At 30.4% G+C, this 245,345-nt stretch overlaps 5 protein-coding genes and 1 long non-coding RNA gene across 6 annotated transcripts; 3 read left to right on the top strand and 3 right to left on the bottom strand.

Moving 5' to 3' along the window:
- Positions 1 to 4,534: 4,534 nt before the first annotated feature.
- On the bottom strand, positions 4,535 to 88,080 carry tw (Protein O-mannosyl-transferase 2). The gene is made up of 18 exons (XM_075367397.1): positions 87,894 to 88,080; positions 80,802 to 80,894; positions 78,730 to 78,814; positions 75,137 to 75,241; positions 61,968 to 62,076; positions 54,548 to 54,656; positions 52,276 to 52,435; positions 49,668 to 49,774; positions 33,190 to 33,272; positions 29,668 to 29,777; positions 26,500 to 26,763; positions 23,417 to 23,568; positions 19,871 to 19,959; positions 13,410 to 13,558; positions 12,878 to 13,034; positions 11,398 to 11,538; positions 10,356 to 10,467; positions 4,535 to 4,726 (listed from the first exon to the last, which is right to left on the bottom strand). The coding sequence occupies exons 1-18, from the start codon at positions 87,974 to 87,976 to the stop codon at positions 4,621 to 4,623; spliced, it is 2,214 nt and encodes a 737-aa protein (XP_075223512.1). The 5' UTR covers positions 87,977 to 88,080; the 3' UTR covers positions 4,535 to 4,620.
- A 446-nt stretch (positions 88,081 to 88,526) lies between these two features.
- shop (sulfite oxidase) lies at positions 88,527 to 151,225 on the top strand. Its single transcript, XM_075367396.1, has 10 exons — positions 88,527 to 88,739; positions 120,616 to 120,827; positions 125,158 to 125,454; positions 131,973 to 132,132; positions 134,305 to 134,491; positions 135,998 to 136,129; positions 138,669 to 138,861; positions 144,558 to 144,758; positions 147,870 to 148,042; positions 150,951 to 151,225. The coding sequence occupies exons 1-10, from the start codon at positions 88,714 to 88,716 to the stop codon at positions 151,077 to 151,079; spliced, it is 1,710 nt and encodes a 569-aa protein (XP_075223511.1). The 5' UTR covers positions 88,527 to 88,713; the 3' UTR covers positions 151,080 to 151,225.
- Positions 115,065 to 119,132, top strand: LOC142325530 (uncharacterized). Its single transcript, XR_012756560.1, has 2 exons — positions 115,065 to 115,777; positions 118,505 to 119,132. It is a non-coding gene; the product is annotated as an uncharacterized LOC142325530 (long non-coding RNA).
- Positions 151,226 to 153,962: 2,737 nt separating the features above from the next.
- On the bottom strand, positions 153,963 to 160,840 carry LOC142325776 (uncharacterized). The gene is made up of 3 exons (XM_075367807.1): positions 160,613 to 160,840; positions 156,421 to 156,583; positions 153,963 to 154,506 (listed from the first exon to the last, which is right to left on the bottom strand). Exons 1-3 carry the CDS (start codon positions 160,815 to 160,817, stop codon positions 153,963 to 153,965), a joined length of 912 nt encoding a protein of 303 aa, XP_075223922.1. The 5' UTR covers positions 160,818 to 160,840.
- A 7,710-nt stretch (positions 160,841 to 168,550) lies between these two features.
- LOC142325527 (insulin-degrading enzyme-like) lies at positions 168,551 to 239,487 on the bottom strand. Its single transcript, XM_075367394.1, is given in 21 exon segments — positions 168,551 to 168,894; positions 170,219 to 170,335; positions 171,296 to 171,505; positions 173,578 to 173,712; positions 174,509 to 174,666; positions 175,361 to 175,472; positions 179,044 to 179,135; positions 183,278 to 183,398; positions 187,361 to 187,471; positions 197,916 to 198,060; positions 203,840 to 203,949; positions 207,061 to 207,156; positions 210,190 to 210,292; positions 212,248 to 212,351; positions 214,279 to 214,416; positions 215,849 to 215,894; positions 215,896 to 216,047; positions 223,976 to 224,178; positions 228,333 to 228,455; positions 230,373 to 230,542; positions 239,268 to 239,487. Coding segments are annotated over 21 exon segments (2,757 nt in total). The 5' UTR covers positions 239,471 to 239,487; the 3' UTR covers positions 168,551 to 168,786.
- LOC142325528 (uncharacterized) lies at positions 184,391 to 185,340 on the top strand. Its single transcript, XM_075367395.1, has one exon. It carries the CDS (start codon positions 184,470 to 184,472, stop codon positions 185,208 to 185,210), a length of 741 nt encoding a protein of 246 aa, XP_075223510.1. The 5' UTR covers positions 184,391 to 184,469; the 3' UTR covers positions 185,211 to 185,340.
- Positions 239,488 to 245,345: the final 5,858 nt, after the last annotated feature.

The raw sequence follows: 245,345 nt of genomic DNA, 5'->3' as shown, positions 1-245,345 counted from the left end.
AGATGAGGACGATATGTATGACTTGTAAATGAGATGGTCTTGTACACTCTTTCTTTCTTTTTCTGTTAACTCTCCGGGAATTATCGTTCAGGTACTACTTAGGATGAATGAGCATGATATGTACGAGTATAAATGAAGTGTACTCTTGTACAGTCTCAGTTCGTCCATTTCTGAGTTGTGTGGTTAATTGAAACCCAACCACCAAAGAATACCGGTATCAACAACCTATTATTCAAATCCATGTAAAAGTAACTGTCTTTACTAGGACTTGAACGCTGTAACTCTCGACTTCCAAATCAGTTGATTTGAGAAGACGCGTTCGCTATTAGACCAACCCGTCTAATGTACACTCGACCGACCATTCCTAACTCACCGGGTTGGCCTGGTGATGACATCATGGCTAGAAACGTGGGGGGGGGGTTGGTATGGCGACCGGAAGCGTCACAAGGCGGAGTATCTTCCCCTACGGAGTTGGGATGGTCTAGTGGTGAACTCATCATCACAAATCAACTTATTTTGAAGTCGAGAGTTCTAAGGTTCAAATCCTAGTAAAGGCAGTTACTTTTATACGGATTTGAATACTAGATCATGGATACCGGTGTTCTTTGGTGGTTGGGTTTCAATTAACCACACATCTCAGGAATAGTCGATCTGAGTTTGCACAAGATTACACTTCATTTACATTCATACATATCATCCTCTGAAGTAATACCTTACGGTTGTTTCAGAGGCTAATCAATCATTCCTGAAATGTGTTAATAAATGAACTCCCAACCACCAAAATACACTGATATGCACCGTCTAGTATTCAAATCCATATTTTTTAAAATTTTTTTTTTGTTTAACCTCCGAGTCCACAGTTAAGCATTACTTCAGAGAATGATTACTAAAATAACATTTAAGAATCAAAATTTCAAATAAATCTTTTTTTGATTTTTGGGAATTCCCTTACTCTGTAGACAATTAAAAAAAAAACTAAGAGATCCTTAACAAAAATAAATAAATTTAAAAATATGGAAAAAATAAATATAGCATTTATGATTGTAAAGAAAAAATTACTTCTTATTTTGGGTTCAGGGTATATTATAGAGGTGAAGTAAGCTGGTGTGTTGTCTCAAAAGTAAGAAATCTGACTGGTTTGATAAACATCTCCATTTATTACTGTTCACCACTAATATTTTAACTGCAAAATATTTTCATTAACATATATTCTCAATTATGTGCTAATACAATATACCTTTATGTTAATTTATAATCTTATACTTTTTTATTTTTATTATATCCTTTTTAATTGATATTTTATGCCAATTTTTACTTCCTTGTACGAAAAAGTGTTGTGATCGCAAAAAATTTCGGTTTTCAGATTTCAACAAAAATATCCATTTTGACCATCCCTGAATCCATTTTGACTAGGTCTGGCACAATGTCTGAACATACATACGTACATAAGTATGTATCTTGCATAACTCAAAAACGATTAGCCATAGAATGTTGAAATTTTGGATTTAGTTGTGCACCTCTCCTTTTGAGTGCAATCGACTGGACCAAAAGTGTCTAAAAAAGCCCAAAATCCAAAAAATTTGGATTTTGGACATTTTCTTAACTGCTGTAATAAACCCTCATCGAGAGCTTTTCGATATGTTATAAGTGGTACTTATTTTCATTGGTTCCAGAATTTTAGTCAAATAAAATTTTAATGAATGAAATAGTTGGATCTTACAAGGGGGAAGGCACTTCGGTTCGATTCCGACTTCATCTCTTTTTTGTTTTTTACTTTTAGTTTTAATTTAAATATATTGATTTATTAATAATTATTAACCTCTGATTATAAAAAAAGTTTTATGATAAATAATAATTCAATAATAAAAATACAAAAAATAATATGAAGAAATATTAAATTAATTTTTGTATATGTTTGTGTTAATATTGTGATGACCTCAGTGAAATTTCTGAAAAACATAATGAAACATTGTACTCCAAATACCACAAACAAAACATTTTAGTAAAGAACAGCTTTCTTTCCAAATAAATGAAAATCTGCAGATATTTATGAGCAATATTAGCTTTTACTCAATATGAAATTCATTCTTTTTTAAATATTTACCATTATAGAAGAAACTGATGATGGTAAATATTTTATTCTTGTCAAACAGGAATTACAATTCATAGCACCAAAACTTAATACTGAAGATAGTAAACACAAATTAAATTATCCTAATGCTAGTGAGCTTTAAGTATGAGAATAATTGTTATTTACAAACAGAAGGCTCACCAATGGGATCAATTAAATCTGCTGTTATATCAGAGAAATTTATACAAGATTTTGAAAATAAAATAGTTCATGGTATATTAAATACACACAATATTACCTACATAAGATATGTAGACCATATTTTACAAAAAGTGCCTAAAATTTACATATGAAATAGAAAATAACAAAAAAATACATTTCTTAGATACTGAAATCAAAATAAACAAAAACAATGAAATGGAAACATCAGTTTATACAAAGCTCACAATAAATAATATTACAATACGAGAGTACATTTCAAATTTAACCACCCATGGTATAAAAAAAAAAAATTTTTTAATAAATCAAATAGCAGTACTTAATGATTCTGATGGTGAAATTATAGAAAAGATTTATAAAAAGCAGAATAAAACATACCACTAAAACTATACCAAAGTACAACAAAAAAATAATAATACAAAGATTAATAACTGCTTATACCTAAAATACAATTACACAAATAAAATAATCGAAAACACTTTTATATATGTGATAAAAATAAATATACAAGGGTCAATCAATAATTAAACAGACAAACATTTTAAATAAAGTAAACTCTTAATGCAGGCAATTGAAACTTTTGTAAATGTTAGTTGGCAACCTTGCCAAGAGTATTAATCACCTGTTTGATTAATATATGCGTAAACATAACCTCTAAAGTCATAGTTACGATGGTGTGTCCGCTTGAAGAATGTACTTTTGAAGAAGCGCTTTGTGGCCTGATTTTTTACCTTCAGAAAGTGTGCAACTGTCAGAAATGTTCTTTCGGATGAACAAACAATATGGCAGAAGTTGAATTGTGCAAGTTTTTATGCGTGAGTAAAAAAGTTTAAAATGGCAGAAAAAGCGTGACCGATTAAGATCAGATTGAGTTATTTTAATGAAATTTGCATGAACCCAACACTAACAACAAAATAAATAAGTTTAAAATCTTATCTTTGATAATTGCAAAATGGTAACCATTTAAATCATTAATACCTCCATAAATATTAATTTTATCAAATTATGTTTTATTGGATATAATACTAAGCCTTTTATTGCAAATAAAATCAAACCTCATTTGTTCAAATTGGCTGATAAACAGCTAAGATATGACTAAAATAGGATAACAAAAATTACGCAGTCTGTCTATTTTCACTTCCTTCATTAACTGAAGTTAATAATAGTTTCTATTATTAATTAGTGAAAACACAGCAATAATAACAAAGAGCTTATATTGTAACAAGTGCTTTACATAGCATAAATTTACCACTACAGTATCTTAATAAAGGATGAGCCAATAAAAAGTATGATTTTAAAAAACTGATGTTTTATTTATACAAATTAATTATTAATTTAAATTATTTATAAAAAATAATTTTTAATATAAATTGGTAATTTATTTAATAACATTAACTGTAGAACCTTCTTAGTTCTGAATACTACACACTGAAGGTAACAGAGATAACATGATCTGGAAATATAATCAATTAATTGCATTCATTCATTACCTATATGTGTAGCAGATAGTCCAATCCTCTTAAAACCAAGTGTCTAGGTTTATCTCGGTTCTTCCACTATTTCAGGAGACAAAATCGTTCAGTCATTCAGATATATAGCTTTGATGTGAATAACAATATTTCCGCTTGAAAAGAAATACACCCTCAAAGAAATATGTATTACCAGCAGACCCGGCAATGATTTGCTATTGCTAGATTTGAGTATATATATATAGATTAAATGAACACAACTGAAAGTTTGATAAAACATTAAAAAACTGAACATTACAGAACTTTACAAAATTTAACCTTTCACTTTATAAAAAGTCACAATGTAAATAAATCCAGTTGGCAAAACACCAGCACTTGTAAAAATAAGTTACATTTAGTAACTTAATGACACCAACGTTGGTGAGAAATCAGATTATAATTTGTTGCTCAATGGTCCTTGGTACCTCCTGCACAGATATTCTTTCTCTTATCTGATGTGGGAACGTAACCACCAATGGGCGTGGCTGGCCAGTTGCTCCTCTCCACACATTTCCAACTAACTATCCATAGCATCTCACCACATTTATTGTTCTTTCACGATGCAGGTCACAATATGGTCCTTTCTCTTTCTTTTTTTCTGCTTTTTCTTTCCGTCTGCAGGGTAAAATTCCAGTTTATAATTGAATAACCCTTATAAAAATTGCTGTTAAAATGATAACATAAGTTTTAAATTTGAGGCGTGAACAGTTTAAAGACAAAAATAATTAAGACAAAATTATTGATAATTTTTTTTTTTATTTTTCGATCAGTTTTATGATAAAAAAGCAAAATTTTTATCAGACATGAATAAATCTGCAGTATCTAAAACTCCCAAGATTCTAACCAACGTAACCCATACATTGTACTGTTAGGATCACTAGATGTTGGACCAGTCATTCCATATGCAAGAGGATTAAACAGATGAAAACTGAAAATAAAATAACAAATATAGTAATAAAAATCTCATAATATTCAATTTCATTACAAATACAAACAAATTTTACAATAAATAGTGATATAAAACTAACTCATTCACATACTGCTTTTTTTTCTTCTTAAATATTTACTCTTAAACCTATGCAATTTTACAGTTTTTTTTTTTTAGAAATTTAAGACAGATTAACATTATTTTAAAAAAGAAACTTACAAATAGTTCCTAATGAATTTATTCAATTTTACTTTTCCATCTAGTGCTATAGCAGAGAAAGTAGAAGGGAAAGTATTGTAATCAGTCCAATTTGGGCATATGTAGTTTTTATCGGATCTTGACATTTTGACACCTAAGGAACCCAAAAAAAAGCTGGTTGGAAATTTTTCAGATGTTCGTACGTATGTGTGTGGGTTTGGTGTCGCACTCTACTGCAGATTTTGACTAAACTAAGCCAGATTACTTCACTATATAGGGGCATTGATGCAATTAAAATTTTCATTTACAATGTCAAGGAGGTGAGGTAATAGAGCAGTGTTACCCTCAGTATCTCGAGATTTTGCCTAATTAAGGTCTTATTTTTCTTAGGCACATTTGTTAACAACACTAGCATAGTACATAATGCAATAATGCAGTATAATGAATAGTTGTGTGTATATGCGTGTGTAAGCTGCATGATGGGTAAGTCCTACACTGTGTTGTCAGCTCTTTTTTTATTTTATTGAAGTATTAAATCTAAGAACATTAGCAACTATAACGGGGGTTGGATTCTTATGCATTTTCTACCCAGAAATTAAACTGTTGGGCCTACGATGCAGCAGGCACATTTTTTCATATTAGTTGCTTTAGAAGGCAATAAAAAATTAAAAAATACCTAAAGTATAGAATTACAAAACTTTGTACAATATTTATATTTATTTCAATTTTATACATGTAGCCCTATATTTTCTGAACGATCGCTATCATTGTCAAACTCAGCATTATTATCTAACCTGATAATTCATTCAGTTCATTTGACATTCTTTCAGGTCTACCCATTTATAAATTATTTATTTTTAAATAAATATATACAATAAATATTCACAATAAAAATAAAGTATAATACAACACACTGTGTTGTCTTGGTCACTCTGTTGTCTTTCAGCTGTGCTTGAATTTTATTTTTGACAATAAAAATATCAAACTATAAGTATCATAATGATAATTAATGAAAACAAAATAAAAAATGAGAAAAAACTTATATTTGTAAATAGGATTCAACACCACCTATTAAATAAAATACATGGATGCCAATCTCACATCTGTTCACAAAAATATTCGAACAATGCAGACATGTTTATGCAAATGGTCTCTTTAATAAACCTTCAAATAATATTAAGAAGCTGAAGTACTTGAAAAAGTATTAAAAATCTAAAGCTTTAACATTCTTTAAAACAATTTTATCTGTTTCAATTTTTATGCATATTGGTGTTTTAATTTTAAATACTTGCTGTTTCTTGTTTTTATATTATGCAATACAGTTGTCACATCTTTTTGTTTAACTATAACAGTTAATAGGTTGACATCCATGTAACTCCTCTAAGCTGATCATAATATTAACCTTTGAGAGGTTAATAAGTAATGTTTAAAATTGTAGAGTGAGCTACATGACCATATAATAATGAGCAGGAGCTGCATTTTTTAAATTTTTTTATGAAGTAAACTGACAGCAATGAGTATACAGTACACTCTTTGTGCAAGGTTTCTGACTACCTCAATACATAAGGAGCTCTTGATACAGAAGTAGCTGTCAATTTTTATATGGAAGTTGTCATGTGAATTGTTTTAATTAATTTCATGTAACTGATATTTACTTCAGAAAATAATATAAGTTAATAATAATTAAGCAATTTAACAAATTATATTTTTCTAAACTAAATATTAATGGTTTTATTACAAATAAATAAAAATATTTGAAAACATTACGGTTCTAGAATAAAAGGTAATTTTTATGCATTATTACTATACCAACATATTACTTTATTAAAATAAGCAAACATATTACTGTTCTTTACTGGCGGTATATATAAAAAATATTAGGTATGTTAATTATAAAATGTTAATACATGCAGTTCTGAATCAAAAGTATTTATTTTTATTAAATTATTACTGAATAAATAAAATTTGAATTTCTGTACTAATTCCAAAGATTATTTACCTGTATAAATTAATTTTTAATTGTAATTTTAAAAGTATATTGGTAAATTTAATGTATTTGCAAAATGTTACTCTGTACTTTTAATTTTATACATTTTGTCGATAAAACCTTGATAAAAAAGTTTTATTGAAATATCAGCAATTTGTAAATTGTGTTTACACAATCAAAATTGTACATAGTCTCCTGAGCAGTAAAAATACAAAAATTTTATATTTTTAATCTCATATAACTATACTAATGTTATCTAAAGTTTAGTTCTGGTCATTGAAGTATTGCTCTCTTTCTCTCACTCTTAATGAAATGATGGAAGGGTATTGGCTCTAGTCTTAGCAACAAATGTATATGTCATTCCATTCTCAAATAGAACTACCACACTCTCAGCAACCGTAATCATTGACTAGTTACTGTGCGTAGAGCGTTTGTGTTGTAAACTCTTGCATTTGTACAGAATTTTTTGTCAATAATATAAAACAGTACTTTTAAGTATTATTACTGCCAGAAATTACAGTAGTGTGTACATACAACTGTACGTTTTCTACACGGAATTTTTATGTACTGTTGAATGTTTATATTTTTTCAAGAATCATTAGTTAATTATTGGTTTTAGTAATTTTTGTCATGCAATGACAAAAAGAGGTAGGCCTAGCACCCTGTTTGTGACAGGCAGTTTGTTTTTGGTTGGAACATAACGGTTCATAGCCAAGTGCGGGAAATGGTCTGCAGTGTGATAGAGTTTTTTAAGAATGAATCAAAAAGTATTTTAGAAAAGAATGGATCTTCAATTCCTTTTCAAAAAGTCAGAGAACATACTCCTGCTGCTCTTAAAATTAATAAGAATACAATTTCCAATATTACAAAGAGAAGTTTTTAACTGTGCAGAAAGGTTCATCCAAATTATTAATAATGGGTAAACAATGATGAGTTACACAAGGTCTGTAAATAAAGTAATGAGACTGGTTCAGAAAAACTTTTTATTTACAATCCAATTATACATGGATTCTATCAACCTTCGAAATAGTACCCTTGGGAAGCCACACAATGCTCAAACGGTTTTCCCACTCTTCGTAGCAGTGATGAAACTCAGAAACCGGAATATCCTTCAGATGTTCGATTATATATTTTTTTTAATGTTTTCCATTGTTCCAAAATGGAGTCCTTTGAGGTGTTTTTTTAAAAGTCAGGAACAGGAAAAGTCACAGGGACTGAAATCAGGTGAATAAGGTGGTTGAAGAACTACAGGAATGTTTTTCTTTGCCAAAAACTCAATAATTGAGAGTGCAGTGTAACAAAGTGCATTGCCATGATGCAGCATCCAGTTGTCTTTGATGGCTGGTTTCATGCAGGCAACTCTTTTCTTCAGTATTTCAAGAATTTCTGAGTAAAATATTGATTTACAGTCCGACAGTCCGTCCTGTAAACCAAAAACTTAAAAGTCTGATTCGCTCAACACTGTCATCACTTTTTGGCATTAACAGTCTTCCAGAGTGTATTGTCCACAACTGATTCCCAGCTATCTGAAAATGCTTTAAACCACCTAAAAACTTGGGCTCATGACAGAACGTCATCTCTGCCCTTTTCAATTTAAAAAAAGTTTCAGTAGCATTCTCGCAGAGTTTAACAGAAAATTTGATTTGCAAAACTTTGTTCATAATTATTATCACTCATTTTTGTAACTCACAACAAAAACTCATTTCACGAAAAATTTGTTTACTTCTCATGTGGCAACAATAAACTAAAAATATTAATATCCAACATAAATCAGCTGTCCATATAAACATATGTTTACTAGTAACTTTACAGTGTTGCCACTTTGGCTGCTAAAAAGATTAGTCTCATTACTTTATTTACAGGCCTCATATATGAAGCCATGCAATGAAAAAATTCCCTTGAATGTAGACATACATAATTTAATTATAAATTTAAAAGAATCATCTGGTTTATCTTCCAGTTCAAACAGCAGCTCTGAAAATGACGAAATGGACAGAATTCAACCACTTTCTGATGAATAACGCCACAGTATTTATTTATAATAATTATTTTTACTGTATGGTAGTTGTTTTCTCCAATTTAAATAATATAATGTAATGATTATTATAATATTAATAACCACTGTAAATTGTTAATGTAAAAATAAAATAAATACATTGTAGCTTATCGAAAATAATTATAAAAAATTATAATAAAAATATATTAATATAACAGGACTACAATAAAAAATAAAAAAAGATATTTCGGGAACAGGCTGACACTTAACGTTCAGAGAAAAGAATTACTAGGTCAATGGCAATGTGCAAGTGAGAGAGATGAGAAGGGAAATGAAAAAGAGAAAGTCAGATACGCTTGGCAACATTCAACACCTTGTTTTCCTTCCAAGAGCCGGATATGGCTAAGATAATTTACTGCCCAAACCAAACTCTCAATAACATCAGTATAAACTTTTCTCAGTTCCAGCAGTGCTGCAAAATGTTAAAGCTTTAAAACATTCTTAGGTAAGAGAAAATTAAAATATAAAATATATTCTTTCACAAAATATAAGTATTATGACCAATCATGGTAAAATTATCCAAGGTTTTATATTGTGTTAAAAAAAACTACATAAAGACACCACCTCCATTATTAACTACTAAAAATCAAGACAGACTGATTAAGTAATGAACAGAATCTAAATGATCAGTATTTTAATACTTTATTGCTCAGCAAAAAAACACTGAATGCTCAGTATTTTATTTATAAGTTACACAGTATTATTTTATTTATAAGTTACACAGTATTATTTTAAAAATTTGCTCAGTAAAATATTCAGATTTTTAAGTAAACAGTGCATAGTTTTATATTGAATGAGTCAAGTGAGTCATTTTTTATCCAACTGGCTCATAACACTGCTTGCAAAGCTCTACACACCCAAGATTTGGTATGCACCTACAGCTGTTTTGGTGTATGCAAAAAATGCTGTCAACTTCAATTAACTAAAAGGAAGAATCGAAGGTGTAATTAATGAAATGAACTCCAATGTGGTATGAAATAGAATATTGTCTAGACATTTTATGCACCACAAAAGGTGCTCATGTGCAACCTGTTTGAAGTTAATAAGTGTTGTAAACAAAATTGTTTGAAATGCCCTGTTCAACAATAAAACATGCATGTAAGTAAGTACATTGCTTTGTAAGTACTTTGCTACACCTAAAATATGCTGAATAATGCTGGATGAAAGACTGAAACATTACTACTCTGCTACTAAAGTCACATGCTGATGAATGATAGGAACTCACTGACTACAATTTCAACAATAAAATTTTTATGTATATTGAGTTGGAAAAAATAAAACACAAAGGGAGATTATTGTTACAGATATTAGGTCCCTATAACTGCTGTAAAACAGAAGCAAATGAAGAAAGCATATGTTTCATAATATCAATTATTATTACTCCTTACCTATAAATGGTGGTTGCAAATATCACTCCGTTAAACCAATGAGAAACAGTGCTTCCCCATTGCCCAGGCAGTATATAGGCAAGACTTTCCAAGAAATAAGTTAATATTGCACCTTCAAAAATACGACACAGAAGATATACATATATAAAATTCATCCAAAAAAAAAACTTAACCACAAGAGTTATACAAAATATTTAGGAGAAAGATTAGTAATAAAAGTTTTTTTAAACTTTAAATGTTGTTTAACAAATATTAATACATTACTGTTATTTACTGGAAGTGTATATAGGAGTTCTTAGTATACGTTAAGAATTTCTAAGAATTATGTAATAATATATTAAGAATTAAATAATTCTTTGAGTTTCAAATGATGCTTACTTAAATGGCACACTATGTTTGTAATAGGCTGCTAAAACAAACAGTACCGAAAAAAAAACTGAAATCTACAAAAAAGAGTTTAAAAATTTACAATCTTAAAAACGGATTCTTTCAAAATATTAGACATTATTATTATTATCATCATCACCACCCATTCTTTACTTTGCTTTCTAATGTATTCTTGTAGTGTGCTAACAAAATTAAAAAAAAAATTCATTGTAGCTATGTAATACAATATAAAATGAAATCTTATTGTAAAATTTTCTTAAATCTTAAAAATCTTATTTTTATTTTACACGTTATCTTCTAAGTGGCAACTGAATCATACAATGTATCCAACCACTCAACACAATTAATCCAAGATTTTTTGGTCAAGCATTGAAGTAAGGTTAAGCCACCTTAGAGAACAATTTCATATTTACAAAAAAAAATTATATATTTATATTTAAATGCTCGGGTTAGTGGTATACTTTAGTTGCTAAAGTCCAACTATTAGCAGATTTTCTAAATGTAGTAGATGTTGTTGGCCTAAATCTTTATAACAAACTTTTTTAAGTTTCAACAGCTTTATAATGTTGTGAGACAACAACAAAATACAAATTTAATCTTGAGAATAATCAAATTGAATTAATACAATGAAATATTATTACTAAACGTACAGTACCTGTTATCATAGAACTGTATAATAATGCAGGAAAATAATGATGAAAATATAATACTCTTCCCATAGCCCAGAATGGCACATAATGAAGAGCCCAACCAACAAATAACCAAGCACAGCAGTTTGTCATTCTACTCTTCATATCTATTAAAGAAAAAAAAACAAATGAATTATAAAATAATGGATAAATACATAATTTTTTTAAATGGTAAACATACATTGGGTATAGTATTTAATCAAGTAAATGATGACATTTTCACATCGATTATAAATGTTTAGATATGTAGAGTGATAAAGGAAACAAAGGTTTTTATAAGATACAATTGCATTTAGTTCTAAAATTCTGAAACAACTATTGTAAATTAATAAGTTTAAACAATAAATCATCATTATCAACATTTTAATTGTCTATAAATAAACAGAATGTAATATGATATTTGGACACATATGAAATCATCTGGAGTTCTACTAACTCTGTAGGAGGTAATTCATCTATTAATTCTATAAGAGATAATAATCTTAAATCAATTTCTATAGAAACAAGTGCAAAACCATGAGCAACAAAATGTTAGGCATATCCAAAATATGCAATATGTTCAAGAGCAAATGCTAACTTAATTACACTATATATTAAAATTTATTTTTGATCATAAATATACATAACAAATTTATAATACTATAATCAAAATAATTATAAGGGGAAAAAATGTTAAATTAGATGTAAACATTAAATACCAATAAATTAAGATATGATAATTAATTATATTTAAAAAAATTAATGTTTACCTGAGGCATAAAAAATATAGATGAATGTTTATTTCTTATTTTATTCAAAACCAAAATGTAATGTTTTTATATTGAAAAAAAATTAATGCTACATACTGTTTTTAGGTTTCTTTATAATTTTGTCATCCATAACTGTAAATCATTAGGCCTTCATATTGCCATAACTTACTTTTAGTGATGTGAACACTATACAGATACTGCATCGACTGTTCTTTGCTCATGCAAAATTCATAACTGATCCTTAAGTGGATCAAGTACAAATGTATGGGCTAACTTTTTTGTGAGCTACAGTTTTTGCAATATAACACATAAAATTCAGGAATATTGCCTGTATAACAAGAACAATTTTAATTATAATCCCATTCCTGAACTTTATTTTTAAGTGTACAGCTTACTGGATTTTTTTATAGTAAGGTTAATAATTTAAATCTAGTTACTGAGAAACTGCTAAGTAAATGTAACAATAATTTATAATTTTTTTATATTTCTTAAGACCCTTATTTTTATTTTAATGTTTAGTTTTTAAATGTTAATATAAACAAAAAACGTCCCACAGGACCTATTATGGAAAAAATTACAATTACATAATTTAATACATACAATATTTAATAATAAATGATTTTAAAAATAAATAAATACAGTAATTAAAAATGATACAAGAAAAGACCCATGATAAGAAGAAAAATATATAAATTACCTCTCAAAGGTTCTGGATCAGTATAACCACGTTGATGTCGTACAGCATTAAATATGTAGGTGAAAAAAAATACAACAAGGAATACCAAATTACTCCACCAAATAACTGGATTACCAAGTAAATAAATACGATATGTATTGCCAGAAAAAAATTGACCCTGAAAAATTTAAATTAAAAATAACATAAAAAAAAAATAGGTTCAAGAAAATTTGAATAAAACAATTTATTCATTTCTTAAGAGTAACTCAAGATATTATACGATTTTTTGTAGTAAATTTTATATATGTATTTATGTGATATGTTTACATTTTGAAGGTAAAGAAAGATTATTGTGGTCCTGATAATATATATATATATATATATACACACACTAAATTCTTCATAAATCTTTAAACCTACCAAACCATAAATTTATTCTGGAAAAAAACACTTTTATTTATTTAGTATTATCAGAAAGTAAAGTATTAACTTAATTATTTTTTTAAAACATTAACCTACATTTAACTTTTAAAACTATTTCAAGTTAAATTACCCTAAAATTTATAGGCCACTGCCACGGACGCGATGTAACTTCACCTTCTTTTGGTTTTAATCCAGCATTTCCTTGAAACATGACAGCATGTGACTCAATAAAGCGTTCTAAAAATCCAGGTGCATAGACTTCAAAACTGACATTAGGTACTGCAAAAAATTAAGTCAGTAAATTTAAATTCTTTAAGAAAAATTATCATAATAATAGTTATATATATTACTCTTAAATTTTATAGTGTAAAATTTAAAAGTATAAAAATTTAAAAGACACCTTACCAAAATAAATATTTAGCTGTTACCGCCTGAAATATAATAAAAGGTCAATTAGTTACAAATGAGAATATAAGCCTTTAGAAGATAAAGACTTAGGCACTACACTGTTAGTTTTACAAATAATGAAGAAATAAAAAGAAAACTATTAAAAGTAAATAAAGAAAAAGGAAAAGCTTCTTACTCATAAAAACCTCCTCTTTTGATTCAAAAATATTAAAATTGAATAACTTTTTTTAAGTTTTGGTAGAAGATATAACTATCGATTTAATTTTTTTTAAATCAATGAAATGCAAATATATAAAAATAATAATTATTATTTTAAAAAAATAATGATAAAGATGTACTGTTATTTAAAATTAAAAATAAATCACCAGAATACAATTTAAAATTTAATCCCTCTCAGAGTGTAAAGTTGAAAATTACTCTTACATCACATCTTTTTATTAAATTACATGTTACTTCTTTTTTTATGTAATGAGAAACAAAATTTGTAAACCCTGATTAAGATAATTTGTCTTAAGGTTCCATAAAATGTTCTCCAAAAGTCTCCCCTAATGAGAGAGCAAAAAACTCTTTCCACACTGATAATGCCTTATTTAGAAAAAATAATTTTAAATTAATAGTATTAAAAAAAACTTTAAAAATTAAGTCCCAATTTCAGGAGAGAGTTGTACTTCTTTAAAATTAATTTTTAATAATATTTTTGATATACAATTTTTGGTAAGCTTTATAAGTAAAATTTTCATTAAATTCCAACCTTCTTCAAAATACAGCAGTATCTGTCTTCAATATTTCTCCTCTTTTCATCTATGTTTCCAATATTTTAATAAGTTTAATTTCCTAACACACAAGCTACAATTACATCAAATTTTATAATTTAAGGTTAAATTAGCTGTACCTAAGATGAAATACAAAATAATAATAATAAAAAAATATATAGCAGAAAAAATAAACAAACAGTTGCATATCCCTTGATGGATTTCAGACTGTAGTTGGTATTTCTACAAGCTGGCAAAGGAATTTTTAATTATCTTCTACAACCAAATTTTTAAAAACTGTAAATGTTATTCTTTCTTGAAAATATACATTTCTATGACTGTATGATTTTGGAAATATTATATGGTTTCTATTCAACTTAATAGAAACTATTACATTATCCTAACACTGCTATATATATACTAAACAAAAAGCAATAACCTCCTTGCTGAGTTGTCAACAAGGTCCGATAGGTATGCAAGCTCCAACAGACAAACGAGTCCAAATATATATCTGGAATATATATCAAGATATATCAGGGTATCTGTTCAATTCTTCCGACAGAGTGGCACACGAAATGATCTAACATTTGTTTTGGCAATAATTGTTTAGATTAATAAATTACTAATGTGTTTCATGCTGGCAGAAGTAACAACAGTTTATGAATACCAGTTTAACACGCTGTTTGTGTATCGTTCCAAGATGGCTGACAAAGCAAGAATGATTGTTTAACAGTGCATAATGACTGTGTTGTTTTTAATGAAACAAAATATGTGGTGCTTATACAAAGACTGTTTTTTGCACATTCTCAAGCTCGGTGGTTGCCCTCATTTAAAACAATATGTAGACTTGATGAAAACTTTAACAGTGACAGTTCAATATTTGAGAATAAGAGTGAACAGCCTGCCAATGTTCATTTTCCACAGAATGTCGAAGCTGTCAGAGCAGCATTGCTGAGGAGCTCAAGCAAATCAACAAGAAAAGTAACAGCAAAACTTGGGATTTCTTAGCGATCTGTGCAGCGAATTTTAAAAACTAATTTGTATTTGTATCTGTATAAAATAGTGGTGTTCCCGAAATTTTTGAAAAATTGACAACAAACATCAAAGAATGGCATTCACTGAAGAGGCTGTGAACTGAGATGTATTGTTGAACAATGTTTGGTTTTCAAATGAGGCACATTTTCAGCTAGACGGGGATTGTTAATAAACAAAATCTATGTTTTAGGACTTCTGAAAATCCACACATGCTTCATGAAAAGGTGCATCATACTCCAAGAATTACAGTACGGGCCACTATCTCAGGTCATGGGGTAATAGGGCCATTCTTTTATGAACAGACGGCGAACAGTGAACATTATCTAAACATACTACATAAAAATTTTGTTCCTCAGCTTCTTGCAAAAGGGTTTTGATTAGAAAACAAGTGGTTCATGTAGGATGGAGCCAGACTACACATAGCTAATGTTGTTTTAGACTTTCTGCATGAAACTTTTAACACAAATGTCATTTCAAACCAATATCCTAATCATTTCGTGTAAGGACAGAACTCCCCCCCCCCCTGAACAGTCCTGATTTGAATCCGTGTGATTATTTTCCTTGAGGATTTCTAAAGGAATAGATTTGTCCTAAACATCCTTGTACAGTGATGGAACTGCGAGTGCTGATCATTGAGGCATGCTACAAAATAACTGAAGATATGTGTCGTTGAATTATTGACAATATAGCAGTTCATGTTGAAGAAGTTGCTAGACGTGACAGTACTCATATTGAACATGTGATAAGCAAAACATAATCTCCAGGTATGCAGTAAACATGTTGTATTTTACTTTCCTGTATTGCGGTTCAAATAAATATTTCTTCACAAAACTAAATGTTGGATCATTTTGTGCACCACCCTATATCTGGAATTATAAATAATTTATTTTTTATTAGCTCAAAAATATATTTCCTTAAATATACTCATATATATTTAATATTTTATGAAAAATAAACCAGCAAAACACAGTAATTTTTCTTGCATCTTCAATTCATATTAAATTCTATAGCAACTACATTAAAAATATTCTTTTTATGATTTTTTCATTTTATTCAAAATTAAGTTTTCTATTGTCAAATTTTTAACAATATTATGAGAGTGTACATGTGATTTTGTTGTCTAGTACTAGAATAATTTAATCTTTAAAAAATAGTATTTTCCTTTGCACTATTGTCATTACTTTGCCAATTGTAAGATTGTATTTTTATTATGTTTTTACTTAAATCATCATCTTAGAATGTGATCTGGTGGTTCATCAGTTTATATTTATAAATGCAATATTCCTTGATTATATTCATTTTTTTTATAATTATTAAAAATCTCCAAAATATCTACACTATTTTTGCAATCTGTAATACTATGTTTGGTTTTGAAGTAGCTGCTGCTGAGCTACATCATTAGATACACCTCTTTTTTGTTTTTGAATGCTGTGTAATGTTCTGCAAATTTTTAAAAATGATCTACTGGTTTTACCAATATAAATATTATTAGATTCATTGCATTTAATTTTGTATAATTCTCTTAATTCCTCTACATTATTTTTATTATTATTATAATGTGATTATTTGGTTAACATGCTTTTTTAAATTATTTTTATCATATATGTATGTTAATAATTTTTTTTAACATAAAGAGATTATTAATCTCTGTGTTATCTCTTAGCTGTTATATCTTGGTATTTTTTTATTCTGCTTTTTATAAAATTTTCCTAAAATTTCATACTGAAACCATTAAATATTGCTATTTGTTTTATTTCATATATCTTTTTTGAGTTTAGTTTATTTTTTCATTGTTTAATAAATTGCTCTAAATATCATGCTTTTAAATGTATTAATTTTTTGACCATGGGTGATTAAAATTTAAATGTATTGTAATATTATTTGTTGTGGGTTTTCTATAAACTGCTGTTTCTACATTATTGTTTATGTTTATTTTGATTTCAATATCTAAAAAATGTATTTTTTTGTTATTATTTTATTTCACATGTAAGTTTTAAAACCTTATTGTAATTGTTAAGTTTATTTTAAATGAACAAATGTTCATTATTTATGCACTGGTGTTTTCTGGTCTTTCATTTGATCTATTTTTTATTATTAACTTTAATAGAATTTAAAATAATATTATAAACAATATAATATTTTAAACAAAAATAAAAAATGATGACCTACCAGATCACATTCGAAGATGATAATTTAATTAAAAACATAACAAAAATACAATCTAACAGTTGGCAATGATGACAACAGAACAAAGGAGAATGCTGTGTTTAAAGATTAAATTATTCCAGTACTGGGCAACATAATTACATGTACATTCATAATATCATTCAAAATTTCATAATAGAAAACATAATTTCCAATAAAATGAAATATCGTTAAAAGAACATAATAGATATAGAATTTTATACCAACTATAGAAATAAATATAAAATTTAATACAAAGTTATAGTGACTTTGGATCTGTGTAATGATTTTATCATGCAATGAAGGGCGATGGTTTTTATATAATATTAACAGAAATTTTGTTAACAAAATTTTATAAATGAAATCAGCTTCATCACTAATCAAAGCAAAAACACGTTGTGCTGCAGTCTTCTATATAGTTAAAAATGCTCAGTGGGGAGTATTATTTGTTTGTTTAATTCTATTTCATTATATTAATGTATTTCTATCTAAACAAGTGAGTGTAAAACCTTTTTAATATTTTTATTAGTATTATTTTTAATATATGTATTTTATTTTAATAACATTGAAATTATTTTATATTTATAACAATGGATTTGATATAGTATTATCTTTAACATATTAAGATATTGGAACCAACATACTAAGGTGAATAAGAATAATAAAAAATAAGAGAAGCAATCATGGACTACTTGAAAAGGAATACAAATATAAAAATAAAAACATGTATCTTTTCAGTAACTAACTCGGTTAACAGTAAAAAAAATACAAGGATGCCAAGCCACCATTACTTTATGTACTAAGTACGACAATAAACTGCACTCATTAAAAGTGAATGTTTTAAAGGGTTAATTACATATATTACTTAGTTTTATTTATTTTCTACTGAATTATGGTATAGTAGTTTGCATTAATTATTCTGACAATCAAATGTGTTTTCTAAAAAAATAAAATTCATAATTACCATCAGATTATGAGCCAGGAAACTTTATAAACTAAGTTTTTAGCAACTTGGGCGGCTACCTCTACCACTATTTATGTATATAATTATGGAATGTATGTCAAAAATAAGTAATACTTTACTTATTAAGTAAATACTTTATGAAAATACACAGTTTTATCTGAGTATAAGATTACACAAAAAAATTTCTAGATAGCTGAAAAGTTATCTAATAAAAGGTTAACTGAAAAGATTCTATCAAACTCTGGAATTTAAAAAACTTCTATTTGATTTTTCGGTTGAAAATTGTAATTATTTTGTGTTTGACAGACTCTTCCTCTCAATCAACTTAGTTTGTCTTAGGAGATAGTTGAAGATGCTAATACCATTTAAAGGAATTTGTAAAGTTTATGATTAAGAAATAATTTATATGGCAACCAGAAAAGCCTTTGAAATATGTTGTTAAAGTGGTATGTTGAAAATTAAGTGGGTTGATAAAATACAAAATGAAGAGGTCTTAATAAAAATAAGAGGAGAGAAATTTTTTCAGAATCTTGTGAAGAGCTGAATTAGGTTGATGGGCCATATATTAAGAAAATATTCAAGTTTAATTTGTTTGCTAATAAAGAGATTGTGAAAAGAAAAAGTTGTAGAGAAACACAAAAATTGAACATATAAAACATTAAAATTAAACATATAATTTAGGACACAAGGGCAGAAAGGATGTAGTAGTTGTGTTGAAATTAAAAGATTAGCACAGAACGGAGGGAATGGAGATTAGCATCAACCTAGTCTACCTGGTTGATTAAAAAATGGTCGACTGATAAAAGAAAAAAATAAAAGAAGATAAAAGAAGTATCTTTAACGTAATCTCATGGGAAAAATTTTCAAATATTTAAGGTGGTCTTAATGGCATTGCATTGTTACCATTACACTTATAAAAATAAAAATTGTTCCAGACACAATATTTTTTTTCCAGACACAATTGATGTGCTTCCCACATAATGAATTGTGGTGAAATCTAGATAAAAATAAATAAAATGCAAAATATACATCAACATATATTTAAAAATGCTTATCCTAATATACACAAACTTTGTGCTTAAAATTTTTACTTTTTGAACTTTGAAATCGGTAAAATAATCGAGGGACCAAAAATCTGATGTAGGTCAATTTTTACCACAATACTTTCCCATATGAAAATACTGAACTAGGAAGGTAAAAAAAGGATAAAACAACAATAATAAAAGACAAAATTAGTTAAGGGCTTACACTTTGGAAACATGTTGTCTTCAACATTCCATACAGCATTCTTATCTCTTAAATTAGGATTACAAGTCACTTCTTGCTGTTCATATGCCCTAAAGAAAAAAAAAAAACCTTTACAGTCTGAACAAAAAATTTCCAGATTTCCTGTAACTTATCAAGGAGATGATGCAATTTACATAAAAAGTAATTCATGATATTACTTATTATGAAGAGACAATCAAATAACTGATTAAAAATTACAAAACCATTCAATTTATGTAAATATTTGTCACCTCAAAGCCAATCTCATTTCTGAAATTCTACCATTATACAAAAAATAGGCAGTAATTAAGTAGGTATCAGCCACATTAAAAGATAGGGACTAGTTACTTTTGACCCGAACAGCATTATTATTTATTAAAATTTTATTTGAAGAACAACAAGAAAAGTCATTCTGAACTAACACTACCGCAATAACATCATATTCAAAACTGTTATTTACAGGCACATTGGCATGCTGGTAAAATAAAAATATACATTATAAAATATCCCTAAGATGTTTTTTCAGTAATTATTCAGACATATTTTAGAGGTATATGGCTCATGATAATAATATACTCATAGCTAATTCATTAAATTATTTTCAGAAACAGCTTACAGAAATGAAATGTAAATCCAAAAAGCTGACCTTCAATTCAAGCAATAAAAATTTAACCCAAAGTTTTGAAAAATAAATCTTGAAGTATATTTTCTTCTTCAATAATAAATACTTTATTTTTGAGATTAGAGATCACATTTTATTTTTTAATTTACTGCTTACTGTTACATATAAATAGGCTAATACAACAAGCAAACATAAACTGTTGGATCACAATTTAAATTTGACAAAATATGAAGGTTGTTTGATAATTAAAAGGACAAATAACTTTAAATTATAAATTAACAAATAGTTTATTTAAAAAATATAAAATTACCAATTTCAAAAACCCAAGACATTAATAAAATAAAGTAAAACATTAAAAATAATAAAAAAATTAAATTTAAGATTTTAAAAGTTTATATGACATTTATGGCTCAAAACCTTTAGGGGAACATGACAAATATTACCTATGAAAGAACTAAGTTGACAGCTGCAATAGGTACTGAGAGAACTGTGAACATACATTGCAAAGGTGAAATACACCTTATTTTGTTTCACTACGATCAGGGGTTAATGATAAAAACTAAGGCTATTTTCAACATAATCCCTCGCTACATTTAGGCACTTGTCACATCTTTCTATGAGTTTTATCCCAGTAGTAAAGAGAATTGTACTCCTTGGTGTCTGAACCATGAAATCAGAATTGAAATTACTTCCGAACCCAACTTTTTAATAGTTTTTAATGTATTTTGGGCAGCGTAGAGGCAGGCTTTTAAATTTACACACAATACTTGAGTTATTAATACACTAAAACTATTTTTAAGCACTTTCATTTATTGAAATTTTAGATGATGTCAGGTTTGAACCAAAGTATATTCAGATTCATATATATGATCTGTAACAATTTATCCAAGTGGTTCAAAGCTTTCAAAAAAGTGATCAACGCTCACTTAATTTAGCAATTTACATTTATTCATATTACTAATAATTACACTAGATATCATTGCAGGGAAGAATACTTTGTTTTCAAAGAAGAAAGTGAAACTCTCCTCATCAGACACATAGTATGAGGAAAGGATTGCCAATAACAGTTCTTGAGGGAATATTGGAGAAAGGAATTGTTGAAGGGAGCAGAAGTCACAGCTTGCAACTACGCAAAGAGAAATGTATCAAGAGAAGAGAATCTGAATTTGGAACACAAATAAATGGAAAGAATAGTGATGCCTAGGACCTACCACATGATATGAGAAGAGAAAAATTAGAATAAATCATTTTTTGAATTTTTATGTAAAAAATTACATTACAAAACATGAAGGAAAAGAATTTTAGTTTTAAAACAATAAAACCATTTAGCGCTGCAACAGAATATTATAATTTAGCTTATTCATCAAAGGAAAGCAATTGCATTTAAGTAATAGAAAAACAGATTACTTTCACAGTTATCCTTTAGTTTTTTGCGATATTCACAATACAAAAAATAAATTTTCAAATACCAAGATTATTCCAATATGTTCATTTATTTCACTCAGTCCTTCATGAATTTTTCTCCAGCTATTTTCAATTGTAATTTAGAAAGAGCATAGAGTTACTGATTAATCATCAGCCACTGAAAATGGTTCACATGTACTCAATTTAAATCTCAAACCGGAATTAGCCAATTCTGAAATCCACCAGTACATAAGGGTTTAATAATATATGAATTTATTTATAGCAACTAGCTTGATTATCCTTCTAGTCATCACTCATTAATTTAAGAAGGAAAAATTCTGAAACATATACCTAGCAAACTGTTTAAAATTGTAATTTAATTCTTGTCACAAGAAATTTTCATCTAACATGAAGAAATCATCTAAAAAAATACTATCTCCTAATTTGTTTCAATTTTGTATGAAATGAAAACACAAGGTTTACCCTAAAATTAACTTCAAATGAGATTTTGTTAAATAGAATAGTGAAATAAATCAGTTAGTTAAATTAAGCAATTAGAATTATAAAATAACTAGTTAAAATCACATTATGATAACACAATAGCCATCAGCAATCTGTAATAAAATCAATCTATAATCTGTAAACTTACCTGGTACTCATTTTATTGAATATATCCAAGTGAAATAAAGCAGCACTTGGATTCAAAAAATTGAACAAAATATTCATGATAAACATGCCATTTTACAAATTACTGAACTTTCAAATGAAATTCCTCAAATTTTGGGAATGACTATAGGACTGGAAAAGACAGACTGGGTTTCCAAAATCTCTGTATTCCTGATCAATATCAGCAAAATTCAAAGAAAAATATTGACTTTTACATTCTCTTAGTTCAATAGCCCAGACTTTGAGTCAAATTCTGTTCACCTCTTCACCGAGATGAAAGTTTAGCTGGCTATCCCGTATTTTGAAATAAGAAGTTCATTTCAAATTAAACGTCTGATACCCTGTTTTTCTTTGATGATGGTCAGCAAAAGCTATTATTGAGATGTGACAAATACCTGAATATTTGTAGTAATTGCCCAGATAAGTGATATAGGTAGGAAGATGATTTACATATAATAAAGATTTTTCTTGCATTTTTATTTTTTTATCAGTCGACTCAATTATTAGTCAGTTTTGAAATAACCCTCATGTTAACATAAAAACAATCTATAGATGAAGTTTAAGTTTCATTTACTACAATTGTGACAACTTTCCCAGCAATTAGAATACTTAGCCAAGTCTCAGGTTCAGCCAATAACTTTTTATTTTACCTTCATATCTAGTATCTAGTTACCTTCATACCTACTCTGTAAGCACATGTCAAGATACTTAACTTTACTTGCTTAGGATAAAATTCATAACATGTTTTTTTAAATACCATTTTACTGAAACAGATATGAAAAAATATACTACTTAGCAATAAAAACATAAAGCTAAATCATTTAAACACCATGTACCATTTTGGAAGTTGCTTGTTTGTAGTAGTGAGTACACAATGTTGTAAAACATGTATCAATTTCAGCTTGCTTTTAACTGTGTGAACAATATCACCTTCTTCACCACCAATTATCTGTACTTTCCAAACGTCATTTGAGTCACCAAGTCCACCCTGTAACAAATTTTATTCATTAACACATTAATGCAACTATTTAAATCAAAATGTGACTCTAGCATCACACAAATTTTAATTTTCACTATTCTTTAATTTAATCATTCATTAAACTACCAAAAGCAATAAATATAAAAAATATTTTACCTAACTCAATCTTGGAATAGATGTTTTGGAGATACCTCCATCTTCAGCTTTATGTATAGTTATTAAAACATTTTGTCATAAAATATTATTTAAAAACATCTTAGTTTTGTCAAGATTCAGTTTATATAAAAATTTGAATTAATTCCCGAGGTTAAATTATTTGCTCTTTACTAATATCAAAAATCTCCCACATACTCAATTTTTGTAAATTCATTAATTTATAATACTTTTAATATCTGCAAATACAATATTTTTTTATAAATTTTCTATTGTCTTATTATTAAAATTAAATTACAATATTCTACATAATACATATGCTACATTACCATTATTTTTTACGCATAAAATTCTCTCACATGTTCATTAACCTGTGTTTTAATTTATTTATTCATCTTCCAAACATATAAGAGGAATGTTCAATAATTAATGAGACACATTATTATTTATTCAATGACAATGAAACAAGTACTACTTTTCAACATAATCTCCGCTAAATTTAGACACCTGTTCCATTTTTCTGTGAGCTTTCTTATTCCAGTAGTAAAAAACTATTCACCTTATACACATTCTTTAAATCTGGGCCATGTAAATACTCTTTGAGATCAAACAAAAAGAATTTGATGGTGTGAAATCAGGACTGTAAGGTGACGTAGCAATACCTCCTCACCCAACTTCTGAAAAGCTTCTAATATCTTTTGGGTGGTATGGAGGATGAGTATTATTGTGCAGAAGATTATACCTTTTGAGAGAAAACCAGGATGTTTCCTCCTTATTGCGGGTCTCACTTTACTTTCTAGCATGTCAGAATAGTATTTGCTATTAATTGTATGTTGTTCTTCTAAATAATAGTAATAAATTAGGTCTTTATAGTCCCAAATACACCATTACCATCACTTTACTGACTGAAGTTAGGTTTTAAATATTTTCCTGACAAGTGAACTCAGATGTTTCTATTCTATACTCTGGTGTTTGGATTCCAGTTCAAAACTATGAAGTTTTATCATGGTTTATATGATCTAAAAAAGCATTTCTTCTGCTGAAAACCATAGTTTAAGTTCTGTATAAATATGAATTTGGATGATTTTGAGTTGACTGTCACCTCGAACATGTTTTGCAGTAAATCAGCTTATCATAGATAGTAGAATGGACAATGTTATTAATGTTCACACTGCAAATTTCAGCAACTTCCCAATTTAAGATATTGATGCGATTTTGCAAAGTGTCATTTGAAACTTCCACTGACTTCCCTCTACAATGAATATCTGTTAAATTTGTTCTCCCTGATTTAAATTATTTAATCCACTTATAAAAATTTGTACAGTTATTACAATTTTTACCGTACTTTTTTTAATAACTATGAGTCAATTTCAGCTGGTTTTACAGCTTCAGAAAATAAAATCTTATCATAGCATGCTGTCATTCCATGGTACATGTTTCAAGAAAAGCTGATATTTTTTTTAAATAAACAAAAGGGGTTGTAATAAAGGAAATTCTTTTTAATCAGCCCATATTTACTATTATCAGATTCAACTTTAATGCCAGACAGTTTTAATCTATTCTACTAAATAGTTTTTACGGTTTGCCATTTGTCTCTTTAATTATTGAACAACCATCATGCAATTCATGTATTTACAGTGTAAATACTACATATAAGGGAACTGAAGTTGTCAGTAACTCTAATGTTCTGCTAATTAGATTAAGGTGAAACATTTCTTACCTTAAACAACTACTTATTAAATAGTAAATAAGTACTACTTCATTAAATAATTGATTTTACTACTTAATTAAATAGTAAATTAATAAGTATATAATTACTACATGTAATATTAATAATTATGTATTATATACATTGAAGTAAAACAGTTACACCAACGCAGTAATATTTTTTTAATGCTTCTACAACATCACTGCTATATTGTAACCATTTTTCTTTAATTCAACAGATAGTATAATTATAAATCCTTTTTTTCACGGAATACTTTTTAAAAATATTAATAAATAAGATATTTTCAAAAATGACAGTTACATAACTTTGGCCAGCTAGTCTAAATAGATTTTTATTTTGTTTTTATTATTGATTTTAATTATGACTTTTAATTTTATTTTATTAATGACTTCATATTTTTTATAAATGCAATTTTCAATTTAAAATTTTTGAATTTAAAAAAAATTTATTTTTATTTCTGTTTTGATTTTTTGGAAAAGAATCTTTTAACAATTTTAAATTTTAAATCTCATATATAGTATAGGATTTTTAATTTTAATGCGTAGTTTGGACCAAAATATTAGAAAAATTATATAGAGCAACTGATGATGCGAGGAACTCACCAAAAGCACTCTTGCTTGGATTATGAAATAAGGTAGGTGTCATCCTAGTTTATCTTATTAATTCTGTACTTGGGTTGATCAGATTAATATAATAAATAAGAATATTAAAAACAATTATTAGTTCCATAAAGTTTATAAAGTTACTTTGGTAAGTTTTTTACTGGAATATTAGTTCATAATCCACATCTTTAACTGTAAGTACGTGCATAATATCATCCAATGTTTTTGTTGCTCGATACTTCTTTGTCATTTTTATGTTAACCATTCTGTTGTTTTATCTTTATTATTAAAAATGTAGTAAATTTAGGTTCTTTTATTACTTTTTAATTGTAATAACCTACGGAGTAAATTTAGCAGGAACATTATCTAGTTGAATATGTAAACATCTTTTTCTTAAATAAGCAGCAAAAAAGATTAAGTGAGAATAACAGGAAAAATAAATGAATAAATACTAACCTCACCGTACCCAGTGACTTGATAATGTTTCTTTGTAACAGGTGCATGTTCTTTATGTGAATGTAAATTACGTTTTGTTGGAACATGCTCAAGAATTATAAAATCACCATGACGCACAAACTCAATATCAGTATCATTATTACTATTATTAGTATTATTATTACTGCTACTACTACTACTACTGTTATTTTCTTCTTCGCTCTTTTTAATGTACTTCTTAATTAACCATTTATTATTATCATCTTTATGAGTATAAGTCGTTATCTAAAAATAAATAAAAAACTCATTAAAAAAATACATCTGATTAATGGATTAAATCAAATTACAATGCGTAAAAAAAAATTGATATATATATAAAATTTTTTTATACATATATAAAAACAATTAATACCAAACTGTGATTAAATTTTTTATCTTGTAAGTTCAGTACAGAAAGAAATAGATTTATCATAACATAACTTACATCTTTATAAAAAGAAAACGTCTTAACATTAACATTGTCTTCTTTTTCTTTCAGAAAGTTCACATTATTATCTTATAGATAATACAGTAGATGTGCTTATTAGAATCACTTTTGTACATAATAAAAGTGAGTCGGTAAAGCAACTGATTCAATTAAGTGTCAAAGGTCAATCTCTTGTATGCTACAAAGATTTCAGTTATTCTGTAATTCCAAGGCATTATTTTGTTTTTTTTAAAATCACAGAACTATTCTGGTCTTCCTCTGCGTAATTCAACATTTTCCTATAGAGCTGATAGCATATCGGTTATTTCTTGTAACGATGGTGCTTGCAGCCAAACTTCCTGTTTCTTCAATCTCATCCTCTTCCAGCCCTTCATTCATAATTTCTGAAACAATTTCATCATCACTAACAGGAATGTCTTCGTCAATAAAGATCCAATGATTATTATTATCTATCATCCACATCTTCCAATGAACTTATCGACACAGCGTCATCGAATACAATAAATCCAGCTTTTTTGAACGGTTTCAATTTTTAATCCACTCCAAGCTTTGCATAAGATAAGAGGAGCATCTAGAAGTGCAATCTTTATCAATCATTCATAGTCTTCTCACAGACAGATTCACCTATCACTTGAATTATTATCCTCTTCATATTTTTTCTACATAAAACTTTTTACAATTGCCTGGGTTTTTACAATTGCCTGATCTAAGGGGTGTATTAATGCCGTTGTATTCAATGGCAAAAAAATAATAATTCTAGCTTTTTAAGTTATAACTCACTAATGAATGAGCTGTACAACTGTCCAAAAGTAGAGCTATTTTTCTTTCTATCTAATCTATCAGTGTATACAATATTGCAAGGCCTCATCAACTTTTAATTTACATTTAATGCATGATATTTTATTACTACTTATTACTAAAATTGTTATTTAATTTTCTTAATTGATTAACTAAATAAAATATTTTTTTAATATCTTATTTGATCTTAGTAATTTTTTAATATAAGGTGATTATCAGGAACATTTTAAACAATGCTAGAAACCTCCAGCATATTGCCAGTAATTTACTAATTTTCCTTTTTACCACTTTTTAAAACTAAAGCAAATAGTATATACTTCAAAATTTGTTGGCAACCCCTTATTAATGGATCAGTTCACCAAGCTCTGGTTTTCATAATTATTTATCTTGAATTAGGGTTTAAAAAAAGCATAAATTCCACGTGTTCTACCCTTACATTTAACATTTTTTAACTCTCTCCGCACTTCCAGCCTAACAAAAAACCATAGATATTGGATACTTCCCAAAAAGAAACCAATTATGAACTAATAAGTGTATTACTAGCTACGTATGAACTACTAAGTGTGAACTTACTACTTATGAACTAATAAGTGTGAGTACCAGCAAAGACTGGTACTTTTCGTATGTATTACAGAACTCACTTATAACTTAAAATGTAAAATAACAATCTGGGCAAGTCATAAAGGAATTTTTTTCCATCTTTTAAAAATATTTTTAATATGGATCTATAAAGAAATCTTTACAGATCAAAAAATGTTTTATATAAATATGTGCATGCTGCTCAAAACCATAAGCAAATAAAAAAAAAAGATTAAAAAACTGAATACTTATTTTTTAATTTAAGTTAACTAAGCCATACCATTAAGCCCTCAGTCTATAAAATAATTTAAAAAAAGTTTCATTCTAACTGGTTCAAATATTCTTTGGGTGTTTATGGCAATGCATTAAGTAATCAAAAGAAGCTTAAAGTTTTCCTGATATCTGGATGACCTAATCAAACTTGTAAAAATTGTAACAATCAGATTATTCTGAGCCTGTACAGGTAAATTTAAATAATATTCAATAAGATTTATGCAAATCAATTTAGCTACAACTTTCTTTTTGAAGTTGTATAATTTCATGTAAAACCATCATAAAATATGTTCAAACTGATCCTTTTAGATTTACATGAAAATTTTAAATTACTATATCAAAATATGAAATTTCAAGTTCCTAATTTGATTACACATTAATATAATAACATACACTGAAATTCTTTATTTTCTTTCATCTTTGCTTCTAGCAGTTTACAATAAACATATAAAATTAAACTTCCATAATAAAATAAGGCTATGTAATATAACATATATATATATAAAGCTATGTAATATGTGTAACAAATGCATAGCAATTATGGATAATCCAGAATAGTTAATATCTCTGCAAATGCAAGCTAAAACATACAGAAAAATTTTCCTTACTTCTAGGTACATTTTCCAAGCTGAATGTTTGTGAAACTCAATTTATTTCTTTTCAAAAAGTAATACATAAATAAATGTATGTCACATTTTTATAACTACATGGACGCACACGCACATACACACATATATGTACACCTCACATGAAAGGGTATTTCCTCAGCTTTAAAATTAACTTAAATTTAAATAGTCCACACAGAACAGGATAAAATCACTTTCAAAGGTATAAAATTAAAAATTCCTCACTTTTAAAAATTTTAATAACTCATAAAACATTAAACAGTCAAGTTATAGCTTGAAATTACATAGTACTATTTTATATTGTAATTTAAATTGTTGTTACTAATTTTTACACATAAGAAAATTAGGTTGGATACTGTTTTTTCGTATGTAATGACAAAAGTTCATTTATGAATTTCATTTGATTAATAAAATACATCTACAAACCTGTTGTTGACGAGCACCAACACCTTCTGGATAAAGATGCCAATGTGAATGCAAATAACCCCCACCAGTACGATGATTTTTTAATGTAATAATTGCACCATATGCAACATCTGAAATAAGACATATTGAAGTCAATTAATATCTTCTCTTAAAATGCATTAACCAAGAAAAATAGTTTAAATACATAATCTCCACTATTATATAAAGAAGAAGAGAGTTTTTGATTGTTTGGGATAAACCAAAAAATCAGTCACCCAATCAATCGCAACCAAAACTGAAGTTTTTAGATATATTATTTCATCTCAATAAATCTCTATTTTTGAAATATATATATATGTTACACTACAGATTTGCTGGTTGAAGCACAAACATTAATGAATTGTATTAATGATCTATGAGTCTCTATATAGAATTACAGTTCAGAGCTGGGTTTTAAATGAATGATTTGAATCAATCGAATGAATAATATTATAAAAATAATAAAATTAAATTTACTTAAAATATTAAATAAATTTAAAAAAATGTTTGTTTAACAATAATGGGCTTCCCATGGGGACTGCATGTGAGGCTAGAGTGGTGAAGTATGCGAGCAACTCATGGGAGGCTAGACCAATCATCACCATCAACTGGTAACAAATGGCGTGCCCATGGCGCTGTTTTGGGAGGTGAAATGAGGCACTCTTATAATATATCTGCAAACAATCGTCTAATTTTCAAAATTCAAACAGAGTATTTTTTAGTAGGTTGAAGACTAATTTTGCATGTATCAGGTACACTCTCGATTTAACAGATCACAGTTATTTGGAAATGTTATCCAAAAATTATTTATTACAACGTGTAAATAATACATTATGGTGCTGGACTTCTCATTCGGGCCAATGGCTTCTCAATCTCAGGTAATACAAGTAACCATATAGCACAGGTGAAGTTATAACAGGGTAAGCATTTTATAGGGTTTGAGGCAAATGGCATACGGACCGAGACCTGGTTTCTGTCGGCGGGGGTTGGGAACGGCATAGCCGGGCTTTGCCCTCATCGGCGTGAATTAGAGGCAGGCAAGAAAAGATCTAGTATCGGGGCGGTTGACCTGCAGTGCCGGGTGTAAAACCGGTGGGCGGGAAGACCGCCTTAGAGTCAAAAGACACGTCTCTGGGCCGAGTATACTTAATTGGATGTCCGGCCCAAGGATGTAGGGGGGAAAAAAAAAGCATTTTATAAAATAAATAGTAGATAGCTTCAACAGTTAGTTTTTATCTAACCTTGTGAACACATGGTGTCATTTTTCTGCATTCCACTTATTTTAAAATCACTGAATAAATCAGTGAATACACAGCACAAAATGCAAAATAATACAAAAATACATAACCAACAGTGACCACTTATATCCAAAATTATCCATATTAAAATTTATTCACAATATTTTCTGAAAACTTCATTAAAATTATTAATCTAGATGACAAAAAGACAAAGAGAATTTTTTACCCAGTTTGCATATACCACAATAAAATGGAATGTTATCCATTATTTTTACTTTCTGAATTATTTTTTTTTAAATTACGCAAACTATACTTCAACATATTTTTTTAAAAAATATTATACATTGACCAATCTTCAACATGAATTTAGAAAATTTTTCTATACTGATACATGGATTTAACCAATTTCCATTAAATATTTTAAATAAGAGGTAAAAGAAATTCCTTTTTTTTGCTTTTTGCTATTTCAGTAAAGCTTAGTTTATCAAGTCTACCAGAGCAGTGTTTTTGGGCCCTTGCACCTCTCAATATTTATAAATGAGTTTCAAATCATTTATAAAAATCATAGCATTCATTGTTAAACTCTTCATTAATAATGGAATTGTATCTATATCAGAAGATAAGAAAATCTTTCATTGGTAATTCAAAAAATTATTCATTATTGAATGAATTGTCAAGTATGCTTGTAAAGTGGATTAAATATTGCTATTGCATGGAAAATATTCCCATTAATGGTAACAGAATTTCTATTGCCCATTACGTAAAATTTTTGGGGATCTTTTTAAATGACAAATTTTCATGGAATGACCATACCGATTTCTTTGCAATATCATCAAACCAATTTTTTTTTGCTTTGAAACATTTTACTCAGTTTCTAAGGTTAATTTCATTATTAAAAATTTATTATGGCTATATGTACTTACTGTCAAGAAAATCAAAAACAAAAACACTCGCTTCATACTCACAAAAAATAACTCACAACACAAAAAACATTTTTAACACTAAAGGGCACAAAGATCGGAACATATGAAAAAGTACTGGGAGGACTGTAAGGCCTAAACAGTCCCAACTTGACTTGGATAAAGGACTGATTAAAGTAATCCTATGTGATTATAAAAGATAATAATAATACTTACTGTCTGAAATGCATTATATCTGAATCTGAATGAGTTTTTAGTATATAAAATGGACTATAAATATTGTTTGATACCAATATATGTAATTCATGTAGACCAATCCCTTTCAATAAATTAAAAATTCTCACATTTCAAGCATTAATAATAATTACAAATACATGATTTCTGCTGCTAAAAAATGACTTTTTCTTAAAAGCTAGTAATATATAATAAAATAATATTTTCATTCATAATACTTCATCCTATGAGAGAGAACCTTACCATGCAGTGTATATATTAAATAAATTATCCAATAATCTAAAAAGTTTTCTGATCATTTATTTAAAATTATTTTAAATACATTATTTTACATTACAAGATTTATTTTTATAGCAACATTTATTTTTATGTTAATTAATTTTTAAATAATAACTAATGATAGATAAACTCAAATTTCTGCATATTTTTTTAAAAGTATACTTCAAACTTAAATATCTATTTTATATACTTTAACATATTCTGAAATATTTAGCAATTAACAACTTTCAGATATATTTACACATTTCCAAAAGTTCTTTACTCTTTCTAAAACTTCAAACTCTAGTTCACTCTTTCTTAGGATTTCAAAAACACAACAGTACATTTTAAATTTAGTATTTCTCCATTATCATCTCTTTTTAAGTCCAAAATCCATTCTACTAAATAATATACTTTTCCTAATTTGTCCCTTTTTTTATTATCATTACAATAATTTTATCTTTCATACCATCAAACTTAAATTGTACAACATATTCAGAGAATAAACAATACAGAAGCCAATACAATAATTATTAAATACTAGAAGAATAGCTATAATATTGTTGTATTACAACACCATCAGGTAAAAAGGCCAATTTAATCTATGTAGTGCTAAAACAGCTGCTATACACAATGGGATACAATTGTGACAAGATATAATAAACGAACAGTACTCTTTCTATTTAGAATGATATATCTCCAACTAATTATATCAATGCACCAGAGAGGTAAAAATGAATCAATACTCTCCCAATAACTAAAGATGACAATCAATCATTTATGTCCCATTTCTAGTTAAAGGGGAAAAATAAAAGATCTAATTTCTTTTATTTATTATTTATTTAAAAACACACCTATTGGTAGGCTTGCATTATGTAAAGAGTTTCCTTCAAGCTGAGACTGAAAAGCAGAACTGTAAAATCCATCACCATTTCCACTGAAAAAAGAAAATTTCAATTAAAAGAAATTGAATGGGATTCTGAGTTTTACTTTGACATTTTAAACAGTACCTAAAATATCAATCAACATGAAATTAAAATTAAACAAATAGAAACCAATTATTTAATTTTACTATAAAGGTTATTCAGTAATTAAAGACACAAATAGCTATGGAGGCAAAACAGTTGGCAAGAGATACTTTCAGTTATGATACTTTCAGAATAATAGGTTGGTGACTTTTAATCAGCTGTCTTAGTAAAATTACTTTGTTTATAACCTCAAAATCTCATTTTATGATGACAAGTCCTCTTGAAGTTTGCGAATTAGTTGAACAGCTTGCGGTGATCAGTTTTTTACTTTCTGGTTTTTTGCAAAAATGAAAAACCAGTTAACACTCTCATGTAACCAAACAATACAGACTAGGTTGTATGAAAACAGAATTTTTTACAAGTGGATACAAAAATTTAAAGATGGTCAAACTTTGACTGACGACCACTGTTCTGGACATCCAATTGTTTCATCTCCAGTGCTTGAAACATGCACGACTCTCTCATCCAAGGAGACCAATGGATTAAGTTGAGATTATAGGTGAAAAATTACAAATAAGTGTTGGTACAGTTCATAACATTATCAAGCTCAAGTATCGTAACCAAATGCAAGATTGGTTCCAAGAGAGTCAACAGATCACCATAAGGAGGCAAGACTTTACATGTGCACAGAGATGAAACAATGGTATCAGCAAGAAAGTGATGCTTCTTTTCACAGTATTCTAACCTGAGATGAGAAATGAATTCACCATTATGAACCAGAATCAAAAAGGCAATGAGTGCATGGAGTGAGAGCACACAGGTTCACCATCAAGAAAAAATTCTGAAACTGGCCATCAGCAGGAAAAATCATAATCTTTTGGGATGCAAAAGGCTTGGTTTTTGTTGTTTTTCTAGATCATCGAACAATACTCAACACACACTACTATGATAAACGCCCTGAATCTCACCACAAAGGCATCATTTTGCTTCATGATAATGTCTGACCTCACAAAGTTCAGGTAACTCAAGAAACCATTGACAAATTGCATTGGGAAGTACTACCTCACCTCTTCACATACTGTCCTGCCTCGGCTCAATCGGATTTCCACTTGCTTGGTCCATTGAAGGAGGCACTACTTGATAAGAAGTTTAATGGCAATAACGATGCCAAAAAAAATGAGCTAAATCGGCTCTGAAATCAAAACGAAAATCTCTTTGCAGCAGGCATAAGCTAATCCAGAGATGGACAAGTGTATTAATGTTACTGGAAATTTTATTGAAAAGTGAAAATATGTCACACTAATTAAATAAACTGTTTTAGCTCCAAAGCAATTTGTATCTTTAATTACTGTATGACCCTCATGGAATAAAAAAAAAATAGTAAAAACAAAAATTAACAGTACACCACACTAGTGCATAATAAATAAGATAATAATAATTTACAATAAATTATACATAATAAAAGAATAGATAGTAAACAAATAGAATAGAATAACAAAACAAAAGAACATATTCTTGGTATGCATTATATAATAGTACAGTGTAGCCAGCAAGTCACTGTATCCCTAAAATTAATGATAAATATGAGTTAGGATATGTGTTTACAACGTATGGTATTTTTGTTGGGGTCGATCGGCAAGTTTTTTATGTCACACACTCAAGTAAAAGACATTTGTGCTAAATTGGCTGACACTAGTAGTTACAGTGTCGAGTTACAGAAGCGTTAATGACAAATGTATGGGTTCATGAACAACAACATACAAATCAAACAATGAAACTAATAATAAGTGATGTTTAGACAACTCTTTAAAAGCAGTCACCACGAAAAGCAACAATGTTGGCTTGGGAAGAACGTGCGTTTGAATTAGGTAATGTTAAAGATAGGCCACAGAGGGGATGAAAGTTAACACGGTTAGAAACATATGCTGCTGTTGCAGTTTCCATTGAACAATCCCCAGTGAAATCAAATCGTAAACAGTCAGCTGAACTTCGTATACCACAGGCGACTATGCAAGACCGTATGAAAACGGACTTGAAAGAGCTTCATCAATGAACTGTCAGATGCAGATATGGAATGCCATGCTGCATCCTAATGGGCTTTGTTAAAAAAATTCCCCGCTGCAGTGCAACATGGAAAGGTATGAATGTACAATCTTTTGCAGTTTGCATACCAGAAATCTTGTTATTTTGAGCAAAAGAAAATTTTTATTACATGACAGAGTTGGAAAGAAATCCAACTCTGATACAATGATATGGGCTGGAATGACAGCTCATCATTTGTTTGGTCCTTATTTTTTTGACGGGCCAGACTTATTGCACAAACTTATTTGGAGATGTTGGAGACATGGTTAATACCACAGCTACAAGAGAAGGATCTCAGGAACAAGTATGGTTGCAGCAAGATGGAGCACCTGTACATTTTGCTCTATCAGCAAAATATTTTACATGTATCTGAATGAAAGATTTCCAGGATGTTGGATTGGCCATGCTACTCCAGCATCACCAGCTAGCTCCATTACCATGACCACCATGAAGTCCTGATTTCACCACACTATACAATTCATTATGGAGAATTATCAAGGCACATGTATCTCCACATCGCTACACCACAAATGAAAAATTGCATGACGCTGTGATGGATGCCTTCTGTAATGTAACACCAGAAATGCTCCATTGCATGTCACAGAGGATGTGGCGATATACACAATTGTGCATGCAATATGAGGGCGAACACACTGACTCAATGGACCATTAGAATTAATATTACGTATCACGTGAGTAAATAAAATAATTTTTTATTATATCACATTTTTCATTTATAACTCATTACAAATTTTTAGTTCCAACTTTAGGGGGTATGGTGACTTTCCGGCCACCTGTACTGTTTACATTTAAATTATATTAAAATAAACCACCTAAACATATCTCTGTGGTGGAGTGATAGCATCTAGGCGTTTCATCCAGAGGTCCCAGGTTCAAATCCCAGTCAGGCATAGAATTTTTCATACACTTCAAAATTTCCACTTCATATTCCCTTCCAGAAGCTTTTCAAGCTTATAATAAGGTGAATAAAAAAAAATTGAGATAAGGCCTTACCTAAATTTTACTATGAATATTTTACAGGATCCTGCATCCTCAGTTATGATTGAAATAATTCTGTTAATATATAATAAAAATAAAATTTTTAGTTTATTAATAAATTGGTATATTAATTTAAACGAGTGCTGTTATCTGTTGGAGTTTTTACAAGACCATCTCCCTCAAACACTGTTTGATGGTTTATCAAATTGAAATTTTGTTCATATTTATAAAATGTAATATTTTTATAAAATATATATACTTTTATGTCATCTTTATTAATTTTTAATATCTCTAAATTTGTGTTAATATCAGAAGTAGATTGTTTGTTAGATGGTTTACCATATTAGCTAACCTAATTTATTATTTTTATAATTTCTATAATGTTCAAGATGTTTAGTTTTAAAGGATCTACTTGTTTTTCCTACAGAAATACAATCACAATTATGTTTAATTTTATAAATTCCACACAGATTGTTTATTTTCTTCTTCTTTTGTTAAGGAACAAATATCAATTTCATTTTCTTCTCCTTTGTTGTTTCCTTATGTTCAGTTCTCTTATCCTTCCTAATTTGGAATTCTTCTACTGCTTGCACTTTCCTATGAAACACATCTTTTTTCTAGACAATTTAGAAGTTTATCAAAATACTCTGCAAGAATTTTATGATTTTCAGAATTACTTAGGCCCATTTTACCATTTTTTTTAAACAGACACTAAGTGCTTGGTATCCTTCCAGTCTGTAGTTTTCTAGAATTGTGTTTAACAAAGTTTTCCTGCATTTCACAAGTTGAGATTCGAAAGTTCTCTTTGCTTCTCCTATAATCTTTGCTGTTTCTTTTCCATGTTTTTTGTAATGTTCATGATGTTCTTTCTTTCCAGAAGATTTCCACTTTTTCCAAATTCTACTTTTCACTTTTTTTGATTTTTCTACTAATGCATCTTTACATTTTTCATTCAACTACACTTTCAATTTGATTTTTGCTAAACCAAAAGTCTTTTTAGCAGTACTGTTAATTTTTCTAGGCAGTTCATGCCAATCACCTGTTTTGGATATTTTTTCTTCTTGAATTTCTGTATTGCATTCTTCGTTCAGTAATTCTATCTACATTATATCTCACTAATTTCAATAGTTTTTTGTAAATTTAGAAGGTAAAGATTTAATTTTAGAAAAGTAATGATTAGAATCAAACTCTATTTCTTATTAATATTCATAATCTCTTTAATATCTTAGATTTTTTTTTTGGAGACAGCTACATGATTGTTTATTTTATTATTTAAATATTTTATTATATGGTTATTAGGTTTGTATGCTGATTTAAATATTTCTTTATTATAAATTTTAGTAATGTTTTCAATTATATTATTAATACTTATTAATTACTTATTAAATTATATTATTTTTGTATAAATAATTTATGAATATGCTTTCACTCTTTTGTGTCTTATTATGTATTGGTTGTAAGGTAGGTTTTGTTACTTTATTTTGATAGTTGTTTTTTTATAAATATTATTAATTAAAGCAGTATCATATCCATTTTCAACTGTTATATGTTTTATGATGCTAAGTTCGTTAAGTTTTTTCTGTTATTACTACAGACCAGTTTATATGCAACATAAAAAGCTTGAAATATACATGAAAAATTCTTAAAATATACATGTCAAATATGAAAGAGTGTCAAAATATGCAACTTTAAATAATAAAAAATAGTAATTTTTACCTCCTCTATGAATCATGAGACCTTGCCGTTGGTGAGAGGGCTTGAGTGCTCAGGGATACAGAGTAGCTGGACCGAAGGTGCAACCATATCGGAGAGGTATCTGTTGAGAGCCAGACTAAGGAATGATTCCTGAAAGAGGGCAGCAGCTCTTTCAGTAGTTGTTAGGGGCGTGAGTCACAATGACTTAAACGGCCGTATCAACATCACTCAGTCCTCTGAGTACTGCGCAGCTGAAAGCAATGGAAAACTACAGCTGCTTTTTTTCCAAGAAAATGTGGCTCTCTGCATTTTCACATAGCAACAATGGAGGCGCCTTCCTTGGTAAAATATTCCGGAGGTAAAATAGTCCCCCGTTCGGATCTCCGGGTGGGGACTACTAAGGAAGGGGTCACCAGAAAATTAAAAAATAACATTCTACGAGTCGGAGCGTGGAATGTTAGAAGCTTAAAAAAGGTTGGTAGGCTAGAAAATTTAAAAAGGGAAATGGATAGGGTGAATGTGGATATAGTAGGAATTAGTGAGGTTAGGTGGGAAGAAGAAGGCGACTTTTGGTCAGGTGATTTTAGAGTAATTAACTCAGCGTCAAATAATGGGCAGGCAGGAGTAGGTTTCGTGATGAACAAGAAGATAGGGAGGAGAGTGGAGTATTTCAAAACGCATAGCGATAGAATCATTGTAATAAGGATAAAATCAAAACCTAAACCGACAACGATTGTTAACGTTTATATGCCTACAAGCGCCCATGATGATGATGAGGTAGAGTGTGTATACGAAGAGATTGATGAAGCAATTAAACACGTAAAGGGAGATGAAAATTTAATAATAGTTGGAGATTGGAATGCAAGCATTGGAAAAGGCAAGGAAGGAAATATAGTGGGTGAATATGGGCTGGGCAAAAGGAATGAAAGAGGGGACCGACTTATAGAATTTTGCACGAAGTATAATTTAGTAATTGCCAACACCCAATTTAAAAATCATAATAGAAGAATATACACTTGGAAAAAGCCAGGCGATACTGGAAGGTATCAGATAGATTATATCATGGTTAAGCAAAGATTTAGAAATCAACTCGTTGACTGCAAAACTTACCCTGGAGCAGACATTGATAGCGACCATAATTTGGTGATAATGAAATGTAGATTGGGGTTTAAAAACCTGAAGAAAAGTTGTCAGATGAATCGGTGGAATTTAGAGAAGCTTGAGGAAGAGGAGGTAAAGAAGATTTTTGAGGAGGACATCGCAAGAGGTCTGAGTAAAAAAGATATGGTAGAAAATGTAGAAGAAGAATGGGAGAATGTTAAAAAGGAAATTCTTAAATCAGCTGAAGCAAACTTAGGCGGAATAAAGAGAACTGGTAGAAAACCTTGGGTTTCAGACGATATATTGCAGCTGATGGATGAACGTAGAAAATATAAGAATGCTAATGATGAAGAAAGTAAAAGGAACTATCGGCAATTAAGAAATGCTATAAATAGGAAATGCAAACTGGCGAAAGAAGAGTGGATTAAAGAAAAGTGTTCAGAAGTGGAAAGAGAAATGAACATTGGTAAAATTGACGGAGCATACAGGAAAGTTAAGGAAAATTTTGGGGTACATAAATTAAAATCTAATAATGTGTTAAACAAAGATGGTACACCAATATATAATACGAAAGGTAAAGTCGATAGATGGGTGGAATATATTGAAGAGTTATACGGAGGAAATGAATTAGAAAATGGTGTTATAGAGGAAGAAGAGGAAGTTGAGGAGGATGAAATGGGAGAAACAATACTGAGATCTGAATTTAAGAGAGCATTAAAAGATTTAAATGGCAGAAAGGCTCCTGGAATAGACGGAATACCTGTAGAATTACTGCGCAGTGCAGGTGAGGAAGCGATTGATAGATTATACAAACTGGTGTGTAATATTTATGAAAAAGGGGAATTTCCGTCAGACTTCAAAAAAAGTGTTATAGTTATGATACCAAAGAAAGCAGGGGCAGATAAATGTGAAGAATACAGAACAATTAGTTTAACTAGTCATGCATCAAAAATCTTAACTAGAATTTTATACAGAAGAATTGAGAGGAGAGTGGAAGAAGTGTTAGGAGAAGACCAATTTGGTTTCAGGAAAAGTATAGGGACAAGGGAAGCAATTTTAGGCCTCAGATTAATAGTAGAAGGAAGATTAAAGAAAAACAAACCAACATACTTGGCGTTTATAGACCTAGAAAAGGCTTTCGATAACGTAGATTGGAATAAAATGTTCAGCATTTTAAAAAAATTAGGGTTCAAATACAGAGATAGAAGAACAATTGCTAACATGTACAGGAACCAAACAGCAACAATAACAATTGAAGAACATAAGAAAGAAGCCCTAATAAGAAAGGGAGTCCGACAAGGATGTTCCCTATCTCCGTTACTTTTTAATCTTTACATGGAACTAGCAGTTAATGATATTAAAGAACAATTTAGATTCGGAGTAACAGTACAAGGTGAAAAGATAAAGATGCTACGATTTGCTGATGATATAGTAATTCTAGCCGAGAGTAAAAAGGATTTAGAAGAAACAATGAATGGCATAGATGAAGTCCTACGCAAGAACTATCGCATGAAAATAAACAAGAACAAAACAAAAGTAATGAAATGTAGTAGAAATAACAAAGATGGACCCCTGAATGTGAAAATAGGAGGAGAAAAGATTATGGAGGTAGAAGAATTTTGTTATTTGGGAAGTAAAATTACTAAAGATGGACGAAGCAGGAGCGATATAAAATGCCGAATAGCACAAGCTAAACGAGCCTTCAGTAAGAAATATAATTTGTTTACATCAAAAATGAATTTAAATGTCAGGAAAAGATTTTTGAAAGTGTATGTTTGGAGTGTCGCTTTATATGGAAGTGAAACTTGGACAATCGGAGTATCTGAGAAGAAAAGATTAGAAGCTTTTGAAATGTGGTGCTATAGGAGAATGTTAAAAATCAGATGGGTGGATAAAGTGACAAATGAAGAGGTATTGCGGCAAATAGATGAAGAAAGAAGCATTTGGAAGAATATAGTTAAAAGAAGAGACAGACTTACAGGCCACATACTAAGGCATCCTGGAATAGTCGCTTTAATATTGGAAGGACAGGTAGAAGGGAAAAATTGTGTAGGCAGGCCACGTTTGGAGTATGTAAAACAAATTGTTGGGGATGTAGAATGTAGAGGGTATACTGAAATGAAACGACTAGCACTAGATAGGGAATCTTGGAGAGCTGCATCAAACCAGTCAAATGACTGAAGACAAAAAAAAAAAAAAAAAAAAAGTAATTTTTAAATTTTTATTTCAAAATCAGCATACAGTTACTAAGTAGTTGAACAACATATTGATAAATTTGATAATTAACAATTATTTAACATTTTGTTACTTTTGTAAATGTAAACAATCAGGTACTCTTCCAAATGTTTGGTAGTAAGATTGTGACTTCAAACAGTCAAAATATTTTTATAAGTGGAAAAGGATTGCTCCATATCCACTGAGATAACTGGGCAGTATTTGAATTTGGAAGCTATGTTAGCACTTATTGTTTCTGGCAAAAGTTCACCCATCCCATTAATAAAACTATTAATTTGACACAAAGGTTCAAAGCCTGAGTTATTGTTCAAAATGTTTTCAAATTTTTCTTTAAGAATACCTCTGCCAATGAGGAGTTAATTTGGCAGATTTTTTATTAACTGAATAGATTCAGTCAACACCAAACCTTGAGTTTCAAGCTTTTTACTAGAATCGTTAAATGCTTCCTTGGACTGACAAACTGCCATAGCCTCTGCACTATCGAAGTCATTTACTATACCTTTGATGGCCTCAAAATGTTCATTGTAAAACAGCACAGCTTCAATCCACATTCCCTATCGAGTTATCACTGGTTCGGGAGGTAAAGGCATATTTGGCAGTTTTTCTTTATAGGCCTTATTGCAAGCATAAACCTTAAGAAACACTTTCTTTGTTGATGAAATCAGTTTATTCCCATTCCCAAAAGTTGATTGTACTTCTTCAGTGAGTCGATGTAGCTCCGTGAGCAAAGCATGTCATATGAATCAAATTTGGATAAAATACCTGGAGAGCTTTGGCTGCCTTGATCATATAGAGCAGCATCTGAGAGAAAACAGTCTTTCATCTGCAGAAGATTCAGAAAATATTTTTTTAATACCCTCATTCACAAATTTGGCGATCGTATAATGATTTAAATCATTTCAAGGCGTTTGCAGGCCACCAAATAGGAAGAAGAAGGCTCTAGTTTTAATGCACTGACAATTAAATTCGCAATGTAATGGCCACAAGTGTCGGTAGTTTCATCAGCTAAAATTCAAATAATGCTATCCTTGAGTTCATTGCTTATTTCTTACAGAACATACAGGTAAATTGTTGGTATGTAATTTTTACGCAAAGTTGATTCATCTGGTTTATTTTCATTCAAGCAATATTTTCGCAAAAATCTTTGAAGGTAGGATTTGTAAGTTTGTAAAGAGGAATATTACTAGTAAGCAATGCTTCACATAAATCCACACTAAAGTGGTTTGTTTGTTTACCTTTTGAAGTGAAATCACTGCTACTTGCCGCTGTTACAAGTTGTTGTCGTGGGCCTTTCTTTTGCAATCCTGCGATATGAAGACTTGTCTTGACATGCTGGTTTATTTTAAACTTTTTTGTGCATGAAATATTTTTCTCACAAACTCGACAATAAAAAACAATTCCGCCGTATGTAAATATTTCAGGATAGTCAGCTATCTACGAAGATACACTTTTTTTGGTGTTGGGGGGGGGGGGGGTTATGGTACACATTAAACTTTACACAAACAAATAAAATACTAAACTGATGCAATGACTGCATCAACAATAAAATGTGTAATTTAATTGTCTAGTGGGAGAAGTACTGCAGTAGGCATGCACGATGCAGAACGGTATTGTCTGTCCATGTCTCGTGTGAGTTTGTGTTTTACTTGGCCTAATAATAATATTATCCTACCAAAACAAATGCGGCTAATAGGTTTGGCCAGCCACAATGTAAGATTTCATTTCTTTTGGTAGGTACCCTACCAAAAAATATTGTAAATGTAGCAAAAATATGCATCATTACCAGATTTTAAGGTAAATAGGCAATAACGATGAGAATGGGCTTAATATGTAAATGCATATAATTCGGTCTCTAGTTATTATAAGTGTATTTGATTGTTCTATTAATCACATTTATATGTGTGTTAATTTTATGGGACTAAGGGTGATTTGATTTTTTATGAATTGTTATATTATTAGATGTAGGTTTTCCATATACTGATATTTCAATTTGGTTGTCCTTGTTTATTTCAATATTGACATATAAATAATATAATATTTATTATTATCATCTATTTAAAATATGAATTTTAAATTTCATTATAACAGTTTAATTTGTTTAATATTATTAGAAAATTCATTGTTTATTACTGGGTTATATGTAATGATAACATCAACATACTGTGTCCATAATAAAACTTTATCTGTATGAGTGATGCCACAAACTAATTTATTCTCAAACTCCTATAGGTAAGGTATTTTTTTTTTATATATATTTTTTATTAAATTCAAGATAATTTTGTTGATATATACTTCTTAAAATAGTGGTGATACCTTTAATAAATTTGAATCTTCTCAGTTACTTTTTCATTTATTTTTTTATTATTCTTATGATAAAGTCTCTAGGTTTGTTAGGATACATGTTAGTTATGTCAAAATAATTTTCATTATTTTAATGTTTTTAATTTTAATTTTTAATATGCATTACAGGATTATTTCAATCATGACTGAGGATGTGGATCCTGCAAAAGTATTATCACAGTAAAATTAAGGTAAGATATGTCTTATCTCAATATTCAGTACTAGATGGTTTATTTAAATAGAATTTTTATATACACTTACTTATGCAATAGTTATTTGGCTAACTTGTTAGCCAAATAATAAATAATAATAAAGCATAAGTGTTTTTAATGAAAAATTGCATTGTATACAAAAATAATTTGAAAATATTTTTCTTTGTTTTGTCCAACATTGTTATAGTATTTGTTTTTTTGTCATAAGTTGTAAGCTATACTGTGTGCTAACAATAGATCAGGTATATAAGCTTGTGTCAATCTAATTCTCAAAGTAATTTTATAAGAAAATTTAGTTAGAAAAACAAACTTATCATAAAAAATAATACACCTCTTATTCTCTAGAGAACCGTAATTTACAACTGACAGCTAACTCTCAACATCATTTATTTTTGTTTCTCTTTTTAGTTTTATCGGATATAAGTTTTTTTTTTTTTTTTTTTTACTGAAAGTTATTTTTTCACACAGGCATTATTTTCTTGTAGGCTTGTACGAGTATATAAGAAAAACTATAAAAGTAAAAATAAAAAAATATTTGAAATATATTTTTCTGAAATTAAAAAATAATATTTATTTTAATTCTTTAAATTTTGATTTTTGAAAAAAGCTTTTAGTTTGATGCCAACTTCTAAAAGACAAATTTTAAGGAAGAATAATTGAAAAATATTATTCTTTTCTCATTTTTGCTAGTTTAATTTATTTAATGTAACTGCCTTTAAATATTTTGGTGAAGATTAATAAGACACAATGTATACTAGACCCAGCCAATGTATGAGCCTGCAACGTCACGAGCAGACTGTGCATTACTACTCGGCCTGAAAACATCAACTCCAGATATCAAATTGAAGTATTACTTATCATATTGTATGCAGTAATAACTACCATATTTACATTTACTAATTATAAAAATACATAATTCTTTTATAACCTTTATTTGTACTAAATTATTAATTTTTAATAATAAACAAAACCTTACCTGAATTTTCTTCATGCATCTAATTCAAACTTCTAGCAAGTTCACCATCCTCACTTACGAATCACTATCACTATCACTTTCACTATCAGAGTCTACACGTATAACATAATGATCCATCATTTCATCTATCAGTGGTTCCAGTTTTTCATAATCTTTTTCAATATTTTTTTACTTTTTCACAATAGGGTTTCCAGTCATCTTCATTCATGGAATTAATTTTCTCCGTAGTTAATTTTTCAACATTTCTGAAAGAAAATGTGTTATGATTCGTTACATGTCTTTTTACAGCTGACCATACCATCTCAATCAGATTCAAATCAGGATCGTACGGTGGGTGTCTAAGAACACAATGCACATGTTTTTTTCTAAAGTTCATCCAAGTGATATTTTTTTACTTTAGTTTTATGTAACTTTACTAATACATATAACTGTGGTTTCAGCACTTTTGAACTATACGGAATATGGTTTTTCATATCTTTTCTTCTGGAGTTAGAATTAGGCACTTGTATCAATATCTGTATTGCGATAAGGAGTGTTATCAACAACTACTACTGACACTGGTGGAAGATTTGGAATCAATTTTTCACACACCCACTTTATGAAATTGTCTGTATTCATGTTGTCATGGCAGTCGCCACTTTTCGAACTGGCTTTCCAAGTTAGTAATGTGTTCGGAATAAAACCGATTTCTCCTCCAGCATGAATTACTATTAAACGGTTACCTTTATTAATCAGCACATGAAGTCCTTCAACAATACCATCAGACCATTACTTTGTTGAACAATGCGAACTTAAAATGTATGTTTGATCCAAATAAACAATTGCAGCATTTCTTTGTCTGTACTTAGCCGTTGCCTGCAAATATTCAATTCCCTTCCACTTGATATCGGATTTCTCAATTTTTTTTTATCAGATTTTTCAAAGTTTTCTGTTATTTTCAGTTTTACTCCATTTGAAATCTAACTCTCTCAAAATAACAGCTAAAGTTGATTCACTGCCTTTAAAATCAATAGATGACTGAAGTTCTTGCCTTGTTTTTTTTTTAAAGTAGGTAATTCATTCTTCTTTGAATGAAATTCATTAACTGTTTAATTAAATTTTAACTACACCTAAATCAAAATTGTCCAGTCCACTGACAGGTTTTGAACGACATTTATACTTTTTCGGCATGCTGAAAGAACATGATTGGGATGTTAATTGAAAAATCATGTCCTTTTTTCTCGTTTGAGTTTTTGAACCAGTGTTCTTGATATCCCACAAGCAGCAGCAGTTCTTTCTTCACATTTTTGAACGCCAATTATATGTTTGTTGTCAGTTAATTTACCTACTTTTAGAACTTCTTTTTTTTATAAAATCATAAACATTATTGATAATTTCATGTGCTTGACTCCTAAGTTGTTTTTCTTAACTACTGATTTAAATTATGCCATAAAAAATTGCACTAATAACATACAAACAAAAAATTTGCGAAAAACAATGAGTAATTTATAAAACAATATGACCGCACAAAAACGCTATCTGAATACCTTCACTGAACACGATATAAACTGGACTAAAATTTATTTCTTTATACATACATTGTGTACTACGAAAGATGGATCTAATTATAATCGTGACAAAAAAAGGGGGAGGGACATCATTTCTAACTGCATATATAGGTCTGTACATAATACCAATAGAGCATTAGTCATTGGTTAAGGAATTGCTATTGTTTACAAGATTGAGTCATTAAGCATTTTTATACATGTAATCAACTCAAGCAGAAATAATTGAACACACAACATAAATGTATTGTTTGGTCACCTCTATTTTTTGTAAGTCGTAAATGAAATAAAAAAAATAATTACGTGCAAAAATAATGTTTTGGAAAACAATAATATAATCAGATGTCAGCACATGACGTCACAAGCTTAGATTCGGTGGAGCAACTATAGGCCAGGTGATAAAAAAATTAAAGCTGATCATTGGCAACCACAAAAATGAGAAATCTTTATTAACAACTCCTTCTTGCAACCTACAGCTAATAGTAGATTAACTGATCTCTGCTTTGATTCTTGGCAATGGTGTGAAATTTTTTATCTACCATTTTATCCATCTTATCTTTCTCATTAAAATACGTGTAAATCATATACTTAACTCTAACATGAAAAGTAAAACTGAAAAAAATGCATAAAATATAAAAATACATAAAATATTGATAAGGGTGCATATGTTGGAAGAAAATGACTAATATGAATGGATGTCAATGATGAATACTTTTTATCTAATAATATTAAAAAGAGCTGTTTTTCTGCAGCTGATCATAGGTTTTCCAAATACTTTTTTAACTAATTCATCTTTACACAATGCAATCTTGACAGCTACCTTCAAACTTTTCCTTGTCTACAAATACTCTATTGTCAAAGTTGCAGGTACTTTAAATTTTTGGCAATATTGAATGCAAAAGATACAAATAATATGAACTATCTGATATTAAAATATAAGAATTATAAATCATTAGATTAACTAACATTTTTCTTAGATAAACTAAGAAAGATATGAAACAAGATGTTGAATGGGCTCAAATTTTCGAAAACTCTTAAGGTGAGGAGTCATTTAAAACTAGTATAAGTTCTAGAACAGGTAACAGCCAAAAGTTAGATTCCATAATAGAAATATTTACGGCACAGCTCTCTCAGCAAACAACATATAGGATTTGACAAGGAAAACCTCATTTTACAATTTGATGACTCTTCAAATACGTAACTTCTAAATGATTAGCTTTAGAAAAAAAAAAATTAAATTAAAAAATAAATATTGTAAGAAGCTGTTCTAGAGATCTCAAGAATTCAATGGATCATCTGGTAAAGAAACAATAAGCCCTTACAGTATTCTTTAAAAACCAAGGTAAAAAAAAAAGTAGGAAAGTCAAGAATAGCTGAAGTGCCTAAGTGCGAAAGCATATAAATGACCTTTCCAAATCAACTTACTTTCCTTCTTTAAAGTAAATTTTCAATAATATTCTTAACATAATGAGTATGACTGATATAATCATAGCCCACCCAGTTTAATGACAGATTTTTAGGTATTGTTTCTTTCTGCCTACTTGAATTGGGTTATTTTTTTTGTTATTAACGGAGAGATTAGATATCAACTAAATATGTTTGAACGTTTTAGGTTAACATCAAGAACCATTATATGAAAAAATGGACACCTTTATCCTCCATTCCTTTTAGTGAAATGTTCATATTAATATGCTTTTATCTAGTACCAATAACTTACAGTATTGAATAGAGGAGATACATTCTGAACCATCTATTTCACTCAATAAACTGTCTGTTCTACCATGCATGTGATATAGCATACACTGTTCTATTTTCAAATTGTATTAACCTCATACAAAAGAAGCCAAATAAACAAAAACAGTGTAATTACTTTTTCTTAGTTCTGTACCTTTCTATCTGACATTTCATGGGTGACCCATTAATCAGTACAACCTATTTAATGGCTTATTGTTTTTCAACGAACAAACTTTTCATTATTGAATTCACTACGTACATGTACGTATGTGAACACTTTTTGTCTCGGATTTTGATTTTGGATTTGGATTAAGCAACGTTAGAGGATTAAAAAAATACATGCTGGTCATGACGGCCATCGGGTTCACCTCAAAATGGTCACCAAAATAAAAATTAATAATAATCGTTATGCAATAATGATGTAAGCTATCAACTTGTTTCAAAAGTAATAATTAAGATTTACTAAAATATATGTAATATATAAATATCAAATTTTAAAATCAAATGTAAGATCCCAAAATGACAGAAAAACTAAAAAACATGTAATATGTAATAATCTGAGTTACATAGAAGTTAGATATAGTAACTTTTTTAGAAATGAATTAATAATTGAAGGAACAGTAGAAATGTTCTTTTGGGAAAGTCTTATTAGACTTTTCATAGGTAATTGATTTAATTCTAGTAAAGATACGTGAAAAGAAGAGCAATATGTTAGTCAAACTACAAATTGTGGTTTTGTTTTTACACTAGAAATTAAAAATCACTGTATAACTTCACAAAAACTGATGATACCTCAGTTATGTTCTTTTACCGTTCCTTAATTTTCTGTATAAATTTTATAGAAAATAAAAAGAATCTTTGACTATTTTTTAATTTTCCTGATTATGCGCGACATACAGCATTAATGTATTTTTTACATTGTTAAATACAGCAATACAGCATTATACCGGCTAAAAATAATCAAAAAGTTAAGATAGTATGCCACACATGCTAAAAACTAAGGAGACTAATTTGATAAAAAATCATTTTGCTACAGAGACAATTTTATGACCCATGTAAACTGTCATTATAATGGACATTTATCTGTTTATCCACAACTACATTATATTATTTCAAAAAGTAATGAACCTAGAGAATCTTTGAGACAATATTTTATAGTAGCAAAAATAAGAAATTAAAAAATTCTTACAGCACTGGAATGATAAATGAATTTAACTTTCTTTTAGACTTACTTTCAAAACACTCAAATGAATTTTTATTTAAATATTTATCTAAAAGTTAGATTGAAACTTCTACAATTAACTTTAGACTCGAAATGCTATTTATAAATAATTTCTCAAATTAAAGAGATACTATTTTTCTTCATAAAGTAATGTAATTTAGTCTTCAAACCAAAATAAATAAAAATATGGAATAAAAATATATTAGTTGAAACTAAAAAATTACCTTTTATTTAAAACTTTAAGATGAACATAAAAAAATGTGATATATAATAATGTTGGCAGCAGTATCAGGCAAAGTACTCTAGCAGCAAAATGATAAACAGTGTATATCTAAAATAACAAAATGAAGATCTCATTAATAAAGCATAACAGACTGTTATTCCCTTAAATATAGCATGAGATCCAAACATGTAGAAATCAGAAACAAAATACATGAAATATGATGCTTGAATGCAAGTTAAAACATATATATTATGAAATGCCAATACATTTTCAGACCGTTATCATGTTTACTACAGAGTCAAGATGATGACATTGTAGAAAAAGTTTCAGTACATTCTTTTGCCTCCTAGGTTTAAATTTATGACCATGTTCTACATGAATAGTGTTTTGCATAAAAACATAAAAATATTCCTCATTAACATCAAGCTGTAATAAAATTTTTTTATTGAAATTAACAAAGCTTTTCAAGACCACATGTTATGTTGGTTTTGTCAGTTGAAATGACACAGTAAAAAAAAGTTGCAGTTCATTCAAGCCAAATTATGGATTTCATAATGAAGAGTTCATCATTATTGTGATGAAATCATTAATGAATTATTCCAACAAAGACCCATAACATATTCATGGGCTGGCCTACAGCTAGTTAAATTAATTCACCTATATCTACATTAGCTTACCCCAGATGATCGATCAAGAAAATTTGATCTTACGATTTAACTTTGTCATAGAGATGTCAAACACTAAAAACGATGAAAATTTTCTTAAAAAAAAACAAGTGTTCAGTAATAAGTGTATATTGTCTCATGTCATGTACACCAAATTATCATCAAAAATGGACCAACAAATCCTCATGCACGTACAATGGATATAAACTGTTTGAAGATTAAAACGTGCACAGGATATTTCAACGTATAACTAACAGGTTAAATTGTTTTTTGAGAACCCATTGTTATAACCTAAAAATTGCCATATGTTGGAAATATAGATAAATGTAGCCCCACACATGTGCACTTCTCCAACACCATGTGAACTTCCTTATCAAAGATTTTCACACCAATCAGGTAAGATGGATGAAAGCATATATATATATATATATGAGGCATATTCATAAAGTAAGGGCCATTTGGTCATTAAAAAAAATTTAACTCATGAGAAAAGGTTTTTACTTATAGTTTTATTTTGCTACATATCTACATCACTTTTCCACATAATCGCCAGTCACTTTTCATAATGCTGCAGTTTTTTTTAATTCCTCTGCATTGAAGTTCGCTGCCTTGAAATTGACAACGGCAGTCTTGATTTCCTCGTCGTTTTCAAACCATTGTCCACCAAGCCACTTTTTCAAATGCAAGAAGAGGCAATCACTAGGTGCTCACTAGGTGTGGTTGGGACTCTATAGAGGGTGGTCAAAAAGTTCCCAATGAAAATTTTGAATTTCTTCTTCGTTAAGAAAGCGGTGTGAGGACACCCAATGTCGTGAAGGAGGAATACACTGGATGACATTTTCCGTGTCGTCGATTTTCGATCACACATCTCAGTTTGGTGAGTGTTTCGCAGTACACATCAGCTGTAATTGTTCATCCAAGTTCCATGAAATCAACCAAAATTATCTCCTTTTCATCCCAAAAAATGGTAGACAGCATTTTTCGACTTGAGTACAGAGATTGCTTAAACTTTTTCGGTTTTGGGAAACTTGAGTAGTGCCACTGCATTGACTGTTGTTTCGATTTTGCACTGGTGTAGGATACCCACGACTCGTCGCCAGTAACAATGTGGGAAAACAAATCATCTCTATCTTGTCGATATCAGTCCAAAAGCACTTGTCCACTGCACATTCACTGTTCTTTGTGTTGGTCGGTGAACATTTTAGATACCACCTTGCACACAGTTTGTGATATCCGAGCTTTTCTATGATGTAGATAAAGGTGTGTGTGCGGAAACTCATCAGCCAAAGCAGTAATCATCAACTGCTGATCACATCGCAGTTTTCAGTTCACTTGTTCAACGATTTCGTCGACCTGAATGCTGGGCCTGCCACTGTGCTCTTTGTTATGCACATTTGTGCAACCATTTTTAAAATCTCAACATCGTTGTCTAACCTTTCCTTCACTCATAACTGTAGGTCCATACACTAGGCACACCTCCTGATGAATTTCAGCAGTTACTAAATCAAAACAAGTGCAGTGACTTCATAAATAATCAATAGATGGTCCTGCATGCATGAAACTGAGTTCAGACCTGCCAATATTTAAACATAAGCCCTTACTTTATGAATATGCCTCATATAACCACTAGTAACTGCAGATTTTATTTGAATTTTTACTTATAGGTCTTTGGCAAAAAATGAATGAATAATTCACCTATCTACAATATTGAACAATTAACATGGAACATCAACAAACTTGTTGCTTCTATCACAATAATAAATCCTAGGTCATGCACAGCAATCCGTAGTAATACAGAAATACATGGTGATCTTTGTTATTTCTTCATGAATAATCATGAATTATCAATTTTTTTACTTATCTATTTCTAATATTATAATAAATAGTTTGCACCAAGCTACAAAATAGTAAAAATAATAATTCTTAAATGTTAGGTATCATTACCACTGGTTTTGAAAGATCGCCAAGTACATCCCATAGTTCTGATACGGTCCTAAGTCCAACCAATATAACAACAAATAAACCAACAAACTTAACACTAACAGCACAAGCTAACATTACACCCGTAAATATCAACCAAAACCACCATTTTAGTGTAAATTCTCTGTAACAAAAAGATAAAAACAAAAATAAATAATTACAGAAAGGAAAAGTAATTAACTAAATAATTTGTAAATGTTAAATAATTTAACAAAATGTTAATAAATCTCATTTATCAAACTATATAAATATACTACCTTTCATCTTGGATTATGATTCTGTTCAAACACAGAAAGTATTAATTTAAACTGCAATATCATATTATAATCCACATGAACAAAATGTTGCAAAGATGGTATTTCATTTCTGAATTTCTATATGATTTAATTATGTCATACAATTGTGGTTTTAACATTGCTTTATTAAATGGAATATTGCTCTTTTCTAACCAATTAATCATGCCACGTTTTTCCTATTATTTGAATTCAGAGGTTTCTCTGGAAGTGAACCTAGTGAGTGTTGGTATGGCGTATTATCGATAACAACCACTTACTGGGGGAAGACCAATTTTTTAGATGACCATTTCATAAAATTGTTGTTATTGGGACTATCATGATAGTCACTGCTTTTTGAAATCATTTTCCAAGTTAACATTACGTTCGGAATGAACTTCATTTCTCCTCCAGCATATATCAACTAATCACCTTCATTAACTGGCACTTTTACTCCTGCACCACTGTCATCTGATCAAGATTTTGTCGTCAAATGGGACATTAAAATATACTATTCATCCACCTAAAGAATTGAAGAATTTTCTTCCTGCAGTTGGTAATTTTTTAAAAATATTCTATTCTCTTCAACCAGATGTCTCTTTACTCAATCAAATGTTTCCCAATATTATCAGTTTTACATCACTTAAACCCTAACTCTTTCAGGATAGCTGCTAATGTAATTCTAGAACCTATGATTTTGAAAAATCATCCAAATAATGCTTAAATTGAGTTCCAAATGAATTTAGTTCAAATTTTGAACATAAATTTAATTTTGTTTAATATTAATTTTTTGTAAAAAAAAATTAATATCAGAAGATGTCTGAAACAAAAAGAGTACCCTTCAATAAAATAAAAACTTATCTATACAGCAAAATAAAATCCACTTCAAATACAATTAATGGTTTTCATGTCTGGACAGCAAGGCAGAATTGCTACTTTAGTGTTTTTTTTTTCAAGAATATTCCCATTGATAAAATAATATACAACACAAAAGCTTTTGTTGATCTGATTTAATGAATTACTATAATGATATCATTATGTTTTAATTGTGTTTGTAATATATATAATAAGATAAAAAGGAAACCTGCCAATAATATTGCTAAACTTTGAAGGCTTTTACATAGAATTTGTTTGTTTAACTAGTGAACAATAAACAAACCCTCTTCCTCATGGCCCAGTGAGATGAAGATGATATGTAAATGAGGTATAGTCTCAATCAAAATATAGTGCTACATATTTTCTAACTCTCATGCATTTTTCATAAAAAACTTTACAATTAATTTTCTTACTATAAAAACTATTAAATCAATTTTCATACTTAGTAGGTTAAATGACAAGATATGAAGCAAAACAAAATTGAATTGAAATTAAATTTAATTAGAAATAAATTGTTATATCAAGATCTCACTTAGGTAATTACATTTATAAATTTGAGGATGTGCTAATTATAATAAATTTTATTTCATTAATTTTTATGACATATAGATTATTGTGATCAAAATTTGTAATATTTTTAAAAATACAATGTAACATATAACTTATTTTCTTCATTTTTTAAGAACAGAAAAATAATTTTTTGACTTGCCAGTATTATTAATATAAACAAAGAAATGTATGAACATCAAAAACTATCCAAGTAAAGGCAAGGAGAAATAACTCCTTGCCTTTGTAAGGAGTTGAACTAAAGACAAACTAAAACATTGTAAAAAACTGGAGAAGCTCTTCTTTTATCTCAAATAAATGTTTTAAAATAAAAGAACTAAAAAATTTAATGCATACTGGTAGGCTTTTATCAAGGGTTCAATTAAACGTATCTCAAGTACAAACAGCAAAGACTAAACAAAAACAACTGCTGTAAAGTTATTATTCATTTCATTGCATATACAGCACATGTAGGATTAAAGAAATCTCAAAAAATAAATTAAAGAAAGTGAAAATTTTATATTAAAAAAATAATAACTAACTTATTTTGACAAGCATGAAATTTCACCATTCCCAGATTTGTACCCATAACAAAAAATAATAAAATAGGATCTAATAATATATATTGTGTTAATGTTAATACGCCAACATCTGAAACACAAAAATCAAAAGCAATTAATTAAAGACAATGTCTGTTAAAACAATAACATATTTTTTCTATCAACAAAATAATTCTGTGTACACAAGTTCATCATTCAAAATAAAATATCAATATTTAACTACACCTTTGTTAATGAATTAATAATAAATCTTCCTGAAAAAAAATTAACAAAAAACACTGAGTAGAACAAAGAAAAAATCTAAAATCACTGAGTGAATAAAAGAAGACTGATTTTTTTTACCAATAACCTGTTTTTTCTTTTAAAATTAACAGCTTTATCTAAGAAATAGATGCTGAAGTAAATCGGAAATAAAGTCCAATATAAAAAAGATCAAGAACTAAAAAAGAGGAAATAGAAATACCTTTTCACAAGAAAACTATTATAAATATACTCTAACATTTTTGGAGCTTATGAAGACTATAAAACATCAAGAAACACTAAAAGGCAATTTTTTTTATTAATATTATAGTCTCTTTTTGTATCATACCTCCCCAAAAAATATATATTATAATAATAATAATGAAAATAAATACCAAAAATCAATAAATAACTAAAAAAAATTATTTTTTGCTTTAAGTGATAATTTTTTACTATTTTTTACCTCATTTCTTTGTGATTTTTATTTTATTTTTAAAAATCAATAATCTGAATTTTAATTTACATTAAGAAAACAAATTTTAGGAAATCATGTATGCTTTCAAGATACTATATGTTATAAAAAATAAAATAAAATAAATATAATTTAAAAAGAATTGTTAAATTTTGACAAGCATGAAATTTCACCCCTACTAAATTTAAACAAAGTGTATACTTTTACTTCAAAATAATTCCCCCTTCTTACTGAAGACTTCCTTTGCTATAGCTATCCTTCCTTTTATTTCCATTATACTCTTTCAATCCTCTGCCACCATAGTGTCCAGATATCTGTAATTGTTTTTATTTAATTTTTTTCATTTGTTCTTACCCTGAATCATCTTGGTTAGTTCCATTACTTAAATTTTTCTTACATTTATTTTCATTCCATAATCCTTTCACTCAGAACTGTTAACAATCTTTGAAGCACCTGTCTACAAGACACCTGTCTAGCTAGAATTGCCATATCATCAGCAAACCTTATACATTTTATTTTTTGCTCTTCTCTTTCTTCTATACATAGGTAACAAACGGATGGTCTGTGATGGAATTTTTGTAACTCACAATGCCCAGAAATAAAATGTTAACGTAAACAATACTTTACAAGGAAAATAGAAAATAGCTGTCACAGTGGTAATTTTTCTGTACTGCCATTAAAGTACTCTACGATGAGTCATGCTTTCTCATTGCAAGTCGTGATGCTGCTACATTATGTGCTATGATGCACTAAGTTGCAAATACAGCCTTTCTTATAATTTTATTAAAAAGATAATTATTTATTTTATTTTAATAATATTATAATTTATTCTATTTTAAAACTTTATAATGATTTATTCTAATTTCTTCGTCATATAGAGTCGTGTTTATTTATTTATATTTTAAAAAGCATGTAAGAAATGATGTTTAAATTTTATAATTTTAATTTCAACCATAGAATTTACATAGAGAATGTTGTTTTCAACACCAGTCAAGAAAAGAAAAATTGATGAGGAAGGAAGAAAATTCTAAGAAAAGTGGGAGCTGAACTATTTTTATATGAGAGTAAACAGTCAAAATATTTGCTTAATATGTAAGGAACTATTAGCGTTGCTAAAGAATACAGCATTAAGCAACATATTAATCACAAGGAACAATATTCGGGTTTCAAAGAATAAAAGAAGAGAAATTAAAAACAATGAAGAAATCACTTCACAATCAGCAACAAGTATATAAAAAATTCATGAAAATTAATGAATCAGTAAGAATAATTACAAAATAAGCTAGCTAGCTATTTGTTAGCAAAATGTTTAAAATTGTTCAAAGATGGTTTGTTAATCAAAGAATGTTGCAATCTCTGTGGTGGAGTGGTAATGTCTCACTTTTTGTCCACAAGTCCTGGCTTCAAATTATAGTCAGTCAGGCATAGCAATTTCATACGCTATAAAATTCTATTTCCACAACCCATGCATAAGCTTCAAGCTTATGTGGCGATATAAAGAAAAAAAAAGTAAGATAAAAGCAGCTGAAATCATATGTCTACAAAAAGTGTAATCATTTTATGATATTTCATTATCAAGAAATACAGTGGTAAACAAAATTAGTGAAATGGCAGATAACATCAGTTCACAACTATATGTGAACAGAATATATCTACTTCAGAAGTCCTGTTCTTTTATTGCGTTTGATGAAAGTACAGATATAAGAGATATTGTGCAAGTTGCTTTATTTTTTCGTGGTTGCGATAACAACATGAGGATCATCGAAGAATAGTTAGATGTTATCACTCTTTTTGGAACTATGACTGGTGAAGACATTTTTGGTGCTGTGTGAAACTTTTTAGAAAAGTTTAAACTTCCATTTCAGAGACTTGTGTATATAATAACAGATGGTGCCAAATCAGACAGTTGAAAATCAAGGATTTGTGTTGAAACTGACAATAAAATTACAAGATGAGTACCTACATAAATCGAAAACCATGGCTTTCCACTCACTGCCTTATTCATCAACAAGTTCTGTGTTTAAAAATATTAAAATTGATCATGTATTGAAAACCATAACAAAAACAATCAACTTTAAGGTTATAGCACTCGGCCAACTGCAATTTATTTCTTTTCTTAAAAGTCTAGAATCTGAATTCGATGATTTTCCTTACTAAACAGAATTTCAATGGTTATCATGTAACAAAGTTTTAAAGAGATTCTATATGCATTCAGCAGTAATAACCATTTTTCTTGAAATGAAGAGGTAATGATTATAAAAAATCCTTTGTGGGTTTAAGAATCTGGCATTTTTAAATAATACTACAAGCCATCTAAATAATCTTAACATTAGACTGCAAGGCAAAATCTAATGTTGTGTAAAATCTCACTATTGCAATAGTAATATATAAGATGTACAAAAAACTAGCATCTTTAAAAAAAAATAATTTAAAAAAATTCATTTTGATCCATTTTTCTACATGTGAGCAGTTAAAAACACAAAATCTAAATTGCTCTTTCTCACAATATTGTGTCAAAATTGAGGAAATCAAAAATAAATTTGTTAAGTGTTTTAATGATTTTGAAGAGTTTCAAGATACGTTTTCTCTTTTTGTTGGACCTTTTTCATTTGAAATCAAAAAAGCTCCCACTTTGATTCAGTTTTGAAAGACAAATGTCGAGAAGGAATTTCAAAAATATATTTTTACTTAAGTGAAAAATACCTGGAGATTAATGTTCTCTGCACAAATTATGTGCTACTTTGGAGTACATACTTAAGCAAGAAATTATTTTTATGTATGAAGTTAAAAAAAATGGCATTAGATTGAGACAAACAGATAAACTTCTTTTCAATACTGAAAATTATATGTTCCCACTCTTTGAATCCCGATATAGAAAAACTAGTAAGAGGTAAATTCTAACAGGTTTCTGCCACCGTTTACGTCCCAATGTATTCATAAGTACATTGAATAGTTAATTTTTAAATAAAAATAATTTTACAATTAAACATACTAAATTCTAATTACTTGTATTCTGTAGATCTGAATAAAAATTTAAATGTTAATTACATATGAGTTTTAATTTTCCTGCATATGTTATCGAATCAATATATAATATATGAGAAAATTTTATCCAGCCCATGAAAATTATGCAACCACACAAAATGGTCTGTGGCAAAAATGAGTTTGACATACCTGTTCTAATATATTCCTTATCACATCTTCAATGCAAAAGTTGAACAGTGTCAGTGAAAAGCAGCAACCTTGTCTAACACCTCGAGCTAGACCCAACCAGTCAGTCATATTCTTATTTACTTTCATTGTTTCTGTTTATCATATGTATAATTCTATAATAATTAACTTTTTGTCTTTTCATTCTACTTTTTTCTGTTTTAAGAATTTCCGTAATTTTCTTCCATTTGTCTCTATCAAATCCCTTCTCCAAACCTATGAAACACCGACTCATTCCTCTTTTTCTCTTTAAATATCTCTCTCCAACCATTTTTAGTAGCTCAATGGCATCTCTGGTTCCTTTCTCTTTCCTGAAGCTAATATTCTAAATAATGGAACTACTAAATTTATATCCATAACAATGGATTAAACATTAAACAATGATTAATTTACTTGAAAATTAATAAGTTAAATCAAAAAAATAATCATCTAAAAAAAGTCACAAAATAACCATATAAATTAAAAAATCCAACAGATTAGTTATTAAGTATTTAAATTTGAGTAGATATATACTGGTTGTATATCAATATATAATATCTGGAAAATACAAAAATATGTATATGTGTATAAAAATATGTTAAAATAAGTATGGATGAATATTTTATTCCATACAATATATACTAGCAAGCAATATATAATTATTATTCTTTTTATAATAAATTGCAAATATTTTATGAACAGTCATTCAGAACTATTTTACTAAGAATAACAATTTTTATAATAAAAAAATAAAATATCATTTATTTATTGTCTGTTCAAATAATTAAGCAAAAACTAAATTAAATTTCTAATTAAAAGAAAAATCAGTAATAAAATTATTTATCAAGGCTTTTATACCACAAACATTTCTTTATTAAATAATTCACTTCTTAAACTCATTGCTTGTAATATGAAATAGAAAACTTGTGGCTTGTAAAAATGCTAAGCTGATCAGGATTCAAACCTAAGAAATTCTAGATGAAAAGCTGACACTATCACTTTGCCCTGGAGGTGAGTAAACCTTTTTTCTATATCACACAGACTTTTTATACACACTGAAAATATTCAGCCAGACACTGTTTTCATTTTGAATCTATCCGTTCACATAAATAATCTTAATACAACATTTCCGTTGTTTGAATATTACGGCAGCTTCATGATTTTAGAACTTTCATTGCTCCTACTAGTGCTGGCATATAATTTTGAATATATTAATGAGTTAATTTCTGATATATTTTTAAAGATATTGCACAATATTATTAAAAAAATCACTCAGTTCTGCCAGAAAAAATCAAGACAGAATATTATGAACAATTTATAAAACATATATTTATTTATGACTAATGTACTTCAAATTTTATTTGATTTATTACTCTTTGCAAGAGGAGTAATCTCAAAAAATTAAAAAGAGCTTACATTAGGTTATAACTTTAACTTTTTGTGTAATAGCTTTTTCTACTTGTGTACAGCTTTAACTGCTTGAAGTTTAGTACAGCTGTTTTTGGAATAAACTTACTTTTGAAATCTGACAACCACAAAATCTACTGATAGTGAAGCTGACTGATTAGCTTCAGAAAAGATTTATATGTTAACTTATAAGAGAGTGTATAGTAATTTTACAATCTTAAAAAAAGTGTTATCATACTTTTTCAAGGTTATCCTCTTCAATTAATTATTGATTACTTCATAAAAACATGTATGTGAGGTCTGTAAATAAAGTAATGAGATTAGTTTTTTTTTTTAACAGCCAAAGTGGCAACATTGTAATGTTACTAGTAAACATATAGGTATATGAATAGCTGATTTATATTAGACATTAATATTTTTAGTCTATTGTTGCCACATGAGATGTAAACAAACTTTTCGTGAAACGAGTTTTTTGTGCAATACAAAAATAAGTGATACAAATTATGAGTAATGTTGTGCAATCAAGTTTTGTGTTAAATTTGGTGAGAATGCTACTGAAATTTTTTCAAAATTGAAAAGGGCGAATGGAGGTGAAGCTCTGTCACAAGCCCAAGTTTTTGGGTGGTTTAAAGCATTTTCAGATGGCCAGGAATCAGTTGTGGATGGTCCATGATCTGAAAAACCATTAACGTCAAAAAGTAATAACAATGTTGAGCAAATCAGAGACTTGATACAGTCAATGATTAACTGTCAGAATGATTGCAGAACAATTGAATTTGAACCACATTCTGTCAAGTTTTGACAAACAAACTGGACATGAAAAAAGGTTGTGCAAAATTGGTCCCAAAAAACCTCACTGTTGAACAGAAAAACAACAGGGTAGAAGTGCAATCTTCTAGGGCAAATTGAAACTGATCCTGATTTTCTAAAAAATGTTATTACTGGTGATGAATCTTGATATTTGAGTACGACCCAGAAACAAAATGCCAGAGCAAGGAGTGGCACACTTCAAACTCACCATGTCCCATAAAAGTAAAAATGAGCAAATCAAAACCATGCTAATTTACTTTTTTCGATAGTAATGGCATTGTCCATAAGGAGTTTTTGCCTACAGGACAGACTGTAAATCAATATATTTACCAAGAAATTCTTGAAAGACTGCAGAAAAGAGTTGCCCACATGAGACCATCAAAGACAACTGGATGCTGCATCACGACAATGCACCTTGTCACACTGCACTCCAATTAATGAGTTTTTGGCAAAGAAAAACATTCCTGTAGTTCCTCAACCACCTTATTCATCTGACTTGAGTCCCTGCGACTTTTTCCTGTTCCTGACTTTAAAAAACACCTCAAAGGACACTATCTTGGAACAGTAGAAAACATTAAAAAAATGTAACCGACCATCTGAAGGATATTCCGGTTTTTGAGTTCCAACTTTGCTATGAAAAGTGGGAAAAATGTTTGATGCGTTGCGTGGCTTTCCAAGAAAACTAATTCAAAGACGATAGAGTGAGTCCTGTATAACTGGATTGTAAATAAAAATTTTTTCTGAACCAGTCTCATTACTTTATTTACAGACCTCATATATATTCATACATGTATGTATATATACATACAGAAACAGTATGTATGTATGCACATACTATATTTAACTAAAAATTATAATACTATAAAATTATAGTATTATAAGTATTATAGTAACAAGTATAGAAATAATATAATTTATTCAACACAAAAGCTATAAACATGCTTGCTTCAAGTATTGAGAAATTCTGAAGATGTATCGTTGTGGTAGCAGATAAAAATAACAAATATTTAATTTTATATATAAAATTTGACTTATCTTGTAACCCATCTGTAAAATATATTAATGCGTGTAATCTACACTAAATATTTCTGCAATGATTTTTTATTTGCAATATATTAATATGTGATATATGTATATCAACTTCAAGGTAGCATATATGCAGTACAACAAAACTACATTGTACAATACTACATTGTTAACAATAACAAACATAATTTTATGCTGATACCATATGTATATAAAAACATTCTAACAAATACAAAAAAATACATTGAAATAAATTACCACATAATATGAATAATGAAGAAAACACAGCAGCACGTAATGAATACGTCATTTCCCATACAATCAAGAAGGCCATAGGAGTAATACATGCACCAAGAAAGGTACAAAACTGTAAAATATTGTTAAAAGAATTAAAAATTTAAAAAAAGAAGCTTTAAAACATGTATTATTCCATTAATTATTATCATTTATGAAATAAGCTTTACTCAGACCAGCATATATTTGATATATATTATTAGAAAATGATGAATTCAACCAATCAAACTGCTAAGAATTGATCTATCTACCAAATAAATACTAATGACAATTAAATTAAGGTGGTCATAATGTTTTATATAAAATCATGATATAGCTATCTAAACATGAACTGAAAGTACATAATAATCAGTTAACAAATCATAAACTAACGGTCTGAAAATCAGATAGAATTTTTCACATACGGAATTAACAAGCTGCATACATGAAAATTACATCTGTGAAATCAACATACAAGAAATACTTTTCAAAGAAAAAATTTCCTTAAAAGTTAAAAAAGAAGAAATTTTGCATCATAATATTTATTCATGTACTTCATTACTAACAAATACTTCAATATTAATGAAAATTAAAAAGTTAAATGTATTACTGAAATATATTAACCAGTAAGAAAGTGATGGAAAACAGGTGTTTATAGATCAATTTCTTCCATGCATTTCACACAAATATAAAAAACTTGTATTCTTTTAGTTTCCATACTTTTATCCTGACAGCTGACAATTACAAATAACACATTTTATACTTGAATAATTACATATTTTCAACTATGTACAATTAAAAAATTTATAAGTTTTCTGAAAAGTAGTGATATAATTAAAAAATATAACTAACAAGAGTAAAAAAATAAGATTATACCAAATGAAATTTCAATACAAATATTATAAGCCTGATAATAGATTACAGTACAATTTTATTTTTTTAAATAATTACAAGGGTGGTAATTCAAACATGAACGGAATTTTTTTTTTTTTTTTTAATTTATTTATTGAAAAATAAAAGGCAAATATAATTAATTTTTCTACATAGTTTCCGGCTTTAGAAATACATTTCTCCCAACGAGAAGGAAGGTTTTTTATCACAGCATCGTAGAATGAAGCTGGTTGCATCAGGAGCCAATAGCACATGAATCCCTCCACACCCTCGTCATCTTCAAATCATTGCCCTCCTAATGTTCCCAAATGTTATTATCCTAATGCCTTAATCAGCTTCCCAAATTTTATTAGATACATACTGAAGTAATCTTGGAGGGTGGTGAATATCAAGTGTAATCAGCTATTTTCAATGTGTCTACATTGGTTTACTATTTAACAACTTCCCTATTGTTATAGGATACATATTGAAGAAATCTTGGAAGGCGGTGCATATCAAGTTAATCTGCAATTCTGAATGTGTCTCCATTAGTTATATGTTTATCAGCTTACATATATGTATTGGATACATATTGAACTAATCATGGAAAGCGATGTATATCAAGTGTAATCTGCGATTTTGAATGTGTCTCCATTGGTTTAAAATTTATAAGCTTCCCTATTGTTATTTGTCACATCTTGAAATAATCTTGGAGGGCGGTGCATATCAAATATAATTTGCTATTTTCGATGTGGTTCCATTGCTTCAAAATTTATCAGGTTCCCTATTGTTATTGCATATATATTGAACTAATCTTAAAGAAGGGTGAATAACAAATGCAATCTGAAATTTTGAATGCGTCTCCATTGGTTGAAAATTTATTAGGTTCCCTAATATTATTAAATACATATTGAAGTAATCTTGAAGGGTGGTGTATATCAAATGTAATCAGCTATTTTCAATGTGTTTTCATTGGTTTAATATTTATCAACTGCCCTATTGTTATTGGGCGCATATTGAAGTGATCATGGACGATTTTGACGGTGACTCCATTGGTTTAATATTTATGCGCTTCCCTATTGTTATTGAATACATATTGAAGTAATCTTGGAAGGAGGAGGATATCAAGTGTAATCTGCGATTTTGAATGTGTCTCCATTGGTTTAACATTTATCAATTTGTTATTGCATATATATTGAAATAATCTTAATGAGGGGTGAATAAGTGTAATATGAAATTTTTAATGTCTCTTCATTGGTTTAATATTTATAAGCTACCCTAATGTTATTAAAAACATATTGAAGTAATCTTGAAGGATGGTGCATATCAAGGGTAATCTACGATTTTCAATGTGTTTTCATTGGTCTAATATTTATCAACTTCTATATTGATTTGAATAAAAATTAAAGTAATCATGGAGGAAAATGGATATAAAGTGTAATCTGCGATTTTAAATGTCTCCAATGGTTTAATATTTATAAGCTACCTTATTGTTATTGGATACAAACCGAAGTATTATTAAAAGATGTTCCATATCAAGTGCAATCGACGATTATGATGGTGTCTCCATTGGTTTAATATTTATCCGCTTCCCTATTGTTATTGGATACATATTGAAGTAATCCTGGAAAGCAGTACATATCAAGTGTAATCTGCTATTTTGAATGTAACTCCATTGGTTTATTATTTATAGGCTACCTTATTGTTATTGGATACAAACCAAAGTATTATTAAAAGATGTTCCATATCAAGTGCAATCGACGATTATGATGGTGTCTCCATTGGTTTAATATTTATCCGCTTCCCTATTGTTATTGGATACATATTGAAGTAATCTTGGTGGGCGGTCCATATCAAGCGTAATCTACAATTTCGAATGTGTCCCCATTGGTTTAATATTTATCGGCTACCCTATTGTTATTGATCACGTATTCAAGTAAATTTGAACAGCGTTGCATATCAACTTTAAAGTGAGACTTCGATTGTGTCTACATTGGTTTAATATTTATTGGCTACCCTACTGTTATTGGATAAATATTGAAGTAATGATGGTGGGAAGTGCATATCAAGTGTAATCTGCTACTTTGAATGTCTCCATTGGTTTAATATTTAGCAGCTTTCTATTGTTATCAGATACATATTGAAGTAATCTTGGAGGGCGATGCATATAAAGTCTAATCTGCTATTTTCAATGTGTCTCCATTGGTTTAATATTTATCAACTTCCCTATTGTTATTGGACACATATTGAAGTAATCTTGGAGGGCTGTGCATATCAAATGTAACCTGCAATTTTGAACGTGTCTCTATTGGTTTAATATTTCTTAGCTTCCCTATTGTTATTTGATACATATTGAAGTAATCTTGGGGGGGGGGGGCAGGGCATATCATGAGTAATCTGTGATTTTGAATGTGTCTACATTGTTTTAATATTTAACAGCTATCCTATTGTTATTGGGTGCATATTGATGTAATCTTGAAGTATATTATTTAGCTTTCATTAAATCACTTACAATTATTTGTAAGAAAAAAATAAAAAGTAAATAAAAAATAAAAAAAAATACTCGCGTGTTTAAAGTAGGCCTATTGGCGTGGGATTTCACTCATGTAAAAAAAAAATCTCTACGCGCCACTGTTGCCACCTCTTGGGTGATGTGGAAACCCAACCATTATTCTTATTGAAATAAAAAAATCCTTCAATGTGTAATTTTATCCGCAGTTTAGCGATGGATGTTGACAGTCACATCGGTGTGGACGATTAGATTTTTTCCGAAAGATCGCGTAAGAGCGTTGCGTCATCTTATGAAAATTAAAATTGCGGCGTTTCCTCACGCACAAGTATAACCGCAGACGTTCGCCTTTCAATACGGTTAGAGTTGTTTTCAATTATGACGCCACTAACGCTGAATTTCACAGCGGATTACAGGAATATTTAGACAGTTTAAAAATCGATACTGTAGACGGTTTGTGTAGACATTATATTAATTATAGTGATTACGATGGGGAGGACGTTTACCAATTCGGTTAACGAATTGAAGTTTATTGTGTTGTATATTTGCAAATATTGTTTTATGATGCTCGTCCCACTCTGTTCACTGTGATGATGAAACACATGCTATCGATTGTAAGAAATTCGACTATTGCGGCCGTGGACTACCAGCATACTTGTGTTCGCGCGAATTGATTATTGAAAACATGAAAAGACTACACGCTATTGTGCGTGCAAATAAATACGAAGTGTTATGGGAAAGTCCGTGCACCTGTACAGTTATCGAAGTAACGAACTCATCAGGTTATTTTGGAAAATTGCCAAAGGACGAGTAAGTAAAAAGATAGATCACACACGCAATCACCCTTCGAGTGTGAGCACTGCGTTTGTAAAGATGGACACCATGGCATTTATTAGCATTTTCATCGATAAAGACTGTTTTCTAAGGAAAATACCGTTCAAGAGGTTGACCGATCTTGGTATCGGTGTGAGCTACGTACTGTTGGAAATGAGAAAAATATTTACTCAATACGGCGAGTCCCGTATTTGCGTTATGTTTACGACAGCGATCCGGAAGAACTGGGTTGCTTTCAAACCTTATTACTTAAGTCATATACAAATAGATTTACCGAAGACGAATTGAACATTGTAAAAAAATCGTTCGATGAAATTTACTTGTTATGGAAATAAAAAAAACACAACGAAGACGAATTCACTGAGGATATAAATGTAAGTTTGTAAAAAACTCAACGCAGTTGGTACTTCCTAGTGGTGGTGGTGGTAACTTGGACGGATATGCTTGCTGATAAGCACGATCAAACTTGTTCGTTGTCGGGCATTCAGTTACGTATCGCGTACTAAACTGTTTTGGTGTCCGTAAACGTAGAAAAATGAGATTTTTAATCAATTCTGGTATTTTATTACGTTTCTGCTAAACCGTTCTTAAATGATGATAATGTACGACTATATAAATATATTCAAGATGATGTGTTGTGCCCTTTTATCGTAAAGTAAAGATTGTAAATACAGTACCAGATATTCAAATTACTTGTAAGAATACACTAGACGATTGTGAACATTGTAAGTGTTATCAGGCTTATTATCAAAAAACGATTGTGGATAAAAATAATATACCAGTTGAGGTACGTAGAAATATTGGTTGTTACTCGATAAAGAGTTCAAAACTAAATAATATTTCAACAGTCGCCTTTAAATCTTTTATAAAAAAATAAAATCTTACACGAGTGTTTGTAGGCCTATTGGGGAGAGATTTCACTCACATAAAAAAATTTCAACGCGCCACGCAGTTACTACCTCCTCGGTGGTGTGGAAACGCAACTCAAACAAATGTATTTTTTTTTGTGGTGGTAAAGGTTTTTAAGAGACTTATAAAACTTCTCTCAACCTCTTACAACGCGAATGTACCTTTACCCGAGAGGATTACATCGATTAAATTCTTAAATGTACATAATTATAATTTTGTGTAACAGTATTTTTTGCTTTATTCTTTTTTTCTTTTAAGGTCTTCGGTTTTCATGAATTTGATTATTATTATTTTTATTATTAGTTTGTTAAAGTTTGCAAATACTAAAAAATCTCACCAATATTTGGATCAATATTTTCTTAATTATCGCACTCTATGTCATACAATATAAATTGCTCGTCGGTAGCTAGATCCATTGTGTATTGCGTACAGTGTACCGTCCCTCTCATTTAAATATTTGCTTACTAACGAGTTCAAAGTTGATTTGCGATTACTGTTTTATAAGGAAACCCCGAAAAAAATATTTATCATTAATAAGCAGGTTCAACCTTGTTCATTTGTGGTTGATAAGAAATATTATTTATCGATTCTTGGAAAAAAACTGAATGCGGTCGCTGATAAGCAGAATCAAAAACATGTTCGTGTGGTTAATTAAAAAACTTTTCCTTGATCGGGTGGGTATAAATAGCCATTCGTAACCACCCTAGCTCATTCTAAAGCGTACTGTAGCACAAGAAACATCACCATGTCTGAAGGAAACAGAAGATTTTATTCATCAGTTGAATAAGAGACTTATCGCTACCAATCTTGAAACAAAGAGCGTTGGCGATCTTACAGTTGGCAAACCATATGAGGTTCTGTGGCTGAGGAAAATGGCCACTCGTTATGGGAAGAGCATAGTCTGCCGTTTACAAGATGGTGAAGAGGAACCGGCATTCAATGTATACTTACCAAGACGATTTGCTGATACACTTACTGAAGATGAGTTCGACACTATGGTAAATATCAAGCTGAAGCTTATATTTAAAGGACGCGTTGGTAAAGCTCTTGATGTGGTATTTGAATAACGATTAACTGGTAGCTATTTAAACTGTCCTTTTCAGAATAACACATTACATTAACACAAAATTACACAAACACACATAAAACAAAAAACACTTTAAAGCCCCATACAATAATGTAACTATTGTTTTACAAAACGATATTTATTTACATTTATTGAATGCAGTGGTTCCAAGGCCCGTGACACGATATGATATTGGATTTTTCCACTATCAATTGTTACAAATGGTGAGAAGTGTTTAACAAAAACGGGTTTAGTACTTTGTTCTAATTTTAAAACTTATCGCGAGCGTCTTATTCGTTCGCCGACGATAATAAATTCATTTGTGCTTCAGCATTCGATGCAAACGGTTCAACATCAAGACTTCAAAAATGAATATTTCATTAACAACGTATATACAGCTTTTGTGTTACATTATAATTACTGTTAAGTTGTCTCCATTCGTTATTCTACGAAACGTACAGGCAAACTTTAGGCTTTCGGTGTAAAATACCACAGCAAAGATCCGTACCGGTAATTAGTCTTGCAAAAGATTTAAGTTCTCAAAGATTTACTTTCAGATCGGTTTATGTCGTTCTACATCGTTGTGATATAGGTTCGGGATGTTGTCATCAGAGTCCTGAATTCGTGTCAACCGGACGTTGATGATATCGAAGAGGCGACGTTACAAATTAACATCACAGAACAGTTTATTGATAACACTTTGAAAATGTTTCATAGAAAAATTGTAGTTTCAAATCGTACAACATGCAGTATTCAGGATATCACCATACTATCAGATGAATTTTTCCGTGTTGTGGAGTGGGGAGACTGTGACGTTCTGATTAGTAGAGAGTAGGGCGTGGCAGTTGTGGTGGTGAGGAGGAGCTTATAAATATAGTGTAACCAAGCGAAGTAGTTTATCCACCCTCCAACTGGTAAAAATAATAGACGACCTTGTCGGAGGCCTGAACAGGAAACGGGTCACTGCAGCCGTTTTTCTGGATGTGGCCAAGGCCTTTGACAAAGTTTGGCATAGCGGGCTGCTTTATAAGCTAGCGCGATCGGCGATCCCCTACCGCTATGTCAGACTGATGCGGTCATATCTGCTAGACCGACATTTTGTCGTGCGCGTAGGGGAAACGATTTCCTCCACCAGAGAAATAGCCGCTGGGGTTCCCCAAGGAGCAGTACTTTCCCCGTTCTTGTACACTTTGTACGTGAACGATATGCCGCTGTCGGAAGGGGTCAAAACGGCCCTTTACGCAGACGACACGGCATATTTCTACGAATCCGCAAATGTGGATTACGCGGTCCGGAGGCTCCAAAGGCAGCTGGACTTAGTGGAACCGTGGCTCGACATGTGGAGAATCAGGGTCAACGGTGAAAAATCGGTGGCCGTGATGTTCACATGCAAGACACGAAAACCGACCAGAGAGCTGGAAATCTCAGGGGAGAAAATCCCTTTTGAGAAAACAGTTAAGTACCTGGGGGTGGTGTTGGACAGGCGGCTTACCTTCGGCGAACATGTAAATTATGCGACCCGGAGGGCTAAGGCCGCCAGAGCCTCACTATACCCAGTGCTGAACAGTGCCAGCCCATACCCACTGGCAACTAAGCTTCTCATTTTTCGGCTGTACGTACTGCCGATTCTAACATATGCTTACCCGGCATGGGGGACAATGTTGAGCTCCTCGCTTCAAAAGAAGATCGAGGCCGTCCAAAACATCGCGTTGCGGACGATCTTTGGAGCTCCGTGTTTCGTCAGGAACGCCACTCTCCGATCTGATGCGAGATTTCAATCCGTGTCCGAGGTGGGGGTGGCGCAGGCGCGCAGACTGTTCGGGAGAGCGGCTGTGTCCGAACACAGTCATCTTCGGGATATCTGCAGAGAGGACCCAACTCCGACAGTTGTAAGGAAGCGGCCTCACGCCGTACTGGACGAACCACCGTGATGGTGCGGTGCGGTAGCCGAAAATCGACAAACCAGGCTTAGGGGCCTCCATATCGCATGAGCCATAAACGGAATAGTGCGTCAGACGCGTTTCCGGGGTCGCGAGTGAATAGTTTTTTCGCGAGTTATATAGTTTGAAGACTTCAAATACGGTAAGTCGCGCACAAAACAAAAACGCGGTCTAAAAAAAAAAAATGTGTTTTGTTCTGTTTCTCTTGTTTCAGAAACGGGAGAAACGTGGATGTGGAACGACGCGTCGTGCCGTCTCATCCTGCCAGTCGAAAGAAAAGTAAAAATTAAATTTTTTTTTTTTTTTTTTTTTTTCCTCGTGTGTGTGTTCTGCTTCTTTTGTTGCAGATGCCAACAGCCACCACAAAAACAGATGGTTTCTTCACTGCGGCCACGCGGTCCCCCCAACCCCTTCTCAGACACACGCGTGTCTGAAGGTTAATAATTACGTGGAGAGAATAATTACTGTTTACTTCTTTCCAGAAAATCGCCGCCCCAAAACCGCGATCGCGAATAGGTATCACCATCTGTAAGTTAAACTTACAGTAAGATAAAATAACCCAGCAATTGCGACTCCTCCGGAAAAGGGGACACATTGCTCCCTCCTTATAGCTAGTGCCCCGTTGTGGCGTATTCCTGCTAGCCTATTAAAGAGTTAGCACCGAAAGGACTTCAGTGGACGGTCTGAAGGGGAATTACGTCGGGAGGACAGGCTTTATAAGCCTAGCCTTCCGCGGTCGGCCCATGAAATGGGTTCGATAACGCTGGTTTAACAACGGATTGGAATGCAATTAAATCCGTCTTAAATTCACTAAAATAATAATAGACAAAACTTGAAAAATTAGATCCGAGATTAAAAAATAACCCTTTTAAAAACAAGCCCGATTAGAAAGATCCAGCAGCAAGGGACTCTGTCCAGGTTCTGCGATAAAGTAGGGAGTAATAGACTCCTGCCAACTTTGCATTCCATTCCATTCCAAGTAGTTTATTCTTTGAGAAACGCTCGAGGTGTAAACATCATGATTGAAGTTAGTGAAGAGGATGTGCGCGTACGTGTCGGTGACCAACGTCTGACGCCAATGTTTTCAAATTAAAACAGTTTTGTATATATTGTCGATTTATCTGAACACAATTTCAATAAAAACGGTGATAACCTGATCGGGAAGTTCGTTTTCAATTACGATATTATTATTGCGAATTTGAATGCGGTGATAAAGCTATCGCACTTATTGGCAGTAACGACGGTAACGTGAAGGCGTTCAAATTAAATCGTTCGTCGAATGTGAAGTTGGACGCGACGGTGTTAAAAGATCTCAATACTCCTCGAAAAAACAACGTACTCGCTGTAAACGTATACGCTGCGAATGAAAAACGAAGAGTAACTGTTCATGTGGCGTCGGACGGAGGACTTTTCTTCAGGACACGCGATGAGGTAGATTGTTCTACCAACCATTGTGACGGCTGTGATGATACCCAACCGCTGATGGTCGCGTACGACACAGATAAAAATTCAGAAATCGAATACGTTAAAACCAATCGATATATGAGAGGGGGTCATATCGCTTCTCTTTATTTTATTTTATACAAGAATACGAAACGCAAAGAAAAAGACGAAGAAGAGGATAAAGAAAACCGTCAACGATCGTCTACTAGAATTTCTAAAATGTTTAAAAAGGTCCTTTTAAGGACTACAACACAATCAACACAAAATTACACACACAAAACAAAAACACTTTAACCCCCATACAATAATGTAACTAACTATTGTTTTTTAAAAAACTATATTTAATTACATTTATTGAATGCAGTGCTTCCAAGGCCCGCGACATGATCTGTTAATAGATTTATCTACTATCGAATTGTTACAAATGGTGAGGAAAGTGTTTAGCAAACTTTCGTTTTCGATTGTATGTAACGGGGTAACGCGGATTAATTTGTGGCGTTTTAGGTTTTTTAAAAGGGCATGGTACATTAGACGGATGCGTGCGAGTTATTTTTTTATTTTTAACACAGTTTATGTATGCGAAACATATTCTTCTTCATGATACTTCTTTACAAGAACGCGATGGGATGAACAACAAACGCAAATGATGGGTAATGATAAACTTGCACGATCACAGGTTTCGCATACATAAATGGGAGTTAAATTTTAAATGAGATTTTTTTGTGCAAGTTTATCATTACCAATCATCTGCGTTTGTTGTTCATAACATCCCGGTCTTGTAAAGACATATCATGAAGACGTTTTCATTTCTTAAGATGTATAGTCGAGTGTTTTGCAGGCCTCTACGGGAGATTTCACACTAAAAAAAATCTCAATGCGCCACGGTTGCTACCTCTTGGGTGGTATGGAAATGCAACAACACCCCGTGGCGTGGAACTTTTGGCGCGAAACGCCGTGCCGACCTGACCGCGTCGGTCGGTCGGTCGATTCTTCAGTCGAGCGCCGCCAGCCGCGCGGTAAACATCCCGCGTCGCTCCGTCGACGCACGCACGCAAACACACGCGCAGACGCTACCTCCCGGTGCCGGATCTACGACGGAAACCGCTCTCACTCCATCGCGCGCGGCGACGCCTCCCGGCGCGATAGCCTCGACGACCAGGATCATACTCGAGATACGTCTAAATTTTTATTCACACACACAGACTGATGTGACGTTAAAACTCAAAGTCAGCGATCTCTGCAGCGGTGGTTACAGACACTAAATTAAAAAAAAAAAATGGTTTGTGTGGAACTACGTTTCACACGAGATTTGAGCGTGACAACGTCTTGCAAAGACCTTTGATTGTAGTGTCGCAAAAAAACTTGTTATCCTTATGAAGTAAACACATGTTTTTTGAGAAACTGGCGTTGAGCTCGATGAAAATACCAATTAATTAAATTCATCCATTATTTGGATGTTTTAAAAAATTACTTGTTTAAACAAACAAATTGAATCTAAGTGATTGTTTAATTAGCTAATGAAACACGTTAATATTCCATTTTTCATTTCATTTAATAATAATAATTAATATTAATAATATTTGCAAGTTTAAATTGAATGATTTGTTCAAAAATAATTATGAACAACTTGTTATAGAAATAAACTTTAATCAAATCAATGTTGATAAAGTGTCAATTTAAAACGATGAAATTGAAATCATAAATCAAATTCATAAAATTGCAGTTTTTGCAAAGCCCGCCAAAACCTGCTTGACATGATAGTATATTACATTGCACGACGGTTAAACGGTTCAACTTGTCATTAAAACTTCTAAATATGTTTAAAACTCGTGTTAAGTAAATCGAAATTCTGGTTAAAAAACATTGATATTCAATTTTTAAATATTATTTATAGTTTTTGCAAGTTTAAAATAATTTTGCATAGTTTTAAATAATTTGTTTAAATATAATCATGAATAATTAATTATAGAAATAAACTGAAATCAAATCAATGACAATAAATCAAGTGGAAGAGAGATAGATGCGGCACAAACCGAACGCTTAGGCCGATCGTGCCTCTCTCTTGCTCGTATGCTCGGCTCAGGCGGAACGGGACAATGAGTCATGCTTTTTCGTGCGTGCTGCCGGCGTTCATCGATTTATAAGACGTTGTCACGTCAAAAAATCATAATTTCATCGCTTATGTTGAACAAATTTCACTCACTCTACAGACCGACCGCCGTAGCCAAACCATCTAAGGCGTCAGTTAACAACTCAACCAACTGTCCACGGTTCGAAACCTAACCGATCCAAATTTTTTTCAATTCAAATATTATTCACATTAATGTTCATTCACCAACTACAGATTCATAGACAGAACATGTTTCAAATGTAATCTTTACTTGTATAGATTAATACCAACATAACCATTGATCCATATAAATTCTTGTAGTTTTTTTTCTCTTTAATATTATACCTCTACATTTAACTTTTTTTTCAGTGTTCTAATAAGTGGTACATAAACATAAGGGCACAACAAATAAATACACTGCTGAATATTTTGACTTCTATAAAAAAAAATAACAGAGATCAGGAAAAATCTAAATAGTAGTAAAATTTTTAATTCTAATTAATTAGCTAATTAACTAATTAATTGGATTAATTATTTAGATTAAATTTAAATACTACTAAAGTAGATTATTTTGTTCTAATTACTAATAAATACTAGTTATCTAATTAATTAGAATTTAATAATTCAAAATATGCTTTTGCAGTAATTAGTTTTGTTGTCTTTTTCAAAAATGGTAAAAATACTATTAACATATACAAGTACAAATTAAAATAAAGATTTAAAATTTTGCAGAAACTTTTCGACAGCTTTATAACTCAAAATTAAAAAAAAAAAATGTTCAAATTAATGGAAGTAAAGTACAAATAGTGGAAACAGGAAGTTTCCCTGTGTTTGTAGTCGTATGCCTTGGTCAGAACTGTTTTGATCAAAGTCTTATGTCTACAGGGTTGGCCACAGCAGTACATTCCAGGAAAATCTACAGCTGTAGTAGTCTCATATGTGGCGAAGAGGAGGAGGATCAATGCTGCTTAGCTAGGGCTTAAGAAAAATTCTGCCATTCTTGAAATTCTAAGCAGAAGAACCTAAGTAATGATTTTTTTAGTATAAAATTAATTATGGTATTTATTCCCAAAAATGTATATGGATCAGAGCTGAAGTTTATAATAGTTTTACTTATATAATAGAGGATGGTAAAAATGAAAGCAATAGTTTTACTCTTGTTTGAAAGATTCATGTTTAATAAACCAAACATCCAACCCACAGCACAGACAGTATGCTCTTTTACGTAAAACAGTAACCAATAAACAAGAGCCAGATTTAAATTTCAGTTTCATTAGTGATAAAATCAACTACTGAAAACACATCTGCAGTAATATGTACAGAGCTGTAGATGGGAAATCAAAAATCAATTGTTTTCACTGTAACCACTTGCATAGTTTAACTGTTAGATAATCCACTAATCATTATTAATTTTGTAAACAACTCTTAGAATAAATTAAATTTTATGTTAATATTACATTTTGTAATACTCACAATTCTCATTCCCACATAATTAACATTTTCATATTTATCACCCGGTTTTTCAAATGGAAAACTGCCATCATAGCCACTTATGTAACCAGATAATGCTATCAACATCTACAAGAAATATGAAAGAAATCATTTAAAAACCAAAATAAAAAAATAAAATTAAATGTAAAAATATATTATATATATATATATATATATATAATAAAGGATTACATGGTAATTAAGATTTAAAAAAAAATCAAAACCATTTAACAATTTATCCTTAATTTAATTTATCTTAAATTTTCCAAGTTATTATTCTATTATTTTTTTTATTCTAATCAGCAGAAAGAACATTGTACCTCTTTTTCAAACCTTAAGAAACACTAACAAAAACAAACCGAATCCTATTTCTGCTGACTGTAATAGTGATTAAGTTGTAATAAATTAACATATTATACTATACAATTATTTGCAGTTTATAACAAATATAAAAAATACATTTGAAAGATTACATCCCATATTATTTTTTACACTGTCAGTCTTAAAAATCTGAAAGATTTCAAATCTTACAGTTGTTAGTTCATATTTCCAATACAGGGATCCCACTGAGGAACATTTAGCGAGATGGGAGAGGATCCTTCATATTGTGGGTAATGGTGCAGTCCTTATCGGTGCCGATGTTAATGCAAAGTTGCTTTTCTGGCACAGTTGGATCACTGATCATGGCGGTGACTAAACTGAAAGTCTCCTTACACGTCAGAGTGGTTGACGGATGAAGGGCCTTTTCAGCTACAAATATTGACATTACCATTGGTAGGGACATCCCTAGCAGGATCCTTCACTGATCTGTGGTCGATGACTGTTCTAGCGATCATCGATTGATACTTTTTGAAATAGCGGATGAGCTGCACGATGGCCATGAAGGACACTTTCCAGTTTACCCAGGGCGCTTCCTGCATAGGAAGGCGGACTGGCCAAAATCCTCCTCTTTGTTGGAGTCCAAACTGGAGATTTTTTCTCGAGAAATTGATGGTCTGCCATTAGATGTCCTAGCAGAAAATTTCACTTTTGCAGTGGTGGCAGCAGCTGAAGCTGCCATTCCTAGAGGCACTGGCCGGAAACGTATATCTGGTTGGTGGTCTCAGAATCTGACAACAATGAATCAGTCGTGAATTGACTCAGAAGGCTGCACAATGAAGGGCACAATGACGGCATGCAGCCCTAATCACGGATTACTGCAGAAGGAGGGCTAGGTACTTCCATAGCATTAGGTCCTACAAGTATAATTCCTGGCATTCCTTCATTCAGGAACAAGGGAATAGAGATCCTTGGGGCATTGTATATAGAGCCCTTGGGCATATGCACAGGAAAGATGTCCTCTTGTCAGCTTTGTCGACCTGCAAGGGTGTGGAAATTGATAAGGACTGTGTCCTTAATATTTTGCTGAATGATTGCTGCCGGATGACACTATGGTGGGTGAAGTTTCATACAACCGACGTGTCAGATGAGAAGTTGCAGCTTTTGAGACCAACTTACAATCTTCTGAGATCACTGAGGCAGAGGTGCATCATGTGATCTGTAGTATGGCACGGCACAAGGCCCCCACATATGATTATATCACAGTGGAGCTCCTCATCCATGTACTTCCAGTAGTTTTTGGTCCTCTTAACTATAATTTATAATAGGTTCACCGGCCACTTTCCAGCGTGTTGGAAGCATGGAGACTTCATATTGTTGTTCAAAGGTGGTGACAAATTCCACTGTTAGTTCTTCTAACCACCCACTAACACTCTTGCCTGTGATTGGTAAGGTTTTTGACGACGTCCTATATTTGCGTATTAATGTTAGATTTGTCCCTGATCATTTGCTAATGATCAACCAGTATGGTTTCCGACCAAGCAAGAGCACTGAGGATGCCATACTAAAGGTGATGGATATAGCTTCCTCTGATTCATGCAAATGTGTACTGGGGATTTTTCTGGCCATATCCAGGGCATTTAATAACTTATAGTGGTCCTCTGCCCTGTTTCAAAAGTTTGGTTAGGTTTCGTTTGGTGAATTCGAGTCAATGCCCAGATTGTGGGACTGGGCATTGGGATACAGTAGACCACGTCCTCTATTTCTGTCCCCGATATGAGGTCATACATTCACGAGCTGTTAGGGAACTTGAGAGAATACATTCCTCCTTTCTGGATCTCCATATTAACTGGATGATCTGTGAGGAGTAGTCTATAGTAGCTGGTTTTGTTCGCACCCTTGTGGTGTGTAGGTCTGCAGAGGGAGTTTAATTGAGGTGTTTGATCATGGTAGGATCCTGAGTGGCTAGGTTTCTGGCCTAGGCATTATTTTGGTTAGAGGTAGGCGCATTGGCATTGTGCCACGGTTATATTGATATCATTTGTGATTTGATTTGGGGCTTCCACTGGTGAGGGTGGCGATGCTTCCAGGGTATGGTAGCCTGTGCGACTGGGGGCATGGCTTCATTCCGCCAGTGGCGGTTCCTGATTGTGACTTGGTAATGCCGTACGAGACTCCATGATGGGATCTGGTGGGAGTGCATGGTTTGTCCCCGGTCCCTGCACAGACTAGAATGAGTTTACATTCCCCTTGTTAGGTGACCTAATTTGGTTGACTTATTTGGGTGTAGATCTGAATCTCTATGTTGCGCAAACATAATTTTGATTGGTATAAGTGTAGCACTGATTTGACTTACAACTCATTCACTTTCTGAAGCATTCACAGTCACGAACAGTGTTTTCAAATTTAGAATAGACGAAGAGTCCACGCTTCCCCGGTCTCAGTTAGTTAGTTAGTTTGAGGTTGGATGTGAAGATGTCTGTTTGAGGCCTACGTGAAAGCAAAATTTGATTTTATTTTACTGATACAAATGTCTGCCGAGGCATTTACATCAGTGATATCCCGACCGAGGCCTGGTTAATGACTGTGAGATGTAATAAGTTGGAGGGTCTAAAGACAACCTCCGGTAAAGCCCCTCAGGGCTCAGAACAGAGGGGGTGGTGTGGCGACCAGTAATGTCACAAGGTGGGTGTCTTCCCCTATGGAATTGGGATATCAGGTAATTGAAACTATATATAGAAGTACTACATTTTATAACACTCAATGTTTTCATGAAACAACCAGTCAAATTATTGACATTAACAAATTCTAGCAGAATGATTAACAAATATTTACGGGCAGCCCATATACATCATGATAGTCATTCAAATAATTTTAAGTTATGAAGCTAGCCAATTCTTAAAGCAATAAACAATTAAATTCTTTTTGTTAAAAAAACAATGGATTTATGATGCAAAAATTATTAAATAATTAATTATACATTTTCAGAATAACAGTATTTCTTTTTCCAATGGATTTTTTGCACTAATTAGCAGTACCTCCTTTAATGAAGTTATTGTTGGTTCTGTTTTAATAGCACATATCTTACAAAAGGTAAGAAAACCCTTAAGTAATTAAAAATGCTGCGAATTAGACCCAAAAGGTCCTTTATACGGAGAAATTACATTATTTTGAAACAGAGTTTTTTAAAATCTTTAAGTTAATCTTTATGTTAATTTATTAATAAACTCAAATTTCTTTTAATTCAACTAACTTACTTTGCCAAGAGGAGGATGTACATCAAAGAAAAATGTCCTGTTTATATACCAACTACCCATTTTACCAAAATGTGTTTCATCCCAACTGTAAACAGAAAAAGAAAAAAATAATTATGATGCAGTAATAATATTAATGTTTAATTTCTATTATTTAATAGCCTGGGCTAAATATATATTTTTTTTACGCAACAATTTATGTAATTTTATTATGTACTTTCCACCAGGTTTTTAAAGGGCATTAATTTTTCTTAGCCTGCAATATTAGTCAACAATTCAGTTTTGCTGACCACATCAGTGTGTACCTCAGTTTGAAGGAATGATTTTATTTTTTAACATATAAATACAATATTTGTACAAATGAACAGACTAATTTGTCTGTTCATTTCACCAACATAGACTAGATGTTATTGCAATAATTACCTTATTCTGTATATCCTCACATAAGTCATATTTATCAGTATTACTTTTATTAAATAAATAAATAAACAACCTTTTTTTCAGATCTGTACATAATCATACATTATAAGATAATCTTGTTAAAGAAGGGGAATTGCCACAGTTTTTGTCTTGATGGATCAAGGAAAACCACAGTAAAATCTTCATGAAAGTGATATTATAAAGTAAACAATTAGTTATTTAAAATACAAAGAAATGAAATAGTGTTAAGGTATCTTCATAAAGATTATAAGTACAAAAAATAACTACAAAATAATCCAAATTTAGATGTTAAAAAAATATATATTTGAGTTCATATTCGTGCATATATTGTATGGGCTATACAAAATGGTTTTTCTTTAATTAGTATTATTTTGAAATTCATCAACAGTAAATATTGCTTCTGAAAAATAAAATCTTTTTATTTTAAAGAAATTAAATTAAATTAATGCACCTGAATGGTTAAAAATGATCTGCAGAAAAAAAAGTTTTGTTGTCTGGTTTGTTAGGGGTAAATATTGTTACTTTTTAAGAATAAGTACTTATTCTGCTTAGCAAAGATTTTACATTCATAAAATATTAACACAAGGATAAGTTAATAATTTTAATTTTTTAAATATACAACTACATAATTCATATAGACAACAAACAATGATCTGACAGCCCATTTTTGGATCTTGAAAATTTTTTAATTTATTTTGAACTTTTGAAGAAGCCCCAAGAGATTGATACTACACTTCAGGTGGAAATATATGTAAGTATAAGAGAATTTTCTTGATGGGCAACAGATATACTATAGTTATCATTAATGGAATATCTATCCATCATATTAGCAATGTTATACCTATTTGAGAATGTATATTTTTTTATATATATTTATAAAACGGTTATTTCTTTTATATGCTATTTGAAATGTTTATTAAATAAGTTGATGGTTTTATTTACTTTATTTGCATAGATAATAAATATTTCGTGTTGACCAAAACATAATAAATATCTCACATAGATTACATCAGGAATGGATAAGTATGCTATTCCATGAATAAAAAAAATAACATTATAACATTTATTTGGATAGATCACGAAACATAGTACAAAGTTGAACACAGTATAATCACAAAATACAAAATTAATTACAAAGTAAAAAGTAGAAGCGGTCAAGGTTCATATTAATAATTAAAATAATTATAAAATAAATAACGATTCAGAAGGCATTCAAGAAAATGATTTAAGAATAATAAAAACATATTTAACTGAGATGCAGAAAATTCAAAATTTTCTTTAATTAGATATTTAAAAACTCACTGTCAGAAAAATATTTATTGTTTCTGTAAAAATAAATGGTAAATAGCAATGAAAGCATAATAAGCCCCTGCTTGAAAGCCAAAGTATTTAGTTTTAATAAAATAATTTTGTTTGATAGAAGAAAATTTTTATCTTTTAAGAATAAGTAACTATTTTTTTTTAGCTACATATGATAAGTCTTATATACGAGTAATATAAAATAAATATAATGCAATACTTGATGATTAAATAATATTTAATACTACTTTACATCTCAATTCATATTCTAACAGCTTATTTAAATGTTTTCTCCTAATTTCTACACCTAAAAAATAACTTATAATACAACCTACCACACATGATCCGGTTCAGTTACTTTATTAAATCTAGTAAGAGCTGAAAACAATATTACTTGCAGAAATAACAACCACCACAATCCTATGTTCCTGAAACAATAGGCAAAAAAAAATTATGTTTTCATTTTTAATCATAATTCACCAGTTACAGTCACGCAACAAACATGAACACTTACTGCAGTGCTTTCAAAATATTCATCTTAACTAGCATTATGTTGTTAATTATTATTATCATTACTTTTTATGACCACACAAGATCACTTCAGTCAGTCCATTTTCCAAATCTCCTCGATGGGACTGTTTAGGCCTTGTGGTCCTCCCAGTACTTGTTTCATACATTCTGGTCTTTTTTTTAGTGCCCTTTCTAGTGTTGAAAATGTTCATGTTCTGAGTTTTTTCTTATGAGTGTGAAATGAGTGTTTTTTCTTGATTTTCTTGTTTAATTTTACTTTATCTGTGGTGTCCTCTAGTGTATGGCCAATTTCCTTAAGATCCTCTCTTATTTCTCTGATCCTCTGCATCCTGTATTGATGTTTTTATTAGATCTGAGATAGTACTGTACTAGCTGTTTCAGAAGTTTTGAATCTTGCATCCTTATGATATGTCTAAAGAATCCTAGTCTCCTCTTACGCATGGTATCAATGATGGGTTCTAACTCTTTGTAGATAACTTTGTCAGAAACAATCCATCACTGCCTTCTTTCGATTTTCTGGAATCTGTTAGTCTTTGATTGTTCTTTCAGGTGGAAAAATGTTTATACCGCCTAAGTGGCTTCTGGTTTTATAATTGAGTCATAGAAGATTTTTGCGTTCTTATTATTGCTTAGTCTTATTTTTGCGTTTGTTGATAGTCATTTTTTATTTTAAGTACACCAGGTTAATTTTTAAGCTTTAGCTAGTTTGTTTCTTCTTGTTTGGATCGAGGTTTTTTTTGTTTAGGTTGTTTGTTATTTCTCAGAGGTATTTAAATTAGGTTACTATTTCGATTTTATTACTGTTCATGTTTACTTCTTTTTAATCGTGTTAGTTTATGGGGCATAATTTCTGTCTTTTTGAATGATATTTTGAGGCCAATTTTATTTGCAATGTTTTGAAGTTCTTCTAATATCTGTGGATTTAGCTTCATCGATGTTCTTTGCTAATAGTGCCGATCATCAGCAAAACCAAGACAGTTTGTTTTGATTTTTCTGCCTATTTTTACTTTTGGAGAGCATTTTTTGAACCATTCCCACATTCTGTTTCTAGACTGTAGTTGAATAACAGCGGTATCATCTTGGTACAGTCCTGTTTTGATCTTAAATGGTTCAAAGAGCTCACCTTTGAATTTTATCTTTGACTTAGTGTTTGTGAGGGTCAGCTTTATCATGTTTATTATTAATACGGTATGCATATCCAAGATGTCTTAGAATTTTTAGTAGGGATTCTCTATGGATACAGTCGTATGCTTTCTTGAAATCTACAAATGTTATCACCATGTCTATTAACTATAGATAAAATAAAATTTGATTATTTTAATTCTTTGTTTTTTTATTTGACAGCATTTAAAATTGAATTCTTTATTTTATGAGTAATAATAACATAACACTGCCTGAGGATAAGAATATTACTTTGAGTGAACTCCATCTAACAGGTAAATGTTCTTAATTCTTATATCTGTATATATGGTGGATAATAAATAAAATCTATAATATAATTTTCATAGTGGTTAAATGATGTTTAGAAAAAAAAATATATATATATATTTAAAAAAACTAAAATGACACAAAAGAACTTTTTAGTGTTTGTTGAAAATATTATAGAGAATAGTAATGGTTCATAAATCCATCTATGGTAGTATGGATGAATTTTATGTATAGCTAGATATTTCATAGAATCTTTTTTTGGAAGTTTCCACAACCAGTAACACAAATAATCAAACAAATCGGTCACCTATTAGGTTATGGCATTTACTCATGCAGACTCACATTTTTGTGACCGGTTCTCCATGCAAATTCACATAAATAGGACTCTATAATTGTCCTATTTGTTCTGTATTCTAGATTGTTGCTCCATTTTGTAGCAGCCCAAAATGCTACTTTTAATCCTTTGAGTATGCGCACCTGTAATAGGATCAACAAAAGGTACAGTATTTGCACCTTTAAACACCCTCCATCTGTTAGACACAATGGTTGTGCTAAGTAGAATGCGACTGTGATCACCTCTGTAGATGTTCCACAGACCAGTTTGGCAAAGCAAATAAGGAACACACACTTATTTTTGTGCATATACCTCCAAACATCCACTGAGGATAAATCCAGCCTACATTATGTTTCCGCCTAGAAAAGCATGTTTTATAAATTTCTACAGTGTCCAGACCACTAATCGTGATCGGGTTAATAATTACAGAATCAGCACAAACTTCCTGCAGATAACCTTTTTAATCTGTGATTGCTTCCCTCCCCAAACCAAGATCATCAACGCAGAATTTGGTCATGGCAGCTTCGTTACATCAGCAATAAGAAATTTAATGTACTCTTACTGATAACATAAAATTTTACAGCAATGTTCCCTTATATAGATAGATTTCTGTTCAGCACGTTGTTCTATTACATTGCCAACAAAAGGACTGATTACTTAACAATATAACCAATTGATGGCCATTAGAACACATCCTTTCCTGATGTAGAATTCTACATTGCTATAAATACCATATTGCATTCTCTTTCAAGTTAACTTCCTCAACAAGTTCAAACAAGTACCTTGCACTTCTAATTCACCTCTACAGCAATTAAATGCAAATACAGCAAAGTCGGCTAACTAACTAAATGCATAAAGCAAATCAGTTATTATAAAAGAAATTTATCAGAAACTATAAACAATTGCATTTGATATGAAAAATAAGATTTTAATATCCCTAATGACTAATGGAAATCTTTTTGAATACAAATACAACCAGATAAGTACAACCAAAATTATGATACGATAAAACTTATATGCACAAGTTGTGGGAACATTCCGAAAAATAACTCCTTCATATACATCAGGAATGGGTAGGGTTGTTCCTTAACAAACCTCATGACCGTTTTTGAGTAGGTCTTTAATTTCTGGAGGAAGAATACGCAATATATTTTTAAGCTAGTCAATGCAACTCATGAGCTGCTCCTATTATGAGTAAAAATTCCCTGATCTCCCAAGGGGTTGTAGTTGATGGGCACCCACAAAGCAACTAGAAGAGATGTTGAGTAACTGTTTATTTCATGGTGTGGTTACTACATGGTTAAATTGTCTTCTTTCATCACCCAACCCTTTTCCTTATTTTTAATTTCTTCCTCATTTTGGATTCTCTTATGGATATAGGCTTTCTTTTTCCTGTTTAGCCTCCGGTAACTACCGTTTAGATAATTCTTCAGAGGATGAATGAGGATGATATGTATGAGTGTAAATGAAATGTAGTCTTGTACATTCTCAGTTTGACCATTCCTGAGAGATGTGGTTAATTGAAACCCAACCACCAAAGAACACCGGTATCCACGATCTAGTATTCAAATCCGTGTAAAAATAACTGGCTTTACTAGGAATTGAACACTGTAACTCTCGACTTCCAAATCAGCTGATTTGAGAAGACGTGTTAACCACTAGACCAACCCGGTGGGTTTATGGATATAGGCTAGACCCTGCTATGCTTACTGAAGATGTCAGAGCCTGTGGTGCTACAGAATGGAAACTATTAAAGATACTGAGAATAGAGTCATGGTGTAACTTAATGGGGGTCTGCGTGTGCCCAAATTAGAAACTTTGTTTTCTATCTACTACTGCAAATAAACCTTAAAGCCTGAAGTACTTATCAGATAAATCTGGGCTCTTAACACATCTAAAATACAAAATACGAATTTTTAATAAAGTACTGTTTGTTAAGTAATATCATCTGCTAGTAACTTGTTGGCCACTAACAAATGCAAACAAGAATTGCACCCATTCAACTTTGATGATGAATGAGAATCATTATCTCCCTCCAACCTTTTAATTTCCAGGATACTATTCACTAAGATGTTTAAGTCATTATAGAACTAAACATTGAGAAGGATGGATGCTTTTAAGTTATTACCAGTGCACTTATGCAGACCAACAAAATATCTGTACACAAATAAAATATGAAACATTTTAAAAATAAGACAGAAATAAGCAAGCATCATCTTTCAATAAGTTATGAGTAGTTTAATTAAATAGTAGTGACAGGGCATAATTGTTTCTTTCTGTTATATTTAAATCTTACATTAATTTAATTGTATACATATATTTTTTACCTTTAATGATTAAATTCAAAAAATAATTCAGAAACAGCTCAGAAATCATTAATCAAATCAAACTGATCAATACTTCAATATGCTTTTCTTCATATCCCTGAATTAAGGGCATACACTAATTATTAAGGACACACTCTTTGTCATGTTGAGTGACACTAACAATTAAGATAAAAATAGTCCCTTCACTTACACCTTCATTCTATCAATCTACACAAACATTTAATTATAAAATTTACAATAATGGACTGTTAAATAGCAAAAATAAAACACAACTTTAGAACAATGGATTTCCATTTAGCACATAATTAGATTAAAATGACCACAGATTAAAAAAAATTAAAGAATGATTAATATATTATACAACAGAGATACAGATCGGAGTTAATGCAACACGAGCCATAAAAGATGCTTACAACTTTATAATTTCAAATATATTTTATAAATAGAATTTAAAATATATAACGGAAATTATGAATTGGTTTTATTTAAGAGTAGTATTCAAAATGTTTCACAGGTGGAGTTCCTAATGTTGTAGAAGTGACACATGTTATCTTCTTGAATCATATGTTGTCTTATTTCAAAAAGATTATGCTTATTTCACATGGTAATAACCGTGAATGACGCCATCTCATAGCCAAAAATAAGTTATGCTTATTTCACTCAGTAACAGCCATGTATGATGCCACCTTAAAGCAAAAACATAAGTCTGCTTCTTTCACTCATTAATAGCCATGAATGCTCAATAGAAAAGACACAAGGCATAGTATGATAAGTTGTTCTTAAAAACAAAATTGAATACACTGGTTCAATGTAAGTTTAGAATCTGACACATCAATATCATACAGCATACAATTTGTGCATGGTGTGAATTGTTTAAGACCACAGAAAGTATTGACACTGAAAGGTTACAGTTGATCAAATATATCTAGATTAAAATGCTGAACAAGTGCTACAAGCATTAATTTGCAGTCTGAACAAGTCAATAAAATAAGCTACATGTGAATTAAACATTCCTCATTCAACTGTTCATAATGTGTTAAGGGACTAGTTTAAAAACACATCCATCCAAATTTTGATTACTACAAGCAATCACATAAGAAGATAGGACTGTTTGTAGGACTTTTGCTATTACCATGCTTGATATTTATTAGACGACAACTATATTAACAAAATTGTTTTTTTCCAATGAGCTACTTTTCATTAATCAGGAAAGCTAATTACACAAAATGACAGAATCTGGGGCTCAGAAAATGCAGATTTTAATGCTGACCACTTTAGAGACAGTCCAGAAGTATGTAATGCATGGTATGGTCTAACAAGCAACAGAGTAATCAGCTCACTTTTCTTTCATGAACAAACTGTGACCGTCAACAACTACCTTGATATAATCAAAAATTTTGCCTATCCTCAACTACAAATTTACAACCTAACATAATCTTCAAGTAAGATGGTACCCCATCACAGGCTATCTATTCATTAATTTCTGAACAACCAATTTCCTAATCTGTGGATTGATTTTGATGGACCAACCACCAAGGCCACTAGATTTAATGGCTTGCAATTTCTTTACAGATGACTTGGTCAAGGATCATGTCTTAAACTCCCTGGTTTCTGACATGGAAGATTTGAAGGCAAGAATTATCACATTTACTAACACTGACACTGATTTGCTGCATCAAACATGGCAATAGTTGGATCATGGTACCACTTGCACGCTACCAATGGGCACATGTAGAATGGCTGTGAATTTCATATAAAGAAAAAGGTTTACAGAATGATCTATCTTATTGGAGAAGAATCACAACTGTGAGCAGTATAATACATATTTTTATAATCCAAGCTATAAACATCTTTTGCGGACACCCTATATTACCTAATATAACAAAAAGGTGATTTACTGCAGAATAAACATTACTAAAACTTTTGTAGTAATATAATATCAGAAAGAAAATTTTCTAAATAAACCTCAGAATAAGCAAATCAATGGGAACTCAGCTTCTTAGATCTACAAGTATAGCTACATATCAGTTAATTTTTTTTTTTTCAGTGTTGGTCAGTGATGATGATGATAATTTAATAACATAGTTTTATAATGAAAACCAAATTTTGTACTAAAATATTTTCATTAACTTACATTAAAGTTGTTATAATTGTTTTAACCAATTTTCTGTGACTTGTATTACATCAGCCAATCTTATTGCTGATTTTTTTTTTTAATTAGGTAAACATAAACGTAGAATGTGGTCAGAACATATGTTGAATTGGATTTGTCTGTTTATTTAGTATATGGTTTTGTACTTTTATAAAATTCATGACATTCAAATGCATTAAAATGTGGACATTTTCTTGGTACATGCATGAAGGTTGTTGTCAACGTTGGTGGATTTATATCTATTTGATGGTTCGCTATCACTGACAGTATGTTACTACAGAGGATTTGAAAGCGTTATTACAGAAACTAAGTTAAAACTGATTTGGTTAATAAACACAATATAACAATTTTGATTTTTTGTAAAAACGATATTTGCATTTGATTTGGACTACACAGCAATATTTGTAACTACCGCATAATATATGATAAATATTCTCCTGTAATATCACTCTCTCCTTCAAGGATTATATTAAGAACGTATGTGTGAAAAATCAAAAGTACAAAGAAATTAAATTATACTATAAGAAAAATATTACTACTCTCCTACTGGTTTTCGTAAACGTAACACAAATACGTTCAGTAATATCGGTCGGCAAAAAAAAACTCATGGACACAAATACAAAATCATCTATGAAATAAGTAACAGCCCAATTACCTTTGATTAATGTCAGTTTCCTTTTGTACAGCTGTTGGCTTTTCTTTAGATTTTTGAACTGAACTATTTTTACCAGAAGCCATAATTAATTGAAAATAAACTACAAAAAAAAATTTAACTTGTAAGACCACATGTATTCTATTGAATTAGAATAACGGTATTGTAAGTTGACAATGTTAACAAAAATATATCGATAGTTTCCCAATTATAGTTTCGTACCAAATTATACTCCTACTAAAATATGAAGAGACTATCGATATATATTTTTTTTATGTCAACTTACAATACAAAAATAATTGAATTCCGTTCTTTTTAACACACATTCTCAGATTAAATTTAAATAACCTTCTTAATCCACAAAAAAATTAAAAAGTAAGCTACAATTTCACAACCCCATCTTATTAGTTTTCAGACTAATAACTGAGAGTTATTACATATTTTTATTTATTTAAACAAAAATTCGATTATGAGGGAATATAGAGTGAACATGCCGAATAATTACATTTTAATAAAACCAAAACAAAGAAGGGTCTGTCTTGTTTCCTTTTAATAGGGCAGTCGGTCGGTTCAAGTAAGGTTCAATGTCGAATTGAATCGATAACTCGAACTGCTCAGGGCTCGATTCAAAAGATTTAATAAAGCAAATTGTTATTCTTAATGATGCTTAACACACCGACAGGTTTCCATTAGTTACACCTTTTCGAGTTGTATACTCGAAGATATGAGTCCAAGCACTGCCGATTACCTCCGAAAATAAATTTTAATCGCATTAAGTAATTAGTTATTCTGTATTCATTTAGACTGACTGTAATCTAATAAAATGTTGAAAATAGAGCAGTTGGTTAGGTAAGTTTGTAACCGATTTATACTTTTTTCAGTTACGTAGTTATAATACTATAAAATGTGTATGATTGTGAAATAATTATGTCATTAATTATCTGTGCAATATGAATCGCTCCTCCGGTTTATCAAAGAATGTGTTGTAGTTAGCGTGTCGTATTGCACATATATTACTTTTAACGTATTGTTGACCTGATGTTTTCATCTCGGTTGAAGTAAATGTCAATTAAGTTTCATTTCTTGTGCTTTTGAAAATAAAGGTTTGACTGTCTGTGATCGTCATCGCAGATGTCTTCTTACATTAGCCTTAATGGTTTATCTACGTGAAAAAGTTTTTTTTAAACCAAGTTAAATTAACCATTGAACTTCAAATGTGAACATACTTTTAATTGCAAAAAAATAATTTTGAAAATAGACCATGGTTTTCATCATTTTGTATTTTCAAAATCTAATATTTATGAATTAAAATAATTTCTAGTAGAATACAATTTAGAGATGGTGTGCGACTGTTATATTACTTATGAGACTAACAGAGAATGCCTCAAGTCACATTGGCTGTGATCATAGTGTACTTAAGTGAAATTACTTTAGTGTATTCAGTTTTCTATCTGTAATGAATGTTCTTCAGTTATATTAGAAATTTGTCACGCCTCCAAAATATAAGTTTGGAAATTATAGATATGCATCCACTCAATGGATTTACATTCAAGAATTGTGTAATACAGTCTGATGAGACTGATGACAAACCCCTAAATCTGATATTACCATGGAGTAGACCCACAATTCCTTAATATGTTCATAGGTGTTTGCAACCCACTGGGTTGGTCTAGTGGTGAATGTGTCTTCCCAAATCAGCTGATTTGGAAGTCGAGAGTTCCAGCATTCAAGTCCTAGTAAAGACAGTTACTTTTATATAGATTTGAATACTAGATCGTGGATACCAGTGTTCTTTGGTGGTTGGGTTTAAATTAACCACACATCTCAGAAATGGTTGAACTGAGACTGTACAAGACTACACTTAATTTACACTCATACATATTATCCTCATTCCTCATCCGAACAGTAATTCCCGGAGGCTAAACAAAAAAATAAGGTCTTTACCAGTGGTGAGAACATTCTGAAGATGTGTAGTAAAGAATAAGATCTTCAAACTATACTATCTCAGTTGGATTGTGGAGTTTAAGAGAAGCCTATCAAATTTTAATTGAGAAAATTTAAGCAGTCCTACCAGGGTTTTAATTGAGCATCCCCCTCAAAAGTCAAATAAACTTATTTAAGGTGTCATCAGGGTTAGCAAACATATCAGCTTGCACACACCATGTAAATTATGGCCTTATGGTATTTAACCCTAGAATTGTAACGCATACTCCTGTACACTACCTCCTCCCTGTAAAAATAGCCATCAATTTAGAAGGGATGAGATTTATTACTCTACCTCCCTAGTAGCTTCCTATCAAAACATTTTATCAATGTTGGACTTGACACCAAAATTACAACTAATAACCCGTTTTTGTCAGTGAATTGCAGTACTTTAACAGACTAAACATGGTGATTTACATTAGTATTTTCTACCCATACATAGAGTTGAAAAGTATACAGATTTTTAAACTGTAAATAATATTGTTTTTTGTAATTTATAATATAAATATTTGTTCCATAGCATTTTGAAATATGTTGCATTTTTTATAAGTACGGGTGATTAACAAAATACTAGTTTTGAAATTCAGAACATGTTATCGAAACTTGATAGACGTTGTTTGTCCAGTAATGGATATATTCTAAACAATGATGAAAGTTATGTTGAAAGTCGTGATGATGTGGCTTGAAACTAATTGCAAAGCAGGTGATAGTGATGCTGACCCAGACTAGATTGAAAGTGATGTGACCATTGATGATCAGTCTGTTTTTCAGCATGCTCCATCACATAGCAATAATGTTTTTCCTTTAAAAACCAGTTTGAGAGGGAAAGATGGTCATCAAAGAGTAAAGAAAATGTGCGAACAAGAACAGATGCTAGAAACCATTATTCACTTTACCCAGTAACCTGTAACAAAGCAGCACAAATAGAAATGCCATTAGAGGCATTCTGATTATTTATAATAATTTGAAGTTAGAAACAATCTCAAAATTCACTAATTAGAAAATATTAATTAAAATTAATAATATAAAACAAAGGATGCCACTATAAACATAACTAATTTTGATTATATCGAAATAAAAGCACTTATTGAGTTATTAGTTCTTACAGTAGCACACAAAGGCAATTATCTAAACAGTGAAAGAGTGTTTGATATATATTTCAGTGATTAGCAAAAATGTTAGTTTTTTTATTGAATTGTTTATGTTTCAAAAGACAACAAGGGAAGAAAGAAAACAGAATGATAAATTCACCCACGTAAGTGAAATTTTGGATGAATTAATTATTTTATGTAAAAGTAATTATATACCTGGAATGTACTTAACAATTGATGAGTAATTTTTTTAACAAACATTTACATGTTATTGCTCGGTTAATGAGCAACTGCTTGGCTTTAGAGATCGTTGTCCTTTTAAAATCTATTTCTGTCTAAACCAGATAAATGTGGCAGGGTCAATCCATTTGAAGTGTCCCAAAAAAACATAAGCTAGTTGCTTGACAAATTAAAAAAAAAATTGAAACTTACCCGCTTGTTTCCTACATGTCTCAGGACCGTAAAACTATTTTTTTAAATTTTTTATTTAAGCAGTTTACCTGTGGCGGTTATTTCTTTTATGGTGCACACACCTATTTTTGTGATAGTAAGGGTTTATGGAAAAAATCATAACTAAAAAACTATTGGCCCTGGAAGGATAAAACAAAAAGCAATTTATATTTTCTCAAGGTAAAAGATTGGTTCAGTAGTTAATTTACGAGGGCTTGTCACTTGTAAGCCCGTAGAAACCATCCCATTGCCAAGAAATATTGAACCAAAAAAATTACCTTTGAGAAATTTCTGCATAGCTCCCTAATAAAGTTGATTCTGTACCTTCTTTAATAAGAATGTTTATGGGAAGGATTATGTGTAAGCACCATTTGGAATCTCTGTGGTCATGAAAATAATCATCTACCCTCTGAAAGGCCCTCAGGAATTAATTTTGAAAGTAAACTTTATCTGATCAAGAGGGCTTGATTGTATACCTTCACAACATAAGCATAGCATTTACTCCTTTAAAGATATAATGATTTTTTTATAATATTGAAAGGAAAATTTGATACTGAACAAAAAGCAATTAGAGTGATAACCAGTGTTATTAGCCTCCTGCAAAGAAGCTAAAGCCATTATCTTTAGTTATTTATCATATTTTTTCCTTTGCATATTTTAGATCTTTTATCCTACTTGACTCGTCATTTATGTTGACTCTGAGTGATGACAAGATCAATTTGATAGACATGATTATTGCAGTCTTTTGCTTGCTATTTTTTAGGGTCATATACATCAGTCCAATAATCAAAAGTCAAACTATTTTGTTATTAATTCATAAAAAAAATTATTACTGATCATCTTTCTTATTTTAGCAGACAATTTTACATTTTCTATTGTGGTTTTATCGATCAACAAACAGTGAAGTAATGTGTTGTCTTTAATATTTTCTTTTATCTGGATTTTTATTTTCAAATCTGTTATCGTGGTCTTTGCATCAATTCATTCTTGATGGAGCAATTGATCATGTACATTAGGGCAGAAGTTTCTAAAATACCAGGTGTCCATAAAGTCTTTACATGATTACAAGAAAACTATTAGTTAGAACTCTGCAGTTTGTGGCAAAAAAAAAAGAAAAAATTATCAAGTTATTTTTACTGTTCAATAAACTTCAACATGTGCGCCTGTTTCGCTCGTAGAATGTCCAACCAATTAACAATTTCACACCATGTGTTTGTCAACATTTCTTTGGTAACATGGCATCAGCTTCAGTTATTATCAGTCTCGATGTGTCCAGATCAGGTATGGGCGTTGCATAGACTATCCTTAATATAACCCCAGAGGAAAAAAGGAGTTATGTCTGGTGATCGTGATGGCCAGGGAGTGGGACAGTTGCGCCCAATCAATCTGCCATGAAATGATTCATTCAGAAAATCCTGAACTAGTAATCCCCAATGTTGCATCACCCTGCTGGAAAACCACCCTAGCTTGGAAGTCATTTAGTTGAGGTATAGCAAAGTGTTGCAGCATATCCAGGTAAATGTTAGCTGTTCAATGTTTGCTTAATGAAAAAGAAGGGACCAACGATTCTGCTGTGCTTCAAACCACACCACACATTTACTTAGTAGGGAAATCTCGAAATCTCTAATTTTTTCCCAGGTAAAGTATGGATTTTCTGAGTACTATATTCTCACATTATGCCTGTTTTCTTTCCCTGAGGTGTGGGAAGTACCCTCGTCTGAAAAACACACACGCTGCAGGTACTGATTGTCGTTTTCAATCTGTTGCAAAATCTCGGCCGCAAAGGCGGCACGACGAGGGCCGTCAACTGCTTGTAGATGTTACAATATCTGAACTTTATACGCGTGCAACCGTAGTTTCATGTGTAAAATTGTGTGCACTGTTGACCAGGGAATCCCTAGTTCACGAAATGCACGACGGGTAGATTTGGAAGTTCTATGTAGAAATGCTTCTCAGTTCGCGTAAGGTCGACTACACTTCCATTCTTTTGCATACCACGTAACGATACTCTCTATCAGGTGCGATCGTCCGTATTCCCTTCTAAAATTTCCGTGCACAATAATCGGTGATTTCGACTCGTGATACCACAACACACATTCCGCTTGCTCCTGGATTGACGCGTTTTCATAAAATTGAACACAATTACCAATTTAAAAAATTACGTATAAGGTTTGCCCTATTAAGATGTTTTTACAGTCCACTACAATTTGCTGGTTTGTGAGGTTAGGCATTCTTCCCTTCTAAACTTTCGCCAATTTAAGCCCTAGCTTGAACAGTGGTTTAATGTAAAGAACTTTACCTTTCAATTTTGTGGTCATCAATTTCGACTTATGGTCCACAACGCTGACCACGATTCCGTTACTGTTAAATATCAGTTCCTGCCGTACGAATATTTTTTTTAATATTCTTCATATCTCATCGTCAATGAAATATTTATAGACTATAATTACACTAGTATACGCCTACTGCTAATTGGCCGGTATTGCAATCGTTTGGCGTTACAAAAATATAAATTATGCTTGTGAGTTTATGCTTGTAAATTAATTATTTAATATTAAATTCTGGCTGAAGCTCCACAACCATCCAATAAAAAAAAAACAAAAATAAAACAGTGTTCAAGGTCATAACTTACAGTCATTCTGTAGAAGAAATGTATACGTTTATAGTATGACAAAAAAAAATTTCAACTCAATTTTGTTTTGTTGTTCCTGAGAGAGCAATATTTTTTTTTTTTTGCAGTTGTCTTACACAGATTTCAGAGTAAAGATCGAAACAAAAAGTTACATGAAGTAACATTTCCACATTCTGCCTCCCTCTTATCTCAGAGTTAAATGTTGCCAGAATCATTAGAAATAACTGTAGAAATTTATTTCTAAAGTGTTTTACAAAATTCATTATCAAAAAATTTTTACATGTGATTTATTTGATCAATTTTAACCCTTTAAGTATTTGCATGAAATTTTGTAACGCGAGTAGTCGAGTGAGATTATGTTTGACCCACATTATATATTTGGGTTATCAATCAGATTTTTTTTTTTTTTTATTACTCAAACGATTATATACTAAAGGTTGAAATCAGTTTCGCAGGACGTGTATTTTAAGTACAGTAATATTATCATAAGATAAAAAATGTAAGTAAAATTAATATAATATAATAAAAATTAATGTTACCGCAGTGTTTTGTTTGGTAAATTTAAAAGCTACTAATAGAAATAATTACTTTTTGTTTATTAATATCAATAAGACAACTGAAATTATACGAAATACAGGGTGTTTCATAATGTTCTTCGGAGTTTCGAAAATTCATTAACAAAAAACTATTTCAAAATAGTTTTTTCCACATATACTAGGCACTTAGTAAACCCATTTGCTCGCTAGGCGTCAACAGTAGAGAAAATGGCTGCCACAGGAAGCGAGAAGTCGTCTTGTGTGTTAGAATTTCACTTGTCAAAGTCAGTAATTTCTGTGCAACGTGTGTTTCGGTTGAAATTTCATAAGGAGCCACCAAGTGACAATTCAATTCGTGCATGGTGTAAACAATTCAGTGAAACTGGTTGTTTCGAAAATCAACTGGTCGTCCATCAACCTCAGAAGTCAATGTCGAACGTGTGCGTGCAAGTTTCATTCGCAGCCCGTCAAAATCGACTGCGGCTGCAGGCAGAGAATTAGGAATTCCGAAAACAACAGTGTGGAGAGTTCTCCGTAAACGTTTATTATGCAAACTGTACCATCTTCAATTAATCCAGAGTCTTTCTGATGGACAAATAACACGTAGGCTCGATTTTTGTTTACAGTTACAGGAAAAGATGTTAGATGAAGGTTTTCTAAACAAGATAATTTTCAGCGATGAAGCTACTTTCCATATTAGCGGCAAAGTAAACCGTCATAACTTGCGAGTTTGGGGAACTGAAAACCCACACGCTTATGTGGAACACATTCGGGATTCTCCGAAAGTAAACGGTTTTTGTGCGATCTCTCGTGAGGTAGTGTATGGGCCGTTCTTTTTTATGGAAACGACAGTAACCGGCATGATATACCTGGATATGTTACAATTATGGCTTATGCCTCGGCTACTCAATGACTTCATTTTCCAGCAAGATGGTTGTCCTGCCCATTTTGATAACGAGGTCAACAGTACCTTAACACAACATTACCTCGGCGATGGATAGGACGTGCGTCTGAAGAAGACAAACACATTATGCTGTGGCCACCAAGATCACCAGACCTCACGCCATGTGATTTCTTTCTCTGGGGTTACGTGAAAGATGAGATGTTCATCCCACCGATGCCGCACGATATCTCTGAGCTAAAGGATCGCATAATCGATGCAATCAACTCTATCGAAAATGACATGTTAGAACGAGTTTGGCAAGAGCTATCGTGTTGTGTACCGTGTCACTAGAGGAGCACATATTGAACATTTATAGATTTTAATAAAAACTGTTCGAGTCCCCGCATCACTTCGTACAACTTTCATTTAGATAAGTGAAATACTTTTTTTGTACTGAATTTTTGTAACTCCCAAGAACATTATGAAATGACCCGTATTTTGTTTTGCACATCAGCCTAGCAAGCTTTTGTTACATTAAGAAGTGACATTTTTTACATATGTCATATATTAAGTCGTACTTCGTTATCCATCTTTTTAGTAAAGTTTTTTTTATTAAATATAATAAAACTGTCTGTCCAGACAGAATAAGAATTTAAAATCTTGTTAAGGTGATGGCAGTTAAGTTAGTTTTCTTACTGACCACTAGGGTGCTTTGCCTCTACGGTCGCTTTGTTCAGTTGGCGTCGTTCGGGAAACCCACCGGATTGTCTAATCGTGAACGCGTCTTCGTAAATCAGCTGATTTCGAAGTCGAGAGTTCTGAGGTTCAAATCCTAGTAAAGCCAGTTAACTTTTAAACGGATTTGAATACTAGATCTTGGATACTGGTGTTTGGGTTTTCAATTAATCACACTTCTCAGAAATGGTCGACCTGAGACTACAAGATTACACTCATACGTATATCATCCTCTGAAGTAATACCTGACGGTGATTCCGGAGGCTAAACAGAAAAAAAAGAAACTCATTATGGGAACATGTCAGTTCAACTTTTTGTACATAGCAATTCTAACACGTTCAGTTATTATAATCGTGTTGTATTTTATATTCAAATCAAATTCAATCTCGTCAAAATGTGCATTTGTAATTTACGTAATTGGTTTCAACGGCTATCATCGGTCAATATAATGTAATTGTTCAGGTTAATAAACATGGTTACAGTTTGCTTAAAATTCAACAATTATTTACTATATCAGTTAACAACTGCAATCCTTGAATTATTCAAGGAAGGTTGTTAACCATTTTTGGTCCTCCAAACCGGACCGGTTACAAAATGAAATCTAATAGACTTGTACATGCGAGCATTAGAAAATTGTTTGTTTGGAGGTCAAGGTCGCAGACTCAACGTAGTTGTAGTGCCAGCAGTTAGTCAACGTCGCATAATATTCTTCCTGCGTTACCTTCTATGAACAACATATTAGCGACCTTACATCATAGTTGTAACACTTCATTTATTATTAATTACAATTCAATTTATTTTCTTATATGTTAAAGTTAAATTTGTATTCATTAATTTAAATCGGTTAATCATGAACAAAAACTATTTAATAAAAAGGAGAGGCGTAATCAAAGCCTTAATTACTAGAATTAACACCTTTGCGGACAATATCGATACAACGCAAGGTGAAACTTACGCCCTACAAATTAAGAAATTTGCTTGAATTACAGAGCAAATACGATGACATTCAGCCACAGCTTGAAGCTGGTGTGACAAAGGTAACACTTTCTCATCAGACAGAATACAAGTTGAAGATGATCTGTTTAAAATTGAATGTAAATTAATCATTTTAATAGATCAAACATCCATTAAAGAGAAATCACTCTGTAAACACATTAAACCTATTTCCGCCAGTGCCAATCAAATTCAGTTACAGCCAATAAATCTACCAATTTTTAATGGAAATTTATGAGAGTGGTAACACTATCATATGTTAAATGATTTAGTTTATTCCAGAGTTGATTTATCTGAAGCGCAATAATTACATTACTGTAAATTAACGGAATGAAGCTTTAAATATTGTCAAAAATCTGACCAATGACCAATGAAAATTATTTGTTGCTTTAGATTTACTTAAAAAGAGATTTGATTACAACTATGTAATTTCTATTCATAATGTTGAAATATTTTAGAATAGACTACTAATGAGTCTGCTACTAATTTGTCCAGTTTTGTTAGTAAAATAATTTTATGTGAGATTCGCTTGAAGCCATGAGAATTCTTGTAAATACTTATGAGTTTTTAACTTCAAAAATTTGGAAGGAAAACTATCAAACGAACATTTCTCTAATTTTAAAGGCTTCGAAGAATTTCTTAATTCAAGAAGACTTGAAAATATTAACATGAACACAGACTCAAACTTACAAGCAAGTATTAACAATTCTTCAATAAGCATCATTACAATATAATCAAGTAAAGAACAAAATAAAACTGTGTTTATAATGCAAACAAAAGTTCAAGACATAAAACTATTCAATGTTTATTGTGTAAGTCAGATCATTATCTACGTTATTGTAAAAAATTTCTTGATCTATTTATTGAAAAGAGAAAGGTTTTTTGACTCAAAACAAATGTTCTAAAAGTTTGCGTACAAGTCATTCTGTTAATTATTGCTTTTATAAGCATGTGTGTAAAATATGTTCTAAAAAACATCATTCTCAAATTCATATAGGTGAAGTTAAAAATACTAAGGTAGAAAGCAATAAATCGGAAGACAATACTTATTGTCCTCTCAAAAGTCAAACAAATAAAAACATTTTCTCTACTGCAAATTGTAATACTTGTGATAAATTTGGAAATGTCCATTCATGCAGAATCTTGCTGGATTCTGGCAGATGAATTTGCGATAAGTCTAATCCTACTAAAAATAACCTTCCTATATCGAGTATAAAAAATGCATCACGTCAATCTGATTATAGCGTCACGATCAAATTAATCCTCGTTACAAAAATTTTGCGTTTGAAATACAATGCCTTGTGTAACCAAATTTAATTCATTTGATGCCTCTCGCCTCAATCTACCTGATAATTTATTTTATTTTCCGATCCAAATTTCAATATCCCGTGTCAGATTGGAATTTTGGTTAGGGTCTCAATTCTATTTGAGTCTCATCTTACCTAATAAATTCGTGCGAAATAATCAGTATCGTACTATCCAAGAAACCAGATTAGGTTACATACTTGCTGGATCTCTCTTTAGATGTTAAGAGCACTAATACTGTTCATCATTTTTATATTCGTATTGATAATAAAAATCCTTTCATCCATAATTGAAAAATTTTTGGGAAGTACAGGAAAACACTACTGATGTTTCAATCCTAAACACGGCATGCGAAAAATATTTTTTTGATAACACTTTCCGCAATAAAGATGGCAGGTTCGTTGTTTCATTACCTCGCAAATCTGACACTGAACTTTGTGATTCTTTGGCCATTGCCAAACATAGATTTCTATCTTTAGAACGTAAGTTAAAAAATAACTCTTGTCTTAAGGATAATTATTCCACCTTTATCAAGGAGTACGTAGATTTAGGTCGTACGTCTGCATTTAATTCAGACGGTTTGTTAGTCGGCAAGCGAAATATATTTTATTTACTTCATCATGCAGTATTTAAACCGTCCAGTTGGACGACTAAAATTCGGGTTTTTGATGGTTCAGTCAAAACTACAAATGGTCTATATCTTATTGATAAATTATTAGTTGGACCTATTGTTCAACAAAATCTGTTTACTATTATTCTCAGATTTACAATTAATAATTAGGTCATCACTTCAGACGTAACCTAAATGTACAGACAAGTGTTACTCAAATTGCTGATTCTAACTTAACGAATTCTATGGCGTAATTCGCCAGAACAATAGCTAAAATATTTTGCATTAAGAACTGTTACGTATGGTACAGCTAGTGCTTCCTGTTATAAACCCGACTGACTGTTAAGACTGTTAGATGTCTTATCCAAATTGCAAACGAAATTGAAGACAATTTTTCACTTGCATTCATGGCAATAAGAAATGACTTTTATGTTGATTTTATTTCAAGATAGATGATCTGAATGAAATTATTCAATTAAAATTAAACATTTGTCAACTGTTAGAACAATATGGCTCTTCCCTTTACAAACGGTTTTCAAACAACAAGGAAATTGCTTCATCGTTCAATGCCGATTCTTGTACTTCTTTAAATAAAGGTCATAACGGACGTACTTTACGAAATTTATTTGCAAATCCTGAAATTTCATCAATCTACTTTGTTCTAAATCAGAAGTCTTTCCTTGGAAACAAATTTCTTTGCCTAGGCTTGACTTTTGTGGTTGCTTACTTCTTACCCGTTTACTAAAAAATGTAATTTCTTCATTAAATATAAATATCGATAAAATTCATTTATATTCAGATTCCACTACAGCCTTACATTGGATTCCATGAGCAGTCTTGTAAGTGGAAAATCTTCGTTGACAATAAGGTTTCTGAAATACAGCAGAATGCTTCAACGGCTAACTGTCAGTATGTTAATTCGCATGATAATCCAGCTGATTTACTCTCTATATGTCTTCCTAATAAACTGTGGATTATCACATTGGTAGCATGGGCCAGATTGACTCTCACAAGATTTGTCCTATTGGGCAGATGATCACAACTTTTCTTATTGTGAGCGAGAAATTGATCCTGAATGTTTAATAGAAAAACGCCAAACCGTTGAAGTATACCATTGAAGTATTTTCATTTACTGTCGTGATTGATTATTCTGAAAAATATTCATCGTTATTCAAGTCAGTTCGTATATATTTAGTTTTTTGGATTTATTTACAATGTTAAAGTAAAATATTCTGACCGAATTACCGGTCTCTTGTCTACGGAGGAATTAAATCATACTCGTAATCTCTGTATTCATAATTTTCAATACGCACATTCGGTACAGAAAACGATCTTAAAAACTAACTACCTATTTTTAAACAAAGTAAGCTTGTTTGATTCTTTCGTGGATGATGCAAGTTTACTTAGGGTTGGAGGTAGATTACAACATTCCGCTTTATCCTACGATAACAGTAGATATAAAGGAACGGTTGACGCACAACAGCCAATCAAAGAGCAGCATTTTTACTATACATTAAAAAAGGACCAATCAGAGAGCAGTACGTGATTTAGGCCAATTCTAGAGAAAAGTTACATATTATAGAGCCTTTTACAGGCAACTTCGCACACTTTCGCGAGCATCATTTTTCAAATTAATGATTCTTTAATATAACTAAATATGATGGGGATTCCCCGATCTTTAACAATGGTCCGATTCTTGGAATTCCTCGCACTCTTTCGCAAGCAACATTTTCATGTTCGGTATCCAGTGCAGCTGTCGATCACGTCAGCCGTTAATGTATCAATTTTTAATCCCTCAGATTCGAGTGACCAAATCATTTTTATATTATGCAACAAATTACAATAAATTTAACGATCAAACCGTTTATTTTGAAAATTCTACATCACAAATCGTAGTTTGTTAATTTTAATGTATTTTATTATAACATACTCTATAGACTGTCTATGACGTCAGGGAATTGCCTGTATCAGCAGCTGGCAATCATTCATTCTAAATAAACAATATCTCGTTGATGTAACATTATATGAAATAATTAATTGTTTTTATATCTATAAGTTTACTTATGTGATATAGCATTAACAATTTACAATAGAAGATATAGCATTAACCTTTCATTTCTATTGAATATAATATTTTACAACTTTCCTCATTTACTACAAAGACGCCATGGATTGTAAACTTGTATGTTTAGACAATGATTGCATAACCGCTAAAAAACGAACCAGATTAGTTATCTGTGACGCGAATTCTTTCATAATTTTATAAAAGGCATTTAAAAAAAAATGCATAACATATTATAAAAATATAGACGGTACAAATATATTAATTAATTTTTAAACAGTATAAGAAATAACATTTTTAACATTTTAAAATCACATGTAACAACAGATGTCATAAAATTTCATCTATTATTGGAATGTACATAAGTTAAGACATGCTTTTAAAATTAAAAATACTCCCATATATAATTGTAATGATTTAGATAAAGTTATAGACGAAGCGTATGAAAAGCTATTAGCTGAAGAATTGGAATTTCAAGGTAAAGGCAGCGGTTGGTTTTTAATCAGTATCGACGATTTATTGTAGCGTATAAATAAATTTAACCCGCTACGTGGTTCATCATATATAGATTTACCCTACAAAATAAAAAAAAAAGGCTGTGATTAATGTTAAAAATGATGCTTTCTGCTTTAAATGGGCCATTTTATCGAAACATGTAACCAGTAACAATCCACAGCGCTTAGATAAACGTTATACTCTTGATTTAAAAGATAGATATGACTAGCATGTTAACTTTTCCAGTCGAGATAAAAAAGTTTAATCCGCCAACAATGTTTCTATAAATGTATATATGCTGACGGATGATGTTGATGAGGAAGAAGTTAGACCTTTAAAAGTTTGCGAAATTGAAAAACCAAACCATTTTGATTTGTTACATATAAAGATTGGTCTAACGATCGGAGTGCCTGAGAAGAAAAGATTAGAAGCTTTTGAAATGTGGTGCTGTGGGAGGATGTTATTAAAAATCAGATGGGTGGATAAAGTGACAAATCAAGAGGTGTTGCGGCAAATAGAAGAAAGAAGCATTTGGAAAAGTATAGCTAAACGAAGAGACAGACTTATAGGCTACATATTAAGGTATCCTGGAATAGTCGCTTTAATATTGGAAGGACAGGTACAAGGAAAACATTGTTTAGGCAGGCCACGTTTGGAATATGTAAAACAAATTGTTAGGATATAGGGGTATACCGAAATCAAACGACTAGCACTAGCACTAGATCTTGGAGAGCTTCATCAAAGTAGTCAAATGACTGAAGATAAAAAAAATATATATATTTGAATGAAAATAATTTTTGGTACTTACGTATTAACGCCACCGCAGCTACAGCTTTATTTAAAAACGAAGTAGTCAATCGGATTTCGGTGGAAAATGGGCCGATATAGAGTTTAACATAGATTCAAAACAGTCTCTTTATTAATTTTTAATATAATTTAACCAAGCTTAACCTACGCTAACCTCGTATATATCTATTTTTTGCGAAAAAATAAAAACAAACGTATAATTTATTCGCATAAAAACTATACAAACATAATCGTCTGCAAATTACACAGTCATCGGCTTGATGTCTATTACAATTGAACGTTACTAATTTATATACTATTAAATTAGTATACGAGGTGCGACAATAAAGTAATGAGACTGATTTTTCTTTGCAAGATGTGGCAACCCTGCAGCTTGCGTAGGCACACCATCTTTGACCTTGGTCTATAAGCTACTTCTAGTCCAAGCGGCACATTGATGCAACTGCTCAGTCGTGAGTTGTGCTGTAATAAGTGAACACGTGTTTATGTCTCTCGTCACAGAAATGAAACCGCAAAATATTGCGCAACGGTATGCCATTTCATTTTGCGTTAAATCGGGTGAAAACGCGACGACAACTTATGGTAAGCTTCAGAAGGCTTTTGGAGAGGAGGTTATGTCAAGAGCTCAAGTTTTTCGGGGCATAAAATTTTTAGTGAAGATAGAACGAATGTTGAAGATGAAGACCGTAGTGGACGACCATCAACCTCACGGAGAGATGTCAACTTGACCACGGTGCGTGAAATCGTACGATCTGATCGAAGATTATCCGTGAAAATGGTTCCAGAAGAACTCAACATCAATCGAGAAACGGTTCGTCTAATATTAACTGAAGATCTCGGTATGAGAAAGATTTGTGCAAAAATGGTCACCAAAAATCTCACACAACAGCTAGAAACACTGAAAAATGTGGCAGCCGATCTGTTAGAGCAAACGGAAATCAATCCAGATTTGTTGAGCCGTGTTATCACTGGTGATGAAGGTTGTTTTTTCAATACGATCCAGAGACAAAACGCCAAAGTTCGCAATGGTGCTCAAAGGGATCACCCAGACCAAAAAAAGCTCGCATGTCAAAGTCAAAGGTGAAATGTATGCTTGTGTGCTTCTTCGATTCCAAGGGAATTGTTCATAAAGAGTGGGTGCCTCCTGGACAAACAGTTAACCAATATTTCTACAAAGAAATTTTAGAAAGACTTCGTAAACGAGTTCTTCGTGTCGTGCCAACATTGCTGATAATTGGATTCTGCATCCGATAATGCGTCACCCCATACTGCTCTGTCAGTACAGCAATTTTTAACCTCAAAACAAATTTCAGTACTACCACAGCTACCTTATTCACCAGATATCGCTCCGTGCGACTTATTTCCAAGAGTCAAAATGGCGGTCAAGGGACACCATTTTCAAACAACACAAGATGTCCAAAAAGCTGTGACGAGGGTGTTGGAGGATATTACAGAAGATGAGTTCCAGAAATGTTACCATCAATGGCAGAAGCGCTGGAATAAGTGTGTGCAATCAGAGGGGAACTACTTTGAAGGAGACAACACTAACATGACTAAAACGGTAAGAAACGTTTTTTTTCACATCAGTCTCATTACTTTATTGTCGCACCTCGTACATTTTTATTGATTTTTTTTAAACAAAACCAATGCGTACCGGCCTTTTGAAGAGTCTAAATTAACTACTAGCACGTTCATTTTTTCTAATCTTTTTCGGTAAAGCGTCCATTATAAAAACACCTCTAAAATGTGGAATTTTCAACTGTTTACTCAATCAGCTCATGATCGTATAAAGCGCGTTTCGTTATCGGATAAATTTTTTTTAAACTAGTTTTCTTAGCAGTACTGCTGCTTTTCTTTAATTTTAATCTACTGCCCTTTTTTTCGGTTTCAATCTACTGCCAAATTTAAGTTTCATCGCGTTAGTTACTACGTAAGCCCCCGCTGTTTCAGTCGAACTGCTGTCGGGTGCGATCATGCGTTCCAAGTTATTTCGGTTAGTGCTTTTTCAGCTGCCGATCTGGTTTTTATCTAGTATTTATTTAATAAATTCAGTAATTATTGTTATTTAAATAATAATTACTGAATTCAGTAATTATTGCTATTATTTATTATTTAAATAACAATAATTATTGAATTTATTAAATAAATACTCAAAAAATTACAGTGTTAATTAGTCAAGGTTAGCGAGCGTAGGTTAACTTTGGTTAAATTATATTTATAAAATAAATAAATATAAATAACCATTTCTTAAAATTAATAAACAGACTCAATAAAATAAATACTCAATTTTAAATAATATTGTAGATGTGAGAGAAATTTATGATTTAGTGATTGAGTTGACTAACGAAAATGATTTAGTGAGAATGTCGTTAATATTAACACAGTGTAAATAAACTATTGTAATTGAATTTTTATTTTGCTGTAAATAGATAATTGTTTTTATATCTGAGAGTGATGGATTTTTTTTTTAAAACGTTACAAATTAACTGAAGAAAGCATTATTAAAAAGTTAAAATCTCTAGGATTTGAAATTGATGGTGGAGGGAAATAAAAACCAATACATTTATTGAAATGAAAAATTTGCTTTTATATAGATTCCATAATTAATTATTTAAACGTTCAAAAGGTCGCGCGTTTGGATGAGACATTAACATATAAACAATACCACAAGGATTAGCCACTTGATAGACATTAGAATACCAATAAATCAATCGGATGTATATACTGTTCCAGGCGATAGTTTTTTTGCTTGTTTCTGGAAACCTTGTAAGTGAAAACGGGAAAAAATCAACAATTTCAGAATTAATTTTGCGAATGCATTTTTATTCGATGAGGTGCAGTATAATATTAATGCGCAAGAAGTAGCCAGGACAAGAAGCGTAGGTGTAACATGAAAAATGCTCTTTCATATTACAAATTCATTAATTTCAACATCTGCAAGAGCTGGATTGGTTAAAGGTAACAATAAAATAGATATGGATGATGATGGTAATTTTATATTATGTATACCATTATCAATGTTGGTGGGTTTCGTTGAAAATTAAAAAAATTATTCATAAACGCTAGACAAGAATTAGTGTTCAGACGTCATAGTAACAATTTGTACGCGATACTTGCTACAGTTTCAGATCATAAATCTAAACTAGAATTAATAGACATCGTTTGGGTTGTACCGTATTTAAAAACAGCGCCTGAATATCAAATGAAATTTGTTAAATTGAGAGACAAAAATAGAGATGCGTATGACGTTTAAAAATTGGTAACTATGAAAATTCTTTCATATGGAACGAGACAACTTCGTCACAATTAGATAAACCGCGATACGTTATTATTGTACGTTTTCAAACCGATAGGTAAGATAACGCTACGAAAGAAAGTAATGATAAATTCAGATCAATATCCGTATGAAGATTTACAGGGAATCGTATGATGATGTATAATGTATTTATAGAGTTTCAAAAATCATATTATAAAAATATTGACTCGCCGTACACGTTTTCAGATTATAAAAATAAATATCCTTTATATGTGATAAAATGAATCTGAAGAAATAGGTGTTATCGTTTTGAAAATTAAACTTGAAACCGAAGAGAATTTCAAGCCTAATACAATTTTTAAGCTTTCTTTATTAATATATGAAAATATATTTGCGTACTCTCCATTAACTGGTAATCTGATAAAATCATAGGCCAAATCTTGTTTTTATTCGTACAAATGACCTATATACAGATACCCGTGATGATGATAATTTTTATACCGATTATATTGACATTGAAGATATTTTATCTTTTTTGTTGTATAAAACGCGGAGAATCCGCTGACATCATAGACAGTCTATAGTATGTTATAATTTAACAAACTATGATTTATGATGTATAGAAGCTGTTGATTGATAAATTTGTATTTTGCAGCTTTATATGAAATTATTTTTAGTCCCGCAAATTTGCACGAAACAATACACTAAAGAATCATTAACTTGAAAAATGATGCTCACGAAATATGTGAAGTTTGCCTGTAGAAGGCTGCATAATATGTAACTTTTCTCTACAGTTTGCCCAAGTTACAAGCTGCTCCCTGATTGGCTGTTGTGCATCAACCATCCCACTATATCTACTGATAACAAACATACCCTAACGTGATGCAAACATTACAAGATTAATCGTTGCTAGTGAACACCTACATCTTTTGCATTCTGGCGTCCAGTTAACACATCATTCTCTTCATCAAAAACATTGGATTGTCAATGGCAAGGCAGTTATTCATTCCAGTATTCTTAGATGTTTAAGGTGCTTTCGGTTTAATGCTAAGAACCAGGTTCAACAGCTTGGTCAGTTACTTCCTTCTTGAGTCACTCCATCTAAACCATTTTCTTGTTGCGCCGTGGATTATAGTTGTCCAATTATGATTCGTCCTGGCAGGCAGAAATCTAAAACTAACTAAATCCTACATCACATTTTGTATTTGCTCAGCTACCAGAGATATTCATTTAGCCTCTGACATGACATCAGAATTATTTATTGCTGCCTTCACACTGTTTATTTCTCATAGAGGGGCCTTCCTTCTCAAATATTCTTGATAATGTCTCCAATTTTCATTGTACCAGAAACACTCTTCATGAGTTATTGAAATCTTCAACTCTAAAAGAGTTGAATATTCAAAAGTCAAATATTCAGTAGTTTTAATCTTCTCAATGCAACTAATGACATTTTCCCACCCGAAATCTTTCTGTAGGTGACCTAGTTTATTCAGCAATGAAAACACTTCACCTCTGCTTTGGAAACATGAAATTGTGATTCATACACATGTAGGTCCCGATGATTTGGTTAGGGTTGTGGACACTGGTACTTCCAATGGTTTATTTCATTGGCCTGTACGTAAATTATGCTTGCTACCATTGTCTGACGACTAGTTTATGTATAATATATGTTCTATTGTTTATTTTCAATTGCTTATATTTTGAATATTGTTATTTTAAGTTTGTTACTTAAGTTTAACCTGTATTAAGTGTTACAGCTGTACTCTATAAAATCTCACTTTGGGGTTGCAAGGGCCAATATATGCTTGCTTTTATTAGGGGTTCCATTAATTAACGAACTTTCCATGTTCGTGTTTGAGATTCTTTATCTGTTACCTTGGAGAATGGAGTGCCTTAAAGAAGTGTATTAAGTACCACCTTGTTTGCTATAGCCATTGACAATATTATCAATGTATGCAGCCACCTGTTTCATGTTCTTTATTTGCTAATGATTTTGTTGTATACATTCCCATTAAACAGCTACAGCATAGAGACTACTACAGAACTCTAATCTCACCATAAACCTTGGTCCAAAGGTACTGGCTTCAACTTTTCACCTGAGAAAACCAAATTTGTAGTATTTTTTCGCCTGCAGGACCCTTTTATTCTAAAAGTCTTTTTCAATAGAGAGCTAATTGCTATTTACTATTTCTCTTGACATTAAGTTTTTAGGCTTTATAGCCAGCATGGATCAAACAGTTAAAAACGAAATGTTCCAAACTTTTAGATATGCTGCAAATCCTCAGCAAAACCAATTAGGGAGCCGATCGGTCATGTATGTTGAGTTTTTATTATTCCTTAGTTTGTTCCCATTTAGATTATGGTTGTGTTGCCTACTCTTCAAGATGTTAGATGCTGTACATCATACTTTTCTTCATCTTACTACAGGTGCCTTTAGATCAAGCCCTGTCACTAGCATACTTAGACAGTGCAGTGAACCATCACTTTGAAATAGATGGGACCAATAGAAATTGGTCCCATCTAGATTGGTCTCATCATTGGTTAGATGCTAGAAAGCCATCTAACTTTAGACAACTGAATCACCTGGCTTTTAACATAGTCCTTGCAGATTATAATCTACAAAGATAAAAAGTCCATCCATGTTATACTGCATCTATAGGTGTTCATACCCAACGTTTACTGCACCTTCTAAATTTTGACATCTTCTATTTTTCCAACTTTTCTCTGTTCATGTCCACCATGGAAAAACAACTGTATAAATTTTAATTTTAACCTTACCATACGCTATAAAAAATCAACAGCTCCTTTTTGTTTTTCAGCATGTTTTACCAATTTCTCTCCAACACCAACCCAGAAACAGTAGTGTACACAGATGGATCGAAGAAGGGTGATTCTGCTGGATGTGCATTTGTTATTAACGACAAACTTTTATATTTGACCAACCTAGTATTACAAGTGTCTTTACTGCTAAACTATATACTATTAATAAGGCTTTGAATATCATTAACCCAGAGTGCCGTCATAACCTTATATGTAGCAACTCTTGTAGTGCACTTCAAGGTTTAGAATATTTGTATTCTAGATATCTTATCGTTATGGAAATCTATAATGCATAGTTTCTCAACCTTTCAGTATTTGCAATCCAATTTTCAATCATAATTTTCATTATGCCCCTCTCATACAATAACAATTTATACAATAATAATTTTTTTTGAGTATTTTGACACTAAAGCTCTACAGTACGACCATAATTACAAACCTTTCATTACCAAGAGTAAGTAAATTTATTGATATTTGGGAACACTGATCTGCTGCATTGACAAAACCAGGATCGATGCCACCCTATTAATCTCCATTTTACCTCCCATCATATTGGACATTCTTGCGGCTTCGTTCCGATTTGTCTGGAACATTCTGGAACATCTGCACAAATGTGTACAAATGCTGCACCTTGTTCAATTCCAGCCAGTCTCAGTCAAGTTGATCTTAGTATCACTATCGAATCTATCGTGAATGTGTATTTTGTAATTTGCATGTTAATTGCATTTCACAGTATTAAATATTCACGGCAGTAGTTTTATACAGAATTACTGAGAAATTTTTAAATGGGCGGAAGCGAGCATTAGACGATAGTGAAGTATTATCAACAAGTGTACAGACAAGCATGGTTCTGAAAATAAAATCAGGAAAATATTCGCAAAAATACTTAAATTTTGGGTTTACCAGTACTGAAGTAAATGAAAAAGAAAGGCCCCTGTGTGTCATTTGCTCAAAAATGTTGGCAGTTGACAGCATGAAATCTAATAAACGATATTTGAAAATGGTTCATAATGAGTATGTTAACTAACCCTGAGAATTTTCAAATTAAAATCATATGAAAAGCAAACATCATTTAAAAAAAAAAAACTGTGAATAAAAAAGCTTTACTTGCTTCTTACAAAGTTTCATATAAAATAGCTAAATTTATATAGTCTCACACCATTGTTGAAGAGCTTATTTTGCCAGCTGCAATTCAGATTGTAGAAACTCTGTACCTCATATCAAATGATACTGTTGCCTGTCGAATTACTTTGTTGAATTTGGTGATATAATTGAAGATGTATAGCATCAGCTTTTCATGGCTTGCGTGACAAATAGTTTTAAATTCAGCTTGATGAGGCGACCGATAGCAATTAAGATGCTCATTTCATTGCCTATGTTCGATGAAGATAGGCATACCATGTGATGGAATGTCAGCAGTAGAACTAATTTTCTGCAAACCAATAGAACTCAAGCGACATCATTTACATTATTTGATGTTTAAATAATTTTATAAACAAGGCAAACATAGAGTGGAAAAATTGTGTCAATATGCACTGATTGTGTTCATTCAGTGTCTGGAAGATTCCAAAGTATACAAGCACTATAAAACAAAATGAAAATATTTAAAAAAATATAAAAATAAAACACCAGAAAAAATAAAGGTATAATCTTAAATTGAAAATGTAAATAAAAAATAATCCTCAAATAATCAAAACATAAATTACTCCAAAAATGTCAAACAGCCCTTTTTAGGGCTGCCACAAGGTAAAGTGCCACGTGCTCTCAAAGCCATTCAGTGAAAATATGTTATGCGGCCTTATGTTATAAGTGTAAGTTGCAGAAACATTTGCTGAATCCTGGGCAATGATCAGAAAGTTTTAGACCAGGTGTTGATATTTTTGCATAAAATTTAAAATTATGGTTTGTATCTATGTTAGTGTTTTAAACTTACTGTTATCTGAGAAGGGAGTCCTTTAATACCCCTCTTGGTCTTTGTTAAATTCTATTTGTTAATTTTATTATTTTTTCGCCTTATTATTAAGACTATATGGTATTAGTTTTAAGTATTTATGATATTTTAGCTGTGATATTAATTGTAAGTTTTGGTTAATTTTTTAGGTTTTAGTTTTTGTTTGTTAAAATATTTTATTCCAGGCGAACAAGTAAAATGTCATTCATAAACAACTTGTAACTTTTTTTTAAAGGTGATTTTTTGCTGTCTTTTCCAAGGTGTAGTTGTACTGGGAAAGATTAAGGAGATTACATGCACCTTTCATTTTTCCTATATTAAATCTGTGGTTATTTTCTCAATTTTAAAGATTAAAGTTTTGTTTGCCTCAGCTTCAACTTCTTTATCAGCACTTTCTTTGTAATGCGATCAGGCTTGATGAATAGTCTTTCTTCCTTGTTATCTAACTAATCTTACATTTAACATTCATCAAAACTTGTTGTTTGGACTTCGAGTGGGTCAGATTGAGTATCGCTCATAAGCTTTTACTTAGTAATCACATGGGGGTTCACTTGACCAGAGCACAAATCAACACTTTATAACTCAATTATAGTCTAAACAAGAATAAAAGTTTCAAGGTCAACCGCAGTAGCATCTGCTGGTAGGTTTAGTGAGTAGTTGCTGTAGTGTTGCCAACAAATAACTTAATGGCACTCAGCACTGATTCATCCATATCCATAGTGCTTTTTGAGGGTTAAGTAATTATAATAATAATTAGTATTATTTTTAAAACAAAAAACCTCTGGTGTATCTGAAATAAAAATCTGTTGATGATGCCAGTATTGTTATGGAACGCTTTGCTGGCTTTCTTATGATCAAGTCACGATTTTGTCAAACTGGGGCTGCATAATCTAAAAACTGAACCATGTAGTAGAGTGATTAAATATCTGGTTTGGGAATGTATTTGCCCTTTTCAGAATACATATCTGTGACCAGTACCATGTAGAGGAGGTTTTGTTGACTATGGAGTGTGATGCACTGGGTCGTGTAAATGATTCCTCATCATCTATCGAATCAAGAATTACTGAAGATACATTTAGATTGCTTTCTAACGTACTCTGATTAATCTTGTCTAGTTTTTAACATCTATTGATAAAGTTTTGTTCCGTTTCTCTTATATAATCTGTGGCAATCGCTTTTCACAGCAATGGTGATGGTTTGTTTTATAAACTCTTATAGCAGTTTGGTCATCAATTCAAACATCCTTTCCAAAGTTTCATCTTCCTCTTCTAATCCATTTACAACCATATGTTTATCTTAATCGATCGTAGTATATACTTCTCTAATAAAAGTGTTTTGTTTAAACATCTTGTTTAGTAATAAAAAATAAAACTTCATTTACATGTGTTTACAATAAAAATTATGTCTCCGCTATTCAGTGGTCTAGAATTAAATGAATGCTTGAATGCTATGGCTGAACATTGAAGTAAAGAAATAGATTTACAATACATGACAAGTGCTACATTACAATACATGACAGTGCTACATTATGACAAGGTATCAAAGCAGATTCTGTATCATTCCCTGTTTACATCATTTTTTTATTTACAACTGCAAACCTAGCATTATTGTACCATGTTTTATCACATCTAAACTCCTCAAACTTTGTCAACACATTTTTTTATTTATAGATATGTGTTGTTAATTTAATTCATCTTGTTTAAATACTATTAAAAAGTTTAATTTTGCCAAATCAAATGTTTTGAAATTTGAGCATAAAATAGGTCTTAATAAAAACAATCTGCATATTGCGGTGACCTTTGATGAAATATTTATGAATGTTTCATTGCTTTTCCATCACATCATCAAAAATCATTAACTAGTAAGGTACATGGTTTTGCTTCTTTCGAAGAAAACATATTTTTTTAGGAATATTGAATATACCCAATTTCCTACATAAATTCTTAATTTATACTTCTGTTAATACAAAAATTTGAAATATATGTATGCATTTCTATAATGCAAACAGTTGTAATCAAACATTGAACTGAAAAGATACCTTACCACAGTATTAGATCCCTGACTTTTCATTCCATCTGATAGACTGGCAAAAAAAGAACTGTCTATATGGTAATACCACTTGTATCGTAATTTGAAACAGAACTTTTTATTTTACAAACTGTATCATCTGTTGTAAAAAAAATTCAATCGTAAATCAATTGTTAACACCTGACTTTCGAACTTGAAGGATCCAAGGTACATATCCTGGTAAAAGTTAGTTGCTTTTATTCATATTTGAAAACTATATATTGGACACCCTCAGTGTACTTTGATGGTTGGGGTTCAGTTAACCACATCTTAGGATTGTCAGCCATAATCTGTACAAAACTACACCTCGTTTACATGTCATACATATCATCCTCATCTCATGGTCCTTGGAGGAGATTACTTCTTTCATAGTTGAACAGATTACAGCATACACATTAGGAAAAAAAAAATAATAAAGTACATAATATTATTTAAATTTATCCACTTGTTGAAAGGTTAATCACTTTACTTTGTCACCCTTTCGATCACTTTTCAATCAGGTATGAATTTGTTAATACAGTTACTGTAGGAAGATCTTCAAATTTAACAACTCATCTTGCATATTGCTTGTAAGTGATAGAAATAGTTTATTTGTGAGCTGTGTGTTGTATTTTAAAAATCCAATTTTTCTGAATGCATGTGATTGCCAACTTGAAATTTGGTGGGTGTTTTCTTTGGCTGTTTTAGCTTATTCAATTGCTTGTTATAAATTAAAGATAAATTTCTCAATTATTTGTTTGGTTAGTTTCATCTTTCTCATGCTGTACATTGTAATATTTTATTTCTTCACAAGTTTAAGCGGTATTTCCGTTCACTTGTAGTCTGTATTTTTCGTAAATTTAACCTACATTTCAGTTTTCAACGTTCTATCGAAGCATTCCAAGGTATCTGCTTTTTTGTCCAAATGTATGGAATTGTGATTTGATAATGAATATTTTTTATAAACATCTTTCTTTTGGGGATTATAAATTCTTTTCTGTTATGGGATTGAAGTTTTTTTTTTAATGTTTTCCAATCCATTGTGTACATGCTTAATGCTCTTACTTTCACTGGTTCTATAAATGTGTACTTTGAAGCACCATTAATCATTGTCAAAGTGTATTCACTATTGAATCTCTAATTAGAAATTGTCGACTAAGTCGCCTTAAAGATCCGCAACATCTTTCACTAGTGTCTGTCTGGTAGAAAAGTTTTTTTAAAAATGACAACATACAAAGAATTGAAGTTGTAAAAAAAGTATATGATAGCAGATAAAAAATGTATTATGAAAAAAGTTCAGGTAATTCGCCACAGTTTTTGAAAAGAATCTAAGAAGGTAGAGCAAAGAAAGCCTGGTTCAACTAAATTTAATGAATTGTCAAAAATAGCACTGTTCATTTTCAAATAATATTTAAAATCATCACGATTTTGTTCCAGTACTACTTTAAGTAGGTTAATATGCATTTAACCTGCCTCTCATATGTTTAACATTTCTTTTGCTTTGTACTTTTTAACTGTACTTTTGCTTTGTACTTTTAAGTGCCATAGCAAATTATTTTTTTTTTTTGTTGCTTAATAAAGCCTGTGGTATCACTAACTTTATTTCTAACTATGTTATCAAACCTACTCCACAAAAGTATAAATGAAGCTAATAAAAATACCATATGCCAAATATTAATATTTTAAACTGGACATAAATACTTGGAACATACATATAAAATGTAGTTTTTGTCCACAAACGAACACTCAAGTATTTTCTGTTCTAAGAGTGTGAGTTTGGTACATTTATTTTAAACTATATCTGTGGTCATATTGTAGGTGACAAAGCACTTAAAACACAGCACTTCAGTTCTATGAGTAAATATGTGTTAATCCAGAATGCATTCTAAATATCTGTATTAATGGCCAGGTATTAAAGGACCAAGCCATATATATTTAAAAGAAAAAGACAATCTTGTATTTAAAATTTATTAGTATCTGAAGAGATTATGCAAAACAAGTCTTCTTGTTACATTTAAATATATTGTCCTGATTACAATTTCTGTTAAAGTAGTCATTATTACAGATTTAATTGAAAGCATATTTTCTCATTCATCACTAAATGATATCTGATTATTATCGAACAATGACAAACATGTGATTTACTGTGAGGACTCGTCTATCCAATGTGAATGAACTCATATAATGAGTATTTCTTTGATTTCATCAAGAAAATTTGAGTTGCATGGTGAGCTCATAATCAAGCAATTATACAGTGTAAATTTTTTCATAGGTTACAATATTTTATTATTTTTTCACTTTTCAATGTTTAAAATTTTTTAAATGTTCAGTTCTAATTTTATCTTTATTTTTAGTTTGCATAACTGTAATTGCCTATTTATGCAAGTCCACACTGTTAAAAAATAAAAATAAATAATTGAAAAGTATAATATTCATTAAAATAACATGAACATAAACAACACACATTAAAGTATATATTATTTTTTTTAAATTTTAAGTCTGTATGAGAAAGTAATCATATAAGTAATAAGGGATATAATATGTAGACAGAAAAATGTCATTATTGGAACAGTCTGGAAGTCATCTTAACAACTAAAATAAAAAAATGAGAATATGATTTAGATATAGAATTGGTATTACAAATGTTAATTAGAAAAAATATTCAAAGTTAAAAGATAAATAAATAATTTTAAATGTAAACAATTGAGGAGAAGGTACTTACCAAAAGGATGACCATGACCCTCAAAGAATTATGTGGTTTCTGCATGATTTTTTCCTTTTAGGGCAAGACTAGATTGATAGCTTTTTAAAGTTAAATGACAAGAAATGTATATCCATGTTGTGGTATGAAATAGAAAGCAGCAAGATACTACTGCAATACAACAAATTGCTGTAGAATATTGAAATATATATTGTGCTATCTTCTGAAAATCAAAATGTTGATTAATGAATCACATCTCATTCATCGTTTGATAAAAGACCCAATATTACTGGCTACACTAAAATAATGCATTGAATGACAGATCATCAAATTGTTCATATAGTCTGATCTGTTGAACAGTATTTTGATTACATAAATAGTGAAATTTGAGTAGTGGAAATTGAAGAACACAAATGTTAGTATGATTTCCTTTATATTGATTGTAAAAATTGCAATAAAAACAAAGATGCACGAGTGTAATAGTCGTTGGAGATAGATGGGCAGATATGACAGAAGACAGAACTAAAATTGGTAAGCATCTATGGTATTATTATTTACTTTTTAACCAAAATAATACTGGTACAATACACTAATAAAAACAACATTAATTAGATGTAATATGTGGTGGTTCTTCTGATGAAGAAAGTGTACAGAGCCGGAAAATATTCTGAAATATGTGGAGTATTTTTCTATGTTGTGTTCATTTTAACTACTAGTTTTATTATAGCAATTTATTATATATATATTTGATTATGCAATTATATTAGATTAAATGTAAATAGTAATCATGTTAATAGCTGATGTAGATACTTTTGCTATTGATATTGATTATTTATTAAGATATGATTAATATTCAATTAACATTAATTTAATGTCAATGAAAATAATTTATTAAACTACATATTTTATGAAACACATTTAATAACAAGTTGTTAATTAAAGCAATATTAAAGAAAAAATAAGGTAATTATATAATAATTAATTCACAGTACTTACAGTAGTCAATCAGTCAAGAAGCTGATCCATGACTGAACAGAAATACCCAGTAAAAGCATCTTGTACATCAACTTTGTCTTGAGTTCATTTATTTACTTAAAATGGTATACATTTCTAAAAAAAAAAAACTTTGCACTCAAATCCATCACTGTATTCTGACAAAGTTGTGTAATAGCATGTTTTTATTATGGAATTTGAAAACTCAACATGAACGTCCAGTTGGACAGTGAAAACTTACATGTTTACTGGCTAAGATGTCAAAACCACATTGACAAATCTTCAAGGTGAGGTAAGCAGATAAAGATTTTTTTTGTGAATGTTTAGCTAAGGCCTCATTATATTTTGGCCAAGCGCAAAAGTTTCATCAGCTATAAAAAGATAAGGAGTTAGTTTTTTGATTCCTTTTCAAGTGACTGGTTCTGGTAAATAAAGATTTTCTACCCTATAATAGATAAAGCTTTCAGTACATTTGAATTGCCTCCTTTTCCAAAGACACCTACATCAGTGTAGTAAAACAATCTGCATCTGCTACTGCCATTAGTAGCATTCAGAAATACTTGTTATGAAAAAATATTACCAATATGTGGTGGCTTATTGCTCCACCCACTTGGGAAAATTAGCCCTTTTTCAGACCGATCGCTGAAATCTTTACAGTTTTCAGTTTTTGGATGTTTCATTTTTTCCAACCATAAATCTTCCCATATTTTTTCAGAAGTATATGTTCTTCTGAAGTGTTTGGTATGGTAACATTTTGTTTAGTAAAATATATTTGTAAATGCTTATACTATAATACAATTATTTATAGTTATTTTTTCTAACTATAAATATGTATGTGTTACTCAATATATTTATCTGTTAGAATAATAAATGTTACTCTTGACTTCCAAAAGATATTCAAACTGCAAGTTCTAAAAATAACATTCACTGGCTAAGTATCTGAAAATAATAGCAGTCATAATGAATAAAATTTAATATTATTGCATAGTTTAAAATTGTAAATTACTCAATGTGTGATGAAATTTGAAAAAAAAAATATATAGTACTTCAGAAGATATGTAGAAAAAATGAAAGTATTTAAAGAGCAGTTAAATCAGGAAATCCACCACCTGGTAGTGGTGCAATCAATAGAAAGCCCTAAGTATATCATATGTAAATGAGCTTTCTGTCATGAACATGGAACTTAACTGTGATTTTTATTTTTTTATTTTATTAATTCTTGGGAACTTGTACAGTGTAGTTGATCAGATGATAGCCAAGCATATTTTTTGTGCACATATTAGTGAGATAATTTTCATTATACCTACAATTTTTGAAATTGTACTTTGAAGATATATGAATTTAAACATATCTACTAATACAACTATTTTTAAATGGAACTTTGTTTTCTTCCAACACCTTTTTGACTTTGGATAGTATATTTATTACATTTGGCAAATTATATTTTGTCTTCACTGCATGATAATTTTTCACTGTAATTCGTTTCATTGCTGGTTCTAAATTTCTCTTATAAACACACAATGTTTCCAAAAAAAGTGTTAATAAAAAGAAAGATTAAAAGTTTATATTAATACATTGATATTATCATTATTCAGTTCAGCTTTATTTAAAAAATATTTTAAATAACGTATAGAATTGTCTTTTGTGATCACACCTACTTTGTCCTTTTGTTTGACCGCACTTTTAAACATTACTCTTGCAATGAGCTACCTAATTAAAATTTTTTTTTAATTTGATTGACCTTTGCATCTGTTATGTCGCATCAGTTTATCTTTGTCAGAAACTGAAGATACTTGATGTGTCAAGTCGTGTTAATGTGGTCAATGTTGTCGTTCAATGTGGTCTCATAACCAGAAGATGATTTCGAACAGTTAATTCTGAAACACTTGGCTAACAATTTCCATAATTCCAGCTCATTAATTAAATCTGTAAGCAGCCAATTTTTAGCTACATTGACAAGGATATGGACTAAGCTCATATTGTGACATTTCACTATTTTTTTTTTTTTTTTTTTTATCACTTACTGCATCATAAGACCACTAATAGGCCAAAATATGGCTATATTATGCGCTTTGAATGAGAATTCCTTTTGATTTGATTACTGCGCTGCTACTTTGACATCATGCATGACTTGTGTATTTTTATTACTGAATTTTCATCTATCCAGAACAAAGTGAAATTTATAACATACATCAGTTTGTCTAGTTTTCAGGAACAGATATAAACTACTATGTGTTTCATTAATTATAATAATTTGTGTTTCAGAGCTGCCAGTAATGTGGATGAAACCAACTCTGTGGAGTCAACTTTTCAAGAGGAAAATTCACTGCAATTAAATGGAACTGTCTACACTTGAAGTCGTAGAATCAACTAAAATCACTTGTGCAGATTCAACGGATAAAACAAAATGAAGGATGACTGAAAACACTTTTGAAAAAGATCTATTAAATATTCTAGCAAAAAGTAGCTTCACGAACTTGAAAATTCAGACAAACTTTCTCTTATTGTTATTTTTAAAAGTGTGTGATTAAACAAACATGATAAATCAGATTTCCAGATAAAGGTGATCCAATTAGTGCAAAATTATGAACAAGCTTCTACCCACAAGGTAATATCCAAAATTTGGTCCGTCTTCCTGCAACAAATTTCATGCAGACTGCAATCAGCATATATTGGACTGTCATCATCTTATTTCTCTACTAAATTCTCTACTAGTAGAAATTTTTATTTCTACTAAATTCTTAACTATTCAAATTATGAAGCATATGCATTACCTTTTTTCAAACTTTAATGTAATCTTTTAATTATTTATCAATTCTGTTTTTATTAATGAATGAAAATGTCTTATGTTCTGTAATTTCGACATAAAGTAATCTATAGCTTTTATTTTGTATATGTGTAGTTTCCTGTTTATTATTTTAAACACCTTAATGTAATTGATAATTTTTCCTCCTGATCTCTCATATTGATGATATCTCTGCATATAAGTTTTTCAAACACTTAAGAAAGAATATATTAAAATGGATTTATTGTCACATGATAATAAGAATGTTTGATAATTTTGAAAATTTTTGAGTGTATTTCTGAACTTCCTTTCCAGTAGTTTTCTCTTATATTTGTTTACGACATCTTAACGACTAACTATAAACAGTTGCTTTTGATGTTACCTGTAATTCTCTCATGACTTTTCAAAACTTTGAACTTTCATGACTTTTCTTAAATTAAGATGATAATAATAAATAGTAGAAAAAAAAAACAGTGTACATCTAGATTCTGCAGTGAATGAAACCACATTAAAAGTAGATCGTGTAGCCAGTGCTTTGCAAAACCTATTTCATTTAACACTTATCTATTCGCATAATGTAATGTACTGTCTAGCCAGGATGAATGAAAAAAAAAATTACATAAAATTTCATATAAAAAATTATGTTAAAATGTCTTGTCTAGCCTTGCACTTATACTCATCAATATACATTATGTTAGCAGATGTTTTGGACTGTGTGATTGGCTTGTGATAATCATTTAAACTTTGTTCCAATCATTTGATTGACTTATAATAAATTTTTGAAAAGATTACAACATTTTAATCTTGTATTTGTGATGGGCTTAACCCTTTGGGCTAATTGACTTTGAAGTAAGTAGCAAAAATTTATAATAATCTGGCAGCAAATGTCGTTCAGCCCTGCCAACATACAAGATGAGTTCAAGTAGACAGAATGGAAATCTAGGACACGTAGAAGGAATAATAACATACTTATGTGAGAACAATTTATTCAAATTTCTAAATCAATTTTTTTAAATGTTAACAAGGATAATTATATCAACACATAAAAACTTAATAAATAAATGTTATTTTGTTAAAAGTTTTTTTATTTTATTTTTTTTTAAATTTCACCTGTGTGAGTACTTGTTGACAGGATGTTACTGTTATTTTTGTTAATATATTACATTGTGATTTGGCATTATGTCATAATTAAATTAAACAGGTGTTGGAGTGGAGGCTAACTCTTCTTAATAAAATTTTCAGCCTTTTAAATAAAGTTATGTCTGGTTTGAATTCTAGTAATGCTTGGACAACTTTTTTTATTATGTTAGAAAACTTCCATTTCATAATATTCTAACTATACAAACTTTGATGGCAAATTGGTCTTAAAGAATTAAATAATTAAAAATAATCAAATTTAGAATTAATAAATAAATGTATATTTTAAAGAAAAATATGAGAAGTAATTTTTCTTCATAATTACAAAATATGCTAAGATCAAAGTTTGTTTTTTTTTGTACCTTTTTACTATGACTTGTTTTAAAAGTGTAAGAAATTAAAAAAGAAAATATTTTTTGTAAGCTGTTTTAAAATAATAATCTTATTATTTCAGATGTAACAGAAGATTATTACAAAATGTTTATCCTTTGGTTTCTGGTGATTTCACATCTCATTGTCGTAAATTTTCAAGTAATTCAGAAAATAAAAATAAAAATGAATTCAGTTATATGAATGATTCAAGAAATAATAAGCAATATGTATTACCGCTATTAAGTGCTTTAGGAGTAAGCATAGGTGTAGGAATTTATTATTTCTCTAATAGGAGTAAGTACCTTAAGTACTTTGTATTAACTGATATAACATTTAGATATTTTTGCATCTTATTATTTACAGTGTTTAATGACAATAATTATTTTTGTTAATTCAACTAAGTTTTTATAAAAGTTTCATTAACATTTTGAGAATTTAATTTCTGCAACCAGGAGGAATATTCTTTCAACCAGGAAAGAAAAAAGAAAACATAATTTGTTGCATATGTCTGGGTCCGTCATCTTATTTTAAGTTTAATGCATTTATACATCTGCATTACTAACTTTAAAAATTTTGTTTTAATGACTTGCTTAAAAAAAAATTCAATTAAACTATCACTCAGGTTTTTTATTAACACAATTAAAGCAATGTTTATTAAGTAATCATACTTTACTTCAACTTTATTGTTGATATGAAGTTATAATTACCTACAGTTATTAGTCCCCTACAATGGATATAAGTCACCTACTATTAGTTGACAGATTAGTCACCTACAATGGATATAAGTCACCTACTATTAGTTGTAAGCGCAGGTGGAGGAATCTGTGTTTATTATTTATTTAATAGGTGTAAGTAATTTGCATTAACTGTAATAGCATTTAGATTTCTTTTTTGTATTTTTATTTTTTTTTTCTTAAATTCAACTCAGTTTTTTTTATAAAAGTTAATTTCATTAACTTTCTGAGATTTAATTAATTTCTGCAACTAGCAGGAATTCTGTATTAATGAAGGAAGTGTACTGAGGATCTCATGAAGCTCATGAATATTAAATAAGTAATTTTAATATACTATTAGCATATTTTATTTATTAATAGGATTAATTTTGTTTTTAGTTCAATAAATGCATTCAATCTTGTATGCTGAAGAATATTTATAAAATTTTATATTAAAAAAAATATTTTAGAAAATCATACCCCAGAATATTTGTTGAGATTTCTCTGAAATTTTCCAAACAGAATATTTTAAAAAGCTAAAATCTTGTCATGCTTATATCCACTCATGCATTCTGTTTCTATTGGTAATGCATTAGCTGCTCAACTAACACTATAATGTTGTACAAACTAATAACATAAATAATTTGACATTATTGATCCTGCCGAAGGTCAAAGTTAATTTTAGCACTGGTAAGATCCATCAATAAATTTGTGTTGCAATATGTTATACTACCACAGGTGAACGAATGGATGGATACATATTTGTTTAAATAAACAAGTGTGATGCCCAACAAATAAACAATTCTCTTTACATTTTTTTTGTGAGGGATCACTTTATAAATAAATGTTTATTTATTTATGATGAATAAATTACATTAATCATGACTTGATCAGTGTAGCCAGACAGTCAATATTTTGCCAGTTTTTTTTTTTAAAGAAATAAAAATTATACACCCAAAAACAAATGGAGTGGAGAAAAATTTTAAGAAGACTGCTTCTAAAAATATTCATATAGATTAAGCTTAACAAATTTGCTCTAGTAAAATTTTCTCTAAATCTAAAACCCTCTTCAGTAGATGTTAATGTAAGAAAAAGAACTTTTCTGAAACATTAGTTAAGGGTCTAATAATTTAAAAAAAAAAAATTAAGACATTTCTTTATAGCTCTATATGAAGTATATACATTTCTACAAAACTTTTGAAAAATATTTAAACTGAAAGGAGATTTTTAGGAGGTAGGGATTGATTTTTTGAAAAAAAAAATTGTGATTATTTATATATATACATTGCAGCTGATAAATTTACTTAAATAAGTTTAAATAACTCTAAAATGCATTTGAAGAAAATCAAAATTGATTTTTTCACAATATCATCCCACCCTCTTAAGAAATTTTGAAAAAATTATGATCAATGCCTTATATATATAAATATTTGAGCCAAATTTGAAAAAAATCAGTTTGGACAGTCGTCAGATAAAAGGCCAAAAGCAGCATACATATGAACGCATATACATACATAACTTTTTTTTTTTTTAGTCTTGAACTAGAGTTAGAACCTAAAACATAAAAACTTGATACCCCATTTTTGACATAATCCACCATACTTTCTCCTTTAATACAGACAGCTATTCTAGCGATATTTGCTGGGAAAGAAAAATAATTCTGCCCATCAAATAAAGTGTTTTACTTTAGCCGTTCAAATGATAATGATTTTATTTTCTCTTCACAACTCAGAATTTGTACCTAGTTACTGCTATCCCTTTCCAAAGATGATCAGGTTTAGTACCACCTCAGCTTTTGGCTTTTTATGCAGTTTTTGAAAAAAAAAAACTATAGGTAAGGGTATAGGTAATAGGTAAGGGTAATAGGTAATAGGGTATAGGTATAGGTAAGGTATAGGAAAGCCAAGCCACGGCCCAATTCCTTTGACACTTGTTGACGGATTCTTTTAAAAAGATTCCTTGTTTAAAATGAATATAGGTTAAAGAAATAAGAGGGAGTGGAAGGTGACAATAAACCAATGAGGGTCAGCTCATTATGACATTTTTCAGTGGTATTGCATTTATGATTTTAGAGAGAACTGAAAAATTGTTATATTAATTTATTCATTCTAATTCCTAATAAAAAGTACATGGTAGGAGTTTGGGAACTATACGGCAGTTAATTAAAGGAAAATTACCTTCCACAAGATTATGTCCATACATTTAGTCATGAAAAATTAATGGATAACCCCCAAGTTGGCTTCAGAGCCTTTCCTCTTGGTATGAGGAAAATGTTATTGAAGATATGCAAGATGTGAATGTGTAAATTGTGATACATTTGCTTCCCTTGTAGATTATGAGAAAGAGAATATTTCTCAAGGAAAGAGGAATTGATAAGGATGTATATATATATATATATATATATATATATATATAATTTTTATTGAAATCAAACAAGTTGAGGTTTTGATGCAGCAGAAATTAGTTTCAGTATGATATTGGGATGGGTTGTGTTTTGCCCTTTACACGTACTGTAACATCTAATCAGTAAACTATCAGAAATATGAGAACTGTAACTTTACATATTAATATGAAAAGACAAATGTTAGGTCATTAGCAAATGGTGTAATATATCGGAAAACTTATTCCAAGTTGTTATGGAGATTGAGAGAATATCACCTTGAGAGAGTGAGAAATTTGCCTTGGGAACTATGTAGATTAAAACAAACTTAATTGTTTGTATAACAAACAATTACAGGTATATATTAATAAAAGTATGGAATTTATTTACCCTTTTCTCTTATATGGATGCCTTTATGATTTGTTAATTTTTAAAATTACTGACATAATTTTTTACAGCCTGCCATTTTATTGGAACACCATTTGACGTATTCCATTTATATATAGAACAAGTGTTATGATCAATTTCACATTTCCTGTCATTTGAAAGAATATCTTGTGTAAAACTAATGGCAGATCTCAAATTATTAATGTTAATTAATACCATAAGTACAGTGTGAAGTATACTGCACAGTTCAAATCTGACATGAATTAATAACAAAATTGGGGGAACTAATATGTTTATTTATCTACTACTGACTCATGAAACCAAAATTAAAAATATGCAAACAGATTACATCATCTGCATATATGAATTGTACATTTAGTTGTACAATTAAATTTTTGTTTAACTTCTAATTTTTCATAGTTTACGTAATGTACACCTAAATGAAGCTGGATATCAATAGAAATGTAAAAAAACTGTTTTGGCACCCATGTAATAGAAAAAAAACATAAAATTATTTTTTTTTTAAATAATATATATCAAAATAATAATGTATATCTTATTGGTTTCTTATATACATTATTTTTAAATTGTTGAATATAATTTTTTTTTTTTTAAATATATAATGAGTTCGATCATATGCAAAAAAAAGACAATGATAGCTACACTGTAAATAATAATTACACTGATAGCTTGATCTCATTCTGACTCAGGTTTTCAATTACAACTTGCTCTCCAAGTTATGTGAACAGTTACAGGTGCACTGTAATTAATAGAAAGAAGTTAATTGATCATCGTACAATAATAATGAAATATGAATAAGAAAGAGCCACCAGAAGCATTTTGTTATAGAAAATCATAAGAGAACAGGTTAGACAAGTCCTTGTAAAACTGGATTTGTAATTAATAAAATAAAAAATCCAACTGATGGACTTATGAAGTAATTATTCTTGCCTTGCCCATCATATATTAGTAACATTATTCATGGACAAAAATTATGAGAACTTGGAGAGAATCTTTTAAAAAGTTTTTTAAAATTTTTAATTGAAGTATTCATGTGTTTGGATAAAGTTTCATATATTGTTTTTAAGTAATTTTTCTATTACACGTGTACACATATGTATATAAATAATTATTTTCATTGTAGATAAAAGAACTTTAATAGCAGCATCTCCTTGTACTGAAGTTGAGTCTCTTGGTGGACAACCTATCAGAGGACTTCCATTATATACATTAAAAGATGTAGCGAAACATTCTACAAAAGAAACTAGAATTTGGGTGACATATAATCAGGGTGTGTATGATATTACTGATTTTGTTGATGAACACCCTGGTGGTTCAATAATTATGATGGCTGCTGGAGGTGCTCTTGACCCTTTCTGGTTAATATATGGCCTTCATAAGGGAACTGCTATTCTTAAAATGTTGGAGACATATAGAATCGGTTTGTATTTATTATGTTATTATTAAGCTTGCTATATTGATTGGGTAGTAAAAAATGTTTTTACTATACTAAGTGTGAAGCAATGTATATATAACATTATTATTTCATAACTGAAAGTTGTAAATTAATTTGTTGCTTAACAAATTAACAAATTAATTAATTTGTCCCATCTGAGAATTAGAGCTGTATCTTGATTTGATATATAATTATGGTTATGACATTTTACATAAACAGATGTAAAAATCTAAACTGGTTTTTGTTTAAAAAATACTTTAACTACAAACAATTTACAACAGACAGATAGTTGTATTCAAATTACCAAAACCACAGCATGCTGTACAAGCAAATTTGTTACTTTGTTCAGCATTTTGTGGTTGCATATTTAAGACCACTTTAATAGTGGTTTTACTCTCTTACCATCATTTTATTATTTTAAAAACAAATTACAAAATAACTTTTGTGCTTTTAGAAGACCTTTTTTGGTAGGTGCTATTGTGACACTTCTTGTTCAGCGGTGTTACACATTTGGTGTGTGTTTTAGTATATGTCTTATTGACCTGCAATTCTATAATTGGTTTTTCAAAATAGGTTATTGTCAAGTTAGAACTATTTACAATACATATCAAATATAATAAACTGCACAGAAGAATAAGAGCTTCCTTTCACCATAATTTTTACCATAAACTCTGATCAGTCTTGTATTATGTTTTTTCTAAATTTTAAATAAATAAAAAGGGACAGTTTCACTATTATCCCTTTCTACTGAATGTTCTACATTTAAAGGATAGCTGAAGCAAGTCTCCTTTTATTAAGTGAGAAGTTGTTGATATACTTAAGTCACTATACCATATTTTTAATAATTACACTAGTCAACACAAAATTTGTAGGTAATATTTTATACAACTTTTCTCACTGAAATTTGGGTGTTGATTTCAAATATGCTATTGAAATTGTATTAACCACATAAAGGTTTTACATAAATCATACATTTGTAAACGTTTTTTTTATAATAAACTTATTTTCATCAACTACTGGTTATAATTAAGAATGATTTCTCTATTTTTACTTTTAAACAATATGCATAAATGCTTAATAAAAAACAAATAAATATATATAGGTCTGTCCAGAAAGTAATGCCATACATTTTATTGTGAAGTGACAATCATCTGCCGGGGTCGATGGTGGTGTATCTACAACTACTGAGAGAGTGCTTGCTTGCTCAGTTGTCTCCGAGCTCTCGAAGGTGAAGGACAAGGACAGGTGATTTCACAAACCTCTGTTTCGTCTCTTGTACAGCATTCATTGTAGCAAAAATATGTGACCAAGTTTTGTGTGAAACTTGGCAAGTCTGCCGCAGAAACTTTTCCATTGGTTCAACACAGGCCTTCAGGGATGACTGTTTATCACAAAGGCAAGTCTACAAATGGCACAAGACCTTTTTGGAAGGCTGTGAAGAGGTTGACAACAAAGCCCGCACTGGACGCCCATCAACCTTCTCAAACGACAAAAATGTGACTCGTGTGAAAGAACTTTTGCAAACAGATTGTTGAATGACTGTTCTATCATTCATGAGATTGTGATGACAAATTTGCACGTGAGAAAAGTGTGTGTGAAGCTTGGCCCAAGAATTTTGACCAACAACCAAAAATCTGGAAATGTGTAAAAATGATCCTTACATTTTGAGGGGGTGATGAAACATGGATTTCTTAGTACAACCCCGAAACGAAGAGGCAAAGTACCAAGTAGCACACCTCATCATACCCTCATTCCAAAAAGGCTCAAATGAGCAAATCAAAGCTAAAGACCATGCTCATTGTGTTTTTTGACATCAGGGGGAATGTCCACCATCAGTTTGTACCTCCTGGACAACTTTAAATTTTACATAGAAGTCCTTTTTTTCATACTTGTAGACTTGGTGACATTACTTTCCAAACAGACCTTGTATGAATACAATGTATCATGGGAGGTAGAAACATACAAACCTGTCTGTATGATGTCATTATATCAATATCTGTTTATTGATATATCTATTTATTTATTCAGTTTATCTTCACTTCTCTATACTGTGTGTCGTTTCACAGAGATATTAGTGTTTTGCTATTTTTTCATCAATTCTTTATAATATAAAAGTGATTTTTCTCGTTTTTATTATCTCGTGGTAAATTTACAGCTGTATCTCAAAGAAATACTATTTCTGAATTGATAAAAACAGCTTATAAATTTTATTTTGATTTGGGCATTTGGGGATCGAGATAAAATCTGGGTGCCTGTTATTTGCATATCATGCTCAGTAACTCTAACTGAATGGTTGAAGGGTTGAAAGGTTTTGAATGGTTGCCGTTTGCTGTATGATGGTTTGGCATGAACCTAGGACCACTTCACAGACTGCTACTTTTGTGTTAAAAATATATGTGGATTTTCATTCAAAAGTAGCAAGTCCATAAAATATGCAGATGTATTCTCAGCTCTAAAGCCGGTACCACATGGAGAAGAGTTACCTATACCACCATCTATCCAACATTGCTAGAAATGGAGCAGATGATGTAGAGGATGTTGAAGAATTTCTTCGTGTATCTGAATGATGAGCTGAACTTCTGGTTTAGAATGCAACCCTAATGTTTAGTACAAATATTCTAAACATTTGTAAAAACATTTTGTTTTTTCACTTTTTAGCAGAAAAAAGAAAAGTTACTATGTTCAGATCACGAAATAAAACTCTTATGAAAAATTCATAGATGTCGATGGTCTGATGAAAGAGCTTGGAATTCAGCATATTCCTGAAGAATGGCATCTTTTTATTGACTCTTCTAAAGTTGGCATGAAAACAGTTTTATTGCATTAATGGTAACAAACACCCAGCCATCCATTCCTATCACAATCAGTTCGTGCAGTCAACATGAAAGAAATTTATAAAACTATGGCATCAATATTAGAAGCAATAAAATACAAAGAACATATGTGGCAAGTTTGCAGTGATCTGAAAATTGTTTCGTTACTTCTTGGTTTACAAGATGAGTTTACAAAATATTGTCTTCCTTGTCTTTGGGATAGTCATGATACAAAATGTCACTGGGAAGTAAAGAACTAGCCATTGCGGCAGAAAAAAATGCTGGCTGGTGAAGGAAATGTAAAGTATTCATCATTAATTGAGAGTAGTAAAATCATACAGCTGCCACTTCACATAAAACTCGGACTCATGAAAAATTTTGTGAAGGCACTAGACAAAGAAGATCAGTATTTAATAGTTTAAAGATAAGTTCTCCTAAATTGAGTGATGGTAAGCGGAAGGAGGGTAAATTTATCAGTCCATAAATCAAGAAACTGCTCAAAGATTCAACTTTTGACAATGATCTTAGCGAATGTGAAGTAGCTCCATGGAAGTCCTTCAGAGACATTGATGGGTTTTTAGGCTACAGAAAAGATCAAAACTTTTTTTTAAAGCTGTCACAAAACTAGAAATGTTTAGAATATCATTAAAAATTCATTGGCTCAGATAGTGATGAGCAAGAAGAACATTTCATCAGGACATTCTGACCATGGAGCATCGGTACCAAGGAAGATGGGATCCTGGAATGACAAGTTACTATTGTTTAGAAAAACTGATCGAACATCATAAGCAAAAAGATTTGTCAACATATTTTAAAAATTAAAGGTAAGACAATTCCAGTTATTTAAACTTTAAAAACTATTATTTTAATGTCATTTCTAACGATTTAGACTTAAGATTGTTTTAATGTATTTTAATTCATCTGTGTTTGAATACATAAAAATTTAGTTGATTTAGCCAATCTTTGAATGAATATACATATTTTTTTTAAATATTGATCTTACAGTGGTTATGCATTTATTGACAAATAGATTGTATGTCAAAATTGTATGTGTCCAAAAAACATGACCTACTACACAATTTCTGATAACAGTTTTGAATTCAGCACCCCAAAATTAGTTAAATCACTTTGTATGATTCCAGATAGATGAAAAAACTTTTTTTGACTAGTGTTAACTTGAAGAATATTTTTTTCTGCTTTGCTAATTTTTACTAATATCATTTTATAAATTTTTTTTATTATATCACTAAAATATGTCATTAGATTATTTACAACATTTATAATTTTATTTCTATATGTATCTTTTCAAAAGAGTAGTATTAATAGTATCATTATAAATATGTTTATGTACATGTAATATGTTTTTAATATGAATGAATAGATTTGAGGAATGAATTTCTGGGAAGCCATGATTCAGGAAAAAGATGACAAACAGGTTGTAGGATTTAGTCCCATATTTAATGTGATATCTAAAAATTCATTTATTTCTGGAGTATCAGCATCCTTGCAAATATTCCAGACAATTTTTTTTTTGTAGTGGTTTAGACACATTATTTTTTATATGCATGCCTGTTTGTCTCTTTGACAACCCAGTAATAATTTTGTTGGTAAAAAAATAAATTATAGGAAAAGATCGAGGCTGAAAAAGGTATTATTTATTTTTGAAATATATTTTTTTAATAGCAATTGTAGTACAGTTTTTATTCATCTAAAAAAAAGTGATGTTATTCGATAATGTGATGAAGATATTTTTGATATCTTGTTGTTTCTTAAGGCCCTTGCATCTTTATTCGACTATTTAATAATTATTGTAATAAGTCTTTGTTAGTAACATTGGTTTATGTTCCGGGCGATAACATGAAAAGGTTTTTCATCCTCCCCCCCAAAAAAAAAAAGTTGGATCATGTAAATCAAAACAATCTGGTCGAGCTGTTATTTTATTAACTAACATAACAAAGTAATAACAGGTACATTTGTGTGAGCATAGCTTTTGCAATTGAATAGTTTTCATAGCTGCTATATGCAGCCATAAGTCATTTTGTAGACTATGATTTGGGCTTGGCTTGGTTGTAGATCAATAGCTTAAGGGGTCGAAGGCTTTCTATGTGTATCACATGAAAAGAAGTTTAAAGATTTTCTTTTTAGTTGCAAAAATTCTTTTGTAATTGCAAAAAAACATTGTCAATTGAATATTTAATTATGCCTTATGTTGTAGATCAGAGTTCTTTACCATATAGGGTTGAGCTTTTAATTTGGAAAGAATTAAAATTTTAAGCTTCATTTAAGTGCTGGGAAAGTTCAGCAACATCATTATCAACATTTTTTTCTTTTATGTTTCTTTTTATATTTTTCAGTTTCATTTTCACATCTTCTTGCAATCTGATTTTATGGAGAGTTTGTGTTGTTACTTTAAAGTTATATTCTTTAAAGAATAGTAATTTGTTTGTATGTTATTCATTTGTTTGAGTTGTTCAGTTTTCTTCTATATTTACACAAGTTCAATATGCAAAACGATTTATTAGAATCCCTAATATTTTAGAATTTAGTATTTTTAGAATCCCTTAATATGCAAAACCATTTTTTCCAGCTCCTGTAATCTGTTATGAATAGCACGTCTTAGGAAAATAATGAATTCAGAGCAAGTTATATTTAAAATTGGATCCATCTAGAAAATTAAATATTTTTCTCTCTACCATAAGTGAACTCTAAACAGGCTTGGATATGTAAATGTAAAAAATTATAAAAGATGATTACTGTTTTTTGGAACAAAAGTGCTACAGCAAAAGACAATTTTCACAGTTCTAAAAAATAGAGTTAGTGGTCATTCTAATTTTAGATAAGCTGTATTCACTTACCACATGAGCCTAATTTTAATTTTGAAATAAGAAATTTAAAAAAAATTGTAATGACTAATAGTTGAAATACGTATGTAGTGGTTGTCATTGTTTCATAACTGTTATTATTTATTATTACTTTCTTATAAGTACAGACATTTCTGAAGTGATTCCATTTACTAAGTTAACCAACATTTCATGTTTCAATAGCTTAATACTGCGATGCTTTTTTTTTTTGTGATCAATTGTTATTCATTCTGAAAACATATTTTCCCACCTTTCTGCTATCTATAAATATTGTGGATTACTGGAATAGATTTTTTATATGGCTAAGATTCGTTTCGGTTATCACAGTTTGTCTCATAATCTCACGAACATCTGTACAGTATGTTGCAGGAATTTCTGCTTCTGCTGTCTGCTGCTCACTGTAATCCCTTTGAGTGACATCATCATATGAGAAAGCTGATTTCCCTATTATCTGCAGTCTAGTACTTACCAAACTGTCTTTATAAGACAACAAGAATAATATCTTTGTGATAAAGTTTTACAGTTCAGCATGTGTTTTTTCTTACTTTTGACTTAGCTAATACTGCAAAAATGTTAATGACAAAATAACATGACTATAATAATGATGTTTTCTTGGGGGTAGATAAAATTTTTAAAATCAAAAATGAATATGCCCTTTTTGTCAGTTGAGGTTTACTAACAAAGTTCAAAATAGCTAGCTTTTCAGAATAATGTATTTAGTACACATTTGTTCTTGACCATGTGTGCCATAAAGAACACAGTGACCGTATGCCCAGTCTCTATACATAAATATTGTATTGATCTCTAATTTTAGATCTCTAATTTGCAGGTAATTTGTCTCAAAAAGAAGCAAAAGATAATATAAAAGATGTCAACGATCCATACAGTGCAGATCCTAAAAGACATCCAGCACTTATTGTTAATTTAACAAGACCCTTTTGTGCAGAACCACCTTCAACAATACTTACTGAGAGTTTTATTACACCTGCGTAAGTCAACAACTTTGCTTTGGATTATAGTTGTCCCATAAATTGATCAATAGTTTAAAGTTAAATCAATGTGAGTAATCTATAATAAAACACAATCATTTGATTAATTATGTTCATGGAAAAACCACACCTTAAACTAATAAAACTTAATAGCAGTGAAATTCCAGCGGTTAGTTTACAACACAGTTAGAGGAAGACAGGTGAATTTACCTTTACTTGGCAGCAGTCGATTCTGCCAAGCACATATTTTTTGTGTGCCCTAGATGGGAGCTTCTGAGAATGCAGGTAGTCCAAGAAGTGGGTCCCATCTCCCCAGACAGTATCAGAGAGACAAAGCGAAGAAGTGAGACGTCCTGGGCTGTCGTGGCCACGTTTATCAGGGCAGTCGTGAAAAAGAAAACCGAGGAGGAGGCAAGGTTTTATCCATAATTACCAATAAGGTTGACGGTAATAGAAATATGTTGAGTCACACACTGCTATTGAAGTCGTGAAACATCAATGTGTTACTAGTTTTGTGATCACTTTTATATGACTGAGCATTCGAGACGTGTTGTTGGTTCGATTGAGTTATACAAGGGGGCCTACACGTCTCGAAGTAATGCCTCGGGATGATTCTGGGATGCGTAGGGTTACTCCAAAGGGGGGGGGGTGGTTTTAGTCTGTAGTATGTTGATGGTGGTTGGATTAGACCACCAGCAGGAGTCAGACACTTCGTGCGTAAATGCATTTCTATCTCCGTCCACCCCCAAAAAAAAAAAGGTAAATTTACCTCAAATTCTACTTTGATTCAAAGGATATCCACATTAACATTGAATGTAAACAGTTTATGAAAAGCTTTTGAACTAATAAAAGTTTTTAATTATTTCCAGCAGCAGTTCAGAAACTGAAAGAAGTGCCAAGTGATCAATAATATTTAAAATGAAATGAAATTTTCCCAGATGCTTCTTAATGAAGTGAAATATTCTTTAAAGTATACAAATTTTTTTTTAGAGGTCTAAAGCAGACAAAATTGAAACAAGACTTGTACTGATGAATAATTTGTTTTTGGTTAATGTAAAAATGTTTTTAACTTAGACCTCTTTTCAATAAGTTGGCAAGGAATCATTTTGTTCTCTTTATAGAAATTGAGTAAAATTGTACACACCTTATATGCTTTCTTATGTAGAATTGGCCCCTAATTTACATGGTTATTTTCAAAAAAGATTTAACTGCATAATTTAAAGGTTGCCTGTAACAGTCTTTCCTCCTAAACAAAAAAACTATTTTCTTTTTAAAAAGAAAAAAACTATGTATGGACACACACTTGATGGAAAAGTTACTCCCCATTTCAAAGTATTTAATACTGTAAATGAATACTAGAGGAAAGCATATAGCATAAGGTTCTGTTTAAAATTAGATTTGGACAGACAATTGAACAGGATTTGTCACCATCTTTAAATTTATATTGATGCAAAATTGACTTCACATAAGATCAAAAAGTTTCTTTATGGATAGAATTCAAGAACTAATTTAGAGCTTGATAGATTGCATAGAAGTTGAATCAGATTGATTATTGAAAAATCACCACAATTTTATTTTTTTACTAGGTGGTGTTAGACTACTGTATTTTCAGCAGTTATACTTTAGATGCATGGCTCATGCATTGGGATTGTTAATCCCAAGCCTGATATTGTTGCTCAGTTGGCTATCAAGTTACATCATATAGGAGCATAATCATAGGCAGTACCGAATTGTCTTTATTGAAAGGATTTTCCCAGCGCTTTTGAGGTGTGGAGTATGTGTCATTGTATGTTCATGAATATTAACAACCATTTTAAAAAATAGCTTACATATTTTTTAGACCTAGTCTGAAAATAATGTTGTTATACCACTATTCAACAGCAGTTGTTATATATACAATAGAATAGAAAATTGCTACCTTAATATGTCTTTACTGTATATCTCTCCTTTTATGTAGAAACTGAAGAAATGTTTCCAAAAAAGATCATCCTTTGTAAATTTTATCAGTAACCTTAGCTCTTAAAAACTTAATTATAAATCATATTAGTTCTGAAATTAACAAAATTTGTATTTATTCTTTAAAGATAGCTTATTTACTTATGGTTACAGTTTAAAGTTGTGTAATGTGAACTTTTAAAAATATATATTTCATTTCTTAAAATTATATTTTAGGGAATTATTTTATGTGCGCAATCATTTACCAGTACCTGAAGTAGATCCAGCAGAATATAATTTGACAATTGGTGGTATAGGAGTTAAATCTACAGAAATGTCTTTAAATGACATTAAACAATTTCCAAAACATACTATTACTGCAACTCTACAGTGTGCTGGCAACAGACGAATGGAAATGGCTAAGGTATACAGTGATCTAAATTGGTGAATAATATTTTATTCTTAACCATATCCTGAGTACTGATTTAAAAAAAAATATATTTTGTACATAATTTTTCATATTTATAAATAGAATGATGTTGAGAATATAATGAGTTTACATTTTTCAAAAATGTAAAAAGCAAAGACTTAAAAATTACTCTTATAAAGTCATTCATCTTTTTCAGCAACTTCTTCTAAACTGGCCGTTTCTGATTTTGTACATAAAAATGATCCCCATTTAGCAAATGCTCTTACTGTAACATTTGTTATTATTAAATCTCTTCAAAACAACAATGCATTAGTTTTTTGGTGGCATTTAAACACAGTTCATTTGTAAAATGACAAAAACCAATAAATAATAAATGATTGACTTTTGTTTGTACTGCTTATTGCTATTTAAAATTACACTTTTATTTCTATAACATTTTCATGAATATCATTATGAATGAAATTTTTTTAAGACTGTCAGTATTTAATAATAACAGCAAATTGAAATATTTTCTCATTTGGCTTCTAAAAAGTGAAAGTATTCTGGTAAAACAAAATCTCTTAAACAATGCGTTTTGATGTGAATCTCTTTAATGCCCCACCAATGCGAAGGCCACTCATCATGACATTCTTATCGGTATACTATTACATAAACAAACAAAAACAAAACCATAAAAGTCTTAAACAATAAATAAATAAATAAAAACAATAACTGAATTCTTAAACAAGACTGTTTAAAACAAGGATCTGCATTCAAGACTATTATTACCTATTCATAAAAAAGTGTGTCCAACATGCAACGTATAAAACTAAAAACAACAAAACAAAAATGAACTAAGTAACCATAAAATAACAGCACATGCAAAGAAAAAGGAAAAACCCAAGAAATATCCTATATTTCCTCAGCAATCCTATCATGCACCACACACATAAGGAAGCTCTCCATGATCGCCCATTTGGCCCGGTGCTTCCAATTCTATCTGAGATCAAATTCCAACCCTATAATATAAAGCTAGCAAATGGTCTCTCTACACAGAACATTGTATTTCACACATTCATAGAACACATGGTAAGCAGTATCCAACTGTCCACACTGTGGACACATACCTGAGTCCACCAGACTGAATCTCCACAGTCTATCCCAGAAAGCACCATGCCCACAGCCAGATTTAGCATGAAGTGATTTTAATCAGTTTCTATGTCTTTTCTGATCAACTTTTAATGATATGATTGTGCCAAAAGAGCAGTGGAAAATGTGTTGATTTCAGAAAGAATTTGGTTTTGTGGTAGATGCAAAAATTGATATACCATTATGACAAATGCCTCTTTTAATGGCAAAAAGATATAGGCTGATGAGAAATAAATCATTTTCTTCATCACTTTAGTACCTGCATTTCAAATTTACTTCAAATTTTTCTTTCTCAAGTTGCCTTTTGTAATAATTTACTGTTTTTATTGTATTTATTATGTAGGAATGTAAAAAGTTTTGTTATTTTAACAGGTGAAACCAATGAAAGGATTGTCATGGAGTGTTGGTGCTATGGGTTGTGCTACATTTTCAGGTGCAAAATTACGTGATGTGCTTATCTCATTAGGTTATGATGAATGTAATACCAAAGCAAAACATGTACAGGTGTGTTATCTTTATTTTTGTGTACATGAGGTATAATAAAAAAATAGAGGATGTACTTATTCATCCATATTGATATTGTCCCCTTCAAAGTAGTTCCCAGCATTTCTTCTGATAATCAAAACATTTGTGGAAAGTATTTTTTGGTATAGACTTAATTGTGAATTTTTTAAGACTGATTTGCTTAGTCTTGGAACAAACTAATTTTTCTTTTATTTATGCAGTGCTGTTGATAAAATGCAATGTCTCACTGGTGTAGACATTACAGCATCTTTCTTGTTGTAAATACTATCATGCTTAATGTTGAACTTTTACATATTTATTGTTTTGTGGTAAAAAAAAAAACATCTTATTACAGTCTGGCATGCAATTTTCACTGGAAAATGAGTCTGGTGTCTTCCTGAGGTGGTAAAAATATTATTTTTAGAATCATTAGCTAAGAGCTGTAACTGTGAAGATGGTAGTAGAAATATGTAAAATTATTAAAAAAAATAAGTCTGGCTACTGACATTGACTGGGAAAATGGTCTGGTAGTCCTTTAATGTCATCTGCTAGAGCACGCTGGCAGACAGCCCTACCCAAGAGCAGTCATTGTTTGCAATTACTATGTAACAGGTTATACAAAAATTAACTTATTAGACTGAAATTTGCAAAAATAATAGTGTAAATATATCAAATTCTAAAAAAATGTGTGGCTGCTGGTATTGATCGGATAATCTGTCCAGTAACATCATTAATGTTGTCGACCAGAGCGTGCTGACAGCCTGCCGTCTGCATATCTTTGCTTATTACTTAACACTTTTTTCAAAATTTATTAAGTTAGGTAATTTAAGAACAAAAACATTTAACAAAATTTAAAAATTAAATATTTTGATTAAAAAATTTAATTTAATTAGAAATTGCAAAATTTTTTAAATTAAAAAAATTTTTTTTTATAGTTGATTTAATTAAAAATTGCATTTAATTTGTAATAGTGTTGCAAATTATTAGTTATTGTGTATATTATTATTATTATTACTTCTGCAATTTTTCCATTTATTTGCAATATCTGCAAACAGATATTTATTAAGAAAGTTTTCACAGTTGTTTTTCCCATAAAATTTTACAAGATCATGTTTCATATGTCCACCTTGCTATTTAAAGAAAAAAAAGTTTTATTCAATGCGGTAGATCCAAGATGGTGTACAAAAATTTCAAACACAGCATGAAGTAGTAATTTTTTAACAATTAAATCTACAATTGTTTCTAGCTCCTAGTATCCCTCAGTTTTTAAATATGAACCCATTTCATCTTTAATATCACTTCATATTATAAATATGAATAAAATTAAAAAAAGAGTAAAATTAATAAAAAGATTTGTATAAAAATGTCAAAGAGATTTAAACAAATCATAAAAGTATGAATTAGTGTTTACAAAGAATTACAAATTGATTAAATTAAAATAAAAATATTTAATATATACTTAAATATTAGCTAAATGAAGAATGATATAATTGCTTAATTGTATAAAAAAGGAACCAACTTTTTTGAAGTTTGAAATGTATTGTCCTCTACTCATTAAGAATAGTTGCATTGAAAGAAATATCAGAGGTCATTTAAGAGAGAGTTCCTACACTGCAATTCCTTTTACTCAGAGAATAAGTTTTTTTGATACAGTGCAGAATTGAGTATACAGTTTTCTTTTTTGGCCTGGATTTGGCTTAATAATATTTTTGTCTGGTTTATGATTTTCTTGTAGTTTTTTGCCTGTTATTTTAGTGAATATATATTTTTTCAGATACTATATTAAGGTTATATGTTATTATTTATTAAAAATATTTTTGTGTTCGGATATGTTTGGTTATTCATTTTTTTTTGTAAAATAAAGTAGTGTATTAGTAGTTAATAATGATGTCATTCAATATTATGTATGATGAAGGATATAATAAATAAATAAATGAACAGAAAGAAAGTACAAATTATCAAAGAAATTAAATTTTTTAGCTAAGGAGAATGAAATAGTGTAGAAACAAATGTTGATGTAAAGGATCTGCCTAAGGATGATTACTGCATTAATGAAGAAATCTGTATAAAGTATACCTAAAAATCTGCATAATTAGTAAATATCTGTTACATTAATAATCAGTAATTGCTAAATTATGCCAAAGTATATTGAAATGTATTAAATTATAACCACAGTATCATTGAAGTTTTTTAATGTTCCAAAAAATTTGTTTGCCAGTTCAGTATTTTATAACTTTTGTTGGTAATTTCTTAGATTATTTTATAAAATTTATTTGCATTTTTATTTAGGATTTTTTCCCCATAATTAGTTTTATGAAAATTAATTCATCCTGTAGAGACATCCCAACCGTACCTCAAAAAGCTTATAAGTTATTTTGTTCTGACTACTTTGTTCCTCGAAGATACAGAATGTAATAAAAAGTAGCTGCGTAAAAACTAATATAGTTTTTAAGAGTTTCACTTGTAAAATCACAGATACATTCCTTTATAATATTAGATATTGAACATTTTTAATATCCATTTTAATGTTTTATTTAAGTTTGAAGGATTAGACCTAGATCCAGCAAATAATCCGTATGGTGCATCTATTCCGATTGAAAAAGCTATGGATCCTAAAGGCGATGTCCTAATAGCTTATGAAATGAACGGAATGCCTCTCCTTCCAGACCATGGATTTCCGGTACGTATGTTAGTTCCTGGAAATGCTGGTGCTCGCAGTGTAAAATGGTTAGGTAAGAAGTTTTTTTTAATGTTTCACATGTTTTTTATATAAATAAATTATTTAGATTGTAACATAATTATAAATATTAATCTAAATATATAATATTAAATATATAAATATTAATCTAAATAAATTATTTAGATTGTAATATAATTATAAATATTATCATATAACAAGTGGTAAGTTCACCATTCTTTATTAAACATAACTTAACTATCACAGTCAAGTGCCACTGTAGCTTAATTAGAAATGATTTCTGATAAACTTTTAAAGGAAAAAGTTTAAAACTTTTTTTTTTTAAATTGAATGTATATTGTTCAAAGGTTGAATTATTGAGTAATCATTAAATATAAAAATCTTCACAAATCAGTTCTCGTGTTCTTGTCCATTAAATGAAATAACCTATTAAAAGTAAATTATTATTAATGCAAGTTAGTATTGATTTATAGCTAAAAATCATATATCATTACATTTAAAATACATAGGGGAGGGACATTCAATAATTAAAGAGACAAATTGATGTAGAAAAAAAAAGTAGTTTTACAAAATGAGACTTTTCAACATGATTTCCACCAATAATTATGCACTTGTCTCACCGATGAACTACTTTTTTTATACCTGATGCAAAGAAGTCTTTGTCTTGTTTGAGCCACTTTCCCACAAATTCTTTGACCTCCTCGTTGATGAACTTTTTTCCACGTAATGCCTGCTTGATTGAGTGGACCAAACAAATGAAAGTCCAAGGGAGTCAAATCTGGACTGTATGGAGGATGTAGTAGTATCTCCCAACCCATTTTTCTAGTGGTTTCTTGGGTCAACTGGGTAGTGCGAGGACGAGCATTTTGTAGCAATATCACGCCTTTTCTTTGAGATCTGTGAAGTTTTTCTCTCATTGTGGGCTTTACTTTTTTCATCAGCATGTCTTGAGTAGTTGATATCATTTATTGATTTTCCAAATAATTACAAAAGACGACATCTTGGGAATCCCAAAACCTTTCCTGCTGATGCTTGCATTCTGAATTTCTTTCAGACAGGTGAGCTGGTGTGCTTCCATTCCATGCTTTGTCTCATTACATGTTAAAATTTTGTTTAGAAAAGAGTCATCTTCCCTTTCATAGCGTTCTTTCAAGTCTGTACACACTTTGAATCTTGCTTCCTTGTGTTGTTGCGTTAACTCTTTCGGGACCCACCTTGCACATTTAGCCAGTTTTTCACTATCAAAAAGCAAAAAACAGATCACTGAATGTTGTTCAACTAATGTGGAAACTTCAAATTAACATGTCATCACTAAATGCAATATTGAGGTTATAAACAAAACAATTTTTATCTGTTAGCTGTTCTCAGCTCATCCCAGTGATGCCAACCTAAAGTCATGAAAGTACAAAACTCCTCCTACAAACTGTTTCATTTCTAAATCAGTTTCTCTTTAATTATTGAATGTCTGTTATAGTTAACTGCTTAACCACATTCAATTGCAAAAAAACTTTTTGATATATTTATTACATATTTTGACATCAAGTAGTAGTTGTGCTTTTGTCTCTAATTAATTATACTTAAATGAAATGAACACATCAATTATTTTAGTTACAAACTGTAACTTTCATTCATAATATTGTTTTTATTAGTACTGCTGTATTTATGTTTAAGCAACTACATTTTTTTATTACATTTTAATTTATATCATTTTATATTTGAATCTAGGGTCATGTGGTATAGGAAAGTTGGGTAAGACTATTGAAAGATGTAAGATAAAAACTATTTGGGTATATGAAAAGGATGGGAAAGGAAAGAATGAAAAGAAGAAAATACTGAACGATTGACCAAGAAGTAAGCGTAGGAAACAATAGATAGATAGATGTAGGAAGCAGGCACAGCAGTGTTGGTCTGGAGAATGTGCTTTAAATTGTAGAATTGTATAAGGAGAAATCTACACAACTTTTCCAGAAATAAAAGAACATTTGGCTGTAACAAATTTGAGACAACAGTAATTAAGTGATCTTTATTTGTGTTTTATCAAATTAAAATTTTTAATGGGTAATGGATTTACACCAAAATAAATTAAATTTCCTTTATAAAATCATAAAAAATTTTCATTGCAAATACAAATAAATACTTTATAATTATTTATCTCTCTTTTAAGATTTCTGTATGATTGGTGCTCAGATGAATACTTTGCATATAAGCATTAGCAACTTAATCAAATAATCATCATTTGGTTTCTGCCCTGAGGCAGGTCCCTTGCATCATGTCAGTATTTTTTCTCCTATCTTTCCAGGTAAACATTTAAGATTTTTATAGCTCCCATTTTCCTTTAGATCATAGATAATTTTTTCTTTCTTGTACTTTTACTGATCTTTCTAGCATTATTTTAACTGATTTTGCTTCCCACATGTATGTTTTTCCCAGTTAGCTTTCTTTGCTCACTTGTAACACCTCTAGCTCTTTTCAAACACCTCCAGCTTTCTTTTGCTTAGAAAATTTTTTTGGTCACATTGCACTGTTGTAGATCATATTATTTAGTTCATCATCTCTTGTAAACTTTCATTAAAAAAATCTTAATTGGCACTTTCTTCAGTGACCATGCTCTTCTTACAGTTGTTTCATGAAACTAACTCTTTTATACTTTTGTTCATATTTTTCTTTTCTTTCTAAATAAATATTCTAGAGTTAGTTTCATGAAACTAACTCTTTTATACTTTTGTTCATATTTTTCTTTTCTTTCTAAATAAATATTCTATACTTGAGTATTGTCTGCAGGCCTTTTATCCTTTGCTTTTTGGATTACTCTTTGTAATTTATTATTCAATTTTCTGTAGCGACTCTTACCTTCTTCATCCTTCCTGCTGCTATATTTTCTTCTGTATTCCATTTTTCCAATCATCTCTATAGTAAACCTGGACTTTTTTATTCTTCCTTTGTTATTGATGTTGACTGCTCTACTACAATTTTTATGCCCCTTTCATATTCAGTCAAAATTCATTTGCACAATTCTTCTGCCTATTCTTTGCACCATGTCTTCTCTTCAACACTTGAGTTAATTTCACTCACATTACTTCTGTTCCAGTTGTAATTTTTTTACAAATTCGATGTATAGTTACTTTCTTTGCATTTAACTATTCAATATTACTTTTATTTCTTCTACTAGAAAAGTATGACAATCTTAAGTACCTCTATCATTAAACTTTTGAATCTTATTTCTGGAAGTATGTACTCAACTTGGTATCTCTTTTTACTATCAAGATTTTTATGTGTAATTCTTTTATGGTGTTTAAATTGCATATTGCTATGAACATTTTATTTTCCTTCTAATACTCAATAAGCCTTTCTTTATCCCCTTTTACTCAAGTATTCCCAGTCCATACTTTCCCACTTTTTGTTCATCCCAGTCTTACTTTTCACAGTATTCCAGTCCCCTGTTAACAAATCCTGTAAAAAATATTCTTCCTTCCTCTTGCATAATGCTCTTCATGTATTACTTCACAATCTTCTTCATATTGACTACTTGGCATGTACACTTATATTAAATTCAAAAGCTTTTTTAATTTAATATAACTCTTTTTCTTACGCATACCATGCTTTTTCATGCCATACCAGGAACCTGTAATCTAATAAAAAAATGCTTTTACTCCTCTCTTTGTAGGAGTTGTTTTACCATTACTAAAAATCATCCTTTGTACACATTTTCCAATTTATTTATTTATTTATTTATTTAAATTGATTGCTACACAATTTCTTTCTTTTTTATTTCTTGAATAATAATATATTAAAATATGATTACTCTAAGCTTACCTTTCCCTTCCCATCTTGCTCCACTCGCTCCAATTATGTCCATTTTGCATATTTTCTTTCACTGTTTTTAAATTTTCTAAATTTTTCTTGCGTCCCTAGACTATCTTTGCATTCTTATTGTCTTTCTATTTTTTGTCAACTTTTTTCTACCTGCCGATTACTATAATTTCTCATATTCATTCCCTGGAAATTCAAACTGGAAGCTGTTTTAACTTACGTTTAACAAAAGAAGATTGTGATGATAATAGTTGGAGGAATGTTGGACAATGATATTCTGATGCCTTCTACATATATATGTATCCTTCTTTTCTTGGAAATCTTGGAGAGCTGCATCAAACCAGTAAAATGACTGAAGACAAAAAATAAATGTACCCTTCTATATATATCAGCCACCCTTAACATGAAGAATAGATGCTGACTGCAGCTGTTTTAAAATGGGAAACAGGTACTTCTGTGAAGTCCTTTTTAGTCTGACTTCTAACCTTCAACCTGTCTCTCTCGGCAAGTCTTACCAATGGTAATGCTACTGTTGATATTGCTCTTAAGATCAGTGAAGTATGCAAGACCTGCCACCAAATCAAGATATCCTGTACTCCTAGGTATGGGGATTCAAATGTTATTATGAAACAAAACTATGCAGCTTTTTGATAAGAAGCTGTGTTGTTTGTTTTATACTGAACCAGTTAAGCATTTCACAATGTTTGAATTTATTGTTGTATTTATTTATCGTTTGTGGCATGAAATTAGGTTCCCATGACTTGCAATCATTTTCAATAATTTCATAGTTTGGTTGATTTTGAAGGAATTGTTGAAATTGTGGTGCAAATACAATCTGTGTTTACTTTCAGTAATGTTACGGCAGATCCATCACCAGTTCCAAAATATGATAAGAAATTCAGCCTTCCTCTTGTTTTTCACAGCAGTTATCTTCTGGCAGTATTTAAAAACTCCATCCAGCAGAGTTTTTTTTTTCCTAATATATTCACTACAATTTCTTATAAGAGAAATAATGAAATCTAAAAAAAAAATAAAACGCTAATGAGCATCCACACTCATTCATATTTAAAAATTTCATTTAAATTTTTTTCAATTGCAAGGGAGTGTAGTCGTCCATGTCTAGTGGTATATGTCCAGAAGATTTAATCTTTGTTCATTGAGCATTACAGTTACTTCATGCTTGATATATTTATAACTTCCTGATATTTTATATTGTAACTTCTTATTTTACAGGGAAGATTTTTCCTGCATTTAAAAAGTGGATCTAGTTTCAGTTTTCACATGTTATGGTATTTTATATTTTTTCTACGCATCTTAAACACTCAAAAAAAATTTGTAACACACTTAAATCATAAAACTTAGTGCAAACTGAATTAGTACAACAGGAAACTAATTGACTTTATAGGACACAATTGATGGTTGGAATCATATGGATAAATGCAAATTTCTTTACTTTCTAGATGGTCCTTTTATGATTCACCACCTAATCCAGGCACTCTGATAAAGAAGAAAAAGAATTTTAAGTAACAATACTCTTACGAAATGAAATAATAATGATTATTAGGGATTATTCAAACGATATGCTCTGGAGTTCTCCAGAAAGAAGTCTGTATAATTTAGCAGGTACATATCTATCCAGATCACAGGAACTGCAAGCTGAGGCTAGTGTTGTGCAGGAAGACTGTACAAGATTGCATCCCCAAGATCATCACCCCTTAACCACAACATTTGAAACTTCCTGATGGGTAAAAGGTATTGGCAGGTTATTTCTCAGCCTCTCTTAGTTTTTAATGCTAACTAATCAATAATAGCAATAACAGTCTATGATTTATAATCACCTTGTAAAGGTGATTTGTTATTCTGCTATTAGTTTGACAGTGGTCATATGAATCCCTTGAATTAAATAATATTTTGTTTTAGGAGCAATAACTGTAGCTGAAGAAGAAAGTAATACACATTGGCAGCGAATTGATTACAAAGGATTTTCACCTAGTACTGAATGGGAAAATGCAGATTTTGAAAGTGCACCAGCTATCCAAGCTCTACCAGTTACATCTGCTATTTGTGATCCAACTGAAAATGATACTGTTAAAGTCATTAATGGAAAAATAACATTGAAAGGTTAGTTGTTTTAAAACTGTTTCATAACTAATTTATTAGAAAAAGGAAGTTTTTATTGCATATAAAAAATAATATTGTTTTATTTGGTTGGTGTTGCTTCAAGCCACTCCTTACAGTATAATCAAGTTATTTTCACTTATTGTTAATTGTGTATGCAGTTTTTAATAAGCTAAAAATCCAGAATAGAATTTTAACCAAAGCAACAAAGTAATAGAAAATCTAAAATAGAGTAGAATTTTAAATAATTCAAAACTGTTATAAAATTTATTAACAAAAAATTACTACACACTAACATGAATAAAATATAATATTCTGATTGGTACCAGACTAAAAAATTATGTGAAAGTATAATGAAAATCAAGACATTAATTTCTTATTAACATTTCTTTATAGTATAACACAATATGGATTATTAATTATAATATTGTATAAATTTGATTAAATATACTAATACTTTTTTATAGAAAAAAAGTTATGGTGTAGTATTGAATTTCATTGTGGCCTCCCTAAATTGACTAAATACTTTGAATGCAATAAAGAAATTTGTTTTACAGTAACAGTTGAGAAAAGGTATATATTATTTATAGATTACAGTATTTTATTTTGTATTAAATCAGTAAATTCTGGCCAAAATCAGCCATGTTTTAAATATGATTGATGTTGCTGTATAAAAAATCTCATAAGATCCTTTGATGAATTACTTTATAAATAGCTAGATGAGCTAACAAATGAGATTAAATTACAGAAAAAATGTTTGAACTGATTGATTTTGGTGGAAGGTTCTGGATTCAGATTCTGGTGGTAGCATATTTCACATGTTAAAGAATTATATTTTACTTAAATTAAGTTACTGGAGAGATTATAAATAAATATTCTCAAAATAATTTCTTTATTTCATTTATCCATCTGCCTTTTGTTCGTTTAGTATGCAGTGTTGTATTCTTTGTTTTATTAGTAAATAGCAGGATATCAATGACAGTCAATTATCTAAGAAGAAAATTTATGGTAATGGAGTCTATGGAAGGTATAGTAGAGAAAAGAGAAAGTTTCAACTAATTGTTGATGTCAAGGAAGAAGGGGAAAGTACAGACAAACATTATTTGCAAAGATTTAACTAGCATGGAGGCTGGTTATGTGCTTGCTACCTGTCAGATAACAAAAATTATAATCATTCTTAAATATTAGTGCCAATTTCTTATTTGAAATAGTGGTCCATCATCTTTGCCTTTAGGGTTGACTTTTTTATTTGTTAAAATGTTTTATATAATACAAGCTACCTATGGGATGAATTAATAGAACACACAGCTGTAATAATTTAAAAGCAAGATGTGAGTAGGGTATTTCTGAATACATGTTCCAATTTATTATAAAAGCATAGTCGCTGTAGAGCTCTTCATGCAGGAACAACCATCGAGAGGAGGTTATTATTTGCTGTTTGCTAATAAGACACGCTAGGCTCACTGATTGATATCTCATGATTAAGATTTATGGACCTGTTTGTGTTCACTGCAACTGTCAACTAACTGTATACCACATCCTTGTGGATGTACTGTATGCAGCATTGCATCAGAAATTTAAATTAGAAGCTAATATCCAAAATATTTTAAGGAACAATGTAGCAATGTTATATCACAAACTGTTTGTTATTTCTTAAGGCCGTAAATCTGAATTCTTATATTTGATTATTACCATAATGTTTTTCTTATATTTATGCCATTTGGCATATGCCAGATGGTAATTTTGTTGTTTTAAGTAAGATTTTTAATAGTGTATTTCATTGTGGTTTTATTTCACCTTTAGCACATGTGATAGGAATTTACATCTATGCTGTACTGAATTAGGAATATTTTTCAGTATACTATTGCACATTTTATTATTTTTTATATGACTGTTATTTAATTTTTAAGTTTGGTATTGTTAAGATTGTTTCCTACAATAATGTTATGTCCAAGCACTGATAACGACACTTTGTTGTGCTCCCAAAAAATAATAATTAAAAAAAAATGAAACCACTGTATAGAAGTCTCATTCCCTTTCCTGTTTATAAAAACAATAAAAATTTTATTTGGCCATATTTTCTTTTGTATTTTTAATTTTTGGAAGATTTATTTTTAGTATTTTAAGTTAAAAATGTTAAGTTGTATTAACTGTTGTGGTTATTAGCTGCTAAAAATGCCAAACAGCACTACATTGTGAAATGCATCCAGCATTCTAAACATTGTATTTATTCAGATACCAGTTTATTAAATATGTTTTGGTAATTTTCTCATTTTATCTTATCACACCCTTAAATTTTGAGGTTATTACTTTTTGAAATGATGGAGGCACTGAGAAACTATTGAATTGTAAGGAGGATACAGTTTATACAGTTACAGGATACAGTTTGTCACCTTACCCAGGATCCACATCAAATCTTAGATTTTCTTTATCTATTTTGTATATCATTTATATTTTCATTATTTACATATTTGTATCATGTATATGTTGTTTTTAAATTTATCAATCAATCATTTATTCAACTTTTGTTCAGAAGTCAATTCTTTTTGGAACAGACTTAACCTACTTTGTGTTTAGACATTTTGGTGTGTTTCATTAAAATACCATTTCATGTTTAGTAAATAAAAAATACTTGTTTCTAATCTTGATTTAGTTGTGTTGAGATGATTGAAATATACTGAAAGCATAAAACTCCAGTCATAAAGTACAAAAGGTAGGGGAAACAAGGGATAGGAGTATGTTGTCAAAAAAAAAGAATAATATATACATTTTAAAAAAAGTGTTTATTCATATCTCAGTAAAAAATTATACATACAAGAAGTGTGACCTTTCAGGCATTATCTTCTGTTACATTCTTTTCTCCACATATTGCATAGTCTGTAAAATTTGTAATGTTATCTTGATGCTACTAGATTATTTTGTTATTTCTGGTCAGAATAATTAAATTTCCTAACATTCATATGATAGCCCTCCATGGGTATACTTTTCATGAGAAATATTCAAAAAAATTAAAACAGTTCACCCATCCATTTAAGGTATCTTGTCAATATAAAACCATGAAAATACAATAAAGTAAAAAAAAATAAATAAATTTTTTGTTGTTTGATTATACAGGTTATGCTTGGTCTGGTGGTGGAAGTAAAATTGTAAGAGTGGATATCACACCAGACTGCGGTAAAACATGGTATGTTGCTGATATAACTAACCAGGAAACTAAAAATGCACCGCATCATTGGTCATGGAGTTTATGGAAAGCTGAAATACCAATTAAAACTAAAGATAGCTCGGTAAATTTATGTATTTTATTATTTTAACTCTCTCTATCTTAGCCTTATAGATCGAACTGAGCTACTGTTAATATAAATTTAATAACCTATAGATTTTTCACAGCAATTAATTCTTCATGTTAGCATTATATGTAGTAAGAAATTGAATTTGCACCCTTTTTAATTATTCCAAGAATAGGATGTATCATCAAACAAAATTACTAAACTACTAAACAGAATTTTTATGTGTATCTGTGTTTGTGTCCCCCTCAGCTTAGCACTGGAATGTACCGATCACTAGCAGAAAATCCCAATTCATTAGTACATGTCTCATGGTGATCTGACCATTTTCAATATATATATAGAAAACAGTTAGTCCTAGCATTGTGAAAACTTTTTTGACTCCGTCCGCCCCCAATGATACCCTATCTGCTCCCATCAGATAATATTTCAAATGCCTGGGGTGCCATTCGGAAATTGGGGAGGGGGTATGATAGGGTGCCAGCATAATATTTTGGCAACTGCTTATCCAATTTTCACTATTTAAACTGTGCATATATCACCAGGTCGAGTACTAACTGTTTAACGCATCAGGTACATTCTTGATCGACCAGATCTTGGTTACCTGAAAATTAAATCGTTAAGCCCTAGGTTTTGATTGCACTCACCTACCGTAAAACATACAGATTCGATATTTCACTAAATATGCTCAAACCTGTGCGCTAGCATAGTTGTAAAATATAAAAGACTAAAAAGTAGAAAATAAAAAATTTATAAAATTTTTTTTTAAAAACCACTTTTTTATTAAATGCATTAAAAATTAGAAAATAAAAAAATATGTAAAAAAATTTTTAAATGCCACTCACACTAAAATGTAAAAAATAATTTTAGGATGATATCTCAGAATGGATTTGACAACAATCTTTGATGGTGATAGGTAAGATTATCTGAGTCATAGCTTCAAATTAAAAATCTTTTTTTTTGCCAATTTTTTCTTACGCGTGATGAATGGCCTAAAGAGTGGGGTGCAAACATGCGTAAGAAAAAATTGGCAAAAACATCAAATTTTTAATTTGAAGCTATGTGACTTTCACACAGTCTTACATACACCATCAAAGCCTGTTGTAAAATCCATTCTGAGATACTGTCCTAAAATTAGTTTTTTACCTTTTAGTGCATTTATTTACAATGTGGTGGAGTGGATGTGTGGAGTGGTTTTAAAAATATTTTACAATTTTTTATTTATTTATGTGGTTCTTTTTCTTCATAAAATAATGAATTATAACCAAAAAGAAGGCACCGGAATGTACCAATTACTAGCAGAAAATCCTGATTCGTTAGTATCAATTTCAAGAGTTAAATTTATAATTTACTTTCGCTATATGATGAAAAATCATTCAAAAAAAGATATTTTTACAAAAGAGGTAATCAATTTTGGACACCTAATAATCCCTTTCAGAGATACTACCCGCCAGGCCTAGCTGCAAAGATGTGCTGTAGGCATGCCCTGCAGCTAGTATTAACTAAACCTTAACACATTGCTATTTTCTTAGATTGCTATAACTTATCAAACAAAATGTTTTTTCTAAAATGTTATTTTTTATTATAAGATGAAAAATGCAGTAATAAGTCTAGGGATATCTTGACATTTATGGTGAATATACAGAACTGAGAACTCTGTCCATACACCTGTTTTTTTAATTATATTCTAATCAGTTAAAAAGCTACGTAAATGTTAAAACATGTTTATTTGTAATTTTATGAAAGAAGACAAATTATAAAAACCCCCTGACATAACTCCCCCTTGCTACAGGTTGTTTAAGCACATCTCTACTCATTTAAACTAGTGGTTATGGGTTATATTAAAAATTAACAAAAAAAAGTTCATGTGTTTTTTATCCTGATTTTTTTTTTTTCTTTTGCTCATACCAAGGATGAGAGAGGGTGTACCTCAGTGAGGAATAAGAGATTGTAATCTCTTACCAAATTTGATTGCTTGAAATTCTCTGCTAGTGAAGATGAAATAGGCACCAGTGACTTAATAATTAAAAACCTTTTTATCGGTTTGATCAAATGCAGTGAAATGTCATTTTAGAATTAGTAATTATTTTTTTCTGAGAATAGAAATTAAGAATATACACAGTATGTCTGAAAAGTTCCCGAACTAAATTAAATAAGAATTGAGATTTAAAGATAAACAAATTTACTCACATCAGCCCTCTTCATAGAACTCTTCTCTAGTTATACACTTGTTGCAGCACCAGTAGAGCCTGTCAAACGTTCTGGAGAAGTCACTTTGTGGGCTCGACTTCAACTGCTTGGTGCAAGCCCTTTGGATGGCCAGAATGTCGTCGAAAAAGCAGTCTGTCATCTTCAACTTGAGTATAGGAACAAAAAATAGTCTGCTGGAACTAAGGTGGGTGGGATAAGATGGTGATTTGAATTGCGGCGTAATAAGGGGTTAAAATTGTTGCCATGTGTGCCAAGGTATTGTTGTACTAGAGAGTCCAGCTGCCTGGATCCTGGTACAAAAGCTGGATTTGACAAATGCGATGCATCAGGCGTTTCATTACTTCCAAATAGAATTTAGAAATTCATGGTTTGACCAGTTAAGTATACACTTCTCCAATGTTTTTGTTGTGAACAACTATTGATAACCTCCTGCTTCATTCATAGTCATTCAACGACTCTCTAATGCCTTTAAACTGCTTCCACCATGTGCATGTTGAAGTGTGGCCGAATATAACTCAAGACTGTTGTGATGAAATTTTGTTCGTACACTCCTCAGTCATCATTCTACATAGTTCCTTAGTTGTCCGAGATATGGTGCTACTTCTATCGACTACAGAAATTTAGTTTGGGAATTTTTCAGACATACTGTGTATGTATTATAATGTAAATAACAATATTATGTATAATCCTTTTTCAGATTGAAGTGTGGGTGAAGGCAGTTGACTCATCTTTCAATACTCAACCAGAAACTTTTGAAAATACTTATAACTTTAGAGGTGTTTTAGCAAATGCATATCACAGGGTTAGAATAAATTTAAAGCATTAAATTTTTTTTTTTTAACATGTTATTTGCTTGTGTAAATCTTGAAAATTATTTTCGTTGGTAAATTTCAATGTATATTTTTTTATGTAAACCATTGGAAAATGTAAATTTCATTAAAATAAATAACATTAAAAATAATATAAAAAGTGCTTGAATTTTCTTTTCATTTTCCTCGTGGCAATAGCAATATGTAAAGAAATGGGATAATGATTTGTCTAATGTATCTTTACACTTAAAATTGAAAACATCTCAACTGAAATGTCAAGGATTAAGTTTTTTTTTTGACCAAATTTTTTGTGACAGATAGAGAAAACAAGGTAAAGGGTAAAATACAATGTTTACGTCCACAAAAGTAATCAGTGAAAATTGCATTGAATCTTTAAGTTTTAATGACCAACCAAATAAAATTTGCAGTGTTTTAAACTCACATCATAATACTGAATAAGTTGTTTTTACAGCTACCTTCAGAGGTTAGTGCTGTTGTTTCTCACTGTGGCATCATTTGCTGCTACTGCTGGTAACTTTCTTGACTTAGAATGTCATTAGATTTGATTTTAGTGTTTTAATTATATTTTTTTTGTTTTTTCTTGGGGTGGCATCGTGTTTATTTCTACATTTACAAAACATTTCTCGGTCAGAAAACCTTTGGAAAGTGTTCATAAATGTTGTCAAAATAAAAATTCAGAATTTTCCAAGCTAAATGTTATGTTAAATTTTTTATTTAACAAATTTTATAAATTATGTAAATTTTTCAACTTTTTTTAATGGAGTCAAAGAGAACAAAGTTTTAGGATAGAAAAGAATGCATCGTTTATGTTTAAATAATATTATATGAGCAAGAATTTTATGTGTAATGTTTTGAATGCAGCTGGGTGACAAGCTAATCAGAGTGCACGCTACTATTGTAAGTGTTGTTTTGTTAAAAGTGCTATAACTCTTCCAACGCAACGAAAAACTCTTGCGCAGTTCTATGCAAAAAGACCAGTAAAAGTAGCATTTAAGGACTTAAAAAAAGTTATATCTTCCTGATATAACAATCAGATTTATTTTGTCCCATTAATATAAAATTTACTGCTGCGAAGCTACAAACCCATTAATAATGTAATAAATTTTAAATCGCAACATATAATCTAACAGTACTTGTTATAACAGGATTTTTCTAAGACGATTTCCGTATTGTCAAATGTCTCTTTCATGTTAGATGCATAAGGTAATGACACAGAAGGAAATTTGTAGCCATTGTTTCAAAGGATAGCCTTTAAACTAGTTTTTGAAGAGTCATTGAACAGTCTCCATTCAGAATTTATGTTAATCATGAAATGATTCACAAAAATTGCAATTTTTTGCATGACAGCACAAACATTTTTACGGAATATTTTCTTCAGATTATAAATCTTGAAACTCTTCCTGAAAATTACAAAAGAATCATGCTTTAGTGTCAGTATGCGGAAGATTCTAGCCTTTCAGCTTAGATCCCAAAAGCTCAGCTTCTTACTTTGTGAAGTTCAAATTGCAAATAAGATCATTTAATTCACCTTGAGTTATCAGATAAGGATTTTCCTTCAAAAGGTCTGCCTCATGTTGAACTTCAGTGGTTATCTCAATTTAGATTCATCTTATACAAGTTAGATGTGTTGGAGGATGCAACACAGGATAAGTCCTCACTATGATCTTGTAGCAGATTGTAAATTCAGGTACTGCACAGTGTGTTTCGTTTTACTACTTATTTTTGTATTATAGAAATAACATTCCTCCAAATGGTTTTGTGGTTCTACCACACCAACGGTACATTGGTAAAAGTAATGTTTCGATTTTCCATAGCCTATTCTGGCATTTCAAACAAGTCGATCATCAAATGTGACTGGCCCAGTTCTTATCTTGATCCCCTACCTTAGAACTAAAATATAATTCATAATATTTTTTAAATGATGGAGTCAAACTTTGCCGTTGTTCTTTAAATGTCAAATCCCCCCACACGTAACAGAAGTTATCCAGATAAGTTGCACTTCTTTAGCATATTCAATCACTAGCACAACACAGTAACTGTAAATCACAAAAACTAAATGTATAAAAACTGTATGTGTATATACAGTGAACATTTAGACAATAATGGTGTGACATCTAGACAAATAAAAAATTATTTTAATGCAATGGACTTTTATGTTTAATTGATTTAAGTTATTATCTTTATTCTTATCATTATTTATATTTATTTGTGTAGGAGTGAGTCAATAAATTAATGTATACTACTATAACCATTCATTTGTGTGTTTGATATTTATAGTGTTATTATTTTACTTATCTTCTGCTGATGTAGGTGAGTCAACAATGAACAATGTATAATTGCATTTTCTATAGATAAATTTTAAGAGTGTGCTTTTGTTTGTTCATTTGCTTATTTAACTGGTTGTTAGGTAACATAAGACTACGTGAATAATAATTAACATTAATGATAAAATGATATACCACAAATTAAAGTTTACGGCTGAATGTGAACACCATAAACCAATCTTCTTGAGCTGAGGTTGAGTTTATTTATAAGGAGAATTCTTGAAGCTCATTTACTCTTTGTCAATAAATTTAAAAATTTTATTATTTTTTAAAATAGTTTAACAGATCTACTTTTTGATGCACTTTTTGAGTTATGTATAAACAGTATCTGCTGAACTGCACTTAAATTTTGTTTAAAAAAACTTGTTTTAAAATAAATTAATCACATATTTATGAAAAAATAAGCATAGCTTATATAAAAGATTTCAGAGCTCTGTAAATATGACTAAGAAAATTAGTGAAAAGAATTATATATCAATAAAAATAAAATTACATTATATAATTTAAAATTATGTAATGTAATTTATGAAATTTAATTATAAATTGCTTATTTAATTATTCTAAATAAACAGTAAGTTTAATAATTATTGTATCAAAAGTTATATATGATCTAGTTTGCAAGACATCTTCAGATATTCCAAGACCTAAACACTCAAAATTATCACTCTTACTAGATGGTTTTTGCCAGTGCAATTCACTGCACAGCACTGTAGGGTCCCAGATCCTTGAATGAATGTCTATATAATTGACTGAAACTTGATCCAGTACTGATAGTTTGTGTTTTAATCTAAATGGCCAGAGAAGTGTTTCATCATATTTCCCTTGAGTTAGACCAACTTGAATGTAAACAGTGTCTGCATTTTGTGTTGTCAATAGTCTTATATACATGCAATATCCTCCTGGTGTTATATAAATATTTGAACTTCTTATGGATTTTCTACTTAATAATTTTGTTTTTATGTTTTGTAATTTCCAAAAATATGTATATATTTGTTTTCCATTGCCTTCTTGATATACTGTCCCATTATACTGTTTAATTTCTACTTCTCTAGGATTTGGCTTTATTTCAACTTCATCAATTTTCTCTGTAAATTCTTCCCTAAAAATAAAAAACAAACTATAATTTTTTTTCACAATCCATTTAAAACAGATAGAACTTAAAAAGCGCTTTAATGGAAAAAGTTAAATTATAGTTGGGTACATATTCAAGAGGAGAATTCCATGATTTCTTTCTATTTTGATTGCTGGTTGGTTCCAAGCTTTGAGAAGCTAGAAGGAATGCAGTATACTACAATAATAGTAGCCAAGTACATGTGTATATTAATAATTTACTAGAGCTAGTTGTTACTTGTCAACTGAAATGGACTGTTACACACAATTAATCAAAAGTTGACTAATTTATGTAACATAAGTGGTAGTAGTATGGTTAGTGCTTTGAAATACTTTCATATTTTGTCTATTCCTTTCAAACTGTACCCAGAACTTAGATTTAATCAGTAATTTCAAAATTACAATTATTTCAAATGGTTTCAGTTCAATAATTTTAAATTCATTGATTAACTTGATATATTACTCAAACAATTTTAATTAGAAGTGGGTAGAGTTAACAATAGTTATGAAAAAAATTTTGTGTTATATTGGACTGCAATGAAACAGGTTTTTAAAATGTTTAAATTATAAATAAATGGTAGTTAAATAAATGAATATAAATAAACATCATATTTATTAAATAAATATGTTTATTGTAGATGAATGGTAGTTACTGTAAATTAGAATGTTTTTATGTTGAGTGTGAATATTAAATGAAATATTTTGAATATTTTTAAATGAACCTGAGACACATCTTGCCAGTGTTAAATTGAATAAATAAGTCTCATTTTCTTCTTAAATTCTATAAAGAATAATAAGAAAACCTTCTTATTGCTTAGCAAGGCCTTTTTGCAAACCCAAACAAAAAATACTGAAAATTTGTTTAATTAATCCACGCTGTTTAACAATAATGTTGACCTTTAAAAATGTATAACCTATACAAAATATAAAATTAGGGAAAACTCAGCTATTGTATTAGTATTTTATTTAACTTATTGTAATTTAAGTATTTTATTTAACTAAAGTGATAAGTGTTAGTGATAACCCCATAAATGAGACAAATATCTTAAAAAACAGTTTAAAAAAATAATTAAATAATATGGAAAAATAAAGTAAAACCTTTTTCTGAAATTAAAATGTTTCTGATGATAAAACTGATAATGAAATGAATACGTAGAAAAATATAAAGACATATTTTTATTGAATTTGAACTGAATAGGATACATGGTGATTATTGAAATAATTTTAGAAAAGTTAGCACTGGTTTTTGGAATGGATACAAAAAGATAAAGTTTAAGAGTATAATATAAGCTTCATGATAATCTAGCTGTGGTAGAAAATGCTGTAATTTGCATGAAGTTCATTTTTTTATTCTAAATAGTAGAACATGTGGATTTAACCTATATGGTTGCAAGAGGGGCATTCACTTTTGATAGAATGTTCTGAGGAATTTTGGGTGGATGGGTATCTATGTCATACAGGATTTTGAGATTTTCTCTGTGTGGTTTTTTTTTATTGTACACTGCAACTCCTCTAAGGTAGATCATTCTTTCTTACCACTTACTCTTTTCATTATCCTTTAAACATTCTTGCACAAATTTGGTTTTATGGGTAAAAGTTTGATCCTTGTCGATCCACGTTAATAATGTAGAGCCATTCATAATCTGATCCAAGGGAGGGCTGAAACAGATCAATCTAAGGACTTACTACACAAGTAAGTGGATGCACTTACTAATGAAGCGGTGGCTGCACTAAGTATAACGATAGAAATATGTCAGATAAATTTGGCCCCCAGATCTCTTCAAAAATACAAATTCATCTGATGAGGCAGCTGCTTATGTAAATAGTTGACATGTATAGATACATATTGGTAAAACACACAATAATTTTATTTAAAATATATAAATATTATTTTTTAACTGACCATGAAACTGGTGTAGAAATTACTAGATGCTCTGGACTGTGTGGAATAGAGCTCCCTAATTTTTGAGATGCTAAAGAATCTACTTTTATTTCAATTTCTTTTATTACATCTAATTGATTCTTGAATAATTTTTCCAATTTTTTAAAATAATCATCCATAGATTCTAAACAAAAATTTAAGACAAATAATAATCAGCATATACAGATCTGCCTAGAAACATCAAAATACATATTTTAAATGACTCTTATAGTTTTAATTATTCTGTTAAATGATTAAATATTTCAATACAAGTTTGTTTTACAACAATCTTTTCATTCCATGTAAAATTTTAAGATTTCAAATCTCAATTTAATTATTAGAGTTACTATTTTTTATTACTTTATGACATCTCTCAATCAATCACTTACTATGATATCGTTACTACCTAGTACCTCTCATAAAGTGATTTTTCATACTAGTGTGATAATGAGGTGAGATTATATGAAGTTAATTTTTGAAAATATAAATTATTGTGCAAACTGGGAGCATCTCTGTTTTTAAGATTGGTCTCAGGCTTGTAATACAGAATTTCCAATTTTCACCGCATTCCTACAAACTTCGAGCTTATGAAGAAAAAATTCGATGATATTAGTTCAATTACTTTTAAACCCTTCAGATTGCCAGTTTACTGTATCACAATTTTCTTAATAATGAAACTGTCTATAGAGACTTATTTTGATAATCCACTTGATTATTTTCAATCTACCATCCACCATTTTGTTTTCTTCTAATCATTTATTTTTATTATTATAATCTCTGGTGAAGTTTACATATATTTTAACTAGGAAGATGATGTGGATAACATGACAGGTAAAAAACTGCCTAATTGATGGTCAGCACCTAGAAGCCAGTAAAAGCTAACCACACACCAAATGGCTGGTCAAAGTATTTTTTTCACTCGTATAAATGTTATACTTGTATTAGACAAATGGTTTAGTCATTTGGTACCCATCACATGAAAATTAGTAAAATCATTTTAGAGATACAGAAGCATGAACAAACAAATCTTACCACTAGAGAATATTGAAAAGATAATGCATACACCGTCTTTCTCATGCATCTGGTAGAATTATATATAGGTGTTTTTAAATGCACAACTTAGAGCTCAAACAAAGAATTCAGGGAAAAGAATAATTACAGTAATTTATTGTATTATTATAATTTCTATCAAGAAAAAATGTTATTTGTGCTTTGGTTACTGATGTATAATTAATGGCCTTCTCAGAATTATAGACTTGAGATTGGAAATCAACTTCCAAACTATAATTGGGATTAGAAATACTTATGAGGTAATATAATCTCAATAACAAAATTAAAAATATTAATCTGAATAAATTTGTTATTATTACTTATATATAGCAGGTATGATTTTTGTACAACCGGTTTCAGGCTCAGCTCATTGTCAGGAACATTATTATATTAAGCCATAAATTCTACATATCTTTCAAAATTCTATGCAACATTAGTATCAGACTCATCGTATACAGCTATAAATTACCATAAAAATTGTGTAAATATATATTGGAGACCCAGACAGAAATATTTAATCACAACTATAAATATTACATAATAATTAGTTTTTTTTAATAATTAAGTGGGAAAATAAAAGAAGTTTGAGAATTAACAGGAAATTAAAAAAAGTAATAAGTGCTTAACAGAGTTTTTATAATAATTAGTAGTTATACGAGGTGTGCTCAAAAAGTAACAAGAATTTTTGTTTTTTTGAAAGAATTTTATTTATTCATCTTCATTAATATTATCCCCTTCAAAATAGTACCCAATAGATATTATACACTTACCCCAGTGCTTTTTCCAATCTCCCAAACACTTCTGAAACTCGATCTTTGGAATAGTATTTAGCTCTTTCAGTGATTCGCTTTTAATCTTATCTATGCTTATAAAACAACGGCCTTTAAGGTTCTCTTTATTTTTGGGAATAGAAAAATGTCACACAGGGCCATGTCTGGGAATTATTGCGGCTGGGGTATCATTACAGTGTTGTTTTTTGCAAAATTGATGAAGAAAGAATGAAGTGTGAGCTGGCGCATTATCGTGGTGCAAAAGCCATGAATTGTTTCACCACAAATCCAAGTGTTTTTTTTTGGATTGCTTCACGCATACAATGTTGAACCTGCAGGTAATACTACTTATTGATCATTTGACCTTGTGGCAAGAACTGATGATGCACTGTGCTGTTAAAGTCGAAGAACACAGTGAGTATAACTTTCACATTCAACCATACTTGTCGAGCTTTTTTCACTCCCAGAATGCCTCCATTGGGACGACTGAGCTTTAGTTTGAACATCATATCCGTAAACCCATGTTTCATCACCTGTTATAACAGATTTCAGTAGTTATGCATCATTGTTGACTTCATTTGCAACTTCCATTCGCCGCTGTTTTGTTCAAAATTCAACAATTTTGGAACAAATTTTAGTCACACATTTCATACCCAAAAATCCGAAAAGATTTCATGGCATACTTGTTATCCTTTTGACACCTGACAACAGACTAAACATCCAATATGGCTAAAAATGTACAGATACTTTTAATACATGTTTATCAATACAACAATGAAAAAATCCTGAGAATCAGACTAATACAACCTGTGAAATTTCAAAATTCTTGTTATGTTTTGAACACACCTCGTATATGATGAATATGAATTTTGAAAAATAAATAGAATTTATGGACTAATATAAAATTACCTAATGATGGGTTGAGCCTGAAATCGATTGTTCAAAAAATCACCACATATGTTACATATAATAAAAAATTAATCATATGAAAAAAAAAAAATATCTGTTTACCAATTAATTGTTTTAAATTACATTCATGATTCTAGAATTGTCACATTTAGCCATATCAGATTTTTAATATCATAATTTGCAAATTGTTTGTACTTATCTTAGTTCGTAAGTTACTTAGATAAAACTTTAAGGAATTTTTATTTATACACGATTATACAATGAATTTTAAATGATTATAAATTATTCTCTCTAAAAAAATAATTTCATATAGTTGTTTAAATAGCAATAAAAAATTACTACAAAAACTGGATTTTTCTATTAAAAAACTACATTTCTAAAACTGTATAAAATTATAAACATTATTCTTGTTCTTCAGCCTTGTAACTGCTAGCATAACTTATATTGTGCTGGCAACGGAATCAAATTTACCCATTCTGACAAATTCGTTTTTACTCCCCCTCTTCAGTCTTGATTTTTTTTAACATACTTTCCATAAATAAATTACTCATGGAAATAGAATATTTAAATAAAAAATGTAAGATGGGTAAAATAAATAAAAAAAATTAATGTTAATAAAGTAAAAATGAAATTACTTTATAACAAAATAGATGGTTAATACCTAGCACACTGTAGGAAGTTTTGTGGCCCATAATTCTGGGAATTTCATTTAAAAGACTGGGCTTACTTGTTCAGAGATATAAAATGCTCTGCATACTAACAATATAATAAAGTTCCAAAACATGTAACAAAAAATAAAAACAGTCTTGAAAATATTTTTGTTCTGCTAACTATTAACACTAACACTAACAGTAACGATTATAAAAAGGTGCAATTTTGTAATAATTACTTGATATTTTCAATTAAACTTATTAGTAACAAACCAGATTTATACACTTTTATTAAAGAAAGGAAGTGTAACGTATGAACTTATGGTGAAGCTGACTATAGCTGTTCTATCCTAAATACAAACTTAGATCAATATTTTACTGAAAAATCACTGTGATCACAAACACTTTTAAACTGACATTTTTAAACACCTTTTTGACTTGTACCAACATCCATCAAAATATGAAATTTCAATTTTTGATAATTATCAGAAAATTATACATATGATACTTAACTATGAGCGAGCAAAAAAGAATTTTAGAACTAGTCATCATAAAATTTACATAACTATTTCAACGATTCAATGGATTTATCTAGATACTGATTTTGTAATACAATATTAAGTATTCATTTTCCTAAATAATATAAAATTTGTAATTATTGATTGGAGGCATAAAATTCATCAATATTAATTGTTATATTCAATCGTAAGATATCCTCTGAAATAACATTCATGAAAACCAAATATTTAATACATTACTTTATATAAGATTAAATAATTGAAAACTATGTCTTACTAGAGAGACAAACTCCTTTCAATGCTCTAGTTACAGTTGCTTTAGCTGTTGCAGCAAGTTGTACTGAATTTATTTGACAAATTGTTTGATGAGTTTCGAAGAGTTCTTCACTATTAATTCCACTGCCACTTGAATTATCACTAACATATTCTGAACTCATGTGAATAAAAAACATTATAAATATGAACATTAATAATTTATACATTATGATCAAAAACAGTTAACTTAATGAAGTTTATTATTATTAAAGGTACAATGATCTACTACACAAATACTGTGTAGTACAGTCAACTTTATATAAATATAAAAATAGATCTGGATCTTTTCCAATGACTGGACAGAAACCAGACCTGAATCCATAAACATCATATTCTCATTCATCACTCAAACTAATTGACACCAAGAAAAAATAAGTGCAAGAATAATGTATTTATATACACATCTGCTATCACTGGCACCCAGTGTTTGATATCATTAATATTTTAAATTAACATCCTGCTTCAATTTTAAAGAAATAAATGGTACAATAATATTTTTAATTTGTAATTTACGTCAAAGGTTTGAGTGATGTTACAAACCGTGAACTAACTTTCACGCATAATAAAAATATTACAAAGCCCAAATAAAAGAATGATTTTATCTACACCTATTTTTAAATAATATAACACAGAGTAAGTAATGGTTTCAGTTAACCGATCTCAGATACAAAAACATAAATTTATGCTTTTGTTGATGATTTTTTCCTTTTGTTTACCCTGATCAAATTTATTCATTTCTGTATTAGATTTATTACGTCAATTAAACAACATTTTTAAAAACTATTCACAGTATCCTTGTATAGAAATAAAATCCATTTAATTTTTAATAACAACTAGCGATTTCTTTTTTATAGTAATTGATCGATTAATAGTTTAGCTTCTCAGTCAGCTTGTCTTGATTTCAATTCCAAGCAAGTATCTCTTAACACTTTTCAATCTAATTTTATTCATTTATATGTGTAGCATATCAAAAGTCATAATAATAAAACAGGATAGTAAATACAGTCATCAACAGTTAAATTCGATTTGATATAGAAATAACTTTTTCTTATATTATTTTATTTCCAGTAAAATTCCATTTTAAACATTCCTAATACCTGCTTTGAGGGTGGTTGAGTAATTTATGAAATATCAGCCTAGTTGGTGATCTCCATGGAAGGACTGGTAGTGTCTCAGCCTTTCATCCAGAAGTCCTAGGTTCAAATCCCTGTCAGGCATAGCATTTTTCATACTTTACAAAACTCCATTTCCATAACCTATGCACCAGCTTCAAGGTTATGTGGTAAAAAAATAAAGAAAAAAGTTGGAATCTGTGAGTTGCTATGAGAGACTGCTCAAAGTATCACACCAGTTAATTCATCATTCTTTCTATCAGTTCTGCAAAAAACCTTTTTAGAAATATAAAGCATCAGCTGGTAACTTCTCACTAGACTTCATATAGGGGTCACAATAACCTTAAACCACAATTTAGGAAAACTATACTGTTAAAAAATCTTGTACAAATTTAATAGATAAATTTGAGTATGCTGATGGATGTACCATGTATCCAAAGTGACACAACCAGTAACCAAAGGTGACACAAAATTTTTTATAATTGTTTCTGAATATCAATAAGAGGCATCCAGAATAATTGTAGCACTGAAAAGGTACATTTAGCGAGTTGGCTGCCAACACAGTAAGCAGAAATGCACCTTAAAAAATTGGCACTGAAGACATGTGGTTTGTGAGCTCTGGAATTGAATGAGCTAGCCTTGGTGTCTAAACCTTAAAAAATTGTTTCTAAAAGATCTGTTTTGGTATCCAAAAAATGTCCTGGTCAATAAAGATGTGTTTAAGATATAAAGATGTTTTTACTTGGTACTTACAACCACCTCCATTTTCAATTAAAAATAAAGTCAAGGAATGCTTAAATTTAGGGTTAGAATTTTAACACCCAGCTGGAAGGCAATTTATCATATGATGCTTCTGATCACCAATTAATCATCAGCTAATATACACAATTATGTCTCTACAAGATCTGTGATTAATATTAGAAATACTGTGCTGCATTTTCTGGGGAGTATCAGCAATGGCTGCTATTAGTCAATTCAGGCTTACGTACATATATATATATATATATTTTTAAATTATATGTAAATTTTTTTACATACAAATATATATATATATATATATTAAATTGTTTAAATATATATTTTTTCAAATATTTTTTTTTAATATATATTATATATTTTTTTAAGTACTTTTGTGGGATCCTGCATTCTCAGACATGATTCAATTATTTAATTAAATTGCATCTTAAAGATACTAAATGCACATGGTATAACGTGCACCTGAAAGATACTAAATAAATTTAATTTATAAATTATTTTCTGCACATGGTGTAATATTCATTACAGTACTGTAATATTATGAAAATGTATTTTATTATGAATGCTAATATTTGTTGCTTTTTTATAAGAATGTCTCCCTCAAATACTGTCTGATGGTTTATCATGTATGCTTTTTTTGGGTGAAAAACATTTTCACATTATCGCCCAGAAAAAATAACATATATAACAAAACAAAAACTAAAACTAGATTGACATGCAGATGTGTTATATTTATATAGTAAACATATAGATATTTAAAAAAGACAAAATATAATTAAAAAACTAAACTACAGTAATATAAAAAACACAGCACAGATGGAAACAATGGGTACAACATTAAAAAAGTAATTTAAAAGAACAAAATTAACAACAATATACAGTTAACAATATACAGATGATAAGGACCCCATAAATAATTAAATTTTTTAATCAAGATGCACAGCCTTTATAAATCGCTTGACATTCAATAACATTGTTGCATTGCTTCCCAACATACTTTGCATGTCAAACTTTTATTTAACTTGCAATGCAATGCTGCGTTAACAGATACAATCTACAAGGATGTGGTGGACTGTTAACTGGCAATTACAGTGAACACAAACAGGTGTATTTATTTGCGTCATCAGATATCCATGAGTGTGCTTTATTCTCAAATGGCAAATAACAACCTCCTCTAGACAGTTATTTCTGCATGAGGTGCTCCACGAAGACAGAGTTCTTAACTGTATGAAGTTTATATTATTAATAGTAGCATCCCACTCATTATGAACCACGCTTTTCAGAAAACAGACTAGATCGTTTGAAACGTGATTGGTGAAAGGAGGCTGGAAACAAGCCTGTTTTGGTGCTCTATCAGCATGATCCACTGCCTGAAATTCCATATGACTGGGGATCCAGCAGTAGGTCACAGTTATTATTCAGTAGGTCACACACTGAATCTCACAGACAATAGGGTACCTGGAGTACATATCACTAATTGCCTGTAAGGCACTCGCACAGTTAATAAAATTAATCCTTTGTCATCTTAGTATCTGTCTGCCATATCAGATAAACCTAATTCATTATTTTTTAATTTCTACAAGAATTTTTCTAAAGTCAATATTTTCAAGACCCATATTCCTCTGTACTAATATACAAATTATAAACCAAATTGAACCACAGTTCAGAAATATAATAATTTTGTTTAATGTAATTAAATGTAAAATAAATGTAATTTTATTTAATGTATATTTCTGTACTTATGGATACTACTATATTTCTTAACTGTAGTTCAATAAGTACAGAAATATACATTAAATAAAATTACATTTACCTTGCTTCTTATTTTACAAAACAATTTTTATGGAAACCCACATCTTCAGTTGTAATTATGTTGTATTTTTTATTTTATCAAACTACATTCCACACTTACAATACCTTCAAATTTATCAAAAAATATAAAATTTGTTATTTTAAAAATTAAAACTTTTTAAATATAGAAGTCAAATTTAGTATAAATTAAACATGTAACTTGGCCAGCCACTAAATTTGATGCCATTTTTTTTTTTTTTTTTTTGTCTTCAGTCATTTGACTGGTTTGATGCAGCTCTCCAAGATTCCCTATCTAGAGCTAGTCGTTTCATTTCAATATACCCTCTACATCCTACATCCCCAACAATTTGTTTTACATACTCCAAACGTGGCCTGCCTACACAATTTTTCCCTTCTACCTGTCCTTCCAATATTAAAGCGACTATTCCAGGATGCCTTAGTATGTGGCCTATAAGTCTGTCTCTTCTTTTAGCTATATTTTTCCAAATGCTACTTTCTTCACCTATTTGCCGCAATACCTCTTCATTTGTCACTTTATCCACCCATCTGATTTTTAACATTCTCCTATAGCACCACATTTCAAAAGCTTCTAATCTTTTTTTCTCAGATACTCCGATTGTCCAAGATTCACTTCCATATAAAGCGACACTCCAAACATACACTTTCAAAAATCTTTTCCTGACATTTAAATTCATTTTTGATGTAAACAAATTATATTTCTTACTGAAGGCTCGTTTAGCTTGTGCTACTCGGCATTTTATATCGCTCCTGCTTCGTCCATCTTTAGTAATTTTACTTCCCAAATAACAAAATTCTTCTACCTCCATAATCTTTTCTCCTCCTATTTTCACATTCAGTGGTCCATCTTTGTTATTTCTACTACATTTCATTACTTTTGTTTTGTTCTTGTTTATTTTCATGCGATAGTTTTTGCGTAGGACTTCATCTATACCGTTCATTGTTTCTTCTAAATCCTTTTTACTCTCGGCTAGAATTACTATATCATCAGCAAATCGTAGCATCTTTATCTTTTCACCTTGTACTGTTACTCCGAATCTAAATTGTTCTTTAACCTCATTAACTGCTAGTTCCATGTAAAGATTAAAAAGTAACGGCGATAGGGAACATCCTTGTCGGACTCCCTTTCTTATTAGGGCTTCTTTCTTATGTTCTTCAATTGTTATTGTTGCTGTTTGGTTCCTGTACATGTTAGCAATTGTTCTTCTATCTCTGTATTTGAACCCTAATTTTTTTAAAATGCTGAACATTTTATTCCAGTCTACGTTATCGAAAGCCTTTTCTAGGTCTATAAACGCCAAGTATGTTGGTTTGTTTTTCTTTAATCTTCCTTCTACTATTAATCTGAGGCCTAAAATTGCTTCCCTTGTCCCTATACTTTTCCTGAAACCAAATTGGTCTTCTCCTAACACTTCTTCCACTCTCCTCTCAATTCTTCTGTATAAAATTCTAGTTAAGATTTTTGATGCATGACTAGTTAAACTAATTGTTCTGTATTCTTCACATTTATCTGCCCCTGCTTTCTTTGGTATCATAACTATAACACTTTTTTTGAAGTCTGATGGAAATTCCTCATTTTCATAAATATTACACACCAGTTTGTATAATCTATCAATCGCTTCCTCACCTGCACTGCGCAGTAGTTCTACAGGTATTCCGTCTATTCCAGGAGCTTTTCTGCCATTTAAATCTTTTAATGCTCTCTTAAATTCAGATCTCAGTATTGTTTCTCCCATTTCATCCTCCTCAACTTCCTCTTCTTCCTCTATAACACCATTTTCTAATTCATTTCCTCCGTATAACTCTTCAATATATTCCACCCATCTATCGACTTTACCTTTCGTATTATATATTGGTGTACCATCTTTGTTTAACACATTATTAGATTTTAATTTATGTCCCCCAAAATTTTCCTTAACTTTCCTGTATGCTCCGTCTATTTTACCAATGTTCATTTCTCTTTCCACTTCTGAACACTTTTCTTTAATCCACTCTTCTTTCGCCAGTTTGCACTTCCTGTTTATAGCATTTCTTAATTGCCGATAGTTCCTTTTACTTTCTTCATCACTAGCATTCTTATATTTTCTACGTTCATCCATCAGCTGCAATATATCGTCTGAAACCCAAGGTTTTCTACCAGTTCTCTTTATTCCGCCTAAGTTCGCTTCTGCTGATTTAAGAATTTCCTTTTTAACATTCTCCCATTCTTCTTCTACATTTTCTATCTTATCTTTTTTACTCAGACCTCTAGCGATGTCCTCCTCAAAAATCTTCTTTACCTCCTCTTCCTCAAGCCTCTCTAAATTCCACCGATTCATCTGACACCTTTTCTTCAGGTTTTTAAACCCCAATCTACATTTCATTATCACCAAATTATGGTCGCTATCAATGTCTGCTCCAGGGTAAGTTTTGCAGTCCACGAGTTGATTTCTAAATCTTTGCTTAACCATGATATAATCTATCTGATACCTTGCAGTATCGCCTGGCTTTTTCCAAGTGTATATTCTTCTATTATGATTTTTAAATTGGGTGTTGGCAATTACTAAATTATACTTCGTGCAAAACTCTATAAGTCGGTCCCCTCTTTCATTCCTTTTGCCCAGCCCGTATTCACCCACTATATTTCCTTCCTTGCCTTCTCCAATGCTTGCATTCCAATCTCCAACTATTATTAAATTTTCATCTCCTTGTACGTGTTTAATTGCTTCATCAATCTCTTCGTATACACACTCTACCTCATCATCATCATGGGCGCTTGTAGGCATATAGACGTTAACAATCGTTGTCGGTTTAGGTTTTGATTTTATCCTTATTACAATGATTCTATCGCTATGCGTTTTGAAATACTCCACTCTCCTCCCTATCTTCTTGTTCATCACGAAACCTACTCCTGCCTGCCCATTATTTGACGCTGAGTTAATTACTCTAAAATCACCTGACCAAAAGTCGCCTTCCTCTTCCCACCGAACCTCACTAATTCCTACTATATCCACATTTGTCCTACCCATTTCCTTTTTTAAATTTTCTAGCCTACCAACCTTTTTTAAGCTTCTAACATTCCACGCTCCGACTCGTAGAATGTTATTTTTTAATTTTCTGGTGACCCCTTCCTTAGTAGTCCCCACCCGGAGATCCGAACGGGGGACTATTTTACCTCCGGAATATTTTACCAAGGAAGGCGCCTCCATTATTGGTATGTGAAAATGCAGAGAGCCACATTTTCTTGGAAAAAAAGCAGCTGTAGTTTTCCATTGCTTTCAGCTGCGCAGTACTCAGAGGACTGAGTGATGTTGATACGGCCGTTTAAGTCGTCCTGACTCACGCCCCTAACAACTACTGAAAGAGCTGCTGCCCTCTTTCAGGAATCATTCCTTAGTCTGGCTCTCAACAGATACCTCTCCGATATGGTTGCACCTTCGGTCCAGCTACTCTGTATCCCTGAGCACTCAAGCCCCCTCACCAACGGCAAGGTCTCATGATTCATAGAGGAGGGTCATATTTTATACTAGTAATTTTTTATTTAAAAAAAAAATAAAATAAGATATGTAAAATAATTTTTTTTGATATTTGAGTGTAAAATGTAGTCAGTTTTTACTGAACTAGTATATCAATTTTCAAATACTATATGTTTTATGATTATTTCATTATCATTATGTGTACTTCATTTCATTCCAGCATTAATTTGTGTAATAATGTGTGTAATAAAATCATGCTCATATAATCAAGGCTTTCTCTGCATACTGTTTCAATTTGACCATCCTTATTTCATTAATTCAATATTTACATCTAAATAATATTACTTATTTCAAATATGAATCTTAAATTTTCATTATAGGAATTGAATTTAATATTATTAGACATTCATCGTTTATTACCAGGTTATAAGTGTGCTCAACCAATGTAGCCACAACCAGTTACTGTGTTATGTGTGGCAGACTAGCTGCCCACTTGACTGCTATTTTAAAGTTTATAGTCCTGTGCTGGCCAAACTGTTGCTCTGAAGAAATTACAATATACTGATTTGTTATTTATTAGTATTATTCTCTTAGGAATGAGAATGAACAGTGTTGGGGGGGGTCCAGTGAAATCAAACCATAATCAATATTTTAAAATGAATAGGGTAAAAAAAATTTGTAGTGACAATATTTCAAGCCATTTTATTTAATATCACATTCCATTCATTACGAATTAATCAATGCAATTGAATATACAATACTATTGTATTATAATATGTAAATAACCAAAAATTAACACTAAACAATAAAATTATTTCTATTAATTTCTATTTCAGACAAGTCAATTATTTCATACAACATAAAATTATTAACAATATTTTTTAAGAACTTCATTTTTTTGGTCTTAAAAAAATGAATATTAAAAGTGAAGTTAGTGCAGTCCAGTAAATCAAATTTGAATGGTTTTTAACACGTTTCTGATGTCAAAGTTTTGATTTTGTGCTTTGTGAGTTAATGTTGATGAATGGTTGTGCCAGTGGGAACAAACTCTGACTACTCTTGAATTTTGTAATATCACTAATGATATCCGGCTGAAAAAAAGAAAAACATACAATATAACAGTAAATCAATAATAAAAGATTCCAGTTACTAGTGCTAGTTACTAGTAATATACCTGTTTATTTATTCTACTATACAGTCAATATTATTTTATTCACATAATTTTTATAAAATTGAAAGATCTTCCAATTGAAGATTGAACATATAAGATTGAAGATATAGGAAACAAATACTTTTAAGGTTAATACAAACAATAGCATCAAACCAGAATAAAAAAACTTAGCCAATTTATGAACAATTTTCAGCTATCTTTCTTGAAACCGGTGTTATTATATATAAAATATCTTTCCTGGAAGATATTTTCCATCACAATCAATCAAAAGTTTACAAAAATAATCTTTTATTTTCAAAAAAATAACCTGGACTGTTCAACCAATCCTCTGCATATTTTACAACTAAAACTTATGACAAATTCATGTTACGATCATACCACATGAAATAAGCCTCATTGTTTAATAACAGACACTTGAAAATTATATGAACTCACTATTTCATTCCTGAATTAAGTTTCACTTCAAAACATTTTCTTTTGTGACAACAAAAAATCTGTCTTCAATCAAGAAAAAGTAGTTTGAGACTTCCAGAATTAGCATATGAATCAAATTTATCATAAAAAATTTTATCATAATTTGTTACTAATGAGGACAATAGGATTATATTATAATTATATCATAATTCAAACAAATATTTTCATTTTCAAAAATATTAGTCTGATAATATAATGTGTGAGTAAGCCTTCTGAAGCATCTGCTGCTAATGACTAGTAAATAACTAAGAATTTTAAAATATTAAAAACAGTTAATAATCAACAAAATCATGAACTTTTACAACTGGAATTTGTTGTTTCACTTCTCTCAAATTAACATGAATTTGTGCAATTTGATTTCTCATGTTATGTTTTTTACATTATTTAGTTTTTAATAATAATAAGATTAACCAATCAGAGTAATAACATCAAATAAATTTCTTCCTTTTATTAATATTAGGTTTTTTATCAGACAATCTTATTTGTAACTATCTTACAAATAACATAAATAACATGTTTATCACATGTCTAGTGATAAAGATTTTTTAAGCAAAATTAATAAATTTGATATTTTATTAAGTGTTAATAGATAAATAAAAAGCGTTCAAATTTTTGATTTCAAAAATACATTAGCTATAAGCACATATATAAAATTTAAACATAATGTTAAAGATCTTACAATACCACCTCTACTTTAGTCTACCAATTAAGGGTACTCAAACTACTAAAACTAAAGTTAATATTACAAAGTTACATTATGTAAAGAGTACCTGATAATTAATGTGTATGCCTTCTGAAGTATCTGTTAATCCAGCACCTCCTTCAGCCATTGATATAACATGAACAGCCAGTTTATGTCTTCGAGGTGCATCCATGGAAATATATTCCTGTAAATAAGCAATGCACTGTATAAGAACCCGTATTCAATCCTAAATTACAAATTCACAAAAAAAAATTAGGATTATCACTGACCTTCCACCTCATTCAGTTTTGGTAATTGATAAATATCAGAATAGCAGCAAAGCAGAAATATTTCATGCTCAGCAGAATTAATGCAGATTAAATAAGCCCCATCAAAAAGATTACTACATTGGTAAAATACTATACTTGAGTTAAGTAAAGGTATGGTGTTAATACCACTTTCACTATTAAGTTTTGTTTTATTTATAAAATTATTAATATTTTATACTGTTTTCAAACATGTATTTGGAATTTCTCCATCACCACAGCTTTTTTGTTATTTTAATATTTTTAAATATTTTAAAATGTTTTTTCATCCAATTCTCCATTGTCAAGTAAAAACTCTGAGCATTGTAAATATGATGGTACCAAATGAGCTAACTCAAAGGGTAGCACTGTTACTGCTGTGCAGGTTCAGATGAGTATAAAAATTTACAAACATTATCTAGTGTAGCATATGTTCACCAGAATGATGCCAGTTATGAGATTAGTAATGAAGCAGTAAACATGTCACTGCATGCTTTGTGTGATGAATTATTGTGTATTACATATTTATAATTTTCTTTCTTCTACTAGTCATTACTATATAAATAACCATAAATAAATAAATACAAAAAAAAAATACCATCAGAATAACATATTTTTCTTCCAGAGACCAAAAAAATTCTTTTTGTTCCCTAGTGTATCAGTCATAGTATGTATGTTAGTTCTTTTAAACTCAAATTTTCATATATAAAAATTTCAGTAGAAGCAATACCTTTACACAGATACCATCTCAGGATGAAAAGACAACACAAAAATTATATGAACATAAACTAAAGTTTATATGAAAAGCTATTATATCAAAATCAAATCAATTCATCTTTTTTAATCAAATTCCAACTTACATCAAAACACTTTATTATGTCTAGTTTAGTTAAACTCCTTAAATATGCTACTTCAATATTTGCTCTATCAAAGTTATACTGTTGTGAAGCAATTTCAAACCAATAACGAGCGGTCATTCCACCTAATCTTTTTGGTTTTTCCAGACGATGGGAAGCTAGTGCCTCTTTATGTCTCTCAAATTCTTCATTACTAACATTTTGAACGTACTCCTGTGAAGATAAAAATAATCTTAAGTTTCATTAAATAAGAAAAAATAATCATTTGGTTAATTTATAAAATCTATAAAGGTTACTCTAAACTTTTAAATACAATAATACTGTGCATAAGAACAAAATAAATAAGTGGTTTAAACAACAGCAAGATTATTCCTTCCAAAATGTCAAAATTCTAGTTTTATTGACATATTCTGAATCTTTTATTATATATATATATATATATAAATGAATGTTTGTTTGTTTGTCTCGTATGCGTTCCTGTACCATTTGTCTGATTGTGATGAAACTTAACATGTATTAGTGTTACATGTATATGTGTTATATGTAAAGAAATACATGGCACGGGGTTAAGATTTACAAAAATTATATTTATGGGCTGATTTGGCCCATATTCAGAATTTCTGCAAAAATACCAGCTAGGTGGCAATGGTGTAGAGATATTTACAAAAAAAAAAAAAACAAATATACAAACAGACTTTCATACATAAAAAGCAATGTTCATAGGTGCATCTGCTATAGACTAAAAAATTACTGGACTGATTTACACACGAGAAAAAGGGAAAAAAGAAAAAAAGGGAAAAAAGAAAAATAGGAAAAAAGGGAAGAGAAAAAATAGGAAATAGTGAACAGGGGAATAGGGACCAGGGAATGGAATAGGGGAAATTTACGTGGAGAAAGGTGGAAAAGTAGCAGGGGAAAGGGAGATGGGGAAAAGGAAAAGGGTGAAATGGATAAAGTGAAAGGTTAAATTTTGTGAATTTAAAAAACTTTTAATTGTGTTCATTTAAGCAATATATTTACTCAAATATAGCAATAGCAAAGCATTGCCAGGTCTGCCTGCAAGTGTATGTTTGTTCTGTATGCATTCTTATACCACTCATCACATTGTGATGAAACTTTGGTGCATTGTTGTGCATATGCCCGCAAAGGTTTCTGAATTAGTTTGCACCCGCTTGGTGGCGCTGTGGGAGGGGGTCCCAAGATATTTTGAAAAATTGTATTTATGGTCCGATTTGGCTTATATTTAGAATTTGTATTACTTACATGAAAACAAATACCTCTGTAGTAAATGGACCCACTAGTTGGTGCTGGGGGTTGAGATATTCGGAAAAACTGTATATTATCATATATAGAATATATTAGTTACATGAAAAGAAATATTTTTGTAAAAAATGGAAAAAGGAAAATAGGGAGAAAAGGAGAAAGGGTTAGAAGAGAAGGAAGAAGGGAAAAGGCGAAAGGTTCTGTACTGTTCAGATTTTAATGTTTTATAAAATTTTCATTTGTGTATACACTCAAATCTAGCAATGGTGAAGCATTGCCGGATCAGCTAGTACTCTATAAAAATTATCTCTCCCCTGAGAACTTAAATTATTCCACTATAGTTTTCATTTACTAATTTTATAGACTGGCTTTCTGATGCTTTGCCCAGGATCAATTTGATCCAGAGCAAAGGATTGTTAAAAACAATTGGTAAAGGTTAAAAGGTTTTAAAGAAATGTAAGCAATGTAAAAATTTAAATCATAATGAAATTCCAAAATTTTTAACAGAAAATTATGACACAATACTGAAATATTTGACAGTATTATCATATTTATCACCTAGTTTTAACAAATAACATTTTTTCTTGTACAATATTCTGTAGACATGATTTATTCCATTTTTACCAATTTCTAAATCTATCCACAGGACAGCAACATACAGAAAGTCAGACAAATGAATGCCAATACATAGTTTAGTTTCTTTCCACCTTAAAGAGACTATTCTAAATCATAGTTTTATCCATATAGCCTTGAATTAAGCTACCATTTTAAAATTTAATTTACAATTTAAGAAATCTTAAATTTTTTTATCAAAGCAAATTGCAAAGTTCATCATTCCTGCGCTACTGGTTAATACTGGTTAAGTTAATACTAAAAAGAAAAATTTTTACTGAAATCATAAGTCTTTTCAATGAGTTCCAAACTTAACATTTACACTACAGTAAATTCCTTACACAAATTAGGTAAAACTTTTAGATTTTAACACAAAATTACTAAGTATGCTATCTGAAAAATTGAAGTACCGCCATAGAATTTAGGAATGCCTCAACTCTTTGATCAACAAATGCTGGATGGCGATCAGACTGGACAATAACTCTGAGTCCTTGTACTCCACTTGATTTACGAATACCAGTAAATACTATATATCCTAGCTGTTCCTGTAAAAAAAAAGATTACTTTAAAAAGATAATTACCAAAAATGAGGTTTTATGAAACTATAAACTGTTATACCCTTTTTCTTGTATATTCAGAAGTTCTGGTTCCTGCTGTTAAATAATTTAGAGTCTACCCAAAACCAGCTATTCTCAGAACATAATGCAGCTTTCTTTGTCTTCAGACAGACTTAAAAAATTTTTTGTCTACAGACCAAATATTATTATTATTATATATTAATTTATTATATATTAATATTATTATTACCAAATATACACACACACACACACACATTTCTCCAAATATGATTAATAAATTTTTTGTTTATTCTATTTATAAGATAACAGATCCTGGATCACCGTTAATTTTTCTACAATTTTTCACTCTGCATTGTTCTAGTTAAAAATATTAGAATTAATCTTATTTTTATAAATTTTTGTTGTTGATTTAAAAAATATGCGTATAGTTAATTTTACAGAGAATAGAAAAATGATTTTCTATTTATTTTAATATTGTCAATTTAATCTATTTATTTTTATGCCTTAAACTGATTAATTAAAATCATGATGATTTTACATTACAACCATCTATTTCATTAAAATATATTTTATAAAGTATTTTTTTTTTACTTTTTATATACAGAAAAATTCACATATTTCATTCATTGTTAGATGATCTCACCTAATCATTTGTGTTGTTTACACCATCAAAGTTGTATTTACAATCATACCAGCAACCATGGTTACAGGAAACACAGTTTTCATGTTCAAAACCTAAAATGAATTTCAAACAGATACTTACTTGAGTACGTAAAATATTTTGACAAGGTTCATTAACCATTTGTGTTAACAGTTCCAGTAACATATTATTTTCTGTTGACTGTATATTACACTGGTAATATGTTTCGACACAAGAACTTTTATGGAATTTATTTTCTACATTTAGCAAGAAATTGCAACCTGTAAAATAATTAAAAACAAAGTAAAAATGCTACATTTTAAATCAATATTATTAAATTAAAATTAAATACTGTTCAATTCTAACCCTGTTTGTAAAGAATACTCTTGTATTCTTTGTAACAGAATAATCTGTTTTTTAACATGCTTTTAAGAATGAATGCTATATGTTTAAATCTATACAATTTCTTTTTAATGTTAAAGGTGTTTATGAAAAGAATTAAAATACATAAACTGATTTTTTTTAATAGAATGACAAAAAAGGTTTTACATTCACTCAAATTTTTATTTGAAAATTTTGAATATTTTAATTTTAAAATAATGAATAAAAGGATAAACCAAACCAGCTGAAATTGTCATTTTAGAACAAATTCTCTTGTAAATAAACCATTAAATAAGACAGATTTCATTTAAAAGGAAATCCTCTTAATACATAGTAAGACAATAAGAGTAAAATTTATGGAAACAAGAGATAAAAGGCCAGGGACTTACAAACACATTAAATGTCAATAACTTCGTTTGGGAAACTGGTTTGAGGATTTTTGCCAATGAAATATAAACAAAATTAAAAATCGCACAGTAAATACAATTAACAAATTGTTTACAAATGTTATGTGTATAAATATTATTTTATGCTAAATAACATAAATATCATTACTTAATAATAATAAATATTTAAAAACACTGCTGCACATACCATCTACCAGCTGTATTTCTCTATTCCTTAACAGCTGGCAGGGCAGTAATGGTCATAAGGCCACACTTGAACTTAGCTTATCTTCTACACGGTTTACCAGATCCAGAGCAACCTGAAAAAATATACATTAATAAATATTACATGTGTCTTGCATAACACAAAACTATCTGCAAAATTTGTTACAGTTATTTTAAACAAACGGTTTAATTTATTATAATTTGTCACGGTTATTTTAATATTCGTTGATCGGCAGATCTTCCTGCTCTCGATTTAAAATTTTGTTTTTCTTAACATATTAAATTGTTGCCCACTATTTTTATAAATAATCCATTAACTATTTTTCTACATACTTGTAAGGTTGATTAATGGTTTGATTTCAGACAGAATCAATTTGTTATCCCTTCCTATATATATTAGGGCTACTCAGAAAGTAAGGAACGTTTTGGAATTTTAAAAAACCAAGTACAAGAAAAACGTTTTATTATATACATGTGAAAGAGGGACTAAAATACTACTTTTCATCATAATCACCATACAAATTCAGGCACTTATAGCGGTGGACAAGCTTTGAAATTCCTGTGTCATAGAATTCTGCTGCCTGTGATCTCAACCACTCAGTGACGCACCCATCTTGCACAAAATTTGTGTTGCACAATAAAGTCCGTGAAACTTGTGGGAAACATAGAGAAAGCTCAGTTATTGTGAAACGGTGGTTTTCACGAATCTTTTCGTCAACTTTGAGACCAGATCGTCTGTCACAATGCTCGGACATCCACTCTTCTCTTTATCGTGAACGTTTGTTCGGCCATTTTTAAACTGACTGCACCACTTCCTGACAGAACTTTCACTCATTACGTTGTTCCCGTACACTTAAGTTTTTTTAAGTTTTTTGCCAACAAAAAACTAATCACAGACCGCACCTCACAACTGGCGGGATTTTTGATTGCAGCACACATTTCAATTTGTGCATTAAAAAAAAACGGGCAGTGCGGAGATGTCCCCGTTGTCACGACTGGACGCTGACTGAGGTGCTGAGCACGAGCACACCAATATATACGCAATTGGCATGCGCCTGGCAGCATCAGGTGGAAATGTTCCTTACTTTCTGAATAGCCCTTGTATTATCATACTGAATTGTTTTATCTGCTAAATCATAGTACAAGATATGGCTAAAAAAATATCAGTTACTATTTTAAACTGTAAAATGGATGAATATGTTTTCTAATCATTAAATGTGTTATTCACAGAAAAAAATATTTATTTTAGCATCTTCTCATAAGCTACATGTGGTAGCAAGATGCTAGATTTATATTAATTTTTCTCTTTCACACTGAAAACTCATCCTAAACGCTAAAGCCATTGCTCATAAAATGATACTGAAGTAGAAATGTTTAGTTTTTGGGAAAAACTCTTGGGCAAAGAGAATATGCTAAGAAAATTAATTCTAACTGAGTCAATACTTTTATTTATCTAGATATCTATTTTCTGAAAACCATTCAAAAGATGTATACTTATAATAAACTGGCCATTTTTCAAATATATAAATATCTTATATATGTGGAATAATGAGCAATGATTACATGGTACACAAGTGGAGTATATGGAATGTGGAACCAATAAAAGCCCCATGAAAATAAGCATGGAGTGGTTAATATTAACATACTCATAAAGGAGAGACCTGAAAAAGTTAAATGTAAAAAAACTCAAGTAGATGATAGTTATCAGTAATTATCAAATTAACTCATTTAGAGGGAAATTGTTACCTTGACTTTTGTTAGTGGAAATGGTAAAGGAACCTAAAGGTAAAAAAAAAATGCGTGAGTGGTGGTGGTGGAGAGTTGATTTGGGGGTTGAAAAGAGTGACACAAATTGTATTATTGTGATTTCCGGCGAAAAGTTGATATACATAATGTTGAAACTGTGATATACATAATCTCAAGTTTTTTTGACATCACAGTTTCAACAAAATTACATTATTTTTGTGGAAATGAAAAATAAAGATTTTTTACATTTATCTCTGAAATTTTGAGTTTATGTAAAATAAGATGTCAACAAAAGTTTGTCATTTTTGTGTATCATTTTTGCATGATCTACAACTTTTGTATGGAAAATTTTTTTCAAACCCCAAAATTACCCCTATACCATCTTCACTCGCGCATTTATTTTTTTTACATTTATTATAAGCCCCTTTTCCATTTTCACTTTTTTTCCAAGTCCAAGTAACAACTTTTTTTGTCCAAGTATAATTTGGTTGGACTAAGCATACTGAGAATAAACAGAGATAAGGAAAAGAGTGCAAGTACCTGGAAAGGTTTTTCAGAGTTGAGTAGGATCCTAAAATGGGCAACTAAACTATTTAAGATGTACTTTGTTCCAATAATAACATAGGTACAGAAACACTCAATAGCCAAAGGAATGCAAGATTCAAATAAGCAAAAATGAAGTTATCAAGAATATACACTTTTTGTTCTAAAATTTATTTGCATAAAGATAGGAGTTCAACTTATTTTTCTACATATAAGAAAAATAAGTTGCTTTCTTCTCAATGCACTTGATCCAGCAGTCCACAAGTTCCAAGGAGAAGGTTTTCTCAGGAAGCCACTTTTTTGCACCACTTTCTGCACGTCTGTGCAGATAAAGACTGTGAAAAATTGAAGATTTCACCAAACATACAAGTAGCCCAGTCAGAAGAAGCAAGATCTAGGTGTAGGGAGAGCGTTCAAATACCTCAAAATCAAACTTTCTGATTTAACAGTGTGGTGAGCTGTGTGGAGGTGGGCTGTCTTGGTACCCATCATGCACAGACTTCACAGAAGCCGAGCTCATCATGGATATTTTGACAGGTGAATCAGGTGAACATCAGGTCATCCATGACTGATGTTCAAAGAAAATTGCTACATCATAGATGGTAGTAACTCTGTCCTACTTGCCAGAACAATCTCTCAAGCTTGCTGAATGTTGTCTGTGGTGGAGGTTGATGGGTATCCTTCTCCCTCAACGTGCATTAAGTTTGTCTGGCTACTTTTAAATTTATCAATCCACACAAAACCACTTTTGTGATAAAAGCACTATCCCCATATTGTGTAAAGTCTACATTGGATTTCAGCCCTTTTCACACCTCTGATCACAGAAATCTGATCACTGCTTGTTGTTTGTTCCTCTTTTGTGCAAATTTCTAGCAGAGTGGACATGTTTATACTGTAATAGCTGGAAGGCAAATGATGCAATCAGAATCAAATTTCACACAAGTAACCACAGTATACCAACTCAAGAATGAATGTGCAGAGGAAGTATGATGAAGGTGTTACGGCAAAAGTGTAGATAATTTTTGACTCTCCCTTATATAAAAGAATTGGGAAGGATGTTGAGAGGAGTCTTTTCAGCAGGAATAGTGAAAGCAGAAATCTTTCGTACACAAGTTTGTATCCCTGAATTAGGTGGATGCAGGGCGTTTGACAATAATGGCACATAGTAGGTAATATGGTCAAATTTTCATGAAGTTAACACTCATATTAATGTCTTATTCATCTATCATCATATTTAGTTGTAAATATCATTAACAAGCAGAAAGATAATCAGTATTGAACTTCTAAAATATACTCCTACAATTGATATATTGTAAAATCTGTGACCTTTTATTAAAAAGAAGAAATGCAAGCAAGTATTCAGAATTTATACACTACCTTCCTGTCTGCGTTGCCATGTACAAAACATTCAATAAACATCTTTGATAACATTTGTGGAATGAAGGAAGCAACTTTTTCCTCAGTCAGATCTAAAAGAATAAATAAAATGTTTGTAATATATAGTACAATAAAACACTACATGAAAACATTACAAATTTTGTAATGTTACTGTAACTGAATATAACTGCAGTTGTCTAAATAGTGCATTCTTGTTTGTAGTACTAATGACAAAAATGTACTTTATATTGATAGAAATCATACAGCCAGAAAAGTAAAGTTGTTTAGAACCTCATGGTACAAAAGTAAACTACTCAAATACACTGCAAAGATTTAGCTTATTTCTAGAATTAAATGCTTTATTCAGATAGAATTCATTAAGAGAATTAGGATTCTCATTTAGAGGATTCATTAAAATAATTTCTTGTAAAGGTACACTGGGAAGCCCTGCTCACTTTGCTTTGGGATGGGTTGTAAGTATCTCTATTTTGGTATCCCTGGAATCTAAGACATTCCAGAGACTATGGCTTCCATGATGGAAGCCATAAAACGTTATCCATAAATAAACAATGTTTCAATAATGGAGTTATGTTTCATCACAATGTTTCAATAATGGAGTTATGTTATGGAGTTAATGTTTCATCATGGAGTAACAAATGAACATTTCATTATTGGATCACATATTAACCAATGTTCAGAGCTACTTCATAAAGCAACACCTGCTAAATATTAAACAACAGTGAGTTAGCTAAGATCAGCCCATTTATAATAACAAAGATACTGTATATATTGGAAGTTTTGTCAAAAATCTAAGAAGACAGTTACTAGATCTTAATTAAAACTTAAGCTACTAGATAAATTAAAACTGAAGAATTGAGCTGATTATTTCTAAGATGAAATTAGCTGACTGGATATAATTGTTGAACCTCATATATCACTGAATTTTTTTCTAATGGTAACATGTTGGGAACCAAAACTGCAGTAAAGAGAAAGTTTTTAATCAGTAATCAGTTAAGTATAAACCAGATACAGATATTTAATAAACACTTTGTGTAAAGCAGAAACATTGCCTTTGTCACCATGCGTTTTGAATTTCAATACAGTTAAATCAGCACTGTTTTGAATGTTAATACAGATTTACTGCTTCTAGAATAGAGGAATCTGCATCTAAGAAAAAATGTAAAGACCTCAGGCAAGATTTACTCACCCTCAAGCAAAGTTAAGCAGATTCCATAAAAGGTTAAGTTTTGATGATAGAGTGAAGATATATTGAAGATGTGCAAAAAATGAACCAAGGTAATCTCAAAAAGTAAGTTTTCTTGTATGAATGAAGAGCAGTAAGTTTTCTTGTATCAGGAAGCATACAGGTGTAATTGTCAAGCTACATTTTCTTGCTAGAAACAATGCTTATAGTAAAATCAAAGTTAATAAGGTCTTAAATACATACAGTGAAACCTCTATTAATGGATCACCTACTGACTTCAGATAACTCCCAACAACACAATTTTACAATTTCCAGTTCCATGCATTAGTATTTCTTAATAAAGCACAGCAAAGAAAGAACACTCTTAACAATGAACAATAAGACTTTCTAAAAATAATTCATGCTTAATATTTATCCATGTAATAAAAGGGTACAACATTATTTAATCAAATTATATTTATTTTTTATTAGTTATGTTTTTATATCTCAAAACAAGAATAAGATTTGATTTTGCTAAGATATTCCCTCCATTCTTTTCAATAGAAGATCATAAATTAACACTGTTTTATCCAACTACATTCTGACTAAGATGTTTTCATAAAAAACAGTATAAAAAAATAAAACATTCTTTTTGTAATGTGGTAAATAACGTTGAAATTTGTGGATGGAGTAAATTAATTGGTATATGGAAGCAAACAATTTTATTAACATAGATGGAAATCTGTGTAATAAAGAAAATAAGGTTGTTTTATTTTATAAAGGTTGTTTTATAACTGGGATATATAATATAATTATGAAAATATTGACAAGGACACTGAAGAGTAATAGTAATAATGGCATCTACTATATAATGAACTTTATCAATCCAGCTCACTGCAGAGGATAATGGAAGTAAAAAAAAGGATTACCCTGATTACAAAAATGTACAATATTTTTCATTTAGAAAAACAATTATGTGTGGTGAAAAAAGTAACAACAAAAGCAACCATAAAATGGTGTACTGAATATGTATATTTTTATAATTATCAAATTATCGTTTATTTATTGAACTGAAATCTTTATTTATATTTTTAATAAGAGTTTTTTAAGTGAAAGAACTGTAAGATTAAATTATAATATACAGTAAACAGATACTTCAAATTCTAAACTATAATGATACTTAAATAATAAAAAGGCATGTGTAAATGTAAATGTAATTTTTATTATTACCATCCATTACCTTACATAGTAAATGTTGGAAGTGGCCGCCATCTTCTTGAATACAAGCTTGCAATTCTTTTTACAGCGTTTCTTGCAACTTTTTTCAAAGTTTGTGGCTGGATATTTAATACAGCTTGTTCAATAGTGACTTTCAATTGTTCAAGTGTTTGTGGTTTGTTGCTGTAGGCTTTTTCTTTGAGGTAACCCCATAGAAAAAAATCCGCCGCAATCAAATCAGGAGATCTTGGTGGCCACAAGCCTCGACCAATAACACGATTATCAAAGAATTCCTCAACAAAATCAGAAGTTGAACCTGCGTAGTGCGATGTCGCACCGTCATGTTGTAGTCAGCAGTATGTTTTCTTCTTCCAAGAATGCAATGAACTGAAATAAAATATCCTGATACCATTCTGTATTAATGGTGTACTCGAAAAAAATAGGACAGATTATTTTCTTCCGCGATATCGCGCACCACATGCCCAACTTCTGCAGGTGTTAATTGTTTTTGTGATAAACATGGGGATTTTCAGCACTCCAAATTCTACTGTTTTGGCTGTTTACATAGCCATCCAAATGAAACCGTGCTTCATCTGTGAAAAATAATGAATCCATAACATTAATTCCCTCACGCAGAAATTGTCGGAACCATTGACAATATTGTAGCCGTTTTTCTTTGTCGGGCTCAAGAAGTGGATGAACCGGTTGAATGCGATAAGGTCGTAATTGTAATTGTCTGGTTGCCCGATGAACAGTTGATTTAGACAAATTAATTTCAGCAGACAAACGTCTGATCGATTTATTTGGCGAGGCGAGTAATCGGTCTTTGATTTCAGTGACTATCTGTATTCAACACTGACTCAGATCTTGTGTTCCTTGTTATTAACAGAACCAGTCTCTCTAAATTTTGAAACTAACCTTAATACTGATGTTTTGTTAGGAGCTGGTTTATCTGGGTACTTATGGCACAAATCTTGCACTGCAACCACTGATTTTGTACTGAAGTACGACTCGACAATGAAAACACGTTCATCTAACGAAAACATCTTGTCTCTAGCAATATACTGAACGTTATGATTGCATTGTTGTTACTATCGGTAGTGTTCTACTGCGTCGCCACGATGTTCAGATGTTGGATGAGTCCATTTCAGTAATGAGTAGGGGAGTAAGCTTGACTTGAAATTTCATGGATGAGTGATTGATAGGTTGGGTTTTATATGGGACACCCTGAATTATAAAGGATCTGATAAGAATGTAAATGAAATTATGCAAATATAATCTTGTAAATCTCATTTGCAGATGAACTGTAATGATCAAGTAGATATAAATTACCTATAGTTTTGTCATAACTATAACTGTAATACAATTTTCCTCTTAACTACAGATACCTATAAACAGCAGTAACGTTTGCTACAATAACATTCAGTATTTGGAGGTTTCACTGTATTTATATTTTAATCTTTGTCCTTTATTGTTGATTATGCTTTTTAGTAAGTAATATGTCAAAAGCATTATCAAGAGAGTAGTATGTCTCAATAAAATACTTCAGGTTAAGGATATATAATTTAAATTTTAGTCTGAATTTATTTAATATGCTGACTAAATTCAATCATTAAGTTTATAAGATCAATTTTTATTACATTATAAGAAATTCATATCTAATGGACTAATCTGGTTAACTGCGCCAACTGAGAAGCTAAACTTCTACTAACAATATTTAAGATGATAAACTACTCAAGAGAAATTTCACACAAACTCAAATTATAATAAAATAAAAAGAAATTTGTTTTAGGTTCATTATTCTTTTTAATTATACAAATGAGATTAGCTTACCAGCTGTAGCAGCAAGAAGCTGTTCTTTCGTCCAAGCATGTTCAGACAGTAAAACTGCAAGATAATAAACAGCATGTTGGTAAGGCTGTTCAGCTTCAAAATTTTTCAACCCACGAATATACTGAAAAAAGAATAAATTTTTAAACAAAAAACACAAACAAATGTTTTTTATCCATTACATATGTTGGATAAAAAATATATTTTTATAATTTACCAATTATGAAAATTGGTAAAAATTAGGAACGGAAATGAAGGTCGTGAACCCTCACTCACACTTCAATATTGACCCATGTAATGTGAAAAATTTACTGAGATGAAAAAAAGGGCGAGTAAGAAAATGGATAATATTTTACATATGAGTTTTATAAATATGCATATATATGTATATATTTTGCACTGTGTTCTATCCCATGATTTTTAATGTGTGTGGAAGTTTCCTTTCCCCTTCCCTGAAATGATATAGTTATTGCTAATTTTAATTTAAATCTCATATTTTTTGCTTGTTAGAAATAAAATTAAAAAAATCTAGTGATTCTACAGTTTCTGTAACCTCTTCATTGTCAGGGAATGGGATCCTGAAAATTTAAAGGGTTTAAAAGTTAATGATATAATGCCAGTGTCTGAAGCCATGTTTATTAATTGATTCCAATAGTTCACAAGAGTTAAAACAATGAATGTAGTTTCACTCTGTGCTGTTTTCATTTATTAATGAACATAGAAGTAGATGTATTAAAGAAATTCATTCTGGATTAAAATAAATTCATGGTACAAATTTCATTTACATAAAATTTAATGTTCTTTTATAAAGCACACCTAAAGAAATCATTTTGTATTCCTTTATTTCTGCATGACAAAAAAAAAATTACCACATTATTTCTAGGCAATTTATTAATAAAAATCTGAATTTCCTTTATTATCTTATAAAAGCAAAATAATTATTAATATTACTAACAAGTCATATTATTAGGGGGAAATACACTTTAAACTGTGAAAGATCAAAAGGTCAGCTACATTTTGTGTCAAATATTATCAGTGTTCTATTTTTATAGAAAGATAAAAGTTAATCTAAAATAAAATGTAAATGTAATATAACGTCACTATTATTATCAAATTCTTTATTTCTAAGTAATCTAGCTTTGGTTAATTTGGTTTACAAGTTTCATTCATTTAGCTGTTAACTTTTAACATCAAAATGATAAAAATACAAATATTAACAGTGTTATTTTTTATTAGTGCTCAATTTTCAAGTGGCATGAGAGTAGCCGATTGGGGAGTTACAAGTGATATCAATCGTTTAAAATTTGTAACTAGAGATCTTTTTCAAGAAGCATTTAAGATTGTTTCTGATGATATATACACTTTACCAGATTTAAAACAAACATATGATCATACGTTGAAAAATAACAATGCAACTGTACAATTTCGAGCATATAATGGTAGATTCCACAACTTCATATTAGAATTAATTAATGAAAATGGTCAATTAAGACGACTTATTTTACCAAAGAGTCCAGGTAAAAAACAACATGAAATGATTATATGTGGCGATTGTATACTACTACATACTGACAAAGTGAACTACCTTTACGAAGCATATTATGGTAAATATCATTCGCACGGAAGAATATACAGTGGACCGATGACATACTGGCTCAGTTTTCAAATGCCTATAATTAACAGTTACAATATCGGAACAAATCAAACAACTTGCAGTCCACAATTAGAACAAGTTACATTAGTGCTGGATTCAAATCACGATAGTGCAAAGATAGAAAATATGGGTGTACTAAACTTTCTTGCTGATAAATTAGACACGTGGCTAATACAACATTTAAATACAACAGTCGTATTTAATTTAAAAAATACACTTCTACATGCTATAAATATTGTATCGGAAAACCATTATATATGTGATGAATTTTTATCTGTTTAAAATACAAAAACATCATGTAAGTAAGTAAAAATTTTGATTTTTAATGTAGATTTTACTTTTATAAAATACTAGATTCACAAGTGTTTTAGTATAATAAATTATTTTAATGAAAATATTAAAATATTTAAGATCTGCCTTTTATAAACCTATCTGACACTTATATCAAACGCTTATACTATGCTATAATTGTAAGTATTATTTGTGTTAAAACATTTTTATTTTGCACAAACCAGTGCCAATATATTGGCAACTAGCTTCCTTTACTTTCATTTTTTATTGAATAGTTAGAATAATTAAAATGTGCAGAGTAGGGAAAATTAATTTCTAGGAATATAAATCATATAATTCACTTTTTCTAAAAAAATAAAAAAAAGGAGTTTCTTGCTCCAAAATTTTTCATTTTAATGTTAAACTAAATATTATAAAAACCACCACTCACTCGCTCACTCACTCATTTATTCATCACTCATAGGTGCAAGGTATTAAATGTAAAATCTTATAAAATAAGGATTTACTGATGACGAAATTTCAAATGCATTTATTGTTGCAAAAATGCAATTTTTTTATTGTTGCATTTATGGTTAATTGGATCTAGTACTAAAAATTCTGTCAGTAAAATGATGTGTGAACTGTCAAAATATTAAATTTCTCCGTAAATAAAATATTTATTAAAGGCTTTTATATCCTCCTACTTTATATTCAATAACTTGCACCTGTGATGATGAAAAAATGAGTAGTTTTTATATAAGGTATCTTAATAGCTAAGAGATAAACTTGTTTTATAATGCTATTGATTTCCTCGAGATATATACTGAAAGTAATTACAGCATTATTAAAAAATACACACCTTTTAACAGAATAGTTTTATTACATGGAAGAGCATAGTTTTAACTACTTTTCTACGTTATTTCCACCACTATTAGGGCATTTTTAATTCTTTATGTTTTTCATTCCTTCCTCAAAGAACAATACTGCCAGTGAAGATAACCACTTATTTCTATATAGCATTTTTCATGTTGACATCGTCATCGTAACTCTGTTCAATAAGGGAATGCATGAAATGGAGAAGCAAGTGGAGTCATCAGCACACAAGCATTGTTATGAAGCAATACAACCCCATGAGTAAGTATGTCTCTCCTCTTGTTTTGTAATCGATGATGCAGTTTTTTTTTTTAGAGTAACACGATAAAGCAAAGAATTTTTATAGGCTCATCTCTCAGCAAGAGACACTAACAAAACCCCTTTCTCATCAAAGAAAATATTGTACATGATTTTTCATATTGAAGTGATGGTTTGAACACAATATCTTTTACAGAGATGATGTGTGGCACCCATTTCTACACTGTTTCACAAGTCTTGTCACCAGTTGCTATTTGCCTCAAAAAATTGTAATTTTCAAATCTGATAAGACTGAGCAAAGTCTTTATCACTTGGTTTTCTGAACCCATGTCAACATTTTCAGCACCCTTCAAGAGCAGAATTTGTGATTCATGTAAAAATGTGAAATTTCATGAAAATCTATATAAAGAGATTTTAAACTGTTGATTTTTAACATTGTTCATCCACTCGTGTAACTAAACCTGTATTCATGAAAGAGTGAAACCCACTCCTTTGCTTGTCATGCACATATAACTGCGTCCTCATTAAATTCTGCACCCACTTTCTTATTTCATTTCTCATACAATTTTCACCATAAACTTTAATTTTCTGATGGACAGCTTGTTTCACATTTTTGCATTAAAAGATGCAAAAATCAACAAATGAGTGTGAGATGATCAGAACTGTGATCGCAGTACTGTGGCAGTGGTAGAAGGAAACTATTACTTTTTGGATATGCTTCATAAATAATACAATTAAATTATTACACAACAAATCCAATTAATTTTAAAAAGTCTGAATACAGTTAACTTTTTTTAACAGTACAATTCTGATCAATGGTAGTCAATGACAATGAAAAAGTCTGTAAAGGGTACAAAATACATAGCCATAAATAAGCTTGTACTTATTGTGAAGCAGTGTAATCTCAAAATAAAAATATGGTAATATGACAACTCTTAATTAAACAAAAAAAAAAAAAAAAATGTAAATACCAAACCAAACTTACAAATGATACAAAATAGATACAAATAAGTTTTCTTCTATTTACTTACATTTTCTTTAAGAATTGCAAATCTCTTAGAATCTATTTTAAAGCTGGTCATTTTTTCTATTATTTTATCCAAAAGAACATGCTGCTTATCATTGTATCCTCCAACACCAAGCTAAAATATAAAACAGTTATATTCGTATGAAAAAAAATATAAAAATTGACATTCCATAAAAAATTACATAACATAAAATACAACTATTATAATTTTCTTTTTTAATTTGAAAGAAAAAACATACATTGAATTAAGATCTGGTTTGCTAACTAATAATAAAAAAAAAAAAAAACACCTCATGCAAAGCTTACAAGATGAAGTGATGAAGAAATATGCTGTTGCAGAACAATATACAGCTACCAACATACAGTTAAGATTAATCGTTACAAGCGACATCTTTACTTCTGCATAATGGCTGACTGGCTGTACCAACTGTAAGGTAAATCAATCATACCTCTCAGATATTTTATATCATACTGCATGAGAGCAATGAATTTTTTAAAACTTTTCATTCTGGCAAGAAATGTTGGAAACAAATGGATGATAATTACAAATACGGTTGAATTCAGTTACAACAAAATCATCAGGACCACTACTACGATCCTTTTGTTAAACTGAAATTTTGTTATAGGAAATTTTATAAAATTTATCAACAGGCCAAAACAGTAAAATTTTATTGCCCACTTTAAAAAATTTTGTCATTTTTGACTGCAATGCCTTTTTATTTAGTTGCACCATTTTAAATTAAATTTTGAATGGAATTAACATTTTGAAAAATATGTTTCAGAACGTCTGGTAACATAGTGAGATATGATGAATATTTGCTAGACATTTGTTTACATCATTTGTTTGAATCACAAGCTACTGTTGAAACAGATGAAGCAGAAAAAGCCGCCTTACATTCTCCACAATTTCTTTGTCGCTCATTTCACTCGCAATCCTGGAATGTCACTGATTTTGGAATAAGAGCTGAAGAATTCACTGCTGAATACCACAAGGCCCTCCCTTCATTTTCAGTGCTATTGCCTTAGAAGTCAAGGTTCATCGAGGCTGCTTAGGTGTAGTCAAATAGTTTTGATTTTATCTAACATTTCTTTAATGGTTGATTCTTTTGCCAACAACAAAGAATCTGAAATCAATTTTGCAAGCATGTTTGATGTTTATTTTTTCATTTGAAATTGGATCTAATTTTGATTTGTACTGGTCATCAAAGCACATTTACTGGGAAAATAATTTCATGGTAGTGACTGAATTTAAAGCAGCAGATTTTCAAAGACTACTAATTACTAACGGTTTCTCATTGCTGATAAGTATTGCAGCAGAAAAATGCTGTGATACATTGCTTAAGACTTTTCCCTCCTTTACATTTCTCCTTTGACTGTTAAACTGAATGATGTGGATGGAAGCAACTGAAAAAATATACCCACTTCATCTGCATTAATAACATTCTTTGGATTATATAGCTTTATGATTTCTTTTATTATTCCACTTCTCCATTTGTTTACATTGAACACAGGAATGGCCATTTCCTCAATAAAAACCACTTTGCAAGCAATCCCAAATCTATCTTGAAATCAATTCAGCCATCCCACACTGGCTTGAAATTCATCATAACCAAAACAGTTTTGCAAATTTTAAGCTTTTTCATAGATTATGTTTCCATTTATGGCCACGTTTTGAAACTAACCTCATCAACTCACATGTAAACAGCTTTGTACAAATCATGTAACGCCTAATTTTTTACGCATGTTTTTCTTTCAGGAGCTAAGGCCATGTTAGAAGATCAGTCTTCTATTTTTTGCGGTCTTTTAATATTGCTGATAAAATAGACGTAGGGGCTATTCTGAAATCTTTTACTAAATTTTTTCCTATCTGAATCAACATTCTTTTCTAATTTTTCTTTGACAGTAGACTCCATCTTTAATTTAAACTGAATTCTAATTACAATTAAAGTAAATTTTTACTTTACTTTAAATTTACTTTATTTTCATCAAAAGCAGTTTCACAGTTTTGAAAACCGCAACACAGATACCCAAAACAACAATACTGTACATTAAAACAACACAACGATACACAACAAAATAACTCATAGCTGCAAGCCAGTGTGATGTAAGATTTTGATCAACTAATCAAACTGTACATTAACTTCACAGTTCTAAACTTGTTGTAGGGCCAGGAGATAAACCAATGACACAATCTGCTTCCAATTAACTCATTCACATTATAGCATTCCATAATTCAGAGATAATTTTTTTAAGAAAGAAAAAATTATTTACTTCCAAAAATCTGTTTCGTTATACCAAATTTTTTTTGTTTGATTCATTTGTTAAAATGAGAGGTACTTACATATTAACGCCACAGCAGCTACAGCTGTTGTTTAGGTTATCAAAATAACCTAACTAAATATAACCTACGCTCGCTAACCTCTTACATATTAATGCCACCGCAGCTACAGCGCTTTATTTAAAAACAAAGTAGTCAATCGGATTCCGGTGGATTAACATTAATTGGATTTCGGTGTTATAACATTAAGGTTATATTATTAATATAAGTTGTATATATTATGCATATTTAATGTTAATTATAAGAGCTTAGCGAGCATAGGTTATATTTAGTTAGGTTATTTTGAAATACATACGATTTGTCAGTACACAGAGTCAACATAACCTAAACAGCAGCTGTAGCTGCGGTGGCGTTAATACATAAGTACCAAATGAGATTTTTAACATGGTTGTATATGGCTAGCTAAACAAAAATTTTGAAAACATTAGTTAAAACTATTACTTAAAACTGGATATTTTTGTTATACTGATGTGATACTGTACTAGATAAGAAGAACTACCACTAGCAATAAAGTACATACATATATACAAGGTCCGATAAAAAAAGTAATGAGAATTTTAAAAGTAACAAAGATGTAGGAACTTCATATGGCTTGTGCAAACCATATGAAAGAACCATATCTTATTTCATAGGAAAATAATTGTTGCTAATGCTTTGATCGAATGATTCCTGAAAGAGGGCAGCAGATCTTTCAGTAGTTGTTACGGGCGTGAGTCAGAATGACTTAAACGGCCATATCAACATCAATCAGTCCTCTGAGTACTGGGCAGCTGAAAGCAATGGAAAACTACAGCTGCTTTTTTCCAAGAAAATGTGGCTCTGCATTTTCATATAGCAATGATGGAGCCGCCTTCCTTGGTAAAATATCCCAGAGGTAAACTAGTCCCCCGTTCGGATCTCCGGTTGGGGACTACTAAGGAAGGGGTCACCAGAAAATTAAAAAATAACATTCTACAAGTCAGAGCGTGGAATGTTAGAAGTTTAAAAAAGGTTGGTAGGCTAGAAAATTTAAAAAGGGAAATGGATAGGATAAATGTGGATGTAGTAGAAATTAGTGAGGTTCGGTGGGACGAGGAAGGCGACTTTTGGTCAGGTGATTTTAGAATAATTAACTTAGCTTCAAATAATGGGCAGGCAGGAGTAGGTTTCATAATGAACAAGAAGATAGGGAAGAGAGTAGATTATTTCAAAACGCATAGTGATAGAATCATTGTAATAAGGATAAAATCAAAACCTAAACCGACAACGATTGTTAACGTCTATATGCCTACAAGCACCCATGATGATGATGAGGTAGAGTGTGTATACGAAGAGATTGATGAAGCAATTAAATACGTAAAAGGAGATGAAAATTTAATAATAGTTGGAGATTGGAATGCAAGCATTGGAAAAGGTAAGGAAGGAAATATAGTGGGTGAATACGGGCTGGGCAAAAGGAATGAAAGAGGGGACCGACTTATAGAGTTTTGCACAAAGTATAATTTAGTAATTGCCAACACCCAATTTAAAAATCATAATAGAAGAATATACACTTTGAAAAAGCCAGGCGATACTGCAAGATATCAGATAGATTATATCATCAACTCGTTGACTGCAAAACTTACCCTAGAGCAGACATTGATAGCGACCATAATTTGGTGATAATGAAATGTAGATTGGGGTTTAAAAACCTGAAGAAAAAGGTGTCAGATGAATCTGTGGAATTTAGAGAAGCTTGAGGAAGAGGAGGTAAAGAAGATTTTTGAGGACATCGCAAGAGGTCTGAGTAAAAAAGATAGGGTAGAATATGTAGAAATAGAATGGGAGAATGTTAAAAAGGAAATTCTTAAATCAGCAGAAGCGAACTTAGGGGGAATAAAGAGAACTGGTAGAAAACCTTGGGTTTCAGATGACATATTGCAGCTGATTGATGAACGTAGAAAATATAAGAATGCTAGTGATGAAGAAAGTAAAAGGAACTATCGGCAATTAAGAAATGCTGTAAACAGGAAGTGCAAACTGCCGAAAGAAGAGTGGATTAAAGAAAAGTGTTCAGAAGTGGAAAGAGAAATGAACATTGGTAAAATAGACGGAGCATACAGGAAAGTTAAAGAAAATTTTGGGGTACATAAATTAAAATCTAATAATGTGTTAAACAAAGATGGTACACCAATATATAATACGAAAGGTAAAGTCGATAGATGGGTGGAATATATTGAATTATACGGAGGAAAAAGAAGAGGAATTTGAGGAGGATGAAATGGGAGAAACAATACTAAATCTGAATTTAAGAGAGCATTAAAAGATTTAAATGGCAGAAAGGCTCCTGGAATAGATGGAATACCTGTAGAATTACTGCGCAGTGCAGGTGAGGAAGCGATTGATAGATTATACAAACTGGTGTGTAATATATATATATATATATATATTAATAGTTCAACCCTAAGTACAGAAAAATTGAAATAGGATGACTTTACCTTATTTCATTACATAACAGAAGCGCTTTTGCAAATTTTAATTGCATCATCAGCTGCATACAATCCATGACAACATACTGCCCATTCACTTATAATTAATATATTTTTTTTAAAAAATTTTGTAATTTTTAAATTAAATTTAATTTATCATATTTTAAAAATCATAAAAATTTAAAACCTTTTATTTAAATAAAAATATGTAAAAGTTATACACCCAACAAGAGATAAAATCGTAAAATATAAAAATCAATTAAAATTAAGGAAGTCAAAATTAAAATTTTTAAATTAAAAGCAGAAACTTAAGCAAGGAAAAATCATGTGCTAGCCATTTCACTAATTTTACTAAACACTACTACCTAAACAGATATGGTACTATCAAACTGCAGCCTTTATAATACAGTCATCCTCATATTCTGTCTGAAGGTTGATCATATTAAATTTATTCTTATGTTTACCTTTCTAAAATGTCAAAACCCTTACCAATATAAATATGGTCAACAATCATTACGTATGATTTTATAAATACCACTCAAATTGTATACATCTGGTATGCAGGTTTTAACTTATCATAAAATATTGTAATGTGTTTGACTACTTTCAATATAGACATATTTTAAATATACATACATATCCATTTTTTATGAGTTATTTATTGGTATTAAATTTGTTATTTTTAATTTTAATTTTCACCATTTTTTTATTATAAATATTATCTACCAACCTACTATCATAACCATTATATGATATACCATTATATTTTAGTAAAACTAAAGTAATTTTGTTTGCATAAGTTCCTTGTAATAACAATGATGTTTTCAATAAATAAGGGATCTTCATGATTTTCTACTAATTTTTTCTTTAATATATTAATAGTTACTTCTAGGTATGCTAGGATACATATTGCAGATATCATAACTTACCCTCCTAGTTTCATAATTTACATTTAAGACCTTTAGTTTAACCAACTTTTATCCAATTTTTATATTATATTTATTCTCTAACTTTATTTTCCTTCTGAGATAAAATAATCTATTATTTTAGATATAATATAAGAAGGAGCAGTTTTAAAATTAATTAAAGGACGCATAGGCATACCCTGTTTGTGTAACTTTAGTTAACCAGTAAATATATAGGTGCACTCAGTTCAAAGGGTACAATCTAAATTAAATTATTTTTATAATTAAAAATTTAACGAAATTCTATTATTAAATTTTAGTAATCCTAAAAAAATGTTTAGTAGGGTCATTTATATCTTAATATATTGTTTCATTAAATTTATATAAGTTTATTAAATTATTATAAGGAACATATGCAAACAAAATTAGTTTAGTTTTTATAAATATTACACCCAAGAAAGTACGCTACCAATGGGTTTTCTGTTGTCATCCCTATTGTCTGAGATTTATTTACAGGAGTTTGAAGGTAAAATAGGTTAGGGGATAACACATACACATGATATTTTAATGTGGACTAGATAAGTTTATATTGTGATCATCCAATCATCATCATCATCATCTGGATTGATCATCATCAATCCAGTGATAAATGACAAACGTTTAATAATCTTGAATAAATTGATCTCATACTCTAGTGATGTGAAATTTATGTTTGAAATTGATAACAATAGAAAAATAAATTTAGGTCTTAATATTGAATTTAGTAAAAACAATCAATGTATAATTTCAGTATATAGGAAAGCCAACATCTAACAAAACCACTATACATACAGCTTCAAATCATCCATGGTCACATAAGATTAGTACTTATACAAATATGGTAAATAGAATAATTAATTGTACAAAAAATAACATTAAATAAAAGTGAATTAAAGAATTATTATAAACAGATTGCTATATATAATGGCTATAATAGTAGATTAGTAGATAATATTTATAATAAATGGGAAAAATGAAAATTATAAATAACACCAATTTAAATTAATTGATTAATTTCATTTAATAAATAACATCATATGTAATGATTGTGACCATATTTATATTGGTAAGACCACTAGATCCTTTAAAACCAGATTCATGGAACATTTTAGAAGTTAATCATTTGATTAAAAATAAACACACTATCAGATATTCAAACTTAAAAATATTAGAAATTTAAAAAAATGTGAATTGGATAGGAATAAGGGTTTTGACATTTAAGAATGCTATTATATACATAAACATAAGAATAAATTTATTATTATCAACCTTCAGGCAGAAAACAAGGATGACTGTATCATAAAGGCTGCAGTAGGATAGTGCCATTACCTGTTTATATAATAGTGTTGAATAGTTGATTTTTCAACATGGTTAGTAAAGTAAAATCAGTGAAATGGCTAGCACATGACTTTGCTATACTTTAAGTTTGTTTTTTATTTTAAAAGTTTTAATTTTTAATTATTTAATTTTTATATTTTGTTTTAATTACATTTTTCCATTTTAGTTAATTTTAATTAATTGATCTTAATTTTAAACAATTTTTTTATATTTTTAAAATTTTTATATCTTATGTTTTTATCTCTTTGGGTTTATAATTAAAAATTTTTAATTTAAATAAAAGGTTTTAAATTTTTGTATGATTTTTAAAGTATGATATATATAATGTATGCAGGTGATGATGAAATTCAAATTCAAATTTGCAAAAGCGCTTCTGTTATGTAATGAAATAATATGCCATCCTATTTCAATTGTTCTGTACGTGGGTTGATCAATTAAATATAAATTGATTTGTATTGGTACAGAGTATTGCTTTTAAAAAAGCACACACACACAGAAAGAGAGAGAAAGAAATATAACAGTTGTGTGTTTTTTTTTCTAGGTCCGATCGGTCGCAAAATAAAAACCTGCACAAAAATCTGATGAACCTTTGTGCATATAAGTTGCACAGCGTCACTAGTATGGCCTTCAATCATGCTGTGTTATGTTTAGTTCTGAACACGCAGCTAGCACGTAAACATGTCTAGCCAAGTGTGAAGTGCATGCGGTGGTAATTCGATTTCTTCAGGTTGAGGGGTGTAATGCAGCTGAAATTCATAGACAAATAAGTAATGTGTACGGTGAAACTTCAATGAGTGACAGCAAAGTGCAACAATGGTGCAGGAACTTTAAAGCAGGACGTACAGATGTTCATGATGCACGCGGTCAGGGAAGGAAGCGAGTGTCAACCGATGATCTCTATGAGCGAGTGGATGAGAAAATCGTCAGTTCACAATTGAGCGATTCATTTCCTGAAATTTCAAGGTCAGCTCTCTACACCATTGTGAGTAAGAGACTTCAGTACCGCAAACTGTGTGTGAGATGGGTTCCCAAGATGCTGTCCGACCATCATAAAACAATGAGAATAGACGCTTCCCTAACGTTTCTCCAGCACTACCACAATGAAGGAGAAGATTTTTTGAACAAAATTGTAACAGGGGACGAGACATGGGTCCATTTTGAAACTGAAGAAACAAAAACAATCCAAACAGTGGATGCATTCTCATTCTCCCAGTAAATCAAAGAATTTCAAGCGAACCTTCTCTCAAACAGAAAGTACATGGCTAATGTGTTCTGGGACCAGAATGGAGTTCTCTTGGTGGAATTCATGAACGTGGCACCTACCATCACTGCAGCCTCATACTGCGTGACTGCTACATCTACGAAGGGCAATTCAGAATAAGCAGAGAGGACTGTTGTCATCAGGCATTGTCTTTCTCCATGACATTGCTCGGCTGCATACTGCAGCTGTAACAAAGAAGCTCCTGCAGCATTTTCATTGGGAAGTGTTTGATCACCCACCATACAGCCAGGACTTTGCTCTATCCAATTTTCACCTCTTTGCTCATATGAAACGCTGGCTAGGAGGACAACATATTGGCGCAGACATCGAGCTGCAGACCAGCGTAGAAAACATGGCTGAAAACACAGGCGGCTTCATTCTACGACAAGGATATTGGAAAGTTGGTACCACGCTACGACAAATGTCTAAATTGGAGTGGTGACTATGTAGAGAAATAGCGTAATTTTGATCTTTGATTTGCTCATTTGACATTTTTTCAGTCGAAGAGATGACGCAGTGTGCCACTCTTCGCTTTGCCGCTGTTTCAGGATCGTACTCAAATATCCAGGATTCATCACCTGTGATCACACGATTGAAGAATTCTTGGTCATTGTCAATCCTCTCAAGAAGATCGATGCACACGTTTCTTCGATTGTCCTTCTGCTCCGTTGTGAGGTTTTTTGGCACCAATTTCGCACAAACCTTTCGCATGTCCAAATTTGATGTACAGTGAAAGTGTTTAAATTTAACCATTCACACATCAACCTTATTGTTAACCAACGGTCTGATCTCATAAGAATCCTCACACAAGTCGAAGGTCTCCCTGAGCGAGACTGATCTTCAACGTGATCTCTGCCTTCCAAAAATGATTTGTGCCAGTGGAAAACTTGTGCTCTTGATAAGCAATGTTCCCCATAGGCCTATTTCAACTTTTTTTCAAAGGCCACACTTGCGGATTCCCCAAGTTTAACACAAAATTTGATTGCACAACATTGCTCTAAATTCTGATGCTCCAATTTCATTAACACAACAAAAACACAACTTCACTGACAAAAATAATTTGTTGGCTGAATGGAGTTGAAACTCATACTGAGCATGTGTAAGGGATGAATAAACCGATCTAGCACAGACTGGTAGACACAGCATTGCCAGATCGCTACCAATCTCATTACTTTTCTCACACACCTCGTGTGTGTGTATATATTAAATTCTATTAAAATCACCTAGTAAAAAATATTGAGATCTTATCTTACATTAATGTTTCATGAAAATACTTTCGAAGGATTCTAGATCCTCAATCATGATTGAAATAATTCTGTCATTGCTGTAGGACCTGAGAGGTGTTCTGTTAAGACTTCAAAATAAGTGAATGGTGCAAAGACTAGAGGACCTGAGAGGCATTCTGTGAAGAATTCAATAGCTTGAGAGCAAAGGGGTGATTGACAATCTCCTTGCAGAGCCGCTGTTCATCCATGCTTGTGAGAATGGGTGGCGGTGATGAAGCACAGGGACTCCAGTCCCAGTGAGCTCGAAGGGTGCCTTTGAGCTCACTGGGGGTGAGCAAGTGAGCTCAAGCTTTCGGGCTGGGGGTGCCCCAGTGCCTTCAAGCATTGTCAAAAGCTATGCCTTTAGAACATAGCTATATTTATTTTTCAATTTGGTCACAATGAATCTAAATGGATTTGACCAGCCTAGGAATGACTTTCTGAGTTCCACTTACACAGAAATCTCCTGCCTTCTCTCTAAAAAATGTCATCAGTCACTTGGTCTGAATATGGAATAGATAAGGATGCAAAACTTCCCACTAAAAATAACATGTACTTCACTGTTTTTGTAGCACAAATATATATTTTTCCTTTGATCACTTTCTTCACTCTGAACCTCACTTTTAACCCATTCTTTATAATTTTGCTCATCATAACATTTTTGGCATAAATAAAAACAAGCTAGATTGAATATCAGTAACAGGCTTATCCTTATTGAATGACTAACTACACACAACCTTTTTATACATTAATAAAACCATTGGAATTGCCATGATATACATTACAACTACACTGACATGATTTCTACAAAAATTCCTCTAACAGTTTTATTAGTATTTTATTATTTTTTTTAAATGTAGCACTGATAGTGCTAACTTACAAGCTTGATACTTGTTAACAATGTTACCTAAATATATATGAAATTACAACTACTCATAACTCATAGTAATTTACAATTATTCATACCTCCATGCCATACTTTGTGCTGCTTAATTCCCATTTTAAACCAGCTAACTCAGCAGCATATGCAAATTCAGTAAGTGCATCTTTGAAAAGTGTAACAAACATATATGCCATGTTGCAACTAGAAGGATCCAAATATGCCAATGGGCTAAATAACAATATAAACAAAGAAAAAAAAAAATTTTTAGAAAACTTAAAAAATATTCAAAAATATTTGTTTAACAGCAATAAAAATTTTGTAAATTTGGTACTGCATTTTAATAGAATATACCAAACATTTTCAACACTGTAAAAGATACTTAAACCAAACAGCATATTTAAGTAAAATTATATAATCTTTTCCATTAAGTGGCAGCATATGTATTTTGTTAGGAATAGTATAAACATGCCTCTGAATAAACTAGAGTGATATCACTGTTTCATATTGCTGGCAATACCACAGTAACTGGCTGCCATGACTGTGATGCCAGATTATTTAGTATTAGATTGATTATAATGTTATTGTTTACTTTAATTTTTTAAATTAGTATTTAAGCTTTAAAGATAAACACACTATATACACCAATAATCAACATATAATATAAAAAAATACACATACATAAAAGAAATATAAAAAAATAAAAGAGGAACTAAGAATATTATAGGCCTATATAATACAGAACAATAATAATATAGAATACAATATGAAGGTAATTCATTCAGTTGTCAAACTGTGCAGTACAATGAAGAATTTTTTAAATAAATCTTTATTTTGACACTGTTGTTGCCACATATATTCAACAAGTACGAATCTATCAACAATCCAACATTTCTTGTTCGTTTTTGTTGGCCTTTGCCCTCATACAGTGAGTATGGGGGCTTGGGTTTTTGGGTCAACAAAATGTATGATTCACCATTTGGTGTATATAAGAGCACTATATGCTGCACATTTATCTGACAAAACCAGTAGTCCCAGGTGCAATGTATTATCAGATGATTGGTAAAGTTTCTGCAGATTTGTCTGGCATTACTACAAGAAAATCTCGTTTCACAGCAAACTACACCCAACATCCATTGTTAAGGCAATACTCTTCTCACTCCTCTATTATACTTTCTCTTAGTGAAACAAGTTTCGTTAATTTTGAGGTGCATATTAGGTCCACCAATAACTACTGATTATTTAGAGTAAATTGTCTTTCCACAACTTGCGCATATAACAATTCCAATCAACGCATGTGTAAAGAATTTGACAAGTGAATTCTAAATGAATAAAAACAGTGTGAAAATCTAACCATGATTTTGAACCACATTCCATGTCTCCATGTCTAGTTTAGTCATCTTTTTCTGGAACAAACCCAAAGCTCATTACTTCCAAGTGTATGATTTTATTTCGTGCCAATCAGCACTTTAAGCTTATACTGTGTAGAACATCTTCATTTTGCACGAATTGAATAACTGTTTTGTTATTGTAAATGTGACCCGGTAAATTGGAATAAATTCATTTCAGAAAATAAAAACTTTGTTTTTATAAAAATAAAGACAACAATGAATGAAGGCTTCAACTTATATAAATGATTTCTGAGGAATGGAATATTGTATACGCTCTTCACTTTTAAAGAGCTATCCTCTGTTGCAAACAAACCACTGGGCATAATATACTGCCCAAGTATGCATACACATTATATGTTTTGATGTTTATATTTTTTGATTTATGATTTCATTTGGCATAGACTTAATTGAGCTATTTACCACAGCATGTATACTTCAAGTTATCACAGTTTTATAATATCACAATAGACCATAAAATAAATACTAGTCAACAAATTGAGTCACCTGGTACATACTACATTAACACAATCTCATACGCTACAGTAAAATCTCACTAGTACAAAACAACAGCTAGGATAACTCTTTCACTAAGCACTGTATTAATAATTATGGCGCAGTGGCAGCAGTAATGATGCACCATGTGGCTGGCTGCTGTGATGTCATTCCATCCCATACAGAGGCGCATCCCAACAAAATGCAAATGCTGCCTCTTAAGGGAAAACCCCCAAATAGTGAATATTAGTCAAGCCAAAAATACGACCACCATGTGGAAGGTCTAAGAAAGCAGTCAACACCATAGGTTTACATCTTTGAAAAATGTGAAATATAGTTAAGTATAACAAAACTTCATAACTCTGCCAATCAATAAGACACTAATTCGACTTCAAGATTCAAATAATAAGCTTAATTCTTATTATTTTACAATAACAGAATACTGAATATTAAAGTATGAATTCATACATATTATCACGTGTTTGTGGCTTCATCAAGATACTGAGAGATTAACAATTAGAAATGTTTAAATAATTAGAATTCATTAGTCTTAAGACCATAAAAATAAAATAACACAAATCAATAATAACAATGTCAATAAGAATAACAAACAACAACAATGACAACTCAACACAGTCAATTTCAGTCAATTTCAACACAAATAATATATGAATCAAATTGCATTACCCAAGTTCAATTCAATATTAAGAAACTTGAAAATTAACTAAGCAATTTTATTTGTATTAAGTATTACATTGTAACTTATGCTATCAACACAACATTCGTAGATGTTTGTCTGTTACTATGTTTCAAGAAATGAATATACAAAATAAGTTTTAGTATCTAAGAAATCTGTTCTGTTGAGAATTTTTCTGTGTTTCTCATGTTTCTTATGCAACAAGAAACAAAAGAATGAGAATGCCTCCACATAAATGTGAATAAAGACATGAATAAGATATACAAGCAGATTACAGTAAAATTAATTTTTATAAATTTATTCTCTTTTCTACTGCACTACATTCTTAGTACTACACTCAGTGACTGGGATTGTATGTCATTATACGTCTGTTGTTTATAGTTGTCCACAGATGCAGAAGGCCCATTATTCTATTTAAGGATTAGGTATACTCATTGCCATTTACTAGTGGAATCTTGGGGCAGAACTGAGAAGCAATTGTTAAAAATATTCTGGTCAACTAAGTTGTAAACACTGTCAACCTTCCATACACATGGTAAGACATGCAGTAACCATTCATCACACACCATACCAAACACTTTCCATAAATTAAATGTCAACCAATTAAATTCAATTTTATTTCTCTTTATAAATACACAGAAACACACACAATTAGAATAAAAATTTGCATTAAAAGTTAAAAATAAAAAAATAAAATTAATAATAAAAATAAAATAAAGATGTGCTCATAAAAATACATAGCACATATAATAAAATAGCCGATAGATACATCACAAGTCGATACAGTATTATTAGTAATAATTCACAGTAAACAATATCTAATGATAAAAAAGCACTTAAGAGTCTCTTAATGATGCTATTCGATACAATCCATTTAATCATATCATTAATGATTTTTTTAAAGAATACCATAAATGAAATGATTAGAGATGAAATTTATTAACTTACTAGAAATACAGGTGAATTTCTTTTACAAATGTTGTCTTCTACAAATACTTTTATGCTTTAAGGTTGTATATCGTAATGTCTAATTGTTAGGATCTTGAATTCATTAAATAAATCCCTGCACTATAACAAAGCCTAGGCCTATCCAAAAGAGTTTTAAAATATTTTTGGATTACAAAAATTTTATTCAGACATATATTATTTACTGCTCTTATTGCATATTGAAGCACGAATTGAGCACACACAAAATAAACAATTTTAGATATAGTCAAATTTCTTCATCTATTGATGTTATAAAATATATTAATTAAATAATAAATAATTGATATATAATTAATATGAACATCCCAGTGTAAAAGAGTGCACCACTGTAACACCTAAATAAATAGTTAAATTTAGTTTCTCTTTTTAATTTTGTAAATTATATTAGAAGGTCACAAAATTGCATATATGAATATTTTTGTATCATCTAATTTGCTGGTTGACCTTTATTATTTGAAGAAAATGTCAAATATGTACTTTTTTAGCATTAAGTGTTATACCATGTGTTCATCAACCCAAGATTTCACAATACTGAGTTGCCCTCGTTCACTTAAAATCTTTTACTTCTCCCATTAGTTTCTGTAAAAATAAATGTGTTGTCTGCAAATGAGACTATATCTGTATTATCTATATTCAATTTTAATAAATTAAAGTATATAAGAAATAATATGGGCTGATACAATTCCTTGAAATAAGCTATAACCGGAGTTATGTTTTCCAATTGTTGTAAAAGTCTTAGGTATAGTGCTGAAAGCCTTTGTCAGATCTAGAAACATAGCAAGTTTTTTTTTTTTTTTTTTAAATGTTAGATATGATATTTATTACATGTGAAATAGCTTCTTCAGTGGATTTATTTCCTAGAAACCATATTGATAGGTTTTTTAAATATTTTATTAATCTTGTTTTAATTAATTATTTTTCCAGTACCTTAGAGAAGTAATAGGCCAGTAATTTTTGTTGGGTTCAAGGATCCCTAGATTTAAACAAAGGCACAATGTTAGGAATCTTAAATGGTTCAGGAAAGTGTTCTTCAGACATTTAATATTTTAAATGGATTAAGTATGTATGGCAGGATTCATTGATTTCTACACAGGAAATTTTGTTTTTATCTGTTTGAGATAAAAAAAAGGAATTTGCAACTTTTCAGCATAAATTTTACCTACTTGTGAAAAACACACATTTAAGATAAGTCCAAATATATATATTCCCAAATTTTTTACTATTACCCTTCGACATGCAACTTTTATTTTATAATAATTAAATTTACACTGTTTCAACAGATTTCTGTATTTAACATAATTGAGTTTTTAAGTTTGTGTTGAAAGGTTGTTTAGTGACGCGTTCATATATCTTATACACATAATTATAATCACATTCTTATACTGTTTATTAGGCCACTAGTAATCCAATTTTTCAAAGGTTTATATTTATGACTAAAAAATTTTTCGTTGCTGCATGTTTAATGTAGTCTGTTAATTTATTTATAAAACCCAGGTTGACTTATCTCATCTGCAGATGAGCTAATGGTGTTTTCCCATTTTTCAATTTTTAAATTGTCTATATAATCAAAATTGATCTCCAAATAGCAAAGATTTTTACTAACTTTGCTTAGTAACCATTAATTAAATGAATTAATTGAATACTAGTAAAAAATCATCAGTTAATGATGATTAAAAACAATTCAATTACTGAAGATAAAATAAAAATATTACTTTAACCTTGAAGTAGATAACAATTAATAATAAGCGTCAACAAAAACAAGATCAAATTATGAAAACGCCAATATTTATCTTCAGGAATTATGACCTCACAGCAAATGTCAAACAGTAATTTGTGATGACAATATAACTACATTCTAATTTCTTATTATTGCTTTGGTTGGTACAGAATATTACAGTGTCAATCTTCCTATTTGTACTGGCAATTTTAAAATAATTTTCTACGTAACTGAATTTTCAGTTTAAACACTTATTTTATTATACTTAAACATTTTAAACACTTTCTTACTTTTTAATGTAATTACTCTTTCCCATAAACTGAATGATTAAGTTTTCTATTTTAAAATTAACCAACATGGCTGTTACAAAATACTGAAATACATAAGTTTTGATACATAGGTTTTCATAAATTATATTTCTTGTTATTCCTTAAGATGTTTAAAAATATAAAATAATTAGAGATATGTTGTACAATTTATTTGAATCTGAAACCACAATTTTGTAGAAGTGTATATAGAATAGTTTTATAGTTCTACATTTAGAAAAAAAAATTACATCAAAACAATTGCGGAATAGGAGAGACATTAAAGGAAATCCTATGGCACACTAATTATTTAACAAACTGGAAAAAAAAATCGGAAGCAGTACAATAGAACTTCCTCCCGTAATTTACAAAAATATTAAAGATCTACAATGGATCTGTTATCTATTAAGACAAAACTTACCTGACAAACTCAAATTTTAAATTACATTTTGGCAGTAAATATTCATCATCTTGTTTGAACCAAATTCTGAAAAATGGTGTTTCCTGGATGATAACTGGATGAGGAGATGCCTGAAATATTAGTACAATACAACAGAGTTAAATAACAGTGATAATTTTATAAATAAATAGTAGATAAAACATTTAAATTATTAATTTATTTAAATTAAATTTTTGTGGTCCATATTTCCTCTGTGCATAAATTCTAGCTAATTACTAACTTATTCAGCCACTCCATAAGTAAAGAAATAAAGAACACTCTTGCCTTACTTTTTTCCATCAAAGCGCTTTCAGGCTTAAGCCAATCTTCAGTAATGCTTTTTTTTAAATTCTTTTTTCTTTTCACATTTACTTTTTTGAATAGAAAAATATGTTGGGTAAAGTTAACAAAAACAAAAGAACACACAGGTCGTATTTGCCAAAAGAAATTGGACTTTAATTAGAAAGAAAACAACTGAACTTATGTTAAATTATAACCTTAAAAAATAAAAAAAATTATGAAACTAACATAACTTAATGATACTTAATAAATATCAGCTGAATCAACATATGAATACTGATATTAAATGAGAAAATACATGAATATACATTTTTCAAATACATATTTTGAAAATCTACAATTTAAACAAAGCCTGAAAACAAGAGAACATAAACAATTTATTTAGAATTATAAACTTAGAAAAAACATAACATCAATAAACATAGTATGACTGGAAAACTATTGCATTACTGACATATGCTGTAATATTGAAAAAATTAGCAATGAACAAATCTCATTAACTTAGAAAAATAAATTACAGTAAATCTTAATTGGCACTGGCCTTTTCTAATTTATGAACATCATCAAACACTTAGCATTAAATAATTAAAACTAGCAATTCTAGTTTAGTGTAGAAAGAAGGCCACAATAATATTCTAGTAAAAAAAAGTTAATTACAATAATCAAATTGAAATAAGTAAACATATAAGTAGAGTTCATATTAGTAAACAAGCTTTCTTGAAAATATAAAATTACAAAAGTCCTAAAACATAACTGCACATCAGGAGTAATTTGCATTAAGTTAATTTAAGAGAAGTAATATGAATACAGTTCATGAGTAGAAAAAGAAATAATCTCGGCAATTAACAAGTTACAAGATTAAATTATAGAGTTAATTACAATAACAACAAATTGTAATAAACACGTAAAATAGGTTGCAGCTGAACAATGACACAACTTTATATAAGTCATCTGTCGTGACTGCACTTAAGTGAATAAATGGTTTTTAAACTAAAATTGAAAGTGAAATGCATAAGGTACAATGAACTGAACTGAATGTTCCACAAAAATTTTAATGATAAAATAACTGTTTAACGTAATAAATAATGAAAATTGAACTTGCCTGTAGCACACAAATATTAGCAAGAGACGAACTCGTGAATGAAGGTAAATGAATACATACAGTAATCCTGGGCGTAGTCCGCAGTGGTGTATCAGGAATGCAGGGGTGAGACGTGGTTTAGAGGTTGAGCAGGACGTGGCGTCTCAAAAATGTAGCACGAGTTTGGAGAGATTCTGCATCGATGAAAATGTAATCAGCAGCTCGAGAAGATTCAGCATCGATAGAATTGGCAGTATGTAGTGATTGAAACACTTTCCACAGAGACGTAATATAGTGAATTTGAAGAATAACTTAAAGAAACGAGGCAAAACAAAAACATAGAGATCGATGAAATCACGAAACACTGGCGGAGTAGAACTAGAGAAAATTTTGACAGAAATACCGCAACATTTATAAGAGTATGAAGAGGACGAAGTATTAACATTATAAGAGAGAGAGAGAACATTGAAGCCTGGTCCTCCACTGGAGGACCAGGATCCGCACAACATGAAAGTCAGGACTAGAATGACCAAAGCTGGCGTGGTGAGAATTAGGGGAAGTGAACAAAGCAATGGACAGAAGAGTGTGTGTGTGTGTGTGTTGATAACAAGAGTAGTGTCTAAGTATTAGTATGAGAACGATTAGAGAAAACGTGTGAATTCAGGAACGAAGACATAACAAAAATAATTTACAAGCAAGCAGACCACTAAAGAATTATGTAAGACATAAACTGGAGACAGAGAAATTGATATCGAAAACAAACCCAAACAACCTATTTTAAAATGCACGTATGATAAGCCTTACAAAAATGCAAAATAAAATTACCAAGCCTGTACACTACAAGACTCGACCATAACCTTGAATTCATTGGAATAAAAACAACTTTACGCGTTGGCGTAAACGAAATACTTAAAAAATTTCCTTAGCATTTATTAATATTAGTGCAGTACTGTCCTCTAAAAAATAAAAATAACATTTTTAAAAAACATTACAGAAAGTGCTTTGATGGAAAGAGAAAAATTATGTGTTCTTTATTTCTGTACTTGTGGAGTGGCTGAATATGTTTATTTTCGCAATTAGCTTAATTATACAAATATGTCAAAAAAATGATACTGACACAAAATGCTTATTGGCTGTACTCCACCAAAAAACATTCAACCAACAAAAACATATTTTTAACATTTAAATAGATGTTTTTTTTAAATGTTACAAATAATTAATTATATTCTTCTGCCAGAATACAGTTTGCTGTACTATTTCAATTCAATATTCCAATTCTATTTCAATTCCAGGTCTGGAAGTAAAAATTACAAAAATTTTGAAAAAAATACAAGAAAATTACTTACAACATACACATAAGTGTACACAAAATAAAAATTATTTTCTAATTTCTAATTACTTTTTTCTTTCTTTTTCATTATTTACTTAAAAAGCATCATTCTACATTTATTACATTAAAATCCAATTTTTTATTCTATTCTTCAGTTATGTGGATTTGAATAATTTTGGATTTTCTGATAATTTAATAAATTATTGTGAAAAGTATGGATGCAGGACTGGAATTAAGAGTCAATCACAGACCATGATAACATTCAATGGATTAAGTCCATGTAGAAGTAACACCCTGGAAAATGCATGTGAGGATAAGTGGTATCTTTAAAGGGAAAGAAGTCTGTCTGGAGACAGACATGTACTGTAGATGACCTACCTGACACAGGATATCCTGGAATAGGGAGAACAGTTGAATTTATTTTTTTAATAATTTATACTGATTAAAACTCACTAATATTTTTTAATATTAACAAAAAATTATTATACTCACATTTTCTTCACGTGTTGCCAAATCAAAATTAGTTTGTATAAATTCATTCTTATCAGGTAGACGAAGATCACTACATATTTTATCTGAATTCCAAGCCTGAAATAAAAAATTACAGATAAAAAAAAAATTACTTAAAAAAGTCCAGTATTAAAAAAATGTCCCTACTATTTGTGGTTCTGAATTTATATTATGCTGCAATAACCATACCATAGGTGTTTTTCTATTGCAAAACATTCCAATGTGCAATGAAAAAAAGATAGCTAAAATTAATGCAGTCAGTTTAGATAATATTTCTCTGAATAATATTTTGCCAATAATTAATTTGAGCATTAACTTATATCAATTGGATCTATATAATCCATACATATTTGTACATAAATTATAATATATAATAATAGAAGTAGTTTATAAAAAATACCATTTCTGCAAGCTAAAACAGGACATTTCCCCTTTATCATGATCCACATTTATTATCGTATTTTGTTTTGATATTTTGCATAATTCTGTCTTACCGATCTAATTTGGCCATGTTAAAAATATTTCTTTAAATATTGACTGGCAGTATAAAAGTAATTAACCTTCCCTACAATCCTTTCTCTTGTACTTTAATCATAGTTTCTTAACATGTTCATCTCACTTTTATGTAGCCAATAATTATCTAAATATTTAAATATATTAAGGATATTTTCTTAATTCTTTACTTACATCTACAGCATCTTAGTATCTTTAGCTCTTTTGGCCTTTTTTAATTTAACATTTCTATAACCTTTCGTACTCTGCACTCTTCTTTTCATTTTATTTCAGGTTCATGTTCATATCCATGTCTCAATTCTAAGCTAGAACTGATTCAAGGGTATACTGAGCCTGATAACTTTTATAAAATACATTACTTGGGTTTCTTATTTTAACTAAAGTATACAATTGTAAAACGTTCACAAACACAGATCTGAACATCTCTAGTTACAACTATAAACAGATTTTTCTCAAATTTATTCTAAACCTAAGGGATACAACAAATGGGCAAAACTTAGAAAATTGGCAATGGCAAAACACAGCAGATCTCAATGATTTGACCAATTAAAAAAAAAAAATGAGGGTAAGTGAATTATCCGCAATTTATTATATTTTTGTTTATGTTGGTAGTACTGTCATGTTGCGTAGATGACGCATGCGTGGTTTAATTGTTGTTACGTCTGTGCAGGTTTGATGCTGCTAGATTAGTTCCATCACTGCCCTGCTATTAACCATGGCTGTTTGCACCAAAGAAGAGCAACGTTCAGTGATCAGTTTTTTGTGGTCGAAAGGTGTATTAGGGGCTGAAATTCATCATAGACTTTCGGTACAGTATGGGAACAGTGTTTTGCTGCAATGGAGTGTCTACGAATGGATTGAAAAATTCAAAAATGGTTGCACAAATGTTACGCACGACCAGACAACCATTTACCGCCACAAATGAGGAAAACATTGACCGTGCACATGGTTTTCTTAGACAGACTTGTAACTATTGATGAAATGGCACATTGTCTGCAAATTATTCATGGTTCTGCCTACTAAATCATCCACGACACACTTTGGTTTCATAAAGTCTGTGCAAGTTGGGTCCCAAAACAACTCACAGTTGCACAAACAAACGCGCTTGGACCTGCCAAAAACATTTGGATCGCTATGGTAACAAACAGGACATCTTCTTAGACAGAATCATCACAGGTGATGAAACATGTATCCATCATTATAAGCCAGAGAGTAAATGGCAACATCCAAATTTGCCCTGCAAAAAAAGTTCAAGACCTTGCCATCCGCAGCAAAACTGATGCTTACGGTTTTTCAGGACTCACAAGGCCCAGTACTGGAACATTATGAGGAAAGGGGCATGACAATAAACAGTGTGCGTTACAGTGAGATGCTTACTGCCAAGCTGAAGCCTGCAATTCAAAGCAAACGCTGAGGACTGCTGTCGAAAGGTGTTTTGTTGTGGCACGACAATGTCCATCCACATACTGCTGCCCACACTGCTGAAACGCTCAAGAAACTCAACTTTGAAGTACTGGCTCATCCTCCATATAGTCCTGATCTTGTCCCTTCTTGTCACTTGTTTGGTCCACTCAAAGAGGCATTAAGGAACCATCGATTTACCTCTGACAAAACAGTGAAAAAAGTGGTGCATTCCTGGCTCACAGCCAGAAAACCTTCTTTTATGAGGGCATCAGGAAGCTTGTGCAAAGATGGACCAAGTGCATTGAAATGCAACGAGACTATGTTATAAATGATATACATGTTAAGTTTCCTATTTGTATTGCAATAAAATTTATACATTGTGGATAATAATTGATTTACCCTCATATATAAAATTTAATTTCAAGTAAATTAAAATTGGAAGCAGTTATAGTGAATAAAAAACAAAATTACAAATTTCTACTTTTACAGAAAACAAAAAAAATTTTTTAAATAGAAATGACATTATAAATTCTAAATTTAACCTAAATTATCATCAACAATGCCTAAATTATTTCATGTGTTCAAGACACTGTTCATTCACTGTGTCAAGGGGAACATAAAAAATTGTCATGAAATATTAATCAGGAACACTGTTTTGTAATATTTTTAAAGTTAAATTAGGCTTCTAAATAAAACCATTTAAATAAAAAAAATTTGCTATTAACATCTATAAAACATTACTGACAAACTATTATATTGAGAATAAATTTAAGAACATTTCTTTAGTCACAACTAAAAAAAAAGCAATTTACAAACCTATGTTTTTTGTGAAATCTTTAATTTTTACCTACAGGTTTTGTTCACTTCTAATTGTAAATAATGTATATATATATATATATATATATATATATATATATATATATATATATATATATATATTCTAAACACCATATATGAACATTTTTCTACTTCATATACTGTTGAAATCTAATAATACAAAAATTGGCATAAATAAAATCGAAATTAACACAATTTATGCAAGAACCTTAGTTTTTTTTTCACATAAAACACAATCATGTACAACTGTTGTAAAAAAATGTAAATTTTAAGCAAACCTTTTTAAATGACTATATAATATAATACTACTTATTACAATAACAATATATTTTATAGATAAAAACAATATTTTCAAACCTTTAAAACTTCAGGAGGAATTTTTGTTATAATGTAATTTGTTCCATACCATTTTTCAGTAAGAGTAGCTTCATTAGCAAACTTTTTCCCTACAACTGCTACCCTGAAATAAATACAGATTATATAAATTTGCTCTAATTAATAAGATTGCTTATAGTAAGAATGGTCTCCCAGCATTTTCTCCTGAATCCACTGCACCTCACCTTTTCTACAGAAATTATCATACACTAAGTAGATTTCTCTTTTTTAAATTTGTGTTTTGCTACTAGTGTACTACTTTCATTTAGATGAGATAACCTACTGAGCACTACCCATGAAAATAAGATGAAAGCAAAGGCGTTTTTGAGAAAAAAGCTAAGTTACACAGGCCTATAATTTTCTTGTCTTGTTTTTTCATTAGGTAAAGATCTAATTCTAATAGGTAATTAATTGCTCAGATACTACTCTTCTGTTGAGAAATAATTTACTGATTTACGTTTTCCTTTATAGGTGCTACTAAGACAATAATAAAATAATTACATGACTTCTGTAGGAATTTGAATTTTATTTCTTGAATGACACTCCCTTATCCTTGAATTTTATTTCTTGAATGACACTCCCTTATCCTTCATAAATTTAATTGCAAAATATGTAAGTCAATATTAAGACTGACTAGTTAGATATGTAAGAAAATGAGACTAATGTTAATTTAAATGTTTTACATGTTTACAATATTACATATAAATAGAATTTTTATTAATACCATGAAATCACCTAAAACTGGGATTCTGTTATTTTCAGAAAGCCTATCTAGAAAATGTGAAAATTTTTCAGCAAAATAAACTTTCTTCTGCTATTAAATTTTACTCTAACTGCTTCCAACATAAATGGAAATTTGCACTATTAAATTGATTTCTTCCTATTTTAACAAATTTGTTAACTAAATAAATCTTTTATTCTGATCTGTACATAATAAATATTACGTACCAAGACATCTGTATTATCTGTATTGTATTGTGTATTGGTATATAATAAGTATTACAGATTACATGAAATTCCAACACTGAAAGCCACCACTCAGAAAGATTATATGAAGAAAGATTATCTAAGATTGTTGAAGTGTGATTCTTTGTATATTATATTCCTTGATCAAGAAAAAGCACAGCATATTTTGTTGTATGCTGAACTGATGTCAAGAATTTTAGTTCATCTCCTCTTCAAAACCTAAAGTTAAATTCTAAAAACAACCATTTATAAATTTTTATGTAAAAGGTTGCACTTATATGCATACAAAATTCAGACTGCAAGAAATAAAATCATCTGATACAGTTTTGAACTTGCTGTTAAAATTTTAGACAAAATTAGTTAAAATGAATAATTTTTAAACTTTGTAATTTTTACAGACGATGCTACGTTTCACCTTATGGTGACAATTCACAAATATGGTGATCTGAAAATTCAAATGTAACTTAAGAAAGCAATGTGGGACCACCAAAATTATGATTTTGGTGGTCCCACGTGGTACCAAAAAGGTGGCGTGTTTAATAAAAAATCTTCTAATCTTATGTAGAAATATTTACCTTGATTTTTTCTTTGCTAAAAAGATTATCAATGGAAATGTTAATTTGTTTTAATTACATACTTCCTTTCCTCAATCAAGTGAATTTGAAAATTTACTTTAAATTAAAATTTAATTTTTAATTTAAAATTTATTTTAAATTTTCAACCAGATCAAAAAATTGATAGACCAAGAAGGCCTTATTTATACACCCTGTCCTTTAAAACGTACAGCAGAAAAAAATTGCTAGATCAAATACACACGTAGTGATTTAAACGAGACAGTAACATGATAAAGGGCATTAATTCAGATTTTGTAAAATATTAAACAGATCTCATATATAAGTAAACACTAATTGCCTAATGCCATAATATAAAACCAAAAATATATTAAATTTTATTTTATCCACCAATTTCAACCAGAAAAATGTGAAATGGAAAAAAAACAGAGTTAGAAATACCAAAAACTGAAGCACTTAAATAAAATAACATTGATAATAAGAAGAAAATGGAAATAAATACCTTATGTTATCAGGTTTTAAGTACCCCAAAACTTTATTTACAAGTTCTGGTTTCCATTCTGATAACAAGTAAGGTCCAGACAAAACTTCATCCAAAGGATAATCCTGGAAAAAATATATGATTATTAAAAATGTATACTTATAAACTAAATGAAATATTATAAGCTTCAATGCATAAAATCGTCATAGTACTCATCTCAACGACAGTTCTTTATACAAGAAAAAATAACAATATACCATGCTAAGACAGTAATCCACCATAGTCTTAAGCCTCCTCAGCTCAACAAAGATAAGTAAGTACATGTGACGCACATATAAGTACAGGGTCAGGTTATGATAAAGTTATCAATATTAGGGAAATCAAAATTATATATAAAAAGACAAAATGAACATTTTTTTGTTTTATCAGAAGTCAATAAGTTTTAAGTCAATTGAGGTAATTCACTGTTACTGTTGCAATCTTCATAATTTTTCATTTGTAAAATCTGCCCTGCCTTTAATTAGACAAAGCTTGCTTTAGAAAATGGTATGTATTACTGGATTCTGCAAACCAGGTAAATAAATGGCAATATGAATTTCAACCTAATCATAGAAGGTGTAATTAACACCTTAACAAAGAAAAAAAATATATAATTGCTTCAATGTACTTACTACTGTTCATTTTACTGTCACCTGTAAAAAAACCTAATCTCATAAGTGTAAGTAACATAAGTAATGACTGATTGTTTACAGTAATCAGCATCTTCTAAACTGCTAGTTCTTATCTACTTTTATCTATTTAGCCTACAGAACCACCATAAGATATTTACTTCAGAGGATGAGTGAGGAGATATGTATGAATGTAAATGAAGTGTAGACTTGTATAGTCTCTGGTCGACCATTCTTGTGGTGTGGTTAATTGAAACCCAACCACCAAAGAACACCGGTATCCATAATCTAGTATTCAAACCCATATAAAAGTAACTGCCTTTACTAGGATTTGAAACTTAAAACTCTTGACTTCCTAATCAGCTAATTTGCGATTAGTAGTCTCTTATCAGTAACAATTCTAATATCTATCTGTGAGGTTTCTGAAAATTTAATGACATGAAACTACTATCTTTTTTTGCTTCATTCATTTGTTCAACATCACCTGTCTAAACTAAGGTCTTCTACTTTCCTTTTAAGAATGAATACTTGTCTTACCTTTCTTTCACACATTATTTTAGTCCATATTACTAATAAAAATCCAACAGAAAAGGCCTTCTACATCAAGAGATCAAATCACAGACCACAATTTATATCTGGTAGGATTTTTTTATTATGATTTATCATTATTCACTTTCAGAAAAAAGTGAAACAATGCTGACAAAATGGCTGAAAGCCACTTTATGACATTAGGAAAAAATTTCCCAAACTGTATTTACGGAAGACATCGATTTTTACATGATCACATTTATTTTAGTGTATAAATAACTTTATAACCTTTAAACATTTCTACTTTCAGAGAGGTTAACTGCTGTTAAATTCCCTTAAGCGATTATAAAACATATTTATGATCACACTGATATTCTATGTTCCCCCAGTACATTATCAATTCAAACTTCCAAAAAGGTAAAATTTTCATCTTCACTTTTTTGTTTATGACCAAACAAGTAGCATGATTTCCACTAAATGTTATATGATGCCCTAATTAATGTTAACTGTTATGCCTTACTTTAAGCACATTACAGAAAACTAAGCTGTAGCTGACAAATATTAAGTTATTTTTAACAATTTTAATATGCATTATTCACCCAATTTTTTTATGAATTATTAATATTAATATTAGATGAACTGTAAATCCCACGATTATTGAAGATTATATCATATTTAGCATTTTGTCTGGCATAAACCACCACGCATGATAGTTATTACACAACAAACAAGTAGCCTATCATTTAACAATAGAAAAACATAAGAAGTTACGTTGTTACGAGCCAGTGTTAACTTTCAACCATTACCCACCAATAAAAAAACTAATTTTTATTAATCTAGCAATCATTTTACTCACATGCATTAGTTGACTCAATTGTGTAACATAACTTGACGGTGATTCCTTATCTTTAAATCTAAAATGCAAGGCCATAATATCTCTGTTTTCTTCATATATCCATTTTTTTGGTCCTTCTTGTTTTAATAAATTTATGTACTGTAAAATACACAAAACTAAATTTCAATTTTTTGAATACCAGTCATCAATTAACCTAATAGGTAAGAAAGATAAGAATTACAGTTATCAGTCACCAACATGAATGCAATTTTCATCTAGTATACAAGAAACATAAAAGATTCTAAAAAATTTTATCAGAGTACCTATTCAATAAGTCGAAATAAAGATTTTAAAATTCATTCTCAATTCTTTTTGTAAAGACTTAGAATTTTAAGAAGAACAACCAAACAAATTCTCATTGCCTTCCACACAACTTTTAAATAGATAATCAAATGAAATGATCAAATAAGAGTTGAAAAGAGACATCCACTAATAAGAAAATGTTAAAACTTTAGTGAATATGAAAATTCATATCTGAAAAATAAATTGATTTAAGTTACAATCATTTAAAAAATAAATACATAAATGAATCACTGATATATAGAAAGGGCCACATAAAAAGGAATCTCTGAAAAATGGAAGGCATGGAAAATGAAGTTAAAACTCAGGATAAAAGTCCAATTTCAAAAATATGATTATAAACTATTTTATAAACAATTTCAGCTATCATCATACCATCCAAAACAATGCCAATTCTATGTGCTAATTTAAATCTAAGATACAATCTGTTTTAACGTGCACAAGCAAATACAATGTAATGCAAAATTACAGGCCAGTTATCTAAGAAACATATTTGAGCATTAACAAACCGAGAATCTATGATTTAACAATTTCAAATGCAAATGAACAACACTGATCTCAAAAATGTGTTGAAGTAAAAAAAGCACAAAAATTTTTTCTCAAAAATAAGCATAAGCTTTCCTAGCAACTGCACAGCTCATTCTTTGCCTGTAATTCCTACACAGCTAGGAACCCAGCAAAAACTTATCTATATTGCAGTTCCTGAGAAGAGAAAAAGATGCTTTAATGTCACAGATTATTGTTAGGCAGACAGTGCTAGAGAATTTAATGAATTACAGCACATCAGAATATGATTTACCAATCATCTGTAAAGGTGACAATGTACGGCATCCAATTTAGCAGCAAATATACTGGACTGGCGTGATGTAGATATTACAACCACCTATAAAATAGTAGCCAACAGAGCCACTTTGTCTAGAGTCATCATTGTAAATAATCACATCTACATTTGTGAAAGAATACTGATGAAGTGTTTGGAAGGTTATTGACAAAAGATTCGATTCAATTAAAAAAAATGAAATTAGAAATGAATCATTTCCAGATAGAAAATGTGATAAATCAGAAGATGAATTTATTAAATAAAATTAAATAAAACAGAAATCATGAAGAATGAATGTTATCCAAATAATGTTCAAGCAATTATTAAGGGGGATAAAATATAACACACCACATTATTAAGTAAAATTAAAACTTTCCAACAAAAATTAATTTCATACTAAATTTTCATTACCTGAAAAATAAGTTCTACGATATCATCAATATGATTTATACCATCTTGTTAGATCCACTGTAATGATAAAAAAAGAAAATCCTTTTGCACCTTGTCGAACACCACCAACTAAGCTGTTACTCCAGCCACGAGATTTTAATGCAGATAACAAACTCCCTGGACCCTCATGACCAATCAGATGGCTCAGATAATGGGCAGGCTAAAAAATAAATTCACTATAATTTAATTATTTCAGAAACGTAATATGACTAAATTTTGATTTTAATACAAAACGAAGATTTTAAGAATTACAAAATGTTATTTTTAATAAGAGCAATCACCTGCTTTTAGTCTCTGCAATTATTCTCAGTTACATTAATTTGTAATTATAATACAGTACTTCATTGTAATTAAAGTAACTGTCAGCAGGTGTTTTTATACAAAGAAAAAATGTCTTATATTATCATATTTTAAGGAAGGGAGTCTATGTAGAACAAGATATATGCAGGTAAAAAAGAATAAATTCCAAATAGTGGAAGGGAAAGTGGAAATGTAGAGACATGCATTAATTTAATCAGTTTAATTTCCAACAAACTTTTGATAAATCCACTGTGATTTAATTTCATCAGTTTTTTGCATGAGTTTTATGTCTTTTAATGATGTTTTTATGACAGATTCCACTGTAATAAGTAACTTGTAATTCAAAAGAAATTTACGAATAATACAATGGCATTGGAAAGTCGTTTTTTTTAACTTCAGATTTAAATCAGATACTCTCAGACTTCAAATGTACAATATATAAAATAACAAACAAGAATTAAATATTGATTTTTAGTAGATAATTAATTCTGTGCTGTAAACTGTTATGCATTTTTTCTTACGGTGATTAGGAAGCTAGCTTTATACAAACATTACTCTTATTAAGCTTAATGTTTAGCCTCCAATCTAGGGAAAATGGAGACTTAGATGTTCAATTTTATGTGACGAATAAGTATCTACAGACAAAAATTAATACAATTCTAGGTCCACAAATGAGCTTTAATAAAACTTTTTTATAATAAAGTGATGAATGAACATACTGGATGTATTCAATACATTTTTAGATCAGTAAATGTTTACATACACTGCGTAGATCAATAGAAATTTCCACTTTTTATATACAATATTATAATTAGTGGTTTAAAATTAAAATCAAAATTTACTGTCTTAATTATAAACTCCTCCTATAAATGAAAATTACTCTTCTGAAAAGACAAGCCTGTGTTCATTCCTGCCTCATTTTAATGTTTAATGTTTTATACTTTTCATGGAAGGATAATGCTTTCTTAAGATTCTATAAAAAAAATTTGATCAACCAAAGAAAAATTAATGAGTTCATGAAAATTTTAAGCGTGAATGCTTAAAATCATGCTTAAAACGATAACCAATGATAATCAGGCTAGAGTAGTTTCTAACTCCATGTTATAAGAAAATTTAAACAAAACATTTGGGCTTGTTGTCCAGTGGGATTACGATTTCACACAATAATGCTTGGTTTTGCCCAAGCAGCTAAATTGTTCAAATATTAGAAAGATTTGGCTGGAAAAAGTTTTACTATGATCTCACACCAAATTATCACTTATTCATGCACTTAAAGAAGTGGTTTGAGCTGCAGCAATTTAAATGACAGCATTATTGACTAGTTCAAGACATAAGCAGTGAACGTTTATGACAATGGATTAAGGAAGCTTGAAACAATATCAAAAACTGTCATCATCTGTCATCAAAAAACTGTGCATCAGAAAAGGTGGATTTCCAGTTTTAGTTAACCTTGAAAATGTACCAAAAACCCAGTTTTTTTACCTCTAATCAATTCACCTGAAAACCAAAAGGAATATTTCTACTAGGTTTACATCATCCAACCGGGTTTCATCAAAATCTGTTAACTGCGGTCAGTAGAATGGAAAAAGCTAAAAATTATACTTAAAAACCTCTGTTTTTGGCTTTAATTCCAGTTTCTGGGAACTGATTTTCTTGAAAATCAATACGATTCTATTCCCAATAGGTTTACATCACCCCACCTAGTTTAGTCAATCTTTGTATTCCAAAAAATTCTTGTACATATATACAATAGCCTCCACGTAACTGCAAGCTTGGATGATCAGCCTCACATCACTGCTACAGTATTGTCAAGTCAAGTCAGCATACCATGATTAGTCATCTCTTCGAAACATAAACAAGATAATACTGCTTTGTTTACAAACAACTGTATACTGTACAGTAGTAAGAAAGTGACATCATAGTTTAAACAAAATTTTTTTTATTTTTTCTGTGTCTCTTTTGGTTTTCCATGTATATAAAGTTCAGTTAAGTGGTTCTGCCTCTTGGTATAGGTCTTTTGGCATGTGACTTGTATTTAGTTACACAGTCAATTAAGTTTTTATTGTGGTTTACAGTTCAAACTTTTTAAAGTAGTTCATTTATGTGCGAATAGTTATGAATATTTACTTGTGAAAGGTAAAAAACTTCAAAGACAGATGAGTGAAACTGTAAACAACGTGTATCATTTCATGAAGAATCTTTAGTTGTAGGAAAATTAAAAAATGTTAAGCATTTAACTGCTATACAGAAGTGTGAAGAGAGAACTACAACGCTGCCTACAGCATTTTCAGGACTCAGGTTCCTAAGAAAAAAGCATTTTCAGCCTAAGAAAAACAAATAGAACTTCATTGATCTGAGGGGCCAGAATGTTCATTCATTACCCTGAAAAAGAAAATGTTCCAAACCAATTACTGGATTAGATGATTTTGATAAAGGTGAATTATGAATGAATTTCTTCACTCAAAGATTAGGGAGCTGCCAACAGTTAAACTCTTAAAGAACTAAAAATTAAAATTTTTTAAGTGGCACAAAACAGGAAACAAAATAAAAACTTTAGTTGAAAAACATAATACTAGGCAGAAAAGTTTTTCTTATTTGCAAACAATCAGTTATTTTAGAAATGTATCTGAGCACTAGTACACTAAGATGGATTCAACGTTTTATCTCATTCAACAGCAAAATCATGTGCTGACGACAGTGGTGCAGGACTTCCAAATAAATAAAGGTGAATGCTTAATTATAATACAAGCTGGAAATGAAATGAGCTTTATTTCAAATGCAATGTTAACTTGGACAGCCAAATCAAAAAGTGGCGGATTACAATGATAGCATGAATACTAAAAATTATTTGAAATGGGCTGAAGAAATGGTTTCTAACCTTTCTCCTGAGTGTGTAGTTATTGACAATGCTCTGTATCATAATAGAATTTCTGAAAAACTTCCAGTGTCACCAAGAAATAAAATAAATGACCGTTTGGCTACAGAAACATCATATTCCATTTTCTGCTCAAATGCTTACACCACAATTATAACAACTAATTAAGTTGAACAAAACTAACAGAACACAATATTGATTTGATGAATTGTTGGAAAAAAGTGAGCATCAAATTCTCCGGTTTTCACCTTACCATGGTGATTTAAATCCAATCAAGATTTCCAAGATTTTATTTCATGATTTATTTTCAAATCCAATCACAATACTCCAAGCCACAACACAACGTTTAAGAAGTCAGAAACTGTGTGAAGATAAAATTAATTCGATGATTGATGAACATTGGAAACCTTACTGTTTACGCCATTGCATAAAGTTGCGTTTATTCCAATAAATTCAAGGTTATGGTCAAGTCTTGTAGTTTACAGGCTTGGTAATTTATTTTGCATTTTTGTAAGGCTTATCATACGTATATATTTAATATAGGTTGTTTGGGTTTGTTTTCGATATCATTTCTCTCAGGCTCCAGCTTGACTGACTGTTGCATAATCATATTGGTGTCAGTTTATTTCTATCACGCATTATTTATTGCTGTTTAGTCTTAATATATATATTATTCTTAAGTGTTTTTTATTCTCAACCAATTTCAATATTGTCATAGTTCCTAGAAGTCTATTTCTCTTTGTCTGCCCTGATGTCATTTCTTCAACTTGTGCGTATTCAGAAATTTATTTTATCAGTCTTACGTAATTCTTTAGTGGTCTGATTGCTTGTAAATTATTTTTGTTATGTCTTCGTTCCCGAATTCCACACGTTTTCTCTAATCGCTCTCATACTTACACTTAGACATTACTCTTGTTGTCACACACACACACACACACACTCTTCTGTACATTACTTTGTTCACTTCCCCTACTTCTCACCATGCCAGCTTTGTTCATTCCAGTTCAGTATTTCATGTTTGGATGTACAGGCTGGTCCCCAGGTAGGGACCAGCTTGCGGTTCTCTCTCATATAATGTGTTAATACTTTCGTCGTCTTCATACTCTCATAAACGTTGTATTTCTCTGTCCAAATATTCTCTTGTTCTCCTCGTCAGTGTTTTCGTGATTTCACAGTTTTCTATGTTCGTACAGCCTCGTTTCTTTGTTAAGTTAATCTTCAAATTCTGTATATTACGTCTCTCCTAAAAGTGTTTCAACCGCTACAAACTGCCAAAAACTCTATCGACGCCGCCATATCTTCTCCAGCTGCTGATTACATTTTCATCGATTTTCACTACTATAAATCTGAGACGCCACATCTTGTTTCAACTTCTAATCACAAATTGTTACCTCTGTTACAGACTACACCAAGGATAAACTGTATGTATATGTGCAATTTTAATTTTACAAGTTCATTTTTTACCAATATTCATGTGTTATTAAGGGATGTTCAAATCCTTCATTATTTATTGTAGTACACAGTTACGTCATTAGTAAAATTTGTGAAACATTCAGTTAATCATACATTATCTCTTCTCTTAAATTAATCTAAAGAAAATTACTCCTGATGTGAAGTTATGTTTTTGGACTTCATTGTAATTTCATATTTTCAAGAAAGCTTACTTACTAAAATTGAACTTGATTATTGTAATTAACTCTTTTTGTACTAGGAAATTATTGTGGCCTTTTTTCCACACTACACTAGAATTACATGTTTTAATTATTTAATGCTAAGTTTGATGTTCATAAATTAGAAAAGGCCAGTCCCAATAATAAGATTTACTGTAGTTTATTTGTCTAAGTTAATGACATTTGTTCATTGCTAATTTTTCAATATTACAGAATATGTCAGTAATGCAACAGTTTTCCAGTTATACTATTTTTATTGATGTTATGTTTTCTAAGTATATAATTATAAATAAGGTGTTTATGTTCTCTTGTTTTCAGGCTTTGTTAAATTGTAGATTTTCAAAATGTGTATTTGAAAAATGTATATTCCTGTATTTTCTCATTTAATATCATTGTTCATATGTTGATTCAGCTGATATTTATTAAGTATCATTAAGTTATGTTAGTTTCATAATTTATTTTTATTTTTTAAGGTTATGATTAACATAAGTTCAGTTGTTTTCTTTCTAATTAAAGTCCAATTTCTTTTGGCAAATACGAGCTGTGTGTTCTTTTATTTTTGTTAACTTTACCCAACACTTACTGTGAAAAGATTAAAAAAAAAAAATTGAAGGTCTTCCATAATATTTACCATGTAATTAGTAATAAATAATATTTTGTCATACAATACATTGTGACAGACACATACATTATGACTCCCCCAGTACAGAATTGGCAAACTTACTAATTATTTGGTAAGGGGGATTAACTAAGAGCAAGAAACATGTTTTTATGTTGGTCAGTATTCGTCATCACTCAAAGTTCACAATTACTCGGTGGCAACTGTCATACATATGTATGAGGGCTGTTTTTTTTTAACCTCTGATAGTGCACTAAGTTAACAAGAGATAGGCAGAAGCCAGGTCTGCAGATTGTGTGATTATGCCATGCCCCCCACACCACAACCTCTGCCATTGCCAGCTTCATTGCATCAGTCTGAGCAGAGCTACGGGCAAATTGAACAGGGGCGCTAAGATTGATGCTTCCCACCAAGTGTGATTTGTATGAAGTTTTCTGCAAGCAGAAGGACGCAGTGCTGCTGAAATAGACTGCAGAATGAACCTAGTGTAGAGTGAAAACTTTAAATGGTGTAGGAAATTTAAAAAAGGGCAAACGGATGTCTATGACAAGGTAGGAAAAGATGTAAGTCTGCTACTACTGTACACCTAGTTGAGCATGTTAATTTTATCAGTGACAAATTGAGATTTACAATAAGTGAACTTTCTGTGGAAATCTCTACACAATTGTGACTAAAAGCGTAGTACACCAGAAACTGTGGGCACATTCGGTCCCAAAAGTGCTGAATGACAATCACAAAATGCAGCATGAATGGTGACAGCTTTAATGTTTCTCACACGTTACGATAATGAGGGGGAAGAGTTTTTAAAGTCATCATTACTGTATGGACAATCCAGAAACCAAAGCAGTCTAAGCAGTAGATGCACACTTCTCCAAACAATCTGAAAAAGTTCAAACAGACACTGAGCAACAGGAAACACAATGGCTACAGTTTTGTTGGGCCACAAAGGTATCTTTTTGGTGGACTTTATGGAGCAGAGAATAACAATAACAAAAGAAATTTATTGTGAATCGTTATGTTGTCTCCACAGAGTGATCCAGAACACATGAAGAGGCATGCTTTCGTCCAGCATGGTTTTACTTTGAGATACTACTCAACTCATTCTATGTCAATGTCTTTTTTTATAGCACATCAGGTTGAAAAACTAAACAGTCCTCTTGTATAAACATTGCAGAATCATGTTTAGAGGACTCTAAACATCAAGAAAAGATGACCCCCTCCCACTCCCTGTCCCTTCTTATAAAATCCGATCTCATGCAGTAGCAAGTTCTACAAATTCTTTGGAAATTTGCAAAAAAGGTAATATTTATTGGATTATTTAAGTTTATTATATAGTACTTAAGTTTCTCAGTTAGGGTATCAATACATGACATTTAGTATATTTTTAAACTTATTCAAATATTCCTATATAAAAGTATTTTGTTAAGCTTCATCAGTACTACGTAGGATTTTTATAGATCAGTTGATTGCATAAATCAACTGCATTTTCTTATTTTAAGAAAATAAAAGAAAATTTAAAAAAAATTGCAAAGCTGAAAATGTACCCAAAAACCAAATTTATCTAACTTGCAGTTCCTGTGAACCAATTAGCTTGAAAATCAGTAAGGGCTCTCTAATTCCAGTAGGTTTTACATAACCCCACCAAGCTTTGTCAAAATCTTAAGATTTGCATCCATAAAGCAGTCAAAATAATCTTATACTTACATTCGTATGCTTATAACAAACAGATGCACTAGCAATTTCCAAATTTTTGGAAATAAACTGAAAATGCAAAAAGGTTAATTGGTTATGTGGAAAAATAAGGTTACTTTAAATAATTTTCAATAAAATCTTGTTTGGTATTATTTACCTTTCTTAGCTTCAAAACATTTTATACTGGTACTTTTAAATTTCTGTTATATATTTTACAGCATTTTAGTCAATGCCCCTCCCTTTATTTAACATCATGCCTTACCTGGCCTTCTTGTTATTAATGGTTACACTAATCAATTTTATTTATTTCCTGTTTTCAATAAACAATAAATTGAGGTTCTTGAAAAGGACATCCCACTTGATTGTTGATCTTATTCATTTATGATTCAAAATCTTTTTACTTAAAAGATTTCTAAATTTTATAAATGTTCATTCTTCTTCCTTTAATACAATTTTTTGTAATTATTGATTCTTTCATTATCATTGAAGTATGTACTTCTTTTATTAAATATGTTCTATCTTTATTAAAGATCTCATGTGTTCGTTATATCTTTTTAATTTTTTCCTGTTTATCCCATTGTATGTTGGTTGCATTGCACTATATTCCATTAACCTTCCACAGGAAAGGATATAAATGGAAAACTAAATTATGGAGAAGTAACCTTTAAAAAAAATTAAGTAAGCTTGGCCTATTTTTACAGTACTTTCAGTAGATTATGTAGATTCACATAAGGAATGATACCTGAACAGTATCATATAATAAAATATTTACATTTAAAAACAACTTAAATGTTAAAGATCTGTATGGTAGTCATTTATAGACTAAAATGTAAATTTGATCTTTAGACTGACTTTTAAAACATATTCCCTACATGCATAATTTTTATTTAAGGATTTAGCGCATTATATTTTATACAACAAAATATACATACCCCTGATTTATAATATTCTTGAAGATCTGGTATCGGGAATGTAATATTAAGAGATCGTACATCTTTTATAGGAACAACAATGCCTTTATTACCCAACTGCTTTGGGCCATAAGGATGCTCATTCCATGTTGGTGCAACTACCTCTTTATTTTCAACAGTATTAAAGAGGTCCAGCACAATCTCTTCCAGTTTATCCAAACTCTCTGTTGACAAGAGTAATTAGCATTAAAAAAATTCTAAAGAATTGGTCAAATGATAATTCTGATGTTTTGGTAATACATTACTCAAAATTTTATCTTCTATATACACAATTATCCTACATATACATACACACAAGAATAACAATAATAAATATATTCACATCATTTCACATCAAATAAATAAAAATAAATATACTTAGATTCACAAGCAGTAATCAAATAAAATTTACAGGTTTGGATCTACCCATTAAGCGAGGCAAAACATTTTTTTCAGTCACTCAGTTTTTTGTGTAGGACCCTGTAAAAAAGTTACTGAAAAAAGCAAGATTTGAGTAACCCACAAAAAACTAATTTCTCAGTTCCTATAAGAGCTCATTTTGGTGTCACTTTAAAGCTATTGGAATGGGCTTCCATGATATGTCACTTGGCAAAGTTTTGTGAAAATAGTTCAAGGTCACCAAAAATTTATTTGACCTTGAATATTAAAAGTGTACTTTTTAAAAATTTGAAAAAAATTTTTTTTTGCTTCCTGATGTGTTTGGAACGGGATTGCAATGGGATCATGTTAAAAAATAATTTTGTAATAATTAGGTACAGCAAAATATTCCAATTGTTCCCCTTATATGGCAATTGCTAATTGAGATTCAATCAATGAAAACCCTCTCCCCCTTCCAGTCTTCCAGACTGGGTCACTTGAGGCAGAAGAACAGCATATATGACATGCACTCGTAATGCCAAAAAAAGAATGTATATGTTTTATTCTGTTGAGACAAGTAAAGTAATATTCATTCTGGATCATCTCTTGGAATAGAAGGTTTAGTGGTGTATTTACCAAGAGTATTGATCATATCTATAAAGTGAAATAATTCTCACAGCCTTGGACCAGAATACAGCACCCAGCATGGAACCATCAACGTCTGTACTCTGTACAGACATTAAGTCAGACTATCATTACATCAGTCTGAGCAGAGCTATGGGCAAATTGAACAGAAGCGTTATGATCAATGCCCCCACCCAGCGTGATTTGTGTGTGTTAGTTTTCTGCAAGCAGAAGGATGCAGTGCTGCTGAAATCCACTGCAGAATGAGCCTAGTATAGGGTGAAAACTCTATACTAGCCTAGTATAGAGTGAAGTTAATGTATGGGAATGGTGTAGGAAATTTAAAGAAGGGCAATGTCGTACCATCAAGGTTTGTATAATCCATTTGAAAAATTAAGTCATAATTCCTGTAAGAAAACCTGAGAAGTGTAAACAAGAACTTTATGCAAACATTCATTTTTCTAAAACAAGGTTAAAAGATTTGTGATACTTGCCACAAACAGTTGAAGAATCTATTTTTGATGAATTTGAACAGTTAGATCCTTTGTGTTTCCAGAAAAAGATGACACTGTAAATGCTCTGAACAAAAGTGTGATTGTTTTAAATGAATCACCTATTCAGAAAAAACGACTATGTGAGAGAAAATACTCTCAGGAAAAGCTTAAGAAAACAGCAGTAGTGATCAAAAGCAAAATACTGAACATGGATTTACATTCTGAACAAGATGTTATTCCTCTCCTCTGACCATGGAATTAACTAACTGAAGGAAAAACTTTAATACTACAGATAAGAGCATCAGGATGTAAATATTGACAATGTTTCCTAAAAGCTGAACTAAGATGAACTTGGAGTATCAGACTACACTGCAAGGAAAGCTAAAAAGCCTGGTTAAAGGAAAAGGTGTCATGTCATGTCCTGATCCTAAACCTGGTAGAATTTTAGAGTTTTGAAACAGCAGAAAAAGTAACTGATCTGTATGAGAGCGAGAAAATAAGTCAAATGATGCCACTGCGTTTATACATTTCCATTACAGTAAAATACAGGAGAAGAGGCTTTGAAGAGTAGGACAATGACAAGCAAGAACTACACCAGGTACTCAGAAACTCCACTCTTTTATCCCACTGAACAAGAATCAGGTGCAAGTGAGGGTGTTTCATTTTCTAACAACTCAACAAATATTGAGGATGATGTTCAATTCACAGAAATGGTTTAGGTTCTTGATCTGCATACATGATGGTCACTGGTGGTTAGGCTAAACTCAAATAAGGAAAATCAAACAGTAAAGATGATGTTCTTACATCCGTCCACATGGACCTTGATCTTCCTTCTCTATTACCCAGACCTTGAGGATGTTCTTAATGTACATACGGATGATGTTATTTCAAAAGTATACCCCAGAGTAAATCCAACAGGAAGAGTTCATAACCTCTCAAAGCAAGAAGTGGACAATGCAAAGCAGAAGTTGTAAAAAGAATTGTACACTATGCAATTCTTCTGTAAATATCTTTCAAAGCTATACAAATTGCAATTAAGTGATGAGTACATATACAAGTTCATTATTTTATTTCACCATGATCACAATGCAATCCCATATGAAATGTTTACCACATGTACAACACATTAGGAAGCAAAAAATGTGCAAAAACTTTTTCAAATTTTTAAAAAGTACACTTTTGGATATATTCAAGGTCAAATAAATTTTTTGTTATCTTCGACTATTAATGCCACAAAATCTTGCCAAGTGATATCACATGAATGCCCATCCTAAGAGCTTTAAGTTCTTTTTCAGTTCGACCATTCCTGAGATGTGTGGTTAATTGAAACGCAACCACCAAAGAATACTAGTATCCACAATCTAGTACTCAAATCTGTATAAAAATAACTGGCTTTACAAGGACTTGAACGCTGGAACTCTCGAATTCCAAATCAGCTGATTTGGAAAGATGCATTCACCACCAGACTTACCCAGTGAGTCAAGGTACGTCATCCTACTTTATTTATTCTGTACTCTATATATATATAAATACCTCTTTTCTAACCCACCTTGATTTGCAGATAGCAGTTTTCATTCTTATCCCTTAATTTTTTAATCCCCTTAAGGGGAGTTCAGTAGCCACCTGCAGTTCTTGCGTGTGTCTTAGCAGTTTTGGTTCTTTTGAAAAGAGAACTGTCAAGAAACACATGCAATAACTGCAGGTGGCTACTGAATTCCCCTTAAGGGGGGGATTGATTATCCTTGGACCTAAGTATGAACCTTAGTATGGTTAAGAATGAAAAGAGCCAGGTCACATTCAACAGGTTTTTGAAAAAGAACTCAACAGGTAGATAGATCATTACAAACACCTTGGCCAACTGAAGATAATACAATCATTGAAGTTGGATGATTAAGCTTGGGTGAAAGGCATTCACAAGACTTATTTTCAAGAAAAAACTCCCCTTTTGTCTTAAAAAGAACATTTTTAAACAATGCATCCTGCCACTTATCTAAGGAAGCAAAACTTGGACATTAACTGTTCAATCATTTATAGGAAATGAACTCTAAAACAACAGATTTATTTCAACTCTAACATGAGGGAATGACATGAAGGAACTGAAATTAAAAACGCAACTACTAATTGCCATGCCATTCTATCTCACAAATTTTTCTGAAGTCACCATTGCTGCTTACCAGTATCCAGCAGCAATGTCAAGGGCCTATATGACAAAATAACGGGATCCTTGTCGCCTCTAAATTAAATTGTTAAAACAACATTTAACAATAAATAGCCTTCTTCCAACATACCAGGAAGTATCGTCCAAACAGATTTGTTAAACATGTGTGTTGTTTTCACACTAACCCCAACTAAGCGAACAAGCAGCTCTGCCGTTATTCCATCTAAGCCTAGGGGCCTTGCCCCTACCTAAACTGCAAAAAACTTGACACACTTCACTTCAGAATCAGTAGTCTCCAAGGACACTGCACCCCTGCGAAAATGAGCAACCTCACGCCACACCCACAGATGGTATGTGGTTTCTTCAGTTTCACTGTTGTCAGGCAGTAAATCATTAAGTAATTTGCATCGTTTGTGTCATTCCCCTGCTCATGCACAAAGGAATGCCAGTAATCCCTCTTCGCCATCTAAACTTTGTGAAAATATTGACATCTATGATCTTTATGTTCAGTCACAAGAACTGCCCACCACTCCTGATCACCTTCATGCTAATTATTAAAAAATTAGTGAATATTACAAGTTAATGTATCCAAAATATACATTTTCTTAGTATATACCTGTTGCAGAAATCTAATTCATACCAAGAATCTAATTTATACCTTAATTTAATTTAATTCAATTCATACCTTTTCCTAGCACAGACAGAGTCATAATGTTGGCAGAGTACCATTTTTTATGAAATTCCATTAGTTCATCTCTGACATTTATTTCATTTTTCTTTGGTAAATTCCAGAGTGTTTCTTTGTTACCTTTAATGACAGACATAAAAAGTTACACAATTACAGAATTTTTACCTACTGAGTTGAAGTAGTAATTATGTAAAACTCATGTTATAGGAGATATACTCTTAACGCATTACTCTTCCTCTTTTTATGGTATTTAAAGCACTTGAGATACAAGCAAGGTATAGTGAATGTTGCTTTTAGGGCCCTGGGTACACCTTGTACTTCAACTTACTCCCCAGTCTTCACTTACCTGTAATTAGGTATACCATGAATGCTTTTTGTGACTGGAAGATAAATGCCGTAACACTTTCTCAGTACCTTTTTCAGCTACAGATTATTTGTCATGTTCCCTTGAAGGTTTTGAGCCATAAATGTCAAACTTTTAACATTTTTAATTTTATCATTATTAATTTTTTTAACATGAGGGTTTTTTTAAAAATTGTTATTTTATACTTAGTTATGGTATTTAAATAATATAAAATGAGTAAAAGTAATAAATTTTTAATTCAGTACTTGCATTAAGAAATAATACTAGAAATTACTAAGCCAAGTGCTTCAACAATAAACTGGATTCATGTTTAAGGTATTTGTAAAAGAATAACATTACTGTTCATTTCTCCGTTACTATTTTTTTTTAAATTTCAAAGGATAAGCCTTATTCATAAATATTCTTCTTGCTATAAAATGTAAATTATTAAGAATAAATCATCAGTTTATACAACCAGATCTTTCAAATATGCCCTATAAACAAAATGTAGCATCAGTTGCTTAGTTATACAATTACGCTACTATAAGATTCCAGTGTTCAGATCAAATTTAATATATAAAATTATGAATCCATAAAGTAGAAAATTAAAAAAAATTTCATGACCATGTTTTCCTTAATAATATTATGATATTTATGAATGCCATAAATTTATCTTAATTACAATCAAAAGTAATAAAACTTAACTCATACAGAACTAACCATACAGCAGATTCTTCCAGTACTGAATTATTACCTAAGTTTTGGAACATATCCTTTGTATTTTTAGCTTTTTTTTTTTTATAAAATAAATCAACAATTATTCTGTATGACATACATAAATTATTCTGTATAATATGTATGATTATTCTGTTCTAACTTGCAATAAAAAAATACATAATTTCATATTGATTTCAATATATTGGCATCAAATTTGTTTGAATGCAAACTTGTTATCTAAACAAAAATATTTTCAAATATATTACTCACACGGATCACACATCTTAAGTTTTAAGTGAATCCAAATTTTCATTACTTTTCGATATCATTTTAAAATTTCCAGTGGAGATATCTGTGTTTATATCAACCCACTTGTCCGCATTGCTGAAGAAAGGAAATGAATAACAAATAATATTCATATTCAGATAATGATAGCAACTCATTTTAACTCTCTATCTGGGCAAATGAGTCCAAGTTTATAACGCCTCTAACAATAGAATAAGTTGTCATTGATGTACTGTTGGGCTACACAAGCACTGGCTATTTGACAACACTGAATAGTCATTTAATAGATTATGGCTATTTAAATTATTCTTTTTTTTTTACAATTTTTTTTTAAATACCTCTACCATATTAAATATTTCTTAAGGAAATCACCCAGTCAGAATTTTGAACTCCCACCTGGATACCTTTTTCTGAATAGGCTTATTGTTATCTTTCTCTCTATTCTCCCTTCTTCACAGAATAGGTTAAAAAGAAATCACACAAGTAAGTCATCATGAGGATCTAATTCAGGGCTACAGTGGAACAGCATTCCATTCTTAGTGCAGCTTGATGAACTGACAGCTGAGGTTTCCTAACTGAAGGTTGGAAAAAGGTTCAAGAAGCTAAAACATTCATAAAATTCAAGTAACACCTCCACTCCTCCTGTAACAAAATCCTGTATCTAAAGCTAATTAACCATAAAGAACACAGACCTGTTCCAAAGTGGCTATATGGATGGTCTTCCCTAGAAGTTGATTTGTCTAATTGATCAAGTCTCCAATTATCATTACTAGCATTTTTTTCATGTTCTGAATTCACAGCATTTATTTCTCTCTCTGTTGCATCTTCGTTGAAAAGTGGACACAAGAAAAATTGTGAAAATCTGAAAAACTTTTTATTATTATAAAACAAATACACAATATCAATAAAATACAAAAATCACTGATGTCCATGATGGCTACAAATAAAAATTAAATCAGAAGCACTGACTGTAGTATGGAATAAAACTATCTTTGGCTGGTTTGAATCTTGTAATGCCATTTCTATTACCAGTTGTTACACAGAACCTAGTGCTAATACCAAGCTAGGTTTTAAATTATTAATTTCAAATTGTTAAAAATCATTAATTTTTACAAAGAGCTTGCTTAATTTCGCAAGATAAACTTTTCAGATCACAATCAAACATCAGTGTTTATCAGTAAATATTAATTTTTAAAAACTATTTTTTTTATATAATTTAATAACTTTTTTGTTCCACAATACCATCAGTTCTGAAGAAAGTTATTTTACAAACATGTCCAAAATCAGTTTTGTAATTTATTAATTTATAATCTAATAATTATAAACTACAGTTATTCTTGTAAGATGCTGAGGTTTAGATATTTTTAACAGAAATTTTTATTTAACAAAATATTATTCTAATCACTTTTAGGAATTTTTAAATTTGAACTTAAATTTAACTTTAAAACTGGAAAATTAACTTTCAATTCCATAGTTATCTTAAGGGATATACATGTTTACGTACACATGTATATAAATATGAATAAGAATACGAAATGTAGTTAAAGTAATGTTATATTAAAGATATTTCTAAATTGCTCTGAATGTAATATCAATGGATGTTAATTCCTTATGCATTGATCTGAAACTAGATAATCATATGAATAATCAATTAATAGATAGTATTGACTTAAAATCTATTTCTGAATGGTTTAAATGATTTTTAATTTATGGGAAAAATTTCCTGTTTATAAAGATGTTAATTTGAACAAATCTCAAAACAACAAAGTTTTTGAATATTGAATAATGAATTCAAATGAGTGTCTTTATTTCATTCATGCAAGAAAAAGAAAAATCAGTTTTGTATTGTCCATATTTTTTTTATAAAAATGTTCATACCTAGAACTATAGTTTCAGAAATGTTCTTAAGATGTTAATCACCAATCACTATGCAGTTTCTATAGGTGATATAATATATATTATTGATAAAAACTGAAATATTATAGAATCAATGTAGAAAAGATCTCTTAAAAAAAAAAAAAAAATCAGATTAAAATTTTTAATTACAGCAGTGTTAAATAATTCAATTATTAGAAGAGATAAAATGAACACAAATTATCAAATAAGCAGTTAATACATAGTATACAGAAATATTATAAACAGAAAGCAACAATTTTTTTTTAATCTTTTTTGACCACATAGCATATCACTTTAGTCAATTCATTATCAAACATTTTTCATTTAATTTTATCTGTGGTGTCTTCTGGTGTAAAACAAATTTCCTTCAGATCCTCACTTATCTTATCAATCTGCATCCTGTCTGTGTTTTTCAGTCAAGTTTGTACTGTACCAGTTATTTCAGAAGTCTCTAATATTGCATTATCATGATGTGTCCAAAGAATCCTAGTCTTCTCTTACGCATGGTAACTCTGTAAATGACTTTGTTGGGCATAATCCACCACTGCCTATCTTTCTGGTACTTTTTGTTGATGCAGGTTCTTTGGTCTTTGATTATTCATTCAGGTGGAAGAGTGTTTCTGCTGCCTATGTGGCTTCTGGCTTGTTAATTTAATTGTTTAAAGGTATTTAAGTTGCATTACAATTTATATTTACTTTTTAATTGTTTTTTTGATTTTTGGGGCATAATTTTTGTCTTATTGAATGATATTTTGTCAATGTTTGTTAGCAATGCCAAGTTGTTAGCAAATCTAAGGAAGTTTGTTTTGATTTTTTGGCCTATTTTTATTTTTGGGGGCATTTTTTTGCCATTCCCTCATTTTCTGTTTTAATCCATTATTAGCTTAGGATTCCATGACCTGGTCTGGATAGCTTCTCCAGAGTCTAAAACCTCCCTGGTATTCTAGTTCTTTCTAGAATTGTAAACCGATCCTGTGGATGTTTTTAAAAGAATTTTGGATGTTGTATCTAGGAATGAAATTCCCCTGTAGTAATTAGGGTCTGTTTTGTCCACTTTTTGTGTAGTGGGTGAATGAGGACTGTCGTCCAGTGTTCTAATAGTTCTTCCTTGATCCAGATGTTGACAAGCTGTAGATGAAATGTGACTTGATCTCTACAAAGGTCTGATCTTCTATCACATTGTAATTCTTTATCTCACCCAGTGCTTGGAAGACTTCTTTCATTGTGAAAGGTTTGATGTTTTCTGAAGGTGGTGTTACTGGGGCACTGGTGTTAAAATTTAGGAGTTCTATTGGTCCATTGCAATTTAGGAGTTTGTTGAAATATTTTGCTAGGATTCCACATTTTTTATTGTTAAGGACAAGATTATGATTTTCATCCTTCATTAGTAGGACTGGAGGTTTGTATTTTGTGAGTTTGCGAGTTACTTTACAATTTTACTTTCCTTAGGGTTCAGGCATTGACTTTTTACTTAGGTTCAGGTGGTCTCTTTTCTTTGTTTTACTAGATTTTGGAAGGATGTTTCTGATTTTTGGGATTGGTCAAAGCCATGCTTGATGTCACTTCACAGTTTCGTAATATTTTCTGTTCCACCACCAATGCTATTTATAGGATTTTATTTAGGCCAATTCTTCTGTGATTTGTTTGAGGTTGTTGACTAAGTCTTCAAATTCTAGGTCTTCTATTTGTCTTTTAATTTGAGGGCCTTGTTTTGTTGCTTCCTTTGGGGAGTTAATTTAATTTTACTTTTGACTACGTAGTGATCTAAGCCTGTGTCTACTCATTGGAGGATTTTTATGTTGTAGATCTCTTTGTGATGGTATTTGTCTTTTAGTATAGTCCAGGTTTTGAGGTTTTCTTTAAAATATGTGGATTTCAAGATTAGGTTGTGGTTTTGCAGAGATTGATGAGTCTCTGTCCACCTTCATTTATTCTCTTTTAGGCAGGCCATTTTCCAGTGACATCTTTTTTCTCTGCCTAGTTGAGTATTATACTATGTTATAGTTAATTTATTTGTAGTTGAACAACAATACTATAGAAATAAAATAATCAAGCAAAAATAATAGTAAATTAATATGGAACAGTATTAACAAAATCATAGATAGACAATAAATGAAAGAGATAATGAATCTAAAAGAAACGATAAGAACAAAAAATTTATTTATAGAGGTTATAACCATTTTATATTGATGAGATAATTATAAATATAAAGGCCAGGGGGCTTGAGCCTATGATTCTTTCTTATATAAACCCACAAACCATAAAGAAGTTGGAATGAAATTAAAAACCTTGTAACATATTCAAGCCTACATTTGGATGGACTTAACAGTAATATAATAAAAACAGTAGCAAAATCTCTAAATTCTATCATTCATAATAAATAAATGTTTTGAAGAACGGATATAACCAAAGAATTTTAAAATAGCTAAATTAAAACCCCTTATAAAGAAAGGTGACAGTAACGACAGGAAAAGTAATAAAATTTGGAATAGTGAAATATTCATTTAAACATAAAGTAATTGAAACCTAATCAATGTGACTTTCAAGCACACAAAGGAAGAGTTAACAGTTCTGTTATCTAAATGTTCACAAATAAATTTTTATTTTTTCCAAACATTGTTACAGCATGTGATACTGTACCTCACAAAATTTTAAATTAGCAAAAATTGAAATAGGAATTTTGAATAAATTATTTGAAGATTATTCAGGAACTGGTCACAAATTTTAAAGAATGAAACTTTCATGAAATAAAAATTTAACTAACTATGGCCTCCCACAAGGTACTATTATCAGTCACCTGCTTTATTCTTACTGTATGTGATAATCTTATTGTATGTTGAGACTGGATATACAGAGTATCATGATGATCTGTGACTTTCCTAAGTTCATATTACTACATATTCTAAAATTCTTCATTTGTGAGTTATGGCTAGTGAAATCAAAGCAAAATGGATTTCAGTTACCACAGTGAAATGAGATCATAGTAAACTTTTAGAACATTAAGTGGCAGAATTAGTTATTTCTGATGGCTTTTGACCAGGAAAATTTATTAAAACAGATCCCAGAACTATATCCATAGTAGTTTTTGAGAAATCTGTGGTGAAAAATAATTTGGGGTAAAAAAAACCCTGTTTTTTATGAACTTTTTTAAGAACTGTTAAAAAAAAGCATGAATAAACTAAACTTTAGAGATAATTTAATTCTGAATAAAATTGTGTAAAAGAAGTTTAATAAAATAAAAGAAAAGTTACAAATTTTATTTAGAAACTGTACCATTAATATATTTCAGAGTACATAATGTAAACAAAAAAAATTGAAAAAACAAAATACACTGTTTATTTTTAAAAAAATGGGAACAATTGTAAAATAAAAATAAAATTATAAAGATTATTTTTAATTAATTGAAAAATTATTTCAAAGTTGGCAATAAAATAACAGCTGATCCAACAATGTGCAATCTGTATTGGTCTTTAAATGATTCTGTAAGATACAGTGCTGTTGTCGGTGAAGATTTTCTGTGAATTTCAGTAAATATGTGATCAGTTTGCCATTAAAGTAATGCCATACTCATTTACAACAGAGGAATACACTGATTTGGTATTCATTTTGGGCGTGTCTAATGGTAATGCTACATTGTTGCAGTAAAATACTAAATATTTTTCTTTCAAATCACAGGATTCCAGATCCCAAAACAATTAGCAGGACTTTTTACAGTCTTCAGGAAATAGGTTCACTACCTATTACACCAGCTATATACAATCTGTCCAACACAACTTTTTATTGATGAAATTATTTATTACCAATGCAGATCAGCACAGTCCAGGCATAAGTACAGAACTTCTTTCTTCACGACACTTAAAAAAAAAGTTTTATCCTTATCATAAACAGTCAGTTGAAACATCTACACCCAGGAAACAAGTCTGCTTCGCTTATTTCTGCAATCATGGAATACAAATTGACAACTCTACAAGTATGTTTTGTTTACAGATGAGGCAAATTTAACTTGAGATGACAACAACTTATGTAATGAGCAAACAGGGACAGAAGTAAATTCTCATGAAACAGTGGAAGGCAATTCAACACAGATTTAGCATCAATCTATGATGCGACCTCATATTATTACCTGGCCGCTTGAAGATGTTCCTCTAGTGCTAAACGCAAAGCATACTTTCAGCATGAAGACACATCTAAATCATCTGTCACAATGAATCTGTCGTGGAAGTCACATTTCTAGCCACCAAGATTGCCTGATTTAACACCTTTCAATTTATGCGACTGGGAATAGATGAAAAATATTATATACAAAACAAAAATAAATTCTCTTAAGGAATTGTCTGCATTATGGATGCAGCTGAGCAACTTAAGGACAGCCCTGAAGAATTAAAAAAAACAAAAGCAGACAGAAGTGTGCCAAGAAATGTGTTAAAATGTTGGACCCATTATTGAACATTTATAATATATTGGTATTATAATGAATACACTTAGGAATTAACAGTTTATAGTTTCTAAATAAAATTTTAATTTTTTTTAACACTATTTTTTTCAGAATTAAATTCTCTATAAATTTAGTTTAAAAATTTTATGTGTTATTACAAACAAATTTATTGTACGCCTAACGAACAGGGTTTTTAAGGGTAAAAAACCCTGTTCTAACGAACAGGGTTTTTTACCCTCTTAATCAGTTTTCACCCCAGATTTCTCAAAAAGCTACTGAGGATACAGTCTTGGGACCTACTTTATTTGATTACTCCTTAATTAACATTGTAAAAATTTCAGTACAACCCCATTTCACCAGGATAGCTGAAATCAGAGCAATTTGTAACTTGCAAACTGCATGCTCGGACATACTTTTATGTACTTTTCCTATTATTTTCATGAATAGAATAGATTATTCAGATAACTTACTCAAGATTAGATTACTCAGGAGAACTTCATGAAGCGGAAAAGTTTTAGTGTTCTCAGATGATACTGTAATTATTTTTTCTTAGACAAATTGGGAATGTATGAAAAAAATCACAAAAGGGTATACTTACAGTTAACTGGCTAGATGTTTAACGTCCTTAGCTAATAATATAAAAAATTTGACATTCTTGCCTAATATATTAAAACCAGAAATAAAATAACTATAAAATTACATGAGAATTTACAGTGCTTTAATAATAATAGTAATAATGATTACTCATGACCTTTGTTGCAAAATGTTAGTTACACTAAATACCTTAAAGCTATCATCTATGAAAGATGGGATAAAAACAAATACTATTCACATGTATAAAACCTAAAATCTATGTTATGAAAATTTTCCAAATTCAATAGTATTATAAATGTTTATTATCACATGGGTGGAACTGGGAATAGACATATACACGAATGTCAAGTTTATCAAGCAAAAATGCATTGTAAAGGCAATTATGAAGAAACAAAGATTTACTTCAACACAGTTATTTAAAGAATTTAAATTTAAAAAATATTCAGAAAAATTTACGCTAAAAAACCTATAAAAAAATATAAAAATAAATTTAGCATTAGCCATACTGATTATGTATTTACATATTTATTTCTACATGAATCTGTAATACATTGTTCTAAACTCAGTTCAGTTCAGTTTAGAACTGATTATATTAGTACTAAATGAACCAATATTGATCCAAAACAATATTACAATTATAAATAAAACAATTATAGATAAAGCTATTAAAAAAATGTACATGAAATATGCTAGGGAATTGATTAAGGAATGCGGTGTTTTTTAATTTAACTTCCTTTTATAAATAAGTAAGAACTGAATTTAGAAACATTCAAACTAAGACCAGAATAACAAACAACTCATTGCCAGCAGTCAAGTTTTGCTTTTTTGCTTATGCTGGCAAGCCACTTCGTAAATGTTAATCTGTAAGTTGATTTCATTTGTTTTTATAATTATTGTGAACATTTGTAAATTGGATAAGATTTGAATTACGTTATACAGTCATTATTGTATGCAGTATAAAATTTAAATTTTTTATTATTAATTCCTAAGCAGAAGTAATACCACCATTATGTTCTTAACTCTTTGGAAATTACTTCTTGATAATGTATTTTTTGATTCTATATTATTTACAGTGTAATGTACAAATAAGCCATAAAAGAGTACACAGCGATTGATAATATTCAAAAATGTTTACATTCCATAATAATGAATCTGATATATTTATCCATAAAACACAATTTATACAGTTAGAGCTAAAATTTGTAAACAATTCATAAATTAAAAATTATGTATTAATTTCAATAGTGTGTATCAGGTGATTCACATAGTGTTACCGGTACTTTGAGATTAAAAAACAATGAAAAAATTCATATAACATGGGTAATAGAATAAAAAAACCAGTAACTGATGTTATTCAGACAAAGTTAATGTATCTCTCAAAATCACTATCAAATTGAAAATTTGAGAAATTATGATATAAATTTGTAAAGCAGAAATCAGCAAGCCAATGAATTTTATGTTGTCTCATCAATGCATTGCATGTTCTGAGTTACAAATTGTTCAATTGTGAATTTACTGTGAATTGTCCAATCAGCATAGTTTATTTGTGTGCAAGTTTCTTTAATTGCGGCATAATCCAACAATGCCTTTTTATTTAAGACAGAAATATGCTAACATGGTATTTACCTTGGGGGGTGTGTGATGGAACTACAACTGCTGTAGCAGAATCAGAAGTATTCCTAACCACAAAGTGCCTCCCCACTTCTAACATGCTGGTTCGACATAATTAAATGATAAGCAATTTCCAGAGAATGGATAGGCTATGGCGAGCCACACTCATGGCCACCAAGATCATTTAACACAGTTAGATTTTTACGTGTGAGGTTGGATGAAAATGTGTACAAGAGAAAAATTTATATACATGAGTTGGTTGCTCATATTACAGATGCTGTTGCATAAATTACAGAAGTCACACAGAATTGCAGCAAGAAATTCTCTTCCAAAGCACACAATCTGAATGCATGTGGCCAAATGTAATAAAGTAGAACAAATTTTTGAAAATTTACTGTAAACATCAGTAAAGTTTATTTTTTTAACATTCTATCAAGTGTATGTAAACTTCATTTTCTATCTTAGATAATATTTAAAAGTTTTCATACAGTTAAGTGCTAGCACAATAAAATCCAATTTCTTGAAATTTAACTTCTTTTTTATTGGGCTATCTTACATAAATTTTCTCAGAATTAAAATTCATTGTTTTAATAATAGATTTTACACAATAGTCATTTAACAAAGTTTTTATTAACAAATACAAGAAAACAGATTTTTTTGTTTTCAACAGATATAATGAAAACTACACTAGAGATGTTCTAGAACTTGTCAATTTGGTAGGTCAAAAATCTAAAGAAACCATAAAATTCCTAGAAGTTTAGTACAGTTTTATTTCACTCTTTTCCCAGGGTTCAGGATGAAATCTTTCACTAGCTGTTAACTCGCTAATGAAATGTTTCCGGATCTAGGTTTATACAAACTTTTTTCATTATTTTCACTTGTTGAATAAACTAAGGACTCTTAACACTATGTGAATCATCCTATATAATTATATTTATACAATTAATTCATAAGACAATAAATTAAAACAGATTTATTTCTATAGATATACTATGTAAATTTGTAATTTACATTTATAATTTTTTGATTATTTTATGCTGAATTAACAAACCTGTCTAAAGCACCCGTTAAATGCTCTGGTACAACATCAAAGTAATAATTTGTATGATCTAAACCAGTGAAAGCATTGCTTACACCACCATGCTCTGATAAGAATTTACTATACTCATTTTCTTTAGGAAATTTTTTGGTACCCAAAAACAGCATGTGTTCTAACAAATGAGCCAAACCAGGAATGTCTGGTGGATCACACATAAATCCTGCAAAATAAAATTCAATCACACAGACTTATCTAAGAAAAATAAATAATGTTATCTATCACAGTTTAATCTTTATAAGTATACTACGTATACTTATAAACCGAATTATAACCACCTAATGATATAGTATACACCAAGCAAAATGTCTAACTACTGAATATACATAATTGTTAAAAAGAATAAAAATGAAAGAAATATGAAATGATATGCACGATTAAGTTGGATTTTTTCTCTGATCTTAGGCAAATATATCATGCAGATCAGCCTGAAAAACTGGCATGGCAGTATACGAATAGGAGGCTGGCGTATAACCAACTTAAGGTTTCCTGATGTCGCTATTCTGTTTCCAGGTCTGAAGTTGAAATGTAGGAGATCTTTGACCATGTTCAGCCAGAAAATAAGGTACTAGGGCTGAAATTAAGCATTGCAAAAACAAAAGTTATGACTGTAGACAATTCTAACAATCTTCCAGTCAGTGATGCGCTGTGTGATTTTGAAGAGGTGGACCCCATTTTATACATTTAGGATCCAGAATAGATAAATATGAGGCCTTGTCAGCTGAAATATGAAGAATTATCTTTGTGAAAGAGGCAGTTTGAAAACTGACTGGTATTTGGAAGGATAGGAATAAAAGCTGAGACTGCTTCAGGTACTAGTGTTCCCAACAGTCATGTACGGTGTTAAGACCTGACAATCAATGTGGAAGACCAAAAGAGAATGATGCATTCAAAATGCGGGCCCACAGAAGAATGCTCTGCGTCGCATGTATGGAAAAGAGCAGACTAGCTGGGCATATAGAAAAGATTGTCCACAACCTTTTCAGCTTTTTTAAGCCATGTAATCCATAAGTCGGGCAAATATCTTGAGAAGCTAGTCATACAGGAAAAAATTGAAGGCAGCAGGTCATGCGGAAGACCGCTGTAAAGCTGGACCAAATTGAAGAGGTGACTGGAGAAATATTAAGTACATTGATTCGAATGGGAGAGGACTGAGTTATGACAGGAAATTATCAGAACGATATGAATTGGGTCAATATCTCTCAAGACATGAGAGGAGGGATCACTGATTTGAACAAGCCAGTAACACATTTTTTAAAATACCAGTTATATTTTTCATACACGCAGGAAATTACAATATGTAGATTTATAGAATGCTTTATCATAAAATGCAGGTAATACACCAAAAATATGATTTGTACAGCATAAAATATCCTCAGAACAACTACATTTGGAAATTTAAAACATACAGCTATAAAGAAAAATGGTTATAGAAAAAATACATTAAATTATAAATTTAATGAGATAACACTATAAAAAAATCACATCTAAGTATTATATTTGTAACCTAAATACAGATACAATTACAAAGCAAAAAAAAAAGAAAGTGAAATGAATGATTAAGAACATTTTATAGCATGTCATTTTGAAGCTTTCAATCTTAAAATATGTTTAATTTATCAATATTAATGGTAATATAAATGGTAACTGCAGGACTAGCGCAGAAATATTTATACATAGGGCAAATCAAGATGCCATTTAAATAATGATTTTTAGAACACGTGAAGTTGTGAAGAAATAAAAATATAAAAACTTCTAATGTATCCAAACATCACATTAAAAACAAACACCATAAATAATATAGACTAGAAGGCAAGGGGCTCCATCCTGGACCCTCAACGCATTCATATCCTCAACTTTGTGAGAACATTAATTATTTTACAGATATTTATTAAAGAAAAAAAGATTAGTAATTTTATTTATACTTCTGTTGCAATGGTGACTGAAATAAAACTGAGTAAAAGGATTAATACATTTACACCATATAAACATCATTTGTATCAAGAAGCATGGTCCTTCTATACTTATTATTTTTATAAAAAAATCTCAAAAAACTTATGTTTACAATAATTTTTTTTTAACAAAATGTAAAAAATAAGTCACAGAAGTAACAGAACTCCAAATGATGGTATTACACCAAAAGTCCATTATTTACCTCCATAAATGTTTTGTTCATACTAAAATATCAATGAATAATTAAAGAGAGTATGTGTATCTTTTTCTAACAATATAATTTCATATAATTAACACTTAAAAGTTACATATAACTGAAGTAGAATAAAGAACTGCAATAAAAGCTGATAAATCATTTTAAGTTCTAAACACTACAATCCTGAAGGTGGTCACACAATTTTGATTTACACATTAAAATTTTTTTCCCAACGCATGTCATAACATTTCAATAGGAACTGCAGTTAGTTAACTTTTTATTATTTTATGGAGGTGGATCACCAAATATTCCTCAAATAAAAAAAAAAATCACATGAAAGATCCAGTGATCTCAGGGATCAAGGATTATCAACCATGTCTGAAAACAATAATATGGTGTGGAAACGACGGTTTAAATGAACAATGAAACTACATTCATTGATTGCTCAGCTATGTGTGACTGGTCATCCCATCCTATTGAAACCAGGTGTCAGGACTGATCAGGTTTCTCTTTAAAGATCTCTTGACAAATTGTGACACCAAATAGGTAACTTTTACAAAAATTTCTGCACAATTTTATTTAAAAATTTCAAAACTATTTTCAATCCTTCTAGGATTCAATGTTTAAAAATATGTCCACAAAATTCTGATAACTCTTCATATGAGGGCTATTCGGAGAAAGTAACACCAGTTGATAAAAATAGGAATTATTATGAACTTCTTTTAGCTACTTTTCTACATTTACTGATGACCAAATTAAAGCACTTGTCTGTAAACAAATTTTTGAATATCCTCATCATAAAACTGTCATCAGCAAATTAAGCCAGGTAGTAAGTAAGTGTGAATTAAGCCAGGTAAGTAATAAACACACATTTTCCACTCCTCATCACTTTTCAAAACGCTGCATCACTAACCACTTCATTTTCAGGAAAAAGTGGTATCACTGAGAGTCAAATCAGGGCTATATGGATGGTGTTAAACCTGTAAATTTGGTGTCCAGTGCATATTGCAATATACAGTCAAGCATTTTCATGAACAAAAATGATGCCTGAACTTAACACTCCTCGTCATTTATTTCATATGTCCGCTCTCAATTTCTTCAAAATCTCGCAGTAAGTTTCAGCTATGCTTCTTTCCATAAAATCAACATTGCAATGGGGGCACACCAGTTGTCCTTGAAAACCTGTAAATGCCTGTCAAACACTCCTTAAAAAAAAGTTCATTGCATCAGTTTTTGGAACCATAAAGGTGTGATCTTAGTTGATTTTATGGAAAGAAGCATAGCAATTAATGCTGAAACTCTTTGATTTGACTCTCAGTGATATCACTTTTTCCTGAAAATGAAGTGGTTAGTGACTTAAACAAATTTTACCCATGTCTCACTGTGTTATGATGTGGTCAAGGGATTCAAAACTTTTTATGGTAACAGAGAAGGAAGGTTGTGCTGACCCCATCCTCTCAGGCACACCCAGCAAGCACAGAATTTGTGGAAGCCTAAACTACTTGTTATGATTTTATACATCACTGTTCACAATAGGTGAGGAAAAAATTTGAATAATTCTGTTATAGTGAATTGACAATTTGCTTGAATTTTCACCAACACTAGCAAGAAGTTAATCTATCACAATTTAGGGTCAACCCCTTCTTTCATTGTTGTGAATGTTTGTTCAACCTTCTTGAAACATTTATTTGGAGCACTGTGGTTTGTCAGAAACACCACGATATGGAACTACTACACACCGTATCCAAGGTGGGGGTGGCACAGGCACGCAGACTGTTTAGGATGTCCCAACACAGCCATCTGTGGGACATTTGCTGAGAGGACCCTACTCCACAGGGTATAAGAAAACAGCCTCATGCAGTATTAGACGAACCACCATGAAGAATCAAAAAATGACAAACCAGGCTTAGGAGCCTTTAAATTGAGTTACCTATAAATGAAAACCACATGAAAATTCTGGCCACAAAAGTGACTGTTTTACAATTAAATTTTGTTAAAACTATAAAAACCTAGACAGCACCCCACACCATCCCACGAAGAGATCATATAATTCAGTCAGCATATACGACTCCCTCCGGAGAAGGGGACACACATTACTCCCTCCAAATAACTAGAGCCCCGGTAGGCGAATTCCTGCTAGCCCGTAAGGTGCTAGTTCCGAAAGGACTTCAGCGGATGGACTGAAGGGAAATCACGCTGGCAGTACTAGGCTCAAAAGCTTATGTCTCCCACTGTCAGACCCAGTAAATAAATTTCACGCTGGTCTATACAGATAGGAACGCAAATTACCAAATCAGTCTATAAATAAAACTTAAAATTTATAACCACCACTAAATAACCCATGAAACCCGCCTGAAAATAGAAAATTACAGCAGCAAGGGACATTGTCCAGGCTCTGCAATCTGTAGGGAGAAATATTGAAACTCCCGCCATTCTTGCGTTCCGTTCTGTTCCTGAAACATATGGCACCATTGTCTTACCACACTTGTCACTCATGATATTCCCCACACAGACTGCAAAACATTCCAATGAATTTCAGCATCTGACAAGTTTGTTGCATGAAGGAAACAGATGATGGGCATGCACTTCACAGTCTGGGGAATTTTCTATGACAGCAGTCATTTTGAACGAGTTATACAGATACAAATAACCAAGCAATACTTCCAATAATAATAATACTAGAATCGCACTGAACCAGGCTATTCAACTACGCAAAGATAGAATTGTTATCCCCACTCCTCTGTGCAATACCAAGGACTATTAGTTAAATGTTCTGAATAGTCCTTGCAAGTACATTTCATATTCACATAATCACATAATACATTCATATATATTCCACTTGTCATTTTGCAATTTAATTGTTTCATTTGATTTTTTTATGATATCCGATACACATGGATGGACATCACGTATTGAACAAATAAAATTAAGAAATTGTTAAATCATTAATACTGCTCAAATACTTTATCCCATTTTTTCATTTATTAAAATGAACTACGAAATTCCAGGAAAAGAATAACTTTATAAGAAATATTTTTAATTTAGCCAACGTAATGATAAAGTATTACTGTTCTATCAGTTCACAGCAAACAAAATATACACTTAATACAAATAGCCATAATTGTTTTGCAGAAACAAATTCTACAGCAATTCTGAACAATTAATACATATATTTAATACAATTAGTACACATTATATATTAACAATTAATAATTTTTTATTTTGTAATTAAAAATTAATATCTGCTCTACATGGATATATTTGAAAAGTATAATGTTATTTTAAAACAAAACTTTTGTTAATTAGATAATGAATTTTGATTTTAAAATAATTAAAAATAAAATAAAACACTTTTTCAATAGAACTAAATGAAGTAGATTAGTTAAAAATTTACTTTCTTATTATGTTTTGGTGGGGGTCCTAGTCAATAATTTAAACAAAAATATGTTTCTTTAATTGAAAGTCAACTTTTTTCTATAAAACAATATACTTTTCTATTCTATATCAGATTTATATTATTTGAATAAGTTAAATTTTTATAGAATTCCAATAAATATAGAATAGAAATTTATGTAGTGTTATAAAATCCTCACTAGTCGTATGAGCAGAGGTACAGTAGGTCTGAAAAGTTCTCAACTAAATGTTTGTAGTCTATACAATATACAAGTATCTCTTAGACAACCAAGGAACTATGCAGTATGATGTCTGATGAGTGTGTACAAAATTTCATCACGTTTCGTCACTCCAGTCGAGTTATATTCAGCTGCATACAATGTGTTCATGTGACTTTGTGCAAGCTCGCAACATAGAACAGAGCAGTACAATAAAATTATTTTTGTTAAAGTACAAAAATCTTTTGTTGAAACTTATTCTATGATACAGCA

Source organism: Lycorma delicatula, chromosome 5 (assembly GCF_047948215.1).
Source record: "Lycorma delicatula isolate Av1 chromosome 5, ASM4794821v1, whole genome shotgun sequence".
Lineage (NCBI taxonomy): Eukaryota > Metazoa > Arthropoda > Insecta > Hemiptera > Fulgoridae > Lycorma > Lycorma delicatula.
This window is presented reverse-complemented; position numbering and strand designations above follow the sequence as displayed.

Excerpts from the sequence above, each read along its gene's own strand:
- LOC142325776 (XM_075367807.1), bottom strand. The coding sequence starts at position 160,817 with ATGTATAAATTATTAATGTTCATATTTATAATGTTTTTTATTCACATG. Across the intron at positions 156,584-160,612 it reads GAAAGGAGTTTGTCTCTCTA|AATCTATGGATGATTATTTT; the intron begins GTAAGACATAGT and ends ATTTTTGTTTAG. Across the intron at positions 154,507-156,420 it reads ATTTCTACACCAGTTTCATG|GGAAGAATTTACAGAGAAAA; the intron begins GTCAGTTAAAAA and ends TTTTATTTTTAG.
- tw (XM_075367397.1), bottom strand. The coding sequence starts at position 87,976 with ATGGCTTCTGGTAAAAATAGTTCAGTTCAAAAATCTAAAGAAAAGCCA. Across the intron at positions 80,895-87,893 it reads GAAACTGACATTAATCAAAG|GAACATAGGATTGTGGTGGT; the intron begins GTAATTGGGCTG and ends CTATTGTTTCAG. Across the intron at positions 29,778-33,189 it reads TAATGCAAGCCTACCAATAG|ATGTTGCATATGGTGCAATT; the intron begins GTGTGTTTTTAA and ends GTCTTATTTCAG.
- shop (XM_075367396.1), top strand. The coding sequence starts at position 88,714 with ATGTTGAAAATAGAGCAGTTGGTTAG. Across the intron at positions 120,828-125,157 it reads TTATTATTTCTCTAATAGGA|ATAAAAGAACTTTAATAGCA; the intron begins GTAAGTACCTTA and ends TTTTCATTGTAG. Across the intron at positions 148,043-150,950 it reads TTAAAACTAAAGATAGCTCG|ATTGAAGTGTGGGTGAAGGC; the intron begins GTAAATTTATGT and ends ATCCTTTTTCAG.
- LOC142325528 (XM_075367395.1), top strand. The coding sequence starts at position 184,470 with ATGATAAAAATACAAATATTAACAGTGTTATTTTTTATTAGTGCTCAA.